The sequence below is a fragment of the Glycine max genome, chromosome 2, assembly GCF_000004515.6.
Source record: "Glycine max cultivar Williams 82 chromosome 2, Glycine_max_v4.0, whole genome shotgun sequence".
In the NCBI taxonomy this organism is placed as follows: Eukaryota; Viridiplantae; Streptophyta; class Magnoliopsida; order Fabales; family Fabaceae; genus Glycine; species Glycine max.
In genome coordinates this window covers 1,018,507-1,293,042 of record NC_016089.4, presented here as the reverse complement: position 1 = coordinate 1,293,042, position 274,536 = coordinate 1,018,507, and the positions used below count along the sequence as shown (strand labels likewise).

General features: G+C 32.8%; 32 protein-coding genes, 1 long non-coding RNA gene, 1 other non-coding gene and 1 pseudogene across 45 annotated transcripts in view; 13 read left to right on the top strand and 22 right to left on the bottom strand.

Moving 5' to 3' along the window:
- Nucleotides 1-742: 742 nt before the first annotated feature.
- On the top strand, nt 743-1,716 carry LOC100799674 (uncharacterized). The gene has a single exon (XM_003519704.5). The coding sequence runs from the start codon at nt 907-909 to the stop codon at nt 1,486-1,488; it is 582 nt and encodes a 193-aa protein (XP_003519752.1). The 5' UTR covers nt 743-906; the 3' UTR covers nt 1,489-1,716.
- A 746-nt stretch (nt 1,717-2,462) lies between these two features.
- On the bottom strand, nt 2,463-10,074 carry LOC100778080 (CTP synthase). 2 transcript variants are annotated; one of them, XM_003518843.5, is made up of 22 exons: nt 9,786-10,074; nt 9,626-9,705; nt 9,415-9,501; nt 9,216-9,266; nt 8,987-9,104; nt 8,841-8,897; nt 8,297-8,361; nt 8,119-8,202; nt 7,814-7,864; nt 7,666-7,728; nt 7,523-7,569; nt 5,821-5,890; nt 5,669-5,731; nt 5,194-5,283; nt 5,053-5,091; nt 4,703-4,852; nt 4,546-4,623; nt 4,381-4,466; nt 3,844-3,892; nt 3,676-3,756; nt 3,356-3,449; nt 2,463-3,028 (listed from the first exon to the last, which is right to left on the bottom strand). In XM_003518843.5, the coding sequence occupies exons 1-22, from the start codon at nt 9,901-9,903 to the stop codon at nt 2,967-2,969; spliced, it is 1,683 nt and encodes a 560-aa protein (XP_003518891.1). In that variant the 5' UTR covers nt 9,904-10,074; the 3' UTR covers nt 2,463-2,966. The 2 variants fall into 2 exon arrangements, with proteins under 2 accessions (XP_003518891.1, XP_006574537.1); XM_006574474.4 differs by having other exon boundaries at nt 3,356-3,415.
- Nucleotides 10,075-13,151: 3,077 nt separating this feature from the next.
- On the top strand, nt 13,152-16,997 carry LOC100775405 (uncharacterized). 2 transcript variants are annotated; one of them, XM_026124143.2, is made up of 4 exons: nt 13,152-13,520; nt 14,070-14,167; nt 16,171-16,650; nt 16,680-16,997. In XM_026124143.2, exons 1-3 carry the CDS (start codon nt 13,395-13,397, stop codon nt 16,622-16,624), a joined length of 678 nt encoding a protein of 225 aa, XP_025979928.1. In that variant the 5' UTR covers nt 13,152-13,394; the 3' UTR covers nt 16,625-16,650; nt 16,680-16,997. The 2 variants fall into 2 exon arrangements, with proteins under 2 accessions (XP_025979928.1, NP_001242825.2); NM_001255896.3 differs by having other exon boundaries at nt 13,224-13,520; nt 16,171-16,892.
- Nucleotides 16,998-17,106: 109 nt separating this feature from the next.
- LOC100037471 (thioredoxin-like superfamily protein) lies at nt 17,107-22,182 on the bottom strand. Its single transcript, NM_001249371.2, has 11 exons — nt 21,932-22,182; nt 20,373-20,457; nt 19,780-19,877; nt 19,593-19,648; nt 19,093-19,210; nt 18,910-18,937; nt 18,713-18,804; nt 18,132-18,288; nt 17,886-18,010; nt 17,626-17,725; nt 17,107-17,452 (listed from the first exon to the last, which is right to left on the bottom strand). Exons 1-11 carry the CDS (start codon nt 22,096-22,098, stop codon nt 17,384-17,386), a joined length of 1,095 nt encoding a protein of 364 aa, NP_001236300.2. The 5' UTR covers nt 22,099-22,182; the 3' UTR covers nt 17,107-17,383.
- A 5,624-nt stretch (nt 22,183-27,806) lies between these two features.
- On the bottom strand, nt 27,807-32,187 carry LOC100814275 (transcription factor MYB12). Its single transcript, XM_006574473.4, has 3 exons — nt 31,840-32,187; nt 31,365-31,494; nt 27,807-28,781 (listed from the first exon to the last, which is right to left on the bottom strand). The coding sequence occupies exons 1-3, from the start codon at nt 31,970-31,972 to the stop codon at nt 27,929-27,931; spliced, it is 1,116 nt and encodes a 371-aa protein (XP_006574536.1). The 5' UTR covers nt 31,973-32,187; the 3' UTR covers nt 27,807-27,928.
- A 9,236-nt stretch (nt 32,188-41,423) lies between these two features.
- LOC100799151 (dnaJ protein ERDJ3B) lies at nt 41,424-46,205 on the top strand. The gene is made up of 10 exons (XM_003519703.5): nt 41,424-41,650; nt 41,782-41,930; nt 42,011-42,146; nt 42,407-42,518; nt 42,873-42,989; nt 43,253-43,339; nt 45,038-45,097; nt 45,192-45,269; nt 45,523-45,594; nt 45,698-46,205. The coding sequence occupies exons 1-10, from the start codon at nt 41,580-41,582 to the stop codon at nt 45,854-45,856; spliced, it is 1,041 nt and encodes a 346-aa protein (XP_003519751.1). The 5' UTR covers nt 41,424-41,579; the 3' UTR covers nt 45,857-46,205.
- A 2,815-nt stretch (nt 46,206-49,020) lies between these two features.
- On the top strand, nt 49,021-52,673 carry LOC100807834 (alpha/beta-hydrolases superfamily protein). Of its 2 annotated transcripts, NM_001369338.1 has the most exons (5): nt 49,021-49,824; nt 50,430-50,927; nt 51,172-51,231; nt 51,397-51,813; nt 51,909-52,655. In NM_001369338.1, exons 1-5 carry the CDS (start codon nt 49,264-49,266, stop codon nt 52,485-52,487), a joined length of 2,115 nt encoding a protein of 704 aa, NP_001356267.1. In that variant the 5' UTR covers nt 49,021-49,263; the 3' UTR covers nt 52,488-52,655. The 2 variants fall into 2 exon arrangements, with proteins under 2 accessions (NP_001356267.1, XP_040862269.1); XM_041006335.1 differs by lacking the exon at nt 51,172-51,231 and having other exon boundaries at nt 49,030-49,824; nt 51,909-52,673.
- A 2,424-nt stretch (nt 52,674-55,097) lies between these two features.
- On the top strand, nt 55,098-59,501 carry LOC100499756 (uncharacterized). The gene is given in 9 exon segments (NM_001248659.2): nt 55,098-55,126; nt 55,233-55,314; nt 55,413-55,493; nt 56,033-56,146; nt 56,222-56,323; nt 56,757-56,815; nt 58,330-58,432; nt 59,145-59,210; nt 59,313-59,501. Coding segments are annotated over 9 exon segments (714 nt in total). The 5' UTR covers nt 55,098-55,112; the 3' UTR covers nt 59,406-59,501.
- A 1,809-nt stretch (nt 59,502-61,310) lies between these two features.
- On the top strand, nt 61,311-67,941 carry LOC100799144 (BRCT domain-containing protein). Its single transcript, XM_003518800.4, has 10 exons — nt 61,311-61,511; nt 61,621-61,710; nt 61,797-61,901; nt 62,510-62,611; nt 62,713-62,797; nt 62,902-62,971; nt 63,113-63,157; nt 63,766-66,357; nt 66,480-66,696; nt 67,212-67,941. Exons 1-10 carry the CDS (start codon nt 61,428-61,430, stop codon nt 67,779-67,781), a joined length of 3,960 nt encoding a protein of 1,319 aa, XP_003518848.2. The 5' UTR covers nt 61,311-61,427; the 3' UTR covers nt 67,782-67,941.
- A 7,669-nt stretch (nt 67,942-75,610) lies between these two features.
- LOC106797171 (uncharacterized) lies at nt 75,611-79,474 on the bottom strand. Its single transcript, XM_041010232.1, has 3 exons — nt 79,200-79,474; nt 78,729-79,123; nt 75,611-76,918 (listed from the first exon to the last, which is right to left on the bottom strand). Exons 1-3 carry the CDS (start codon nt 79,263-79,265, stop codon nt 75,745-75,747), a joined length of 1,635 nt encoding a protein of 544 aa, XP_040866166.1. The 5' UTR covers nt 79,266-79,474; the 3' UTR covers nt 75,611-75,744.
- Nucleotides 79,475-92,001: 12,527 nt separating this feature from the next.
- On the bottom strand, nt 92,002-96,641 carry LOC100798630 (probable beta-D-xylosidase 2). The gene is made up of 7 exons (XM_003519702.5): nt 96,194-96,641; nt 95,234-95,512; nt 94,511-94,680; nt 94,312-94,409; nt 93,879-94,229; nt 93,388-93,801; nt 92,002-93,161 (listed from the first exon to the last, which is right to left on the bottom strand). The coding sequence occupies exons 1-7, from the start codon at nt 96,590-96,592 to the stop codon at nt 92,554-92,556; spliced, it is 2,319 nt and encodes a 772-aa protein (XP_003519750.1). The 5' UTR covers nt 96,593-96,641; the 3' UTR covers nt 92,002-92,553.
- A 7,970-nt stretch (nt 96,642-104,611) lies between these two features.
- On the bottom strand, nt 104,612-105,729 carry LOC100798099 (uncharacterized). The gene has a single exon (XM_003519701.5). It carries the CDS (start codon nt 105,633-105,635, stop codon nt 105,093-105,095), a length of 543 nt encoding a protein of 180 aa, XP_003519749.1. The 5' UTR covers nt 105,636-105,729; the 3' UTR covers nt 104,612-105,092.
- Nucleotides 105,730-108,968: 3,239 nt separating this feature from the next.
- LOC100789643 (universal stress protein PHOS32) lies at nt 108,969-110,345 on the bottom strand. The gene is made up of 4 exons (XM_003518783.5): nt 109,993-110,345; nt 109,568-109,680; nt 109,361-109,479; nt 108,969-109,278 (listed from the first exon to the last, which is right to left on the bottom strand). Exons 1-4 carry the CDS (start codon nt 110,150-110,152, stop codon nt 109,203-109,205), a joined length of 468 nt encoding a protein of 155 aa, XP_003518831.1. The 5' UTR covers nt 110,153-110,345; the 3' UTR covers nt 108,969-109,202.
- A 9,475-nt stretch (nt 110,346-119,820) lies between these two features.
- On the top strand, nt 119,821-123,106 carry LOC100797029 (uncharacterized). 2 transcript variants are annotated; one of them, XM_041010529.1, is made up of 7 exons: nt 119,821-120,376; nt 120,475-120,535; nt 120,759-120,826; nt 121,191-121,329; nt 122,459-122,539; nt 122,628-122,726; nt 122,829-123,106. In XM_041010529.1, exons 1-7 carry the CDS (start codon nt 120,312-120,314, stop codon nt 122,916-122,918), a joined length of 603 nt encoding a protein of 200 aa, XP_040866463.1. In that variant the 5' UTR covers nt 119,821-120,311; the 3' UTR covers nt 122,919-123,106. The 2 variants fall into 2 exon arrangements, with proteins under 2 accessions (XP_040866463.1, XP_006574535.1); XM_006574472.4 differs by having other exon boundaries at nt 119,824-120,376; nt 120,464-120,535.
- A 7,301-nt stretch (nt 123,107-130,407) lies between these two features.
- Nucleotides 130,408-144,616, bottom strand: LOC100796497 (bromodomain and WD repeat-containing protein 3). Of its 3 annotated transcripts, none has more exons than XM_006574468.4 (26): nt 144,366-144,613; nt 144,168-144,245; nt 143,326-143,692; nt 142,647-142,801; nt 141,765-142,004; nt 141,355-141,464; nt 141,184-141,261; nt 141,008-141,108; nt 139,865-139,956; nt 139,341-139,471; nt 139,117-139,220; nt 138,959-139,036; nt 138,752-138,830; nt 138,418-138,586; nt 136,859-136,929; nt 136,659-136,739; nt 136,492-136,562; nt 134,634-134,730; nt 134,487-134,549; nt 134,325-134,379; nt 133,864-134,246; nt 132,987-133,795; nt 131,887-132,877; nt 131,167-131,721; nt 130,969-131,027; nt 130,408-130,805 (listed from the first exon to the last, which is right to left on the bottom strand). In XM_006574468.4, exons 3-26 carry the CDS (start codon nt 143,676-143,678, stop codon nt 130,604-130,606), a joined length of 5,127 nt encoding a protein of 1,708 aa, XP_006574531.1. In that variant the 5' UTR covers nt 143,679-143,692; nt 144,168-144,245; nt 144,366-144,613; the 3' UTR covers nt 130,408-130,603. The 3 variants fall into 3 exon arrangements, with proteins under 3 accessions (XP_006574531.1, XP_006574532.1, XP_006574533.1); XM_006574469.4 differs by having other exon boundaries at nt 134,490-134,549; XM_006574470.4 differs by lacking the exons at nt 130,408-130,805; nt 130,969-131,027 and having other exon boundaries at nt 131,551-131,678; nt 144,366-144,616.
- Nucleotides 144,617-146,184: 1,568 nt separating this feature from the next.
- Nucleotides 146,185-157,049, bottom strand: LOC100779149 (vacuolar protein sorting-associated protein 51 homolog). The gene is made up of 20 exons (XM_006574467.4): nt 156,785-157,049; nt 156,530-156,669; nt 156,385-156,439; nt 156,179-156,286; nt 155,939-156,037; nt 155,752-155,829; nt 155,228-155,305; nt 154,855-154,965; nt 150,828-150,928; nt 150,674-150,741; nt 149,767-149,840; nt 149,554-149,620; nt 149,136-149,245; nt 148,735-149,001; nt 148,511-148,627; nt 147,618-147,689; nt 147,469-147,519; nt 146,950-147,177; nt 146,692-146,868; nt 146,185-146,510 (listed from the first exon to the last, which is right to left on the bottom strand). Exons 1-20 carry the CDS (start codon nt 156,956-156,958, stop codon nt 146,391-146,393), a joined length of 2,295 nt encoding a protein of 764 aa, XP_006574530.1. The 5' UTR covers nt 156,959-157,049; the 3' UTR covers nt 146,185-146,390.
- A 2,905-nt stretch (nt 157,050-159,954) lies between these two features.
- On the top strand, nt 159,955-161,087 carry BZIP60 (bZIP transcription factor bZIP60). Its single transcript, NM_001251019.2, has one exon. The coding sequence runs from the start codon at nt 160,354-160,356 to the stop codon at nt 160,801-160,803; it is 450 nt and encodes a 149-aa protein (NP_001237948.2). The 5' UTR covers nt 159,955-160,353; the 3' UTR covers nt 160,804-161,087.
- Nucleotides 161,088-167,412: 6,325 nt separating this feature from the next.
- On the bottom strand, nt 167,413-168,430 carry LE1 (lectin). The gene has a single exon (NM_001354824.1). The coding sequence runs from the start codon at nt 168,401-168,403 to the stop codon at nt 167,546-167,548; it is 858 nt and encodes a 285-aa protein (NP_001341753.1). The 5' UTR covers nt 168,404-168,430; the 3' UTR covers nt 167,413-167,545.
- Nucleotides 168,431-170,551: 2,121 nt separating this feature from the next.
- On the bottom strand, nt 170,552-171,295 carry LOC100812118 (calvin cycle protein CP12-1, chloroplastic). The gene has a single exon (XM_003518740.5). The coding sequence runs from the start codon at nt 171,056-171,058 to the stop codon at nt 170,672-170,674; it is 387 nt and encodes a 128-aa protein (XP_003518788.1). The 5' UTR covers nt 171,059-171,295; the 3' UTR covers nt 170,552-170,671.
- Nucleotides 171,296-174,027: 2,732 nt separating this feature from the next.
- On the bottom strand, nt 174,028-175,499 carry LOC100526898 (cytochrome c oxidase subunit 5C-2). The gene is made up of 2 exons (XM_006574466.4): nt 175,372-175,499; nt 174,028-174,444 (listed from the first exon to the last, which is right to left on the bottom strand). Exon 2 carries the CDS (start codon nt 174,413-174,415, stop codon nt 174,221-174,223), a length of 195 nt encoding a protein of 64 aa, XP_006574529.1. The 5' UTR covers nt 174,416-174,444; nt 175,372-175,499; the 3' UTR covers nt 174,028-174,220.
- A 1,419-nt stretch (nt 175,500-176,918) lies between these two features.
- Nucleotides 176,919-179,982, top strand: LOC100805536 (uncharacterized). The gene is made up of 2 exons (XM_003518727.5): nt 176,919-177,397; nt 179,255-179,982. Exons 1-2 carry the CDS (start codon nt 176,965-176,967, stop codon nt 179,794-179,796), a joined length of 975 nt encoding a protein of 324 aa, XP_003518775.1. The 5' UTR covers nt 176,919-176,964; the 3' UTR covers nt 179,797-179,982.
- Nucleotides 179,983-182,832: 2,850 nt separating this feature from the next.
- Nucleotides 182,833-192,067, bottom strand: LOC100795451 (histone-lysine N-methyltransferase EZA1). The gene is made up of 17 exons (XM_003519697.4): nt 191,847-192,067; nt 191,295-191,396; nt 190,653-190,924; nt 190,318-190,479; nt 189,919-190,003; nt 189,614-189,769; nt 189,483-189,530; nt 189,330-189,401; nt 187,271-187,899; nt 186,593-186,746; nt 185,754-185,974; nt 185,203-185,334; nt 184,181-184,268; nt 184,014-184,061; nt 183,804-183,932; nt 183,483-183,560; nt 182,833-183,367 (listed from the first exon to the last, which is right to left on the bottom strand). The coding sequence occupies exons 1-17, from the start codon at nt 191,883-191,885 to the stop codon at nt 183,176-183,178; spliced, it is 2,607 nt and encodes an 868-aa protein (XP_003519745.1). The 5' UTR covers nt 191,886-192,067; the 3' UTR covers nt 182,833-183,175.
- A 4,474-nt stretch (nt 192,068-196,541) lies between these two features.
- On the bottom strand, nt 196,542-198,218 carry LOC100794914 (DELLA protein RGL1-like; annotated as a pseudogene).
- Nucleotides 198,219-200,898: 2,680 nt separating this feature from the next.
- LOC100794387 (uncharacterized) lies at nt 200,899-202,651 on the bottom strand. Its single transcript, XM_003519696.5, has one exon. It carries the CDS (start codon nt 201,869-201,871, stop codon nt 201,008-201,010), a length of 864 nt encoding a protein of 287 aa, XP_003519744.2. The 5' UTR covers nt 201,872-202,651; the 3' UTR covers nt 200,899-201,007.
- Nucleotides 202,652-206,581: 3,930 nt separating this feature from the next.
- LOC100798621 (ATP-dependent Clp protease proteolytic subunit 5, chloroplastic-like) lies at nt 206,582-210,824 on the bottom strand. Of its 2 annotated transcripts, none has more exons than NM_001255587.2 (9): nt 210,540-210,824; nt 209,906-210,025; nt 209,719-209,833; nt 209,534-209,626; nt 209,236-209,281; nt 209,035-209,107; nt 207,753-207,787; nt 207,523-207,611; nt 206,582-206,973 (listed from the first exon to the last, which is right to left on the bottom strand). In NM_001255587.2, exons 1-9 carry the CDS (start codon nt 210,662-210,664, stop codon nt 206,752-206,754), a joined length of 918 nt encoding a protein of 305 aa, NP_001242516.2. In that variant the 5' UTR covers nt 210,665-210,824; the 3' UTR covers nt 206,582-206,751. The 2 variants fall into 2 exon arrangements, with proteins under 2 accessions (NP_001242516.2, NP_001387312.1); NM_001400383.1 differs by having other exon boundaries at nt 209,906-210,043; nt 210,540-210,811.
- Nucleotides 210,825-213,345: 2,521 nt separating this feature from the next.
- LOC100793874 (uncharacterized) lies at nt 213,346-217,010 on the top strand. Of its 4 annotated transcripts, XR_413026.4 has the most exons (4): nt 213,346-213,671; nt 213,805-213,881; nt 215,027-215,163; nt 216,719-217,010. XR_413026.4 is itself a non-coding variant. In XM_006574465.4 (3 exons), exons 1-3 carry the CDS (start codon nt 213,448-213,450, stop codon nt 216,745-216,747), a joined length of 498 nt encoding a protein of 165 aa, XP_006574528.1. In that variant the 5' UTR covers nt 213,347-213,447; the 3' UTR covers nt 216,748-217,010. The 4 variants fall into 4 exon arrangements, 1 of the variants encoding a protein (XP_006574528.1); XR_001383611.3 differs by having other exon boundaries at nt 213,346-213,622; nt 215,027-217,010; XR_001383610.3 differs by having other exon boundaries at nt 213,347-213,671; nt 215,027-217,010.
- A 1,430-nt stretch (nt 217,011-218,440) lies between these two features.
- On the bottom strand, nt 218,441-219,088 carry LOC100793343 (uncharacterized). Its single transcript, XM_003519694.3, has one exon. The coding sequence runs from the start codon at nt 219,086-219,088 to the stop codon at nt 218,441-218,443; it is 648 nt and encodes a 215-aa protein (XP_003519742.1).
- A 900-nt stretch (nt 219,089-219,988) lies between these two features.
- LOC100792818 (proline-rich receptor-like protein kinase PERK3) lies at nt 219,989-227,881 on the bottom strand. Its single transcript, XM_003519693.5, has 8 exons — nt 227,641-227,881; nt 227,225-227,554; nt 226,240-226,611; nt 222,439-222,648; nt 221,368-221,739; nt 220,990-221,233; nt 220,763-220,910; nt 219,989-220,659 (listed from the first exon to the last, which is right to left on the bottom strand). The coding sequence occupies exons 1-8, from the start codon at nt 227,672-227,674 to the stop codon at nt 220,282-220,284; spliced, it is 2,088 nt and encodes a 695-aa protein (XP_003519741.1). The 5' UTR covers nt 227,675-227,881; the 3' UTR covers nt 219,989-220,281.
- A 3,384-nt stretch (nt 227,882-231,265) lies between these two features.
- On the bottom strand, nt 231,266-233,782 carry LOC100788939 (uncharacterized). The gene is made up of 8 exons (NM_001255779.3): nt 233,633-233,782; nt 233,445-233,540; nt 233,247-233,351; nt 232,385-232,484; nt 232,152-232,243; nt 231,966-232,046; nt 231,763-231,831; nt 231,266-231,673 (listed from the first exon to the last, which is right to left on the bottom strand). Exons 1-8 carry the CDS (start codon nt 233,750-233,752, stop codon nt 231,542-231,544), a joined length of 795 nt encoding a protein of 264 aa, NP_001242708.2. The 5' UTR covers nt 233,753-233,782; the 3' UTR covers nt 231,266-231,541.
- Nucleotides 233,783-233,954: 172 nt separating this feature from the next.
- Nucleotides 233,955-235,587, top strand: LOC100791769 (pentatricopeptide repeat-containing protein At1g02370, mitochondrial). Its single transcript, XM_041010299.1, has 2 exons — nt 233,955-234,197; nt 234,293-235,587. The coding sequence occupies exons 1-2, from the start codon at nt 233,955-233,957 to the stop codon at nt 235,478-235,480; spliced, it is 1,431 nt and encodes a 476-aa protein (XP_040866233.1). The 3' UTR covers nt 235,481-235,587.
- A 2,816-nt stretch (nt 235,588-238,403) lies between these two features.
- On the bottom strand, nt 238,404-246,079 carry LOC100786799 (uncharacterized). The gene is made up of 8 exons (XM_014764192.2): nt 245,393-246,079; nt 245,242-245,309; nt 244,777-244,843; nt 244,522-244,676; nt 244,343-244,419; nt 240,858-240,926; nt 239,573-239,673; nt 238,404-238,891 (listed from the first exon to the last, which is right to left on the bottom strand). The coding sequence occupies exons 1-8, from the start codon at nt 245,738-245,740 to the stop codon at nt 238,583-238,585; spliced, it is 1,194 nt and encodes a 397-aa protein (XP_014619678.1). The 5' UTR covers nt 245,741-246,079; the 3' UTR covers nt 238,404-238,582.
- Nucleotides 246,080-251,227: 5,148 nt separating this feature from the next.
- On the bottom strand, nt 251,228-251,316 carry MIR403A (microRNA MIR403a). The gene has a single exon (NR_048847.1). It is a non-coding gene; the product is annotated as a microRNA MIR403a (primary transcript).
- A 15,569-nt stretch (nt 251,317-266,885) lies between these two features.
- On the top strand, nt 266,886-268,897 carry LOC100784158 (probable WRKY transcription factor 23-like). Its single transcript, NM_001255065.2, is given in 3 exon segments — nt 266,886-267,345; nt 267,889-268,032; nt 268,234-268,897. Coding segments are annotated over 3 exon segments (963 nt in total). The 5' UTR covers nt 266,886-266,935; the 3' UTR covers nt 268,643-268,897.
- A 2,087-nt stretch (nt 268,898-270,984) lies between these two features.
- On the bottom strand, nt 270,985-272,893 carry LOC102663532 (uncharacterized). Its single transcript, XR_003263483.2, has 3 exons — nt 272,014-272,893; nt 271,613-271,701; nt 270,985-271,257 (listed from the first exon to the last, which is right to left on the bottom strand). It is a non-coding gene; the product is annotated as an uncharacterized lncRNA (long non-coding RNA).
- Nucleotides 272,894-273,814: 921 nt separating this feature from the next.
- The window catches only part of LOC100791238 (uncharacterized), a 2,949-nt gene continuing 2,227 nt past the window's right edge, over nt 273,815-274,536 (top strand). Inside the window, exons 1-2 of one of the 2 annotated variants that reach the window (XM_003519691.4) lie at nt 273,815-274,094; nt 274,298-274,536. The exon at nt 274,298-274,536 is cut by the window's right edge and continues 323 nt beyond it. In XM_003519691.4, coding sequence (XP_003519739.1) covers nt 274,298-274,536 — 239 coding nt within the window. In that variant the 5' untranslated portion in view covers nt 273,815-274,094. Of the gene's footprint in view, nt 274,095-274,235 lie in introns of both variants that reach the window. The other variant, XM_014764177.3, reaches the window with a different exon arrangement.

Here is a 274,536-nt window from a genome sequence, read left to right as displayed (position 1 = left end):
TAATATTTAATCTAAGAGTTCTTACTTACAGTAACAATTTATTAAACCTAATACTATGAGAAAATTTAAATCTTATCACTCCATAGCAATTACTTGTATATGAAAAAAGTAATTATATATTCAGAAATCAGAATCAACTCTGTTCATTAACATATAATCACACGAGTAATGAACTGTTTTACAGTATCATTCTAACAATGTGTTAACATATCATGAAAATGATGACTTTTTAAATAATCGTATTTACGGGTAAACGCTTTTAATTGCTTCAATAATCAATATTCAATATTATAGACTTTTGTAGGTAGGGACGTAGGGTTGGTAAATCAATGATAACATACAAGAGTAAAGAAAATCAATTGTTGAAGCTGTTTATATTTTTTAACCAAGTGGTAAAAGATTTAAATCTTAATTGATTCTAAAAATATTCATACATTTTTCTAACAAAGATGTGTCAATAGGTCTGAAAAAAATATATAGGGGTAAAGGGCAGAATGGTAATGAAGTAAACAAATTATATAATGTAGAGTCTGTCCCAGCTTGATTCCAACCGCGTACACCGTGTCCTTAACGAGTAGGGAGTTAGTTCCCCCCCTTGGTTCACATTTGATGTGTACTTAACTTGAAAGTGAAAACAAAAACTAATAGTAATCATTTGTCTCTTTCTCTAACACGCTACCCGACCAGAATCTCTCTCTCTCTTAGGTCTCTATACATATATATAGAAGAGAGCACCCAAAATCTTTGATCATCAGCTTAAGCACATTCATAAAGAGTTTCCATATTACTTGCAATAGCTACTCTACCATACACATACACTCCTCCTCACGTTTGAGTTTCAGCTACATTATCTAAAGCACACTTGGCATTTACATTTAGCGACAGCCACAAATATATAGTAACATCATGGGTTTGAAGAACCGTGGCGTTGGTCATAGAGCATGGAGCCTCCTGCGGGCGTCATTGTTGTGGGCACGTAAAGGTGGCTTGTTAAGGCGCAGGGTTGCCATGGAGCTGCGTCTGGTACCAAAGTACTTGAAGCGACTCGGCCACACTGCGCCGCCGCCAAGCCACATTCACTACTTTGAGCGCGAGCTCTCGTTCGACAAGACCCCCATATTCCATGTCAAGATGTACCGTCCAACCTCCATGCGCTTCCACTTGCCGCACATTCCTTGCATAAAGCCACATGTTGATTTTGACTATGACTTTAATGATGATGGCAATGTTGAATATGATACTGGAAGAAAGAGTGCCCTCATGGATGCAGGAGACAGCAGAGACCAGGAATTTTGTCATGATTATTATGAAGGATGCCAAGAGATGATGGGTTGTGGTGAGGAAGAGGAAGAGCAACAAGCAGATGCACAGGGGATAGATAAGCAAGCTGAGGAGTTCATTGCTAAATTCTATCAGCAAATGAGGCTGCAGCGCCAGATTTCTCTACTAGAATACAATGAAACACCCAGATCAGACACAAGTTGTTGAGCATGCTTCTAATATATGCAACGTGCGGGTTCACTTTTTTCTTCTTTTTCTATTGAGTTTTGATGCCATTGTCAATGGTAAAACATTGTAGTTCACGAAATGAGAGAGAGAGAGATCCATATGTACTGCCGGATGCTGTAAATACCGGGAGCTACCCTTGAGTTCTAGTATTTACATATTTTCATAGTTATAATTTCAATTAAAATACTACCGTCTACCGGGCTGCTATTCATTGTTTAATTTAAAAGAATGTGACTCATAATGCCTATGTCTACAACATCTGAAAGAATTTTTGTGAACTTATTTGAATTCTGTTGTGATAATAATTTATTAAATTATATTTCATACCCAGATTTATAATACAAATTCTGTTGTGATAATAATTTATTAAATTATTTATCTAACCACGACCAATATCTTCCACCTAGAAGAAAATAGCAAAATCCTATGCAACGTAAAAGATGAAATATAGAAATTAGATGAAATTTCTTCATCTGAATACCAACACTACAGTCGATTGCAAAAATAGAGATATAATTGTGATGAGAATAATGATACCAAATTAATTGGAGTTTTAGCTTGGCACCGATTTTTTTAAAATAAAAACTGCTTGATCCTTAGAGCTAATCCTTAAATTTTGTCATCATATTTTTTTTTCTTCGGATAGATAAATGTATAGAAAATGGAAAATGCAGATAACATAGATTCTCAGAATTTGTGACAAAATTTGAATATCATGTACGAATTTACCATCATATGTCATAATCCATAATTATAATTTTATCCTTAAACTATTTCGTCCCTTCCAAAACTTATCATTAACAAACCTTCCAAAATAATAGAACATATAGAGAACACAAGTACAAGATAAACTTGGACACATGTATATGACCTTTTGGTTTTACTTACAATTGTTGAATAAGAAAGTATAAAACCTAACAAGCGAACATAAAATGAAAAGCATCACGAAAAGATAACGAAAATGAAATCTTATTGAAAATACATGGTATTACGCCCACGGTAAGCTACACCCACCGGGAAATGTTTGACCATACCCCAAATTTATTTAACAGTGTGGCCAAGACGTGCAGATATAAGCTAAGGAAAGATAAACGCTTTTGAGCCCTACAATTTTACTATTCTAGCTGCCATGCTTGATTTCATTATCGGTCACAGGTGAAGACATACTAGTATTTGCAACCTCCTTTAAGCATCTTCTTACTATTAAATGAATATAAAAGAATTTTAATGTGAGGTTTTCTGATGATAAAACAATGAATGTGGAGGTGCAACTAATATTACTCGGCAACCAAGCTAGAGAAGCATGGGCAGCTGCACACGTACAATATTCCATGATTCTCCTTATCTCCTCCTTCAGTTCCCACTCCCTTCCCTCTCCCCAATTATCTTCCCTTTGGAGTACCAGTTTACCCTAGAAAAATATTGTAGGAGTGAGCCTTCTAGTAACAAATCGTAGATCAACTTCCATTCTGCCTACTAATATACGCTTCCAACTTTCCTGTTGCGGCCAATATGAGACCTACATGCAGCATCATAAAAAGGTAGACATAACGAAAACAGGAATTGAAGATGATGATTAAGAGTTATTTGAAATGAGAAATCTTTTAATAAGAAATTTCAAGTATCAATACACATGGAAATTGCAACACGTATTTAAACTTAAGAAAGCCTTTAGGAAGATAAGTAACCACAAGTAACATGCGTGCTTGTAAAGGTCCAAACAGACTGTCCCCATATCACACAAACTACTAACTCAACACAGATGTTGTAAATGATTTTTGATTCATTCTTTCATATGATTCATAGCATATAAAAGGAAAATTAGGGAGTCGCTACTCGCAAGTACCTAAAAACAAAGCAGATGGTCTCGCTGGCCGTGATTTGAATTCTGGATGGAATTGTGCACCTACATAGAATGGATGACTTGGAAGCTCTAAGATCTGCACAAGAAGAATTTCTAAACATCCAGAAAATAGATGCAGTGCCCATGCAGGAAACAAGTGATAAAAGAAGTGAATTCTGTGTAACAATAATATATAGAAAGTAGAAACACAAAAGCAGGATAACAAATGCAACCACATCCAATTGAAACTGAGATTCTCAACCTTGGTTCTAACTAAGTTAATATTACTTTGCATTGCAACATTACCCAAGCTAAAAACTTACCTCCATTCGTTTTCCACTTTCATCCTTCCCAACAAATTTTAGTCCAGCTTCCTCTAAAGTTCCAATAACATCTGGATTTACCTGCATAATGTCAATGTCAAATTACATAACCACCAATCTCCAAAACAGATCATGCAGTCACCAAAAAGGATATGTTCACAACCAAACCTCGTATCTATGCCGATGCCGTTCATCCACATACTCTGAATTGCCGTACCTAGCAATTAGGAACATGAAATGGGGACATATTAGAAGTTTATTAAAATTTTCCACAACACAGTTCATTATTTCAGATCCATATTCCTGCAAGATATTCGAAACAAGTTATAGTCCATCAGGAATGTGCTTTAAATCCTATTTTTCTTGTCGGGAGATGGGAGATTGTAGGTTTGAGCAGAAGGCTATAAAATGAGCTACCACTCCCCTGGAAACCTTACATCTACATTGAAGGTAAAACTGTAGAATTGAATCCCAAAGCCCTTTGATATTAGGATATTGCAAAGAAAATTCTGAACCGGTCCTAATTTTTATTGACATCAAGCCATCCCCTGATTATCAAGCACTTCAGTACTTGATGAACCACCAGACCTCGTTATTGGGGGAGGGAGGGAAGATGGGCTATTTCACTAGAGGGATACATGACCTGCTTTTTATTATTTCATTCACCATTAAAATACCACCTAGTGAGATAGCTACATCACATACAGCTTGGAAGTGATACAATTAGATGTCTGTAAGAGTGTTCTCCGAGATCCAAGCCTCATGGTACTTCCCATATGTGTCCGTGAACCCTGTTTATGACAAAGAGACATTACAAGCAAACAAAAAATAGAATAGGGAAAAGGGGGAGGAAGTAGGACATTTACATACCTCTGGCATGAAAATCACAACAGGATTTGGTGTTTGGGCATCAAACTCTACACTGTTTGCTCTTTCCCAACCCAAAACCTAATAATAAATGTTAAATTACAATAATAAAAGCATGTAGTTAGAAGAACCAAGCATGACAAACAGAAATGTTACTTACTGATCTAGCAAACTCAATTACAGAAATTTGCATTCCCAGGCAAATCCCCAGGTAAGGAATATTGTTTTCTCTTGCATATTTGGCAGCTAGCATCATACCTCTCACACCACGATCTCCAAATCCCCCAGGAACCAAAACACAAGCTGCACTCTGCAAGTTTCAATTTCACAAAAATGGCCGTGGTTACAAATTCAAAAGCAACACATTTCCTTACACTGTATGAATCCAATTTCAAAGATAGGCCAAGCCAACAGTTCCTCCATAGATAATAAACACAGAAAACATGTCATTTTTTCCTGAACTAAAATCTAGCAGGATCACATCACATTATCTAAAAAGCCAAGTCTTACCTTCAAAGTCTTCCAGGCCGCAGCATGTGCTTCTGGTGTCTGAGTAAAACCACAAAAATAAAATTAGCCTTACATGAGTGACATCCTTCAAAGTGACAAGTAACCTATTTTTTTCAGATGCAGTTTGAAAGAAAACATTACTGATTCTGCACTGTCATCTTCAAGGTCAGAAGCTGCAATCCAGTCAATTGATGGCTTGAAAGAGCGTGCAACACAAGCATGCAGAAGAGCCTGTAAACAATCAGGCATTATAAAATATAAAAAAAACAAATAAATACATGATAAAATTATGCAGTGCCTTTCAATAATATAACACCTGTAGTGACTTACAACAAATGACTGCCAAAAAATCATGTGTCAAATAAAAAAACCACCATGCTACAATGAAAGTGGGTTGATGCTCCAAAATTTTTGTTTATACTTTTCATTGTATAAAACATAAAGCATGCTATCAATAGGAAATAGAAGTTTTAAGGATTTAGTAAAAAAGTGAAATTCAGATGATTGCTCGTGAAAATGGCAGTAGATTTATGGAGATGATTACTCAAAATTTCCATAAAATATACTGTCATCCTGCTATTCTAGTAATAAACATTAAAAGAAAGATACAACACACCTTTACAACAGATAAATATGAATCTGTTAGACCCACATACTTTCCCACCATTGCAATCCTCACCTGCAAATTTCAAAGTGTTTTCATGCTAATGCACAATTATAATATAATAAATTCGGAAAAAGCATTGCAAACTAATATTATATACTAACAGATTCAGTAAGATTATCATAGGTCTCAGCCATCTCTGTCCACTGCTGTAAATCAGGAGGTGTAGCTTGGCTGAAAAAGAATTTACAAATGAAGTAGACTATTATCATAGTATCACTATATTTTTCAGAAAAAAGAAACAAGTACAATATGTCCAGCATGCCTAAGTATGATAAACAATATTCAGAATGATGAAATATATTGTCTCACTCAAGTTATGAAGGAGGATGGCAAGGGGGGTCATTTAAGCATTCATAAGATTACAGTGTACTGTTCATGCAACTAATGCGCGACAGCTGTTGAGTATTGACACTTCATGTTATTGTAGTAGCATTACTTTATCAAGGGGTTTGACTTTGAAGGCTACAGAAGAGAAGAATATCAATAAGTTTTCCAGTAAATGGGTTTTCTTTCCCTTGTTAAACTAAAAGACAACAGTTTTTCTATGTTTTAGATCTCTTCTGCTCATGCTTTCTCTCTCAATATCTTGAGCATTGCAGATTCTATCCCACAGATTTTGTCCAAAATCATTGGACCAGAGCTAGGTCCAATCCATATCAGTTATGGTAGCACTTAGTGCAAGAGTTCTTGGGCTTACCCAAGCTCAAGAGGTAACATAGATATAAAGAATGATGGAGTTGCCTACACAAGAGGTAGAAACGTGTATAGAAATCAACTCAGAGCTCACGTGAAGATACCAAAAGGTGATCCCAATTCTATAGCCAATGGGGAAGGAGGTCTAGAGGATAAGACATTGTAGATTGGAATTCTCCTCCAATCCATGATGCACAACCAGATGACATTCAAGAAGATAGGCAAGCTGAAATTATTGAGGAAGAAAAAAGGATATTCATGTCCATCCATCTTTTAGTAGATGAAGAGCATAGTGAAGACAGTTACCCTCATTTGGTCATTCAAGACATTACCTAAATTGGTAGAACTGGTTATGTAATGAATGCTTTCAAATTGATGCAATTATTTTGAAGACCAGAGATCTTTCAGGATATTGATTGCATGGGTTTGATGTGTTGCATTCAGATTTTGCTCAAAAAAATTTAGTTAGTTCAAACCGCTAAAAGATTCCAACATATATTAATTGCAATTTCTCAGAAACATAGATAACAAGCTAGGAAAGAAATTCAAGATCTTTACATATTCAAAATATCCTTTTACAACGATTGGACAAGTTTAAGATCAGCCTGAAAACCATAAGACCAAGTGTTTTTCAAGCCAAGGGGAACAGATGGCAAACAAATGAGGTAAATTAAAATTTACTGTTGAATTACTGTTGACTTTGAGGAATTCTACCGTGTTTTTTTGAGCATTCTTTTTAACACACCATAATTAGATCACATCTCAGATTAGATCAATAATTCAAAGGCAATTTCTAGAGCAGGTGTTACTGTTTAGATAGCTGTAGCATAAGTACTGTTCAGGACTTCAGGCACTGTAACATGGTACCATGGCAGCATTATTTTAAATTCTATTTATGCCCTTTAAATACTTTTGGTTCAAGATGCCTTCGGCAATTAGACTTCTAAGGATAAATAATTATTTTATTAAAAATTGTTTTTAAAAAAAGGGCTGTGTTTTTTTTAATTAGGATTCGCCCCAGTCAAAGTTTGAAGACTGTAACATTATCAATTGATCAAATTACATAATAAATTGAGAGTTTTCTTCTATTTTCCTTTATCAAGAACTCACCTGAGTAAGTTAAGCTGATGCAGAATTGAATGGTGAGCATTTTGGTTCTGAAAAAAGTGGCCAATCATAAAGAAAACATTTACACAAAATACAAACAAAAGAAGCCAAGCTTCAAACGAACCAAAAATTTATTAGAGACCCACTCTCAGTAACAGGGGAATGTGCCAAATGTTTGGTACATCATGGATGTTCAGAATATTCTCAACCTGTGAAAAAATACAGAAAATATAGATCAATAACTAATAAACAAAACTTTGTCAGACAACAACTGAGCTCAGTTCACCAACTTACTGGAACATGGCAAAACTTTGAGAGTTTTTCCTTAGTGCTTTCTAGAAGAGGCTGCCATATTCAAGAACAGAGTATTTCAGCTGCTAATATGACCAAACTAGCTAGCATCAAAGATACAACAGTGAAAAGTTAAAACAGAAGGAAACAAGTATAAATCAATAACTCCCTTGACTTAAATAAAGAAAAGAATAGTACAGTGTGCATGCTAAGATTAAGCGAGCAAGATCTTTTATGCACTGCTATTACCAAAAGACTCTGGAGCAAACATTATAACACAAAGGTGCCAAAATGGCAGAACAATATACCTCAGCAGAGCGACTTGTTAAAAGATGAGGTGTCAATCCCAATGCTCGCAGCTCCCTGACACTATGTTGTGTAGGCTTTGTTTTCTGGAAGCAGAATATTGCATTCAAAATGAGAAAAATAAAATAAATCAATTTAAACTAAGTCTGAAACAGTAATCCACAAGTAATTAAGTAGTACTTGCTCGCCCACTACACCCAACACTGGTATCAAGCTAACATGGATGAGACAGAAGTTATCAGGCCCTGAGAAGAAATCATGAGAATAAAAACATAAAAATTTGTATTCTCGCTAACATTTAATCACCAAGACAGAAAAAACATCCACAAAAAATTGACAGACAAAAAAATATCAATGAACAACTTTATTGAAACAGACAGCAAGGAATTATGCAATACCACAACAGCAATCTCCATTAATGAATTATGCTGACACGATACGGTACTGATGATACATAAATGAACTACCACCATATTGATCAGTTTGCATAGAGATGATATCTAGCACGGCCAAGCTCATATCTACTTGAGTATACTCAGATTGTTATCTATATTACTTACCTTCAATATTAGGGTGATTACGGGAATTTAAAAAAAAAGATATAAAATGGTTTCCTCGTCAAACATGAGAGGGCAATTAACAGAAATTCTAAAGTGATAAATAAATTTTGACAAAACTATACAGATCACTGTTAGTTTAAAAGCAAAATATTATGTTGTCATACCTACTTGAAAGGACAATTGCCGTAGAGCCTCAATAAACGGCATAGATTCAATATCACCTGTAGAAAGACAGGTACGTTTTCACATTATTGATTGAAGCGGATAATGCAGCTTCAACAGAGCCATAATCCCTGAGTAAAAATCTTACCCACAGTGCCTCCCAGCTCAATCACACAAACATCTGCAGGGCCCTCCTTTCCATCCACGGGAATCACAGCAACCGACTCAATCCAATCTTTAATAGCATCAGTGATGTGCGGGACCACCTACTTTAAAACACCAATACCTCATCAAACCAGTCTTTATTATCCACAGTCCCACATAATAAAATAAATATCTAGCAACAAGAGGTAAATGGCATACGTGCGGTATATCACCTGAACAGTTTTCCCGAGATAATCGCCTTTACGTTCCTTCTCAAGAACAGACTAGTCATATGAAATGAAAACAAACACAACGGTTAAGCCACGAGAGCAAAATCACTTTCCAGCACACTATTTTACTATTCACTAGGGAGTTCCATATTCCATATCCATTACAGACATAAAGCAAAGCGAAGCAAAAGCAAGCAAGCACCTGGTAAATTTTTCCAGTGGTGATGTTGTTATCTTTGGTAAGCGTGACATCGAGGAAGCGCTCGTAATTTCCCAAATCCAAATCAACCTATCACCGAGGAGTCAAAATATAATATATAAAAGTCAATTCGGCGCCACCTCGGTAACGTTAAAATTAAAGCATGCAGAGGTATAACTAAAAAAAATAAAAATACGGGAAGAAGGAAACGAACCTCTCCGCCGTCGTCGAGAACGAAAACCTCACCGTGCTCGAAGGGAGACATGGTGCCAGCGTCGATGTTCAAGTACGGATCTGCATGAAAGTTGAAAGTTACTGCAAGTCGGTGTAGGGAAAAAGGAAGAAGAGAGAAGAAATTGAGAGAAAGAGAGAACCGATTTTGATGGAAGTGACGCGAAGGCCACAAGCTTTGAGCACGACGCCTATGCTGCTGGCGGTGACGCCCTTGCCGAGGCCACTGACCACTCCGCCGCTGATGATCACGTATTTCATTGTGAAACGAGCGGGAAGGAAGGTCCAAAGGCAATTTTAAAAACCTAAGGGGAAAAAAGGCTCCTCTCAATGCAAGTCTCAACCTCTTCGATTTTGGACTTCTAGCTTCCGCCTGCTACTGTCCAACTTGCAGCTTTAGTACACAACAGACATGATGTTGCTCTTTGTGGTAACAAAATCATTTCTTTTATATATAAAATAAAAAGTTAATGCTTTTTTATGCTACATCTATCGATTTTCACTTAAATACTTAATTTGCAAAAAAAAAAGAACAAAACTAATAAATAATAAAATAAGATGAAATTTAAATTTTTATACCTTATTTTAAAGTCAAATATTTTTTCTTATTTCACTTTTCTTTTTTACTTTCTTGAATGATATTTTAATGAATTTAAGATCTTACTTACTTAAATGGTTGTTGAAGATCAGTTCTACTTTAAGGAATATTTTATTAGTAAAAAATTAATGTTTTATTAGGATTATATTATTATATTTAACTTTTCTTAAAAATAACTTCTTTCGATTTTTTTTCATTTGTTGTATGTATTCATTTCGCTCTCTTCTTTTATTTTTATTTTTTTTTAGGTATTTCTTCTTTACATACGTGGATTTAATTTCTTTTGTAGTGCCAAATTTTATTTGGTGAGTAGCCATCTTAGTGAGATTCTATTACACTTAAATTGAGTAAAATTATTTACTCCTATGATTTAGACTTATTGAATATTTTCTTTAGTAAATGTATATGAACTATTTCAACGTGTTGTTGACATTCTATTTAATAGGACTATTAGAAGTGTCTATTAATTTTAATCCTACTACTTTTTTTATGCTTTAATCCTACTACTTTTTTTATGCTTTAATTCTACTACTCTAATCGTCTACTCTCTTTCTTATTGTTGTTGAAAAGTCATCTCTTTTTTTTGGTTACATATGAGAAACGTTGAAAAGTCATCTACGCTTCATATATATCTATATATAATAAATGAAAAATAGATGTTTAGCGTTACGATTTAAAAAAAAAATCAAATTATGCTTTGAGAAAAAAAAAATTTTTTGTAATTTGCATATAAAAACCATAACTGAAAAATCTCTACGGAATTTTTTTTTTAAAAACAGTTAAACTTATTTCTTTGGGTTCTTTTTCTTTGATTTATTTATCGCACATCTCTAGTAATAAAAGGACCCATGTCAATTTTAGTCGATTAGTGCCTTAAAGTCATCTACTTTTTTTGTTACTATGTTAAGTCATCTTACCTTTTTTGGTTATTATGTTAAAGTCATCTTCCCATAAAAAGGTAGGAAACTTGTTTATATTATTTTGTTTCATGAAACTCATGAAAATATTCACTTTATTTTGTTTCATGCCCTCCAGCAAGCATTATTTTGTTTTTTTCAATGAATTAATTAAAATATATATATAAATATAAGCACCCCTTTTACTTTCATGGGCCAATGTAATTTCTAACGAATCAAACGAAATAACTTTAGGGCGATTCGCTTACCTTCTTTTCTTTTTCCCCACAATGATTTTTTAATGGGAGTGATCAAGATATTCCCTTTGTATACTAAGACCCCTAACCCTAACTGCTTATTGGAGGAAAAAGCCTGGTCAAGCATTTTTTTTTTTCTTTTATTTATAACTAGAATTGTGATTGATCACCATTCATTCTCAGATATATATACTAGTACTTTTTCTCCCCACCAGATGGAAAAGGTGCTTTGTTGTCATCTTTTCCCTTTCTTTATTCGTCCTCAAGAGAATCATATTCAATATGTTATGTGGTCTCACCCAAGGGCATTTTCCTCCCTCTTTATTCAAATATTTTGTTGTTGGGGTTGTCTGTCCTTCTCGTGAGTTTAATTATCGAACTTAATTTATTAAGTAAATCAAATAAATTTAAATTTGATTTTATGATCGATCAAGTTTTATGAAACATTAGAGATTTGCAGATAATTTCTGAAAATGTACATATAATTACTTTTAAAAAATATTCTTATTTAAAAATCATAGTTATCTATTTTTTGCATTTAAATTTTCTTTATTCTATTTATCTTCTAACTTTCGTATTTTCAAACCTAAAAATATTTATTAAATATTAAATTGATAAACTTCAAAACATTTCAAGAAAAAATTAATTGGAAAAATAATTATTATTAAATTATAAATAAAATGAACAAAATTAACTAAAAAAAACTTTTAAAGAAGTTGAGCTTTTAATTTGGTTGGTCTAAATAAATGGGTAAATTTTATGTTTTGATTTTCTTTAGCTAAATGATTTTTTAGTTTTTTATTAATTTAATTTTTTATCTTTTAAAAAATTTATTTTAGTCCCTTCTTCTCCGATTTGTCTCCAATTTTTTGGCCTCTAAACCCTAACTTCCTTAAGTTCCACTACACCATTTGCATCCTCTCCAGTCGTCTCACCCTTTCCATCTCCCCTGATAGCTAGCGTCACCGTCGCCGATTCCATCAAGCCCACCTCGCATCATCTCTAGTATCGAATGAAATGACAACGACGATGGAGTTACGCATCCTGATGCAATAACCACCAACGAGAAAAAAAAAAAAAAAAAGTCTTTGTTGTAGACTTTAACGGTGAGGAAATTTTTTTAAAAAATTTAATCCCTGTATATACATATAAATAAGTTATGCAATAAGTTTAAAAATCATAAAGAAATAATACAATCAAACAAGTTTTCTTTTTTTTATTTGTGAAAATAATTTTTAAAAACAAATTTAACAAACAATTTTTAGTTTTCATGTTATCATAATTGTGCAATTATTTTCTCATCTCTAGAATAATTTTCAAAACAAAATTGCCAAATAGATTTTTCTTTAACTCTTCTAAAAACAGTTTTTTTAGAATTGATTGGCAACATAGCAGTTTTAAAAACTAAACAGCAAAATGACATTTAGTTAAATTAGGGTAGGTTTAGTTTGTATTTTTATTTTTATTTTTTAAAATCTATTCAAAAGATTAAAATTCTGAAAATATATATTTGATTTGATTTTTTATTTTTTATTTTCAAGAAATAAAAATACTTTCAATTTTTAATTTATTTTAGAAAATATTTTTACTGAAAATATTTTTAAAATTCCAACAAAATACATTTAATCACAATTTTTTTATTTACAATAAAAATAAAAATAGAAAACAGTTAAATCAAAGATTCCTTATTTTTTCATGTAGTAAAATGTGTGTCAGAGATTTTGTTTAAGAAAACTGTTTGGTAACACGTGTCAGGAACAAGGCGCGGGTCTACGATCATAGACAACGCCGAAGAAACCATGTTACATCTCCCCTCTGATCGTTTTTTCTGAGGCCGAAAAAGCAAACTAACTCTGATACTGCTGTGTTTCACTGCCAATGACGGAAGACGGAAAGGGAAGCCGAAGCCATCTCTGCACAACAAATTAGGGTTTCAACATTGAGCAGTCCCTTTTTCTTCACCAAAGAGAAAGCCTTGGTTTAGATGAGTTGGTCTCAACAATGGGTTCTGATTCCAATTTGGGAGGGTCGCCCTCAGCATCTTCGCCCAGTGCCAAGCGCACCAGAGATCCCGAAGAGGAAGTTTATCTCGACAATCTTCGCTCTCACAAGCGTTACCTAAGCGAGGTTACACACACCATTATCTAATTTCCCCCTCTTTTGTCGTTTTATTATTACTTTGTTTATTTTATTGTTTTAACTGTAACCTACCTTCTTAATTGTTTTTGTTTATTTGTTTGTTCTATAAGTTAGAGTTTTTAATCATTTTGCAATTGTTTTTGTGAAATGGCCCGTCATGGGAATTCCGTCTTTCGGCTTTTATAACTTTTTTTTTTTTGGTTTCATCAGCTAATACATGTTTGTGAATCTCGATTTATTTTATGAATAATTGCCTTTTTTATTAAGTGGTATTTTTTGTTTAAACTTGAGGGACTTGGCTTGAGGGCCTTTTTGCAAATTAGGCATTACTTGTTTGCATAACTGAGTTGAATCACAATTTCTAAAGGTGCATTTTTTTTTTGTTAGAACTTATGCTTGCTTTGATCATATAGATCTTTGATTGAATTGATACCGTGTGATATTACAATTTTCTTTTCATGTATGCTTTTGTTGCAATCAAATGAAATTAACTATGATTAAATTAGAGTAACTTAATCTATTGTTCCTGTGCCCCAGATAATGGCATCCAGTCTCAACGGATTGACAGTTGGAGACTCACTTCCTGATAATCTCATGGAATCTCCAGCAAGGTCTGAAAGCATGTTCTCTTTCAGGTAAAATCTTGGTCACTTTTCTCGTGTAAATATTGTTCACATTTTGGAGGTTTATAAACTGATATTTCCTAGGATGAGGTTTATTTTGTTGCATTTCTGCATTTAGATATTGAAACAGAAATTTGCTCATACATTGCACAAGTTCTATTCAATATCCAATATCCAATATCCATTGGATATTGAATAGAACTCGTCCAATGTATGAGCTAAATTCTAAATGCTCATGGAATGAGTTATTTCCAGTTGCATTATTACAATTAATATGCATGTTTTGGTTTGGCAGTGTAGGTTGGCTTTTGAAATCTTGTGTAAATTATACTCTTTTTATCTTCCTCATTACTTTTTGTGATTCTTCTTCTCCTTTATACGTGAGAGTTGGGTTAAATTTCTCAAAATCATGATTGTAGCCATTGAAAGATATGACAGATAGATCTGTTGGTAGCTCTAATTGCAGCTGCAGAGTCTGAAAACTATTTTCACCTGTATTGATGCATGACATTATGCTTTATTAATTTTTTTGGTGGGTTGGTGGTGGAAAATCAAGTAGTTTTGATGTGTGCAAGTGTTGAGAACGATGATCCCTTTGCTATTCCAGAATAAAATAGGATTTACTAAAATCTTCCTCATTATGGTTTTCTTTGCAAAGAAACTCCAAACCTGAAGTAGGTAGAAGGCCTTTATTAGTGTCTAGTCATTGGTCATATGAACACTGACACTTTCACTCATCATTTTCCCTCATGCAAACCTATTATATATCCACTAGCCTGAAAAACTCTATCTTTGGTTTTTTGGGGTTTACATTGTCATGTCTTATTTGGTAATATTAATCGCTTGATTGATACCCCTTAAACATAACCTTGTAGAATGTAACTCACTAGTGTGCTTCTTATTTACCATTATGTGGACTATTTGATGTGAAATATCAAACATGAAGTAATGGCGAGCAGGAGTAGTAACTAGAATTCACAACCAATTACTTTCTAGCCATTGCAACTGTTACTGGTCTTGGATTGGTAAAAGTTGGTGCGGCCTAGATTCAGATGTATATCTAATTACCCCCCCACCCCCCATCTCATGATAAATAGGTACTCAACCAGTGGATCTTAGGTTCAAAAAAATAAAAATACAAATATATCTGAGAGTGATGCAAGACTGTTTTTATTTTGTGGGGGAGGGGGAGACAGATTGAGCAAGCAAGTAGCTCTAGTTTGCAGAGTTTTGAATAGATTTCTTTGGCAATTTTGGCGAAATTCCAGCTGTGTGTCAACTGTGAAGTGGCTTTGGTCATAGAGCTGTTGCTTGATTTCTCTTTCAGTATATTTACCATAAGCATATTTCCCTGTCTTGATATGATTCAAAATCTATTGTAAATAAGTTTAAATATATACACACGTAAAAATCCACATGTATGATAAAAAAAATGTTGCTAACTCTACGTATTTGTTGTTTCATATCCTATATGTTTGATAAATTGCTACTTTCCATATGTATAAGACATGAAATAACATATATGTAGAGTCAACTTTCCATAATAACTCTACGTATTTTATTTTTATAGAATGATATACCGTTAATGCCATAAATTCATAATTTAACATAATCAACATGTCCAACACATGAAATTACATATTATCATGTCAAATGTTGAAAATACTACTAGTATCTTAGTGCTTGGTAGGGTTAAGGAAAGAATCAAATTTTATATGGGGGTATAACAAGGGATGCAATATAAAGTGTATTAACCTGAGATTCGGTTTGATTTTAAGAATAGGAAGCGAAAATTGCACTAAACCAAAATTTAAAAAAAAAAAGGTGGTTTTATGGTTTTTTATTATTTTTTTGGATTAATTTGGCATTTTAAAACAGTATAATTTGGTTTTAAACACCCTTAACACCAACATTGAACTGCAAGCAATCTTATGTTATAATAAATGAGTTTTATTCTCCAATGATTAGCAAATGTTTCCAATAATTGCATTTCTTTTTGTTGAATTTATTTTCAGAGATGATATGTCTTTACAATATTCACCGATGTCAGAAGATTCAGATGACCTAAGGTTTTGCGAGACCCCTGTGCACAGTTGCTCATCCCAACCGGACAGTCTTCCCAGTAGTCCAGTTTCTCCACACAGGTACCAAAGACCACAGAATGCATTGCCTTCAGCACCTTCTTCAAGTTCAAATGCCTCTTATGGCTCCACCATTGCTTGCCCCCAGCCTCGTCAGCGAGGGTCGGATTCTGAAGGCCGCTTCCCATCATCCCCAAGTGATATATGCCACTCAGCTGACTTGAGAAGAGCTGCACTTCTAAGATCTGTGCAGATGAGAACACAGCCTCCTGGCCCTGCATCTTTGGACCTGCCTTTTGTTTCTAACCAAGAGTCTGCTCCTAACATAGATCCTGAGGAAAGATCTTGCTCATATATGAAATCTCTGGTTGACGAGAGAGAGTATTGAGAGTTCATCAATGGGTATTCCGTAACCCCGATTTCAACCTTGGTCATGGTATTACGCCGTGCAGGTCTTAATGTGTTTGGAAGGTTAACTTGCTATATTGGAGAATTGTCTCAGTATCACTATCCAGCGTCTCCTAGTACGAGATGGTTGCTTGTGTTAGTCTTGGTCTTGTTTATGGGATTTTGTTCCTCCAGCTGCTCTCTAGTAAATTATGCGTACAGTCCTGTGCCTCCGGAATTTTACTTTATTATAATTTTCATTCGAGATAGTTGATTATTGCGTTCATTTCTTATAATTTATAGGCTTAAACAACTTTTAAGTCCATATAATATAATATAATTTTTATTTTTAGTCCTTCATATATTAAAAATTATGTTCTAGATTTTTGTTATCAATAAGTTAAGTTATGACATGACATCATTTTCATGCCTCTTCCAGCATATATATATATATATATATATATATATACGGCTACCATCAAATAACGAACGAAACACATGGTATAAAGACAAAAGCTATCGTCTCCCAAAATTTTAAACCGCTCAGGTAGACTACAATGGGGAGAAGAATCGTAAGTTCGGAATTTTTAACCCCAAAAGCGCCATGCAAGATAAGGTCAATAGTACAGACTCAAATTAAGCACTACAAGTATCCACGTTGAATATCTCCCAGCATTTTCGATATCAAAGTCAAACAATCATCAGGAGCTGCGATTGATCACGAGCTTCCATGAGAGATGGTTAATGATGCACCAAAAAGTCAAGCCGCATATGTCGACAAGATATTTTTCTTTAGAGTTAACTCGTCGGCCTTGGCAGGACTAATGGACTGCATCAATCAATCAATCAACATAGGCAAGTGAGTAGCACGATTATGCATTCAATTCTTAATCTCACTTTACAACCAAATAATTGAAATTTACCACAAAAAAAGAATATTCATAATTATTTCACGAGTGAGTAAAACTTTCAAGGTTTGCTTCGACTGAAAGAGAATATTACCTTGTCAAGTATGCGCTGTAGGCGCTGGATTTCGTTCTTAGCATAATCAGAACCTTTTTCCAAGTAATTCTTGGCAGCTTTCAAGTAAATCTTCCCGTGCCTAATGATAAAAAAAAAAGGATTAGTAGATTACCGCATCTAGTTTCTTATTTTGGGCAAAGATTGCAGAACATATGCAACACAACAATGCAAATTAAACTATTCTCAAGTGACATAACTAAAAGCAAATGTTCTAGAAGGATGATGTTTATTTAAGTTACCTTGAGGCAGAACCCTTCAGCTTCTCAACTTCCTCTTCCATTCGGGTAAACACGAATTTCTTCTCTTCATCGCTGGCAGCTACAAACTCCTTAACCAAGACATCCAAGCTTTCTACTATACCAGCCTGTACAGAAAATATCAAATGTATGAATAAGACACCAACTGCAACAATTTTAACTTTCATCCCCGACCACAAAATAAAATAAAACAAAACTCTAGCTTCTCTTTGATGTCATTTCACTAACTTGGGAAGTAAGTTGTCCTTTTACATCTCGACTTGTTCCAGATTTCTCATTGATAAAAGCCACAAAGTCATCCAAGTCTCTTCCACCTCCGTACTCTTCACCAGCTTTGTTGCCCTTTGGGAAGAACTTCAAGGTAGGAAATCCACTCACATCATACCTGCATAAATATTATTCCAGCAAACTTCAATTATTTATCATGTTGTAATATTCCATCTTTATCCTCTTCGCTGGATTTTTTGTTTTCTTAACCACCGTAATCACATTAGTTATGTAGTATCATTTATTAGCAGTATTAACACATTCATCTGTTTCAGTTCTTATATTATTTTGTCTTGTTGCTATATTCTATAAAATCCCATATCTGAATTACACAGAAATATAGTCCCTGAACAGGTAATGATTCATATATTCCATCACATTATGACTCGAAAAGAAGACAACTATGAATAAGCACTATGCAACGTGGACATCTATCAGTCTAGGGCCTCTAAAAACAATTTTACTTCTCCTGGCCTTCACCTGTAAAGTTTGATTCACTCAGAACAAACACAACTACTTCATATCAGGTAAATAAAACTCACTTTTCAGCCAGATCCTTATATTTATCAGCATCCAGATTTGCAATTACTACATCTTCCTCCAATTTAAATGCTGTGGCAACTTTCTCGTAAGTCTGAAGGAAAAAAAGAGCATAGTCAGGTTTCACATTATTGGTTTTACAAAAATTAACAACCCCGACCTTAAAGTGATAACAAGAAATCCTCAAAGATATACTTACAGGAGCAAGACTTTTGCAATGTCCACACCTAGCAGAATCACAAAATTTATTAGATCTAGCAGTATGAGTGTTTTCACAATACTCAGTGTGTAATGTAAAACTAAGTTTTACCAAATTTTAGTCCAAACCACAACATGAATTGAAGACAAAAATAGAAACAATACGAAAATTATTAGTCAGTACCAGGGTGCATAAAACTCAACCAAGACATCTTTGGTTTCATCTAAGACAACCTCATTAAAATTTTCAGATGTAAGCACCACTACATTGGAAGGAGCTGTAGCAATCTTCACATTTGTTCCTGCGAGCAAATCTCATAGTCAGGAAATCCCATTAAAATTGCAAGCCAAAAGCACATAATAGAAGACAAAGGGAAAACCAAATTGTATTGATGCCTATCCTCAACATCACCATAACTAAAAATTATAGGGAAACTCGGAAAGTGTGTAGACAGTGATGTTCATGTAAGATATGAATGAAACCAAAAAGTTTAGTGGCTTGGTAACATCTTTCCTACATAAAATATTTTTCCTTTTTTTCAAAAGCTGGTGCAAGATGGCTAATTTCTGATATGTCCAATTCAAGATAATACATTCCCTCAGAAGTTACACAAACATGTTAATATCACAATGCCTTCACCTTCAAGAAATTAAAGCACAAGGTTTCAAAAGCTCAAGCAGTACCTCCTTCCGTATTTACAAACTCAGCAAGTGAATCAGCAGTGCGTGGCCCTTCATACCTATGGGAATTTTCCAAAATCAAGTATTGAATGCAAAAGGAATGATAAATGTGAAATGACAGGTAAATAACTATGAATTAAGATATAAAATTGTGTCAATGTTATATTCCAATAGACAAAAATCTCCTCACTTTTTGGGTTCAAGAGATCCTTTTGGAAACCACTGAATTGTTGGGTACCCAGAGACTCCATATTTGCTGCACAAACTCTTGTGCTCATCACAGTCAACCTACATTACATTAAAAATTAAGCTGTCAATTTAATGGGTAATGAAATTACTGAATCCTCACTGAGAAAGGTAAAATGGAAATAATAAAAACATACAGGCACAAGAAATCTGAGTACATTCACAAAGTGTCACTTTTTTGTGGATAACCCCCCCCCCCCCCCCCCCCCTAGCTAGTTTAAGATATAGGAAGGAGGGAGGAGATATCATTAAGTAAGAAGAAAACTAAGAGTTCAACAACGGGGGAAAGATGATCTGAATGCGCTATAGTAAATTTTAAAGTTGTAGCATAAACTTCTTCATCATGAAGGCAGGTATATAACATGAACATGCTCCACACCACACTAAGAGAGGGATTATCAATAAAATAAAGTACACAAACAATCATAAATACATAGAATGCCTGAAACTTAAAAAATACCACAAAAAAAATATAAAGTAAACAGAAAAATTGTAAAACATTATTCGAAATTTTGAAAGAAACACCAAGGTGCTGACCTTGCCGATTAAAACAGATTTGGCTTTCTTGAAGCTGCTACCAAGCTTTTCATATTCTGGAGCAAGCTTTTTGCAGTGTCCACACCTATTACAACAAAGAGGAAGTGATCGTAAACATAATGACATATTAGTGTACATACTAATATAAGGAAGTTACTTAGTAATTACTACAATGAATAGGTTAAGCTCATGAAATTTTGGAACACAGAATGATTGATCAAGACTTTTGTTTTGGAGTTTTGGACTGGATTTCTACTCATAAAGTTTTTGATGATATGATGTTTGGGAGTGAAGTTTAACTTGTTTGAAGGAATAGTAGTTAGTTGTTTTCCCGTTTTACCCCTTTTCTTTTTTCTGGAAGCACATTGGGTTAGGCATAGAACTGAGGCTTGGAATTAGAATTTTAGTTATGATGTTTGCAAGTCATTTTAGAAATGGAACCACAATTCAAAGACCAATTCCATGGAATTATAACACAACTAAAATTAACCCTTCCCAACTTCTAATTATAACACAACTAAAATTAATCCTTCCCAACTTCTAATCCTTACCCTTTGAATCACAATTCATAACTTCACTCTCGAAGTTGCAATAGCTCTCCTTGTTTTTGTTCCTCCTGCTTCCATCCCAGCACCTCTACTGCCATCCTCACCTCATTGTCACCACTCACCTCACCGCCACTACCACGGTACTACCACCACCATCGTGACTACCACCACCATCGTGACTACCACCTATGGATCTTTTCTTCTTTCCCACTCAAAGCCGACATTACCCCACCAATGACTACCCTTACTCAAAGGTGCCAAAATGAAAATGGACTCAACTATAATTATATGCTCTAATTTTTTGCATAACCCAAACATAAGAATTATGACAATGAACCAGTTTCAATTATGACAAGATTGGAATTGAATTTACAATTTTAAACTACAATTGCAACTTGACGTGCCAAACGGATACCAAAAGTTTCTATTGTTATGTCTTTGTGTTTCTTTACAACTCTCAATGTCAACGATAAAGAGGATGACAGTTTAATTCTCACAAATTATAGTAAGCTTAATTGTACCTTTTAGTCCCTTTACTTTAATTAGAGGGATATTATTCTCTAATTATTTGATAAAAGGAATCAAAGATTATAGTCAACCCGCAATACATTAAAAATTAAATAAAGAACAATAATAGTTTTAATTTAATTTATTAATTACAAAAATAAGTTCATGATGAGAGGGACAAACTAAACTAGTGACATTAAACTACCCTAGTAAACAAAATCTAGACGAACTAAATTGCACCAAAAGTAAAAAAACGGCATCGTATTGTATCGTCTACAACAAGAAGTCATTAAGTACAAATCAACAGAAGGTAAAACGACAAGTTGAAGTGTTAAACGCAAAGAACACATGCGATCGATCGGAATAAAACTAGAAAGGAAAAACATCAGAATCGGTTAATAATAAACCCTACCTGATAACGATTTCAAAAAATCAAAGTAACGATGGAATAAGAAATAGTTGATAGAAACAGAGAGAAAGAGATCGAGAAGATTGGTAAGTTACCAAGGAGCATAGAACTCAACGAGAGCTCCTCTGTCCTGACCAACTTCCTTCTCGAAGTTATCTTCAGAGAGCACAACGACGTCGTCTGCTGAGGCCGATAGGAAAAGCAGAACAAACGCGAACGCTCCCAACGCTATTCTCCTGCTCCAGATCTGATACATCTCCATCTTCTTCTTCTCGGTTTCAGCTCAACTGCTACGGCACATGCGGGATTTTATAGGAAACCTGTTTCGGTGTAGAGTTTTCGTTCCTCCGTTTCGGTCACGTGGCTTCGTTTTATTGCATCGCTTGTCGTTAAAGTCATCGTTGGCCTATGCATTTCTCGCGGTGCTACCACGTCATACTAGCTTCTTACCTATGACGCCTCGTTGTTGACATGGCAACCGATGAGAGGAACACAGTGTCAATAGCCAGAGTATCAAAGCAACGTGTAAAGGGCGTGTTGTACTCGAACAAATCTACGTATGTATATACACTAATACACATAATGTAATGCAGCACAGTGCATTTTTTTTTTTTGACTAACATGTAAGGTGACTTTGTTTAGGCTTAAAATAAATTATTTATTTATAAGTGATTTTACAAAAGCTTAATTCTCATTTATGTTTGGTTACAATTATAAAAAAAGGTATTTTTTTTAATTAAAAGTGATTGGTAACTTGTTTGAGTATGTGAAGTAAATAAATGTTCTTTTATTCCAAAATTAAATAAAAGACTTGTAAGCACTTACGAAATAAACATGTATAGTAAAAATCACTTTTTTTATACATGCATCATATGTCTATTTTTTAACTAAAAACGATATTCAAATATGAATAATAGATAAATAATAATTCCAAATATTATTTTTTTAAACCTAACAGTCATGTTATTATAGTATTTTATTAATAAAATGTTTTCAAATTTTGGTCATTAGTATTGGTTCTACACATGAACTTACACTAGAGTTTATTAATAACATTTATTATTATAATTTTATTTTAAAAATTAATTCACAGAAAATCAATAATGTGTATATTAAAAATATTTATTATATTTTTTCTACAAGTACTTTATCCATTAATATGTTAAATAAATACTCCGATTACTTGTAGAAACAATTTATCAAAATTGAAAAGTCAAACTTATTTCAAAAAATAAAGACTTAACAAAAATTAATGTACACTCGACTTGGCAATTGATCTTTGATAGCATTTTTTGTTTAAATTTATCATTTTTTTAACTTGAAATTACAGATGACTTGATGAATATCATTTTAAGCACGATACTGGAGATGAGACGTACTGCTATCCCATTTCCTCTAATTTTAATGTTGTGTGTTATCACCTGGAAGGCTAGAAGTTATTGATGTTTCTACTTCTTGTTGAATCCTTTGACAAAGAGAAGGGCATAACAAGCTTTTGTATCTTGTCTTTGGAGATGGTGAGTATTCTCTTTAACTCCTAGTAAGCCATTTAAAAAAAGTTGATTGATGGTCTGATCTTGCACTTCATTCTAATTAACCAACACAACAATTAGGCACAAATTAAAATCGAAATACAAAATTATGAACTCACGTGCATTGGGAAGGAGACTGGTGCTGAGGAAATAAGTGTTGCAGGGGGAAGAAGAGGATCGTATGTTAAAAAGAAGGATATTTTTGTCAAAAAAAATTATTAAGGAGATTTTCATGTTTTGGACAAAATCTGCTTCCGCACCGATTTATTTGGATAAACTATTTGGACAAAACTGGTTTTAGCTTATTTTTAGCTTTTGTTTTTTTTAAATAAATTTATATAAACATCTAAAATTTTATAATAAGCATTTTTTTTATAAAATAAGTGATTTTTTTCTAATAAAAAGTTTAACCAAACTCACCCGCAATTTTAGTTCTCTAAACTCACAATTTTGACTCTTCTGACATTTAATTAACACAGTTGATTTTCCTAATTTTAAAAATTCATTATTTTGGTTAACCAATTAGATTACTACAAATAATTATAAATTAATTAAAAATCATTAACCATTTTAAAAAAAATTATTAAAGATTATTGAATCCTAACCTCTTTTCCTTAATCTCAGCCACCAACCCCTTTTTTCCTCAATTTCTGATAACAATTTATGGTAACAACAATTATTTCGACTTTGTTGTACTTCAGGGAGCAGTTTCCTACAGTATAGGCTACAAATAAATCACAATCACAACAACTTGTAAAAAAAAAAGGGAAAATGGAAGGTAAAGAAGAGAAAGACTGGTTTTTATGTCTCTATACCCCCTACTTCCACACGCCAAGGAAGAAATCATTGCTGGCGATAATTCCAAGGGCTTGAGACTCCTCCATCTTCATATGATCACCATCAATGTCCCCAAGAGTCGTGAACTGACTCGAGTTATATTGCTTCAGCTCAAGCACGCATGGCTCCAATAGGTCGAATGGAAGAAAGGTTGATTGGGATTGAGGGATTGAGAGTTCGGGTTGCGACTAAGATTGAGAATACATTAAGGTTTAATAATTAATATTTGATAAAAGTTTTTTTAAATAATTAATGGTTTATCATTAATTTATAATTAACTTAATAACTTTATTTTATACCTTGATTTTTTTTTATAATTAATGGTTTTTAATACCTTAACTTTTTTAATAATTAATATTTGATAAAAAAATAATATCATGCTTTATTTACATGCATTTAGAATTTATTTGCATCTACAATATTTAATCACAAAATTTAAAATTACATTCAATTCTTCATTAGTATTATTATTTGATTCAATTTTTTTTATACATATTATTTGATTCAATTTGATTTGATTCGTTGTTAACTATAATATTTAATTATATATTACAGGTGCAAGAAGCAACACTTTGCCTATTAACATAGACCAAGCGGAGACATTCAAGAATGGGCTTGGGAGATGCATACCCAAAAAGGAACTTAGGTCCAAGTTAGGCAAATTAAAATGGGATATAATTAAATAATGAATATTCAAAATAAAAGTATAATAAATTAAGGTTATAGAATATGATATATAAATTAGAATCTGGTCACATGAATAAGAAAGATTTTGATTTAAAAGTATATTAGGAATCACACATAAAACAAAATTCTTTAAATTAGGTAACTCGTAAAAAATCTGAGGCTCAACTTCCTAATTCTAAAATAAAAAAGTTAAAATAGATTAAATTTGTTAAAATTTCAATTATCAAATGTTTTTTTCCCGATACTAATGAAATTATTATTATGTACATTAATAGCAATAGTGAAAAAAATAATGACACTTTGAGAGAAAATAATATTTTTTTAATAGATGAATATCACCTTAAACTCTAAAAATGACAAATAAATAGAAAATAAAAATATTTCAAAAATCCAACAGTCAAAAGTAAATGAAAATACTATATAAAAAAGAAAGGATGGGAAAGGTTGCTCCTAAATTCAAATGTATTACAATAATAAAAAGTGATTGAATTAATGTATTAAAGTTAAAGTAACACGTGAGTTTAATTTTTAATAAAAATAATTATTAATCATATTTTACTTATTTGTATCGAAGGGTTAAGTAAAAAAAAATGTATCATAATAAACTATCAAATTTAAATTTTTCTACATGTCAAGATTAATCTTTAACTCTGAATTAAAAAATACTCCAAATTCACTCTGTCTAGAAATTAACATTCTCAAGGCAACCGTTAAGTTAGCTATATTGCTAACCATGTCAACAATTATTTGAATATTTTTTTATTCACGATTGCAATTGAAGAGTTCATAATTATTTTTTATAATAATCTGTGTACGTGGCAAAAATGTAAGCACACACAGGAAATTAAATATTTGAATAAGGGAATATTCAAGGTATAGTATAGTTTAGTTTGCATTTGTGCAGTGGTCCCGTGCTTTAAACTGAATTGCAACGCAGATCGAAAGGAAAACAACAACACATAAGGCTCACACAAATGCTACAACCTACAAGCGCAGAAACTTTCACAGGTCCTCCAAATCAATAAATGAGTGATTATTTAAGAGCAACATTGATTATATATTTATATGTTTATCCCTTTTATTTTTATAAATTTTACTTTTAATCTTATGATGTGCATCAAATAACAAACTAGATGAGGATAATATATACTATAAATTATGTTCAAGTAAAAAAATTACCACTCCATTAAAATTACATATAATTTTCTAAAAAATAAATTTAAATTTATTTTTACAAATTATAGAAAATATAAAAAAATTATAATTTTAACTAAATTATAAAAAATATTTTATTATTTATTTGTAATATTTTAATTAATAATATAGTTTAAAGATCAAAATTGCACAACTATGATTAATAAGCCAAAAAATGTATAAACCTACAATTTTTTTAATAAAAATATCATATCGTTTATTAACTGAAAGATATGTAAAATATTTTCCTTTTTTTATAAGCCATGCAAAATCCTAGTGTATGTATACCACTAGCAAAACCCATTACGGGAATAAATATAATCAAATACTAAAGTTAATAATCATGAATGATACAATGTTGTTAATATTCATATGACAAAAACATACAGTGGACCAATTTTTGCACTGGTATCATACAATTTTTTTTAAAAAAAAATATAAACCGTCATTATTTTGACAAAAACAAAGATCACCAATTTACATTAGTATCTCATGATTACCATAGTGAGGACCATGGTTTTAAAGAAATAGTAGCACCCCTTATTCCGAATACCTTAACCAGAGACACAGGACATATATATTCTGAGGAATGATAGCAATATTTTTTTAAAAATATTTTTTTTATTGACTGAAAGTTTTTAAAATTATTAATTTTAAATGATTTCATATCTAAATGAGGAGAGAAAATTATTAAATGAATAATATTACTCACTAAAACTAATAATTTTTATTAAATTTCAATCCATCAGAAAAAAAAATATTAAAAAGAGAGTGTCACATGATTTACATTTCTCATATATTATTTGTGTTGTCATAATATCTTTGACAGATCTAGCACCTCCTCTACCTAACTACCTACATTTACAAATTGCGATGTACCGGAATTATTAACTCAAGAAACCACAATTTTATAGAAGACGAACCCACGAATAAATATTTTTACAATTTTGTTAGGATTACTTTATTTTATTCTAAAAAAGAATTCTTAAACAAAATTTATTAAGAAATTTTTTAAAAATTTTATTTTCTCTTAAAATTGGGAAAATATATTAAGCATGATAAACCAAAAAATATATAACACAAATTATGTACATGCTTTCAATTATAAAGTTAACTAGAAAAAATAAAAATCACATATTTGAATTTTTTCACAAAAACAAATAAATTAATTATGCAATTCAAAAAATTATTATCGAGAATGATATCAACTTTGTCTTGAGAATGAAATGTTAAAATTATTTGATTATAAAACATTGTGTAGATTAAAAAATTAATATAAAAAGTTAATAACTAATGGTATTATTACATCAACTTTGTCTAAATTTTTTGCCTTTTAAGTCTCAATTTTTTCTGACACGGATCTGTATATTGATAACGCAAAGATTTGTTATATTGTTGTCTAAATATAGTATAATTAAATTTCTTATGTTGAATTTATAATAATTATTTTAAGAATCATGTTTACAATAATTTCAAATCAATTAATAGAATAAAAATTATCACAGAAAATTCTATATTTATTTATGTACTATAAATTAATTATAAAAAAATCAAACTCTAACTCGTATATAATAAGATCCATATTTTCAAACAACCTAGGAATGCTACAGTGACTAATGTCTGGTCCAATTCTTCTGCATGATATTTTCGAATCATGTGACATGCAAATTAAAGTAAAAGGAAAAGAGTATTCCTAACTAGTGTGTCTTAAGGATGATTATATAAGTAACTAAAAAAAGTATTTATTAAGTTTACACATTCCCTAATCAATCCAAGAAGAACAGATTAAAGAAACATGACCAAGGGGGCACACACACTAAGCCTATTTTATTCTTGGATGAATCAAGAGAGAAACCAATCAATAACCATGTCGTTTTGTAGTATCTGAGTATCTGTCTCTCCCAATCTCTTGCAGTCATCGTCCTCCCACAGCCAAGTGAGCAATTTGTCTTGGTCCTCCCAATTATCAACAGCGTTACTAAACTCTAACACGCTCTCCCAGTCCCAGTCTTGATTCATGGAAGAGCATGACCCTTCCTCACTCGATGCTATTTTGTCGCGACAAGCATCAGCCGCCACCACGTCATTGCTTTCTCTCTCTTCACTTATGTCCCAAACCCCACATGTTGTTTCCGCAAGGCAACTTTCCAAAATGTCACTAAAACCCAACAACATCCCACTGTCCTCATTAATGCCCTCTAGTTCACACAGTCCCAAGATGTCTTCATCGGTATTACTACTTTCTTCCACGCCTCCAACGCTATTGTCACGTTTATTTACCTCCGCCTCCAGCTCCTCCGTTCTCGGCTCATCAAACTCTGCCACGTCACCGTCCAGGACCTTGAAGTCATTAACGGCGTTTGACAAACCCTCACTCTCTAGAGACGGAGTTGGTGGCGTCGGAACTGCGGTGTCACTGTTCTGTTGAGGGAAACCAATTTGTGTGTGTCTCTGGTTAATCCTATCATTGACTTTTTGGGTGTATGTTTTGTTTTTCTTCATGGCCCAACGACTTGTTCTACCACATTTGCGCTTGGGAGGAATATATACTACCTTAGGTGTATCCATGATCCCTGCACTTGCACCTGCACCTGCACCTGGGAAACTGTAAATTTTCCTGCTGAGGTGAGAATTCCAGTAGTTTTTTATCTCGTTGTCTGTTCTTCCTGGTAAGTGATTTGCTATCAAAGACCACCTATAATCAACAAAAGCCACATACTTCGTCATTTTATTAGTGTTAATTGTACAACATTTTTTAAAAAGAAGAATATACAATTAATAATTTAATATTAAAGAAATTCAATTTTTTTATGCATATGATTTGATTGCTAAGAGTATTTTCAATCCAATACTAATATATTTCCAGGAATCTAAAAAATGAATTGTTTATTTTCAACCTCATTTTTTCCCACACACACTACATTCGAACTTATGTAAGCAAGAAATTTCAGTTTACTCGAACCAATGAAAATCAGTATAATTACCATTATATATAATATACAATATAAATTAATCTATTTGAATCAAGAAAGGAGTACCAAATTAATTTTTTACTCGATAACTAAATTCATGTATACACGGTGGGTGTTATCATTGTTATGAGTCGTATTGTTTATATAATAAATTCAAGCGATTTTATAAGTAATGTTAAATCTTTCTACTATATCTTCCTAAAAACCCTCCTATTATCTTTTATGGTCAATTAATCTCTTATAAACATACACGCAATCACTAATCTCTTAAAACTCTCCTATTATCTTTCTACCAGACATTAAAGGAGGATAATTTATTCATGTCATTTAATCTCTTATAAACATACACGCAATCACTAATCTCTATTTTTATGTTACGTCGGACTTATCGATATCATATTATGTTCATAATATCTTGGGTCAAAAATAAAAATAAAAAGATGTAAATATTAGAAAAAATGGCACAATTAAAAAATACTACGGTATTAATGTGATTTACTTGTCACACTAATATGAAGTACCAATCATTGACGAGAGGAAGAAGAGAAAAAAAAAACCTTACTTTATGTAAAGAAATAATAATAATAAATGTTTTAAGCATAAAACAGAAATAAAATATTAAAAAATAGAAATTAGCATTGAAGACTGCTGCTTAAAATAACGTACCAAAAAATACTACAAACTATAAAAGTAATCAAATATTATTAATTATTAATGTCAAACAAAGTTTTGATTTATAAAAAACTTAAAGACACAACAAGAAAAATCAAATTATTAGTAACAAAAATTGTTTTTTAGTCACTAATATTGGCATCACAGAAATTTGAGTGAAAAGTCTTAAAATTTATATATAAATTGATTTATCACTAATATTAATTTTTCTTGTAGTGAAACTGATTAGGGTCGATGCAACAATAAACGAAACTTAAATTAAATTTTTTAAAAAGTTATTTTAAATGAGAGAACAATATATTAAACCTTTAGTTAATATAAGTGATATTTTTTTTCTAATAAATATGATCTTTTTTCTTTATAAAAACAAACAACAAATATATGTTTTGTTGGAGTTCTAAAACATGAGTTTATATACTAATTTTCAAGAGAAACAAAAGTCAAAAGCCAAGACATGATTCACAAACGCTCAACGTACGACAATATATCCAATCATGATTTAAAACTCTATTAATAAGACAACAACGTTAAATATTCCAGTAAAAAGAAATGAGAAAACTATTCAAAGAATATAAATATCGACAAACTCTTAAATAAAAAGAGAAGTGCTAAATAGTATGAGACGAAGTGTTACAAAATATTTTTAACCAATCAAATGCTTTCACAAAAATTACGGTATGATAAAAAAAATGAGAGAGAGGATGTAAGAATTTCCAAAAAAATGACATGCAGCCTTAGTGCAGGAGTTTCGTACTTTTAGCATTTTTCAAATAAAAAATATACTTTCAAAAAAGCCAAATGAAAGTAAGTGTAAAAGTTTTTTATTTAAATTTTTTTATTCAAAATTTAATATTTTTATGCATAGATTTCTTTATATGTTCCTTTAATTTATGCTATAAACATTTATCCAACATTTTCGATTGTCCTCAATCAATTATCTGTCTTTAATTTCGATTTAGGACTAATGACGTAAAGTGATTTGAACCACGTTTGATTTACACACACCTAACATATATATTTTGCATGATAGCTTAACAAGTGTGCAAGTAAGAAACAATTAATTTCAATCGCTTTTTACATCTCATACTCTAATTAAAGTAGGGTCCTTATATTTTTCTTTTTCTCCAAATTGAGAGAAGAGAAAATGAAAGAAAGTTTTTTATATATTAAAAAGATATTTTATATATATATATATATATATATATATATATATATATATATATTCAGAATTTTTGTCATTTTATATGTACATACTTTTCCTTTTTTCTAACAAGCCAACGATTTTTTTAGCATGCCCAACACTATTTTCTCTTGTTTTAAACTAGTTATGGATATTGGGTTGATGTCTCTATTTCTATAATTGGTAAATGGGAGTAATTTGTAATTACGGATAAAGACATCATCTGAATTGCAGTACTTAGCATCGAATTTTGTACAACGGCAGTTTAAATTAAATTGTACCAAAAAAACAAATCATTTGTTGTTTTAAAAGTGTCTAAAAGAAAGTTGCTGAACACTGCAGTACATGCTCCTTTCAATTTGTTTACTTAAAAAGTTTTATGAATGTGATCCATAGTAAATAGACGAGATTTGAAATTCTGGAGTATAGTTTTCAATATGCCACTGGCACTAACCTGTTACCAAAAGAAGCGTGCAACTTAACAATGGTATTTTCCTCTTCAGCAGAAATGTTTCCTCTTTTAAGGTCAGCTCTCAAATAGTTAATCCATCTCAGCCTGCAACTCTTCCCACACCTTAATAATCCTTCCAAACCCCAAAATGCCAGTCAGAAAAAAAAAATACCAATTGATCAATAACACAAATTACTTCTTCCACAATAAATACTCCCATGCATATAGTAGCAACAAAATTAATTTCTTGTCGGAAGTTCAAACTTAACGTGAAAACAGAAAATGGTCCCCCAAAGTAACCAAGAAACAGTTCGGTTAATTAATAGTAATAGTAATAAAAAAATATTAGCAATTGGAAATACAACACAAGCGAGTTCGATGGTGAAGGGAAAAGAAAAGAAGAAAAAGATTGTGAGTTAAAATCTTACTAACAAAACATATATTTGCGGATGAAAAAAAAAAAAACATTATTAAATACCTGCATTTTTAGGCAATGACCTCCAAGAACCTTCCCCATTGGCCTGAATGTATTTTGCCAAGATCTCATCCTCCTCTGCTGTCCACCTCCCCTTCTTCAATCCCACTTTCTCACAACAAGGAGCCCTTCCCATGGGTTTTGTTTATGTGCAAAAAAATGCACAAATTATAAGAAAACAGGAACGGCACAAAGCAAATTCAGTGCTCACTTTCTATTGACTAGAGAACACAGAATGCGGTGGAGAAGGGGAAGTGCATGTTATGTAAGTGATGCTGTTGTGTCCTTTACAAGTTGCTAAACGAGACCCTCGTGCTTTGTAATTTTTTTGTTGAAGTGTAAAAAGGCTTAAAGGAGTGTAAAGGAATTTATAGAACTGCAAAAGCGAGTCGCAGGGGTGGGGCCCAGTGATGGAGACATATATATGGTGGCGGATCGTGCCACGTCGGCTGCGTATGAATGCTACAGTCGTGGCTCACCCACCGTCGACAACCTTGTGCACGGGGCTTCCATCCCCCACGTTGATGCTATACTGTTGTTACTGAAACACATCATGTCATGGAATTTCCTAATTCATTTCCACAAACTTCTTTCCCTCTATGTTAATCACTTCATGTGTATTAATTACTTTAGAATTATAACGCTCTAATGGTAGGTAAGAAAAGGAAAGTTTTCTAATTACAAAAATTACTTATGTCATTCAATTAAAATAACTGGTTTCTTTTTCAGAAATTACAGTTATAAAAATAAATTGTCAATATAAATTTTATATGAATAAAAAAAGAAGAATTTCGTTGAGTATTATTTTATATGAATATCATAATAACAAGAATACCCAAATAAACTTTACTAATTGTACTCATTTTTTTTATGAACACTCAAATCTTTTTTATAGGGACTGTTTTTTTTTTTGTCTGACATTTTATACGGATAGTTAAAAGGTACATTCTCATTAATTTAATGGACATGCATGTGGCACGTCTTTGTTTTAAAATATTAAATATTTGTACAATGCACAAATTTATATATTTATGAATATATATTAAATTATTGCACATAATTGAAATGCATCAACTATATACAATTTTCATTAATTAATGTCATTCTCACACTATGTCTTCATCATTTCTTTAGCACTATTTTTTAAAAAAAAATGCAGAATATTTCTTAATCAGAAGTGAATGACTACTTTTTTAGTTAGCGACATTTATTTAAGGTTTCGATATATATTTTTTCTGTTCGTATGAATCCAGGACCGAATTTTTTAGTATATGTTTAAAAGATAAGATTTTATCAATCACCATGTTGGTAATTATATAGAATTAATGTAATTAACCATAAACCTAACATATTCAATTAAATTAACATCAAGAAATAATTTAATTAATTATAGTGTAAGAAATAAAAAAATAAATATAGACAAAATTAAAGATAATTAGATCAAAGTTACTTATTTTTTAAAACATGAACCAAATATTTATATTTTAAAAAATGATAACCAAAATTACAAATTTTACAAAATAAAATAATCAACATTGTATTTAATTAAGTTTATTTAATGACAATTATTTTATTTTATTTGTCTCAAGTCAAACAATTCTAAATCAAATATAAGAGACTATCGTTCCCAACTTGAAAAACTAAAAATTTCTTGTAGCAAACGGCCCCTATGTTCATACGTTGAATTTGTGGTTTTTGTGATGGGAAGTGTAACGTTGGTGCTCCTTGGTCTGAAATTCTGGGCTGCTCCCAGTTCTTTGCCAGTTTCTAGTTGCTTGCATCATCCAATCTAACCAACCGACAATATTAGCTAATGGATTACTTCTTGGAATTGGAAGTGTTTGATAGGGACATTCTTCTGATGTTTTGTTTGTAATATAGTTCCAAACATTTAGTAAGTAGTAGTATGAATTTGTTACCAAAAAAAAAAAAAACCTTAGTAAGTATGAATAGATTCAGTTTATTCTAAAAGATTAACATTTTAATAAGATATTTTTGTATTATGACCACCTCTTTTGATTGCATTCTTACATAACTCACAAGCTGATTTTTGTAGAGGTAAATTAAGTTTAACTCAAATCTTAAGAAATAGTCAAAAATAATTAATTAATCACTAGATGAATGTTACTAGTATATCATTTTTATTACTTTAAAAATATTTTATTAAATAAAGGATTTTTTTTTCTCTATGACTAATGTGGCATTAAATTACTTTATACCCTTTCCTACTCAAAAATCACTCATAAAAAAAAATCAGATTTTACTCAAAATCTAAAAATTTCTTCTTTAAAACCTTAACCCTACACCTTAAAATCTTGCTTAAATTTAATCGGTCATCAACCTTTTAAATTAATATAATTTAAAATTATTTAGATCTCTTGTCATTTGATCAGTAAAAAACTAAGGATTTGAGGGTTGCAGGTAAAGAAGAAGTAACTCAAATTTATTAGAGCCAATTAAAATAGAGCAAGTTACACTTGTCTCATGCATTTAGGACTTATTACACTCATGCTCTATCATTTTTGGAACCTTACATAAACTCACTTCGTTGTGAAAAATTCATTGCAGACACCCCTTGGCCCCATTAACTCCAGGACATCATGTGTCTTGCACATGCAATTTAATGAAAATTTTAGCCAAAAATGCCCTTATCTTCTTCATGGACACAATTTGATATTTTTGCTTTCAACAAATAGGTTCAAGAACACCTGAAGTGTTGAGTAGTGGTAGTTGGGGAGCGGTGAGGTGAGTGGGTTGTGGAGGTGAGGCTGTGCGGTGAGTGGTGGTTGGGGACAAAGTGCGACACAAAGTGTGGTGGTCCTGGTTATGGATGAAGTTGGGTAAAGAGGATCAGGATGAAGATGAAGAGGCAAAGCATGAAGGTTAAGTGGAAGGATTTTTTTGGATATTTTGCTCAAAACTTAATAACTTTAGTAAAAGTGCATTTGGATAGAAAATTTTAACTGAAGAAAATAATTTATTAGAGAATTTGAATTTCTGCAATATAAAATTCATTGTTTGGATGTTTTTTTTAAGAATTTAAAATTTTGAAATTTTAAAATAGAATTTTAAATAACTAAAATTATGAAATTTCAACTTCATGAGAAATTGAAATTCTCTTCCTACAGTCTTTTCCAAGAAACACCGTCTGAGCTCGTGGAACATCAATCAGTGTAAGTGTAGACGAACACGTATAATTAGCACACGAATCATATTTTTTCTTCTTTTTTCATTCATTTTTTTAACCTCATAACTTTAATTTTTTTTATCCAAACACAAAATTTTAAAAATAAAAGAATTTCAATTGAAATATTTAAAATTCTTAGAATTTAAAATTTTCTCATAATTTTGAATTCTCTCATCCAAATACATTTTAAAAGAAATATATTTTAATGAAAGGAGTGTGAGTGTAATAAAATTTAAATACAAGGAAAGTCGATGTAATTTGCTCATTAAAATAAAATGAGGAATTGAGTAAACAAATCATGAAGGGAGTAAAATCATACATTAATCTTGATTGAGAAAAAAATTATATAATTAAGCAAGAATAAAGTATTGACATATTATATATTTAATATATAATTCATCCAACAATAAAAAAGAGTGAATTATTTTAGTTTTAAAAATTGCAACCTAATGTGAATTTGACTCCCAAACTATTAGAATGTCAAAATAATTAATTGTTGAAAATGTAAATTGTATCAATTAAATTAGTCATTTCGCTAACCCTAATTAATTAATGGTATAAGAAATGCTTAAATAACACATTATGTTCCATGACATCCTTCACACGGTTGGGACTAAAAGGACAATTCAAATTCATGGTTTCCACATGGGTATATATATATATATATATATATATATATATATATATATATATATATATATATATATATATATATATATATATAATTCACCGCTCATCAATTCTTAATTTCAATGTATTTATTTTCTTCCTTGTGTCCTGTAGTTTTTCATTTCCATCATTCTGTAACCCAACAACAACCAATTAAAGCTTTTTGTAACCTAAAAATATGGGTGCTAGCAACGTATTCTATATCATATTCTTATAGGGTATATTGAATTAGGATTTTGAGGTATTCAATCATGATTTTCAAATGTGATAAATAAGTTTTGTGGTATTTAATTATAACTTTTTAGAAATAGAATAAAATCTAATGATATTTAATTAAGATTTTTTATAACTTTAAAAAAATCATTTGGTATTAAAAAAAATATAAAGATTTTGATGGATTCTTTTTTAATATAGATTTTATTGGATTTCATGTGACTTTTCAATAAAAAAATATACATCAAATAATCCCACAAAAAAAAATCTTGAGACTTTCTTGGAGTTTTTTTTTCTCTGGTTACTCATAATTCATTTTCTCTTTCTTAACAATATAAGTATTCATGTATAATACTTCATAACCTTCAATATCTTGATAATTTTCAATAATCACATGTTAATTTATCATTATTGTGTACAAATTGCTTCTCCTCTTGCTTCTGTGTAACAACTTTTCATTAATTATTAAAATATAAATACAATCATTTGTTATTATTATGGACATGTAGACATTTTAACCCATGGGGACTCTATATATGTAGTTGTTTATGGTACTCCTTGTGGTTTATTCAATTTTTCATTATTAATACAAATACAATCATTTTTAATTGTATACTCAGATGGGAGTTTGCTTCAACACCAGAAAGGTACGCTGGCATACAACATGTTAGGGAATTTGGTTGATAAGGAATAACTTCATTTTGAACAATGACAAATGGAACTATTTAAAATTTATCTTATCTATTAAAACTTGTTCATGAAAGTAGTTATTGTATAAACTCAGAACTCAACCAAGAATTTGGAGTGTGCATTTCCTCATGACTTGTGGATGTTTTGTTTTGATAGCTAGTACTATATTTTATTTTGCCTTTAAAAAATTATCATTTGTTGTAAAAAAAAACTTGCAATAACAAAACCTGATTTATTAGTTTCAATTGTTAATTGAATAAGATTTATTGTATTCAAAAGTTGAATCGAATAAGATATAAAAAAAGTTCACGTGACTCACTATTTTTTTTTTCATGAAAAAATTAAGGATATAAAGGTTCGTTAAATTTTTATGAGTAAAAAAAGAATTTACATATTATGTATTATTTTTTATAGACTTTTATAATTTTAAATGTTTTCTAAAATTCTTGGAATTCTTTAAACTTTTATAAATCCATAAAGTTCTTCTCAATTTTATGAATTTATATTTTACAAATCCGTTAAAATTTAAATTATAAAACTTAAATCATAAAAGTCTTCTAAATTTTTTTAAAACTTGTTATATTCTCACAAATTCTTTTAAAGCCCAAAGAATTTTTTATGCTAAAAGAAGTTTTTTAAAATCCTAATTTAATAATATACTTCCCTTAATAAATTGCATGTAAAACTTATGAAATGAGAAGTGAGACTTATAGGATTTTATAATTTTTAATTAATTTAAGGTAATGATAGAAAATGTATTTAACTAATGCAGAGGTAATTACTTTATGCTTAATTTAATTAAAATACTTTAAAAATCTACACATGATATTGTTTATTTCGTTTAATAAATAACCCATGAAAGCATAATTGATCTAACTTGATCATTTATTGTCCATTTGGTTGGATGAAAATAAAATAAGAAAAAAAAATTGAAATTTGAATTGAAAAGAAGAAAAATTTTAATTTTTTTAAAATTCAAATTTTCTTTTATTTTTTTCCAATCAAACAGAAAAAAAAATACTTTATAAGTCATATTTTTTTGTTCTCTCACTTTTTTTCCTATCAGACAGACCATTAAGTTTCTTTCTAGATATTTAACATCGTTTCCAATTTGTCCAAAATGAAATCAATTTATTAAATAGGTAGAAAAGTTCATTCAAAGGTTACAAGTCACTTTCACAAAATCCAAATGATCTCTTTTTGATACTGTCGGTGAGGTGGTTGCCTTAGGTTCCCAAATAATAAGTGTTTTTGTTTTTCTATTTTATTTTAAAAAATTTATAACTTTTGTCTAATTTTTAATTTTGCATAGGTATTTTTTGTTCTATTAAAATTAGACTTAATATATTCATTTAAAATATCATAAAAATAATTTAATAAATTAAAATATAAAAAATAAAAAATATAAACAAAATTAAGAATTGGACTTAAAGTGTGAATTTGTAAAAAATAGAAAGACAAAAATTATAAATTGAAACAAGATAAGGAGCCCAAATTTATAATTAGTGTCACTTTTTAGTTGATAAATTTTATTATGATATGATATACTACCATTTTTATTAATAAGATTACATAGTTTTAATACCATTTTTATTAATAAGATTACATAGTTTTAAGATATGTAGTAAATCGTTTGACTGTAAACTTATTATTTATCATCTTACAAATTTAATAAAAACAAATTTTGTATCTATTAAACTACAATAGAGTTTAAATTTCATGAATAAATAAATACATGATGTACAAAAAGGATATTTTAATAAAAATTCTAGTAATAAGATTATATGATTCAATTAAAGATCAATTTTTCTCGACTAGACATAAGAAGGGCTCTCTGACATGGAACTCGATCACTAAAGCTATGGATTGTTTGGATGAAGGGTTCTCTATCAAGATGGGAGAGAGAGTCTGGATATTTTGTATGACTCTTGGGTTCTTAAGGAACCGATGGCTACTTAGGTGCCTTGGGTGGATATTCATGATGTGGGGTATACAGTCCAAGACCTTTGGGAGGAAGATGGTTGGAGGTTGGAGAAGCTTTAATTACACTTTGCTTCCTGATGATGTTAAGCAGAATATCCTAACCTTGTGCCCCAAGTTTGTTCCAAGCATGCCTGATGTTTGGATATGGAACTGGAATACGTAGGGCTTGTATACAACGAAGTATGCTTATAGCTGACTTAATGGTCTTACTGAGAATATGGAGAATGAGCTTTGGAGTTGGATTTGGAAGCTCCCCCTTCAGGCGAATGTTCAGTTTTTCTTGAGGTGCTTACTGGGAGAGGCATTAACGTGTCGTCTTTATGCCCTAGGTGTGAAGGTGTCCAGGAAACGATTGTTCATTGTTTTGGGTCAGGTCTGCTGGGTCTGGGTTGGATATTCTTCAAGGAGGGATGGGGGATACGTCCTTGTTGGGTTGGTTAAGGAGGAAGGTTTATCAGCACGGGATAATCATCTCGATAGTTATTTGGAATGCGTGGTGTGCTCGCGATAGGTTAATTTTTGAGAACCAAGCTAGGAATCTGTTGTGGGGAGTGTTTGCATTCAGGTTCAGTCAAGAGACAAATGATAAAAATGTAATATGGTATAAAAACTTATCCTATATCCATTAAAAGCATCATCCACCATAATATCCACGCATCAAGCCCAAAAATAAATATTTGGACGTGATTGTCTGAGGAGGTATATTGAAAAGAAAAAAAAATCTAGGTTTCACACCGGCTACAAATAAGACTAAGATAAAATATATAAGTGAGAGACATCTTTTACTTATGAACTAGTTTTTGGGATTAAATTAGATCAAACATATATTCTAAGATAATATAGTCTTCCAAAGGTGCAATGATAGTTGACCAATGACTAAATGGATTCAAAATTTTAAAAAATTATAATTTTGTAATATTCTTTTTATGTTATTCTATATTATTTTTATAAATAAATTGAAGTTGTTATTTGTTTTATGTCTTTTTTATATTCAGATTAAAATGTGACATGTTATTAAAAAAATATCACTCAATTAATTTTTTTAATGTTTTACAATCATAAATTCACATTGATTGAATTTTCAATTCTAAGATATACCAACTTGTCAAAGAAACACATACAAAAATTAAAATTATAAAGAAAATAAGATTTAAAATTAATATTTCCTTAAAGAACAAAATATACGTCAACTTTAATATGTAATGATATTTTGTCAATCATAAATGATAATGATGAAGATAAAGAATTTTCTTTATGACACCAAATATAAAAAATAAATTAAATATAAATATAATTAATATTTTAAAAATATATCCGTGTGAATTTACCCAAATTCGATAAAGTGAATTAATTTTAAAAATTTAATATTACATTTTTTAAAAACATTCTTACCTTATTGGTGGATAAGAATCAAGAGAGTCATATCCACTTTTCAACTTGTTTCTTTGTCATATCTACTTTGTATATAAATATTTATGTGTATCTAATTTTTTTAGAGATATAAATTAAAGAATAGACAATAATATAAGAGTAAAATAAAAAATGATATATATTTTTTAAATTTATTGAAATCATGTTATCTGTTTAGTAAAATAATATATATATATATATATATATATATATATATATATATATATATATATATATATATATATATTATGATATTATATATCTATTATTAAATATTTAAATATAAGAGAGTCTTAATTAGTATTTTGTTATGGACTCATAAAATTTAGGATCTATCCTCTATGTCGGTGTTTCATATGTTTGGAATGAGCTTTTGGAAGCTAAGCACCTCTTCACGAGAGATTGGGTTCGCGAGATTCATCACATCTTAAGAGAGGGGAATCAATGCGATGATGCCCTTCATAAGATGGTTGCTACGGAGGATGATGGTCTTCTTGTGATGCATGAGCCCCCTTCGTTCATTAGTTGACTCGTTGGTTGTGTCGTACCTCCAGGATAGTTTTTGCTTTTTTTTTCTTTTTCTTTCTTTTCTCTCATGTACCCAAATAAAAAAGATCAATTTACTTATTCGATGGAGAGTTAGTTTGAACTTTTTTTTCTTCAGATTACAACGAAAACTGCTCACACTCAATTACACAGTGGAAATAAGTTTTTGTGATGTATATCATAGAAATACATAATGAAAACTTATTTTATTGTGAAAGCATTTTCGTCAACATAAATAATAACATTTTTGGAAGGTTTAAATAGTAATGAGGGGTGCCAATAGCAAGCCCCTGACTTTAAGGTCTTTGCGTTGCTTGTAGTTAGCTTTCAAGCCCCATATACTTGTAGACCTTAGGGCTTTGATGCTTGTCTCTGTTTTGTATTTAGTTCAGCTTTTGAAAGAAAAAATCTTGGGATCTATATAAATAGGAAAATTTAAAATGCATGTAAAATGTGTTAGTAAAAACTGCATTACATTGGATCGATCAATTATTTAGAGAGTGATCCAAACGGAACCTTAATTTCTTTTGATCTTTGGATCAGATGATTTTTGGCTCAAACGTATGAACACTCCATGTGAATGGGGGAAAAACGGGAGAGAATAGAGTATCCATATCCAACGTGTAAATGTAGGATTAGTATATTGGTAGGAACATACAAAGTGTACGTGGTTCTGGAAATTAATTTTAAGCTCATAATTAATTTGATACATTTTTATATGTTTGTTTCACCGTAAAAAAAATTTAAAATTAATTTTAGATTAAAATAACTTTTAAGTAACTTTTATATTAAATTTAAAATTTTATAATAAATTTTAATCCTAAGTTAATTTTATAATAAAACATCTAAATATAAAACATATTATTTCAAAATCAATTTTTTCACTCATCCAAAACACACTAAATCTTAGTCCTGCGCGGAATCAGTTTCAGTTTCAGGAACTTAATCCCACCCCTGCCACCAACACATACATATATTTACGTTTGATTTGATTTGGTTTATCCTCGCAAGTCTGAATCTCGTAACAAGATCCAATTTTCCTCCCATGGCTAGTCCAAGAGCCAACCTCTTGTTCCTCCTATGGCTTCTGTGTTATTCTCTCTACGCCATTGCCGGGTATTACTTCTCTCTGCTCCACTATTTGTTTTCTTATTATTCTCTCCAGACCAATGATCGCAAGGAACGAGGACACACAACACAACTTGCAATGCAAGTTTTGTTGTTAATTTATGAATGTTTTTGGACAGAAAGAGCTATTACGACGTACTTGAAATCCCGAAAGGCGCGTCGGAGGAGCAGATAAAGAGAGCGTACAGGAAGCTGGCGTTAAAGTACCATCCCGATAAGAACCCTGGCAACCAAGAAGCCAATAAGAGATTTGCCGAAATTAACAATGGTAGGTATATCAATTTTCCTATTTTCTTATTTTATTAATTAATTCATGTTTTGTTGTTATATTGTTGAATCAATATATAGCGTATGAAGTACTCTCGGACAGCGAGAGGAGAAGCATTTACGATAGGTACGGCGAAGAGGGCTTGAAACAGCATGCTGCCGGAGGCGGCAGAGGTGGTGGCGGAATGGGAATGGAATTCCAAGACATTTTCGCCTCGTAAGTCGCTTTATGTTAGTGAGTGTGTCAATTTGTAAATATTTTGACTGTGTTTGCTTTAACTTTAGGCACACGCTCCCATGCACGTTTTATTACAAGTACCAATTCAGAACTTTTGATTCAACGAACCGTTTGAGAGTCTCCTAATGTTAAACCAAACACCCACTGTTAAACCAAACATGCACGAAATTTGTGTTCTTGTTCAGTGGGTTTGAGTGTTGAATTTGTGTTTCTTAGTTTACTGTGGATGCTTCTTTCAGCTTCTTCGGGGGAGGTCCAATGGAGGAGGAAGAGAGAATTGTGAAAGGTGATGATGTGCTTGTTGAATTGGATGCAACGCTCGAGGATTTGTACATGGGAGGTTCCTTAAAGGTGAGGTCATATCTAATTATCTATAACCACTCTTCTCTTGTTGCATTTCCATGCATTAGATTTGTATATCTGTTCATGAGATACATTCAAGTGAGATTATGATAGGCTGGTATGTGTGTCATGTCTCTTATTTTTTTAACATCAATGGCATTTTGTGCCTCGGATATAGATGGAAATAAAATTAAATTGAAGTAATTAGAATACACTCACTGTAAAGTTTGGCAGTATTATCTATTTGCTATTATTATTTGTTCAGCACTCTGGTTTGTTAGTAGTATAAAAGTTCTCAGGTATTAGGCGATTGCTTCTCAATCTCTCCTTTATGACCCTTGGTTCTTACATTTTTATTATCAGGTTTGGAGGGAGAAAAATGTTTTAAAGCCAGCATCTGGGAAGAGACTCTGTAACTGTAGAAATGAGCTTTATCACAAGCAAATAGGTCCTGGGATGTTTCAACAGTTCACGGAGCAGGTAAAACATCTTTAAGAATGTTAAAAGGATGGATCTTTTTCTTGTTTTTTTTGTCTTCTCATTGGGATGCATACTTTATAATACAAATACACAAATTCTTCCTAGATGACATTGTTTGTATCTGAAACTTCTAGCTAATTTTCAAGACCTGACAATTGTTCTTCTCTTTTATTTGGGAGAGGGGGTATGCACAGGTTTATTTTATTCCTATTGCTAAACATGTCTGGAAATTTTCACTCCTATTTCTTAATTTACCTGTTCAGGTCTGTGACAAATGTCCAAATGTTAAATATGAAAGAGATGGTCATTTCATCACTGTTGATATTGAGAAAGGCATGCAAGATGGGCAGGTAATCTTTCAGCAAAGTTTATATATAAAAACTTTAAGCAATGGGAAATAATGAATAGTATCATGTCTTACATCCCTTTTTATATAAGCTCGTCTCTATAAGGTGTGAGGCATAGGTCTCAAGCCACAAAATAAGGTTTGGAATGTGTATACACAAGGAATAAACACTAGGATAGCAAGTTGGTTTTGGTAGTTAACACAATTGGTTACAGCAACAGTTAGTTAGAAATTTGAGTTAAGGTAGTAGTTGTGAAGAATAGGAATAGTTGGACTAGTTGTTAGCTAACTGAGTTAATCAGTTTTGAAGGGCCACTACTACCTTGAGAGTTTTATCTCCTTGTATCTACACATAACTGAATTAACAGAATTTTTCATCTGTGTCTTTATTCATCACTTTCTTTCCAATTTTCGGTCTTCACATATAGTTTAGGTTCCTATCACAAGGTAAGTCAAATCTTGTCCATCCAAATTCTGAAGACACTAGGACTCCATTGGATAATAAAATTGGAATTAAGATATAATTAATGAGTCTGATCTAAACTCTATTTGAGTTTGAATTGATTCGAAATCATTATCATACACCATTGTATGTTTGAATTGTACTCTGAATTTTATAAATTCCGTTCCACGATTTCACTTCAATTTCAACCGATAAATCCTGCAAGAATTACAATGTGTGCAAATTTGTACATTTATTTATTTATCAACATTAAAAATAAGGGGAAAAGACCATCAAACACATTTTTAGAGTTTTCTGATGACCATTAGAGCACAAACTGGACAGTGGCTCAATATAGGCTAGCACAAGAAAATTTGGATTTCACTGTTGAAAAATATGGGTGCACATGAAAAGATAAAATGTAACTGTTTTAACTATTTAACACGAGTACATGCATCGAATCTGATTGAATGATGTCATCATTCGTTCTATATCGATTAGTGGAGCCCTTTGTTGCTATTTTTTAGTCCAATCCATCAAGGAACTCCAGAGCTATAGTAGAAGTCTAGAAAAAATAAAGTGTTCGAGCAGGGGTTGGTTATCCAAAAAAATGTTTTTCTTTGCTTGTCTGCTTGAAAGAGAGAGATCTATATAGACAGAGCTCATGGAAATAGAAATAGAGAAGTTAAGGGATTGTTTTAAGTGCATCAAATTCTAATTTCTGAAGAAATACCAAGATGTAGAAGGCCAATTTCCGATTTGAAAGGGTGTTCTAGATTAAGCTGAAGACACAAATTAAGGTGTTGTTTGAAGGAAATAATGAAAACACCAAAGTGTTGTTTTCGTCATCTCCTTTATGAAATTTGGAAATATGAATCTAAATGAAGGCATGTTCAATTTTTGTTATTAATAAAAAGAATATCAACCGAAAGTGAAAACAAAAGTCAAACCAAACACCTCCTAAATTGTATGCACTTGCTTGGTGCAATAAAAATGTGCTTAGGAATGTATTTTGTTTCAATTTCATCACAAATTTATTTAGTTTTCCTTAGCAAGAAAGTTGAGCAGAAAACCATTTTGCATCCTCTCCAATCAACGAGGACAAATCAAAAGCTTTCACTCCATTTTCACACCCTCTATTTTGTCATAATGGTGTGCTAATTGTTTGTGAAGGAAGCTTGCTAAAAGCATCCCCCTTTTCAAATTTAAATTTGCATCATTAGTGGTGCAGTTGAGTCACCAGTTTTTGTCCCTTTACAGGAAGTGCTATTTTTTGAGGATGGTGAGCCCATAATTGATGGAGAGTCTGGAGATCTAAGGGTTAGTAACTTAGTTTTTTCATGTTTTTATAACAACTGTTTTGTATGCATGGTAACGTGCAGTTTGCTTACAATATATATGGTATTTTAAGCAGATTCGTATCCGAACAGCACCCCATGACCTCTTCAGAAGGGAAGGCAATGACTTGCACACCACTGTCACTATAACACTGGTAAACATTACAATAATTCGCAACTTTGTATTGTTATCAAATATCAATTGCATGATCTGTACCATGTTCCTAGCTATATTGGACAGGTTCAAGGCATGTAACAGTAGACTAACAGTATTTTTTTTTATCCGTAGGAAAGTATACTAATCTATTCGAGGAATTAAAACATTTTGTGATTTTGAAAACCATTAACTCGTCTCTTGTTGTCCTTAAAATTCTATGTGCATTTTTATTTTTTAAAATATATCTTCAGGTTCAAGCACTTGTTGGCTTTGAGAAGACTGTTAAACACCTAGATGAGCATCTGGTGGACATAAGCACGAAGGTGAGCATAAAGTAACCTTGTTGCAGGTCACATTGGAATTGATACGAAATTTAACTTTGTGTAAGAAAAGGCACATATCTGACAGACTTCTTTTGATCATTAGGGAATCACAAATCCAAAGCAAGTGAGGAAGTTCAAAGGAGAGGGCATGCCACTGCATATGAGCACAAAGAAAGGAGATCTTTACGTCACGTTTGAGGTTCTGTTCCCAAACTCACTAACAGAGGAGCAGAAAACAAATATAATAGCAATTATTGATTAGAATACAGGATACGTGTTATTTTGCTCATTATGTCCTCATGTAACATGATTAGGTGGTTATAGTTATAGTAATAGTAAAGCTTGAGTTTCCTGTCTCCCTCTTGTTAGTTATTTTTTTCTTATACAACGTTGAAGCATGTCTTCTTGGCATGTTATTATTTTTTGTCAAGATACGAAGAAGCTTAGAAGACCTTTCTTACATTGACTTTGTGCCGTGTCTGAAATCATTACTCGAGTTAGTGCTGCTCAGTTACTCGGTCATGGTTGATCACACACTTAAAAATGAGAGAAAATAGGGAGAAGCTAGTGGGTTGCAGAGAATAAGTTTGCTCTTTGCTAATGACATCAAACTTATAGTTGGCTGTCTCGCTGAAATTTCTATTTGTTATGGTGGTAACTTGGAACAATAAAGAGTAGGTTTTATATGCTGAAATTGAGATTATCCAACTTGATTAGATGAAAATCAGTATTACTTGTTTCGCACGACAAAAGTCACGTTATTCTAGGTTGATTTAGCAAACGAGTCGCCAAGCAACACTAGCATAGACTCATTTTTCTAGTTTAATAAGTATCTATAGCTTCTAAAGATAAGTTTTGTTTGAGTAGTCTAATTCAAAAAAATATTTTAAAAGAATCGATTTTCTTTCAAAACAAACCGCCTTATTTAAGATAAACTATTTGTAAAACATGAATAAAAAAGGATTAAATCTTATGCTCCTAAATTTATGAACCAGCTTGCCTTTTTTTGTACATGTTTCTTGTGATGGTTACCATTATCCTCGAACACAAATGTAGAAATAACACCTTTAAAGCGAAGATAATTTAATTTCTTGATGTACTATAGGCAACCTGGATTGTAGGCAAATCCTTTTGCCGACACTTGCACATCTACAAAAAATCCTTTTGATGTTCCTAACTTGTTTCAAAAGTTTCAGAGCCGTTTGTTTAGGTTTTTAAACAATATGGTTTTAAATTAAAGGAATATTAAAAGTAATTTATATGTTTTTAGAGATTTTATAAAAACCCAAAGCTACTTTTTTTATTACCAATGTAAACGTACTTTTAATTTCTGAGTTAAATACAGTTGCATTTTTTTCAAGAACTACTTAAAACAGTTTAAAATAATCATAAATCTATTTTTTTATATTTTTCATAAACTTATACAAGCATACTAAATGTTCAAAAGTAATTATAGTAATTTTTCATTAAAAAAATAAAAATAAACCGTCCCAGTAGCTCTAAAAACTAAATTGCATTTTTACACATTCTGAAAATCATTTTTTTAAGAGCTTAAACCAATGAACCCTTATCTTACTACTCAGTTCGTGTTGAATTAATTTATTTTGAAGAAATAATTACTTTTTCCAACAGCTTCTTGAAAGCTTTTTTTAAAAAAATATATATTTTTCTTAAATTAATAAAAATATATGCTTACAAGACACAAATTGATTTTAAGATTATGAAGATGTGCAATGTATACAAAAGTTAAATAATGACCAATTAATTGCTTCTAATGCCATTATGGAGGTTATCCATCATAAACAAAGTCAAGTTTTTTTTTTTTTTTTTTTTTTGTGGTGGTCCAAGAGAAACAGGTGAAACATTCCTCTATTGCACTTTAATTGCAAATTCAAGAAGTGAAGGTCAAATTATCTTAACAACTGTCTTATTTGGGATAGTTGTGACACTGTTATATGGTGGTCGGATTACACATTCTCTATTTAAGATATCTATTGTAAAGGTAGATTCATTTTGCTCAATAAGTAAACAGTCTAATCTTGCAAAGCTAATTAGAGAAACAACAACAATTTGAAAAGAAACACCCTTGACAAAGGGATATGCTTTAGAAGCATTAGAACATTCATTAAAGGATATTCTAGATTGTGATGCTCTATTTGGGGAAAAAGTAATGGTATTAGGAGGAGATTTTCATCAAATACTTATTGTTGTTCAAAAAAGTATCAAGGCACAAATCATTTTTACATGTATTGTTAAGTCTCTTTTATTTGATATCACAAAGGTTCTACATTTATGCCAAAACATGTGCATTGGGAATACTATTGAACCTACCAAACACGATGATGGTCAAAATTCCCCACCAATTTGCAATAATGTGGGAAAGAAGAAGTTCAATACAAAAGCTTATAAAAAAACATTTTCCCAATTAGAATCTCATACATGGGATGCATCTTAGATGTGATAATGAAATAAAATGCAAACACACTTGCACAACACGAATGAGTTATAATTTTAGCACAATAAATATGGAGACAGATAGGGGCAACACCAACAAATTATTTCGATCATATTTTTTATGTTTGTGTATATAGTAATTACACTTCTTTATACCATTGTACTATTGACATGCATACAATATTCAAAAATCATATTAAACGAATATTAGTATATACTTACCAATGTATTATGAAATAAATTCTAAAAATATTTTAATTTTAGTAAAAAAATGCGAAATAAAAATATGAACACACAGATGTGATGATACCAATATTTTTACAAGTTTGTATTATTAGAATATGACTCCATAAAATAAAAAAAAATAGGATATCAAATTATCATATTTCCATAAATAATTGAGGCATAAGAAATAAAATAATTACATATATGGACATGTATTTAGAAAAAAATATTAAACTAAAACTAATAAACACATCCATTCATAATAACATAAATTTGTAATATATCAAATTTAATATAATAGGAATGCGGGCATGCAGCATAGGGAAAAAAAGTGGCCTCGAGAGAACATTGTTAAAATAAAAAAGAGATGCTAAATTAAAATGAAAATTGACTATTAAATATTTAAAATCTGCGTTTTGAACAAGGAAAGTGTTATTGTGACGGGTATGGCGTTTAGTAGCAACCGATATTACCCGTGACGCACAGGGCGATCCTCCAGAATAGAAACAATAGGAAGCAGAACTATTAATGCTTTTACCGACACGTCACCAGAAGTACGCGTGCACTGCATCTACCTATGACGTGGCACTTTCATCTAAAAGTTTGGAAGCTGTCAGAGATGCACGCGCTTTTTTCTACTCTCAAATCGCAATTCCCAAACCAAACACGGAAAATCCCCCCTTCATCAGAACGACGCCGTCGCTCCAGAGAACACTATTTTGTCTATTTAACACCAAGAAACACGTCACCAGAAGTAGACACACGTAGTACCATAGCTAATTGTGAGAATTATTAATTTTATTGTGCCTTTTTCGGTTGCCCTTCTTTAAATGCTCTCTCTCTCTCTCTCTCTCGTTTTGAAGAAGAACATTAAATTAAACCACAGTGAAGAAGTAACTAAACCAAACTGCGAAACGCTGAACATTTGAAGCAAATTAAAAAAGAAGAAATCATCGTTGTTGTGGACATTGTGTTTGTTTCCTAAGAAGAATGGAAACTATGTGTTTAAAATCTGGGATAGTTCCCACGATCTCTATTAGTGGGTCGCTGGACGCACGTGCCAATCCTTCCCAGGTGAGCACGGTGGGGCGCTCCGCATCGGATAAACCGCCGCAGAGGTCGGTGTTTTCGAGATTTTCCTTTTGGTACCCTTTGGAATCTCTCTGGCCTCGGGGGAACAACAGCAGGTACAAGGGGTTGGCCCTCGACGACGCCGTTTTGTCGGACAACAACGCCGAAGCGAAGGCCGTTGGAGATGACGGAACGGAACGGCAGACCGGAAACTGGGTTTTGAAGATTCTGCATGTGAAGTCCCTGTGGGAGGGGAAACAGCGCGATGAAGAGGAGGGATCGGTTCGTGATCAAACTCAAACCAATTACGAGGAGGAGGAGGAGGTGTGTGAATGTGATGCTTGCGATGAAGTAGAGGAGGCTCAATTCGATAGAGGCTCGTTTTCGAGAATGCTTCGGAGGGTATCGTTAGCCGAATCTAGATTGTACGCTCAGATGTCACACTTGGGGAACTTGGCTTACGATATACCTAGAATCAAAGTATGAGACTTGAGATCTTCCTCTTTTAATTTTGGTAAACCGTAGGATTTGGTCGGTTTCATTCTTCTTTTGTTTTCTATTTGTGCTTTTTTATTGTTTTGAGCCTGATTCATAGATTTTTTAGACCTCAGATCTTGTCTTGTACTGAACTTATCTGAATCTAGCACACATTGATTGCTTGAAGATTCTGTGGGTTATGATTTGTCTAACTTTTCAAAAACCTATGGAAGGGTTTAAGTTTAAACTTCATGAAGCATTAATCTAAATCGGAAGTGCCTTGTTATGAACTTATGACACTTGTTTCATTTTGTGTCTGAGTTTTCTAATTTAACTAGGATGAAAGTAATTTATAACAACAACAGAATACTTATTATTTATGTGATCTGATCGATGTTGAGCGAATAGTTCTGCAAGGATAGTATGTTGGTGGGGCTATGTTTTTTTACCATTTACTTTTTATAACTATATCATGTTTTTGTACAGCTCTGTTATTGGTTTTTATTCAAATGACATGTTCTGAAATTGATTGATAAATCTAGGAATTTGATTTTCTACAAAAATGCATATAAAACACTAATTTATAATATTTGGATTTGATAATTTAGCCAGGGAAGCTCTTGAAACATTATGGTCTGCGCTTTGTAACTTCATCAATAGAGAAGAAGGAATTGGCAGTGGCAGCAACAGCTGAAAAGGATCCCCAGAAAGTTCAAACTGATGAGAAGGTAGACGAAAAAGAAGAGAGAAAGGATCCTAAGAACGGTGAATACAAGATAAGTGCAACTGCTGCTTATAATATTGCCGCCTCTGCTGCCACTTATCTGCATTCTCAGACTAGAAGCATATTTCCATTGAAATCCTCAAATGCTGTGGCTGGTGAAGGTTCACTTGCAGGGAACAATGAAAGCCTTGACAGTGTTAACATGCTAAACACAGAGGTGGCATCTTTGATGGCAACTACTGATTCGGTGACAGCAGTGGTTGCAGCAAAGGAGGAAGTAAAGCAAGCTGTTGCAGATGATCTGAACTCTTCACATTCAACACCCTGTGAATGGTTTGTCTGTGATAATGACCAGAGTGGTACAAGATTTTTTGTTATTCAGGTAGGGAGAATTAATTGAGGGCATGTTATTGCTTTGTGCACTATAATTGTACTTGTAAGTTTGCTGTGATTTGCGAGAATTTGTGAGCTTATATATGATAAAATCATTATTATTGTGGTTCCCAACATTTATTTGCGTTATTTATCTGATGATATTTTAGACTGTCTGTAATTCACTGCCAGTTTTGGATGCATATTTTCTGTAGTGCCTTTTCTTATTAGGTTTAATTAATAAATATATGTAGGGTTCTGAGACATTGGCTTCCTGGCAAGCAAACCTACTTTTTGAGCCGATTAAATTTGAGGTAATTGTCTATATTGCATACTAAAGTAGTTTTTCTCATGTCATTCTTGTTATAGGGGAATTTCATTCTTTTTACGGTTATAAATAAATACTTTTGAATCTTTCTTATTGTGTATCTAATTATCTATCCTGAAATTGACATATTGATGTACACATTTTTGCCCAGGGTTTAGATGTACTTGTGCACAGAGGTATATACGAGGCTGCTAAAGGGATATATCAACAGATGTTGCCAGAGGTACATGCTCACCTAAAATCTCGAGGCTCTCGTGCTACTTTTCGGTTCACTGGGCATTCCCTTGGTGGAAGCTTGGCATTACTTGTGAATCTCATGCTGTTGATAAGGCATGAAGTGCCGATCTCCTCTCTACTTCCTGTGATAACATTTGGTTCCCCATCCATCATGTGTGGAGGTGATAGTCTGCTAGAAAAGTTAGGTTTGCCTAAGAGCCATGTTCAAGCAATTACAATGCACAGAGACATAGTACCACGAGCATTTTCTTGCAATTACCCTAATCATGTTGCAGAACTATTGAAAGCTGTCAATGGGAACTTCCGTAGTCATCCTTGTCTCAATAAACAGGTAAAGTTCTGGTTTTCAAAAAGTTTTGAAGTGGATAAAGAAATTTCTTTCATATAAATCTCTGAATGACTTCTTCGTGAATTATTTTACTGCAGAAGCTACTATATGCACCAATGGGTAATCTGCTGATTCTGCAGCCTGATGAGAAGTTTTCACCAAGCCATCATCTCCTGCCATCAGGCAGTGGTCTATATCTTTTGTGTTGTCCTTTATCAGAATCCAATGACACAGAGAAGCAGCTCCGAGCTGCTCAGATGGTCTTCTTGAACTCACCTCATCCACTTGAGATATTAAGTGACCGATCTGCTTATGGATCTGGAGGAAGTGTACAAAGAGATCATGACATGAATTCCTACTTAAAATCTGTGAGAACTGTGATCCGCCAAGAACTTAACCAGATCCGTAAAGCCAAGAGAGAGCAACGGCGCAAGGTGTGGTGGCCTCTTTTATTACCTCGTGGAGTTGATACCAGCATTGTTGCTGGGAGGTCCATGATATCAATCAATGTGGGTCAACGCCAGTCACCCTTCTCCGGCGTGATACAAACAGGGAGAGAATCCCTGAAAAGGTTCAGTAGGGTTGTTACATCCCAACATATGCATTTGTTTGTGTTGCTTTTGTTCCCTGCTCGGTTGTTACTCTTGGGAACATATAGCGTAATTAACCTCAAATGAGTATATAAGATGATTCATTATTAAGCATGAGGGACAATTGTATAGGGCGAGGGCACATGCTTTGTAGGACATTACACATTTAGACGATTCTTTATTCATTGATTTCAAAATTGAAATGTTGCGTTCTTACAAGTACTTCTTGTAGAGGAATATTGCCCAAATGTTAATTAATATTTAAAAATTTAATTGTTTTTTCTTTCAAGTTATATGCTTATATTGGTCCCATGTTTTGAGTGTTTGGTTGGACTAACAAAAAATGGGTAAGACTTTGTAAATATTTCTCCAATTCTCAAGGTTGTTGTCGAAAACGAGGGAAATGAAACAATAGTTTGCTTGCCCTTTGTAAGTAAGATATTAAATTCGTCATTTGTGGACCACAATTAACTGAATCTCATAGATAAATGTTTTGATAAAGCAATAGATTACTCATGTTTTACGTGCGTAATCTAAAAAAGGGGCTGGTAGTTGTAACTTGAAAGAGTGGAGGATGAAATAGTTGCTTTGCAAGATAGGTAGACAAGGAAAGACAGTGCCAATTCATGAAAACGAGCTAGATTCTGTTGTTTCCACTCGATGTCTCATTTTATGCACATGCTGATTCACATGCCAAACCAAAAATACCCTACAAACTTTGGAACCAAATTCTTTCGTCTACTCAACAAGTTCTAGTATGCATTATACGCTTGGTGTTTTCACTAGCAAACAAAAACGGAAAAGTCGACACCACCCAGTCCAAGTGGCTTCATTGCCTATCCATCCAACAAAGCAATATTGAGTCTGAATTATAGGTCTTGGACCTTAATTTTTCCAATTTTCGCGTTTTTGGCAGCATTACACAACTTACACGTCGATTTGGATATGGTTAAACAAACCGATTTTGCATCTCATCATTTTCTTTTGGTACCAACTATCAAGCCGTAAGCAAAAATTTATGGAATTGGCTTAGAAAATTAAAATTTAACTCTCAGGAAGGTCAAGAGCAATTAGCTGGTCAAAACTCCTTTAAAAGTTTACCTTAATAATAATATAAGTCGCTGGTCAAGAGCATAGTGGATGGATAATTAGCTATTATCTCTCAGCGATATGCAACATTTTTCATGTTCCTGTTGATTGATGCGGATGGTGGGTCACTAGACACTCATTATTATTGTAAAGATCTTAAAATATCGATGACGGTTGGATATTATTATTCGTAGCGTCAAGCAAGTAGTTGTAAAGATTCAAAGTATTCATGATTTTCATTGGTCTGGAGTCCAAAGCTGCCTAGGGAAATAATTAATCTTCACATAATTGCATCCATACAAGCAAAATAAAGATTAATATTTATTCTCCATGGGACTATCATTTATTTTTTATTGTCAATTTTTTTATCCGTAGTTACTAAGAGTTTACAACATTTATTGAGCATGCATGGATGAAAACCGAGTTAGACCCCTTAATATTTTTATTTTGAATTTGAAATAGAAATGAAATGAAGTAGAATTAATAGATTTTTTTTTTATATAAATGATAGATGTATAAAATAAATAAAATAGAAATGATATATTATTTAAATAGATAAAAATAAATAGAAAAATTGGATAAGTAGAAGAGTGAATGAAAAGAAAGAAATAAACTGTATAAAGAACCTTTTATACTAACTAAAAAAATTTAAATACACTGACAATAGAATTTTTCTCATACTCTCATCTCAATCACACATATTATCATAGTAAACCTGTTAACTTTTACAAAAATTGTTTTAAAATTTATATATAGAATTTTTTATTTATTTATCATCAATAATAAATCTTTGCACATTATATAAAAACAAAAATATTAAAAAGTTAAATTAAAATTAAAAAATATTTAACTTTTTCTAAATTAAAACAAAAAATCAAATGAAACAAATATTTAGGGGGGGGGTGTTTTTCACATATGAAGGCCACAAAAAAAAATTCCAAAGAATGTTTACACAGCGCTTTGGACACCCAACAATATAGTGAAAGGACTAAAATACCCTTTACCTTTTTTACGGGTCGACTATGATTCATATATATGATGTTTAATTGAATGATGTATTTAGATGTTTTTTAACAACAATTGATAAATAAATAAATTTGATATTTTTTTATACATGTAAATATTTATTAAACCTATGATTTTTATTTATAATTTATATATGTAAATAAATTAATTATTAGATAAAAAATAATCATCACAAATTTATTATGTAAATTTACATGTTCATTAAATATAAATTATAAATATTAGTATTATATATAATGATATTATTTATTTATAACATAATGTATCTATTAACTTAGTTGATTTGAGAGTCCTATTAATAATGCAGAAACGTAAGTTTTTGGACCATTAACAATTCATATTGTATCAACTGCCCAGTAAAGAAACCCAGATATGTATGGGCCGGGCCCAACTGTATATGGGCCAGTTGACCCATGCGACTTGAAATTTCATGATTTCATGGTCCCACCCACCTCCAAAATGAACAGAGGAGGAGAGAGAGAGTTTACACGGCAAGCCCCTTGAGCAAGAAAGCAAGCAAATTAGGCAGAGTGAGTGAGGAGCAAGCAAATAAAACCCAAACAAACGCTTCTCATTCTCTCTCTACTCGTTTTGAAGATGTTTCTCACAAGGTGAACTCCTCCCTCCCTCTTTTGCTGCAAAATTTGCATTTCCATTTAATTGAGGAACTGATTAGGGGTTTTCTGTTTGTTTAATTGCGTGAGTGAAATCTAACAGGACTGAGTATGACCGAGGAGTCAACACCTTTTCCCCCGAAGGACGTTTGTTTCAGGTTGAGTATGCAATCGAAGCCATCAAGGTTTGTCGCTTTCGTCCTTCATTGTTTCATCCGTCCGTCAGAATTTTGTTGGAGCTGTTGCATTCTAAATTCCCTTTTTGTTTGTAAATGGGTTGCAGCTGGGATCAACTGCGATTGGGTTGAAGACCAAAGAGGGTGTTGTCCTCGCAGTTGAAAAGCGCATCACTTCGCCGCTCCTGGTCCGTTTTTTTTTACTTTTTAATTTTGTTACTGATTTTTTAATAATCTCACTCTGACATTTATACTAATTTTTAACTATCAGTTTACAATTTGATGGAATTAACCAAGAAACTTGAGCAAAATATTGATCGCTAACACTTGACACATGTGCTTCACATAAAATTGATTTTTGGGGCCAAGCTGTTGGTTTTTGGACACACTTCTGAATTTTGATCGTTGGTGTTCATTTTAGATACAATGCGTTCTCTGCATATAGTCATATATTATGAAAAATAATGCTGTTCATTTTACTGTGATATTGTTCTGTACAGGTATTCTTCATTTTTGTTTTTGGGTGAGACGAGATCCTTTTTTTTTTTATCATTTATTGTCAGGTTGTCTTCTCTGCATACGATAAACGTCTAATATACTTATAACCACATTTATAGTTTATAATTTTATATGGCTTTTATTTGAGAGAAAGAAACACAATTATCTTGTACTGATTACTTTTGCTTTGCACTTTCATTGATTTGCTTGCATGAAACTTCCCTTTCAGGAGCCTAGTAGTGTTGAGAAAATTATGGAAATTGATGAGCACATAGGTTGTGCAATGAGTGGGTTGATTGCAGATGCTCGAACACTTGTTGAGCATGCACGGGTGGAAACTCAGGTATTGTTAACCTTATAGTATATTTTAGGTAGTTGATTAGCTAATGATTGACATATTTTGGTTTATTGTTCACAGAATCATAGGTTCTCCTATGGTGAGCCGATGACTGTTGAGTCCACCACCCAAGCTCTTTGTGATCTAGCCTTGCGTTTTGGTGAAGGTGATGAAGAATCCATGGTAAAGAACTTCTCAGCTTTGATATTTGTGTCTATTTTTGTTTGCTTGCTTTATGATGCTTCTATTTAGGAAAAATAATTTATAAACATTTCTTGCAAAGTTGCTTCTTATTTATGTATCTGCTAATTATACTGGTGTCTTACGTATTGCATTTGACGAATGTTGATTGGAAATATAAACAAGAGTTATTTACCTGAAAATTTCAGAACGCACAGATATCCTCATATTGCATCAATTATTGAATGTACAACATTTATAGTTTATAATTAAATGTGTAATTCATAGTATAAGATGCTTTTCAGACAGACTGGTTCAGTAGCATTTGCCTATAAACTGCTTTACTTTTGTACAAAATACTAAATGGCTGTGTTCTTGTCACAATAGACCATCATGTATGCATTTTAACATGTACCATATCTTTTCTCTTTGGCAGTCTCGCCCATTTGGAGTTTCTCTCCTCATTGCTGGCCATGATGAGAATGGACCTAGCTTGTAAGTATTTGTTCCATCTGTCAGGAAATGGCTACTTGTGGTTAGTGTGATGAAGTTGTTCTTTTGGCTCGTTTTCTGTGTTTGGCCAGTGATTACATTTAAATGTTTGTTTGCCTATGTTATAGAATTTAGGTGGGAAAGAGAAAGAAACAGAAAGATAGAGAAAGAAAGAGGGAAAAAGAGAAGGAAAGAAAGAAGAAACAGAATTGAGAGGATAGAAGGAAAGAGAAGAGAAACAGAGAGGTCAAGGAAATGTGCACTGCACTCTGTGATTATCATGCAGCCTGTCTAAAATACAACAGACTTGCCTTATTTGTAGACAGCTACCTAGCAGCCATACAATAACAGTAGCTGCCTAAAACTAACTAACGAACATCCTTTTCCTTTTATATTTACATAACAGTCTAAATCTATGATATTAGTGTTCGTTTTAAATTGATGTCATTATTCATAGTATATTATGCTTTTCTCTGGGGATTAGTGGAATTACAAAATAAAAAAGGAATTCTGGACATAAAGTATTTCAAGAACAATTAAAATTTTTGCTGATTGACCTTGACCATGATGAAAGGGGTTATTGAGTAATCACTTATTGACTTGATTAACTACTTGGGTATTGAATGGTTTCTAATTTGGGCATATTTTTTGCTAAGAATTCCTTTTCTTTAATTTCTGTCTTTTTTTCCAGTCCTTGAGGATAAGTCCTCTTCTGTCGTCCCTTAAAGCCTTTATAACTATTGTGAGTCAAAAGCTTAAAAAAAGTAATTTTAAGATTCTGAAAAATGTGAGTTTTTGTAGAGACTGTTTTAGAAGCTATTCACTGTAGTTTTGAAAAATAATATAAAATCTGATCGTTTTCAGATTCGATTTTTTTCCGAAAAAGCTTATGGCTTACCCAAACATGTTAAACATATTTCAAAAGCGATTTAAAAAAAAATCATAAAGAATGCACTGTATATTTTGCCGTCCTTTGTTGAAGGAAGTAGGAACTGTCATTTTCTGCAGTTATTTCATAGTCATGTAGTACTGTCTCACCTTATCACTCTTTTTACGGTTTAAAGAGAATGACATTTTAGGTTCAACAATGTATCTTTACCTTCTACTACCATTGATTTGTGGCATAAATTAATTTTGTGGTTCAGCTGTCTACCCTGCAAGTTTGACTTTCAATAAAGTATGCATTGGTGTTTTAGCTTCTGAATAAAGATCAGTTCATGATTGCAACTTGCAAGTTTTACTTTCTTAACCAGGAAACAATTGAGGGGTAGAGTGTAGGTCACTTACCTAAAAAGGTTTAAGGCTCTATTGTAAACACTTTTCATATTCATGTATGTCACAGACACACTAATGCAGATCATGAGTATTCTGTTTTTGTTGGTGCCTACTTCCTAGGCTTTATTGCTTCAGTCACTAGATGATATGTAGTTTTATATTGCTGCTGGTCTTGTTCCCATCCTTTTTCATTGGACTTCTGATGTGTTCACATTACTGAATTGAAACGTTCTAATTATCAGATACTACACTGATCCATCGGGCACATTTTGGCAATGCAATGCAAAAGCTATTGGTTCAGGGTCCGAAGGCGCAGACAGTTCTCTACAAGAACAATTCAACAAGGTATCAACAATTTAATATTGATTGTTTCAAAACCTTCTGTTTATAACTGTAAATTTATAGTTGATGGGTTTGGAAATCAGAAAAGAGTGAAAACATAAAGAAATGAGGAGACCTCATACTCATCACTCTTGGCAGGGCAGCTAGAGTAAAATGAAAACATGCTATACAATAATTACCCACAATTATAAATAATGTATGAAAGAGGTAATACTATTCAAATAATATATTCATTTTATCTGGAATCACAAAAATTAAACTTCACCTTACTTTTTATTTTACTTACTGAGAAGACAAAACAAACCATGCCATATGATCTGCAGAATTGTTTCTTTTATTTAATCCTATTTTCAATTCCTGTCTTACCATGTAAGTATACTTAACTGTTCATTTGATACTGGTCCCTTTTTTTCTACCTGTTTACATTTCTACGAAGCATAATGACTTTTGTGCAACTTTATGTTCACCATCTGTGTATTGTCTTGGAAAATGTTAAACTAGTCAAATTAATGCAATGCCAAATCTTCCTCAATTGTTTTGTCTATGCACTGCCAATGTTGCTCTGAAGGATTATCTCTCACTAGACGCTTCTTTTAGCTCCTTCAGAGTGTTTTAGTAATAATTGATTATTTTTCTAAAATTATGCCGAACCATAACGTGCTGTAAGATGACTTTTAAAACACTGCAATTTGGTGTTAATTAATATGTTGTGCAGGACCTAACCCTTCAAGAAGCCGAGACAATTGCTTTATCCATTTTGAAGCAAGTTATGGAAGAGAAGGTATGGATAAAATCTGATGCATGATCTGCGAATTAATTGATGCCCCGCCTAAATGGAATGGAAAATAAAAAATAATTGTTTCTTTTGTATTTTTCATCTTAGGTCACTCCCAACAACGTTGACATTGCCAAGGTGGCTCCAACATATCATCTTTATACCCCCTCTGAGGTGGAAGCTGTGATAAGCCGTCTATGATTTTCTTTTTCATGATTTTCTCTATTCAGCATTTCTTTCCTATTCTTCTTGCCTGTACGTCTTATTATTTAGTATTATGCGGGAACTTTTTTGGTGGATGATGCTGTGTTGTGCTACACTTGTGGCCAAGTTGTACACTGTATGAGATTCTGGTGTCATATTTGCTGCATTCAGTCTAGTTGAAATTGAGGACTAAAAAAGTTTCAATGGTTGGGAAAATCGAGAACTATTATCCGAATGGGGAGACAATGAAGGAAAAAAGAATTACACTACGATTTATATGCATTATGTATATGCCATTAAAAGAAATATGACTTATTTTTTACTGTTTTTTAATCCTTGAAGGCAAAGTAAATTGCTCACCATGGTCACATATGTCATTTTAAATATAGTTTGCGATTGGATATTTTTAAAAAAGAAATTATAATATCGGTTCCTGTTTTTTTTTTTTTTTGGGAATCTATTTATATTTAAAAATAAAAATCAAATTATAATAAAGTTTTAAAGATGTTTTTAATTGATTTTAAAAGAACATAAATTTTAAGTATTTTTGTTCTCTAGGTTTCCTCCTTTCTCTTCGTTTATTATTTTGCCCTAGATAATAAATGGAGGTATAATGGATCCGTTACTCCATGTTCATTTTTTTCCCTTCGTGAATTAAGAAAAGGCAAACTGGGTAAAGATTTTAAATTTACGGCACAGCTAGATTCAACGAGCAGAGAATACTTATTTTATTCATGTGAGGTAGGATGATTACATTTATGTTTCCATGGCAACACATAAGATTCTCTTGGCCGATCAATATGCCGTAATACTTTGATAGTACATTTCATAAATTGCAGACATTGTAGACTCTTTTTACTTGGCAATAAAACAAGCAAGTGGGAAGATAAGAACACTGGGATCCTCACTTATACAGCTCTTCACAAGAAGCTCACTTGTCTTTCATACAATTGGAAGCAGAAACTGAATCAGAGATCAATTTTACCTGCTAAGTACCAAGAGTGTATTGCTAAACTCCCGAACGACATTATATTGGCAAGGGAGGATAACCCCTGAATCATGCCTAACTTCTTATTCATGGCTGCAAGCTTTGGGTTTGACTTTGCAACCTCCACATTTTTTTATCACCCAACTTCCTCCCCAATATTATTTTCTCGCTCCACTTTATGCCTTTGGTTCATCATCTGCATCAGAACAACAAATGATCAAATTATAAACTATTACCACTAGAAACAATAAGTTTGGTAACTATAGACACTAACTGATTAATTAAACCTATTAAAAATATATTTTACGAAATAATTTAAAATTAATGGTCCGTAATAATTAATGTTGTTGTATATAATATTAAATTTTTTAATGTATATTTAATACACATATAAGTTTGCATAATTAATTTTGTAACAATTAATTTTGATCTAATAATATATTTTTTACATATATAAATTTTTATTAAACTTATTATTTTTATTTAAACTTCTAATTTTTATATGTAAAAAATACGTACATTAAAATTTTTATTATTATATAACAAAATTATTTATTTTTTAATATAATTAACCTATTAGTTTAAATTTCTGAGGTTAATTGAACTATATTTTGTTTAATATAAACTGGTCTAACTCAGTCGGAATTATTATAAAAAAAATATGCGGGATGTAGGAAAAAAAAATGACTGATGCCTTAACTCTCTCTATCTATCCAACTGGCGCTCATTGAATGAATAAACCGGTTTAGTTGACTTCCTTTCCTTCTGGAATATTCGGAACGGCCCAATCATGTATGGGCCAGATGAGCCCATTTGAGATTTCATGATTTCATCGTCCCGCCTCCAAAATCAAAACGAAGAAATAAATAAAAACTCCCTCGCTTTCTTTTTCTTTTATGCAAATACAACAAATAAATAAATTAAAAACCCTTCTACCCTCTTCCCGCTGCTTCTGGTTACCATATCAAGTCTTCCTCGACAAGCTTCTTTACCATTTCGCTGCCGGTGAATAGTAAAACCGTTCTCTTCAAATGATTGAAGCGACTTACTCATCGCGAATGTTTCGCGGTGTTCGTTTCGTTCTCCGTGGCTTCAATCCCGTCGCCGAAAATCAGGTTTCTCTTTCTTTCTCCCTCTCTCTCTCGTTTATTTCCTAATAGGGTTTCTCTTCTGGCGTGAAGCTTAATTTATTTATCCGATGAACTGCTGTTTGTTATTGTGTAGATCCGGTTCAAGCTTGTGAATGGCGGCGGAGTCGACGTAGGACAGTACGGTGGGAGTTGCACGCACGTCATTGTTGATAACATTGCTTATGTGAGCTCAATTCGATTCGCTCTTTCTTTAACGCTATCGTTGGCCTTGATTTTGAAGGGAGATAGAACTATTTGTTGTGTGTGTAGGACGATCCTGTGTGTGTTGCTGCTAGAAATGATCGGAAGACGGTTGTGACCGCATTGTGGGTTGAACACAGTGCTGATATTGGAATGCCTGTTGATGCTACTTCGGTTAGTTTGTTCTTACTTCTTCCATTCCCATAATTCGAGTGCCTTTAATTTTTTCTTATGAAATATTTTGAGTCTGTTTTGAACAACTTATTTTATAGTATAAGCACTTGTGCAAGTGTGTGATGGGGGAGAGATTATGAAAATAGGTAATGATGTATTCATAAACTGTTTTTTAGCTTATTTTAATAAGCTCTGAATAATAACTTGTGAAAATAATTTAACTCAATTTCTAGAAACAACTTATACACAATTCATAAGTACTTCTATATGATAGACATTTACTTTTATCCAAACATTTATTTTCACTTTGTACCATGTGTCAAATTTACATAGGGGGATAGACTTAGTTAGTTTCACATTATAAAAATTAAGATAGAAATTATTGAAGTTGCTTGCGGTTGAACAGATTTATGGATATATACACGAGACCAATTTGTTATTTTTTTAATTTTTTTTTTACATTCCGTGTCCAGAAATTTCTTGAACTTATTCGAGTCATTTTGTGAACCAGTGGTTGGTTTTATTGTTGTGCTTCTTTGTAGGATGAATTTATAGTAAATTAGTGATTTTACTCTCTAACCGAGAAAATTGTGTTTTCCACTTATCAGGTTATGTACAGACCTCTTAAAGACTTAGATGGAATACCAGGTGCAAAGGATTTGATAATGTGCTTGACTGGTTATCTACGTCAGGATCGGGATGACATTATGGTGAGCATCTGTTATACTTTATTTTGTTGATTTATTCCAGGAGTTTGTGCACATTCTTATGGAACTTTACTTGACTTCACCTTGTTTTACTACCTCTTCAGACAATGGTTGGCCTAATGGGTGCACAGTTTTCTAAGCCTTTGGTGGCAAACAAGGTTACTCATCTCATATGCTACAAATTTGAAGGTTTGTTTTGTTCTCTAAAATTTTGGCATGACAGTCAACTGCATGTGTATGCTATTTCATTTTGTTCGTTCATGGTGTTTTAAAATTTGACTTTTTCAATATAGGAGAGAAGTATGAGCTTGCCAACAAATTGGGCACAATAAAGCTAGTTAATCATCGTTGGTTGGAAGATTGGTACGTATCTCTTTTTCATGTTAACTTTACATAGATGTGATGGGAATGAATCTCATCTATTTGAGCCTTTTCATTTGACTTGTTGGAATTATATAAATTTCGAGTGCTCTTCAATTAAAGTGCTGCTGTTTATTTCTTCAGCTTGAAGGAATGGGTGCTTCTTCCCGAAGACAAATATAACAAGAGGTTAGGCACTGTACCGTATAAAAGTGCAAATATAATTTGGAATGCACTTTTTTCCACATCCTATCATGCAGCGCAAATGTGGCATTTCACGTATTATGACATAGAGGCTGAATGGGGGCAGTATTGTTCTTTATACGATTCCATGCTTATCACACACTCTTGTATATTTGGAGATTTCTACTATTTTGATTCATGTTATTGGATGACTTTGATAATTATTGTGGCTAATAATCTAAATGCAATATGCATAATGCACCTTCTGCTCATCCGTTCATGCATTCTTTGGGATCTCAACGTGATCTACACTCATGCACTGCAATGTTCACTATCGTATCACAAATAGGGGGGATTTATAAAGTTGCACTTTAAACTGACATAGAGGCATGTGGATGAATAATAGGCATACAATATGAAAGTTGAGAATGGAGATTATGTTCTTGTTTGAAATGCAAATTACTGTGATAGGCATTTTAGATTTTATTTGAATATGTGATAAAATCGCTTTTTTCCCCCTAAGATGACATAAACATTACTTGTTTATTTTCCCTTTGCTTTTGAAAGCTCTTATCCTTTCAATTAATTACTCAACCTTTTTTCCTTTTGAATAGTGGTTTTGAACTAGAGACGATGGTGGAAGAGGCTAAGGATTCTGAGGAAGAGGCTGAAGATTCTAAGCTGGGACAATCAGGGGGAAGAAATAGAAAACAAAGCCCCCTTGGTTCTAAAATTGGTATAGCTGCTACTCCTGGATTGTCGAAATCAGTAAGAGAGGCATCTAAGGCCTTACCAGATTCTACTGGTCTACAGGTCTTGCCAAATGTCAATAACGGTGAAAACTCTTTAACCATTCCAGGAAATAAGAGCAGACCTGATCAAGACTCGAGCTTTCATAATGTTGATGACTCTAAGATAAGCTATTGGGCTTCTGATGTTTCTAGACATTCTATATCATGTCAGTTACCTGACAAATATGTAAAGATCAGTGAGTCTAAGAATGCTGATTCTCCAAAGGCACCTGGCTGCCAGGATCTTGGCAATATGGGAAATACAAATTCGTCTGGTCAGAAGCCTGCTCTGCATGGCGACATCTCAGAGTCTAAGAAATTGACAAGTGACTTGAGAGCACCTTCTGCAAGTGCTGTTGGAGTTGCACATTCAAATGAAAAGCTTAGAACTGTGAGTTATTCTACGAAGAACCAAAACGGATTTACTCTCCCAAGGATCTTAGATGAAAGCTCAGGCAGAGAAGGCAACAACTGTGATAACAATAAGGTTAAAAGGGCTAGTAAGGGTGTCAAATCTATCAGTGTTGAAGTTTCTGGGAAAGGAAATGATTTTATTAAAGAAGATGAGCCAATTAGTTTATTGCCTCAAAAGAGGATAAATGAAGCTTCTTTTACTAAATTAAAATCGAGAAAGAAGACTTGTGTCCCGTCAGCAAATGGTAAATCTCAAGGATTAAAAGTGACATCTCAGGTTGATGAGCCACCTGAAGTCGATGACTATTTTTCTATAGGCAAAGATGGTATAAATAACTCAAACACTTGCTTAGTTTTGAAACCTTCAGGCTCTACCTCCAACTCACTGGCATTTGATGAGCTTTTTTCAAGAAATGCAAACCCAGAATCTGTTCAGTGTGATAATGTCTGTCAGAATTCACCAAAAACGGCTGTTCAGAGCTTAAGTGAATCTAAAATTAATGGCAAGCCTGATATCACAGATTCTGGAATGCAACAAGTTGATGGGGATGAAGCAGAGCAACATAATGTCACTAGAAATCTAGATTGTTCTTCTCTGGGAAACAAAAAGTCATGTAATGTGGAATCTGCTGGTTGTACTAAATTGGATTTAATCACTGAAGAAAGTAATAAACTGGTTAGAAACTCACCCCGAAAGAAGTCGGTTGCCAAGAGAAGTTTGGGTTCTAAACCTAAATTAGGTGCCACTGCTAAACAGAAAAAATCACTTTCCCTGACTAAAACTTCCCTGCAAGGTGAAGGTGTAACTTGTTCCAGTGGAAGCAAAGAGATTGCAACTTGTGATGCGAAGATGCATCAGGGATGTCCCAAAATCTTTGATGTTAATAAAACAACAGAGCAAGAAATTGTTGGTAAAAATGCAGAAGATGCTGGTGACAGAACTGAGTTTTTGGACGATGAAACCGAGGCTCCAGATGACAAATGTGAATATGAGTTAGGAATGGCCCTTGATGAAGACTTGGTTCATCTTTCAAAAAAGCCATATACAGCAAAAGAAGAGAAGTCAGAAGCAATCTGCCCTGCAACAAAATGTGAAGAGGCAATGCCTCCTAAGAAAGGCACAAATAAAACTGAAAAACAGAAAACATCTTCACTGCCAGTAAAGCATCAAGCAAGAAAAGGTTCTGCGGGTAAAGTCAAGGCCACAGTTAGTAAATATGCTGAAGATGATGGTGACAGAACTGAGCTTGTGAACGATGAAATTGAGGCCCCAGATGACAAATGTGAATACGAGTTACGAATGGCACTCAATGAAGAATCTCATCTTTCCAAAAAGTCAGATACAGCAACAGAAGAGAAGTCGGAAGTAATTTGCCCTGCAACAAAATGTGAAGAGACAATGCCTCCTAAGAAAGGCACAAAAAAAACTGAAAAACAGAAGCCATCTTCACTGGTAGTAAAGAATCAAGCAAGAAAATGTCCTGCTGGTAATGCCAAGGCAACAGTTGCCAAGGAATTATCGAAATCTAATATGGCAGTATCAGGGGAGAAGATTCCTAATGAGACTGGGCATGAGCCAGAGATAGAAACCATGGAAGAAATGTCCCTTCCTGATGATAAAAGTGACGAGTCAGCTGTTCAAAGAAATAAGTCAGAGAATTTTTCTGAAGAGAAGGAGAATAAGCCAATTGATGGAGAGCAGGGCAGAAGCAATGGTAATCCAACTATTAAATCTAGTGTAAGGCCAGCAAAGATCAAGTCTAAGAAATCGGGGCTCAATCCATCTATAACAGAATCTAACACGAGAGTAAAAACTGAAGCCGCATGTTTTATATTAAGTGGGCATCGTCTACAGAGAAAAGAGTTTCAACAAGTAATCAAGCGTTTAAAAGGAAGGGTTTGCCGGGATTCTCACCAGTGGTCATATCAGGCAACACACTTCATAGCTCCAGACCCCATACGCAGGACAGAGAAATTTTTTGCTGCTGCTGCATCAGGAAGGTATGCATAAACTAAAATAAAGCTCGTATAGCATGCCCCCTTCTAATAATTACAGCAGTGTAGTTTGCTTTCTTTTTTTATGTATTGCATATAAATACTCTTTAATCTCTGGTGGAATGCAGGTGGATTCTTAAAACTGATTTCCTAACTGCCAGTAGCCAGGCAGGAAAATTGTTGGCAGAGGAGCCTTATGAGTGGCACCAGAATGGTCTCAGTGAGGATGGCACAATCAATATGGAGGCTCCGAGAAAGTGGCGGTTGTTGAAAGAAAGAACAGGTCATGGAGCCTTCTATGGAATGCGTATTGTTGTGTACGGCGATTGCATTGCTCCACCTTTGGTATTTTTTTTAAAAATAATTCATTTCGTTTAATATTCTTTTACTACATGCCAATACTATCATGACCTTCATGTGAATTGTTATAGGCTTTAGGACTGGTCTTTATATTTTGATGCAACTTGATGTCCAAACATAAGGTAACTATGAATTGCAGAGATAATAATAAGATACATATATTGGACACAATGATTCTAAGAATATATATTTGTAAATGTTTTTGTATAAATATTTAGTTTATTAAGGTCCAATGTTTCTATATTTTTGCATATATTTATACACGTTTTTATGTTTCATATGTAATGAATTTTCATAACTTTCTAAAGGCTTAAATACTTTCAAGATAGGTATCTGTAAAGTATTCAAGAGTATCAATACCGGATATGGATACGTAAAGCAACTTAAAATAAAGATAATTCTTTGGTCATTAATGATAACGAGGTTCCAACCATTTCATCCGTGCTTTATAATTGTTGATGACATGTATGTACTTCTGATCCGACTCAACTGTTTTACAGGATACTCTGAAACGTGTCATCAAAGCTGGAGATGGAACAATATTAGCAACTTCTCCTCCTTATACCCGCTTCCTTGGTACCGGAATCGACTATGCTGTAGTTAGCCCTGGCATGCCACGTGTTGACACGTGGGTCCAAGAGTTCTTAAAACATGAGATACCTTGTGTTGTAGCGGACTACTTGGTTGAGTATGTTTGCAAGCCCGGGTTCTCCCTTGAGAGACATGTATTATATGGCAGTCATGCTTGGGCAGAGAAATCATTTGATAAACTTAAAAGCAAGGCAGAAGAGATTGTTGAAGAACTCGTTGCTCCTGAAGATTCCCGTGATGATGATATAATTTGCAAAGTATGTGGATCCCGGGATAGAGGAGATGTAATGCTGATTTGTGGTGATGAAAGTGGTTCCGTCGGGTGTGGAATCGGTACCCATATCGATTGCTGCGATCCTCCACTAACAGCTGTCCCTGAGGAGGATTGGTTTTGCCCAAAGTGCAGTAGCACCCGAAACTGCTCAAACAAACCCAGTAAAAGGAAAAAGACTGTCTTATCTTCATCCAAGTGTACGTAATATCATATTCCCTCCCCCTTTTGAGTCAGTCATCGTTTCATTTAGGGAACATACCTGAATTGTGCCAACATTATCCCTGGTCCCTAGATTAAAGTTGTAATAATAATAATAATAATTTTGTACAATCCTTAGTAATTAACAAAATAATGCTGATTTCAAACATTTTTTGCAAACGTTATTTATGGACTCAGGTGAATGGCAAGAGGTTTCTAATCTGTCTGGACTGAAGCTCCGCATTTATGGCAAAGGCATCACTAACTAAATCGAATGTAATACTAATAAAAAATATTAATAGAATAGAAATAGAACTGTCTTTTCATATAGATATTTCTTCAACACAACATAGGTCATCGAAATTTCATATAGATATCTCTTCAACACAACATAGGTTATCGAAATTTCTCTTGATAAATACTAAGATGTGTAAACAAAGGGATAAAACTGTGTTTTTTTTCCAATGATGTTCTGTGATAAAAAAAAAATTAACTTTATTTTTGTTAGAAAATGACACCAAAAGTACTCAAGAATATGTATTTAAGTTGTCTTATATAAATTAAAATAAAAACATGACAGGAAAAAGAATTTCTAAAACACTTTTAATATTGAATCCTTTGAGCAACTTGTTAAATAAGGTAATTGACTACATATAATTTAATTTGTGTAGTTTTAGAGGAAAGTGACTTCTAAACAAAAGAGAAAATAGTCAGTTCACATAAGTTGGACGGACGATAATGTTAAAAAATAACAAAAAAAAAGCAATATTATTATGAGTGGGATTGAATTGAATAGATATAAGTTGTTTGGATTTGGCTTCTCTAAAATGAGTTTAGAGGGTGCACTTTAGATAATGTCTAAATATTCATATTCTTATTTTGGAGCGTGCGTTTTGAATAATTTGAGATTTTATTTTTACCAGATAATGTCTCTAAATGGGATGGATAACAAAGGAATAGAAACAGTGAATTTTTTTTTTTTACCAGAAAAAAGAAAAACAAACAAACAAGGAAGCAAGAGTAGGTTTTTAGTTTAGTTAGTTTTTTTTTTTTTTTTTTGTTCTTCAGGTTCTACTAATTCTTAAATGAATTGGGAAATGTATTGGGCTTTGTTTAACTTTTCAACCTAAAACGAGTACGTCTTATCACAAAGCCCATCATTTTTTCATACGATTATTTATTCTTTTTCCATACGCTTTTTTAATGGGAAAGTACAAGAGCAATCAAGCAACCAAACCAATCCCCAGTACAAAGGCGTACTACAAGGCTTAAGGCACCCTACTTTTCCCCCTCCCACACCACTGAGTAATTCCAAAAAGCTTTGTTTGCTTATTACTAATTTCATGTTCATGGTACAACAATTCTCATGTTTCTTGCCCATAACAACTTTTCTTTGTTGAGGCAAATCTGATGTGTCTGGCGGATACGTAACATAACATGATCCTTTTTTATTGCATGTGTTGTGGTCTATCTGCCTTCAATGAGAACAATAAAGTCTAAATGAAATTTAAATGCATATGTCGTGGTCTACCTGTCCTTAATGATGGAACAGATACATATAGATTACTAGGGTACTATAAAACAATACACTATGGTACCCTCTATTCAGAGATCCTACTAAATGAAATCTGATTCAAACATTGGTTACTTAATTTTCACACTGTCCTTCAAGCATTAGTGTATTACGATTGATATCAGATATAGGTTAGCAAAATTGATAGGTTTGTTTGCATACAGTGACATAAAAACCACTGAGCATATGTTGTAAAGGAATATAGTTCCCTGAAAACTCAGATCTCAATAAAAACCCATCACTTTTTTCCCCCTCTAACTGGCAATGAAATTCGATTCCCCTTATCTCACACTCCCAGCTACTAGGGATGACAATGGAGCAAGTTGGGGCGGGCTTCCTTATCTTCATTCCTGTTCCTGCAAAATTCTTTTTCACTTTTATTATTACTAAATTTTCAATTATTTATTTTATTTCATAATTTCTATTTCTTTTTATTGTGAAATAAATCGTTAAAACAGTATTATTTTAATCAAAATAGATAGTGAGAAAATAATTTTTCAGATATTTCTTCCAGCACCTTATGCCAATGCCACCTAATTTTGACATAAGCTCTAGAAAAGACCATATATTATCCATGATTAATTATCTGGACGTTGAAGGAGGCACATGATAGCAGCACATGGTGCCTCTGGCATGCATGATTATATACCTTGCCACCTCTTCGACTCTTTCCAATGTTCCCTTTATTCAAACATCACGTGTTATTTTCCCTCTGTATAGCACCTCTAATGTTTGTGCCTTTCTCTTGCTAAAACAGGGACGCCAAGCCTTTCCTTTTAAAAAATGTAAATTACGTTAACATCTTCTGAATTTTTTTCGGATTATTAACATTCACTATAACATTTTTTTTATAAGAATATATGATGTAATTTTTTCAAATAATTAAAAAGTTAATATAATATATAAAAGGATGTCTATGTAATGTAATATAAGTTTAAAGAATATGATAACAGAAAACAAACAAACTGTATTGTAATTTCATAAATATATACTTATGAGTAAATAGTGTTGTAAAGAATTTTTACAACGTTTTTTTTTTTTTGTGTGTACAATGTGATTCTATTACAAATTGACATATATGTCATGTTGACTTTTATAATACTGATATTAAAACTTATACTTCTGTAAAAAAAATAAATTATACCTACTATTATAATTTTTATTAGTTGACAGTGTAATTTTTTTACACATAAATAAAAAAATAAACTTTATACCTATAAAGATATGGGTGATATGTTAATTTTATAAATATATATACATATACTGATATACATACAAACACATATATTAGTTCAATTTAACATGAATTAAATTAGATTTTAAAATTAAATTTAAAATATAATTTCTTCTCCTATAAACATTAATTGAGATTCTTTAAAAAACATTTATTGAAAAATTTGTCCAATACCTTAATACAGAAAGTATTCCTCAAAATTCAATAATTTAATTTAATATATTATATAAAACCAAAAACAACTCCAAAAAAGGATGTAGGTTATATTTCTAGACATGGTGATGGAAGTCATGAACTCAGTCGTTCATGTAAACCTAGACAATCCATTATGGATTTAGTATGACTACACTTTTGAAAAAGAAAAAAAGACCAAACACAATACAAGCAAAGCAAGGTCTTATGTAGAGGCCCCCAAAGGTTCTGACCACAGAGTAACTAAAGAAATGGTACCCTCGTGAGATGCACCTTTTCTTTCGGCACAATATATATTAAATTGTTATATGCTTTAAATGCGAATATTAAAATTCAAATAGAAAAAGTTATCGGGAAAAAATAATACAGTCAGAGAAGCAGTTCAAAAATACCTACTAAAGTTTAACGACTATATAATATAATCCATGCTTTTGCAGAACTAGTAGTATTTTGTTGTTTATATATGAATGATAGAAATAGGAGATGTGCGGGACAAGTTTTCCTCTGTTCCACCAATGTTATTCATCATCCCAAATCTGTGTTTTTATTCTTAAAAACAAAAAGGAAATCCTTTTAGCATTTATTCAATGGCCATTTGAGACATCTATTTACCATTAATAGTAATAATATTGCATGCGATGGACAGTAGAACTGATGCTTAAGACACTTGGTTCAAATATAGCGTGTTCAATTTCATGTTTCAAACATGATTTTCAGAAGCTAATAATTAATTATAGCTTCTTAATTAGTCCCAAATGTGATTCCTCCATTTTCAATGAGTTTCCAACCATGCACTCAATCTGTTTTGCATTTGTGATTTACTTTTTGTTTTGCAAATTGTCTTCCTCTCCAGGAGGCTGCAATTTTTGTTCGAATTCTTTCTCATACTTGGTTGTATTTTACTGTATTGGAGTAATGTGGACAAGCTGAACCATGGTTTTCCATAAGCAACTCACACCTTCCAACCATGACACACAGTTTTGCTTAATTTTAAAAGTAGCTTAATGAACACTTTGAGAAAGCCTTGTTTTCTCCCCTCATATGGGAAATTCATAGTGGCACACAGTTTGACCTCGTCATCAGTTATCACATTTGTTGTTATTTGCTGAGTGAAGGGTCTTTTTTGTCTCTTTGAATAATATTCTCTCACGTTTTAAGTACCTTTCTTTTATAAAAAAGAAAAAAATCAGCATATATATGTGGATATATTCAAACTTTTATCTGCAGGCAACAGTTGGATCCTTCCTCCTAAGTGAGATGAGGGAATCTGTGTAATGATGCATCTCTTACACAGAAGAAGAAATGCACAAGCTTTTGCGTGTATCAGAAAGCACGCCTCAAACAAAAGACAATTATTAGGCTTAGGAGGTTGAACTGTTGAAGCCTTTTCATTGATTCCCCACAACTACCCTCTTGAAATTGCCATACGTAAACAGTGCTGTATAAATTTTTACAATAGCATTATTATTACGTGTATAACAATTAAAATATATAAAAACTTAAAAGTCTTGAACATTCAAACAAAATTGATAGTACGGAAAACAAGGTAAAAGGCTTGTGAAGGGTAAATGTTGAATTGACGTTTCGTCTCTAATCCTTTGTTTTCTTGTATTGAGTGCTGATTACACACCTTGCTTTTGTTGTATATGTGTGTGCAGAACTGATTAAGAAAAACTGACCACTTTTTCCCTTGTACACGACTTCATAATTCTCTTCCACAGTTGCCACCAGCAGCTACTGAATCCAATTAGTATATTTTGTTTTTAAAAATTAAGATTTAGTTATAATTTTAGTTCTTATAGCTATAATAATTTTTTAAAAAAATATTTATATAATTTAAAACATTCTATCTTGGTCCTTAGAATTTCAACTTTTTTACTCTTTTAATTTTCATGATCAAGTTTCAACTAAGAATATAGCAAATATGAATGAATTAAGAATATAGCAGAAAAACAAGCTTCGACACAATTAAAAGCTGTCGAGTTTCAACTAACATGATTTATTTTCTTCAAACAACATTAGTTTGAAACTTGATAATGAGGATAAAAGGATAAAAATCACAACTAAAAAGACTAAGCTAGAATGTATAAAACTACAATAACTCTAAAAGTAAACAAGGTAATTTAACCTAAAATTAATGAATCGGCGAACTTTTTAAGAACTTTGATATTTCTCATGGTTTATTAACAGCTAGAAATATTTGTGGGGTCCAAAAAAACATATTTAAGAAATTTAAAAATAAAGTGATGCTCGTGTAATATTTCATATGTTTTCGAATATAAACAATAAAAATCTCATATTTTTTTTAAATATAAAAAAACTTCAATTATATATATCTTATTTAATGAGATTATTTTTAAAATATCCTTTAATAATAAAGCTAAAGATATTTTTTAAGCTTAATATTATGTTTTAATGAAGGATAATTTTTTTAAAAAAATTAATTAAAAATGATATAATTTAATAAATTAACTAATTTTCTTAATATAAAATGTTTTTTTTTTTTTTGCTTATAATCGAGACGGGAGGGAGTAAGATTTATCACATACAATAATTTTATTTAAAAAATCCACTAATTTAATAATTTTAAAAGAAATATACACCAATTTCAGTTCTTGTTCAAAATCCAGATAACCTCATGTACACAAATCCATGTTCAATAACATAAGCAAGAACAGTATAATTACAAAGAATGTGGATGTCTTTTGTAACTTTTTAAATTATTCTCAAAACTTTTAGATTGGTTGTATATATAAACAATTTATTTATAAATTACTTTCTAAATTGATTTATTCGTACAATTAATCTATATTGTTAACATTCTTTTAAACTTGTGAAATTCCTAAAAAAATTCTATAACATATATGAAATCATTTTTCACATTAGTTCTTAGAACATTCGTTTTAGAAAATTCATTATAATTTTTTTAATTTTAGTAGTGTGTTCATATTTTTGTTGCTCCAATTTTTTCAAGGTGTATATAGGAAAGGATAAATTTGTTATATAAATATTTCTATTGTGATATTCTTGAAAAGTGTGATTATATACTTTAAAACCAACAGTACCTTAAAAAAACTTAGAGCTCTAAAATAAATAATTTCACTTTATAGTGAGAAAAGAATACTAAGTGAACTCAATTATTGATGAAAACATCAACAATCAATTTTACATATACACATGTAATAAATTGTAAATATGTTAAAAAAAATTATTATTAACAACTAAAAATACAGATAATTTATATTTATCATACTGATACATATATAACAAGTCATAAATATATTAAAATATCAATAACTATTTTTATTAATAATTAAAAATACTTTTCAATTTAATACTCCTATACTAGCAAGAATTATACCAAACAGAAGCCAACACACATCCCTGCCCAATCAAATATTATTTTGTCATCACACTAGACTGGTAGAGCCGGTAACCGTGAAGTAGTACATAAATTGGCCATTACGCGAGGAGGTTCAAATCAGAATCACCAACCGGCTCAATTATACTGACACAGTTGTTAATTATAAGATTATTTTTAAAAAAATTAATTATCTCTTTTTATAATTTTTTTTAAAAAAATTTAGATGTATTAATTATTTTTTATATATATACAATTAAATAGATAAAAAGATAAGAAGCATAATTTTAAAATATCAGTACAAATAATTGATAGATATAATATGATTAATTAAATTAATTATTTTTGTTGATTAATTGAAAAAATGTTATGACTAGGATTGAGAAATTACTTGGGGTGGAAGGGGCAAAGTTTTTGGTGGATACAAATGCTAATTAAGAAAATCTAATTGAATGCATTTGGACCAGACATTGGAAGCTACAGAGCCCGGTTTACTACCTCTGGTTTGATAGTAGAGAAAGGAGTTTCTCCTCTCTTCGGCAATGAAATTTCTTTATATATATGCAACCCATCATCTATATCTCTCTTTCCTATTTGTTTCATCACAACTAAATAACCTCAATTTAATCATTCCCTATATCTTCAATATCAGTTGTCGGGTTCTTAAACTAAGGAACAGATTCTTATATAAATATTGTTATTTAATAAGCAGCATTCTTAATACAGTTTTTAAGAATTTTAAAACAAATTAATGTAAAAATGCTTCTAAATTTTACAACCATTTTATGATTTGTTTTAAATTTCATGTGCTATTGTTATATTGTATGACTCATCTAAAATGAATTTTTTTTTAGAGGAAACAAAGTTATATTTCACTCATGACTTGGATAACAATATAAGATGAGATATAATCAAACATATGAGAACTAACATCAAATCTTAATATTCTTGCTAAATAATAAACAAGCGTGATTAACTTAGTTCTTTATAAAACTCACTCTAGAATGATTATACTATAAGGATTGTGTTTATCTTCCTAAATGATACCAATACCCGCTCTAAGTTTTAAAAAGACATTCACCTTCCCTAAATAGCATAAGAGGATTGTGTTTGTCATTTTTTTTTATTAATTTTTGAAGGTATCATTTTACTGAATTCGTTAGACAAGAACATGTCTCTTTTAAAAATTAAAAATTAGTATTCCACTTCTTTTATTACCATTTAATAGCACGTTAGTTGTTTTAAATTTTAATCAATACTTTTCTTATCCATCAACCATACATTAATGATTCAGAAACTAAAAAAAACATTAAAAGTAATGAACAATATAGTATTTTTTTACTGTAATTTCTGATAAGAATTTAATGAAAACAATTTAATTTGTCTTAAGTAAGCATTGCCGCGATAACGCAACATACTTTAAAACTTGGCAAGATTTAGTTTAGCGGCATGCAGCTGCAAATATTAGAAGTAAAGTTGAAAACTAATATACTTTGTACATCTAAATAAATGAGCATTGAAATGTAGAGCAAAAAAGAAAAAGAGGGTGACAAAATTGTCCATCTGTACAAGAAAGCGACGAAGCAGAGATTCTTAGGGGGATGGAGGAATCAGCAGCTCATCGCCTCGTACTTCACCGGAATGGAGCGGTTGAACCCCGATTGCGAAAGCAAGTTCCCAACCACCGCAATATCGCGGCAAAACACCCCCTGATAAACAGAGGGGTTCGCCGTCGAAGGCGATGAAACGGTGCACTTCTTGTCTTCCAATTTCTCATTACTCATCAATTGAGCTTCTAGAACCTTCTTCCTCTGCTTCTCGGCAGCAGCCTCCTCCTCCATGATGGTACCCATCACATTGGTGTAACCCTTCTGGAGCAACCTGTAGAGCAACAGCGCCGACATTTTCGCCCTTTCCTTAACCGAGTCGAGGTCGCGCTCGTCCGCCAGCTCGCACCGCTCCATGAAGCACGTGGCCTTGTCGGGTTTGTGTTTCAGACACAACAACAGATGCGCCCTCTGCAGCTCCGAACGCCCGCACCCGCGCCGCAACCCGATGAGCGCGTGGTAGTCCACGTTCCCGGTGTCCCCGGAAGCGATCCTCTGTTTGAGTTCCTGGGTTTTTACGGTGAGAGCGCAGAGCTTCCCGGGGATTTCTCTGTAGCGTACGCTGTGGTGGCGCTTCTTCCAGGTGGGGCCCGCGAGCTTGTGGTCCCGGAGGATGGTGTTGTAGAGGAGCTTGAGGTGTTCGAGGTCGTGGAGGGAGTCTGGGAAGCACCGAATGGATTCGAGGAGGGAGGCTCGGGTTTCGAGGGCGTGGATGCAGGTGGGGTCCAGGGCGAGGGTTCTGTTGCAGTCGCCGATTGAGTCCGCGATTCGCCCGGCCGAGTGGTGCGCGGAGGCTCTGTGCATGTAGCACTCCGCGAGGAAGCCCTGAGGGGCGCCGCGGCGGCCGTCCACGATTTTTGAGAAGTGCCGGATGGCTTCCGAGTGGAGGCCGGCGTCCAGGGCGGCGAGGGCGGCGGCACGGCGGCGGAGGAGGAGCTTTATGTGGGCGAGGAGTTGGGTGACGGCTTCGGACTCCAGGAGTGGGGCGCGGGGTGGGGTGGTGGGGGTGGGGGTGTCGCCGGAGAAGAGGGAGTTGGAGAGGGAGAAGCTGTCGTCGGACCAGCACACGCTCTCGCGGCGGAATGCGGCGGTGGCTAGGCGTTTGCCGGTTTGGAGAAGGACCATTGCGTCTTCCATTAGGCCTAGGTGGCAACATGCTTTCCCCAGAACCAAGTATCTGTTGGTAAATAGAATAGAAAATTAGAAACTCAGACAATACACACTCCATAAAAAATAAAAATATCTGTTTCGTTACATTTGATTTTTTTTATTTTTTTAATCAATCGAATCAAAAACAGTTTATAATAACTTATGACTTGAAGCATTTGGATCTCATTGTTCACTTATCCAAATAAAATGCAAAAATGTATCTAAAAAAAATAAAATGTAAACATGAATTTCCATTCTATACACATGTATCTATCAAATATGTTTAAAGAATTTAATACAGTCTCTTATTTCTAACCAATCCTTCAAAACCCGATTTCAATTACTACTAAAAATTTCAAAAACATATAAATCTCATTGTTAAAATAGGATAAAACAAAGAAAATTTAAAATTCAGTAAAAACTGTGTGCTAGAGTACATTATTAAACACAATGTGCTTATAAACTGTTATTATTATAAATAAAATTAGAACATTAATTATAATTTTTAACACTCATAAAATATTTAGTAAACCCTATTTATAATTTTGTAAGATTCAATGATTAATGAGTATAGTATTAAAGACTGTGTTAACAACACTCGTCATTTTTTTTTATTTACTTAAAATACTAAACATCAAGTTAAAATATAAAAAATAATTTTACAGTCAAAGTACTCCATAAAAAATAAAAATATCTGTTTCGTTACATTTGATTTTTTTTATTTTTTTAATCAATCGAATCAAAAACAGTTTATAATAACTTATGACTTGAAGCATTTGGATCTCATTGTTCACTTATCCAAATAAAATGCAAAAATGTATCTAAAAAAAATAAAATGTAAACATGAATTTCCATTCTATACACATGTATCTATCAAATATGTTTAAAGAATTTAATACAGTCTCTTATTTCTAACCAATCCTTCAAAACCCGATTTCAATTACTACTAAAAATTTCAAAAACATATAAATCTCATTGTTAAAATAGGATAAAACAAAGAAAATTTAAAATTCAGTAAAAACTGTGTGCTAGAGTACATTATTAAACACAATGTGCTTATAAACTGTTATTATTATAAATAAAATTAGAACATTAATTATAATTTTTAACACTCATAAAATATTTAGTAAACCCTATTTATAATTTTGTAAGATTCAATGATTAATGAGTATAGTATTAAAGACTGTGTTAACAACACTCGTCATTTTTTTTTATTTACTTAAAATACTAAACATCAAGTTAAAATATAAAAAATAATTTTACAGTCAAAGTTTTAATTCATCATTTAAACTGCCTATGCTAATAAAAAAAATATTAATTGCATGATAAATTATAATAACACAATATTTGAGAATGCAATTATGAGTTCATTAAAATAATAAGTCAAATATAAATAAATGAAAATATAAGTGATATTCCTAGTTTTTCTTAAAAAAGATAAATATTTTAAAACAAATTAATAGAGCAAATTTTCTTATTATTTTAAATATTTTTATTACATCGTATAATTATTCTTTTTATTATAGAAATTATTGCGAAAAATATCGTAAAAATGACTAAGTTACTGTGAAAGACTTGGACCTAAAAAATGAAACTCCCAGACGCTTGAAAGTGGAAATCCTTTTAACTCTCCATTACATTTTCCGTGACTTTCCACGCTGTGCAATCTATGGTGCATTAAATTTAATTTGATTTTTGAAGGAAGGAGTTGGGAAACATTTCATTATGATTATGGCAGGCAGGAGCATTTACTCGGAACCTCATCCCTATATGAGGGCTCCGATCTGATCCAAAATGTAAAACCAATGCAAGAGATTCTATAATGCTTATTTTATTACCTCCAATACCCTTCTTTGTGGCAAGTTTTACACATGCCTGCCATAACCTTCTTCTTCAAGTCAGAGAAAGAGAAGCACTTGAAAGTCTGATCGGAGGGCGAGGAAGGGAGAAGCTTCACACCCTCCCTCGAAAGGGAACTATCCGAAGAAACAGACGAAGAACCAGAGTCGTCGTTGTTCGACATTCTCAGGCTCGGAATGTAGTCCTGAAGCATATCCGCCACGTCTTTGAACCTTCTCAGATACAGCAGCGACCTCGCTCTCAGCTCCAGCGCTTCGTCGAGCCGCGGATAGATCGCCAGAGCCGCGTCGAGAAGGTTCAGCGCTGAAGCGATCTCGCTCTGTTCCTGCGTCGCTATCAGACTCCGAGCGTCTCTCATGTATTTCTCTACGATCTACAGAAAACGGCGCGTTTGGATCAATGAAAAAAGAAAATAAAAACCGAAACAAAAGGTTCTGGAACGTTCTTACCTTTCTGTTGGTAAGCCACCAGTGCTTCTTTTCTGTGGCATTGAGACAGGGAGTGGTCACGGCCATTGATGATGGTGTATGTTGTGGCAGAAGATTCAACGTTGGATCATATAAATATCAAACACGCTCTCCTCTTCTCTTTCTTCTCCCACCTATTAAGGTAGGAGTGTAATCTCTCTCTCTCTCTCTGACTTTGTAATAACAGGAAGAGGAAATATATAGAGGGTGAGAGAAAACGAGTTTGACAGAGAATGGGCAATGGACTAGTGACGAACAAACTAGGGATTCTAGATTCTATCAACGTTATCAAATACATTACATCTTTTACCTTACTTTTTCTTTTTAAATTTTTTTAATCACATTATATATTTTTTTTAATAAAGGTATAGATTTACTACCATTTATATATTTTCTATTAACTAAACATGTCATATCCAGTGTAAATTTCAAGGAATGTAAATAATTAAACTATTATTTTAGTCAAAAAAATACATTAATTCTTCAAACTAAGAAATTTTAAAATAATTAATTGAAAATTAATTTTGTCAATCGTATTAATCTAAAATTTAAAAATGATAATGTTAATATATTTATACTTTAAAGACTAAAAATGATAATAAGGGATTAAATTTAAAAATTTAAATAAAATAATTGTAAATTTAAGATAATTATTTTTAGAGAATATTCTAGACTTTCAAATGTTAAAAGGATGATTTACTGATGCTTGAAAATACAAGTGTAAGTAGAAGAGAAAACGCCTTCAAAAAAAGTGTTGAAAGATATTGACAATTTAAACTTTTATATAAATTTTCATCCTTTAACGTCATACGGTCAATACATCATAAATATGTATTTTCTCTCACATTAATAATATTGTAACTTGTTATAACCCTAAATTAATGAGTTTCATTTTTTAAGAAATATATATAAAAAAATGTAATTTAATTTAGTGGATAGGTGAAAAATTATAATTGACATTTGAAAAAAAATGTCTTACAATAAATATTCACATCTATGATATTTGTACAAACTTCATTCTTTTATTTCATAGTTGTCAACAAATCATAGAATTATATTTTCTCTCACATTACCAACATTGTAACTTGTTGATTTATGACCCTAAATTTATGAGTTGTATTTTTTTAATAAAATATATGAAAGATGTTACTTGATTGAGTGGAAGGGTGAAAGATTGTGATTAACACCCAAAAAAATGTCTTGAAAGAAATATTAATAATTTTAACTTTTGTACAAATTTTCATATTTTAACGACACAATAATTACCAACACGCCATAGATTTAGATATTCTCTCGTGTTAACATTTTTGCAACTTGTCAGTTTATGATTTGAAATTTTTGAGTTGCATTTTTTTTAGTAGAATATACAAAAAATGTAACTTGATTGAGTAGATAGATCAAAGATTATGATTAACACCTTGAAAAAAAATGTCTTACAAAAAAATATTGACATATTTAACTTTTGTCTAAACTTTTATCCTTTAATATCATATTTGTCAATTGACCATAAATTCAAATTTCCTTTAGTATTAATAATATTGTAATTTGTGGATTTATGACCTTAGATTTATAAGTTACATTTCTTTCATTATAATATAAGAAAAATGTGACTTAATTCATTGAACAAGTGAAAGATTATGATTGACACTTTGAAAAAATACCTTAAAAGAAATATTGATAACTTTGACTTTTGTGTAAACTTTCATCCTTTAATGTGTTAATACGTCATATATTTAATTTTTCTCTCATATTAATTAACAATATTGCAACTTGTCGGTTTATGACCCTAAATTTATGAGTTGCATTTATTTCATTAGAATATAAGAAAAATGTGATTTAATTTAGTGGACGGGTCAAAGATTACGACTAACACTTTAAAAAATATATATCTTTAAAAAAATTATTAATATTTTTGACTTTTGTTTAAACTTTCATCCTTTAACATCATAGAAGACAATACAATGTAATTTAAATTCTCTCTCACATTAATCAATATTGAACCTTGTAGGTTTATGACCCTAAATATTTTATAAGCATTGCTTGTATTTTTTTCTGTTTTAATAAAATATAGGAAAAATGTATAGTTTTTTACTTGATTCCGTGGGTGAGTGAAAGATGATGGCTTACACTGGAAAAAAAAAAACCACTGACATCTTTAATTTAAGTGTAAACTTTCATCCATTAACATCATAACCCACAACACAACTATAAATTTAGATTCTCTTCCGCATTAATAATATTGCGACTTGTTATGGGTTTATGACCTCAATTTATTGCCTGCATTTTTTTCTCTCTTTTTTTATAAATAAAATATAGGAAAAAGCGTCTAGTGTGTGACCTGATTCAATGGGAGAGTAAAATTTTATAACTGACACCTTAGAAAAAAAATGCATTAGCTTGAAAATTTGAGATTAATTAATGAAACAAGCATTAGCTTGAAAATTTTCGCGTCCCACATAGTAAAGAAGAGCGTGATCTTGAAGTTTTAGAAAATCTCTATAATTTGGTTGATTGAGAGTATTTTCTAGTGATTTTCGGCATTTTATGATGATTTTAAACTCTTAAAAACGAATATGACGAAAAAAACAATTGATTTAAAAAATTGATTAACTTTTGTTTCCTATTTTCCTATTTTATGTTTCTTATCTATTTCACTCAAACAAAACACCTCTGATAAACTGGTTTAATATTAAGAATGTATTTGGACAAGATTATTTTTTTTTCAAATTGTAATTTGATTAATAGAAAAAATCATTGATATTATTATTTAAATTATATAATAATTCAGATTATAATTTAAGATTGCAACTTTTATTTGATAAAAAAATATTATAACTCTAACAAATAATTTTTCTGTGATATTTTTTTTTTATAGAAATTACGGCTAGAAGTTAATAATATTTTTGATTAACTGTTTGTTTTCCATTTCATTCTTAATAATTAACTAATTCAAATATAAAACTAACAATTGTAAGTGATTTCAGATCATTGTTTGTGATTTTAACATAAAACACTAATTTATTTTTAACGGGATGAGGAGGAATGAATATGGAGCAAAGTAATAAGGGAAATGTTAAAAACACATATTTTGATACATTTTTTTTAAATTGAAATTTATTAAAAATTTATTAATTTGAGATCTTATTTAATAAATATCTCTCATAATTTTGTAATAATTTTAAATATATTTTAATTATATTGTATTAGAATAAACGTGTTAATAAGATTTCTCAAAGATTAAAGAAGGGTGTGAAGAAAATTTATTTTAATTGATGGAGTAAAGTGTATAAATTATTATAAATTACTTGACATATGATTATTAGGGATAAAAAATTGGTGATAGAGAAAAGAGTAAGGAGGAGTTAGTGATAATGATGAGAATATTTATGGGCAATGGAAAGAGGGCATTCTCTCACAAGGCACAGGAATCCTGGTTTTTCTTTTTGGAGGGTTTGATACTTTGATTAATGAAAGCACGTGAATGATGGGTTTGTCTTAAAGGGCTCTCTTACAGTAACTTACCTTGCCTCACAAATATCCCATTACAGTTCCTGTGATCTCGGGCACTGCCTTTGCCATTTCCATTACCCCCCCTTTGCCACGTCACCCTTTAATGCTAGCCTGTCTCCACGTGGCATTCCTGGATTTGGGTCCCACAACCCAAGTACCCTTCTCCATTCCATAATACCGTTTTTGTTTGTTTCCTTGTTTAATTATTTTAGGGTAAATATCTATTTGTTCTTGAAATTCTTAAGCGTTCATGCTTCAGTCTTTTAAAAATAAAATAAAAATTAATTTTTAGCCTTTTAATGTTTAAAAAGTATAACTAAATAATTTTGTCGATAACTTTTCACTGTTAACTTTCATGGTTTTGCTTGTGGTACTTTTAGATTAAATTGTCATGAGAAATGCACATGGTATTGCTTAGTTAGTGAAATGAATAAAATAAACTTATTTGTCAGTAAAAAATTTATGGATTATTTTGTCACTTTCATTTTTTCTACCCCAATTTTTTACTATTACAATCCAGCTTCCCTCCCAATTTGTTTTCATGTCAGTTCCTCTTGTTCGCCCGAATGATAGAAAACATGTTTATAGTTGACCTGCGAACTGACCAGCATGTTGGGGGAAAAAACCATAACAAATTTCGTGAAAGGTTTGATAAAAAAGAAATAAGTACAAAGAACAAACTGCGTTTGCGCAACAGTATGTTGAATCATTTTTTTTTTTACATATTCTCTTTCATTCTTGAACGAAAAATCAAGTTCTAGCATAGGACTTGCTCAAGCTAGATTGGTTTATCTACCAAAGCCCTCAACTGATTTAAAAAATGGTTGAGCAATGAGGGAGAAATTGAGAGAAAACAAAAGAGGAACACGATTGGTTTGTGCGGAAGTTTGGCAGACAATTTTTTTTTTTTTTTTTTTTACAGTTACTCAAGTTTAAATATGAGTTTTGCTTGAAATCGATTGTTCTACAAGAACACTCAATCAATTTTACAAAAAAAAATTCAATGGAACAAAATCAAAAGCAAAAGGGGAAAAAAATTCATTTTAACCTTGTATGTTAGGAGTAAGCTTTTGGAATTCATGTTTCAAACTTCATTACAATAAGTCCATGGGAGGGAGAAGAAGATATAAGGAAGAGGAGAAAAGAGATGATGGGAGTGAAGTTGGGATTGCAACAATAAAAAAACGAGGGAAGGAAAAAATAAAAGCAATCTTTAAGGGTAATAAAATAATCCATCAACTTTTGACATACAATTAAGTCTATTTTACTAATTTCTCTGACTAAGCAACATTTCTCATTATAATTTGATCCAAAAACGTCACATATACAAAATAGTGAGAGTTAACATTCAAAAGTTAATGGTATGATAATTTTATCATACTTTTTTGATATTAAGAGACTAAAAATTAATTTTCATCTTGATTGAAATATCAACTTTTAACATTCTTAAGGATCCAAATAAATATTTATCCATTGTTTTATTTAGTTCCAGTGTTATTATTATTTTTATTTTTAAGACGTTATTATTGTTGCATTTTTGTGGATTGGATAGTTCATATTTTGTATGATAACATGATCAATGATTTGACCCTTGCATATAAACCCAGGAACAGTTCAATAAATTAAAAACGTTTTGTTTTGCTTTTCTTTCTCTCATGATACAGAATTTCTTTCCAGCAAAATTATTCTAATTGTCAACAAGAAAAAACTAAATTCACTAATAGACACTAGTATTATAAATCATTAATGCTAACAAACAAAAAAGAGAGAATCATTTCTCTCATGCATGATATTGAATTTATTTAGTACTCGAGTATTGGGTTGCAAATAGCTCTAATAATACTTTATATGGAATATGTAAGGTTTTAGAAATGTAATACACACTATTGTAATGTTTAGCTAATCAATCAATACGCAGTACAAAATAAAACTAATCAATCAATACTGTGCACAAATATTCAATGATGTAATTAGGTGCGCTGCTCATCAACTAAAACTTATTATATTTAAAAGTAAAGCAACAATTCAAACTCAAACTAACGACCTTAGGCTTTCTCAACAATGTAACAACAAACAAACACAGGATTGAGGTGTGCCATATTTCAACTTCAACAATATTGTTAGATTTAATTTCTTTTGTAGTTTTCATTGCATTTTAAAAATAAGATTGATGAAAATATATGGAAGAGTATTATTTCTGATTTTCGTATCATGCTCCATATGTCACTATATTATGATGACACGGTTGCGTAAGGAAATTATAAGAATAAGTTGATGTTGACATCTTTCATTAATTAACAAAGTATTCATCATTCTTTCGTGCAAATGATACCCTCAAAAGATGAAATAAATAATATAGAATGTATTATCATATAGAATAGCTTTTTAAAAAGAAATACTTTTTAATGTAAATTATTAGTAAGAATGACAAATTTACTTATCATTTGGGAACTTCACAACGACTATTAGGCTTCAAGTTCGAAGATGGGTAATAGGTACTAGATTTTTTTACTGTAATATTTATCTATTAAAATTTTTGTTAAAGAATTCGATTGATCGATCCATTATATATAAAAAAAACTTAAATGATTATCTTTAACAAAACTTTACTTAAGAAAAAACTTTTAATTATATATTTTTCATTTATAAGATTTAAAATAAGATTTTAGTTAAAAAGATTGAGTTCATTTTAACTCAAACTAACATCTTAGTGGTGAATAGGAATTAAAATAAAATTTTAAATGTTTCTTTAATAATTAATATATAAATGTTGTTTTAGCTTTTATATATAATGTCATACATTATTTTGTTTTAAATTTTGTAATACTACATGTGTTTCTGTATATCTTAGGTAAAATTTATTACTAGGAAACGGGAGAAGAAAAAAAAAATACCCTGCAATAAAACTCGAAAACAGGGAATGAAAACCAATGTAGCCGTACGTACGAGAAGTGCAGCTCTGCAATTGGTATTTTTTAAGAATCTTTTATAAATAAAAATTTATACGAAGTAAAAGATGGTTTTTCTAAACAAGTTATTTTTATCGATTAAAATACATAAAACGTATGCACATAAACTTTACTAGAGAAATTAGCTTAATTACACATGAATCTAGAGATGTAAGCAGCATTTGTATTGCTGTTGTTCCCATAGGTTTGGGACCATTAATGGAGTGCCCAAGGCAAGGACACAAACGGGGTCTACATAATTTGTTATCTTCCACACATGTAGTTGTTTCTCTGCTGTGCTAGAACAGCTAAGGAGTTCCAGGTTGTAAGGAATTGGGGTCCATCATTGTGATGAGATGTTCCGTTTCATTGGTAGAGATCATCAATGGTGGAAACTAAGGCATGAACGATTTTAGGTCCACTTATTTTATGTGATGTTTGTGCTTGTCCCACATCCCAAAATTCAATTTTATGTACTATATTTTTGTTTTGGATCTTTCAGTTTAAAGTTCTTCACTACTTTATCCCCTAGTACCAATAGCTACTATTCCTAAGTTAAAATGTGATCTTCCTCACTTTCTGTTAAATCTTTTTCTCCAAGACGAGGATATTAGTAACTTTTTGAATAGGCGTGATCTGTTAAGAAATCTTTGTTTGTTTGTGTGACAATGGGGTCCTATAGAATTTATTTCGGAGCATCAATTTAAATTTACAAAACTAGCTAACAATATCAAATACCCATTTAGGTTTAGTTCTGCTTCTGCTATGACACACATGTTGTGTTTTAACATCTTATTGTTAATGAAATGACAAGTTTTACAAGATGGTCTCATCCAGTACCCCATGGCAGGGTCTAATGTTTCTTCTTGGGTACTGTTTGATTGGTTCAGCCATTATTGGTTCGTTTTCTTTCCTTCACTTTTGGATCTACCCTTGTTTCGTTTTCATTCTCCTTCTATTATTGCCAATTATTGTTTTTTATCCACAATTCAACAGGTAAGGTTGATGGTCCTTCTGATGCAACTGCATGTCTGAATACCTACCAATTAGTTTGCGATTACTCTTTCTTTTCCCCTCGCTCTCTCCTTGTTTGTTTTCCAATATGCATATCATATGCTTATAAGTATTGTTGACTTAAACGCAGAAAAGTATGCCACCAATGCCCCACTGTCTCAATACGAGGGAATCAAATTTATGTCAGTTCAAATATAACAACAACAACAACATAGATAATCACAACACCGCTAAAAAGAAGTCCACAACGAAGAGAGAAAATTTTACATTTAAAGGAGATAAAAATTGTTACACTGTGATTTCATTATTCAATTGAAAGAAAAGAAAATCTGAATGAGACGAGAGAGCAAATCACATATAAAACCTGTTATATAGTATTTATAAAATTTATAAATGCTCACTTAACAAATAACTGTACAAGTATGAAACAGTTTTTTTATCTAACAAAGGTGACAAATGGTTACTATCCATACCCCCACACCACCTCCCTGTCATCCTAGTTCCAACAAAAAAGAAACATGGAAATTTAGATTCTTATATAGGTTGTTGTTTGCCTCTTAGTTATTTGCTCCTATTTTATTCTTATTCCTATAATTGAATTACTTGGTAATCAAATATATATCACTTACCTAGCTAAGAAGACATATGATTAATATATATTTTTTAATTTTTTATATATAAATTAAGAAAAAATGGGTTGTACTTGTATATTTATGTTTAAAGGGAACCATTTCTGTGATGGATGGGTATGCTAATATGGTTGAAATACCTAACTACATTTCATTATAATTTTAAGAACACTCATTATTGGTGCAAGGAGGGCAAATTTAATTTGTGTAATTCTAACAATCGCCGCCGAAATTCTTTCTTGAAAATTAAAGAAAGAACAAAAAAACAGAACTACTTAATTATTGCTTAGCTACACCAGAAGAACGGCCCAATAACTGAAATCATAAGTATTTTTTAGGATATGCAATCTTAACTAAATAAAATTACTATAGGTATTTGTCATTTTGTTGACCATAGGTATCAGCAGTGCCGGCTCAGGCATGCACAAGGTGATGAACGGCTTGTGGCTCCCATTTTGAGCTTTTAAAAAATTTGGAAAAAAATGTATTAATTTCATTTTCAATATAAGGATTTTGTGTATTATTTTTTTATATTTGAATTTATAAATTCATGAAATTTTATGTTGATGAATTATTTATGAAATACGTTTTTTGTTCTGTAGGGTCCTTTTTTAGTTTTTACTTCAAGCTCCAAGAATATCCCAGACAGCACTGAATATTAGAGTTTTTCTTTATATCCGAAACTTAATTAAATGTTCAATATTTAACTTTAAAACGTCTCTTTCAATAAAAAAGAATTAAAACCTCTTATTAAATTAAAATAATCATTTCTGATTGATCCATACTTTTAGTAGTTTGGAACCTACTTTTAGAATTTAGGATGTTATTAAGTCCTACGGCCACACATAGCGAACTTTTTTTTTAAAACAAAACCAAAATCAGGAATACTTAGGATTCCCACAAAGTTCCCACTTTGTACAGGGTGGCCATTTATTGCTTATATCCATATACAATAAGATCCTTTAGATATAAATATAATCATTAAAGGGATTGCAGCTTCAGTTGGCAATCTTAGTAATTGCAACTTAAAATATTGATTAAAGAAATAACTTGGAGATTAAAAATTAAGAATTTACGGGAAACGCTTTCCATTCTCAAAGGCATGTTTGTATATAAGGAGGCAAAGTGTGACGCACATAACTAAAGATTCTCTTAAACTACCATTCTTGGATAAGGTTTTTCCTCTACTTCATTAGCACGAGGGCTCTTATTTCCTGTGGAACAACAATACATACATAATCATTTTTATCATTTGAAAAGCTTGCATGTTCTTTTTAAAAGGTAAACACTCACAAAATGCATTAACCATTCAATGCTAAAAGCGATTTTAGCACGAGCATTTCCATAATTCCTTCGACGGCAAAATAAAGTAATGACTTCAATATTCTCTAATCTATTTTTATAATCAAAATCTCTCTTTATTTTTTGTTTGAACTCATATGAGAAAGGTCTTAACTATAGTTGTTAAGGAATTAATGATAAAAAATATAACATTTGTTTTTTACAATTTTCAATATATTAAATATTTTATTTTGATTTGTATCAAAGCCTTAGAAAAATGCTTAACTTATAGTACTACTCATTAGTAAAAGTAAGAAGACGTTTAAACCTTATCTGCAGCCATGTATTTGATTTGCCTCGTATTCGCCAGATGGGTTATCCAATGTGGTTATGTTTCCAAAGGCTTCTCTGCAAAAGCTCAGGGAACCTCTGTGGGAAGCACGTGTCTTGTTGATGGAATTTCACGTGAAGATGGTGACCCATGTGTAGCTTTCGCTTTGCGAGCCAACAGTATAGTAATAATAATACACTAACATATACTACATATTGCTATGCATGTGTAGCTTCAATGGATTTTTATGTTATGGCCAACAAGGCCAGCTTAATGAGGGTATGATTTGCTCACTCTGCTGCTTACCTCAAAAGCTTTGCCAATAATGCATCTTACTCACTAAATTCAAATTTGAATTTCAGATACACATTATGCTCCAGCTGCTCTTTTTTATTTATTTCTAGCTAATCATTTACTCTTTTTAAATATAAGCATTATGCGCTATATATATATGTGTGTGTAGGTGTGCCTATTATTTCTCTGAATCTGTCATCTAATTGTATATAAAAAAAAGAATCTGTCAGCTAAACATTATATTAAACTTGATCTGGCTATTAAGTCGCAAACCATTATGAAGGAGTAATATACATATAAACTATTAGACTATTAGTTTCAAAACCATGATGAATCATAATAAACGGTTGAATTAGAAGACTTAGATCAATCAGGCAACATAAAAATTGACACATGAGGATTATACTATTGGTTTCCCTCCCTGTTATCAATCAAAATGGCACAAATGTAATAAAGGTTTCAAAAAAGGAATAAAAAGAAATGAGACGCTGGCAAGCTAATATCTGAAAGGTGCTCTCAAACCACACTGAAAATTAAAGCTAACCACTCGCCAGAACATTAATTGGAAATTACTACAAATCCAAAAAAAAAAAAAAAAACACCATACTTGTGCAGAAATGAGTATACAATATGGGATCAGATTCCACAGTTAGGAATTCTAGCATTCACACATTACACTGATAAGAGTCACTCACATTTTATCTTGATAATTTCAATTTAAAATATGTAGTACATGTTTAGATACAAATTTGTAAATTTATGTAATACAAACTTAAATTTATAAACTGATTTTACTCTCAAACATACTTTTGTAATACTCCTATAAAAATCTAATCTTACCATATTCAAAAATATGAAGCGTATGATCTTCATCTAACGATTCTGATTTATGAATGTGTGAATGGATGAATGGAGGGAATCAGTTCCAATTTTATGGATCCAAAAATTTCATATGGTGTGAATGCTATCAGATTTTGTCTTGAAAGGGTCACATGAACAAAAAGTCAAAATTCAAGATGGTTGATGGCAGGCCGGGCGAGTGGGCCGATTCAACTCATTTTTCGAGCTGTTGACATTCGACAATTCTTAGGCCTCGTCCTCATCATCAGTGATTCAGCAAACTAACTCTTCCCAATAAGTTCAACATAAATTTAACCAGCCATGTGGGGCTCTGTAGAGTCATCCTTCGCTATCTTATGTGTTATAGCTTTTAATTAGCTGCACAAAAGATGAAAGCCTTTTAGTTTAAGTAGGACCACTTAATTCAACACCCAAAGGAAGTGCCAAAAATATGTTATCAGCCATCCCTCTTCCAGGGGTTGGTACTTAACATAGAGGGAAGAGCATAGAGGTCTCCACAATAATTGGAAACATTTCTAAGAGATACAAGTGGAAAAGTAAACATAAAAATATGCAATGCCTCGTGGGTGTACCTTTTTTTTTCGTTCTCTCTTGATTGTTTTGAGCTCCTCATAATATGTTATAAGTCAGCCTTTGCTAAAGTTTGTCCTTTGACTAATGACTAGCTAGGGATGAAAAAAGAAAGCTCCTCACAAGAAGCTACTTTGCTTGTTCTATTCTTTGTTTATACCTTTTATCTACTGGAAGAAATATATTCCCCCAAAACCAATCCCCTCTTAAGGCCACCATCTCTGCTTAGTGCTTACCAATTGTTTGATGAAGCTTCAAGTATAATTGTTAAAGTAGAAGCTTGAATTCAAAGTCAAGCATTCGTTTTATTAGAATTTATATGTTGGGTAACATTGTGCTGGCTGATCTACTATATTCATGCTCTTGCAACCTGCTAAACATAAGAAATGTTTCACAAAGTATTAAAAAAAATGGTGTAGCTTATTAATATTATATGCCTATATTGGCATATCGTAATACTTTTGTTGGCAGACAGAAATAAAAACGAACAAAGTTTTTCTATCAGCTATAAATCTACAATACACTTTGAACCTGTGATGTGACTATATACTGATAAGATTTTTTTTCCCACTTAAATTCCCTTTTTATATTGCATTGCAGTATTATAATAGATGGATGCAATCTTGAACAGAGGAAGTCCTTCATTCCAGCTGAATAATACAAATCAAAGCGTGGAATTTGTGACTCCATATTTTCGGAACATGGGAACTTGAATTAAATGCTTTACTCTGTTCTGTTGGCTTCTTATATTACCTATATGTCAACATCAAGGCCATTTTCATTATCAAAGCCTTTCTTTTTATTTTATTATTTCGACTGAGCTTTTTTTGGCGCACACATGCCAGCTTCTGTCATCAATTTGGATCATTATTGGTTTAGATGTCACATGATTGCCTTAATAGTAGTTCTCCATCTCTAAAATCTAAATGATGGGAGGCTCACCATTCTGGTTATTCATTCCCCATTTGGGAAAGCTAGTAGTATTAAATAATTCATATATGTATTTTCCCTAATATCTTGCTCTATCCATCTCATTTTTTTTTATGATTTAAGAATTTAGCTGAGTATTTCCGCTCCCCCACCCCCTCCCAATAATATGCTTTTCTGCTTTCTTGCATTCCAATCGTAGCAAGGGGCCAACATTTTTGTTGAATTTGTCATCAAAAGCAGTACAAATTATACTTTGCTAACATTTCAGTACTTGGGTACAATGATAATTAATAAGAGTGTCGCGTTAAAATCTGTCTAGAAATAAGTAAAAAAGCAATACGATTGGTTATGGTTCTCTTGCATTCCATTCGTAACAAGAGACTTCATATTTCTATTGAATTCATTACAAAAGCAAAAGAAAAAAAAATATGCTCTACTAATATTTAGTTAGGTCTTTGGAAATGACTAACAATGGAAGCTGGCCTGTGGGTGTAAGCTCTGCACATCATGGTGAAAAAGCTCATTCTTATTACCAACCTTACAATTACATTTTAAAAAAAAATACTAATGTCTTGTATTGATAAAAGTACAAGCAAAAAGAATGGCAAAGAAAGTAGAAATGAATGGGAGAGAGAACAATACATTTTCCTAATCTCTTCTCCAAAAATCGCAACCAACCCTATTACTTTATTGGCTGTGATTGATGAATCAAATCTAGCACGTCCTGTCTTGGAGGTTATGACATATAAACAATTTACGGTTTGAATCAATGGTTCCTTAGAACCAAAGCACCATGTAGGAAGTTTAGAGGTAAAACTTAAAATGTCCCTGACAATAAGCACACTATTAATCTGTCTATTATACACTTACGTAGAGATTGAGGTTATTTAGCAGGTACTATATATGTATATTTTGCTGAAAAAGGCGATTGGTGGTGTGTGAGTAATGGAATGTAACGTTCGAAAAATTTAGGACTTGATAATTCCAAGTGTTTCTGCCTGAAGTGACACGGAGTGTTTAACATCACCAATGTGAAGACTGTGCAAACCCATTGGAATTCTCCTAGTCCCAGACCGGTCAACCACGCTCAAGAGCTTACAAACATGAATTTTGACTCTCACCCGTTGTTGGGCCTTGGCGGGAATATGGACTTTCTCAAAAGCCACTAATTGCTTGTGTGGAGCCCAATGGCCATTACCCGCAGGTGGGGCTGAGAACACCAACAACGTGTGAATGCCATCTTTGGAGCCAACATTTTTAACGTCCACGTGAAGGTTAATGGAAAGCTTGCCACATCGTGCATGTGTCACTTTAATTGCCTTGTTCGCGATGTTGGAGCTGTTGCCGTGGCGGTGCCCATCCACGGGAATTGAGACCAATTTGGGTGCACTAGTTAATGTATGAACAAAGTGCGTGTAAGACAATCCGTAACCAAATGGATACACCACTGGGCCATTGTAAAATCGGTAGGTTCTTCCAGGGTACCCTTTGCTTCGGCTTGCTCTCATTGCCATATTTGTCATTGGCAAGTTTTTAATGTACCCTTGTGGGTACCATGTCATAGGCAACTTGCCTCCTGGAATTAAAACATAACATGATGTTGTGATGTAAGTATGTATTTAAAAATATAACTTGTTTTGGACCTACAATGGGGCTATTTTAAAAGAGTGAAAAGAAGAGTATTACTTCTGGCATATTCCCCATCCAAAAATTACATTTTGGATTGGATTTTCTGAAATGCAATGGAGGGCCAGAAGCAATTTTTTGAGGTGTAGGAAGTTTTAGTCGAAAAGAAGACAAACCGGGGTTAGATGTTCCAAACAAGATATCTGCTATAGCGGCACCACCAGCTTGACCGGGATAACCGGCCCACAAGATTCCTTGGATTCGAGGATCATTCTTCGCAAATGTTATATCCACAGGCCCACCAGACATAATGACCAAAATTGTTGGGCCCTTGGAGGCAGCTGCTACTTTGGACACAAGGTCTTGCTGATGTCCAGGAAGAAGCAGGCTAGCCCTGTCCACAGTTTCAGCCTCAATGGACTGATCTAGGCCCATCACTAGCACAGTTGCATCTGCTTGTTGGGCTGCATTTATGGCTCTCCCGAATTGCTTGTCATCAGTACAAGCCACATTTGCACAACCATGCTCATAAATTGTCTTGGTGTATGTCCCTATTCCTTGTAAGGGACTAGTGTATCCACAAGCAATACCTAAAAAAGCAGGTGAAGGACATAGTGAGCTTAGGTGCAGTTTTCAATATTTTAAGGGAATAAAAAAGGAGGCCTACCAGCATAGTTGCCAATCATTGTGAAAGTGACATTAGAATTGGGCCCAATAACAGCTACAGTGCGGCCACGCCTAGTGGAGAGAGGCAAAGAAGGACCTTTGTTTTTAAGAAGCACAATCCCTTGTCTTGCGGCTTCAAGGGCAAGCTCTTGGTGACTTTGGGTGCACACATCTCTTGGACCAAGGTTGTTATATGGATGACTTGATGGCTCACCATCATACATCCCTAACCTCATTTGGACTGTTAATGTGTTCAATAAAGCCCCATTCACATCAGCTTCGCTTATGAGGCCTTTCTTCACAGCATTCTGCGTATGTTGTCCCAGAAAAGGCCCACAATCCAAATCCAAACCTGTAACATGACCAAAATGTCAAGCCCTTATTATTTTTTCCTAATAATAATAATGATATGTTAATTGTATTTAGTAACTAGCCAGCTTTAATGGCATCGGCAGCAGCTTCTTCTGGGGTAGATGTGTAATGTTGGCTATTGTAAAACACCCCAACAGAGTCACAGTCTGATACAATGTACCTGAATCACAGGAAAGCAAATAGTTTGGGATAATTCTTTGGCACAAAGTGAGGACCACCTAATTATTACTCATTAGCCTTTGGCATAGTTTGTGAGCTTACCCATTAAGACCCCATTGGCCACGAACTGTTCTCTTTAGGAGGATGGGGTCCGCACAGGTGGGAACCCCGTTAACCTGATTGTAAGAACACATCACACTCGCCACTTTGCCTTCCTTCACGCACATTCTGAATGGCACATTGAACGTGTCCTCAATGTCCTGCTTGCTAACCTGCCCATAAACCTCCAAGTAAGGTGCTACCAAAAATAATATTTACTATATTGTGCGCCCTTTTTGTCATCCTTGTTTGGACAAGGGATGCTGAAAGTGGTAAAGAAAACTACAAAATGCATCAACGTGATCCATCCTAAAGAATATTGTGCAAAATACAATTCAATTTAAACTAGCATTTGCAATTTTTAATAGAAGCTATCATTGAGTTGTTACACTTTTTACCCTCGCGTGTTTGTTAGATTTTCAAGGTTACATACCGAACCTTAAAGTTCTGACATGCCATGTCCAAGTTGATTTAGCTAGAATTGAATTCAAACAAAACCAAATTAAACATAAATGACCCACATCCTACAAATCATTTTGGATTAGCAAAAGTGCAAAAAGTGGACAAATTGGCCAACACAACAGTACTACCAAACTAGGGAAACGACCTGAGCAGTGCGTAATATGAACATGAGTGGTGCACCACACCTTAAGAAGAAGATTCCCCATAAGGCCATAACCCATTATCCCAATCCAAAATTCCAAAATACCATTAAATAAGGCTCACCTGTGCATTAAAGTGAAAGCGATCCACACCGTTCCAATTATCAAGGTCATAAGCCGTAAAGTGTTTGCAAGAGGCAGCGACCTTTAACCGGTTACCGTCAGTTCCCTGAAGCCCCCTCACGTAACTGGCTGCATATTTACCGGCTAGTATTGGGTCCTCACCGGGAGTCTCCTGTCCGCGGCCCCACCGTGGGTCCCTAAAGATGTTCACGTTTGGGCTCCAGTATGTCAGCCCAGCCGTTCCACCATTGTACATTGCTCTTGCTTCGTCCGAGGCAACCTTCACATTAATTATTGGCCATTGTTAATTAGACATCTATTTTCCTTCCTTTATTAAGGTTCAATATTTAACTTTTAATATATTGAAAGTTGAAACTGTATCCAACATGTGCTTAAAGGGAGATGATAAATGTTTTTTTTATTACTTAAGAAATAAACATTCTTAATGAAAGATGCGACTGTGAAAGAAAAGTCTCACAGACTCAACTTTTTTTCAGTTTTGTTGACTAAAGTAGCGAGAAGGAAAATATGCGTGAAATGTACATTACTTTTATCTTTTTCTTTTATTTCCGCCTAAATTAAATGAGTATTTTGTCAATTTCTTTCCCTTTAGTTTTCTTTTCCTTTTCACATCAATCAAAGACAACATGCATCTTAACAAAATTGTTAATTACACAAATTATATGATAAAATAATATTTTTATCAAAAAATAGAATATAATTAACGCTTTAGTAAATATTAATAAATAAAAGTATTTTTAAAAATAATTGATATTTTTTAGGTTTTCTAAACTACCAAGCATTTAAAAACAAATTAACACTCTTAAATGAATAGTTTAAAAAATGAATATGAGGGTATATGTGCCACTGATTGCTAAATGTTTTTGTTTTATTATTATTATTATTATTATTATTTCGGTTGTGAGTGAATATTTGCACGCAAACAAAAGAAAAAGCTCACCCGCCCGATTGCTTCCCACAGAGAAGCATTGAAAGAAGCAGCGGTGGTGATGACTTGAGGGAAGCTAGTGGCGGCAGGGAACTGGCCACCGAACTTGGTTCCGGGGCCCACATTTGAGACCCCATGTAGTGCCTCCGACCACCACTCATACCCTTTGATACCAAGCCGTGGCACTGCCGCGGCATTGTTCACTAGCAAGTTAACTTTTTCTTGCAGTGTCAACCTTCCAATGAGGTCCTTCACCCTTGCCCCTGTTGCCAACGAAGCCTTGCAAAATGGTAAGTTTTTTGTGGCGGTGTTCTTAGGGTCACAAGCAAAAGGGTCACGTGCCTCGCCACCCCAAAGTACGAGTAGGAGTAGGAGGAAGATAGTGGTTAAGGGTGAAAAGATGGAACCCATTTGGGAAAGAAAAAAAAGAATGTAATGTAGTAGCCGTAGGCTTTGGTGGTTTGAGAAGTTATGGGACTGATGGAACAATATATATATATAGGTGAAGGGACATCATGACATATCCAATGCCATGTTGTTGTAGATAGAGAGCTGGCCTTGATTCATTGGATTTTCCATTATTATTATTATTATTATTATTTTTTACTTTCTACTTCTTGGCAAATAAAGCAACTTGGCTGGTGAGATTTCAACACAAGTTGGTGACTAACAAAAGTTCTCTAAGCCAATTTATCAACTTAAAAACTCAGAGAATTCACCTGCCGCATGCCGGTTTTGAAACCAAAGTATACTATTAGTCTATTACTTATTTGTCACGAAAGTGAATTTGGCAAATTTAAAACTATGCAAACTGCAAAGTATGTTTCTAATATTTGTTTTATAGCATTTAGTATTTATCCCTAGTCATTCTTCACTGACTCAAAAATAATATTATTCTTGTAAAAATAAGCTCAATTTTCATATAAAATTGAAAATAATATATATAGTTTTTTCACTGAGGATTGGCAATCGCTGGTGTCTTTAGTCGTATCGGTCCAACATTTGGATGGGCATTGATGATCCTATTCCTCGAGTATGGTTGATCCTACTCGTTAGACATTAATAATTACGACAAATGTGTAAATGTTAGATAGAGTGCCATGAGATTGACTTTCTTTATTTTTTGGTGAAAACATTTTCAATTGTTTATCTGGCAAGCATAACTTATCTTGGCCAGTAACATGATTAGGTTGTCCAAAATTTCTTCTTATATCTGGTTTGAAAGCTAGAGAAGCTTTGGCCAGAATAAAGAAACAGCATCCATCACCGAAATGAGTAATACTTATGGGCAACTCACGAGTCATTACAATCGGTAGGTGTAATTAATTAACGGATTTCACCCTGTGCCAAATATGACAATTATTGAGAAAATATTTTTGACTTTGTTGCATAGTACTATTCCATCAAATGTAGCAATTTTCATATAAAGTGGATGAATTGGGTTGGAATTTATTAATTTTGTTATATGATTTGCAATTTTACTATAATCAATTATTGCCCTGATTGGTAATTTGCTACCAATGTCAAATCAGTGCTAAGCTATTTAATCGTTCATGTATGAGTTGCTGCATGGTTTGTTTTTACTCTTAGTTGAGCTGTTAACTTACAAAATGAACCGAACCTGAACCTGAACTAGCTTGAGTGTATCACAAACATTATTGAAAGGGAGAAATTGATTGAAAAATCAGAGACATCAAAACAAAGTGGAGTCCGGTCCAACGGAAATTACATATGAAGAAAGTAGAGGTTAAATTTCAATAAAATATTGGTCCCTCTCCAATTTTAATTAGATATTTATATAAGTGTTTGTTGGTTTAGAGTAGCTTCGCTTACAAGTGAGGTTCGGATCTAGGACAGAGTTTCTGGCTCAGATCATAACTCAATACAAACCCAGAGCCAGCCACTGTGGTGGATATCTCATATAAAATTGCATTATTACCGAAAGATCTCATATATGAAGAAAAAATAAATAAAAAGAGGGAAACAATTACTTTGCATATCCTTTTCCCCCTCAATTATATTATATGAATAAATAGACCTAGATAAGAAAGGAGAAACAGATGAGGACAATACCAATAAGAATTTTAGGTGGCGAACAAGAAGCTTAGATGTATTACACGCTATGAATTGAAAACATATTTTAATCATTTATATCATAACTTCTTTCACTTTTTGTGTGGTGAGGTTTTTTCAAATTTAAGAAACCAGAGAATTAAAATGATTTATATTTGGATATGGGTAATTGGAGTAGCAGTATGTATTAGTAGTGTGCACGTGGTTGAGCACAGGACAAAGTACCCACTTGAGTTTGCGATCTGATTGTATCGGAAGAACATTGGAAAGCTTTGTTAGATATTACTCTTGTGAAGGTGCCCATAATGTGTTGCAGAAGTTTTGTCTGCTTTCTTTCGCCATTTCGCACTTTTTCTTCGTTCTTATCTTTGCTCCAATTCATTCATCTAATGTTTAATATTAAATATGACCTATTCTTGTTTTGGCTTATTGAAACTAAGGGCAGAGGCAGAATGGCGTAAATAAGAAACACAAATAATGAAGCTTTTCCTAGATGGTATTTTAGGCATAAAATGCCTTTACCTGTGTTAAATTTCAGAGTTAAGATTCGTAATAAAGTATTAGGATGTCTAGAATTAGAGTCTTATTTAAGTGATCTTCTTATATTAACTTCCTTGGACTTTCTAACCAGGCTCATTGCACAGACCCAGAGTTCAAAAGGAAAACATAAAAAAAAAAAAAAACAAATAAAACGGAACAAAAACACACACACAAGCATCACAGGGAATTGAAGGCCACAAAGGTTGTCGGGCGCCGACCCTGAATAGCTTTTCGGTGTTCTTACATTCTTAAAATTTTGCAAAAAATTGTTGATTAACTACTAACAGACAAATTGTTGATGATATTTACCCAATTACATCTATTCAACTCATTTTTATGCGCGAACACAGAACGTGATATTATGAGATAGGAAAATTTAACTCATTTGATTGTAGAAGGTTAACAATTTATGCTAAAAATGAAATAATTAAAAAGTTTTTATGTCAATAATAATTTTTTTCCTAGTGAATCTCCATACGCAATACGGAAAATCATACTATATTACTTTTCTTTTTATATATGTTGAACAGAATAACATTATTTATCATGCGCCTTCCTTCTAGTACCATAATTATTATCAATTGATCATGTTCCCAAAGATTGAATACTACTGTAGTAGATTTCAGATAGCATGATGGATACTGTACGGTGCCAATAAAAGCTTTTATTGACATTATTGTTTATATTATTCCTGCTCACTTGCGGAACTAACCAATAAGTGGCTGGCCATTAAGAACCCCATCATGAAGTACACAACAATGGTAGGATTTTTATAATAAGGACCTTTGAACAAGTTTGTGTCAGAAAGTTGCCATATACTGCGTCATGCATTGGTCTCTGCACAGTGCACTATAGCATATTCCTGCCATTAACCATCTTGCAAACGCCGTGCTGAGTTGGTAACACTGTTCCCTCCACGAGTATTGTAGGATCACATCTGGCAGGGCCGGGGATAATAAATAGTTACAGATATTGAAGAAATGAAGTTGGTGGATTTGTTAGTATAAACTTAGGTGTGCGTATGTGATGGAGCCAGAATCTACCGTCCCCATGTAATTTAATTAGCGTTGAATATGTAAGGCATTCATCACTTTTACTATGCAACCAGATGTTATGTGGTAGATTCCGTGACTCTAGGATATAGATGTAGGAGAGTTCAAGAGTACTCATCTATTCTAATGCATATCTAGGTAAAATTTTTCAGAAACATTTAAAAAAAACATTAAAATTTATATAAGTAAATGACTTGTTGGATTATAATGATTTATGGGTGTAACTTTATTTTCTATAAGAATTCTCAAAATCATATAGTTTAAGAGACTTTATTAAGGTATTTTTTAATTTTTTTTTTCTTAACCTTCTTTTTCATGAATCCTGATTAATCTAAAATTCGATCGAGAGATAAATAAAATTTAATTAATAATTATTTTTATCAGATTGAATTCGGATATTACCAGACCAATTCAACTTTAATTCCAGTACATTGACTATTTATGTTTAATCAATTGGTTGGACATTTTTTGATTTACATGATAAACTTAAATTCACAACTTTATTTTGATATCATTTGTTTGATCAAATACTTATCCTTAAATTAAAATTTATAGTTAATGATAATATTGCATTTTTTTAAGATTCTTAAAGTCACATCTAATGCAAAAACTACATCCATTATATTTGTCATTTTTTTTGGAAGGCGATTACATGCACATGTAATCTTTAAGGGGTCATGTTGGTTATTGTACCCTTCATACGTCTTTGAGGTGAGATCCGCATATTTTAACACATTCGCCACCACAAACATTTGAGATTAAGAGGTTGTGTATCCTTTGATCATCTTTGAGCTGAGGTCTGCAAATATTTTAGTCTTTTCATACCATAATGCTTGCGGTTGAGGGATAGTTTACCCATACTAGACCTATAAGACAAGAAAGATTACACACATTTTGGATAGACAACCTCAAACCTTAAGAAACCTATTCTGAAACTGTTATTATAAATATATAAGATAATATGCTTAATATAAATCTCATGTTATATATAATAAATTTTTCATTATATATTATATATAATTTTTTCATATTTTTTTAAATGGCGTGAATAAGTGCATTGTCTTTTTTTTTCCTTTCTCCTACTTTGAGACACTGCTAATTTGGCATCTTCCAAAGAATTATATATATATATATATATATATATATATATATTTCTAACAGAAAAAATAAAGGAAAGAAAGAAGTTATAAGCCGTCGTTCTAGTGTTTATTTAAGACTTCACCTCTTTCGGCATTATTTATTTCGTCTTTTGGGATGAGCATTATATACTTCTTGTTCTGTGTTCATCGGTTAGATGAAAAAGTGAGGTTGCCAGCCCATACTGAAAGACGCCTGAACCTTATTACCCGTAATGGTCATCAACATATGCTCTATGCTCCATAACCTTTTTGCAACTGAAATCATGATCACTTTTCCTGAACCAAAAAAAAGGAAGCAATAGACAATCATTTTTATGTTTATATTTACGTAACTGTTGCTTGAGATTTAAGAAAAATGGTGAGCCCGTGACAATAGCAGAATTCTAATTGCTAAAAGATATAATTTTGTAGGACTATACGTTTTAATTTTTGTAGTGTGTGTGTAAAACAAACTTAAAAGCTAACTGAACGATTATTAGTTGAATGTTAAAATAAGTACAAGAATTTCTAAATTTTAAAAATAAGTAAGTTTATTTTTATAAGTTAATTTTTTATTTATCGAGTTTCATTAGTTGAAGTAACTTTTAAAAATAAGTTAGAAAGTATTCAAATAAGTTCATGCCTCAAATAAATTAATCAAAGTAGTTTATAAACTACTAAAATAACTTGTTAAATATACTCTAAATTTAATTTTAATGCACAATTAACTAATAAAAAGCATGTTATATATGACTTTTCAATATGATTCCTCCATTTTATTGGACTTATTTCACAAATCCTTCCTCCAAAAATAAATGAGGAATTTCAAACTTTTGCAAAATAAATAAATAAACCTAGAAGAATCAACCTTTCCTATTAGTCTTCAACATTTCAATCTTTTCCTTGGCATGGATGTTTTCCTAGCAATACAAGTTTGGGAAACAAAACCCAAATTATTTGCTAGGTCTACAGTGTCATGTATATGTGAAGTGGTGGCCAAAGTGTTAAATTATGCTTTAAAAAGTTAGCAATTGATATCTAGACACAAATAAATATCTTGCAAAAAATTTAGAAGGTATTTTCAATTTCGTTTGGCAAAATGAAACATAGTCTTCACACAAAGAAAAGTCTTCCTAATTCTTCTTTGGTAACATTCTGAAACATATTCTATTAAAATGAAGATATTTGTTTAAGTGTTAATCTAGATGGAAACTGATAAAGAGTAAATGATGCCTGAACTATTCATCAAATATTGTACTTATTCTTGTAACTAACTCTTATAAAGGATTTACAAAATCTAATCCAAAAATATTCAAGTGAGATAAATATAATTTATGTCCTGGGTACTCTTGTAGGGGTCTTTATTCACAAGCCTCAACAATTATCCTTACCTTTTAATTTACCATTAATTGTTATTATGAGTACTATGTAACTACATTTCTTAGGCGATCAACTTCAAAGGGGGTTACATGGATGGTGTAACATTACCTATGTGATACCGATTAGCAACCAATTGACACTAGGTTTGTGAAAGAAGTCTTGAATTAGTCAGGGAATGACTGATAAAGTTCTTTAGTCATAAGTGTGTAAGCACAAAAAGGCTTAGAATTTTTGAGTTGATCGATAGAGTAACAATCAAATTAAATTATGGATATCATTCATCAATTATTTGTGATAGTTCGTAATCTATATGGTAACGTTTTATTTTCTATCCAAGAAGGCCCTCACCATGTTAAAGGACATCGTTTAGATAGAATACAAAGAGATTTTTAGAGAGTACTTCTTTCTTAGTTTCTCTTTATTAAAATTTCCTTATATTCATTCATATTCTCTTATTCACTCACCCGCCTCTCTAATTTCCTATTATTTTCTGCATTTATCTTCTCTCTCATCACTAGTCTCCTTCACTGTTCTTTTGTAAGTTTTTTTTGCTCGGTTTGAGTCAGTGGGTCTGGTTGATTAATGGGTAAAGGGCTGGGTATACCCAGGACCAGGAACACCCCCAATGTAGTCAGTTTTTTTGCGGCATTAGTAACTTACTTAAAGTACTAAATGTACATTTTGATTATTAAAGAATAATTCATGAGCTGGTACTTTTCATAGTAAGACTAAAATTAATGCTGCTATTTTTTACTTCGTATGCATCGTTTTTTTTATATTTTATTTTAAGAATGTTCCATTATCTAATAGTGATGATCTTTATAATGTCTAATTGATAATTGACAGTGAAAAGAAAATGAGCCTCCTTTTTACTTATAACATACTCACAGATTTTGTTTATTTAATTGATGTTATAATTTTAGAAAAAACTTGGGTTTTATTTTCCCAAAGGACCATTTGTAACGAGTTGTAACAAACGTTAGTATTAGTGAGTCTTATGCACATATAAAATCCAGCCTCGGAAGTTTCTTCTTATCTTTTTTCTTGGATTCTTTTTTACAGTGTTAGTAGTAAAGATATTAATGTTAAGTTCAAAAAAATTCTTATGTTGTCACTGTTAGATTCTAGTGCAGCATTTAACGTTATGAGCGTTTGTCACTATCAAAGTCTATTGTGTTGGTTCCTTTTTATGATGTAATTGTTGGTTTATGATGTTTTTATTAGATTGTTATGAGGGTTTGCATTATATTGCTTTGAATGATACTGATAGTTTGCTTAATTAGGTATGCCAAACGGATTGTACAACTGTATGATTTTCATAATTAGCTGTGGACTTGTGGCTGTTTTCCTGTTTATATAATCCCGGGAAACGCAGAAGTGTAGGAATTGAGATCATAAGAGGTTTTTTTTTTCTTCCTTTCCTTCTTTGTAATATCAAATTTAAGTAAAAAATAAATTATATGAACACTTTGCATGTACATAGTTAAATATTATCTCTAGTGTTTCTTATAGGAACATTTTGAAAAGTTTGCTTCTGTTTCTTCTCTTTAAATTATAGATTTTTTTTATTTTTTTTATTGAAATTCTCTTGATTAATAATTTTTATGATCAATGGACAATAAATATTATAAATTAATTTCTTGAACTTTCTCTTTCTCGCTCTCACGAGAATAGGGAAATATCACAGGCCAAAACTTAAGTGAAAATACATCAATTAATTAATTAGGTGAAAAAAAATGAAACTCTAGTGTTTTTAAGAGAAACTTTTTTTTAAAATATAAATTATTGACAAAAGTTACAAAAATTAACTTAATTATTTAAAAGTTATTTGATTTGAGGAATTTTTTTTGTCAATATATAAATTATATAAAAATTAAAAATATATAAATTACACATAATCAATGAAAAAATTATATAAATTATAAATTTAGCATCACTAATTTAATTATTTAAAATTTACTATTTGATTTGAGGAAATATTTTTTTTTTGTCAATTTTCTTTGTTGTTTTCTATTTTTATGTTTTCATTGATTTCTGTACAAAGTTAATTTTGAAAAAAGGAAATCATTTTTATAACTGAAAATGAAAATAAAAAATAAAAACAAAAAAAAAAATACTAAGCGACCTTATTTTTTGTGAAATGGATAAATACCGTGTACAAGACTAGAGGTGCATGTACTGCATATATAGTACCATATAGTAATGTTCTAATCCGAAAGCTTTCAACTTTGCTAAATTCAATCTAAAAAGGAATAAATCCATGAAAGAAATACTCCAAAAGAAAATTTTATTGCGCATAATGATCTATCTATTTAATAAATAAAAGAAATCCTATCTATCTAACTTGAATAATATGTTTCTCATGCAAAATATTTGTGACCTCCCAAATAAAACGGAAGAAAGGACTTCCCAGTTTCATTTGGGTAGCTTCACTGTTCTGTCTCAGAAGTTTAAATACATACAATAAACTCTCATTTTACGTTCTTACATTTAACACCCACATAAAGCCACAAACATTTTCATTAATTGACAACTATACTTAAAAAAACAAAAATACATCCAGTTGGTTTAAAATGTTTTTGGTATCACTTTCAAATTAAAAGCAGAGTTTTATTTCGATAATCCATTCTGACACTCACTGCAAATTTTCATTAGATCATCGGAATAAAACTCCAACTGAAAAAACAACAGTACCAAAAACAGATAACAAACAAACTGCATATATATAAAAGTTTGGTGTATGTATGACTAAAAGGTCTTGAGGAACAACCAGTGAGTGAGTTTTCTGTCAATATTATTCTCCTTAATGGTGTCCAGAGTAGGCTTCCACCCTTTCCCTGAAACCTGCCTATTCAAATATTCAGGCCTCCCTTCCAAGATTTCCGGGAAAAACAACTGGCAGCTCTCTTGTTCTTGTTTTGTTATTTCCTTTCTCTGAGGTTCGACAATTGTAGTAGTGTTCTGGCACAGACGCGTGAGCCAGGGAACAAACTTGGAGTGGTGCAGAGCAGAATTAAGGATCAAGAGAATGCGCCGAGTGTCTTCCCCGCTTAATCCAACGGGCTTCCCTCGCTTAATGGGAAGCATCAGATACACCTTGTTTGTCTCTAACTTGTTATCTGCTGGCAATGGTGTTGCCCTTTTCTGCTTCACTGCTGAATGCAACTCAACCACAACTTGCTCTGGGTGCTCCAGCATCAACTCTGCCACTGTCAAAGGTTGCTCTATTTCCTGCACCGAACCATCCCACATTACTATTTTGCCCCTCACTTCTGAGACTTGGTTTCCCATTTCTCAGGAATTTTTAACTAAAGGGGTTTGGGTTAGGACTGCATTATATCGGGGTTTGAGGTTGGTTAAACCGCTCCATCTTTTGACGCACGTAAGGGTGTTCTCGTTTAGATGAGTCTTTAGCCTTTTGTGTCGGTTACAATGTCACTTCCAACTTTGACTTTGGGTATAGGATGTCTGCCACATTTATTTTATTTTTCCTTAAACGAACCAATACCACACAGTTATGATATCTTGTCATCTTTATTTCTAGCCGGAGATGGCGATTTGGATTAAGATAAAAGGTAAAACAGATATGATTTGTTTCAATAAATTTGTTGCCAAACATTTAGAATGCTGTTGAAATTAATTAAAAAGTAAGGTTGATCTTTGTTTAAATTCAATTTTTGTTCCCTCCTTAATTTCTTATATACGATTTCGTAATTTAGCCTTAATCTCTACATAAGTTAAAATTAGTTTATCGGGAAATTTAGCTTCTCCAATTTTATTTTTTTAAACTTATACATAGTAATAATTTGTGTTATTTTTTTATAAGTAATTGCAGAATTTTTTTTCCAAATTAGATTGTTGTTGCAGAATTCGTTTACCTAATAGGGAATTGAAGGAACCGTTCAACTATACTCTGTCTTTAACTAACTGGATTAGGTTATTATGGATGGTATGTGAATATGTGATGATGCAGTACAATTTTCATGAGCACTCCAAATTCTCTCTCTCTCTGTTTTGTGTTTTCTTCTATTGCTAGTGACGTCCTACTGGATTAAAATGAAGTTTTTGTTGCTTTCGGGTCGTATAATTGTAACCTTGTAACCTTTTTCTGTCGAGGGGTAGTAGCCAACAGAAAATGTACATGCATTAACAGCATCAATTAATGAATTAAATAAGTAGCCTATGTTGTACGCTATCATTATCATTAATTTGATGAGCCATCAACGACGTGAATTATGACGAATTGGTTTGGTCGTGAGCTTGACCTCCTGTGGAAGGAACCACGGGTTGTGTGGCATCATTCAAGGCGAACTTTTCTGGAAACTTAGCATCCCAAATTGTAATAATAGAAACTAGTTAGATGATAAGATGATAAAGAATTAGCATCCCAAATTCTAATAATTGACACTAGTTTGATGGCAAAGAATTAAGATTAGAGTAATTTTTGGATCTCATTGGTAAAAAAAGCATAAGATTTACAATTTATTTTTCTCTCGTGAAATTATAAAATTAATCCTCAGAAAAAAAAAAATAGAGTATCAGTTTTAAGGGTAACTCTTCTTTCCATAAATATTATTTTATTCTAATAGTTAGGAATTAAGCATTTATTATATATTTAAAGGATCAAGCTATTAATCACTTATGTTACATCTTATACATGTTTATTGAAATTTTATGTACTAATTAATGTAAAAAAGTAAAAAAAAAAAAAATTGGAAAAGTTACACCATAAATCAATAGAAAAAGTTATACTACTAGCGTAATAAGTATAACTTTTTATGGTAATTAATATAAAAGTTGCCTAAAAAAAGAAAAAAGTTAACAAATGGATTGAAGAGTGTGCCTAATAGGAGCCGAGTTTTAATTTCAACCGTTTACACTGATTGTTCCAAACAAATGACGTCATAAAAATTCTTTTGATGCTATTAAGTATTACCAACATAAAATTAAAATAATATGAAATATAAAAAAATATTAAGCAATAATTTCATGATTGTTTGTTTAAACAGTTAATCTAATCAATTCAACTGAATTTTATAAAGGCCAGAGTGATTTGCCAATTGTCAATTTAACTTTTAAAAACAAACTGTATCTAATTAATTGTTCAATTCATAGTAATCAGATTGGTTACATCCCTATAATATTGGTTTTAATTCCTAAAAAAATATAACATTTTTAGTTTTTATATTTGTCTAGAAATATGTGTTTTTATTTCCCTGACAAAAGATTACAATCATATTACTTTTGATAAACGTAAGAATTAAAAATTATTAAATTTATAGGGATTAAAATCAATATTTTAACCAACCGAAATTATTTTTTACCCTTATTCAAAATTTCTCTCTCCTCTTATCGTGAAGTTCAACTTTGTGTTTAGCACATCTAAAAAAAACTGTTTACAAAAAAACTAACTTAATCTATTTTTTTTTATTATACCTTATTTTCTTTTTGTTTCATCGAATATCTGTTTCAATAGAAATCATAAAATTTACAAAAATACTTTACCGTTAATTAAAAAGTTATTTTCTCACATTCATGAACGATTGATCGAAATAGTCTAATTTAATTAGTTAAATAAAAATATATATGAATTATTGTAAACTTCCAATACTATCTTCAATTTCTAAGTATTAAACAAAATTGCTCAGTGAATGTAGGTTGGGGCTTCCCAAGTTCAGTACCGATCAAGGAAACTAATTTTAGAGCTGGCCCAAAAGCAGAGGCCGTAAAAAACAACTGCTTTAGAGCTGGCCCAAGTTCAGTACCGATCAAGGAAACTCTAATGATATTTTTTATAAAAAAAAATATTATTTAATAAATAATATTGATTTACTAAAATTTATTAAATATTGTTTTATTATGAAATGCCTTTCTTTTATTTCAACTTTCTCTTCCCACAAAAATGAATTACATAGTTAATAGTACTATTATTTTCTTTATACTTATGTAGTCTTTTCTTTGTCTTATTTATCAAGTAAACATTGCTTCAGTGAAGTTTTTTTAAAGCTAAAACTAATAAAAATTTATTTAAAGACCAACTATGTCTTGAAAGAATATCAAATAGATTGACTATGTTATAAACCACTAGAGTTGGCCTAGTGATGAGAGTTAGATCGAGTAAAAAAAGGGTAATTATGAATTGAAAAAGAAATCTTAAATGAAATAGATTATTAATGATTTAATAAATAATTTTACATCTAAAATATTTTGAAAGATAAATTTTAAAAAAATGAATATCATTTTGATAATTTTAAAAAGTATCTAAAAGTTTGATTTAGACCCAAAACAATGTTGGGCCAGCCCTATCTAGTTCGTATAAGTTTTCTTTTCCCACAAAATTATTGCTTAGCTTGTCCAAAATATCAAAAGCCACTCCTCCATGTCTCTTCTTCAATTAGGATTTAGGAATACCTAATCTTTGCAATATTTGGAGGGACATTAATTTGGTACTTGTCATATCACTAATTAATGCGAAGACTTACTAGGCATTAAGCGAGACATGCAATAGTAGCTCTTACCTTCCAGTTTGTGTTTGTTACATTTGAGCAAGGTTTGAAATGGTTAATTGATTAAAGGGTTAGTCCTGTTAACTCAGAAGATTTGTAGTCATCTTTGTGCAAGTGGTAGTACTATAAGTTTGGGGTGGTTTGTATCAATTCATGATTTCCAACCTTTGGAACATTACCTCTGTATCATGATTTAACAACAAAGAAATGCAGCATATATACACAAATTGTAGGCAACAAGAGGGTGCATGCATGTGTAGTGGTTAAAGGTATGCCCCGGAAGCTGCTTCCTGAGAATCCAATCCAACCACTAAGAAGGTATGTAGTGAGAAAAGGAAACCAAATTGATCTCTTATGGCTGCTTCACGATTACAACAGGACACTTTGCATGTTTGGCACAGTGATCACTGACACTTCCAAGGAGGGCCCTGCAAGTTAGAACGAAGAAGGCAATTTAGTCATATATAGTACTGTATATAGTAGGTGCCTCCAAGAAAAATCAATGGTTACCTCTTAATGAATCCATAGCCATGAGTTCCCATGACCAAGGTGTCAGCCTCTAGTTTCTTCACAGCACTACATATTACATTCTTGGCATGTCCTACACCAATCACTCTCTCCACATTGATCTGCAAAATCCCAATTAATTTCAAAGAATGAATATATATATATATATATACACACACACATACATATAAAGTAGCGTTACAATATTACATTAGTAGCGTTCAAGTCTCTGCAAACAGCTTCAGCTCTTTCCATGACGGAATTAGCCAAGTGCATACTGTACTTTTCCATGGCATCAACAACATCAGAGGAAAAGTGATACCCTGTTGTAAAATACGGTAAATTAAGCAATTTTAAAGAAATGGTATATATATGTGACACAAAGGATACGCCAACCTATATACATATATACAAGAATTGTTCAATAAAATTAAAAATACCAACACCACTCCCAGGTTACACTATATTAACGTAGCAATATAAATAAAGTGTAACCCATGAAATTCAAAATAAAATTATATCCCTTCCCATACACATCACCTAATATTATTAGTCCCTGGTAAAATAAGTAATTACTATTATATAAGTTAGTGCAAAAGGCTGAAATAATAATTAAGAAAGTGAAAATAACAAACCTGCGGCATCCAAGGAGTAGAAAGCAGAAGGTGGCCTGACATAAAGCAAAAGAAGCTTGTTGGTTTGGGAGATGAGATTGGTGATGCAGCAGGAGAGTGCATACATGCTCTCTTGGCTCTCATCCACAGCCACCATGATCTTTCTCTCTTTCTTTTCCATCTCTGCAAACTGAAAACTTCTTTGTGATTACGGGAGCTTGCAAGTCGGGTTGGAATATTATCACTCTTCATGCGCGCTTTTCTTAGGATAGGATACTACCTGTGGATCTCCTCAATCATCATCATTAAAACAAACAAACAAAACAACCTGTGGATTCTTTCTTTGTCCTAGTCTTTAAATTATTACTTGTCAAGTCTGCGTGATAACCATTTGCTGGCAAAAGTTAAGTAGTTAGTGGGAAAAAAAAAAATAGATAAACAACTAAAATAGTATACACGTAAGAGATAATACGATGTAATAAAATAAATAAATAAAAATATAATATTATCACTTATTTCAGCAGGATCAATTATTCAAATTTGTTCGTATACTATTTATTTGATACCTAATGCAAACATTGTTGATATATTTTTTTTTTATTTAAAAATTGTATTCATTGATTACTTAAATTTATATAAATTTTATTCAATATTTAAAAATATATTAATTGCTACTAGTAGAATTTTTCTTTAAACTGTTAAATAGTATATTTTTTTGTTGTCAAATTTATTGAAATATATATTTTCTTTAGTATATTAATGATCGAGTACTGATTTAATTCGCTTGGACTGAACAAAGATATTCCTTTATGAAATTCATGGCCAATTTCACATTTAATTTTTCTTTTAAAAAGACTCTTTTATTATACGTACTTCTTCTCAAAATGGACTAAATTTAATAAATAATTAAATGAAATAATTTTTTTACTAGATTAATGTCAATTATACAAATATAATTAAAATAATTGGAAAGATTTCGTAAATATTTTTTGTTTTACAATTTTCATCTGCACTATTTAATCTACAATAATCTATCAATGTATATTTTTAAATTGTAAAAGTAATCGTAAAAGGAGGGACATATCAACGTGGTAAACAAAATATCAATGCAATACTTACCACCCCTAAAATATCTTTGATCTTTTTAATTCAATGCATGAGTGTATTTTGTATTATAACTTGTTTCTTATAATAAAAAAAAATGAGATATATTATTTAAAATTATTAATTTAGAAAGATTTATGTTTACTTGGCTCCATATGATGACTAGGTACAGAATTTTGTTACGTGTAAGAGTCTTATTCAACTTGAGTGGGACGCCGGTGTCTATTTCAGTGGGTACTGCCTTTTCTCATCCATTTAATGAATTGGCACAATTTAAACACTCAAAATTAAGTATTACCTTTCATTGAAACAAAGAAGATATTAAAAGGAATAGACAGAGTGACCCGTAAATAGCATTTGCTCTTTTTTCTTTTTTTATGGATGGACGGCACGATGTAATTTAAACTGATCCTTATTATTTTGTGCTGTTTTTATCCAGGGGGCGTTTATAGGAGATAAATTTTTTATTTTCTGGAAACTATAAATTGAGAAACTTAGGTAATACTTAATTTTGAGTGTTTTTATTTTATTTTTAAAGAAAATATAAAGTAAAAGTGAAAATATATTTGCTTGAAATTTAGAAAATATTTTTTTTTCTGAAATTTTTTTCAAAAACATACCCAAAGCTGAAAACAACAGATCATCGTTTTTAATCTTTTTTGAAGAAGTGAAAACATGATGATATATTAGAGTATTTTTTTTCTCAATATATTTTCAAAATCTTACAAATTTAAAAATAAAAATTATTTTCAAAAAATGATAACATAAAATAAACATTCAAATCAAGTGTAACCTTAGTTTTCTATGTTTAATATGCATTTTAAAAAATTAACATTCCTAAACAATGATAGTTTTTGAGAATATTTTTTAATCAGTTTCTCGCCAAAACTTTCGTATGTAAGGATGTGAGAATCCTATTTTTTTTCTAGTTTAATTTTTCTTTTACCATAATAAAGACATTATGTTATTTTTTTATTAAATTATATAATGTAATAAATAATTAAAATAATCAATAAAAATATTTGTAACTCTTTAATTTCTAAGAAATTTATCTAAATATTCTCAATGACCAATCAAAAAAAATTTATTCATTTTCAAAAATCATGATTCACGGAGAAAAAAAATGCATGCCTTAGGGCTTAGGAGTGTGGTGTAGCAATATTAGTTGATGGTTGCAAAGCCACTAATATGTAGCTAGGTGTACACCTAAACATGGAACTTGTACCTATCAAACGCCTGAAAATTATTACATAGCCCACCTAAGGTTGGAAGAGAAAGAAAAACCCCGGACAATTTTGAGCACCATGAGTTACTTTGATTTCTTGAACTATTTTTTTTTTTTTTGTCTTCTAAATCTGATTTAATTAGCATGAGCAAAAAAAGCATTTTAGAGGAATGAAGGGTTAATTTAAAGTGGGAAACTTATGAATTGTTGAAATGAAATAAGATTTGAGATTCAACTTTATTTAGGAAATTGAGTTTAAGGAATGTTAATTACCTTGTTGAACTCTGCATTAGACTCTTCAGTCGTGTAACTTGGAAGTGGAACAACGATTGAAGATGAAGGAGAGTGAAGCCCAGGCAATTAGAAATGACCTAATGGACAGACATGTGATGATAAACCAACCGAATGAGACCCAGCCCACATGGAGCTGCTTCATGTTTTGGAATGATTGGGAGAGAAAGCACACAACAGCAGCCCAGATATCAATTAGCAATCTCACTAAGATATGTTAGCCCATATGCTCCTTTCCAAATCGTAATGATAATTCAAGCGTTATTGCATAGAGCATTATGTTTACGTTATGGTCCACCTTACCTGAAAAACAATGTGTTATATTTTTCCTACATCTATCTTAACCTGAATGATATTTGGCTATTTGCATGAACTTTGAGGGTAAGACGTCAATGTTCAATTAGCTAGGATACCTTCTAATTCTCACTCCAAATCAAAACAGTTAAATTTGCAAAAATTGGGTGAATGCTTTGCTCACTTCTTTATAGGAGCACATTCTTTTTAGCTATACAACCCATAGCTTAAACCAAACTCAACGTTGATGGGATTTTCTTGATCTAACCATACAACTTCGTTATCAACCGCCACCATATACCCTAGTTAAAAAAGAGAAAGAAAATATCAAATGCTACATTTATAAATTTCCACAATTACAAAGCACTATTTAGCATTATAGCCAAAAAAAATTCAGAGAGAAATTTAAATCAAGTTCTTTATATATCATATAGAATCAAATTTTCAAATCAAATAACAATATGTGAATATTTTTTATAACATATTAAAGAAGCATCAACGGGTTTGTGTGTTTAACTTGCAGTGCATTTTTTTTTTTTACAGTGGTGATAGAGAGGTTAGAACTTATGTCTGTGAATACTACAATAGTTTTCCACTTAGTTTTACATTTAACAATGACTTTGTAAAACAGTTATTTCTGTTAGCGGTTATTTTCTATATAACAGTTTTCGGTTATAACTGTTACAGGGGTAAGTTGTCAGAAGCTTAGGCTATAAATAGCTTTTAGTTAGAGTGTTCAGTTTATGTTTTCATTGTAATTTTCTTTCTCTTGTAATTGTGAGAAAGTTTGAAACTGTTTGAAAGAAACTTTGTATTTTCACAAACACAAAAGGGGAGAAATTAATAAATGAGAAGTGACTTGTTCGAATATATTGATTGTGTTTATACTTTCTTTGTTCAATTTGGTTGTTGAAGTTTATAGTTTACTCTGAATTACTCATTCTTGGCACAACACAGTATTTACTCACAGGTTATTATTTGATTCAAAATCTTAATAATAAAAATAATAAATAAATGTTATCTAAGAAGCATCAGCGTTTATAATATGCTACTTAGGATGGATGCAGCTGTAATTCTGCTCTATGAGTGGGTCCCATTTTAATCATGTAGTAAGGTTTTTTCCTCCGCAAATACAAGTTTGTGCCGTCCACTTGATAATTTGCTTACAGAAAAGCTCAAGAAAGGTCTAAGTTTTCGAAATTGCGAAGCTTCCTTATGGCAAGTATTGCTTGTAATTGTTGATAAATCCACCCAGAGAAAGAGAGACGATAAGACCGAGAAAGAATAAACACATTCGTCAGTTTTCTCTCATATAATATGAAATAAATAACGTGTGGAACTAGTATTGTATTCTTTTACATATTCTTCAATTTAAGAACATGTATTCTTTTACATAGCAAACAAATCAAGTTTATTGGGTGAGCAAATCGATAGATGATAGGAATATTTGTACCTATATAAGTGAAGAGATAAAATCATAAAACCTTCAATTATTTATAACTCTATATACACACGTATGCCTTTCATTTATTTTTATAATAAACAAAATGATATTAATAAATTACGTTGCAATGCAGTTTTTCCTTAAAAAATAAAAAACTAAACATAAGTAATTGCATCTTATACAGTACAATTATTTTCCTATCAAAGAGCGGATGGATAATTGTTGACAAAATTAATTTTTCATTTGACAAAATTGATTTTTCATTTTTCAAATGTATACATAATACATTAATTTATGAGTTATATTATTTATATAATGTTTTTTATAACATTATTTTTCCTTTCTACTTCTCTTTATCACATCCCCTGTGATCTCACTTTGAATTGTACAACTTTTTTTTATTACACATAAATTATAAATATGGATTATCTTTGTTTATTATAGTATCATTTATTTATCTATAACTATAGATAGAGAATATTTTTTGCTTGGTCTTTACTTTTTTTGGATATCTTTACTCTCAAATGTCTAAATTTATAACTTTCAATTTGTTGAAATGATACTTGAAAACTGAATAACTACACATTTCTAATCTTGTGATACTTAGTCGTCGTACACTCTTTCATCTTTTAGTAGCCATTATTATGTCATTACATTTAAAAAATTATTTGGTTTTCCTTATCTCACCATTCCTAACGTAACTCCTATCTCTCCCATAAAATTTAACTGCTACCTCTGTCATACTTATGTGAAATCTCCTTCTAACTACTACTTTATTTTGTCTTTCTCTAACCGTAAACTTCTTGGTTTCTTTTTTTCCTGAGTCGTAACAATAAGTGATGGTTTTATTTTTGCTTTTAACCTTTTGTCTTTTTCTTTGTTAATTTTTTCAAATTCAATTCATTCCCATTTCATGATTTTTTTTCATATTCAGTTGATATTCTGTGGTTTCAGGTTTAGGAGATTTAAGAGTAGTTGATGAATCATCCAATCCAAAGAGGTTCGTGAGATTTTGGGATAATTTTATTTTTTAATTTCAGAAATTTGATTTTTCTTTTTTAATTCCAGGTTGCTATAAAGGAAGGATTGCATGTTTTAGTGTAATAACTAATTCTCTTTTGCTCTTTTTTTTTTTTGAATTCTCCTTATTGTCTAATAACAATTGTTTAATGTCGGGTGGATTCATCTAAAGATATTTGAAGGTTTTCAAGAAGAAAAAGGTATGTGCATTGTACAATACTTATTTGTCTCTAATCCTTCATTTTTTCTTTTCATACAAATGAAAAGGGGAAGAATTAAATGTTAGCCTTCTATATTTCATTTTTATATTGACAAAAACTACCATTGTTGAGATAATATGTTGTATGTTAGACTTTAGAATGGAGAACCTTGAAGGAATCTAATAAAACTAAAGAAGATAAAAAACCTTAAAATACTGGAATGTGTTTTAACCTTCAAAATAGAATCTTTCTTTTCTTTCATTCGTCGACTCCGATCGAACCCTATCTTTCTCTTGTCCTAATTTAGTTACATTTGATTCTTCTATTTTGTCGAATGCATGTAAAACTGATCAAATTTCAAACTAAAGTGAAATTTGAGGGTCTTATTCTTTCTCGATTTGTTGGTGAAAATATGCTAAAATTTTAATTGATTGATTATAATTATTTTTAGTGGCACACACGTAGAGTTAGTTATCAGTTATGGGAGACACGATTGCAACATATAAAATATGGGGTGAATGAAGTTGTGAAGTTTGAAAATCCATTGAGAGGTATGTGCAACTCTTTTTTCTATTCTTTTAAAAAATGAATTTTTTGCTCATTGTGACTTAGACTAAAGTGTGCATTTATGAGAGGATCATGATCGATGCAACTGAAAAAAAGATAAGAGTTGAATGTCCCCTAGAGAATCCTTCACCTGAGGCAAAGAACATGCATATCATGGTCATTACTTACTCAAAAAAGATAAGAGTTGAATGGTTAACGGAAAGATAATGATTTTTTTGTACTCTTTTATTATTAATTTTTTTATCTTTATGCATATGTTTAGGTTTGAAGCGAATCTGCTCTCCATCCTTAAATTTTATTCATTAACCGGCCTACTAATGGTATTCCTAGGTCAGACAATTTCAAGTAACCAAGTTACTATCACACAACATACTTAATAAATATCAAGTAACCAAATTACTATTCCTTCTAATCTATCAACACACAAGATACAGTATAAATCCCAAAAGAAAAGAAAAAAGTGTTTATCTAATAGTAACCTTTTTTTTCAAAGAAAAAAGAAAGACACAATATTTAAAGTCTTTGCAAGAAACATATTTCCATTGAGTGCACCTCCTATTTAGGAATTCTTCCCATGTCTTTGTTCCCCCTCCACCTAGCACGATAGTTGACCTCCCACCATTTACTTACCAACACCTCATAGATCTATATAGTGTTATGCAACAACAGTTCTATCATGTGGATTTTTCTTAGTTTATACCTTGAAGTTTGAGAATATGAGTTTCAATTTTTTTTTCTAGTTATAAATATAAAACATAAACAAAAGCTTATTATGACTGACACAAGCACTACCATATGTTCCTTCATCACGAATTCAAAGTAGTAGAATTTCCTCATGGGACATATATATAAAGCTTAAATATTATAGAAATAAAGTTGTAAAATATACACAATTATTTGACAATTTGGTATACAATCCATTGCTGAAAAGGATTATAAGTTATATATAAATACTCCAAGATTGATGTTAATTTTAGGTTAATATGTTTTATAATGTATACATGATTTTATTTTTTATGTCTCTTTGTTTGTTATGATAACATGATAAATTAATATATTGTGTTTGTAAATACATCTCTATCTATACATATTTAATTAAATCATCTGTAGTAAATATTTGAATATCATTCTATTCTATTTGATATTTGTAAAATATTGAAATGATAACATTATTATATCACATGTTAATTTTTTTTATTTTAATCTTTAATTATCTTTGTTCTTAGGTATATATACTTTAATTTTAAATATTTTTATATATTTTAAAGTAAGATATGTAATGAAGAGAAAAATAAATAAATATATAAAATAAAAAAATATTTATTATAAAGCATATTAAACTAAAATTAATATTCACATCAATTTAAATATAATAAAAAAATATCATTTTTATATAATAAAATATAATAAAACAATAAAAATTTCTGCTGGTAAAAATAAAGAAAGAAAGGAATAAGACATGAGACATGGAAAGGAGGGCCCGCCGAATCACGGTTAATGATGCATTTCGGTGAACGCGTTTGGATTAATGTAATGGAATAGCGGGGCCCATGATTTCAAATTTCAGTTTGTCTTTGATTGTTTGTTACCGTTGTTGAAGAATCGGAGGTCCCAGATTTAAATCTTGAAAGGCCAATTTCGAGGGACACACAACAACGTATTTTATTGCATGTTTTTACAAAAGTAGCTTTTTTTTCTTCTTTTTTACTTTTTACCCTCCCAAAATGCACTCATAGCCTATTGCAACCAATTAATCATCAATGTAACAAGGTCCCCCCTTCTTATTGAAATTCGTGTAACAAGTTCAACCAAAAGATTTATTTATAATATGAACATTGTATGTGTTGTTTTTGTCTTGTTCAGTTATTAATTGTTAAAATGTTTATATTTATTCCTTATTTAATTTTATTTACATATTATTTTTATGATGAAATGATGACTACATAATAAAAATGTACATCTAGGTTGTGTAATATAAAAAAAATTGTAATGTTATCTTGAGAAAAGTGTAAATGCGCAGTGTTAAAGAGAAAATGTAGGTTTCCTATTTAGGAACCAGTGTTAAAGAGAAAGTGTAGGTTCCTATTTAGGAACCAATGTTAAATTGTAGCGCAATATGTTGTACGTGCTTAAGACACGAGTGTGAGGTCGTGGATATTGTACAATTCATATTAAGATATACAATGTTATGAATTATTTTCCAATAAATTTTTATTTAAAATTTAATAATTTACAATGTTAGTTTTGGTTACATTATATAAGACGTAGTAAATAATTTCAGTTATTGATGAGAATATATATATATATATATATATATATATATATATATATATATATATATATATATATATATATGAATGTGTGCAACAAATTATAGATGTCTTTAAATATTAATTTCTTATTAGAGATTGAATTACTTATTTTATTCTTGCTCATTTTAGATGAGTCAAATTCAAATAAATAGTAATTGTTTTGATAAATAAATAACTAGTGAATTTGACTCCTCTAAAGTAAATATTAATAAAAAAAGTAATCTCGCTCAATCGTTGATCGTAAAATCAATGATAACATTACTAACATATCCATAATTTGTTATGTATATACACATAATAAATTACACCGAGTTGTTCATTTTAAAAGAGTCAAATGCTTGTTTAGCACTAAATTTGACATTGATTAGATTTATAATTTATCAAGAATGTATTTTACGTCATCTTATAACATATTTCTATTAATTCTTTTATTAAGTGAAGAAATTATTATATGTCTTTTATGTTTTTATCATATCAAATTTATTTATTTAATAGTTATTTTATAAGGTATTAAGAAGATCAATAGAAATATATTGCTAGAGGATGTACCATTATCTGCGTGCTTAGCATAACATCGAACTATTTTTTGTTTAAAGTGAATATTTATCTTTATTCATTTATTTTTTTATAGCATTTATTCCACTTCATCTAAAACAAATTAATGTATTGATAAATTTCTTTACTTTAAAATCTAACAATACTAACAATTAACATTTATCAATAAAAAAATCTATTGATAAATTTCTTGACTTTGAATTTCACAACTAGAAAAATGAGATACTATTTATAAAATGAATAACATTTATGAATAGGGAATAACCGAATAGGTAGTTGATGAACACTTAAAATCCAAATGTATAGTCAACAAGAAAATTTAAGAATTGATTATTTAACCGTAGAAAGACAAACTGAAAAAATAATCTCAAAGGAAAAATATCCTTAAAATGGTAGGAGATAGTGAATAGAAAAATAATGGATAAAAAAAAACCTGTACTTGACCGAAATTTTGAATGCAAATGTTTTTCTTACCAAAAGGATAGATTAAATGCATTTTTTTTCCTTTATAGCTGCTATATGTTACCAAAAAGCTTGAGTACGAAGTTAGTATGAATCAATGGATTATTATTATTCCTTTCGTCCAATTATAATTGTCTTTTTAGTTTATATTAAGAAAAAATAATAAACAAACAAGAGAATAATAATTTTTCTGTATTAGTTAAATAATATGTTAAAAAAATGTAAAAATATTTGGTTGAAGTCAGCAGACACGACTATAAGTTACACTTTTCTTCTTTCCCGTTGTATCTGCTTTGTCCCATTTGGCATAGACCATGACTTGTTCTCCTTATATAAGCAAGGAATTCTAGAACACATTAATGTTCTCATATGGTCTTCTCTCTTAATTTTGACTATCTTAAATAAATGCTTCATGCCTTGGGAGGAAGCCAAAAGGAGGTTTTGTTTGACCCTGCATTGCAACTTTGCAAGTTCTCTTTGTCCAATTTTTGGAGTCAAAGCTAGCCTTCGTTTATTATGTTTATGATCTTGTTCCACTGAATACAACACGAACAGTTCTTCCATATATATATAAAAGAGATGAAAATATAAGAAAGAAAAGGTCATATCAAATAATATTGACAGATTTATTTAGTTTAACAATCATACAGGGGCAGTATTGGAAATTCGGTGTTTTTTATTTTATATATAAAGTTGAGATTCTGGAGAGATAGGAAAACAGAGTACTAAACGGAATTTGAAAACCAAGGCTGAAGAAGTTTTAAGAGACATGGAGCTCTCCGTGGTTGCAAGAGACATGGAAGAAGTTGTATTGCTGGTTGATGATTTGAGATCACTTTCTGGGATTTCTCGCTGTAGAATATGTCATGAAGAAGAATTTGAGAGCTCCAAAACCTTGGAAGCTCCTTGTGCTTGTTCTGGGACAGTTAAGGTAAATAAATCCACAATCTCTTAACAACTTTTATGTTTACTTTACTTTAGAGAATCTTGTCATGATCATCTTAGTTTTATTCTTCAGTTTGCTCACAGAGATTGCATTCAGACATGGTGCGATGAGAAAGGAAATACAACTTGTGAAATATGTCTCCAGGTACTAAGCTTTGGTTAAAGTTTCTTCATTTTGTTTTCTTGATAAGTTTCTATCGATTATGATTTCTTGATGCTATTAATCCTCATTTCTTAAAAATAAGAAAGGAGTTGTCTGTGTCTCTGCGATCCCTTTTTCTTTTCGTTTTTGGGCCTTTGAATTTATTTATTTTTAATTTGATGAGCTCAAAGCGTTCTCTTTTATTTTTTGTTCCTTGTTTTTGCAGCAATATGAACCTGGATATACAGCAGCCCCAAAGAAATCGCAAATAACTGATGCAGCAATGACCATTAGGTATTCCCGCATTATATGCTTATTTTTTCGTATAGTTGAATAAATCTCACGTGCTTATGTTAAATTTAAGTATTAAACACAATTTTAATTTTCTTGGTTACAACGTGTCTCAAAGTAACTCAACTTTTCCCCGTGCGATTCAATCCAAGTGAAATTATGTGCCTTGCAACTAATTGTTTAGCTTTAATCGAATCACATTTCGAAAATGTGGCACCTTGACTAAGCAAGTTGGCAAAGTTTTTCTCCCCAAGCCCAAATTTTAAATCTTTTAGGTGCAGAAACGTTTTTTTCTTGATTATTTCTAGAAAAATTGAGAAATACTAATCCAAAAGCTGATTTTTGTTGTTGGTGTATTACATAACAGGGATAGCCTGCAAATTTCAAGGAATGAACAAGAACCGTTAAACACAAGAATAGTGGGTATCGTTGAAGGAAACAATTACTCTGAATGCACGTATGCTGCAGATAGGACCGCGGCTTGTTGTCGATCCCTGGCTTTAGCTGTAAGCATTATCTATATTTACTCCTTTTATTTTATACATAAACTAATGTTATTGAGTTCACCAAAAAAAGAAAAAAAAAACTAATGTTATTGACCTTATTCATACTACTTGTTAAAGATTTATAAATAAAAATATTAAATGATTTTTAAAAAAATTTACTTATAATGTAATAAGTGTTTTAAGTACATTTCTCTCTCTCTCTCTCTCTTTGGAATTTATTAAGAGAGTGCCGTTGGGAAGTCATACTATTTTTCTTTTTTAGATTGCTTGTTCCGTAGTGGGTGATGGGTAAATCTTAACTTGATTCAGATTTTTTAAATGCCGGTGAACAGTGTTCGAGGCAACTGGCATTGCGGTACTTACATTACATGTCTATTTTTGTTGAACTTGGTGTTGTTAAGTTATTGGTTAAGAAATTAGATGGAGAAAATTTATTTAAAATGTATAAAGTTATGTTGTTTATAATTTTTTTAAGCTCTTATGATTATTATAATAAATATTTTTTTTTCTTTTACGATAGTTTTTTAATTAATGCCCTAAAGATGCATTTAATGTATAACCGTTGCATCAAAATTGGACGATTCAGATTTTGAAAGTATGTTTTAAATTTGATTGTGTCTCCAAATGAGTGAATGTATGTAAAGACTGTCTGGACTCAATCTGATTCTGTTGTTAATGGGGATGCCACTAGGCCCACTACCAACACGCGGCTTTGTTGAGAGCTACATTTGAATTGACCTTTACAATATTTGATTATTTTCTCTTCAAGGAAACAAAGGATTTGTTGAGCCTTGTTGGGAGTATTAGTATTTAGTAGTGCTCCTCTATTTTTTTTTTTTTTATAATGTCTTCTAATTAACTCTCTTATTACTTTATAAAAAATACTATTAGATAAAAATAGATATATTTAAAATTTTAAAAATTTAGAAAACATTTGTTACTTTTTTTTATTTGATAAGAAAAAAGATAGAAGACAATATAAAATTACTTGAATTAAAATTAAGAATGTAGAGTTTATTATATTTTTGAGTCATGTTTCTTCCGGAGGGTTGTAGATGATTTACAGAGATTGATACTATTAACATGACCAAACTTAAAATAACTAACTAGTTGCCATTTGTTATTGCAGTTTACACTCATCTTGCTTGTAAGACATCTTTTTGCACTCCTTACAGATGGAATGGAAGATTATCCATTTACAATTCTTACGGTAAGTATTTGATTCCCAGTTTTCTACTAAAAGGATATACTATCTACTTTGTGAATCATTAAATTAAATTTTTCTTTATTTTTTGTAGGTCTTTTTACTAAGGGCCAGTGGAATTATTATACCCATGTACATAATTATTAAGGCGATCGGAGCTATTCATGACAATATTAAGCGTCACCATCATGAGGTTTTAAAATTTTCCATGCATTATTTTTTTGTACTGGCTGATTCATCGATTATGGGTGACATGCAACCACAACTAAAAAATGATTGTTCCTCTATTTATCAGGATTCTGACGATGACTCATCGATATCTGATGGAGATGATGAAGAAAATGAGACACCAAATGATGAAATTTTAAGACATTCACAATCATAGGTCATTATTTGATTTAATTTGTATCAGAGCATTATGCTGATGCTCTGTCAAGTTTTACCATTTTGGAGGCATAATTTTTTATTGTAAAAAAAAAGAAGAACGAAATTCACATTGAAATACATATAGCTTTGCAGTATTTATACTGTTTCCTACCAACCCAAGTATATAAAACAACCAAATTTCACCTATATGTATGTATTCACTTGTAAAACAAGTGCATCAGGCAATGATCCAAACATGTACAATGGGCCAGCCTTCAATTTGTTAGCTGAAACTTGAAATTACATCGACACACTCACTACCAACGAAACTGGTATGTTGAATAACTAACGTAACATTGAGAAAAAAAGGGTGTGTTTAGTTTGTATTTTTATTTTTTGTTTTTATTTTCTGTTTTCACTTTTTGAAAATTGTTTTCATTTTTAAAAGATTAAAATTCTGAAAACATATTTGGTTTGATTTCTTGTTTTCTGTTTTCATAGAATAAAAATACTTAAAATTTATGATATATTGATTTCTTATCTTTTTATATTTTTAGATTTGTTTAAAATTACATTCATTGTCACCGCAATTTCATTTTAACCGAGATGAGGTTTTTGTTTTCAACTAAAAATACTGAAAACGAGAATTTATTATTTTCATTTTTCGGTTGTTTCCTATTTTCATTTTCACTGAAAATGTTTTCAGAAATCCAACCAAACACATTTTCATCACCGTTTTCTGTTTTTAGTGAAAATGCAAACAGAAAACAACCAAACCAAACACCTCCTAAGATAACTATCAGAAATGAATCAACATACATTGCCTTTAAAAGTTAAAACTATTGCTTTTCAAAAGAATGAACTACCATGTCTATGTTAAATCCAATGAGGGGTTGGCATTGAGGTAAAACTCCAATTCTTAATGCTGGATTGCAGTTTTTGTCCTGAAATAATTTCACATTGTTGTGTGCTTTACTCTGAAGTAAATGCACAAATTAAAGAAGAAACTGAGATGAAAGATCAGAAGTGAGAAAATCAATCACTAATAATGAAAACATTAGAGACAATAACATATCCACCTAATCCCACAACACAACAAACACGTGTGTAATGGTTTGTCTATCAGAAATTGAGATCTCAGCACAAGCTTATGCATGCAGAGCCACCAATGAAATTGTAATGACTGCATTTGCCATTAAACAGATATTCAGAAAGACAGAATGTTTAAATCAGATTCATGTACATCGACAAATGCATAGTTAATATGCCATATATAAATAGGCTTAAGAAAGTGTATACAAACACAGAACATAAGATGCAACTAACTAGCACATAACAATTGGAACATTATACAACTAAGTAAACTTTGCTACTAAAAGGGGCATCTCATTCTCACTAGTCACGGATAATTATAAATCTTCCAACAACATTTTTCTGCTGGTCATCCTAATAACTAAATGGCAAAACTTAATTGAAGTAACTTAGGTGTTTTCTTATGTTGTTTTTCCATTAGAGTTTTTAACTTAACAAGTATTAATCTTTATTGTGTAGGTTAAGGTGGCGAATCTCAAATCTTAATTAAAAAATAATAGTAAAAAATTATAAAATAATACACCGTTAATAAATTAATTCATTAGGCATAACATTCAACCAACTAGAAACACAAGAATTAATGATTAAGTACTATAAAATTAAGTATGAGGCATGGAATCTAAAATTTTCAATCTAACCATTACATTAAACATTCTTATTAGAACCAATAAGTTAATAAATTATTAATCTAAGAGGTATTAAACTTTGTCTTCTTAAGTAAAATTCCGATGGAAAAAATAAAATTCTCATTAACTATAAAAAATTTTAAACAATTATAAAAACTAATTGATATTTCGTTATATTTTATTTTAACGCATAATACATCAATGTATGCAACAGGATAGGATTAACGGATGCGACTTGTCAAATTTAATAAATTCATTCTTTTTATATTTTTTATAATTAGTAAAAATTATCAATTCAATTATTTAGTTATGTGATATTGTTTTAATGAGTTTGTATACCAACTTTCAAATTATTTAAACATTCATAGAATCATAATCTAATAATAATTATTTATTTATATATTTAAATATAAGCATTACACCGTCCTCCCGTGTCTCGAGCTAAAATATATACTTTTTTGTTGAGTAATGCAAATAAATTATATTTTGTTATATTTTTAAATTATTTATTATAAATAATTTTATAACTAAATATCCTTCACACTATCCTAACTTGGCAGAAATTATTAAATGTTATGGGACTACCACAATCTTGAGCAATTTACCTGTAACACATAATCAAATTTTATTAACTCTTCTGGTAAATTTAGAAACTCAATTACGTCTCACATGGAATTTAGTTGAGACTATAGACATGTAGTAGTTCATTATGTAATAATTTCTTTCTATCTTAAAAGATTTTAATATTATTTTTTTCTTATTTTAAATTATACAATTTTTTAAAGTAAATTATACTGATACTCTGAGATTTAGGTTTGAAAAATCAGCGGATGACCATAGTGAAAAAAAAATGAAATGAATAACAAATATTACATAATAAATTTTATCAACATCATAATCATTCATTAAAATTATAATATATCTAAGAACAAATAACACTTCTATATTTTAATAAAGATGTGAGAACTACACTACTCTCACCCCTCTTATGTTAAATTACACACTTTCCTTCTTTAGTAGATTAGAGCATATATATGATACTTTTTTTAAAATTTTCTGTTAAAATTTTGTTAGCTTTCTTTAAGTAAAAAAATTATTATCAAAGTATTTTTTACACTAATCCATGATTGTACTTGAATCCTATATTACACAACAACAAAAGTTTGCCTATTAATCTCTTTAGCGGGATGGGAAGTAGATGGAACAAGTTGGGGAAGCATTTCCATGTCTACTTGCTCTAGTCGCACACAATGTGTTTTATAGCCATTGGTAGAGGTCCACAATGCAATTTTACAAAAATTAATCTATAATAAAAAAATTAAATTAATAGAATATTATAATCTTTCGGCCACCTATAACCCGGCCAAAAGTGCCTTTATTTTAAAATAATCACTACCTTTTAAATTATTATGATTTATTTTGAATTATTTATCATCTGAAAAATTAAAATATTATTTTTAATTCTAAATATATTTATTAATAAGATGATATTATAAAATACCTTTCATATATGTGTGTTTCTTATGATAAAAAGCTACTTATGAGTTGCTTTTCTTTACTATTCTGCAAATAAAACTCACCCAACTTTGTATTTGTCAATGATGATGTTTTTTAATCTTTTAAGATTTTACTTAAACTTAAAATTACATGTAAAATATTCTGATAACTTGCTAGTGTGTGCATGCTTTTAAAGTGCGTACAAAGTACTAAAAATTATAAGCAAAAATTATTTTAAATTATTTTTTTGCATATTTATTATTTAAAAACTGATACAAAGTTTGACTAGATTACACACAAATAATATAACCTCAAGGTTTAATTGAGTGGAGCAAGATGTGTCTTGTATATGACAATTAAGTCACAAGTTCAAATCCGTTATTTATCACTTTGGAATGAAATAAATATAAATACTTTGGAAAATTAACCAATGGGATTTGGGTCTAGCTGGAAGGGTTTAATTTCTTATAATGTAATGAAGTAAAGTTCAAATTTTAGTCAAAAGAAATATCCATATTTAATTTTTAATCGTTTATCGGGATTGTCTCCGAAAGAGGACATGTAAAAAACCAAAAAGATTTGAAAAATGAATTAATGAAATAATGTGCGGGTTCTCCAGTATTAGAAATAAGGGGAATTACCAATATTTCCATAAATGTCCATGTATAAAATTGTAATGCTGATATTTACAAAACTTATAAGTTATGTCATTTAATTTCTTTAAAAACGCATATGTCATTACCTATTCTTTTCATTTGTCATCATCAAAATATTAAAAAATTACTAAATCTGCATAGATTGTAGTATATAAAAATAACAAACCATAATTATGTAAAAAACTGATAAATTAAGGCAATAAAATTTAAGTCACTTGAATTTAGCTTTTGTTAAAGAGTTTGGTAAAGTGGAAGAGAACATTAGTTTAAACTATACTGTTTGTCATTAAAAAAAAAGTAACAAAAAACATTTTAAAAGTATATATACCAGCAAGTATGACTGGAGGAATTTAGATACACTCCTCTTTCACTTTCAGGTTAATGCATGTTCCTCTAATGCATAGTTTTGTTTTATTAGTTTTTGTTGTTTTTCAAGAGATTTTCTTCTCCTAATCCTGGGAACGGAGACGATCAATATTATATCAGTAGATCATCTGTAATAATACAAGGAAAAATCAAGAAAGTAAAAATTCTTTCATGGAAGCCTTTTCATATTTCTTCATATCTAAATCAATAGAGATCTGATGTTGGCACTTTGTACGTCTTAGTTAATTGTTTGATTCTACGTTTAAATATTGTTCAGGCTAAAGGCTATAGGCATGCCCAATTCTACACTTTTGATCATGAGTATAAATGAAATTAAATTGTATTATTTTTTGGTAGATGCAATAATGAAAAAGATTAAGTTTGGATTATTGAGAATATATTATATTGTGCAGAGAATATCAGATATTCTGGAGAGATATTTTCTCCTTATTGCCAAAATTTTACCATTTTACTAAAAGCGTGGAGTATTTTCACATGTTCAGAATATCAAATCTCGATCAATATGATTTTATTGAATTTCCACTGCAGACATCCACTGAGCAGCTTGGTCACATCCAGAAGACTCTTAAGAATCTTCATTTATCAATGGCCTTGAGGCTTTCATCTTTGGTGATCCTACTGGTATTTTTGTTAGTTCATATCATTTTTTTTATTTTTTTTATGTTCTGTTCTTATCGTTTTCATGGCGTAAACCTCGTGGCTAATGAAGGAGAGGTTCCCCTTCTATAATTCCTAATCTCTCCTTTTTCTTCACTTCCTTTGGAACAAATTGCAACGCGATTCATAACGGAGCTTGACCACGTAATTTTTATGAAAATTGGTTCATAGACACCTTGCACTAATTTACATTTAGAGATATATAAAATAAGATAAAAGTGGGAGGATTGTAGAAGTGATAAGTGATATGATGTAAAAATGAAGAATGTCAATTAAATGTATACAAGGGTTTTTTTATATCATTACTGAATTTTTATAGTTAAATTAGATGATTTGTGTTTTTGTAAAATAAATTGGTTGATTTGATCCGATTAGAGAAGTGTAAGCACAACCCAATTACAACAAATATCTGTTTTTTTTTTAAAAAAAATGTGTATATTCCCACACTGTTAATTAAACAAACATTGTTGTAGGCATATGGTGCATTGATAATTCTTATCTTTTTGACTCCATGTTGGTATGTCATGGTCTTACGTATGGAGAAACGTGTGAATTTGAACTCAAAAAACATGGCTTCCCAATTGCAATCAGAAATTGATCACACAGCCGAACTGTTACACCTTATGAAATCATCATCAACCAATTTATCAAGGTTAGTTCAATGAGATTACTTTGTTAAAATAACTGAAAAATATAAAATGATAAAAAATAATAAAATTATTATTTATTTAAAATAAAAAAAATTAAATAAATATATTAAGAATAAAATTGAAAAAAATATAAAAAATCAGAAATTAAGATTTTAAAAAATGTTATTTTAATGTTGTTTTTAAGACATTTTAATTATCTTTTAACTTTTTTTTAGTTGAAAAATTTATTTGATTGTTTCAATAAACAAACTTTTAGTAACATTTAGCATTTTCTTGAAATGCGACTTGAATTAATATTTTTTAAAATATCATCTTCTAACTTTTAATATTTTGTTTCATTTTTTTCTCAATATATTAATCCAATTTTCTAGTTAACCTTTTTTAATAAATTATAATTTTATTATTTTTGTCATTTTACACTTTTCATTTATTTCAACAATTAATTTTATCAAATATTTATAATTCAACTAGCTAGTTTTTTTTTAACTTTAAGATTTTAGTTACCACTTATTTTTCTAGCTTCCAACTAGTTTTACCAAATAGAGTCCAAGTAACATTTGAAAGAAATATTAAAAACTATTAAGAAACTATTAAAAAAAATTATTTACCAAACAATCAAACCAACTAATAAAAAAAACTAAAAAGTATTTGAAATTAAAAAAAATTATTTACCCAACAATCAAACCAGCTAATAAAAAAACTAAAAAGTATTTGAAATGTCTTGTGGAATTATTCTTGTGTGTGATTCATGATGTAGTTAATTTGCACCAAACTACTGAGAGTTATTCTTACTTGAGAATAAAATTCCGCATTAAAAAAAATAAAATTCCTAAAAGAAATTAATTATTTATAATCAATTACGAAAGTAGTTAAAAAAATTATAATTATCCTGATTTATTCTCAATTATGAATGTGGAAAATTCGTATTATTAAAATTTAATATTTTAAAAATATTTCAAACTCATTTTTTTCATTAATCATAAATTTATTCACATGTCATCCTACTACAAAGGCAACAATATTTCTTATATTAAATGAAATTTAAAAATTGGTTAATTGATAAATATACCTGTATTTGATTTCCTGTTCAAGAAAGAGACCCAACCCTAGGAGCCATGTTATAGATTCTACATCTTTGAAACCAAACTAATAATGGAGTAGCTCTGTGATAGTGAAACCAACAAGCTAAAAGGCATTAAAGCTGCAAAGACGAATACATCAATTGCAGTTCAATTAGTTGTAATTTCAATGGTTATTATAGATACTCAATCTAAACAATCATAAATAAAAGATGCTCAATCTAAAAAAATTGGAGGTTATTATATTCTTCGGAACCCTCCCCCTACATCTGCATTCAATATTTTTTGACCCATTATTATTGGCCAAACCACCAGAACCAATGCCACATGTAAGTAAATTCCCTATATTCACACAATAAATCAGCACCATTTGGATAACGATCAGACAATTCACATCTCAAACATATATAATCTCATCTTCATCCAACTGTTTCAATTATCTGAATGCGTAAGTAAATGCAAGAACTCCCTAGCAGCAGGGGAATCCCGTTCCTACTGTAGCTTTCTAGGAAACGATATTGAGATATCGTAATTGCTGTGCAAGGGCAGCTTCTACTTTTGGTTGCTCATCCACGTGAGTCATTGTATGGTTCTTTGCGCAGATTAAGCCAATTCATGTAGAATGATGCACTTTATCCTATTTGAATTGCTCCTGTGTCCAATTAAAGTTGCAATATGAAAGTTCTCGAATACAAATTCTTTTCTGACAATAAACCTGAATACACTGACAACTGACAGGTAGGGAATGGAAGATTTTATTGCTTTCTAGGAAACGATACACTACTTTCTATTGAAACTTAAACTCAGCTTTAGTGGAGGCCAAGGCAAAACCAACAAAATATTCAAATATAAAGAAGCTGAAGATGCCTCATAACGACAATTGAATTAACAAGGATGAGTTTGTATATATACACATGTGACAGCTGATATTTACCACCACAACCACCTATGACCACCTTCATTTTATAAAACCAAATTACCCACCAACTAATTCTCCAAAATTGGATTAAAGAATGAAAAACAATGTTAAAAGAAACCTATAAAATCCAATTTGAGCTTTCTATATCCTTTCAAGTTTCCTTCTAAACCATTCTGATATTCTCCTGATCTTGCCCACCAGCTGAACATTCTTTGTAATTTTAAAATATTCTTCCGCATTTGATAACATTATCATTATATCATGGTTGACACCTTCCACACTCCGATAGTAGTCATTCTTCAACCTTGATTGAATTAGTTCAGGATAGAATGGGGCAGGAAACCTGTAATACAAATCCAAAGATATTAAAGTCACACATTTAACTAGTCGCTGTCTCTGACATTTTTACATTTTGTTTACTTAGTTTCAAGGACTGGAAATTTCTAGAACAGGTCTGTATAAAAAATCACAGGCATATCAGTCCTCTCTGCTTTTCATTTTAGTACCTGTTTGCAAACTCTAATTTCTCAGCTACTTGGTTCAGTGCTTGGATATCAAACCTCTCCTGGATTGAGGGAAATAAAAACAATGAGAAACGTTCCATCTCTCCCCCTTTAAATCAAATCAGAATATTGCAACTTGCAAGTATAAGCCTAATTAAGTGACAGAACAAACTAGGTTAATGAAACTTCATATCTACTTACCCTGCGGTCTAATTTGGTGAAATAGGAAAGCAGCTTATCTCTGATCTCATGATCAATGTGGGGATGCTCCCATAGCATCTCAGAATCATATAGTTCCCACGGACTATGCAGATGATTCTCGGTGGGATCAGTCTTGTACTGGACCCGATACCTTTCCCAAGGACTCTCTGGGAAGTCATCAGATTTGGCCTGCACTTGAATAATTCGACCATCCCACCAACTTCCACCTTTCCCATCTTCATTTCTCCACCAGACCATGCATTTATCTCTTGAAGACCAATTTCTCTTCATGGCAGTATCATACCATGTTTTCTCAATAACAAAATCAGTGAAGTTAATCAATTCAGGTAGAGTTAATTTAAACGATTTGCCATGCACACACGAAGAAGGATCTAGAAATCTAAGTTTAAGTTTACAACAGCTATCCCCAGAGCCTGGTAGCTCTGCATACTCAAGTTCTTCAACCTTGCAAATTTCAGAAGCACCTAGCCCTGTAAATGATCTCCATGGACCTGATTCAGATAATGAATATGACTTTATGTACTCTTGATGGCCCTGCCAATCAAATAAGCTCAAGAAGATGAATTTAGAAACGGATTAAACAAACAATCAAATAAGGATAAGAACATAAACTAGGATACAGATTAGGGAAACTTGACTTCCAAAACAAACTATGAAGTATTACAAACCATAAAGAAAAAAATTCATAAAATATACTACCTGTCTTAAGTACACAACTTCATCACCAAGTTGAGGAATATATCGGTAACCCTCTTCAGGCTCTGACAACATCAGCCATGACAATTTTTTGACATGGTGATTTGACACCCTTCGAGTTAAAGTACCAGAATCATTGGCAATATATTCACCATTCCTGTGTCTGGCTGTCCTTATTCTTCGATGAAGTTGATCTGACATTCTGGTAGAAGAGTCTTCCCGATCAGATTTTCCCCTGGAACTTTGACCCTGTCGAATTTTAATTCTTCTGTTTGAAGTGCTTGGCTCCTCAGAAGTTGTCTTCATCCTTATAAACCGTGTTTGACGCATAGGATCACTTGTAACATCAGACAAACCAATTCCTAAACCATGTTGGTTGCTGAAAACAGAAGTATGTTCTCCCATATCACAATCAAAAGATTCAAAACCATCTTGATTGACTTTCCCTTTATATGACTTGTCCCTTTTATGGAAGTGATCATAACTTCTCTTGTCAGAATATGAATGCAGTAGCTGTGGAGAACTAAATTTTCTGTCATCTTCACCTTCTGGTACTTCTGTGACTAGATTAGGCCCCATAGAGGAGGAATTTTCAGATATCCCAATACCTCTAGCACAGCTTGAATCTGCCTTAGAACTAACAATTTTCAGTTTGCAAGGACCTTCAGTGTCTGCTGAAATTTGTTTCTTTTTAATAACTAACTTGGTTGATTTCACAGGTGCTTTCATTTTGAGGTCATGGCAATGGCTTGAGTGAACAACTTCATTGTTTTCTAGTGTGTCCTCTGCACATTTGTCAGATCCAGACTGGCCTTTATCACCTTCATTGAACTTATCATAACCAGATGTCAAGGAGCCATCAGCATTTGGCTGAGGATTGCCAAACAATGAAGGTTCAAGCGATGAAAATTTAGGTGCATCTTCAAAATCAGTCAGCTCTGTATTAACCATACTCCCGACAGTCTCTAACTTGCCAATCACATGTTCTGATCTCCTGCAAAACATAGTAGGAAAAAGCATTGGATTCTGAAGAGATTACCAGATAAATAAAAGGAAGCGGTATCATAAACCTTTTTCTGAGATTCATCTCAGGCTTTACATACCCATTAGCATTGTGTTCAAGAAGGTCATCAATTTCAGCATCAGTCAGCAAAGCATCCCCTGATCTTGAAAGTTCATGTGTGTGTGTCTTCATCTTTCTGCACTGATCTGTGTTTGCCTCAACATATCTGAATGCATACAGATTATTTGTAGCATTTTCAGTTTGTTCTTTATCATCATTTTCATTTCCGTTGAGGCTTTGGGGAAGTTCAGCATTAGTTGCAACCATAGAAGATAATGCAGGGTCCAACGATTTTGTGTCTGGAAAAGTTTTTTGATCACTTTCTTCAGGTTGAGGTCTAGAAGACTGGGATACCATATTATCCTGAGTCTCACAAGCTAGTCTTGTGTCCTCAGTGGGCACATTCTTCTTAGAATCACGAAGTGAAAACTTAACAACCAGTCTCGGTCTAGTTTCAACATTTACCAGGGACTCAGAGAATGCAGGAGGCTTGGACACAGTTGCAAACTTTTCTAAAAGGGGCTTTTTAATTTCAAGATGTTTATTATCCATTTCCCTCTCAGATTCACTAAGATCATCAGGATCTTGGAAACTGTCTGATGCTTCTTCATCAGAATCATTATCTTCCCCATCAGTAGATGTTTCATCAATTTGAGAGAACATACTACGAGCATTATGTGCAGCAATTCGCTGGGGTCTCAATGTCTTAGCTATGGAAGATTTCCTTTTTGAGGCTTTTGAGCTGCCCTTGGATTTCTTGCGGAGTCTGTTACTTCCAGAAGTATTACCATTACACTCATCCAAATTCCTTTTCCTTACACGCCTTCCAGAGGAAGTCATTACCTCAACCTGAGACACATTATGGTTAGATAACAACTTGTAATTAACGATTGTTCAACAAAAAAGAAGACACTTACTCCAACATTATGTTTTTTCCTTCTTGATCTTCGAAGGCCGTCCCTATTACTAGAGTCATCACTATATTCTAGATCACTAGAAGAGATAACACTCCCTTGCCCGGCTGCACTAGAACTATCCTCATTTGCATTGTATTCAGAGTCAGCATCATCGCTTACAATAATGTCATATTCTGGCTCCCAGAACATGGCATCTAAGAACTCTGGTTGTGGCTCAACCATTACTTCCAAATCTACCAAAGGTACCACTGGGTAGTCCTGACCAACAGTAAAATCTGGACCAACAGCATATTTTATCAATGAAGGACGCCATTCAATGCCAAGAGCACCAAGTCGACGTTGCTGAAATTGACTCTGATAAGGTTCTGGATATGGCAGCATACCTGGTAATGAAATAATTATTGTAAGAGAAATTTGCATCCTATTAATACAAGAATTTCAGAATAAGAGCCATAACATACTAGAATCACATAGAGGTTCCTGAATGTTTCTTCGGTGTGGTGGAAGTTGAGTCTCCTGCATCAGATGTCACATAGGTTAGCTAACACATTGAAAATTCAACAATCTTGTCAAGTCAATCAAGATGACAATCAACAAAGTACAGGGGCACAATGACTACTCACAACCTGATCAAGAACATATCCCTGAGTATCCTGAATAAGGGGTCGATAATCACCAAGAAAAAACTGCCAGAAAAATCAACAAGATAGACATATAAATTTACTTGCTATGAAGTTAATATCAATATCAATATTGAAATATTTGACCACCTGATCATATTTTGCATCTTTCTGGGACTCGCCTTGACCTGTGTTCAGAAAATATATTTGGCCAACATCATCTGAAAGCACAATTGATGTTCCGTCCCTAAAATGAACACACAATATTTTAACAAATTACACACCGTCAGAGATCCTGATTCATCTAAGATGGATAAAAGATGACATAGTTCATATGTGACATGGAACCCTCATGATCACCAAGGTAGGCATATGTGACATGGAGCACTCATGATCAGCAAGGTAGGTATACAGCCTACAGATGTTCCACATCAAGACACAAAGCAACAGGCATAAACTCATAGCTTAAAATGAATAATGTACAAACTTGACAATGGTATCTTAGTGTTGACATGGATTCAGACAATTACATTACTAACAAAGTAAAAATATGTCAGTCAGATTGAATATAGAACAGAGAACTATTGTCCATATGACAAGATTCAGAATTATCCAAATGGAAGGAGGCAATTACAGGCCTTTTAAAAAAAGTTAGATATAATGTCATTCCTAAGTCCTTACCATTGGGTTTCGCTTTAAAGCAAATGCCACTGTGACATAGTGGTGGACAATAAATTAAGTTTAATACTTGGGTACCTTAGGTACTGTTTCTTGGGGCCTTCACTTCACCTACATCCTGCAAAATCCAACACTCCTTGATGCTAGCCTATACAAGTTTGTTGTGGGTGCCATACCAAAAGGCCTTATCAGTAGTTTCTCTGTCAATAGCCAATCCATTACTAGGCCTGAGATCAGTTTCTCTGTCAACAAAAATGTCAACTCATGTCTCAACCTCTGGAACAGCACTGGACGGTAGTGAAAAGGATACTTAGGTATCTTTAAGGTACTGTTTCTTGGGACCTGGGACCTTCACCTACATCTTGCAAAATCTAACACTCCTTTGGCTCTTCAAGCCTACTGTGGTGCAGGTTGGGCTTCTTACTTTGATGATAGGAGATCTACTTCTAGTGCCTCTATTTTTCTTGGGTCTAATCTAGTCTCTTGATGGTCTAAGAGACAGAATGTGGCTGCTCGCTCAGAATTCAGAAGGTTATTTCTTGCAACAGCATTCAAACATTAATATCTAAACTGCAAGTTCCCCATACTGTTCCTAAGATTCTATGCGACAGTATGAGCATGTAGCTCTTGCTCACAACCCAATTCTACATGCTAGGAAGGACCAAGCACATGGAACTGGATCTCTTAGGTGATAAGCAAGCAACTGCAGGTTGCGCATGTTCCTGCCTCTGATCAGTGTGCAGATATTTTAACAAAGGCTCTCTCCCACTAGGTTTACTGCTCCAAGGGCAAAGCACAGACTGGTTGGCTCTTCTCTGGTTTCTAACCCCTCATGAGCTCGTGGGGGTATTAGAGTATAGTTTACTCTGTAACCAACTTGGGTGTCATTTTGTTGTTGTAGTTATCAGTTAGTTATTTGACAGCAGTACTCAGTAACGACCTCTCAGTTATTACAAGTAGTTAGCTTTGAGGTTCTTTGTCTGTACAGCTATAAATAGTTGATCCCATACTCATTGTAACTCAATTCATTTTTCAGAATCCAATACACATTCTCTAAATGTTCGCTCAAGTCTATTATCGGTTAAAAGGGATTACATAGCTCTAAAGTTGGTAGCTACCTAATCTCTTTATGTCTAATAAGTTTCTTTGCCAAACACAAGTATTACCAAAGACATTCACAAAGTATTACCAAAGTGTGGAACAAAACAAAACCTATAAAGAAGGAAAAACAATAAATGTAACAATGGGAAAAATTAAATGAAAAACTACGCAAAAACAAACAAAACAAAAAAAAAATCCTTTCAAGACGATTATTCTATGAGACACTTACGGAGAAAACTTCCCATCAACCAACTTAAAACGTCCAATTTCATATGTCCGAATAGGTATGCCCTCCCATATCTGGAAAAAGAATATACCAGAAAGACATAAATTAATCTGTTTTGAGAAGAACATTTAAACATTAAGATTTAAGGACCCAAAAGAAAAGAAGCTTACATCCCACACAATGGTTCGTCCGTCATACCCAGCACTCATAGCTATTCGAGGGTTGAAAGGGTGAACATCCAAAACATAAGACTGCCAACCATTGAAAACTCAGCATTTAGTCATGAAAGAACTGTAAAAATCCAAATCAAGATAGAAAAATAATAAGAGGCTAGAACTGAACCCAGTAAAAGACAGATGATAGGTCTTACAGATTCAGTATGACCAGTCAAAGAGTGCACTAAGCTGCCATCAACTGCATTCCAAACACATATTCTGCAATCTTCAAGATGAAAAGACAAGTACTCAGTTAAAATTGATTACCTATAGAAGAGTAGGGAATGGATCACAAAGTGGTGAATGAATGCAAAGTCAAATGAATAAAGATGTATTATCATGACAATATAATATTCATGAGATAATATTGGAAAATACGAAGTCCCGCATTGGTTGTATATGAGACAAGTACGGGGGATATCATATAAGCAAGAGGTGCACAAGTTCAAATTGCCTTAGGCATTTTAGATAATGTTCTCAAGCCCAATCCCATAACAAAAAACTAACCACTCTCCCTAAATTGCAAGACTAGGAACAGATTCGCTCATAAGTTTCAACAGACACCTAACATATTCTCTACTCCATATGGGGATAATAAAATATCAATTGTGTCCTAAACCAGGATCCATGTTGAGGCAATATAACACTTAGTGATATATGAAACAGCAAAAATCATAGTCTCTACTCCATATGGGGATAATAAAAAATCAATTGCATGCTAAACCAATATTCTTTACTCCATATGGAGAATAATGAAATATAAATTGCATACTAAACCAGGACCCATGTTGAGCCAATAGTGATGTATGTAACAGCAGCAGGTGGTAGTACCAAGTAGAAATTATGCATTCTCCCCGACAAATTTAGTTATAGGAAAATCGATTTTCAAACAATGGATTATACACATAGGATCCTTTGAACATTCTATTATTGCTCCAACCTCAGGTGTATTGCATCATTAGGATCACCATATTCAAGATATTATCCGATTTGGTTCTTGTGTAGGCCTCAGGTTTCTTGTGGTTGTGGGTTTGAGCCCCATGGTGGGCATCAAAGACGCCTTTTAAGGATAAAATAGTGAGGCCAATGTGAGCAAAAGCTGACAATATCTCAGATGCAATGAGTCTAACAATGTAGCAAACTTGAGGTCGAAACAATTATACTATGTCATTCTAGTAAGTTATCATATCAAAGAGTTAGAAATTAATACAACAGATCTGGAACATAATGAGTGATTGTGATTTACTTTAAGAAAGGTCAGTAAAGGATAAGGAACAAATAACGTCAGAGAAAAGAGATAATCAAATTGTAATAATAATAAATAAATAAAACTTTTATACCACCTTGACTGATTTGGATACCATCAATTTAATATACTAAGTATGCAAAAATCTGTATAATATGTTGGTATAAATTTCCCTGCTCCATTATTTCTTTAGGGTCCGTTTGGTATAGCGGAAAGAAATAGAGTGAATGGAAATAGAAAAGGTTAATGGAAATAGATGAGGAATAAAATGTAATTTAAAGGTGTTTGGTAGAAGAGAAATAGAGAAGAAATAACAAGATAGAAGATGAATGGAAATAAGTGAGCAATAGAGTGGAAAAGTACTAGTGGGCCCCACCCTATTTCCACTCTATTTCCGTTCAACCAAACTACCAACATTATTTCCTCTCCCCCTATTTTCATACAACAAAGGGTTAGCAAGTAGATTACCCATAATAGCTGCAAGCACAAAGCGATTGTCCAGGCTCCATATAATCATATTGACACCACGAGGTGTAGGTAGAAATCTCTGCCTTGGACCACCTCGTGGAGGTTGGGGAGGCAGAGGCGGTGGTGGCACTTTTAAATGATATGCACGAGTCCAGCGTCCTACTTTTCCCTGGAATAGAAGAGGAAAACTTCAACATATTTCATATGGTAAGCATGGGGAAAAAATGAAACTGAACATGCCACAAAGATGCCCAAAATAATTATGGAAAAGAAAATGTCTTCAAGAATAAAAATAGACCAAAGTTCAATGGCAATCTTATTTAAAGGAGCTCACATGAGATTTACGTGATCTGGGAACCCATATAATTGCACTACCATCACGAGAGCAGGTAACTATGTTATCATGACAATACCTGAAATACACAAATTATATGACATCAGTATGCAACACATTTAGTAATGAGTGCAGGGTACACTTGTTACATTAATAAAACTAAACAAGAGTAGGAAAAAATTACAGAAAAGAAACATTAGGATATACCAGAAATTTCGGAACTTCAAAGTATTTTCTTCTTTCCAGGGGTCAGATGTCAAAATTTTTGAAGCCACAGAGCAACCGCTGCATGCAGAGTAGAAAAGACAATAAGGATCCTTACAAAATAAAATTAAATAAGTGTAGATCTAACCAGGATGGCTAACCTAAACTGCACATAATTAACATCATTCTCGTGGCCAGATAATAAATCCATCTCGTGTATTGGTTGTTCTGCGTCATCAGTGTTGGGCTTCAAAGCACTCCACACCTGCAAATAGCAGTAATTTTCTCAACATATATGAATAGATGCGATATTTAAATAAGAAAAGACTAATTGTATTAATGGAAGAAAATAGAAAATATGCAAAGAGTACATCAGAAAACCTACCCTGGCATAAGTATCAGAGCTACCAGTAACAAAAACAGTTCCATTTGCATTATATGCACAACAAAGTACTTGATAGCTTTGTTGAACATTACTTGAGGATGGCAAACTAGCTGGTGGAGCATTGCCCTTCCCTGAAAAAGTTTATAATTCCTCAATCAAGAACAACCTAATAACAAAAAAAGTAATTATGGCAGTCAACAAGTCAAAGACTTCTGATTTGGAATGTTTAAGTAACAAGTCATCAATTTGTATGTCCAAACTTGCATAGTTTTGGTTTGAACTAGATTTGATAACTCCATTCATTGTTCTAAGTGTAGTATTCATTTAAAAAACATGTTGAAATGTAAAAAGATTTTTTCATTTTTATATTGGATTTAGATTTTAATAGAATCTAATTGATCCAACACAAAAATTGAATATAGATTGTACCACCATATCAAATTTATTATGGTAAAACTGCCAAACTCAAACCACTACCAGTTCCAGGACTGATCTGTTAACAGAAATAGAAGCAATTATCTGACCATTTATAGCATCTGGAGGTCGAGGTACATATATTCGTGGATTGTGTGAATTTCTCGCATCCCATATTCTACAAGTTCCATCATCTGATGACCTACATATTTCATAAGTCATAAAAGTTAGATTAAGAACACTAGAATGATGTATACGTGTGTAATAGAATGAAGAAATTAATATTTTTCTGGTCTGGGGCATAGATTACACTCAACTGACTAGAATACCCCCCCCCCCCCCCTTCAAAAAAAAAAACAGAGGTCTGGAGTTGCAGGTGTGAGCACAGATCTAGACAAAGGCCAAAACAGAGCAGCAGCAGTAATGACGAGAAAGGGAGATCTAAACTTGCCGGAATGAGGATACAGCACAATAGATGATTAGTTGGTAAGAGAATACATGGAAATAAAGTATAGCTCCTGATTTTACAGAACTTGACAGCAAAGCAATACAAGATAGGTCACAGAGGATGGTACCACTTTGATACCATGTTGAAATGATTTAGTTTTAGATATTGAGGAAATGAATTGAGAAGAAAGACAGAACAATATTTTCTTCATATGTTATGGGTTTAAATTTGATAATGAACATCCCTTATTTATAGTAATACTAGACTCTTAATCCTAAAGAACAAATAACTCTCAAAAAATAAGATAAATTACCTAAGAATAAGGATCCTAGAAGATAAGAAGATTTAAATGTGATAAGCTATTGAATATTTTCCATATATTCTAAAAAAAGGACTAAGAATATTTGAATTTATATTAAAATAAATAATTAATTTGCAAAAGAATATAATTATAAAATATGCTTGTCACATAGCTGGTGCTTTGTAGGCCATTGGAATGGTGCAAGGTGATCCAATGGCATGCAACGGAGTATATTAAATTCATAATATAAGTTTTATTACAATATTAAAGTTTAGTTTTACAGATATAGTATGTATACCCAAATAAAAAAACTTGGTTTTACAAATAAAAAATACTTGAGATTTTTATATGACACAGGTCATGAGCAAAGCAAATTTTTTACAATTCAATTATTATGAATGAAATAAATAGATTAGCGTCAAGACTTATCCCTTGTGAGTCACAAGAATCACTAGGAAAGCATATACAGAGGCAACAATAGGACACAACAACTCTTAAACTTACGATAGTAGCTGGTATATGACACTGGGACTAAATGTAATAGTATTAACTGCTCCAGTATGTCCCCGCAAAACTGATATCGGCATCCCATCTGGTAAGCGCCACTGTTGTGAAGCAAATGTCAACTTAGTTGCACAAGGTTTGCAGGACAGAACAAAAAATTAAGCTCTACTACTTACAACTCGAATGACAAAATCATTTGAAGCAGATGCCACCAAAGCATTGTTTGAGCTTACAGCCAAATCAGTAATATCACCCTTCAGTTTAATAATGACAACATAAGATTAAATAATATTAAAAGGAAAACAAACTTATCAAAGTTACTTCCATAGACTATATTCTTGACTCACTTCATGTCCACGGCAACTAGCTAAGCAAAATGCAGTTTCCATAGACCAAATCTTGACAAGACGATCATCTGAACCACTAATAACATATCTCCCGGATCCATCAAATATGGCTGCAAGATAAAATCATTTTTTTTTAAATCTATCAACCATAAGTACAACTATTATAGTAATTATTTATATGCATCTAAGTGGGAATTATTAATTGTTAATAAATCAACATTTCACTTCATAAGGAAACTCTAAGAAGAGAGAGCAACACTTAAAATGAAAAGGCATTGGATTCAGCTTTTATTGGTGTAATGTGACTCACATCTAATTAATGACTTTTGTGAGAATAACTGAACATGAACTCAGAGAATGGCATAAAGCCACCATATTAATAGCAAGTTTAGAAGATGAGTAATTCATACCACAATAGACAGCCACACGGTGCCCCCTTAGCTTTTTAATATTTTGCATCTTTTGCACCATAGTAGATGGTTTGGCGATTGCATAACATGCACTGCGAATGGATGGAGAACGATGGTGCTTAGTAAAACCACCTCCAATCTCCCTTAAACTTAGCCCCTGAACCTGATTAGCCTTCATATGTGGCCAACGCATGTAAAGTGGAGGGGGCTTCACCAGTTTGTCAGCTGTTTTTCTATCAACTGTGCATTCACAGGAATGAAAATAGAGTAAATATCCCATTCTTTTGTGGTTAATGTTGGGGGCATGGTCAACTATATCAACTTCCAGACATATTTAAATGCAAATTTGCCAGTAGAAGCTTCAGACAAGTACTACATTTGTCAAAAGGGAAGACTAGGAAAATTTTTAAACCAAAGACAACAACCTAATCAAGTGTTTAAACATTTAGAATCTTGGACCCCTTTTTACACATGCTCATTACTACCTTCCACACAATGATGGCATTGTATATGCCAGTACCAGTCTTGGAACAGACCAATGATAACAACTGTAAACTGTGTACTTATAGAAGAAAATATAATTTTGGGAGGTTCATATATCCAATTACCAATTCTAACAAAGCATAAACTAAAACAAGGTTTTATATATAACCGTTCTAAACCTAGTAACTTAAAGCAAGCCCTGACATGTTAATCATCCCTTTGAGAATATACCACAAAACTAAGAAAAGAAAATCTTTAATAGATATTTACAGATTGCTAATTCATTAAATTCATATAATAGCCTAAGATTATAAACATTTTTTCAGTTTGAGTTAATAACTTGTGATCTTAGCTTGAATGATCATCAAGAAAAAAAGATTATTATAGCTTATCACGTACCATTAAGAAGCGAAAATGAACCATATCCAAGTAAAGTAGGAACATCAGCTGCATTAGGACTACTTCCTTCAAGTTTTCCATGCAAAGGATTGACCGTACTCAGCATCAATTGCTTCAGAAGCTTCACCAAATGATCCTTAGTTATGTGAGGATACCTTGTAGTTACACAAAATGAACAATAATTAAGCCTTTACAGATAATATCAAAAAAACAGTTATTACTAACTTAAGAGAGAAGTGTTTCAAACCAGATAACAATAAATATTTGGATTAAAATATGAAGCATCAGCTATTTGCAAGTAATCTTTAAATGAAGATAGTCAAGATATCTCTACCAAAGTTAATCATACACTTCCATCATAAATTATTTTCCTTTTTTATTTTTTATTTAAAAAAAGCATTCCCTACACTAAACTCCAAATAAATATTAATAACAATAAATATTTAAGTATATTAGCATTGAGCATGGAGTACAGCTACCCTTTTTTAAATGTTAAGTCAGTTACATGCACTTAAAGGCCAAGGGCGTTGATAGCCCATCTGATTGAGAGTAGTCGTCAACTGTCAACCACTCAGATATAATAAATGCTGATTGAAAAGTTAAGCATAAAACTCCAACCTTACATATAGTAATAATTAGTACAAAACCAAATCAGAGGGCATATATAAAGCAAAAATACCTGCCCACTAGATTGCTGTAATCTAAAGGTAAAGAGATGCCATCATCATCTTCATCCGCATCATCCCCACTGGGTTCACCACTTCTTGAAAACCAAGCATGATATCTTCTAGGTAGAAGCTGATGCTCTAAAAGTTCCTCCTTGAAATTTAGAAAAGTCCTATGGCATGGCCCGACAGACAAAAAGTGCATGATTAAAAAGTAAATTTCCCTAAGGTCTATATCCACATCAGTCTCAACAGCTCTCACATCCCTAGGGGGCGACACCATCTGATCCACCTTATTTGAAACACTCAAAGGTGCAGCACTCAGTGAAGATGCAGAAACAGAAGCTTTGCCCTTCCTCGAATCCATGTTCTGAAAACACCCTGCAACAAAGAAACAAACTACAGTGCATAAATTGTCCTAATTATTATTATGCCAAAATTTTCAAAATCAATCCTTGAAAATCAGCAACAAACATATAGTGTGCATTATGACAGCACCACAGCATACAACAAGCTTTAGATTAACAACATGACATCATCACATCATAAAACACAAACCTTCGATTAACAATAAATATGGTCCATTACCAATCTAAATCTAAATTGAATGAAAATCAAAACCTAAACAAGTGCATGGCAATAGAGAGAGTTATTAATTAATTGAATGAGGGAAAACCTAAACGAGGATAGGTCAGTTCCGAATTGAACAATCAGTGGAAGCTAAGATTAAAATGTTACTGGCAATTTGCAAGTTGCAAGACGACGACGCTTTGGAGGAATAATAATCATAAAACAAAGCGAGCAACAGTTAAGTGAATAAAACAAAGAAAAGTAAGTGAAAAAACGAAAGAAGGACCTCGAAAACGGTTGAGGTTGCAGCAGCTGAAAGGAGGGGGGTTGCACTTCAAAGGCGCATGAAGAATGAGGACAGAATCTGAAACCGAAAGGCGTTATATTTATTTACGCTGTGAAATTCAGCACTGTTCTCGAGAAAAGGGGTTTAGGGGGTAAGGAATGAATGAATCCAAAAACGGCGAGAAATTTAATCACTGACCTTTTGTGTTGCCATGGATCTGGTGCAAGTGGATTTATTAGGTCTTGCACTTCTTTTGCGGTATATCTCCGCCACGGAGCCGGGGAGGGAGGGGAGGGAGCTGGATCAATTTCAAGGGACTTATATTTTAAGGATTTTATAAATATTATTTTGTCAAAATACGTTTAACTATGCTAGAAAAGTAAAAATTGCCAAAGACTGCAAAGGTTACAAAAATCTGGCGTTTGGGGCAGCTAATAAGATTTCGAGATTTCGGATTGGGTGCTCCTCTGGGATCTTATACTCGAAATGACCAATACACTCCTAAGTCTTGTTTGTTTTGATTTGTTTTCAAAGAATAATTATTTTTTAAAAAAAATAACAAATTATCGTGAAAAAGTAATATTTTTCAAAGTTGCGTACTTATATTTTAGAGTAATTTTTTTGGGACCACTTTTTATAATTCCGTGTACTTAATTGATGTAATCTATATTATATTTATAATCATTCACAAAAAAAAAATATTGATATAATTTAGTATTTTACTTTATTTCAGTTGTTCTTTCCATGATTATTAACATATAATAAAAAAAATGAAAATGATATTTAATTTCTTTCAACGATAAGTCCATACAAAATTCTAAATTTTTTTGTTATATGACATATCTATTTTTTTCTATTTTATTATTTATTTTTTAATGTCATTTGATATGATTTTTTTTCAATTTTTTTATCTATTTCTTTCTTTATTCGCGTAAAAAATAGGGTATATATTATCTTCAATATTTTCCGTTATATTTTACTCTCGTATTTTGATAGGTTAAATTTGTTTGTTTCCAAAAAACAAAAAAAGATAGGTTAAATTGTCTTTCCGGGCAGCCGGGCGAATCTGTATTTAGTTCCATGTCATCTCAACGTTGTTCCTGTTTCGCTTGTGTGGCATGTGACTTACTAACATAGTAACATCACCCAAGATCAAGAGGAAGAGAAAAAATACAGCCGTGTTTTTTTTACTCTTTTTTCTTTCGTAAATCACATGATTATTCAACAACTAATGCACTAACACAATAAAAAGGTGATTTGTATCTTAAAATTTGAATAAATGTGATATATACCATAATACACTATTATGTTATACATTTGACCAAATTGTTCTAATTTAATGTTAATTAATTTTGTATTATTGAAGTTAGTTTAAATTTAAACTTGATTGGAAATAGTAAATACTATTTTTTTTGTTTTTCAAAATGAATTGTTATTTTTATTTTATTGCTGACTTTTAATTTTATTTACATAAAATTGTAATTTGAGCATGATGTTTTCACCTTTGAGTATAAATTCATATGGTTTGACTTTAAATTTATTTTGATCAAAATATTATTTATTATTTGTTATCATTAATTAAATTGATAGAAAGTAAAAAGAATATTTTTCAAATTTAAAATATTAGAATATTACTACTTTGTTTGAATATATTTAAAATATTGAGAAACGAATATTTCAAATTTAAAATATTTGGTAGTCTTGGAGTCACACTTAGTGAATTTTGTAGAGTCGTAGTATTGAAAAGAAAGTTGCTTAAATTATATAAAATAAATAAACGTGCCATGGTATGCCTCAAAAAATTATAAAATAAAAACTTATGCAACTTAGGTTATTTTCACCAATATAGATGTTCCTAAGCATCTCTAGTGAAATTTTTTTTTTAAAAAAACGAGCAACTTTTGCTCAATATTAAAGATCTGACTTTCACTAATATCGGCTTACCCTTTTGAACAGTTATGTACCGCGTGAGCTGGTCCTGGAATTATCACATATTCACATGGATATAACTCAGCTCTCGAGTCAAAAATGGATATAACTTTCTCATGTTTCAATGTTTCCACAAATAACAGCATTGCAATATGACAAATGCTACTATAACTTACGAGATTTACAAAATGAACAGAAAATGAACCAAGTTACTTTTCAACGGCCAAAACCATAACAAATTCTACGAGATGGGAAACACGTTTTATATATATCCTTTGCTTCCAAAAAGAATGTTTATGAAGAAATTGTGTTTAGCTCCTCGGTTTTAGCCAACTTTGCTCGTATAAGTTTGTCCAATATGGGAGGCTCCAATGGAATCGGATCTAGACACCGTTCTGCAGTAGCAACAATCACCTATGCCCAAAACATACAAAAAATAAAATATGCACGATAGATACATAAGATTTAAGAAGCTATAACCCACGCATGAGTTTAGAACAGGAAAAAAATAACAGCAAAACTAAAGGTAATTCTCATTGGAAAAAATGCATGGCATCTCTATGAAGAATTATATACTTAGGAGAATTTTTCCAACCTCATCTAGCAAGAAGTCGATTGCAGCTTCATCTTCAACTATTTCCCTTAAAGGGATTCTTAGGAACTGGATATCCAATTGAATTTGCTGGAATCCACTTCGGTTAAAAGTCTGGAGTCGGACAAATTCTTGTAAACTTTTAAGGCCCAATTTAACTATAGTTGTAACAACAGACTCCTGCGATTTGTAAGGAAACGATATCATGGCTCCCAACGAATTATTTAAATTCAAATCACCAATATAATAATCACACAATACCTGTGTATATTCTACTTTTGTGAAAATTTCAACTTTCTGCTTAAACAATTTTGCTAGATGCGTTTCGAAAAGCTGGCTCCTTGCCCTTTGAGTATTTGACCTACCCAGTTTCTCCTCCCGCAAGGGATTACTCCTTGATGAAACACTACTTCCATTACTATCAGTCCTGTGGTGCTTACGTCTACCTTGAGGCAAAGTCTGCTTCACTTCGTTAACTATAACTTCAAGCTGGAAAAAAAATAAAGGAAATTAAAATTATCCTCCAGTTTGCTTCATTTAAAATTTGGCTTTTAACAGATCTAAATGGTGTCAGGTGATTCATATAGTCAACACAACCCCACTTAGTGGGATAAGGTTTTTATTGTTGTTGTTGCTTTAATCAATTAACATATATTTTCATCAAATATGAATAATTATATTCTAGGTAAGCAAAATTTAGTAAGACTAATATTCAATCACAATGCTTAAACCATTCATGCAACTGAAAAGACACAGAAAAGAATGATTGAATACACCAACCTCTTGAAGAAATAGATCAACAAACATATGAACATCTCTTGGCTCCTTATGCTGTGTAAAGCAAAGGAAAAACTTCAGATTCAAGCTCTTTCAAAGATAACCAACCACCAGTCTTATACGTTTGAAAAAATGGTATATAACAGACTGACCTTAACCCAATTAGGGGTGGTAAACCTCTTCTTCAGGAGAAGTGATACCCTCTGAGTTCTCATATTAACGTACTGAAAAGAATCAAACAGTATATATGTAAATGCTGCTTAACCAGAAGATATTTCTTAAATAATGAAAACAAAAATAGAGGACTAAGGACAGAACAGGTATGGATAAATGGAGATTAAATATCCTCCAAAACCAAAGCACTCAAGAAAGGGCACTACAATGCAAAGTAAAGCTTGCTAGTTCGTTTGCGAATCAGACAAGAGTCCCTCAAAAGAAACCATCCCAGAACATCAAAGCAAAGCCATATGAACTATCCATCCCAAATAAACTCAAACGACTACATAATATTCTCAAAAAACCCATAGGAACATAAAGTCTTCCACCACTTGTTCCCATAAAAGCAAGCCATTGAAGAAATCAACAAGAACTGCTCAAAACTCACAGTATGCCAACATTCTCCAAAATCTCAACAAATTGCTCCAGGTAAAATCAACCAGACAGTGTAAAACTAAACAGGCATACAAACTAGTCAGTTCATGAGAGAAAACCGACAATCCATAGTGTAACAACTACACCATTCAATGACTGAAATTTTGTCCAACATCATTCACATGTTTTAAATGGGATTGTACTTCACACACAAACAGGCACTGTCTAAAGGTCAAAATGGCCAATCAAATTGAAACCCCTCTTTTCCTTGGAAGCACAAATATTCTCTGGGAAAATATTAAAATCAAGCTAAAACACCAAGCAGGCTTTAGGCATTAACTAAGGAATAGATGAATAAGAATGAGGGAGCGACATACAGACAAGGACAACAATATACAGAGTGTCATACGAGTTGCAGTTCCATTGAAAAGAAAATATGAACTTAAAAATATACCAGGTGCAAGAATTTTTCACCAGCTGACCGAAATTTTCGACATATTTCTCCAGGAACAAAGGCAGGCCCAGATTCATAGCCTCTAACACTACCACCAGAAAAGGAAGCAGCTATTTCCTGAAGATTCCAAGGAAAAGTTTAAGGTATTCCCATTGGATATGGAAGAGAAATTAACAACAGAAATTGAAATTTCAGGAGTCAAACTCTATCAAATGAACCCTTGCCTCAGTGACTTTTGGGATGACAGTTTGTTCAATGAAAACAGACAATTGTGCCAGCACTAGGACAAGGCCAGCAAAAGCTTTATAACCTTGAGCTCCCTCTGCCAAAGCGTGTACTTGAATAGATGAATTATTTCTTCCCGAAAACAGAAGGAACTGATCCTCAAGTTGCCTAAAAAAGTCTTGAAGTCCTTCTTGAACCCAATCAGTAATTAACTCTCTTAATCTAACTAGGATCCCAGAGTCATCATCTAAAACTTTGCGGAAGTCCTGAAGGAGAGAGATTAAATGTAAATGAAATGACAAAAAACACAAATAACAGAAAATCTTAACAATAGCAATACATGCACACATAATTGCATATAACCTTGTATAGATGAATCTAAGCATACAAACATGCTTACCAGCAACACATTCAGTCCTCCTTGGAGAACTGCTTTTGTACTTGCATCAAGAACAACATCAAGAGTGCACTGTTCTGCTCCATCCTTTTTCAGGATTTGTAAGAGGGAATCTACCAAACAGATGCTAACTCAGCACAGTTATGCAAACAACTTTCTAAAAATTTTCCCGTAGCTAAAACCATGTAAATATATAATAGAGCTATTTTGAAAAGTGATAATCGGAAACAACATAATTTATAGCATTCTACGCTTCTGATCATTTTTATAAAAAAAAACAACCAGCCACATTGGTGCAAATCAACAAAGATTTTTAATTTTTTGATTCTCCTATTTTGTGGTAGCATAAATATTTGAATATTAAGCTGAAACCTAATATCAGAAGCCTTCTGAATACAAGTCAAACTGTGAAAGAACTAACCTGAGATGTCTTGCAGAAGATGAGAAAATGTACTTCTAACAAACGACGTGACAGCAACCTTTGCAGCCTGGAAATATTTAGGGTTAGTTGATTGAAATTAATTCTTAAAACATTAACTTCGTAATTATTACATTCTGAAAATAGGGGAAAGGGAGCATTGAATAGCTACAGTTTAGGTCAATCACATTTGAGCCAACAAGATTAATGGATAACCTCAAGAGAATGGTTAGAGAGAGCTGCTTCCTGTAAGACTTCATCTATCAGGAGCACGTCATTCCAGATAGCTCCTGTGATTACAACATTAAAGAAATGTAAGGTTAGGAAGAGGGAATACTGGTTTAACAATTAAAATAATATACTTATGGAAAAGTGACAAGTTTAAGAGAAGAAAAAATGGCTTGGACACACAGATATATTGAAAATTTCCACATGGATAAATGGTAAAAGAAAAATAGATAAAATTATTGACTCTCGAGATATAGTAATATGGAGAAGACAAAATTGTTTCAAGCACCGACAGAACCGGAAGCGCCCTTGTTTCAAAGTTTCAAAGAGGGGAGGATGGGTTATTTATAGACCATTTCAATATATTTAGGATGGGTTTGGATAAACAACTTAATTAAATGCTTATCAAGTAAGCATTAATGTATAAGTTGTTTCTAGAATTGAAGAAGAAATATCGTAAATTGTTTTCATATAATTTTATTTTCATAAGTTATCCTGGAAAGCTTATTGAAATAAGCTGAAAACAACTTATGGACATATCACAAACTATTTTCATAAGTTCTCCCAAACACTTATACAAGTGCTTATGTCACATCATATTGATAAGCTCTTCTAAACACATCCTCATGCCTATGAGAAATAGAATTGGATTGCCCAGAGAGAGAAAAAAAATCCATGCATATAAAAAATGAAATTGGACCAAAAAACATGCTATTTTGTTCAAAAAAATTAAATATCGTATAACAGGCATATGAGTCAAAAGGTCATTAGCTCTTATGTCTAATGTGGACTCAAAGTAAAAAGCCATCTAGCTTTAGAAATCAAGCATATGCCCAGAAATTACAAATATAACACAAAAAAAAAATACTAAATTACTAGTGGTCATACAACTTACGAAGAACACCAAGTAGTTCTTCTGGGGAAATCCGTGTCTTTACATATTCCTCGGTAATTACAAAGTTCCTAGCAAACATTAAAAAGTGTGCATGTTATACGAATTTAATTTACTGTAAATAAAAATGTTTCCTACGGTAAATAATGATACAAACTTGGTAACCAAATCTTGAGCAAGTTTAACCAACTGTTCTTCAGAATCAGGAAATATTACTCGAAATGCACGAACTGCCTCCACAAATTCATGTATAGCTGCCTACATTAGGAAATGAGAGCAACAATAGACTCTAATTCATCAGTCTTGTAACTGCAGTTACAGGAGAAAACATACATACTAATGGAAGTAAATTAGGCTAAATAGAAGAAAATAAAATTGAATTGGATCGGAACAGTAGTAATATTCCATTCATCAATTCTCTTGGCAGATTATTTGATACAATAATTCATGGACATTGAAGCAATCATCAGTTTAAGCACTACTTTCTTTTTCATTTCCTGTTATTGGCCAGCTCATCAACATCCTTTTCCAGCACATGAATATCAACATTTTAGAACTACTTATATAAATTCATTTCCTCAAATGTTGTCCATCTTCTGCAACATTTTTAGGCATATTGATAGGACCCAGCCAGCTGCAGGAATGCCACATGAGCAGTTGATTCATCATGAGTCAAATGGGCCCAAGGTTTGGAAGGTGTATGTCAGAAAGGGCAAAAAGGGAAATAGTGGCTAGTTTGTTACTAGTGGATGACGTGTCCAGGAATGAAAGAGAGAGGATCTGATTTTTCTTCGTTTTAAGGATGAAGTGGGAGGGGAAAAAGGGGGCAGCTGGGAAATTGGAGGAATATTCTAGAATGTATAGGAGGCTCTAGCTTCCTATTAGGAGCCTAGCTCTGTGTCAGATCTGAGGATTGTTATTCCCTCTTTTGTATTTGCTTTCAACTTATTAGAATTAATAAAGCTTTCATTCCTTATTACTACCCATTTTTCTGTGTTTCCTGTTTTCTGCATTTCTGGTACGTAACAAATTTCCCATTCCGGTTATCGAGGAGCTATTAGATGAGTTGAATGGAGCTAAGTTTTATTCCAAACTGGATTTAAAGTCTGGTTACCACCAAGTTAGAGTAAAGGAATCTGATGTCCATAAGACAGCATTTAGGACGCATGAGGGACATTATGAGTTTCTTGTGATGCCCTTTGGACTCATGAATGCCCCTTCAACTTTCCAAAGTCTGATGAACCATGTTTTTCGGCCCCTATTGAGAAAACATGTTTTGGTTTTTTTTGATGATATACTCGTCTACAGTAAGGATTGGAAAACTCATTTGTTGCACTTGGAAGAGGTGTTGAGTCTACTGTCCTCCCACAGTCTAGTCGCCAATAGAAAGAAGTGTCACTTTGCTCAAAGGGCAGTAGAGTATTTGGGGCATTTAATAACAGAAGAGGGAGTTGCTGTAGACCCTAGTAAAGTGGCCAGTGTGATTAAGTGGCCACAGCCTAAGAATGTCAAGGGGGTTAGAGGATTCTTGGGCCTCACAGGATACTATAGAAGATTCATAAAAGATTATGGGAAAGTTGCGAGACCGCTAACTGAGCTTACCAAGAAGGACAATTTTAAATGGGGAGAGGAAGCTCAACAATCTTTTGAAGCTTTGAAGGAAAAACTCACTACAGCACCTGTTCTTGCTCTGCCTGATTTTTCTAAAAATTTTGTGATTGAATGTGATGCGTCGGGAGGAGGTGTAGGAGCGATACTGATGCAAAGAGACCCATAGCCTATTTTAGCAAGGCCCTGGGAACACGGAATTTGGTTAAATCTACTTATGAAAAGGAGTTGATGGCGGTTGTGCTAGCCATACAACACTGGAGACCCTATCTTTTGGGGAGGAAGTTTGTAGTATCCACTGACCAAAAGAGTCTGAAACAACTGTTGCAACAGAGGGTGGTTAATGCTGATCAGCAAAACTGGGCTTCCAAGTTGTTGGGGTATGATTTTGAGATTGTGTATAAACAAGGGAGATTGAACAGGGGGGCAGACGCGCTGTCCAGAATTAACAAGGGGCTGGAGTTAAACACTATTAATTCTTATGTGAAATGGATGCAAGAAGAACAAGTGCGGGCAGAAAATAAGCAAGATGAGAAGTTACAGAGAATAACGAAGGAAGTGCAGGAAGATCCCACTCTGTGGCCTGGATATGAGTATAGACAGGGTGTATTACTATATGAAGGCAGGTTGGTAATTTCAAACAAGTCTGAATTAATTCCTACACTGTTAGAAGAATTTCATTCTTCCCCACATGGAGGACACTCTGGGTTTTACAAAACCTACAGAAGGCTTGCCGCGAATGTATACTGGGTGGGCATGAAAAGGACCATTCAAGAGTTTGTGAAGGGCTGTGACACCTGTCAGAGGCAGAAATATATGGCATCATCCCCAGGGGGTCTACTCCAGCCTTTACCAATTCCTGCACAAGTATGGGAGGATATCTCTATAGACTTCATTACAGGCTTGCCCAAATCAAAGGGGTATGAAGCTATCCTGGTAGTGGTAGACAGGTTATCTAAATATTCCCATTTTATACCACTTAGGCATCCTTATACTGCAAGGAGCGTTGCTGATGTGTTTTGTAAAGAGATAATTAGGCTTCATGGAGTACCACTGTCTATAGTGAGTGATCGAGACCCCATATTTATGAGTAGTTTTTGGAAGGAATTGTTCAAAATGCAGGGGACAAAGCTCAAAATGAGTACTGCATATCACCCTGAATCTGATGGGCAGACAGAGGTAGTAAATAGGTGCCTAGAAACCTATTTAAGGTGTTTCATTTCAGACCAGCCTAAGACTTGGATGTCATGGGTACATTGGGCTGAGTATTGGTTTAACACCACATTCCACGCCGCCACAGAGAAGACACCTTTCGAGATAGTATATGGGAGGCCCCCACCGGTGTTGACCAGATGGCTGCAGGGTGAAACTAGAGTGGAAGCTGTGCAGAGGGATTTGCTGGACAGGGACGAGGCTCTGAGACAGTTGAAGAGTCAACTGTTAAGAGCGCAAGACAGAATGAGGAATCAAGCTGATAAAAGGCGTGTGGATAGGAGTTTTGTGTGTGGAGAATGGGTGTTTGTCAAGCTTAGAGCACATAGACAAAAGTCTGTGGTGTCCAGAATTAATGCCAAGTTAGCTGCTAGATATTATGGCCCATACCCTATTATAGAGAAGATAGGAGCAGTTGCATACAGGCTAAAATTACCAGAGGGGTCCAGAGTGCACCCTGTTTTCCATGTGTCTTTGTTGAAGAAGGCTGTTGGGAGATATGAGGAGAAAGAAGAACTACCGGACCTGTTGGAAGAACACATTGAGATGTATGAACCGGAGGCAGTGTTGGCAGCCAGGAAAGTGAAACAGCAAGGGGAAGAAGTCAAACAGGTTCTAATTCATTGGAAGGGCAAAACTGTGGAGGAAGCAACATGGGAAGATGAGATTATGATCAGAAGCCAATTTCCAAAGTTTGGCCTTGAGGACAAGGCCACAACAGAAGAAGGGGGTATTGATAGGACCCAGCCAGCTGCAGGAATGCCACATGAGCAGTTGATTCATCATGAGTCAAATGGGCCCAAGGTTTGGAAGGTGTATGTCAGAAAGGGCAAAAAGGGAAATAGTGGCTAGTTTGTTACTAGTGGATGACGTGTCCAGGAATGAAAGAGAGAGGATCTGATTTTTCTTCGTTTTAAGGATGTAGTGGGAGGGGAAAAAGGGGGCAGCTGGGAAATTGGAGGAATATTCTAGAATGTATAGGAGACTCTAGCTTCCTATTAGGAGCCTAGCTCTGTGTCAGATCTGGGGATTGTTATTCCCTCTTCTGTATTTGCTTTCAACTGATTAGAATTAATAAAGCTTTCATCCCTTATTACTACCCATTTTTCTGTGTTTCCTGTTTTCTGCATTTCTGGTACGTAACACATATCATACAGTCCTGATCAGTGTTATACATTGCTTCACAGAAACATCTACATCTACATCTCGCTTAAATTGGTGCTCTAGGATACACGCATAACTTCAATGTTGTTCATCATTAACATATTAAGTAACCAAGATACGATAGTAAAATGTTAAGCCAGATATCAAGGGGTGAAAGAGGAGGACATTAAACAAAATGATACTACTCTAGCACTAGTTACCTCATGAGCAGAATGTTCCCCTGAAGCTTTATTTATTTCTTCAGGGTTCAGTTGAATGTCTGAAATAGATTGTTCTAACTTTTCGAATAACTTTGCCTTCAAATTGTTCACCTGCCAATAAATAGAAAACCTAGCATCATATAACATTTATTAATAACAGCCAAGAAAATATAATGTTATTTCTCTCTAAAGGGAGGGAAAGAGGACAAGGTGGATGCCAAAAGCTCTCCATGCAATGCCAAAAAAAAATCATCATAAGGCCGGTTCTTCAATATTAAACATTCAGAAAATAATTACTAGCTGATAAAATCCCATCATATCTCAACAAGTACGCAAAATGCCACTCTTCTATTTAAAAAAAAGAATTACAAACCGGAAAATCCAACTGCTTAAGAAGCACTGCTGCATCAGCTCTCACTTGTATTGATTCAGAATCTGAAAATAGCTTCCCCTGGTTAGACAGAAAAATGTCAAATCATGATAACAAGCTTCTGTTAAAAACAATTGAGCATCAGCTATTATTCAGCAAAATATTAGAGATGTATGTTAACAGTGATCTATTAACTTTTTAAAGTTTTACCCATGTTTGAAAGAATAGAAATGCTGGACAGGGTGAGCTAATCCTATCCAATTTTACTATGAATTCAGTAACTAAAAAAGATAGCATCTAGATATCTGCCAACAGCCTCATACCATGTAAGCTGATATTGCTGTTTTACAGGGGAGGTAGGATACAGCAAAATAACAACTTAAAAAATTAAATAAGCCGTAGTTTATTTTACATGCCCAAAATAATTTCAAAAAAGGATTAGATAAAGAAATCCACAGTGTCCCCTTACTTGCATTTTGGCTTATGGTTCATGTCCAAAAAATCTGACGCAGGTAAAAGAACTATACCTGCAAGTTTTTTACTACAATAGCTATCGCTTCTTCAGAAGCTTGCTTACACTCCCGGAATGATGAATCTCCATATGCCTAGTAAAGAGAGGGGAAAACAAGATATTTCATCTGAGACCTGGATTAGTATGTTGTGTTTAAAAGTAATCAAGGGATGGAATCAGAAACCATATAAGCCAACCACAACCTTAAAAATTGGCATTGCTCCAATGTAAAACCTGACTGCATCTGCATAGGCCTCCGACTTGATGCACTTGCCTAGTCTATCGGGGAGATCATATATGAACTACTCTTCGACAAAGGTAAAAAGTATGTCAGTCATATACCACTTCCACAGAAGACTCACAACTCATATCACCAATGCGGGAACACAATATTGAAATGATGATGGGCCAGAATAAAGAAACATGCATGATTGCTCTAATACCTGAACTTTACGAAGAAGATTACAAGTCCGATGCAGTTTCTCAATATGCTCCCTTTTGTCAAATAGAGAAGTGTTGACACTGTCACTTCTCGACTGCACAGACATTATCTGCATTGGAGAAAAATGTGAATTCCTATCAAAGTCCCTTTCATCCTATTTTCATTTTGATTCTAATCATTTCAATATAGTCAGTACGCTACGGTTACCTTCTCAAGAAGCTGCTCCATATTCGTCTCCATCCCCGAAATGTTACTTTTCATCCTGTTTGAGAAGCAAATATTAGATGCAAACAATGTAGACACGATAGAGCAAGAGAAGAGAGAAATGGCTATAACTTATAAGCATACGCACCTCTTTATAGTGTCTGTGGCACTGATGAACTTGTTGTAATTCTCGTAAACTAGCATTTGCAAGTCGGTGTCGAGATTCTTGATTTCAGCAGCCATTGCAACGTGGCGTTGTAGAAGGCCTTCCAAATTGGACTTGTGTGCCTGCATAATTCATTCATTCATTCATGCTCCAAATTGAAGTTCATCTTCGACGACGACGACGACGACGAAAACGACGAGAGTGATTAATTGAGAGAGGAGGGGAAGAAGAATTCACCAGAATGTTCATGTACTGATCGGGATCGAAGGAGGTGGAATTGATGTCGTCGAGAGAAGCGTGTTTGGAGGTGGTGTTGGAGATGGAAGGGTCTAGGGAGTAGAAACTGGATAGCAGATCTCGCATCCTCTTCGCTTTGTCGTCCATTGGTACTACTATTTCATTACCCACCATTTTTTCTCTTCTCCTTTGTTCTTCCTCTGCTCAACTCGCTCCTCCCTCTCTGATCTGTGAAATGAAAAAGAAACCGTGTCTGTGATGTTTGTTCGTTGCAACTTGCAACTTACTTACCAGTCTGATATGAAAACGGGCCTACCAGGCCCCTAGCCCACAGCTCTAGTTGTTGGGCTGACTAAAAAATAAGCCCAAATTCCAACGACTGGCCTGGCCTAATTTACTTATCCTTATAAACGGACTAAAGCTAATGAACATAACCCATCTCCCACCCTTACCTTTTAGTACTACTTGAATAAAGTTATCAAAGTAACTTTTCAAATTCATGTAAATTATTTTAAGCTTATTTATTTATTAAGCTATAAATGGAGGCTTAGGAAAAAACATATTTGTGACAGTTAAAATCAGCTTAGAATATAGTTGTTATTATAATATGTTTGACCGAATCAACTATAACAAATTAGTAAAATCTTACTTTTATTTATGCAATGTTTGTTGACGTATATATACCTCTACACATAAGATTGACACAATAATATTAAACTTTGTTACGTCAGCCACAATGGGAGGAAATACAATTAATTTGTGCATAAATTATTTGAAGGAAATAATATTAATTTATTTTTTATTCTAAATATTTAATTTAAAGACTAAATGCTTTATTTTTATTTTCTTAATTAGACACTTTCCATGCTATCTTTTTGACGAGTTTCTATACTCTCTTTCTTTGTTTAGATGTGTATTTTGTACACTTTTTTATAATTAATAAAAATTAAAATTCACTTTCTATCCTATCAAATTACTATTTTATCTTTATTTATGTATTTAATTTGAATCATTGGTAATATTTTTTAAACTATAATTAAATTTAAACTCATATAATAAAATAAAAGAAAGTAAATTGATAGAGATTACCAAGATTAAGAAAATATAAAATTTTGGGTTATCATGACATTAATCACCAACTTTATTAATAACTAATATCTATCAATGAATCCGACTAAATACCTTTGATAGTGTTTTTTTTTTTCATATAAAAGATACGAACTTCCGATTTTATTTAAGAAATTTAAATACACTGCCACTCGAACCAATTATAAGTTTGACAAAAAAATATATACTATAGTTTGATACTTCCTCAGTCTTTAAATATACGTCGATTAAGGTTTGTTTGTGCAAATTAAGAAAACTATTTTTTTTTTTTATTTAGATGACATCCTTTTCTTATTATATCCCTTCCGAATTCACTTTTCGAATACACTTGTTTCTCTCTTCACTTATAGTTTTATTTATATTTCTATCCATCAAATTACTGACCAATAAGTAACTATTTTATCTTTGAAAGATTCAATTATTTACTTAAATTGTGTAAAATAATTAATGGGTAAGAGTATAATTAACAAAAAAACAATTAATGACTTTAAACTTTAAAAATGACATACAAATAGAAATGCAATAACTGAAAGAGTAATTTCTTGGCTAATTCTGAGAGTTTTTCCAACAAACACATGAAAAAAAAAATATTGAGAATAAGGAGTGTTTCGTATCTAATTTGTTTATAATAGAAAAGTAATTCGTGTTAAAAAATTGATAAAATACAACAATAATATTAAAAATCACACTTTTAATATTTTTTAATTTTTATTTGTGAGAATCAAAATAATGTGAAAAAAATTATAATAATTAACGGATCTTATTTAATTAATTGAATTAAATTTTATTGAGTAATGCATAACTGTTTGCTAATAAAAAAAACGTTTTATAATCTAAAAATACACCATATATTTGAAATGAAATTTACGTGTCGTAATTAATCAAGAGTATACAAGATGACGAAGACTAGGGTGTGAAGGTGAAACTCCTTTCGCATCCAATATAAGTTCCGAAAAAAAGTTAGAATCAATCGTATCCGTCTGATTTAACAATAAAAAAATTAAATGGACGAGATTTCTTCAAGACAACCGGATGAATATGTAACAGGAGAGAAGGGTTCTCTCTTATTTCCATTGCTCTCTCTCTTTCTCTCAAATTCCCTTCTCCCTCACGCACCGGCGTGGTTTTCGCCGGCGGCCACTCCCTATCCGCCACGCATTCATCCCGCTTCCCTCTCCTCGCTTTTTTCTAAAAAAATTAAAATTTTCTCTAAAGACCGTGTTATCATTATCGTTCTAAGTTAGGTTTTCTGTTCTTCCTAGAGTGTTTTTATTGTGTCCAATAACAAGAGGAGGGGGAAGAGAAACAAACAAAAAGAAGAAAAAACACAAGGAAAAATTAGGGATATTTTTTTAGGAAAAAAATAGAAATTTAAGTTGTTGTTGTAGTTGTTTTGGTTGAGATGGCCCAGGTTCACGTTCCGCCTCATAATGCGATTCTCGTTCGCAACGGTGGTGGTACTGTTAGAAATCAGTTCGTGACGACGTCGCTATACGTTGGAGATCTCGACCCGAACGTCACGGACGCCCAACTGTATGATTTGTTCAACCAATTGGGGCAAGTCGTATCCGTTAGGATTTGTAGGGACTTGACAGTAGGAGATCGCTCAGTTATGATTATGTCAACTTTAACAACCTGCAAGATTTTGTTGTCCTTCTCTCCTGTTACATATTCATTCGATTGCCATAAAAAAATCTCATCCATTTAATTTTTTTATTGGTAAATCAGACGGATATAATTGATTCTAACTTTTTTTTAAATTTATATTAGATGCGAAAAAAGTTTCATCTTCATAGTCTAGTCTTCGTCATACAAGATATGTAATTTAAGAAGCTACCTTTTAATTACTTGGGATAAAGAAGAAGAAGAAAAAAAAGAAATGATGAGTAGAAAGGGTAGAGTTGCGTGAGGAAAACAGCTGTCTCGGTGTCGTCACGTTGCCGCCAGCTACGACGAGGTGTAATTAATTATTCCCAGTCCAATGCACCCAAGCACGTTTTCCATCCCCCACTAACCTCACTTTTTTTTTTCTCTATAAAATCCAACCTAAACACTCTAAGAGAACCTTCTCCCGATAAACCTTTTTTCACCTTCCCCTTTGTTTCTCAACATCATTCCCCAATTTCCCCTTCTGTATTGTTTTTCTTCATTTCTCTTTTTCAATCCCCGATTTCCCCCTTCTTCGTTTTGTGTCTTCATAATTCAGATCCTCTCTTCAATCTAGGGTTCCTGGCTTAACGAAATCAAATGTTTAAGGAAGAATTTCTATGACGATTCGCAACCCCATGCGACGAATCCGTCTCCTCCACTCCTTTTCCGTCGTCTTCCTCTACTGGTTCTACGTCTTCTCATGAACTAACCCCCTCTCAATCCCCTAATTTCTCCAACATTTCCCCCTTTTTCTAATTAATCAGATCTGCAAAACCCTAATTTCCCTAACCCTAACGAAACCCCCAAATCCAATGGCTTCGATTCAACGCCCGGCGAGTTCGGGATCGTCGGAGGGAGGAGATCCGGTGATGTACGAGAGGAAGAGGAAGCGTATGGAGTCGAACCGCGAGTCCGCCCGGCGATCGCGGATGAAGAAGCAGAAGCAGCTCGAAGACCTAACCGACGAAGTGAGCCGATTGGAAGGCGAGAACGCGCGTTTGGCGCCGAGCATAAAAGTGAAGGAGGAAGCGTACGTTGAGATGGAGGCCGCCAACGACATCCTCAGAGCACAGACCATGGAACTCGCCGACCGGTTAAGGTTTCTGAACTCCATTATTGAGATCGCCGATGAGGTCGGCGGCGAATCCTTCGAGATTCCGCAGATTCCGGACCCTCTCTTCATGCCCTGGCAGATCCCCCACCCTATGATGGCAACGCCGCCTGACATGTTCTTCCATGGAAATGAAGGCCTGTTTGCTTGATAGTACTTCTAATTAGGTTTATTGTTGATGTTCGTTCCCTAGTGTTGTTGGTGAATAAAGAAAGGGAATGGTGGTGTATGGTGTTAATTAATGAGTCATATCGCGTGTTGGTGTGCTTTTTGTGTGTGTGTGTTTTAGATCCGTGACTATGTTTTGTGTATGCAGTATCGTTACATGGTTGAACGTATCTGCTTTGTTACAGTGACTGGTATTGTGGTGTTGCAAGTTGCGGTTGTTTGTATGAAAGTCTAAAATTGATTTTGAAGGGAAGGGAATTATGCTTAGATATTTTATTATAAAATCAAAGAAACTTTTCAAATTTCAATCCGAAATCAATATCAATTTTAGATTAATAGTCAATTGTGAATGCATCTGTGACAGTAAAAATGTATCAAAAATTTCCCAATCAAATCAAATCAAATAAGCACTTTGTCTTGTGAATCGATATAAATTGTGTTTCCGGTTAAAATTACAAATTGGAGTAAGCCGAATCCAGGTCTTTTTGAGTTTTGTGGTAGACGACGATATATAGTTTGTTTGGAATTTGGACGAAGTATATGCGATGGATCGGGGTTGTCGCAAATTCGTTTAGCAATATGGCCTCCCTCTGTGACTTTTTGGTCTGAAAAGAGATGTTTTAATTTTAATTTTTGGAAAATAATTACTTCGTCTTGAACTTAATAAATAGAAGTGTTTTTTTTTTGTTTCTTTCGGAAAAGCATATTCCTCTTATAAGAATCCGTAAAAGAGTTGCAGAAGCACTAAGGGGAAAAGTTAATTTTACATTTAGACAATGCTTCCACAACTATTCATTCAGAATAGTAAAGTCGTGTTGTATTATTAGTTCTTTTAGACGATGGCAAGTTTTTTAAAAATTTATTGAATTTATAATGTGAATATTGGTATTGCATCAAGCGGATTCACTTTTTTTCGAATGCATTATGGCCTCTGCGTCGTTTTTTTAAGACAAGGCTGCGTACGGTAAATCAAACACACTGGGAATTGTTAATAATAATTAGGATTAGGTCTTGCACGTGCGTGAGAAATAAAGATAGTTAGATGTTGAAGGTGTATATCTGACGGATATGAAGTTGATCAATATAATATAATGATTTCGTATGCGTCTGAACATGGCTAAATTTAAAACAAAATAATATAGGTTGGTTGGTTCACACAACATCACTTTAACCTCTTAACCTCAGTGAACATCTCAAACACAGCCTCTGTCCAACTATGAGATCATATAATGTCAACAAGGATTTGCACAAATTTACCAAATGTAAACAATCACACCAACCAAAATTACCAGAATGCTAAAATATCAGTTGTGCACACGAATGAACGATAACAATTTTGGTTGAACACAAACTCACGATTCTGATTCAGCAGACACTCCATCATAAACTCATTTTCCGGTAGAAGCATCTTATAATTAAAGTGATTAAAAAAAATACTATTACATCAAACATCAAACATAGTAAACAACCGTGGCCTGGTTGGTTAAAATATCCTTAAAGATATTTTGTGTTAATAAAAAACTCTAAAACTCACATCAGACTTTCCAAAACCATTCACAAAACTAAAATAAAATTGAAAAAAAAAAGTGGCATCTTAATTTTTTTATACATTTTTTTCCTAATTCACGACGGATAAGTCTAACATTTTAGTAAAAAGTCGTGGAATATTCGTGATTTCTTGCTTTATTTATTGGCGGCTGGGGCATCTTCTGAGTTGTCTCCGATTATTCCCTTGCTCATGTTAGCTTGGTAATAACCTGGAAGATTCTCGTGTGATTTATCAAGTGGTCCGAGATGTCGTAATTCGAAGATATTGCCTAAGTGAGGTGTCGTTTTAATTTTAAAAACATGCCACCACTACCAACCACTTTCCATTTCCTAATTGATATTTTCACTTTCCATGGTTGGCGAAATTGACCTGTCAAATTTTTCCTTTGTTGGCTTGCGAAGAAGAATATCGCCCTCGGTGCGTCTGGGTTAACAAATATATGATTAAATATCATACTTATGGCATACTTTAGTTTTAAAGTAAGGCAACGCTTTCATTTTTTTTTTTAACTTTATGTGACAAAAAACATAACAAGGTGAGAATGATTGGGCATCTTCATATCATCAACTCTGTAAAGAGTGTTTCTACAGTGGCTTTGATAATTTAAGGGATTTTGATATTGTTAGTTTTTTAATCAATTTGAATTATATGTCATTTTTTAAAAAATTAATTCTTGGTTATTATTTTTTAAATTAAGAAATATGATTAAAGATAATTTTAGAAATTTGAATACTAAAATATTTTTAGTTATTTTAACATTTTAAAAAAATATAATACCGGAATATTCAGATGAGTACTCTTCTTTGTTCTTTTCTTTAATTTTAAAGATGTTTATATTAAAAAGATTTTAGGATTTAGACTTTAAGCTATCTTCATATTTTTTAATTTTAAAAAATTAAAATTTTAAAAATTTAAAAATAATAGTGAAGGATTAATTTGAAAAAAATAGTTGATAAAAAATGACATATAATTGATTAAAAAAGTAACGCATCAAAACTTTCAAAATTATTGTGGCAGCATGTAAAGTCTCTTTTGTAAATGGACTAAAAGTATTGTGCGTTTAGTTGTCGTGATTAAATATTGGAATATTCATAAAGATGTCAAAATGAATTTACCAAATAATTTATCGAAAAAGGGGATATGCCGGTTCAGATAGGCTAACCCGCATGTATGGGTAAATTGACATCAGGATTTTATTTAGAAATTTATTATCTAATAGGGTCTGTTTTAAAAGTTATTTTTGGGGGATTGGTTTCTACACGCATTTCGTCTTTGCCAGGATTGAAATATCAATAGGATGACATGTGCTACGGATTTCGCCATCCGTACTGGCGAAACAGGAATGTTTCGCTTGCCAAATTGGCGAAACATTGTGAAACAGAAACATTTCACCGTCCAAACTCCAAACTGGCAAAACAATGTGCAGCGTAGGGTCTAGGTTGCAGGCGTAGCATGCAATGGATAGGGGCCAACTTTTGCACCATTGTTCCAGAGCTGAAGAAGAATCTACTCTCTATAGGTATTACGGATGGAAAAGGGGTTCAAATGCAATACTAAAAATGGGGTCATGAAAATTCAGAAAGGCTCTACAATGGTGATGAAGGGTATAAAGAGGGGTAATCTCTATATACTTCAAGGTACAACATATATTGATGATGGTCTAGTAGTTGTTGCATCAAAATTCAATAAGAGCATACCTGACTTAACTCAATTGTGGCACATGAGGCTTGGTCATATGAGTGAAAAACGTATGATGATACTTCAAAAACAACATCTATTGAGAAATCAAAAATTGGATGAACTTAAATTCTGTGAACATTGTATTTTTGGCAAGCAACATAGGATTAAATTTCCTAAAGCAATTCACACCACCAAAGGAACTCTTGATTACATTCATGCTGACTGTTAGGACCTGCAACAGTACCTTCACTAGGTGGTGGAAGGTATTTCTTTTCCATAATTGATGACTACTCAAGAATGACATGGATCTACATCATGAGTCAGAAGAGTCAAGCTTTCAAATGCTTCAAAGAATGGAAGACACTGATTGAAAAACAAACTGAAAGGAAAGTTAAAAGACTTGGGATTGATAATGACCTAGAGTTTTGCTCAACGAAATTTAATAAATTCTGCAAGGATGAAGGAATTGCTAGACAATTTACTGTTAGGAACACTCTTCAACAAAATGAAGTTGTTGAACGAATGAACAAAAAACTTCTAGAAAGAACAAGATGCCTATTATCTAATGTTGGTCTCAATAGAAGTTTTTGGGGAGAAGCTATCAATACAACTTATTTTCTGATCAATAGAACACCCTCTACTCCTATAGGACTTAAAAACTCCTATTGAAATCAGGAATGACAAAACAACAAACTACTCAAACCTAAGAGTATTTGGCTGTAATGCAAATTATCATGTCAATGAAGGAAAGTTGGTACCTAAATCAAGAAAGGGTCTGTTAATGGCTTATGGTGATGGGGTGAAAGGTTATAGGATCTGGTCACCTTTTGAAAGGAAAGTTCTTCTTAGCAGAGATGTAATTTTTGATGAATCACATATGTTTCATCCAAAACTTGAGGTTCCAATTACTAAAACACAGAGTTGTCACTCTCCCCAAGAAGAAAATGTAGAATCTATAACCAAAGACTCATAAAAAGGAAGTCATACAGATACATCTCCCGTGCTTCTTCAAGAAGGTGAGCAATCAGAAGATTCCAGTGTAAATGAGTTTTATCAAAATGTTGAACCTGATTCTACTCAAATCAATCCTGGAATCAGTCAGAGACCTAAGAGGGTCATCAAGCCTCCTCAGAGATATGGTTTTGAAGACATGGCTACCTATGCATTACATGCAGCTAAAGAAATAGATTCAAATGAACCTGCCACCTACAAGGAAGCTATTAATCATCCTGAAGTTGAAAATTGGTTGTTAGCTACGAAAGAGGAAATGGAATCTCTATATAAGAATCAAACTTGGAAACTTGTTGAATTACCTAAAGGAATACATGTGGTAGGTTGCAAGTGGATATTCAAAAGGAAACCTGGTCTTTCAGAAAAGGAACGGATAAGATACAAGGCTAGGTTAGTTGCCAAAGGATTCAGCCAGAAATAAGGAGTAGATTTCAACGAAATCTTTTCACCTATTGTTAGACATACATCCATCAGGGTTTTGCTTGCTATAATGGAAAACCAAGTTTTGGAACTTGAACAACTTGATGTCAAGACTGCTTTTCTCCATGGAAGATTAGAAGAAAATATTCTAATGAAACAACCTGAAGGATTTGAAGTTCAAAGAAAAGAAATGTATGTTTGTCAACTACAGAGGTCATTGTATGGATTAAAACAATCTCCAAGGCAATGGTACATGAGGTTTGACAGCTTTATCACCAGCTAAGGATTCAAGAGAAGTCCCTATGATTGTTGTGTTTATCATAACAAGGTGGAGGATGGATCAATTATCTATCTTTTACTCTATGTAGATGACATGCTTATTACAACTAAAAGCATGTGTGATATACAACTTGAGTGGTGAGTTTTATATGAAAGATCTAGGGTCTGTAAAGAAAATCTTAGGAATGGAAATCTTTAGGTACAAAACTCAGAAAAGGTTATTTTTGTCTCAAAAGGATTACATTCAGAAGATACTTGTGAGGTTTGGAATGGCTAATTCTAAACCTATCAGTACTCCCCTTTTGGAAAGAGAGAAGTTGTATGCTATAATAAATGTTCAAACTCAGGCTGATCAAGACTATATGTCAAAGGTTCCATACTCAAGTGTTGTTGGCAGTCTCATGTATGCCATGGTGTGCACCAAACCTGACCTTGATTATGCTGTTAGCATGGTTAGTAGGTTCTTAAACCAACCTCAGAAGGAACATTGGAAGGCTGTAAAGAGGATTTTCAGATATCTTAAAGGGACTACAAATGTAGGTTTGATCTATGGATCTAACTCGGATTGATGTCTCATTGGCTATTCTAATATTGACTTTGCTGCTAATCTTATCAAGAGAAGGTCCCTAATTAGGTATGCTTACACTCTTGGTGGCTGTTTGGTGAGTTGGAAGACAACACTTCAACATTTTGTTGCCCTCTTAACTACTCAGGCTGAATATATGGCTCTTACTGAAGCAACAAAGGAAGAGATTTGGCTGAGAGGTCTTATAAATGATCTAAGAATTAATCAAGAATATGCTAACATCTACTATGATAGCCTTAGTGTTATATGTTTGGCCAAGGATTCAGGTTCATCATGATAGAACCAAGCATATAGATGTTAAATATCACTTCATCCGGTCAGAAAAAAGAATTAAAGTTCATAAGATCAGTACTTTGCACAATCCTGCTGATATGTTCACAAAGTCAGTTCCAAAGAGCAAGTTTGATCACTATTTAAGCTTGCTCAATGTTGATTGTTGGAGTTAAGTTCAATGTGTATTTGGAGGGTGCAGTTTGTGTTTTATAAGATGTTAGTTCAAGGTGGTGAATTGTTGGGTTATAACTAAAATTCATATGGCAGTTAATTCTGTTATTTTTTTTTCTAATCCTTTCTTATATAAGGAAAGGTTGTTTTGTATTGGATAGTACTTTCCTTTGAATTGCATCAGTAATAAAATCTCTCTACCCCTCTCAGGGATGTAGCCTACACAAGGGTGAACCACGTAAAATTTTGTGTGTTCTTTCTTTTCTTTCTCTCTTTCATTTTACTGCTAATTCTACGTATGACATATTATTCATCTGTTGCTGCTGTTCTTGTTTGCTCTGCGTTACTTTCATAACAGTAACAACTAGTAAAGTCATTGGTTTCACATTTCAGATATGATTTTCTAAAATTAATAATTGTTATTTATAACTTTCTAGAATCTAATTATTCTATTCAGACTAAATTAGTATAAGTATTTTTTTAATCAATAAATATTAATTAATAATTTATTAGTAGGAGTGATTGAATTTATAATATATTTTTTTTAATCATTTAAAGAATCTTATATCTTTAAATTGACAAGAGTTTTAAATGGGGAGAGTGTTATCATATGACAAGTAGGATTAATGTGTTATAGTTTCACATGCATTACGATAAGTTGTGAAAGATAACATTATTATATATAACAATGACAATCACTAGCGATCGAGTAGTGAGAGTCGTCTTATTACACTTTCTTCCTTCGATCTGTCACATTTAGATGGCCTCATGCAACACAAAGCTTGTAAGATCCAAAGGATCAATGTTACTGCTAGCGTGTGGCAAATTGGAAGCAAAAGACCAAGAAAGCACGTCATGCGATTCCCCAGGTATGTCGAGTCCCGTGGCAGCAGAGAACCCTATCCTCACCCACTCGGGAAGAGAAGTCTTCAAATCGACCACATCGGAGAGGATATTGCTGGTTCTCTGTGAAGGGTAGACCAAAGAAGCAACCAAGAGGCTGGTGGAGGCATCATAGGTAATGAGAACCTTGGCTACTTTATTGTTGGCCAAATCCCAAGACGTCGTTTTGATGGATCTGATAGAATTGACGTTAATTCCGATGTGTGGATTTGGTGGATCCCAAGAGTTCCGGAAAGTGTCAAACTCAACAGCGACGACTTGATCACCAGACTCGTTTTCGTTGAAAAGACCAAGATAACCTGCATGTGTTTGTGGCTTAGTGTCAATTGGTGCGAGAAAGAAGGCAAGCCCATCTGCAAGCCTTTTTGTGTCAGGGGCATAGAAGGTGAAGTTGAAGGAAGCGGCGAAGCTGGCAACGCTACCGGTTTCTTTGTCCCAAATGTGGATGGGGGTGGAGTAGAGGGCGCGACCAAGAGACGAGGGTTTTGGGGTGCCGTTTTCGTCAACCTTATTGAGTTGTAACTTTCCCGAGGAGGTCACAATAGCGTCTCCTTGGAGGATCATGTTTGGTTGCTTCGGCACGAACTTGTTCCAGCTGAAAGAAACAGTTTCCGCTGAGTTTGCCTTGCTGGTCAGTAGCACCAGTACCAAGGTTAAGGTTAGGGAGAGAGATACAACCACATTCTGGGTTTTCAACTTTGAAGTAGCCATTGCTTTGCTTCAGCTAAATTGCACTGTGATGCATGGGGAGTCATGCCCCTATTTATACTAGCATTATTGGGTACTTTTCAAAAGTTGTTTATCAAAATTAATATTTCTTTTATAATTTTTAAAGGTTGACAATTTATTATACATCACAATATATAATTAGACGTAAATTTAAAATTTAATGTTGTTAGCATATATATTTTAATTAATTAAATTCAAAAACTAAACAAAAAAGGAAATACGTACGTACTAACAATAATAGAGTGTGTTATCAGCCTTCTTCACTATATACTTACGGTGCTGACTGGTTTAAATCCATCCTCTCTTATGTGTGGTTTGACTAACAAGGGTTAGGTTTTGTGAAAAGGTACCCATATTTAATATCGTATCTCAATGATATACAATTGATCCCAAAAAAGATTACTTATAGGAAAAAAAATAGTTAGTATGCAATTAACCTTTTCAAACATTTCATTTTTACTCTTACAGTCGATATTTGTTAAAAAAACGTTAAAATGCGACGTTATATTAGTAAAATATGATGTTATCACATGTTAACATAATTTTATGTTAATAGTTTTATGTCAACAATGTTTTCTTGATCAAGAGTGACTTAAAAATAAAAATAAAAAGTTAAATTGAAAAAATAGAAGAATACATGGACTAAAAGAAAAAGTGACACATTTATAATCACAAATAAATATATCTGTCTTAAATATAATATATATAAATTTAATTAAAATTTAAAAAATTAATATAAAACGAAATATTTAATAATAAGACAATTTCAATTAATAGACCCTGTGTCTAATTGTATATAGCACTCAGGTCTGCTGCCGCTGCATTCACTTTTCTCAAGAGGATAAGCATTTGTAGCACTCTAGTCTGCTGCTGCTGCTGCATTCACTTTTCTCAAGAGGATAGCATTTGTTCATTGCTGTATTCCACTTTGTGACACGCATACGATGGCATTCGAATCATTCAGGGATGAGACAAGTTTGTTTTGTTGGCCTTTATGTTTTGCCAAAGATCACGTGTTTATCTTCAGTGACAAAAAACAAGATGTATCAGTTCTTAATTTTGTTGGTAAAGGAGCAATTTTTTTTTCCAGCACCGTAATTTGGTAAACGATCAATTTAGGCCACATTATTCGTATCAGTATGTTAGGGTATTTTTTCGTAGGTTACAACACAAATGCTTTGTTCATGTTTGATTTGCAACTTAACTTGTTTTTGATAGTATAAGACTAATTAATAACTTGTGGACATATAGATACAAGACTAATAATTTACTTAGACATGCCATTAGTGTAGACAAAGAAATGCTTTGTTCACCTTTGAATTGCAATTAACTTTGCCTGTTTTTCATACCATTCTTTATCAAACATAGGATTTTGCATTTAAATACCAACCTATTTAATTTGCCCTTGTCACCTATATATACTTATGACATATATTCGTATCTCATTTCCTTCTCTTTTTGCCTTTTGTAGTCTTTATGGATGCATGTATCCGAGTCAAATTAAAGTGGTGTTTATATTTCTATTTTATTTAATTAAATATTGTAATTGACCATAGATTTATGTTACATTTATATATATATATATATATATATATATATATATATATATAAATTTACTTTTATCTAATTTAAATATCTTTCTAAGAATGTGCTGAGATCAATAACGATATAGAAAAACAATATTAAAAAATGGTGTTAATGTCAGTATCATCTTCGAAGGGTTAACTTTTCTAGAAACGATCAATCACTATCATTATTTCTGTTTATCCACCGTTGTTGAAACTCCTTTTTCTACGGGTAAAGGTAATAAGGCTGATAATTTTTAGTTAATTATTTTCTTTATAATGTGTTTTCAAAACAAAACCCTTTTTTGTGACAATATGTATAGGATGCATTAATTATTATTTGAACCCGACAGGCAATTAGGGAATACACGCAATCATTAGTACGTATTTGATTTAAATTAGTGCTGATTTGTCATCAATTCTAAAAACTAACATTTATCAATATTTTTTTTTAAAAAAATAGTCAAATTTTTATATTTTCAAGAATTAAATTTTATATTTTTATCTTTTTGATATTTTGAATGAATTACACGAATAAAACAGCGTCATCGTACGAGTGATTCAGTTTTTGAATTATATATTCTTACTATGAATAAGAATTAATTAATAATAATAATACATGGTGTCTCTGATGTAACAGAAGGTAGAATAATAGATATACATTGAAACGTTGAAATGCATGAGTTCAGTTATCATAGGTGCGGCACTCATCGGTCTCCGGGTTGTCCTTGCAGTAGTTCTCGAGCGGGTCAGATTGCTTCTGCTTCTCCCTGGCGTGGCTCGCCGCCGCGCTCAGCTCCTCCACCTCGTCCCACGCCGCCGCGCACTCTGCGTCGCCGCCAGCTCCCGAGCACGCCTCCTCCGCGCTCTTGATGCTCTCCTCCACCTTCTCCGATATCTTCTCCGGCGTGGCCCAAACGGGCCGGGCCTTCACCAAACCGGGCCACTTTTGAATGGGCCTGAACAGAGCTGGGAAGCTCATGGCCTGGGCCTTTTGTGCTGAGTCTGATTTCATAGCAAGTACTGTGCTAGGGCTTGAAAGACTCACACCACTAGTAGCTATTGTTGCCATTCTTTATTAACTCTTTCAGTATTAGAATAGAGAGGTTTAATTTGTGGGAGGGATATATAAGCAATGCCGGTGAATATTTGTGTACGCATATTACTTATCTTGTCACAACCACTTGACGAGTTTTTTGTTTTTTAGTACTAGAGATATTACATTTTGTTAGAGAACACACACTGTTTTTATAGGTTCATGGAACTTGGGTTTGGTTTCATCGTCCCTTCATATATAAGGAGGTTCTACAATTTTGGAATAATCGTTAAAATCTTGATATTTTCGAGCTCTTAGAATTGAAGTCAGAGGATTGTTTGGAGGCGAAAATATCAGTCGTTCATTGACACGGTCTCGTATTTTAGCCAACCAGATGTTCTCATGTTTGCCGTAAAATATTACACACAAAATAGTTAGAAAACGTACTCTATAATCTATATCTGTTGCGTGTTTGTTTAAAATGTAAACTCTTTTTTTTTTTGGACACTTACAGCAAAAATACGAACCATAATCCCCGAAAATGTCCTAGCAGGAAATCCAAGATTGATTAAAGAACCCAGATACTAAATTACTGTGCCAATAACTTTTGGTGCAAGAGATGATCATCATTTGATTTCATGTCCAATCGGGAGATCTAATCTCAAATCTTCATTAATGATTTCAAGCAGTACTATAAATTACTTGTGTCAACGACTTTTTATTCAGATAATAATCATTGAAATTGTCTTCAGGGATAGAGATAAATAACTTTCAAGTTATTTTTGAGTTGGAAAACTATACTCTAAAGTATTTAAACTAATTAACTTAAAAATTGAGCTTAATTTATTTCTTAAACTAACCGAAATGTCTAATAATCACGTCACTCGTCGACATGGAAGAAAATTCGTCACAAACCTTGTACACTACACACCACCCGTCACGAGAGAGTTTTCATCATGTCGGAAGTTGTTACCTGTGCCGTAACAAGGTAAACTAACCTAACTCAATTAATGACGCTGATGAACACCTTGTCAAAGCTTAAGGAGTAGTAAACTAATTCAGCAATCTCTGACACTTTTAAACATTTTTCTTATGCATAAAATTTCTTTACAGTTACAAAAAATAATGAGTCTCACATTTTATTAAATAACTAATAATTTTATAATTTTTAATAAATTTTTAATCAATAATAACATAAGAGTAACATGTTTAAAAAAGTGTTAGAATGTATTGGATCTTGCTGACCAAGTCATTGCAATTTCTTTTATTAACATTATGTTGAAAATAAACGAAAACTTACAACAAAAACATGTTAATACTTTCTTCAAACTCATATATAAACAAAATGAACTAATTTTATATTAATTAAAAAAATTAATTTACATCATTTAATTTTACTAATCTCAAATAAAAAATAAAAATAATTCCTATAATATCTTTCCTTGGAACTTAATACTATGAATAAAAAAATCTTTAAATAATGAATTGTAACTAAATGAATAATGTTTTAAGGAAACAAATCATTAATTAGAATTAAATTTACTTATATTTAAGTCCAACTTATAAGATAACTTTTTTGTTAATATTTAAATCCAAAGGGAGTAATATATTTTAATAAAAAAACTCATGTTTAATTACTTAACTAAATTTTACATTTATATTTGTCATGGTGATCATTTTCCAATTCCAATAATGGAAGACAGATCTCCTGGCTCATTGGACATTGGTTGTGCAGGGCAGACAAATCTTTTAACAACTTTCAAACACATTCAAAGAAAAAAACGATTAAAATTTGAAAACATTCATAATGCAATAGTGCTCGTTCCTCTTCAGAAATCACATCAAAGACTACAAAATATCTAAGGCTCCAAGAGCCAAGAACTTTTTATGCAATTTTATGTCCTAATCCCTTTGAAGCCTAGTTTTGGTAAAATTTATGTTCTTATTAACGACCGACTCCTTAAAGTTTTGGTAAACTTTATGTTCTCATTAACAACCAACTCATTAAAGTATTTGGTAAAATTTATTAACAAAATTATTATATTCCCAATACAAGCCCTTACACAATACAAGATCCCTTGGGCTGGAAACATGAACAATGCACAAACCCACTCTACGTCGTGTTGAAATTCAACTATATATTAAGAATGGTGATACCAAGGAAGAACATTTGATCACTCAATCATGGAAACTCCAGTACCATGTCAGATTCCAACTCTCATTGAAAGCCTAAGCTGTTAGGTGAAGGCTTTCTGAATAAAATTACATGTCTAATATCACTAGATAACAAAATTGGAACATCGAAATGTTTTCCCAAAAGTAGCTGAACGAACATTGAATTGTTTTCCCGAAAGAAGCTGAACGAACACCACAGCAATTTAGGTAGTAGCTTCTATCTCAATTCCCTAACAGCTAATGCTACACGCCTATTACCTTCCATTTTGCGCAAACAAGATAAACTTGAAGCCATATATTAAAAAGGGCAGCCTAGTGTATGAGGCTCCCACCGAGAGTTGTGATTTGGTGAGGGTCAATAAATATACAGTCTTACTCCAGCAAGGAGAGAGGTTGTTACCAAGATTTAAACCCACAACCTCCAAGTCATAAGGCAACAGAGCCTTACTGTTGCACCAGGGCTCACCCCTTGAAGCCATACATTATACAGAAAAATTTACAGCTTATAGTCCTGCATTGGAATATACCACATATGGGAAGGAATTTATATCCAGGATGAAGTTATGCCTATATACATAATGGCACTATGGTGTTGATATTTAGGGATTAGATGGAAAGGAAAACAGAGAAAACACTGACCTAATACTGTTATTTATACTAATGTTCTATGTTGAGCCAAAGTGCAATCCAACTAGCACAAGCACAACCCAATAACAAAATAAAATATTACATCTAGCAACTTCCAAAAGGAATTGATTTAGCTATTAAAACAAGTGAAAAAATCTGCAGATTAAAAAAAAAACATATACACCTGTGCAACAAGAAGAAAATAAGCCAAGCACAAAATAAAAACATAACTGCATGAAACTTTTCCAAGCCAACATAGTACTCAATCAGTGTAAGAAACTTATTCTTTTCAATCTAATAGTAAGTTGGCTCATTTACAGTTGAAGAGCCAATTGAATATAGCATGGGAAAAAAAGCCTATAAATGGAGAGCATAGGCAACAAAACAAGAACATTTTCACTGTTCCTCTGCAACAACACTGATCTCACCCTTTTCCAGTAAATCGTAGAAGGTCCTGGTTTTCCTCTGTTCATTCCAGTGGTGCATCTTCCACACGCTACCAGCAGCTAAGCCAAGTGTTATTCCAATTATTATCTCCTTAACCACACTCGGACCTTTCAAGGTAGCATGGGCAATCCTTGGACCAGCCATTTAAGACTTTGTCTTTAAGCTTGTCAATTCTACAGAAGTTACAAAACATTGTGTTATAAATATATAACTATTAAACTTGGATACAGTTCAAAACAGGCCAATTAATCTTAACCAATACGATCGTATGTTTTTATTCAAGAGAATGGAGGAAAAACAAAGCAAAGAGAAGTAGAATAGAAGAGACACCAAGACATGTCATTGACTTCTTGGAGCTTTCTCTTTAATCATAAGAGGAACCCAGGAGTCATTGCCCCTCATATATTATATCCCCAAGATAGTTTGGTGCACCATTAAATTTAAAACTGGGGGTGAAAAATTATGGGAATGACCCCTAAATTTTCACTCTTGTTTTATCAGGATGTACCAAACTGTAGCCCACAAAACAAATCACAAATCCTGACAGTTGTATTCTCAACGAAAGCAAACAATTCTCTACAATGACTACATCGACCATTAGAACGAAAAAGAAAGCACTATTTAAACCTAATACACTTGTTCATATACACCAAAGTATCAACTCGGTACAACTTTGTTTGGTTCAGAAACCTTCCTGTGAAATCAATTCACGTGTCACAGAAAATCCCATAAGGCGCAACCCACACAACCCAAACATCGGTATATAAATAATTTCACTAAAAACTAGAAAGAAAAAAAAAATATTTCTATAACTTCTCTCTCACCAGATTCGATCCCGATAAACACCAATACTTTTATCTGATAAAATGTTTCGATGTTTCACAACTAAAATTTCAATCTGAACCGAATTACTGTCTTTTCCCCCAATTTTTTTTTCTTGTAAATATAAAAAAGTCAACAGAATAGACAAGCATATTTTCTCGGAGCTCATCGCAGTGAGTGGGGTAAATGATTACCGTTAAAAAGATGAAGAATCAAAAGATATGAAGCTAGGATTTGAAGATCTATAATAAGAAGAACAGAGAAAGGAGAGAACTCACCAGAGAGAGACGCAGGCGATTGGGGAAGACGGTCGTCGAAGGAGTTCGGGCAAAAGCATTCATCGATGAGGGCATCCTTTAGTATCTACTTCGTGGGCCCTTTAGGCCCAACACGAATTGCGTTTGGGCTCTCACATTTTACCCAAATGTTATTTTTCTTATATATGACTAATTAGGGAAAAATGTGTCTCTCTAAATTTTTTTAATAATAAAAAATAAAATTTAAATATAGTTAATAAAAAAGACTATAAATTATATAAAAATAATGAAAATTTAAAATTTATTAAGTGATTAAGGGGTAAATTATCTATTGAAATATGTACATCAATGAAATAATTTTGATTATTAATAGTTATAGATAATTAGTAAAATATCTTAAAAAATAAATAATTGGTAAATTTTATGAGATGCAAATTTTTAGATATTTATAGGGGATAAAATTAGGTAGTGTTTGTATTTTCTTAAGAGGAAAATGATATACTTTTGGGTGAACTTAGGAAATTCTCTACTGAGAATTACACACTAATATCTCAAAATTAAAGTTCATTTTTTCTAAATCTTGTATTATTAATTTAAAAGAGAGTGCGGAAATTATATTATACACTAATATCTCAATATAAGTTTAGAATTCACTTAATAAGTGAATTTTTCTTTTCTTTCACTTTTTTTTTCAATTCAGCTTTTAATCTTTTTTTCTATTTCTTTTCCTTTCTAGCTCACCAACCATACTCTAATCATAGAAGAGAGAACACACCCAAAGTCGTACCTATAGATTTTAAAATGTTTTATAATTATAGAATATAATTTTGATATAAAGGATAAAAAATAAACAAGAAAAATAATTATATGGATTTTGTTTAAATACACTCACAATGCAATTTTTTTACATTAGAATCATAAATTTACTGTATATTTGATAAAATTATTAACTTATGTATTAACTAATTTAAAATTAATTAATAGAATAAATATCTTTACATATACAGTGTATGAAAACGCATATTATATATGATACTAATTTTATTTTTTTGACTGGATGATATTAATTATTTAATATTCAAAATAATAAAATTGGTATAAATCCTATAACGTTCCACCCCCTCTTGGAAGAGAAATCTCGTACCTATAGTAGTTAGTATACTTAGTAGTATTTGTGTTTTTTAAGAGAGTTAGTAGTACTTGTTTAGTGAATAATAATAGTAAATTTGCATTTTTGATTTATCACCAACCCATACCTAATTGCTATCAAACTTTCGTAGTTGCACTTTGGCTCGGTTCCGTTGTCGTGTTGTGCTACTGTTCCTGTTCAAATCTCAGGAGTGCGAATTTGGTTTCACCATGTAGAATTGATTTTCTTTCAAAATTAATTTTAAATTAAAATAATTTTGAATAATTTTTTATGTTGAATTAATTTTTTTATTAAGTTGTTTCCTAATTTAATTCTACAATAAAAACATCTAAATATAAATCATATTAATTTAAAATTAAACTCAATTTTAAAAAATCAATTGCATTTAAAATTAATTTTTCCGCATATACTATACAATACCGCTCCCAACGAGAAAACACCAAACGAAACTCTTTCTCACTGACATGGCTTTCTGTTCTCCAAAATTCCTCAGCCTCCTCCTCCTACTCTCTGCCATACCCATCGGAATCATCGTCACTCTAGAGCGAGCCAAACCCGCCACCCACGTCTACCACTACCACAGTAACGGCTGGTTCCGAGAATGCGCCAAGTGGGATTCTCATAACCGCCGCTTCATTGTTTCCTTCTTCGAAGGTGGTCTTGGTCAGGTTTTGCTGCCGGAGAAGGATTATGAGTCATCGCCGCCGTTGGAGGAAGTCACGGTGGTCAAAGAGACCCACTTGGCCGGAAATGCCTCCTTGGGCATCGCCATTGACGCACCTAGAAATCGAGTCCTCGTCGTTAACGCTGACGTGATCGGTAATCGATACGGCGCGCTTGCAGCATATGATCTCTCCACCTGGAATCGCCTCTTTTTAACCCAACTTAGCGCTCCCAGTAAGCTTCTATCTCTTTACCTTTAACTAAATATTTTCATAGTTTTTTTTTTCTTCATATAAAGTTTAATTTACATGTCCTATGTTATAGAAAAATCAATGGCTTATTAGATATAAAAGTCTAACGAATAACCACCTGAATGTTAGAAATGATTAATGTATTAAAGTTGAAGGTTGAATAATTGAGTATTAAAAGGATTTGATCTTGAAAAAAATAATTTTAGATCAGTTTTTATTTATTTTTTCTGTTAAATTAGTTAAAATTTCTTTTCTCTTATAAACCCGAAGAAGGATTATAAAAAAAAAAGTTATTGAAGATGGATAGATTGTGATTAAAATGATATCGCTAATAATCATTGACATCATGAGCAGTGATCTCCATCAGGGTAATGAGGGCAATTACCCCACACAAGTAATTAAACTCTTTAATTTGCGACAGATATTATGCCCAAAACGAGTAATTATTAGTTTTCTTGGATCAAAAAAATAAATGCATGTTTGCATTATTTTCTTAAAATAAATAATTGCTTTTTGTTTATACTTTTTTTCAAAAAGGTTGATAAAATATAAATAAGCAATTGTTTTTCTATAACAAAAGCACAAAGCACGCTCTTGCCCACAAGTAGTTTCTGCTTCATACTATTTTTTAATGTCGTTTGGAATTTAATAAAAAATATATGGTTTGGATTGTTGCATGATGAAACTGAACGGTATCAGATTCTCGTTTGTAAGGGCCAATTCCATGAGAATTCGTGTTATGTCTTTATTTACTTTTTTTATTCAATCATATATATCTGCACTTCACGCACATGTAGATTTTTTTTAAGTTAGACACGCAACATGTACTATCAACATCTTTTACAGTTACCTTTTCATGTGAATAGATCTTAATCTGTTAAAGTATTTATGGCTGCATACCGTGCATTTAATTTTGAACTGCACGGAATCCTCTATCTAGATTCTAGATGTGGATGATTGAAATAAATGCTAACCTTTTGAGTTTTTATAAAAAAAATTTCTTCCAAATATTTTAATATCAGGAAACTATTTGTAGAATAAGTTGTTTTTGAACCTAGATAAAAGGTAAAAGTTTTACTCTTCTACTATTATATAAGAGAGAAAAACTAAAATTCTATTGATCGAGTATGATTTTTTCTTCTATCATAAAGCTGTTAAAAATCTGTGTATGAGCATACCTAAACAAAGTAATTGGGAATCCCCGTGGAAAATAATGTGTCATAGTTGGTACTTGGTAGGTACGACAGTTAAACGATATTAAAATAATCCATGGAGGATTGGGTGTTACGTGACACCTAAAGTGAGAAAAAGAAAGAAACATAAGTATAATAGCTGATATAATAGAGTTGGGTGTTAAAAAGACATAATAAGTATTAATGAAGTGTTTATATATCATTACTACTAATGGACGGTAAGACGGATATAATTATGAATTTGTGATAATAAATTTGAGTTTTTTTACCCAAATCTTTCAACATTCGATCTATACCACCAAATTAGTTTGTTCGTTCAGTTCACTATCTGATATTCATATCAACGCCACAAAACTTGTCTGCACATGCACGTGTTATTCATGTGTGCAAGAAGGATGTAAGAAAGAAAAAAACATATGAATGGTTGTCAATTGCACCGTGACCCCAAATCCCAATGTATTAGTTATGAACTATGCATGTCAATAATAAACAAAGGGAAATGGCCTACCTACGTCAGTAACTCTATTAATTGCATGTCCTATTATCTCGTTGGCTCATAACATGGGGTATAGCTTTTCAAATTGTGTTAGCTTAGACATACAACTGGTGGGCCTTTTGTGACAATATCAATTTTCCATTGGATGCAGGTGATGAGAAATCATTCGCAGATGATGTTGCAGTTGATGCAGAAGGCAATGCCTATGTTACAGATGCAAAAGGCAATAAAATCTGGAAAGTTGGGGTGGAAGGGAAGCTTATATCAATCATTAGAAACCCACTGTTTACTTCAAAAGAGTGGTATAAGAACTTGGTTGGGCTAAATGGAATAGTTTATCACCCAGATGGGTTCCTGATTGTGATTCACACTTTCAGCGGCAATTTGTTTAAGATTGATTTAACAAAAGGAGAGGAAGTGAAGATAATAAAGTTAAAGGAAGGGACCCTTTCTTTTGGAGATGGTTTAGAACTGTTGTCTCCCACTAAGCTTGTAGTTGCTGGAAATCCTTCTGGAAGATTAGTGGAGAGCACTGATGGGTGGAACACAGCTTCTGTTGTGGGAACATTCTCAGGGCCTAAGCATCGCTTGGCCACAGCAGCAACTGTGAAGGACGGGAAGGTGTATCTGAACCATATGGTTGGAATTGGATACCCAAAAAAGAAGCATGCAATTGTTGAGGCAGTTTTTTAACGCATACTTTCTAGAAATCTAAACATTGGGGAACTGGGAATGTGGGGATCATACATTTACAGGACGTTTAGTTGAAATTTGGTGTACCTTTGCTTATTTATGTTTGGTTTTGTTGCATTACTTGGCCTCAGACCTCAATGCTTTTCCCTTGAATCTCAACCTAACATAAGATGCTCGATCGAGTAAGTTAATTACCCTTTTGTCTTGGAAAAATTATAGGTAATTCCGAATTATGAAGTATCTAGAGTTTCGAGATTAATCTCTATTTGATATACATTTAAGTTTTTCAATTTAAGAAAGATAGTTAATAACACTTTTTACATATCATATGAAGTATGAAGATTGATTGTAGTCCTAAACTATTTAATAATTCCTCGTTGTGTTGGATACATCCAAAGATTTTCTTTTGTTCGGTGATCGCATGATGCTGGATCAGTTGATACAAGGCATGAGAAGCACATCATATATATAACAAGTTTATTTTAAATTATTAATTTTTATTTTATTTTGATATACAACTATTTAATCGCTATTTCTGATAGTGATTCACACTTCAAGTGGCGGTTTGTTCAAGATTGATTTAACAAAAGGAGAGGAATTAAAAACTATTAGAGACTTTTTTTTTAGTTTATTAACACTGAGAGACTAACTTACACTGATAAGGACCAATTGATTATATTCTATTTTATTTTAATATACAAATATTTAATACACTACCAAGTGCATAAATAAATTGCTGTGAAATTGTTATAACTTAATCAATGATTTTACATATTTAATCTATGTCATATTCATTTAGAAATCTTATAATCAAAGTGTTATAAAGAGACCAGTAATGCTTTCTTTTAAAAAAGTGAGTTGATTTAAATATACTTTTGATTTTATGAAGTATAATATAAAGATTAAATACATGAATTATCATTTTGTAACCAATTGGTAATTGGTTTGAGTAGAATTGTTCTCAATTTTCTTAAACAATCTCTTGAGTTTAAACCCATTAAAAATGATTCAAAAATACAATAACCCAAAAATAATAGTAGCCATTTAGTCCTACAACCTTGTATTTGAGGTTCTTTGGAAGATGCATAATAATATATCCTCCTCGTATCCGAATATGACATTTTATAGAAAAAAAATGGTTTCAAAATAAACGACAGTTTTACAAAATTAATATTAAATTAAATATTTTTTTTCAAAGATACCCTTAATAAATACTTAGTGGGAGTAATAAGAAGAATAATTCACCAAATATTTTCTTTGAAATTTACCAAGTGTTTTATATTATAAAACGAATGGAGTAAATAAGTAGAGACTCATTACCTTGAAGTTAACAAATTATACCGTTATATTATAGTACATTCCTCCCTAAATATAAAATTCATCTTTTAAATTGCCTTTTTTGTTAATTTTTATATACCAAAATACCCTTATTTACTTTACAATAAATGTTATAAATTAATTAAAAAAATTCATTCTCTTCTGTGAGGATCGAAAAAGATAACTAACATACAATTAGATAAAAAATAATCAAGTGAAAAAAGTAAAATGAAGATTCTCAATAATTTTAAAAAATAATATAAATTAATAATAAATTTAATGCTACTTACTAAATTAACTAACTTTCTTGAAGTTGTAAATTATTTAAAAATATTATATCTAGGAACATTATTTAAGTAAATTATATATCCTCTTAGAAGTAATATTTATTCATATTTAAAAAGTAAACGTTAACATGAAACTAAATAAATTTTAAATTATATAAAATTTATATGATTGACAACGACGATAGTAACCTTCTATCATATGACTAAAGTATATTCCACATCTAATACAGCTTAAAATCTTAATAAATTTCTTTTTCATTTCACAAATCATAACATTTTATTCTATTTAATAAGACGTAATACTCAATTTGATTTCTTAATTTATTTTAAGCTTCAATTAAGGTCTTTAATTTTTAAATATGCAAATGGTTTCTTTTGTTTTTTAATTTTAGTCAATTGAATCTTTTTCCTCAATTAGGATTTGTCACCGTTTCAAATCCACATTATATTTATTATTATTTTTAAATTGAGAAAATAACAATCCAGGAGAAGATCATCTTCCCTTATTTTGGAATCACATAGGAATTCAAATCACCCCAGCATTCAACTTCGTGGTTATCCATTCTCACGCCGCAGAAAGGGTTAGCCCCTGCGGATAGAGAGACTAATCGAACCGAATCTAACGGAGGATCCGAAAATGAATTCGGGTCGAAAAAGTTGAAAACGCCGCAAACGACGCTCAGACCCGTCACCATAGCCCCCGAAAGTGTCGGAAACATTGGAAATGTTTCCCAAATTTTCAGTAGTGGGTCCCCAGCAGATTAGTCCACCGTGGACGTCATTTACCTCGCCGCAGGTGAACCCTTCACCAAAAACAACCCTCTTCACCTCTAAATTCGACACAAATTGGTTGCTGAACAAGTCACTCTCTTTTGCTGTCAACGTATTGTTGGTGGTTTTTGTGATTTCCCTGCAATCAACGGTGTTGGAATCGCAGATCCCTTGACGGCGCACACGCGACTCTTGCCGGCGGCGATGTGGGAATAAGCGGTGTTCCGGTCTGTTGGAGGCACGGGAATTAGATCTGCGCTCGGTTTGGTTACAGCGTTCTAGCAAAAGGCTTGCGAGGCGTTCGTTAAAATGCAACAGAGAAAGCCTTCCCCGCCGGAGAGTAGTGTTGTTCTTGTTGCTGCTTGGGATCATTATGATGATGAATGAAAGAAGAGTGAGAGAGAGTAGAGAGAATTTCGTTCACTGCTTTTAAAATTATATTTATTTGATTTTGTTAATTTTAAAATAATAATAAATATAGTGATAGTCCGAAACCATTATTATTCGTAATTAATGACCACCAAATTTATCACCTCACAGATATTCACTAAATTTGACGAAAATGATCTAATTGGATAAAATTAGAAAACAAAATAACCTAATTGCATATTCAAAAACCAAGGAACTTAATTAAGTATTTAAATTAAACTAAGAAACCAAATTGAATACCAAGCCATTTAATAATAACTTGGATGTCTCACAATCACATAATGAAGAGCAAAACCAAGTTTGAACAGAACAAGTTCGCCGAAATGTCACGCCTAGCATCCGAAACGAACTGCTAGGTTTGTTTCTACTAGCTTGTTGCCGCTAACATTAATTTGCTTCATGCCTGCTTCTCTTGCCTATTTAAAGGCACATTAGCATCAGCAAACCACTAATTATCTCCTTTTGTGACCGTTGATCTTGAATCTATCCCATGGGATATCACAAATTTGTTTATGCATAGGATATATAATGTAGAAGCCAAAAATTTGTATGCGCTAGACTTTGGCCCAGGCTCATCAATGAGACTGGTGTTTCTTAGCCCTGCCTTGAGGAGCTGTTGATTCGTCTCTCTTAGAACCCTCAGGTTTACGTGCCCATGGTGGTGCTTGATCGGGACCATAACGATAATCATAGAAGAGCTCCTCACTAGCATCGATGTGTTCCTTGGCAAATATGCCTACTCGGTGATCTCCAGCAACCAGCATCACCTATGCCACAAGTACAAGTGGCCAATAATTGTAGCAATTCAAAGATCAAGTTCAAGAAACTGAGCCAAAAGGTTATAACTTTAAAGCTCCCCAAAACTTGAGTTTTTGGACTTACCTTTGCATAGCAATTGGGGTTTGATGAGTGGTTTGCAAATTTCAACTTGTCTCCTTTGCGATAAGCATCAAGAACGTACTGTTAAAATATACAGCAGTTTTAAGGTCTAAAATAATCACTTTGCAGTCTCATATTGTTATAGCTTGCGATGAAAGAAATGTGACGAAAAATACTTGGTTGCCAAAAGCTAACCAAATATAATAAAAATAATATATGACTGGACCTCTTACAAAATAAAGGAAACTCTCAAATCAATGAGAAAAGAGCTAGAGCTAGAGCAGCACAAGACACGAGAAAATGTAGATGATGTGAGACACTTGCCTGATCATTCAAGTCAAAAAGAAAAGATGAGTTGGCGCGATCGTATATTTTCCCACGCTTATCGGCTTCTCGGTGGGAGATCAGTTCTCCTGTGTACTCTCCTAAGTAATCATTTTTGTTAACCGGGTTCTGAAATATCATCGTCAATTAGTGAGAAGAAGCTAATGTTGTAAGAATTTTTAAAACAAAACAAATCTATTAATTTATAACCTTCAAGAAGGCTCCCCATCCTGCAACATCAGACTTTGCCAAGAGAATCTGACAGACACAAATAAGAAGCAATGTGAGACCCAAATGCATGTTATATGCATCCATGATTAAGATTCACGTGAATGAAATGCAGATAATTTTAAACACCTAAGCTCAGAATTACTAACCCTTTGTTGTTGTCTCAATAGAAGCCTCATATTTCCACATTGCCCTTCTCCACGCCGAGGTGGCTCCCCTAACGAACCATCCCCACAACTGTATAAAGAACATAAGAAGTTAAGAACATAACTTATAAAAAAGTATTCACAATGATTTGATGTGGAAGGGGCATTCCAGAGTCCAAAGAACACATAAAAGGGAAACAGGTGAGAAGATTTTAACTGATACAGCATTAAAGGGAATTACAGTGGTGTCAAACTAGAAGATCTAGGTGAAGTAAAGAGTTATCAATTCATGGTTTCTAAAGTTTCTCCCCTTTTTTTTGGAGGGGGTAGGGTGTGGGTTGTGGAGGACGTGAAATTCGGGGATGAATAATTTACTAGCAAAATTATCTGTTTAGGATTTACATGTTTGAAGAAGGATCAATTCTACATAAAGTTCTAAGAAGTCAATGATTACAATCAATATAGTTCAATAAAAATTTAAAGGAATTTAGGCAGTTTCAAGAACAGTTGAAAGGAAGCTTTTAGCTTTATAACATTTATTAGACATTGAAGGAGGAAATAGAGAGAAAAAGAAACTTTGAATGATATTTAGTTACTCGAGAAATGTGATTGTATTACAATAAGATGTAATGTAATGTGATGATAAAACCTAGAGTACTCGCCCTTATTTTTGGTAATAATCCTAACTAAATAAGGAAATAAATTATAGAACATAAAATGAATATTTCAGCACAACTATATTAACTCGTTGATGTAAAAGACACATTGCATCTTCCCAGGTCTGACGCCAGAGAAGTGGAAGTAGCGGAAGGTAACATTTTCTCAAGTCAGTCGAAATATATGACTTTACAAAGGTTTGCATCGTACCACTGAAATACTGGATTATTGGGGTACAAAATATTACTGTGGTTTTGTGAATCAATGACTTTCTTGATCAGGTGAAGCAATAGATTCGAGACATGTTCATTCAAAAGCCTAGAAGTCATAAAATCAAGTTCACAGCAAAAAAATATTTGGCATATTACCTAACCCAGCAATTCCGACAGACATCTGGATCACATTCCCGTCCTGCAGCAAAACATGGGCATTGTCGACTTCTACACTGACTCTTGGCACAATGGCATCCTCTGAACCGATTTTTGCAGCTTTTTGAACAACTGAAGGTAGAAGAGCCAATTTATTACATTAAATTATAATTTTGCTAACAATTACATTTGTCAGGTCTGATAGTTCACAAATTAAGTTGAAAATGCATTTTATAGGAACCTAGCAAAACAGTGAAAAGATGAGTTTCGAAGAAATAGCTTCATATGGACAGTTTTACATCTCTTGCTCCTCTTAAGTAAATGACCGGCTCTTGTTTTGTGTTCAAAAGCTTGCTAACCAAGTGAAACCATATTTGACCATCAATCTAGATTACCCTCGTTATGTTATGATCATAACCCCGTGATTGCTAACAGAATAATTCAAATAGTCCAAGTCCAACACATAACACATGGCCACAAGAAATATAAGTTATCCTGCAATTTTCTCTTCCATTATATTCAGCTACATAATTAAATGAAAAGTGACATACCCGCAATATTTCTCACAGCAAGTTCCACCATTAATACAAGTACATTCCTTTCCACACATTGACTGACATCCACATGGTGTATACTGCTTGCAAGATTGGTTTTTCCCATCAGCAATTCTTTTCCATATTGATGGGTGGCCAGCAGATTTCCAAGAATATTTAAACTTCCTTGTTTTGCCCCTTTTCCTCAGCAACCGTGACCTAGATGGCATCTCCTGGTCCTAAAATGAAAACCCAGATGGAAAGGAATTTTTTTTGCTTCTAAAGTAGGGGGTACTCATAAAGGTTGGTAGAAGTTGTCGGAACAAAGATTTGATAATAAATTTGAGTGCAGCTAGCTTAAAATTCAAAATGATGTTTTCTTGTTAAAATAAAATGAAGAACTCATACAAAACAGAGTATCATGACGGAGGTAATAAAGAAGAAAAGAACATTTATCAACTCAAGAGTAACTCAATCTCTTTACATGTTCAACCCAGAAACGTCCTATTTATTAGGCAGCCAAATAAAAAAGCTAGAAAATTTCCTATAATTAAAGATTATTAATATTTTAATTAAGTTTGATGCCCAACTAGACTATAGAAATATCAATTCTTCAGAATATAATGATGTTGGTTATATAATTTCTTAAAAATAAAAAATTGGTCATAACCTATTGAGATAATACAAAATCACAACTTATCCAAACAGGTGGGGCCATCTGGTATATTACATATGGAAAATTTTATTTTAGCTTTACCAATCCTCCCCTCACCTCCAAAAAGAAAATAACAGAAAGACGTCAAGACACAAGAATGTAGGATAAAGAAGATGGAAACAGAAGAGGTTGTAATTCTCACTGTGCAGTCAGCATCAAATTTTCCCTTTTCTTCCATGATTGAACTAGGAGCAACAATAGATCCGTGGGGCATTGACACTCCTCCAGAATGCATGTAACTAGCTATTTCCATACAAGTCTTCAGACCAGGAAGTAAGTTCCTTGCTATGAGGCAACTGCAGAGTATAAGTTACACTTGACATGAGCACAGAATAAAATTAGACCACTACATGAAGTAGATATTTATGACATGCACTATGCATTAGTTTCATTTACTAATTACTTATGAACCATTAGCCACAATTGGGGAAGTTGCCTACAGAGGTTTCAAATTCATGCATTTTATTAGTTGCAGTTTAGAGAAAATCAATTGCTAAATGTGCATTCAAACTTCAATAGTTATTAATTATTATTAATTGCATAATATAATGAAAAGGGCTGCAGCAATGGAGCTCAACATTGACACAAGAAATAAGAATATTTCACAAAAGAACTAACAAAAACATGTATGAAACAATAATAACAAAGCCTTATCCCACTTGGTGAGGAAAAATATGATATGATATATGGATATAACATATGCACTAGACATGAGAAAGCTTAATGGATAATTTGTGAGGTGAAATGCACAATTAAATTTGGTGCCATCCTTGTATTTCTCAACATAATGATGTGAGGTGAAACACAGAAAGCTCCGTACCTGTTTCTGCCAAACAGTTCTACTCCCTTTAAGTATAGTTCTTTCTCCAGAGGTTTCCAATCTGAGAGACTTAGCATCCCATCAACTATCCCCTCCATTGAATTGGACATCTTAAATTCTGTCTCATTTGTAGGATCTTTTGGTCCATCACCAATACTTTTGTCCTGCTCATCACTAGGGCAAGTGCTAGAAGAATCTATTAATTTAATTGAGTTATCTTTAACAGATTTGTCCAAAATTGCACTAGTAATTGTATGTATACTTTCACCACATGCACCCAAACTTATTTTCTTGCTAGAATCACTATTTACAGTAACTACAGCATCAGAGATTGCCTTCAGCTTTTTATAAGAATTCTGACAATCATTGGGATGGAGTGTTGAGTCACGGGGTGACATGTCTGACTGATTTAGGACTTTCCGTTTTTCCACACTCACTGAGATAGGAACATTTAAATTGAGAGATCCATGACAATCAACTTCTGTTTGAAAAGGTATTATACTCTGATTACTAGGTTCCTCTATAATGGAGGGAGCCAATATCACATCTGCCTCTTCTGTAATTGTAGTTCTCTTATTCTGATCAGACCCAGAAGTTGAATCTTCTGTCACATTTTTTACTACCTTTAACTGCAGGCAATTGAAATGGCAATCAAATACAAAAAACACTGATGAGTTGACATTGTAACAGGGAGCAAAAGCTGGCACAGATAGATACACAGACACACACATAGAATTATTCACCTTATACTAATGACAATTGAAATGGCAATCAAATACAAAAAACACAGATGAGTTGACATTTTAGCAGGGTGCAAAAGCTGGCACACATAGATATACTGACACACACATAGAATCATTCACCATATACTAAGTGCAAAGCAAGCCTTAATAAGAATTTATTTGAATTAAAATAGTTATGATATATATTAAATTTAATTGAAGCAATTGAATTATTTAAAATGGAAAAGATAAAATAATAAATAGTTAGATAAATTTAGATAATAAAGTAGTTGGGGATCTACGTTTAAAAAAGAAAAGATAACAAAGGATTTAACAAGCAAATATGATAAAACAAATCTTATGCAATCCAATCTTAAATCACATACAACTGCACTTATATAAGGATAGTCAGATTCCTTGTCCTAGAATTCTATAGACAATCTCTCTCTTAGTAAATGGGAAATTAGTAGTAGACTACTCAGGATTGAGGAGAAGGAAGAAACAAATAGAATCCTGTTGACACAGTCAATATGAAGAGGAAAAAGTAAATGAAAAGCGTGAATTACTCTACTTTAAGAGGTGAGTAAAACATAATTTCAAGACCTCCATGGTATAATTGTTGAAAGATGTGTTTTTGTGTTCTTGGTATAAAGAATTTGAGATTAGCAGTGTTATAGGTATTATGGTTGAATATTGTTTTTATGTTTGTGTGTACTGGATATAAATTTTAAATATTGAATTACCTTATTTATATATAATATATGCCATGCTGTCACAATATTAAATTTCCAGTATACTGTGTGTATTGTCGTGAATGTGCTAGCTAATTCTTGCACTCCAAATTAAAAACCCGGAGTAGAACTGGCATTAAGCTTTTCCTTTATTTATATAGGTATATACTATATAATAGAAATAAAGAATAAATAAACAAGGAGGAAGGAGGTGTGTGTTGGCCATGGCCGCAATCAAATTGAAATTGGCACAAAAGAAGTTTGCAATTGGAAATCCAAATACTTATAATTAATTCCACCTTTATGTTTTCCCTGGCTCATGGTTGCGTGAGATTGCATTTTTCTTGTTAAGGCTGCATGCCTCATACAAATTTTTTTGACTAAAATTACTTCCAAAATCCAATATAAATCAACAGAACATAGACATGCCACCATATTTATTGTATAATGATTTGACAGACAATGAAAACATGCTAAACAAAATACCAACAGAGGAAAAAGATTGACTAATTTCATCTCTTTGAGAATTGAAAACAATTAAAATTTCTGTTTACTTATCTGCATGAAAATTTCACAAACACTTAAATCTCATAGAAAGAAGAATACCTGAAGGTAACACTGATCACTGCAAGGTTTCCTGTCTCCTTCAGGATCAGACCAAACTGTCTGCTTTTCACTCTGAAGTAAACCACCAAATTAGCTTTATGGATGAAGTAACTATGGATTAAGTTGAAAACAACATAGGGCATTGTTACTTACATGATATATTAAAGGTTGAGAACAGCCATGCAGACGACAGTCAAAAATCTGCAGTATGAAAGCAGAAAAGTATAGATGCACTTACTGTGACCACAATAAGAATGCTGAAAAGATTATGCTTTAGTACGTACCAGGCAACGGCGACAAAAAAGATTATCAAAAGAATCTAATGCAGCACTCAGGCTTTTCTCTAGACATATGCCAATAGTAGATTCATATTCTCCTGAGTTTTGAGAAGGCTGGTCCAACCTTCCAATGTTCTTTTCCTTGATAGTTTTGTACCTCTCCTACATATTTCCAAAAAAAAAAAAAAAACTCCCAGAAATAAAAGTGGCTTCTCACTATAAATCCACTCAGTGCAATATATATTTTTTTCTATAATTAAGATTAACAATCATGAAGCATATACTCATGCCCACAGGTTATTCAAGATTACCTGAATTTCTAAACTGGTGCCCCCAACAAATTCACTAACAATATTTGGTACCTCCTTGTTTAACCCATATTCCTCAAATGCCATCCTAGTAAATTCAGTAATCAAGACATTAATTCTAGAAAGGAAAAACTTTGAACATTTGAATAAATATGGAAATTATAGGCTATGAGTTTAAAAGTGGTATTAAAGTTCTTTCGGGATTACAATAAAAGCATTATTTTCTGAACATTTAAAACAACCATTTGAGCTCCAACAAAGCATGAACCTTACATGTTAATTAAATTTTATTCATATAGCTAATGATAAATGTTACAATCAAGATTGTTATTGTTTCATTGAATCTTCACAAATATATGGACCTTCTTAAAAAACATCTCTATCTTATTCATTTTAACTTACCATATGACACGATCTTCAGCCTCAGAAAATTCATGTTTTTCTTCCTCAGGTTCTGTTAACTCCTCCTCACTGTCGCTACATATCAGTGCTTCACTTCCATGTTGATCATAGTATATGCGTCTTCTTCCAACCACTGACTGATCTTCCGCCATCCTCTGATTTCTGATGTGTGTGAAAGATAAAAAATAATAATATAATCTAAAAACTAACTGATCAATAAGTTTCAAAATATCAGTATCTATTTTAAAATGGAAAGAAAAAGGTAGTTTCAATTTTGAAAAAAAAAATTGCACAACAGGTCAGGACAGAAAGTTAAATCTTTGCAAGTAAAACACCTGTCCAGAAATATCCAAGAGGTATATGGTGGTAGTGTTTCAATATAAGGCATTTTGATACTTGTAGCAGATAATACATCTTGATTGTTGTGGTCCTTGTCTCCCCAGACTGGAGAGAAACCACTGAATTTACATAAAGGATGGTCAATTCTTGAAGAAAGAATTGGATTTTTCCTATTTTCCTCTGTCTGTGAAGAACCCCTTGTTGATGTTTCTGACAGGACTCCTGACATATGACACTGTAGCTTCTTCTCATTGCTCCGAATTTTTTCCTGCAGAAATATAACTAAGGTTGATTGCAAGCTGACTTGCAAGGAGTACAAAAAGAAGCCATCTTAACATTGAAATTTTCAATTAAATGAACTCAAGTTCAAATTAGCAATCATAACATAAAGTTGTACCCAGAAACATGCAAAGAAAAACTGCTGGAAACTCAAACAAAGGTTTGCCACCAGTTTAGCCAAACAAAATTAGAAAAAATTACCTCTCCGTAGAAATGTTACCAGTAAGAGGTTAATGCCATTTTTCTCAATTAATAGGAAGAAAGAAGTTATCAGGTCAGCTAAAAAACTACAAAAATCAGGACCCTTTCCAAGAAGAATGAAGCTACGGGAGCGAAAAGAAACCCGATATCAATCTTACTTTAATGCACACAATTCTCTCCGCCTGGATTTGCTTTTTTAACTGATTTAACTCGAGGGACAAGCTTCCAATACCATCATTTGCTGGCTCTCCAAGTTGTTTCTATCAACATTACAGAACAAATTATTAGCATGTTCAAAATACAAAAAACAGGAAGTCCAAAAACAAAATCCTGTGTATGCAGCACTGGTAAAATTTCAATTCTCACGCTATACAGAACAGGGACCATTTAATAAGCATAGTTTTTCGATGAAAGCGCCAACAGCAAAACAGAAACCATAATTCAGATTAAGCGCAATCCTAAATCCCTACTCGCGAACTCAATTGCTGTAGCATTCAATTACAGGGAGACAGAGGAACAGAGAGCTCTTAAATGATGTCCGCTCGTGATTATCAGATCAAATTCAAAATTCTAGGTATGAATAATCAAATTCTGAAACATAGTTACGAAACCGATTCCGATGAATCAGAAAAGGAAAAGAGGAATTGAAGCATCTAAACAACGAGTCATTCATAGTTATTGTTGAATTGAAGAAAGAGAGAGAAACTGACTCGAGGTTTGGAAGCCGAGTCGGTAGGTTTGGACACCATCGTTGTTGGGCCGTGCGGTGTGGGGAGTTGATCAAAGGAGGAAGAAGAAGAAGAAGAGCGAGAGAGAAAGAAAGAAACGCACACACACTCACTCACTCACTCTGGCGTGTGTAAGAACGAAGAGAAAGAAAGTAACTGCTTCCGGGTTTTGATACGTTTGGTGACATGGCCTACCCCGGATACAAACGCAACGTTATTTTTGGTGTTGCCATCTAATAAAGTAGTATTTGTACGCACTATCCACCGCCACTATTTTCTTGTGGGAGTTAATTAGTAATTTTACCTCTATTTTGGACTTGTCCTCACACCTTTTTTTACAAAACGTTTTATTCGTCTAGTTCTTTTAACTGTACGGGTAAAAAATAGAAAACAAAAGATTTGGTAAGGCCATTTGTGTTGATACAAATTCGACTATGTATCATTGCAAGTATTCACTGAGCCTTAACCTGACGAAACAAACAAGAGGGTGTGTGTGGACACTTTGAAAAGGGGTGCACTAATTCTAATGCTCCTTTTTGTGACTAACAACAATTTGTTGCTTCTACTCTAACGATAATGTACGTGTTGTGGTTTGAACTGAAAAATAAACATAAAGGTGGAAGGGTGCAAGGGGAAGGCAAATTTATCAGAGGGGGTTAGTTTTACAAACTAATTTCGTATCTGAATCTGTTTGCAAAGTATTTTCATGGGAGGGGGGGGGGGTCATTTTTTAAATGCATATCACCATGCATGCTGGCGAAACATGCATGGGAACGACGCGTGACATCCATTTCACCATTGGTATTTGCGGAATGACTTTGGATTTCACCAGTCAACTTGGTGACACACAGGGGCACTAGGCTAGGCCTCAGGTGGCAGGGGGTAGGCGCGCTTTTCAAGTGGCAGGTGCAAGTATGTATCGCCAGCCTGGTCAGCGAAACAGGTTGCATGTAGGTGTTGTCATTCCCACTGGCGAAACACCCTGTGTTGGGGTTATTTAGCGCCTTGTTTTGATGTTGTTGGGTGCTGAAAATTCTTGTGAGCTCCCTCCCCCGCTTTGCCTCTTGTTGCTTGTTGCTTGTTTTGCCAAAGCTGATTGTGAAATCTTTAAAAATATTTTTCAGCTTCCTCCTTAGGCTGCTGGAGGTCATTCTTGTGCTGGTTAAATACTTGTACGAGTTATTTAAATTTTTTTATTATAGACATGTATATATATTTATTATGCATGATAGCTGATTCATATTTGTCGTGCAAGTTGTATATGTACATAAAATAATGAAAGTGCTAATGGTTGATAATATAATTATAGAGAAAGTGTTGGTGCTGCTCTCACGCGTTTTATAGTGCTGGTGTTGCTCTTACCCATTCAAAATTATTACTTCAAATAAATAATATCATGCGAAAGATTGACAAACGTAGTGGAAAGGCTCAGAAATTTTATAGACTGTACTCAAAAAATTTTAAGAGCTCAAGAATTTCCAAATGCACACGAAAGGATGGCTGTTGTTTAAACACAGTAGTTGGAAAATTTTGAAAGGAAATAAACCCTAAATTGAAAGCTTAGAAATTCCAAATGGATCATGAAATGAATGGGTATTTAAAGGAAGGCTATTTTGCTAATGGAATTTGCGAAATATGCACAACCTATTTCGTCAAAGGCTCCTGCGAAATGCATGCAAAGCCTATTCGGCCAGCCCTTTCTGCGAAAAAACTCTAGCCTGCTTTGACCCTCTACACCTTTTACTCTGACCAGCCCTATGCACCTAAATCGCTGGTCAAAATAGCGAAACCATTGTACCAGCTATTTCACCATTCGTCCTGGCCGGACAAGCACCCTAGGCGTATATCGCTATTCAGCCTGGCGATATACGTTCATGTTACGTCAAAAAGTGACCCCTAAGAAAATATTTTGCAAATAGACCCAGATGGGGAATTAGTTTGTAAAACTAACCCCCTTTGGTAAATTTTGCGGCAAGGAGAATGGTTTAGTGCTGTATGACAATGTAATTAATTTACCCTACCCTGTCCTACATTTATTATGTCGCGGTTAATATTAACCGTTAAAATATTAATTTAGAAACTAGTATCCGTGGGATTTAAACCGTACGCCGCGCAGTGTTTTTTTAATTACACGATCCGAAAGCGTCGATCTCATTAATAAGCATTAAGTTTGTTAGATTATTAATAAGATTTGCATTTGTTCTTATTAAACAGACTTAATTTCATTTGTTATCTCAACTTTTTAATTTGACATATTTTAACTTTTAGGATGTGCTTGATTTAAAAGATAAAAATATAAGAATTTTTTTTTAATTAAAGTAGAGTGTAAAATGTGAGTCGCAAAAAAAAAAATACAAATTTCTCAACAATGTTAATTATTTTCTCTTTATCAAACACACACGAATTTTATCCCAAGTCATTTATCTATTAATAAGCATAAAAATTGGGAGTTAAGTTTGCCAAAAAATTAATAAAAAATTAGGGGTAAAATTTACCAAAAAAAAGTTAGGGATAAAATTTATCAAAAAAAATATAAAAATTGGGGTAAAAATTATAATTATGTTGGAAGTAAAATTATAAGGGATAAAATCCTTTAAGTTTGTTAAAAGTTGAAAATAAATACGTTAAATTAATTTGTTTGAGATAAAATTCGCCAAAATTTCTTACTAATGTTTTGTGGTTGTTTGTGTGTTGAAAATGATGAAATCCATTTGGGATTATTTGAGAGATGACTTGGTTTCCAAAGTTTTTAAAACTTTGAAACTTTGGGAAGGAGAGGAACCTGTTTGCATACTGGTTTTACAAATAACACTGAGTGAATATGGAAATCGTTGAGCAGATTTGCAACAGAAAGTTAAGTGCTTTTTGTCACAAATTCACTGGTCGAAATTGTGTCCGTTGGGAATAATTGCAACAAAGAGTAAGCATTTTTTTAATCATAAATTCGTTGGGCTAAAATTTGGATGTGTTGGGTGAACTTCAGTTTTGCCAAGCGAATTTACCCCATAGATATTTCAAATTTATTGGGTGAACTTCAATTTAGCTGGGCGGATTTACCCTTGAGAATTGGTGTGTTTACAGCCTCAATTTTGTCGAGCAAACCTAGGATTCATTGGGCAAATTTTTTCTAACACCACCTTCTCATTTTGATATTCTAAGTGTTTTTCAAATGTTTATTATTGTATAATGAGAATGTATTGATGAGTTGTTGTGATATATGTAAATATGTACAATGGAGTTTGTGATTGAGATTCCTAGTTGTTAAAGGTCGTATGACGGGCCTAAATTCTGAGATATTTATTGATAGGTTTAATATGTTGTAACTAAAAATTATTATAAGGTGATGATTGGATGAGCATACTTGTTTAGTTTCATAAGAATAGGGATATAAGTTGGGGTTGTCTAGTGGGATCTCAACAGTGTCGAAGAGTCATCATAATGTTTTTTAGACCTAGGGAATATTCTGAGCGGGTGAATCTCACTAAAAATTAGGATTAATGCATGCCTTACCATGATAAGCTATAAGCTAATACCCACGACCATTTTATTCCAATAAAATCATTCATCTGGAGGATCAATCATAGTCTCCCCAAATGGATGGATATTATTTTATGTTAAGGAACATGCTTAGTTGATCGTTCAAAGTTAAAAATTTCCTTGAGTAAGAGTCTGCATAGTATTATGCATTATATATATAAATGTATGTGTGTGTAAATATATATATATATATATATATATATATATATATATATATATATATATATATATATATATATATGCATGGTGATATGTGCTTTGACTTTAGTTAGCAATTATTTTGAAAAATGTTTCAATCTCTAATGTGTTTTGATTTGTTTTATCTTGTCAACTTTTAATTCACAATCTTGTAATTATATGCTTTGTTCTATTTAAATGAACTTACTCGTGTTTTTGTGTGATTGTGATGATTATGTTGTTACGCATAGGGGCAAGCGACAGAAATGTTCCTGAGGAGCATGTAACTCTTAGATGATACGAGCCTTACTTCAATGATGACCCAATAGTGAGAGATCTTTAGTGGACTTGGGTCGAGACCTAACCCTTGTCTTTTTTATTTTATTTTATATGTTTAGTTGTGGTCAACTTAGAAAGTAATTGTCTCACACTTTGGAATATTTATTTTATATGATGACACACTTAAACTTGTTTAACTTTGGTGGTGATTATGGGTTGTAGTGCTATAAGGAACAAAACTTGTTTATGGCACACTTAAACTTGTTTAACTTTTGTGGTGATTATGTGATTGTAGTGATATAAGGCACAAAACTTGTAAAAAAGTTATTCACTGGTTTCTTTTTTAAACCAAACACACTTTTTTGTAAAAGAATTTTCTCCATTCTAATTTTGAAGGACCAAACAAAAAGTCAAGGCAGGCCAAAAGACTACAAAAGCAAAGAAAGAGCAGCTGTGTCAGAGACTAACAATGCCTATTAAGAACTGTTACTCTGCAACTGCATTCAAATCGTGCAATTAATTTTAATCTCATTATTAATTTTTTTTTTAAGATGAACATGAAACTATAAATTTCAATCCAACTAACTCAAGCTATATCAATTTCCTTGATATTCAGAATACATAAACAAGCCATGAAGGGGAATTTTAAGGGAATAAATCACAACTGAATATGGTTTTCTCTCATCAAAGAAACTTCCAAACTGAAATTGAATGAATTGGGGTCCCCTTCCATCCAACTATTAGACACTTCCCGTTTCTATCCACAGTACAGAAATTCCCACACGCAAACTTTTTGGCAACCAAGTTAGCTTGGTACAAAGATGACTCGCTAAATGTAGTCTCCACCATTCTATACCTTGCAAAGAACCTTCTCCAAACATCTATCTTCACATTCCTAACCTTCCTTTCTCCATCTTCCATTGCAACAATGTTTCGTATCCCTTCAGATAATATTCCCTCAATTCTGATTCTGCATTCATGATCCTGCTTCATGCAGGTCCCAATGCAGTCAAAAAATGCTGCGTAGAAGAACAATGCCTCAATGAAGCGATTCACACAGGAGGGTGAATTATGCATTGCTTCCACCTCAAGAACTACCATTATACTTGGTCTGATTTTTCTCATCACCCGCATCAAGTGTTCCAAGGAATCAGAATCCGACACCATAGTCCTCAGCATATAAGGAGAATATACAGCTACAGCTTCATTATCTTCAATGCCAAATTGCTCTACCTTGATCTCTATGATGCTTGTGACAAAAACTACCTTATATTAAAAGGGAAAGTTTAAGGATTCAGCAAAATTTACTAACCCTTTCCCTGTCTCTTCTAGCTCGGTCTTGCCTTGAAGTCCAATGGCAGTTACCTTCAGAAGTTCAACTTGCTTTTCCTGTCTCTCAGCCAGTGCTTGCATCAAAGCCGTGCATTGCACCCCACATCCAATATCAAAGTTTATGAGATGAACTTTGGTTTTTGATGTTACATTTTCCACTATAGCTTGTACCCCAGAAAACTGCATCTCTTGATTGAAAGGAATTTTTTGATGGCATGTAACAGCCATGTTAGTATCCGATCTTAACTTCTCAAACATTTCCCTTTCACAATTTTTCTCACACTTGTTCAGTGTCACCTTTCCTCCAGTTTCTCTTCTGATTCTCTCTAGTAATGCTTGAGCGAAATGAAAGACAACTCTCTGAACGGCACCATCACCTGAAGAGTTCCACTGAAAATGGGAGGAGAGTAAAATGCTGGCACGTTCAAATTGTTGGCACCCTACCCTCTCAGCAGCTGCTAGAAGAAACTGAGCGAGTTCTATGTCTCTATTTTCTTCCTGGGATAAAACTCCAAGACCAAATCCATAAGGGTGCACGGGGATGCAAACATCATCACACAATTGTGTAGAGTGCTGAATGTACCTTGCTCCAGCCAATCTCATTATTTCTTCAGTTGACAACTTCTGAGGACCCACACAAGTTTGAACAGAACTATCGCTGATGTTTTGCTTCCCTAGCCTCTTGAACCTGCTTCCATAATTGCTCAAGAGCTCCAGTGATGCTAAAGAAGATGGCAGAACCTGTTTATTCTTCTTTGGTTCCTTAGTTTCTTGAAGAGGCTGCTTTGGTTGTTGAATAGGTTCAAAGTTGAACTCCTCGATCATCAAGGGATCAAAATTGAGATCATGTTGCTGCTTCTGGTTTTGCTCTGAAGTTGTAGGTAAATTATTTCTCCCTCTTAGTGACTCCATTGTTGAAGAGAAACCGTGTTCCCCTTGGAGTACAACATCCTCTCTTTGTATAGAGCCATAACCGCCCTGGAATTCGTTGAAATTGAAAGGCGTGGAGGAAAAAGGATCACTTCCCATGTCGTGTTGCAGCAGAAATCTAGGAGGGTATCAACAATTTTACCCTCGAGGCAATGAGCTTCTTTAGATAAATATCGACATTGGTGTGTTTGCATTGTCCTTATTCATGGTCCAAAAGGGATATTTAAACGTATAAATGCTTAAAGAAATTAACTACGTTATCTAGAACATGAAAGGAATCATGCAACTTTGATGGTGATATTTCGATGTTTTCATCAAGTGCAGCCGTCAGCCACAATTGGTTTGTCATTATTGAAACAAATATAAGGATCAATACAAACTATGCAGTATTAGCTCAAGTTTTTAATCCCATGCGTGTTCCTATGGAATAATAGCTCAAGTTTTTAATCCATTAATGTTCCGAAGAAGTTCAGCCAACGTGACGAAAGAGTTGAGGGAAAATGATGGATGGAGTTTTTTTAATAAGGGATTGGCGGTTTCCTGGAGAAGTCCCACGGTGCCAAACTGACTTTATCTTGCAGAAAATATGAGGAATATGCTATTGCCAATATATTTAACCTGCTAGCCTACTTAGAAAAGATGTTTAAATTAGGTGTAAATAGAAAGTGGGTAAGTGAATGAATACTTTACAAATTTGATTGTATTCTACCCAAACAACATTTAAATTGAAGGCAAATTAGAAAAGAAAAAAAATAACAAGGAAATTTACCTCTCCGCAATATAGAATTATGTCTAGGAGAGCCAATGACAATGACAAAAAATTAAACAAAACGGTGACAATAAATATGAAAAATAGTTACATTAGACGTGTGATTGTTTTGTATGAATCCAATAGTGTTGGCACCTTTTTGAAGGATGGAATTCATCTATTCCTTTTATGTGTCTCCTTTGCTGTCTTTATATGAAAACAACAGTATTTGTTCCACTTTTTTTTTTTTTTTACTCTAATAGAAAAATTACACTTCATAAAAAAGTTAACAAATAAAAGAGAAAATGACACTTTTTAAAAGAGAAGATTTTTCTATTGGAATGACAAAGAACAAAACAAGAACTAACATGGAATGTAATGGGGCTGCTATTCTCGCACTTTTTTTTCTCTTTTCACCCATTATTTTTATAAAAATTATACCAAATTACTATTTCATCCTCACCTTGATTTTCTCTTTCTCGTCAATATACAACATAAACATATTTCTGTTCTAAATCTTAGAACAATACACAACAAAAATATGTTTTTATTTTGTTTTAAATATCTTTTTAGTCATTGCAATATAATTTTTTTTATTTTTGTCGTTGTAAAATTATTATTATTTATTTATAATCCTTGCAAATTATGTTTATTTTGTTTTTCATCTTTAAAACACATTAGATAAAGTTTTTTCATTGTTCAAAGTGTTATTCAAAGTATTTTAAGAACGAAAAATAAAACAAACATAATTTACAAAGATTAAAAACAAAAAAAAAAGTAATTTTACGAGATGAAAAACAAAAAAAAAATATTCCAAAGACTAAAAAAGTATTTAAACTTTTATTTTAATGAATTTCAATACTTAACATAAACATGTTTTCATTATATTAGGAGTTGCGTCCTCTAGATATAACAAAAACATTTTTTCATTGTACATAATACATAATGGAAATATATTTCTATTGAGTACATTGTACAATGCAAACACAGTTCAGCTAGGAGTTTTTTGGGAAAGAAAAATAAAAAAAATATATGGGTGAAAAAAGTAAAAGAATTGAGTGGGAATAGCATAGTGCACATATAATATCTGTTTTTCCATCTTTAGAAAAAAAACACCCATCACTAAATTTGTTGAATCTCGGTCCCACCTTTGTACCGAGCCCATCAATTAATATATCCCCTCCAAAAAAACTACAATATATTTCGTGAAGCTAACTGCGCTCAAATTAAAATTTCTCTCCAAAATATATAATAAAATAAAATCTCTTGTATTTCCGGTTAACGGCCTTTTAGTAATTTTAGTCTTATTTAATATTTGATGTGCATCAGATAAAGAAGAACTTGAAAAACATAAAAATAGGATAAATTTTAATTTTATTTAATATTTGTTACTCACCGGATAATATATTATATTATCATGTCTTATATTTGATACAAATTAAGTAACGATGACCAATAATGTTAATGGTGATGTTGACATCGATGTTAACGATAATAATGATAGTAATAACATAACTATAAATCAAATTATGAAAAAAATATTAGGACTAAAACATCAAGTGACAAGTAAAATCAACAACGGTTAACTTCTGCATATTTAGATAAAAATTTGTAAAAACAATACAAGTTTTACTTTTACACAATTAGCTTTTAGGCCAAACGTTAATGCATAAATATATTTTTAAGATAACTAAATATATCACCGAAACTGAATTACTCGTATGAAACACCTTAAACGGAAATAAACATAGCCTAAACGTATAGAGAGAGTAATAATCCGGAGTTTTGTAAATATGTCCAATTCTAATTATGGAGAGTTTGTACTTTACCCTTACCACTAGGAAATGGCAACATTTTGGACTTCTGAAAATAATTTTTATTAGCCGGTTTGGATGCATAATTCGGCGCGCTTATAACTTAATTAACAATATCATATTGATCTGTCGGAAGTCATGCCATCCAATAACACGCATTGGAATTAAAGAAGTAATTATAGACATGTTGAGCAATAATACCATCAATACAATATTGTAATAATGTCTCTGACCAAAGAAAATCGAAATAACAAAATGAGGGGAGAAAGGGAGCTGAATTAGAAAACCAAAAAAAAGAAGGAAAGTAGAGAATGGGTGAACTCTAATTACACCTTGTCATCGTTCTGACTCGATTCAACCTCTATTGTTGGCCTTGTTCTACATAGAGAAATCATGAAAATCCACATGAGACCCTTCACGATCCTGACCATCCCAATAGTGACAATGAGGTAATACAACCACCATCCAACAAAGTCACCAAGGCCCACATCCATTAGTTGCTCACTCTTCACTTGGGCCACAACCACCAAAGTCTCCACCTCCTCCCTCAGCCTCCACCACCACAGCGTGCCCAGGCCCGCAGCCTGGCCCACTCTCTCGACCCACCTCTCCCTTCGGGCACCACCGAACACCGTGTCATCCACCACGGGCCTCACCACCATCCTACACCAAACGTGGGTCGTCTCGTGCAGGCCCAACAGAAATATCATCCTGCTCAACAGGCTTCTCTCGGCCCCAAAACTTGACACGTCATCATCGTCGTAAAGCCCGGCCGCAATGCTTCCCTCAATGCCCAAACCAACGCAAACTTGAAAGGCGCATAGCAAAATCCACGCTGTGGAGATACGCGAGGACTTGGAGGGTAACTCGCTCAAGAGTGTGATTTTACCCATCAGCCCCTGGATCAGGGTCCCCACGCTCACAATGGACACGAGAAAATAAAGAATACATGGGTTGATATTGAGGGCAAGGTGGAAAAGATAGGGAAAGGGTTGTGAGGAATAATAAGTGAGGGCTTGAAGGTAGTATTGGGCACCGGAGAGAGTGGCTAAGAGTAAGAAAGACAAAGGGAGGAGGAGGCTGAGGATTGTGATGGTGAGGAGGTACAAGACCTCTCTTGGCCTCAACAACTCTCTGCATTTTTTCTTCCAATTACCCATTTCTTTACAACCACCAATCATCATCATCATAACAAACACTACTACACACTCTTAGCCTCTTTATTTGCAAGCCACGGGAAGTCCAACGTTAAGGTTCTCTTATGTTTGTGACTTAACAACCATTTTCTGGACGTGAAATTTATAAGTGGTTGCCACGTCCATATTCTTTACTTACTTGACATTTTATATATATAGGACATGGTCTACATATATATTTGGCCTAATTAATTAAATGTATAACTACATGAATTATATCTTTTGTGCATTGGTTTGGTGCAAATGGAATTATACTGCTTTGAATAATCGTGTTGTGTTTGGCTGCAAGTTTGACGCATCCAGTTGAGCCACTTTGAATTTTGGAGGACTCCTCTTGGCCAATTCCGTGGCTTTTCTTTCCTCTTCCTTGATGATCAAGCATAATTAAACTCCTTTCTCTGTATTTGGAATTGCTAAGATCACATGTAATGCCAAGATAAACATTGATTAGCAAAAATCATGCAAATCGGACAAATTATAAAACTGCCATCTGGCATGTAAGGTTCGATTGGCATTTATATATCCTTTTACTTAAAAACACACACATGAATGAGCCATCGATTTATCCAAATCTTATAAGCATCCCCTGCGATGGGAGCACTCATCCGCAAAAGTTATTATCCTTATCGTAGTTGGGTTGAATGATTCATCAATTTTGTTACATAAATAACCATTTGGCATTGCACATGTTTTTTTGTGTGTGTGTGTGTGAATGAAGTGTCTTTATAGGAATTGTATTATTGAGCATGTTTTTGTAATACTAAATAGTTATTAGATTCACTCAGATTTACTAATAGAATAATATAGCTATAATGTTATTAATTATAGGTCTTTTTTCCGGCATTCAATATGTACATTTGCATGACAAATTGTATCCTGTCTATTTATGTTGTCATACCATAAATTTTAATATTGGCTTTATTAGTATTGAAGATAGTAATGCGGTATCTTGTAGTCTCGAGTTTATCTGAAAATGATGGCTGTCGTCATATTGAACCGTACCTGAAGTTACCATAAACATTAATTAAGAACCAAATTCTATTTCTTTTGGCTTGAATTAGATAGTTGTAGTTGAAGTTGCTAAGTCTAATGGGATTCGGAATAGTATCTCATTTACATATTTAGTTGGAAGTAGGGATCTATACTCAGTGACACAGTTTAGGCCGTTCGGTAAACAGAGTCAAATATTTAAGTACTGAGCTACGCCAAATCCAACTCAACTCCTTTCTCCTTTACATTTCACCAAACAAAAAAGGTTACCTATAAATCAAACTTTATGTAAATAAATACCAATCTTTTTATGTTAATAGTTTATTATAATAATTGCAGTTGGTTATATTCCATTTAATATTTCGTAAAGGAAAAAGATTTACAATACTTCAAAATAATACTCAGATTGTATAAATTAGGAATCGATATAGATCAACTGATTTTGATCGCCATTAATTTTTTAAAAGGAAAAATCCTGTAATAAAATAAGGATCTCACCCATCCGAATAAAATACGCAAATCTGGCGAATTAAAAAAATATTGTAAATATGTACTTGTACCAACTTGATGGATTATGAAAGTTAGAACATAAAGATAAAAAAAAAAATCAATAATACAATTTGACTCAATCTAAATATAACCTTTTCAAACTACCGTCAAATTGAATTAGTGATTTTTTAAAACAAATTTTTATTTTTATTTTTGAGAATTAGAAATAATATTAAAAAATTTATAATAACATACGCATCCTAACTCGACCAAACTAAGCTATTTCTTGACGTTTTAAAACTTAAAACAAAAATTTCTTTTTATCATTAAAGATCAAAATAATATAAGGAGGTTTATAACAACTCACACATCTTTATTTAACCAACTGAACTATACGTTCTTCTGCTGTTAAAGTGAAACTAAACCAGCTAATGTAGTCTGATCAATTCATCAACGCTGCTGAGGGCGTTATATTTTCACCCGCTTTGCTAAGTTGAAAAGGGCTTTGTCTCCACAATAATGGTTGTCGCAATCCAGAGAGTTTAAAATTTATAAGTAAACTAACAATAAGGAGATTCGTATGGATTTTTTATTTTCCTCTGCTGCTTATAGTTGGTTTGACATTTTCTGGCAATTAACATTTGATAAGTAAGTTAAATGAAATATCTTTGAATAACAAAACAAACAACAAAATGGTCCACTAATAACTACAAATCTTAATTTCGGTGAAACTCTAATTCCACAAGACTCCCTATGAAAAGTGATATTTGCTCAAACTTTGTTATCACAATACAGATTTAACATAAGAGTATATAGACTATTTTTCTTAAAAAAATTATGACAACTCCAATCAATGTGTGAACAACTTATTTGTATAAAAATATGAGAAGGGTTTACACATGAAAGCAAAACTCAAGAAAGTGCTTATTATTGTTTAATAAAAATATAAAAGGAAATCAAATAAGGCTATCCTGTTAGTGTTAGGTTGGGTGATCTGGGCCACAGTAGATAAGAAACACATTCTCTCATCTCATCTGAACTGACTTAGATTCTATGCTATGCGTCCCAACATCCCTGTAATGCCAAATAATAACTCGAAAGATTTATTACCTAATTCACGAAACTTGTTGGACAATTGGTGGTATCATCAGAAAAGTGTCTTTTTTTTTTCCTTCAATTTTCCATAGTTAAATAAAATTATGAAAAAAATATCAATTAATGTATTTATGTACTACTTCTATTTTCCTATAAAAAGATAGGGGTTCATCAAATAATGGACAAGGTTGATAAACTAATCAAGAAAGAAAATGCGTTTGAGAATATGTGGGCGTCAGTGCGGATCCAGACCTCCTAAAAGCACGATGAGATAAAAAGGTAATGAAGGGGTGACTTTTACAAGCATACTTTTTCAAGCTTCATCCACCACAACCAAACATGCACTTTATAGGTCAACTACATTACACTAAGTTTGTTAAAGTGTTGCGATGCTTGTTAGCAATTTGCAAACAAGCTTCATGCTCCACCTAAGGCAGTACACACAGCACATCACCATTGGGTTCTATAGATAAAGATGCTTACAAGAACTCACTTCTCTAATGTAGACGATTGACTATTATCCTTGAAAAGTATTAAACAAAAAATACTAAGTCTTAGTATATAAGAGTGTCGATTGATTAAAAAAAATAATCAGCATAAAGAATCGTGTATACCTTAGACACGATTAGGGTTCTCCTTATATATAAAATTATAGATATACCTCAGTGACTCAACTTACAATAAATGTCTACTATCTTGCCGTTGACTTTCTTCCTTTGGTAATTTCTTTGTTGTTTTAATTCAATAATATTTTGAAATCATAAAAAATAGACTTACAAAGATGGTTCGTGCTACTTAAAAGAAAGAAATATATATTACAAGTACTGGCTTGAAAAAATTTCCTATAATTCGATAAGGGGAATTATTACATGTGGTAGCTGGTAGGTGCGCGTAACATACGTGCATAAACGATTCGTGAATCATTATTCAACAATGAGGAGATATATATATATATATATATACACACACACACACATTGATGCTTGATTGTTCTAGACGAAGGGCAGGCCCTGATAAATTTGCATAAGCTCGTGTATGGTTCCAGAATAATTAGTGAAAAATGATTTCAGAATAAACTCATTCTTAATTTTATGAAGAATGATAGTGTCGCACAAAAATATTTAAAAAGTATCATAATATCAAAGAAAAAAAGATCAAATTAAATTATAATTAAGCCAGCCCAGACCATTCGGACCGATAAGTTATTGGTAAACAAATAAAATGAAAGGAAATTTAGTTTTAAAGTACTTAAGCACAACTAAGAAAATAAAAAAAAAAGATCATAAGTTGTATAGCTAAATAAAAAAATAAGTACAAATATTTTTATTCTAAAATTAAAAAATATTTAGAATCTTAAGACTTTAAAAGATATTAATAATGGTATTGATGTGATTAAGATCAATAATAAATGTTATTTTTAACGCTTATCGTGCATGCAATTGTAACTGATGAAACTTGACGATGGAGAGTGTCTGTCAGCAGTAGGTGACTTTTTTTGAAGTCTCAACTACCAATGATTAATACAGATTTCAAAGAAGAATGTTGATAGTGAGAAAGAAGCAAAGGTGGAAAGTTCTTCTCGATATCTTGGGGTGGACACCGCGTTTCTTTTCGGTCACAAATATTTCTTAGTTCAATGATTTTGCTAAAACTCCAATTGTCACGTGCAGTGGATATGTCCAATTTATGTGAAACCCGGTATTAAGATTTCTTTTTCGGCTCAAAATGAATCAACACAATACAAGCACTTGGAATTGAGAAAATTCTGCACTTCGATAAAATCAAAAGTTCAAAAAGTGTACAAAATTTGATTCACACTATTTGACACGATATATTCCTAGTTCCAACAAATAATATATCAATAAATCACTACTAGCTAAAATTCAAAGTCAATGCTAACACTATCTGATATTAGTATCGTAAAGTTAACAAGAAATGCGGCCTATAGTTTCGTTATTTAAACAAAACAGTGAGTACATGTAACTAATCATTGTTGGTTCGTACCATTTTCACTACCTTGTGTAAAGCAAACATTTCTTTTTCAACAGTTAACACTATTGTCCCATTTGTAAAAAGAATGCTAGAAGGAAAAAGCAAATGCAGGATCCATTAAAGAACCTTCTGTCAGTATAAACTCTAAAGCAGTAAATAAATAGTATCAATTTCGCCTCATTTTTGGTACATGGACACAGATATCAACATCCGTAAAAAAAAATCAGTTGGACTCAGCAACCAAAAACATTTTACAGTCTAATACTGACTTTTTATACCTTGGAAATTCAAGTGCAACAATCTTATGCTCAAACACTAGCCCGATCTTTACCTTCTGCTGCAGCCTCTAATGGCTGGAGAGCTTTGAGAGGATTCATAATGACTCCATCTATGAGTCCATATTCCTTGGCTTCTTTTGCACTCATGAAAAAGTCACGGTCTGTATCCTGGTTGATCTTATCTAAACTTTGGCCGGTATGATAGGCGAGATATCCATTCAGATTTGCCTTGTGATGCAGCATTTCATTAGCCTGAGAATTTTGAAGTGCAATCAGTTTTCTTGAACAAGGACTATTATAACAGAATTATGAATTTATGATACTTGTACAAAAAAGTGATAAACCAATCCTTCGGTCTCCCTTGGTAAGGTCATGGACGGTGTCACTTATTGTAATGCTGTTCGTAATCAAAACTTTTGGACTGTCTGACTCGATCCAATCTAACCAAATGCTGGCTAAATCCAAATGTATAGTAGTAGGGAATGGAATATAATAGCAGGATAATATAGGAAATAAATCATAGGAATATTAAGAGTATGGAATAATATAATGTTTGGAATTTTGGATAGCAAATTCACTACGGGTATTTTTATACATAAATTTAGGTTATTAGGAAATTCACTAGATGATTAGGGCATTCATCTTGGTTTAAATTAACTAGTGAACATGAGGTTTAAATTAAGTGCTACCCTAAGATAGGCTTTAATTTTCTATGATACAAGTAAATAAAATTATAAATTTTATGAAGGGAACATGAGATTTATCCAATAAAAAATAAAAGGAGGAAACTGAGGCCCATGCCTGAATATCTATGTCAGTTTGCCCTCCTTGAGCACCACCAAGCGGTTGATGAATCATTATCCTTGAATTTGGCAAGCTGTATCTCTTTCCTTCAGAAGTGAAAGAGGAAGGGATATAAAGTTAGAAAGAAGCATTTTTCTTATTTTCGAGAGGTGAAAATGACATTCATCAACAAAGAAAGAGAGAGGGGATAGGGGGATGGATACACTGATTGCATGTTAAAAGAATACCTTTTGTCCCTGCACTCAGCAGAAAAGCTCCCATACTGCAGATTAAAAGGTCTACATAAGTACAAATGGAAAATAAAATTTCTTCAAACAGGAAAAAAAAATAACACCTGTAGTATACAATCAACTATAATAACTTTTCATTGACAAATTATCAATATAGATGAATATTTTTAATTCATGGAAGGTTAAGGATATTTTTCAAAGGCAAAACCTAATATTTTTAGTTCAAAAGTTAGTCAATACTTAATATTATCTTCAGCATTCATGCCAGTCCCATATTTCTCGATATGAAGGTAAAAGGAAAAAAAAAGGGGCAAATCACACAACTCCACTCCCCCTTTACTTTCTCAAATGGAAAAAGGCTATAACTCACCACATGATAATTACAAATGGAGTAGATTTTCTAAAATGAAATGCAGTAGACTTTAAATACATGGGAAGAAAGGTAAACTATTTGTTCTCAAGATTGACATTTGGCTACTCCTGAAGCTTGAGTGAACTCAATCAAAATATATCATTCACAGATGCAAGATGTTATCACAATGAAAAAAAGGTTAAGGGGTCAACCATCCAAAATAAAGAAATACCAATAAAAATGTTATCACATGTTATTAAACAACTAAAGTTTTATCCTGCTAGGTGAGGTTGGCTACATAGATTGCATGATGTCATTGGGCTTGGTTAAAGACTAAATTCTAAAGAATATTATTCATCATTAGATTCCTTTTAAGTTTTAACAATTTCCTCCAATCGCCTTTTTGGTTTTCCTCTCCCCCTTCTCACATGGCTAAAAAACATGTAATCTACTCTCCTCATTGGTGCTTCCAGTGACCTTCTTGGCACGTGTTCAATCCACTTCAATTGATATTTTGTCATCTTTTCCTTAATCAGTACCAAAGTATATAATCATTTGTATCTTATCCTTTCTTGTGTAGTCATATGTTCATCTTAACATTCAGTTACTCCATCCTTTTTTTTTTGTTGTCCTTTTAAACCACACCATTTACTACTACCACCATAGAATCACATAGTTATTAAAGAAATAACTATTTTTTAAAAAACAGAAAATAGATATGATACAGTGTGGAAGGGAAAATTTTAAGATAATTGATAATTAATCATCATAATTCTCCCAGTATTCAGCATAAATAAATAAATCAACATGTTCTGCTGGCTTACATCAAGAATCAAGATCAAGTTAGGATAAAACTTTTAGCTTTCTACTGGTGGTAACTTGTCAGCATTAAGGTAATATTGCCCAGAGAAAGAATAAAAAGGTTACCTAGCCGCTAATCCAACACAAACAGTAGACACATCAGGTCGGATATGCCTCATTGTATCAAATATTGCCATTCCTAAGGGGAAAAGAATAACAAAGAAAGCATTTTAATATTTGAGATACAATATATTTTCAGCCCATGTAGATGAATATAATATAATAATAAAAGACAATGCAAGATAGTTTTAACTAAAAAATTATTACCAGCTGTAACTGACCCTCCTGGAGAATTTACATACATGACAATATCCTGCCCAACATAATCAGAAAATTGGTAGTTGACTAAGTGCATGCACAAGAAAATTTTGAATTCATCACATGATACAAAAGATAAAAACAAAAAAACAAAAACCTCAATACTAATCATATCAAAATACAGAAATACTGAAATAAAAACATTTGGCATCATCTCTAGAAAAGCATAAGATCACTTTATATAGATAACGATATAAGAAGATAAATGGAACCATGAGTTTTCCATGACTAAAATCTAAGAACAAACCTTGTTAGGATCAACAGCATCAAGGTACAGGAGCTGAGCAACTATGATGTTTGCCATATCGTCATCAACTGCTCCACCACACCGAATTATTCTCTAAATACCAAAATGCATTATTAATACTAGAAAGATTAAACAGAAGCAGAATAATCAACATTAAGTAACAGCAAGAGGAAAATATTGCCTACATATTGAAAAAGCTGACTTATAACACTCTGGAAACGCTCGGCAACCATGGGGGGTGGCCCTTGCCCTTGTGCATAGGTAGGGAAATAAGGGGAAGATGGGACTTGCAAATCACTCCTTCAAGAACACTATCCAAGTCAATAAACAAGACTAAGCTACAAGATAAACAAATAACAAAATAAAATCTACCTTATAGACCAAATACCCGGACGTGAACTCCTCTCAGGTGTCCAAAATTCATCACCATACACTGCTTTCACAGCAGATTTTTTGTTAATCTTTCTATCTTCTACCGATTTCCTTAGGTTCCTGCAAATCAAAGCAAGGCTACATCCCCTTTATAGACATAAATATATCCAGCATAACAGAGAATATACTAGTCTCTTCCATGTTCAATTGCCATTTTTTTTTTAAAAAAAAGGAGAAATTTAAGTACTAATAAAAGGTGGATAATAGCATACCCTAGAATCTAGATTAATCATTTGGGCCAGGCTTAAGAATTAACAACTTCGAAATTATCATAACATTTTTATGAATCTATTTTTTTTTTCAATTCGAAGCATAACCTAAAAGTGACGCAAAAATCTCACTTTCACCCCTATCCATTAGCATAAAAAACTTAGGGTCATCTTCCACGAATCTGGCGACTTGAATTCTCTAAAATAAAATAAAAAAATCCAACACCAACAAGTCGAAAAGCCACAAACTCATGGATAATTCATCAAAATGTAAACTTTAAGGCAAATTCTAATTCAAATTCAGCTAAAATAAACACCGCAGTTGATGGGGTGCTATAAACAAATTAATAAAAAAAAGAAAATACCTGGAGAGAGCGGGGAAAGAAAGGTTGTTGGAGCGAGAAGAAGAAGAAGAAGAGGGGGTGGAGGTAAGAAGAAGAGGGTTGAACCTAAGAGAGGAAGAGGGAGTGAAAAGGGATGTGTGCGCCATTGTTAGTTAATTGGTGGATGAAAATGAAGCTGCAATGATATGATATCTATACTTCGTTTGATAATGGAGAAGAAGAACAAGAGCGAGCTGAGTTGAGTGTTGGGGCGAAACTTGTCGACAGTGAACTTAATTCAGTGCTTTTTGTTTGTGGGAAAGTCTCGAGCGATACGGCTAATAACCTTGTACCTATCAAGCAATCAAGCTCACATTTAAAAAAAAAAAAAAACATAAATCTCATTATACAAAAATATCTTATTCTTTTTTTTTCGTTTTCTTAAGATCTTTATTCTATTTGACAATATAATTTAGTAAGAAATAAATTAGGAATTTAAATTATTAAATAAAATACGTGTAAAATTATTTAGTAAAACTAGTTGAAAGTATTTAGTAAAATTAGTTAATGTGTAAAATTACATAGAAAGATATCTTTAATTATCTGGCCATAACATAAAATTTGGTAAATTTACGTTTCTTGAAATAATTATCACCTTTTTATATTTTTATTGATTTCAAATAATTTTCCATCTTGAAAATTAGAATAATATTTTTTATGCTTATTTTAAAACATTTTTGCTAAATGGAATGAGATAGTTTGAACGGATTAGTATCTTGAAAACTATATTGTATAGTTTTGATGATTTATATTATAAAGAGATGAAATTTGATGAGAGTACAAGTAAGGAGAAATGTTAAGATTTTTTTAACATAAGAAGGATAAAAGAATAACTATAATAAATAGAAAATGTAAAATTAAAAAGGAATCATAACTTATAAACTAGCGAAAAATACTTCTTCATCGTAAAGCTTTATACTATTTTACATTTAAAAAAATATAATATTCAAATGTGCACGAGTTAACCACAGCTATTAACAACTAATACATTGACCAAGAAATGGTAGGCATAATTGGTGGCAACTTGTGTGCCTAAATCAAGTTATTTAAAGTTTGAATTTTGATTGATCTTTGGATATAAAATAAATCATATTGATAGAAAAATACTTACTTTTTGTGTGCTTACAGAGTCCTCGATGGAGATTTGTCATCCGCTTTTGACATGAGATAACTTCGTACCAACATTGTGGTAAGGAAAAAATAATTAACATGCTATTGGTCTGAGTGATACTAATCTTGTTCAAACTTTGTAGATAGAAAAAATATGATTGAAAGTAAATACCTATTAATATTAAAGGTGACTCAAAACAAGTTTCTAGATTGTCAAAGACGGTGGACGTATCATTTGATAAAAGATAATTGCCCTTTAATTAACAATCTCATGCTAATTATAACACTCTCCCCCAAGTTGGGAGATAAATGTCCGTAACTCCCAACTTAAGAATGAGATCATAGAAATGTGAATGTGGCATAGCCTTCGTGAGGATATCGACTAACTGTTGTTGTGATGGAAACTATACAAGTAGGTTGAGAAAGTCAAAATTGACATATTGGCTAATGAAACAACAATTAATGTCAATATATTTGGTCCTTTCATTGGGTGTAGGATTAATGACTAGTTGTATAACAAACTTGTTGTCACAAAAGAACCAGGATAATTGGTAGTTGAAATTCAAATGACCTGAGCAATTATTGTAGTAAAGGGAGTACTTCACTGACTAGTAAGACATGCCAATGATATGTGCTCTACTTCTGCAGATGATTAAGCCATAGTAATTTTTTTTACTTAAAAGAAACTATGAAAGCACCAAGGAAAATGCAAAATCAATACTAGATTTTCCAATTACTTAACAGTTACCCCAATTAGCATCTACATAAATAGTGATTTGGTAGAGGAGTGAGTAGGATATAGGTTTCTTTGGCTAGGAGAAACCTTAAGGGGTGCTATAAAACACATTGAACAACTTGCAAGTGAAAAGTCCTTGAATTGCACATGAATTAACTTAGTTGCTGATAACATATGTGATGTCAGACCTTGAAATGGTGAGATACATCAATCTGCCAAGTAACTACAATACTAAGAAGGGTAAGATAGAACATTTCCATCAATGTCATTAAGTTTTGTATTACGATCCATTAGCAGAAGCAAAACATGTCTTTTAACAACTCAATATTGTATTTCCAATTTGGCAAAGGTGATTTCCTTTGTTGGACTCAATTATTTTTAGGCCAAGGAAAATTTGAGATCACCAAGAATCTTTAGTTTGAAAGTATTTTTCAATAGTTTTGTGATTGTAATACTTATTATTGATGGATCTAGACATGTTAGTTTTTTTTGGCATTGATCTGGACATGTTATTATAATATCATCAATTTACACAAGCAGAAATGTGGGACTAGAACCTTGGGTAAATAAATAATCAGTAGTAGAGCGAGTCCACAAAGGGACTTGTTCAATTTGCTAATTGGGTTCTCCCTTTTAACATTTGAGAGGTAGTCCATGTAAATCTCCTAAAAATGGTTTCCATTTAAGGTCTTGTGGATATCAGGTTTAAATGTTTAATAACAGACCATTTTTTCAGCTGATAAAAAAAAGATCATTTTTTCTATTCAACAAGTGACAAGTGACAAGAGAACTCTCACAGTTGTAAGCTTTGTCATACACTACTACAAAAATCACCTTCAAAGAAACTAATTCAAAGACGTTTGTTGTCACCATAAACATGATGATATTTTTTTAAATAATTAAAATTATTTAACGACAGTCCTATAAAAATCATCTTTAAAAGCAACTGTTCAAAGACCATTTTTAAAAAACCGTCTTTCAAATCAAGTGCTGCCTTCCCATTTTTGCTATCATTGCCTTTGGCTCATCCTCTCTCAGTCTCTCATGCATCTCTCTCTTTCTCACACTGACCCAACTCCACCACAAGTTAGAGAAGCCGCAAATCTAGCCAAAGAAGTTTGTAGATCTACCATTCAAAGTTGCAGATTTGTCGTCCCCTCCCACCTCCATGGTCATCGTCATTGGAGTTCAGCGCTAACTTTTGGAACATCGCGCCAGAGTACGTCGTCGTCGATTCAAATTCACAGTGCAAAAAAGCTGTCACAAAAGTTAGAAGTTCCACCATCAATTCTCCCCTCACTAAATCAGCCTTCACAATCGACAATCTCTTTCTTTTATTTTCTTTTCTTTTCGTGTTTAGGGATTCAATATGATTCCTCTGTGCTTCTTGTTATTGTGCAGGTGTTACTCACATTTTCTTTGGATCCAATTTCGTTACCGTTACCAAATGCAAAGAGGTTGAACGGGAATTCTTCAAGGTTGAAACCCTTGTAGCTGTTATGTATTGGTGGCCTTTATGTTTTATGTGATGCATAGACCTTTTACAAGTTCTTAGGAATATCACAAGTTTCCTCCGTGCTCGATGGTTTTCTAGTCGATGCATATCTTGGACACTATTGGACCATAGCCATCTTCACTACAATCTATCTTGCGATATGATAATGGTTCCTCTTTCATGATTAGACCCATGGAACAACACATGTAGTAATAAAGTTCATTAGAAAACAGAGTACAATAGAATAATACTAATATCAAGTTCTATATTACTTTTAGAAATATCTCTCTTTTTTCTTTCACTTTTTGATGAATCCAAACTTATCTTAGGTTTTATTGTGAGTTATTTAAAAAAAATGAAATTTATCTAATTTTATATAAAATATCTAGCATGGTCTTCTTCATAGGCACTCCATTGTACAGGCACAGGTTGTTAGGAGGTAGCTCTCTTACTCGTGTTGCTCAAGTCTTGGTTGCTACATTTAGAAAGAGAAAGGCCTCTTTTGGTAGCAATGAGTTCATAGGCTTGTATGAGGTTCCTGTTAGGCAGTCTGTTATCAAGGGAAGTCAAAAGATTGCTCACACGAATGATTTCTGGGGAGAAACATAACATTAATTTCTCTCTCTCTCACACACACACACAATTTCCTATAGTTTAACTACTTAGATTTTAAATTTTAATTTTGAATTGCTAAAGGATACTACATCAAAATATGTACCATAATGGAAACAATTGATTCTAGTAAGTAACCAAAGTGGCACTTGGAACCAATACCTTGGAACATGTCCAATGAGAGTTTTTTTTTATGAAATTCTTAATCTTTAAGAATAAGTTGTTATGTAGTTTTACCATTAAAGCAATTGAGATGAGAATTCTTATATAAGAATCATTGCTTAGACGAGTAATATTCCAAATAGAATTCTTAAGAATTGTAGGACTTATTTTAAATTCATAAATATCATTAAAAAAAATCCTGGTCAAAAGTTAATTTAAGTAATTCTACCACTGTTATACTATTAGAGATACTCTTAGTTAGGTGTGAGAAATTTGTCTTTATATGTTCATATCAATTACTTTATATTTGATTATAAAACAGTTGAATCCATTCCCATTCATTTTATATATCAGGTTTCTTGACAAGGCAGCTCTACAATTGAAAGAAGGTAGTTTTCCAATTGACTGATACTAATGAACTGTCGCTTTTGGAGTGTACAGTGTCCCTTCTTACTGACTATGAAATTGCTAAACATTAACTTGATTGGGAGGTACGTGCTGATTTACTTGTTTTAGTATCTGGGATATTGCTGGGAAAATGTAAGTGTATAGATGTTATTTAACATGTGGTCACATTTTGTAGTGTTAATTTGTGTCTTGCAAGTATGTTTCTGGACCTATTTTGAGATGAATAAGCCATTCATATGAGATCTTAATGTACTTTTTGTTATGGATTTCCCCTCGGTATTGGTGGGTGATATTGGTTTGGGTATTACTGTTAATATGTATTCGACTTCTAACATTTAGGAATCAAGTAATGAGAATAGATAGGAAATTGGTATTTTTTTGAATTTATAATAGAAAAATCCCCTTACTGCCGCTATTAGGTAGATCAATAACAAGGAATTGATAACAAGATAGAAAAATAATGGAAATACTATACAAACAACACTTAAAGGGACTGAAACCTCCATTCCAAATCAATACCTCTGCTCCCTTTTTCTTAGCTTTCCCCTTTAGATTAATTAACTCACCAATAACAAACTCCCTTATCTTTTTTAATTATTCTATTATAATCCCTAGTTCTACTCATTCAACTTAAACATTAAGTTATAAGAAGATAAATCCAATTCTCTTTTATTCTTGCTCATCATTGTCCTGTCGTGGCTCTTGTGATTCTTCTTTCTAGTGCATACATAGGTAACTGGAGGTCTAACATAACACTTTTGTGTTTTAAGAACTATGTATTTGGATTATAAATATGGTTGTATGTAAAATTTGTAAAGAGTTCTTTGTTATGTTAAGAATTTGTGTAATTATTTCCTAGTTAGGTTGCCTTGTTTAGTGTAACCAAATATTGGATGTTGTAATTGTGGAAATAGTTATGATGCTAGATTGCTAGATGTAAAGGATGTGGATGTATGGGTTTTAAAGGGAAGATGGATTTTTCTATTCTACATGCAGTTTTTAAGGTTGGACGGTTTTGTTTTCACTCATGGAGGATGTAGGTTGTTAATTATTTTATGCTTTCAATGCCATTGGTGGCTTCAATGTTTCTTTTGGAAGCTTTTTGCATTTTAAGTCTTTCTCATAAGGTGATTAAAACTAAGCATGAAAGAAAGGAGAAGAAGTTCTTGATTAGGAGGACAAAATATACTCTAGAATATAAAAGTAACTCATCAGAACATAATTATAACAGCAGAAGCTACCACGAATTGTATTCTTTTGATGTCTTTGGTCAGATCCATCCCTATTTCCCTCCATGACCATATTTTTGTGGGTTTTTTTAGCACATGGTGAGGATAATTCCTTTGTTTTCCTTCTATAGTGAATTCTAGGGTCAACCATCAACTAAATAATAGGTGGTGCACCAATGTATCACCATCATAGTGTTCTTTTATAAAACTATTACCTCTAAATTAGATTGTTGTGATTGTTTTAAAATGATGTGACATACTTGTTTGCTTTTAGCTGAGGCATGATAGTCACTTTTTTTTCTTCATCACATTGAAACTTTTATATTCATGATATAGTTCCTCATCTTTCTTATTTATTAATTGTAAAACTTGAAATATTATGATAACATTTAAATTTCTTGTTTTGCAGGGAAATGGTTACTTTGTTCGGTTTGGTAATTGCTCAGGCAAGATTGTGGTTATAGCTCCCTAAGGCTAATATCATTCCATAGTTGAATTAAATATACTTTGTCAAGTATAAAAAAGTTGTGTAGGAATCTAGATGATTTACTTAGAGCACCAATTAAATTACATAAACTCTGGTGTAATGAAACTTTGATGCGAAGATACCCAATGAAGATATTTAACCATTGGAGAGAATATTGTATTTGGATTGGTGTAATGAAACATATATGTATTTGATTCTAATATATTTTTTGTCACTCTAATCTTAATAATTATGGTTTTGGTCCCTATACTCTTAAAGTTTAGTTTTTAGTGCCATAGGTTTATTTATTTTAAACAATTATACACTACTAAATTAGAATTATACAGGTTTAAAACATGGTCTAATCTACCTTCAGGCCTATATGTAAAAAAAATAAATAATTATTTAAAAAAAATAAAACATAAAAAAACATCCTTTCTAAAAAAAAATTATCTTCGAATCTTCAATTTTTTACATTTTTAAAGCAAAAAGACATTCTAAGACGGTGGTCGTCAAAACCGATGTAGAAACCTACTTTTTAAGATGGCTTAAAAACCTATTTCAGGTGACAAATTCAAAATATTCAAAATTATCTCAAAAAATGTCAAAAAATCAACTTAATTTTTTTTTTTTTTTAGCCGTGATAGATGAAAAAGTCTCAACAAAGTTTATCCCAACTTGCTCGTTGTAGCCAAGGCTATAGTAATTGGACCTTGTGTTTGTTTAAGCTTCCATTCAATTGTATTTTGTATTGTAGGTCCATATCTTCAACCAGTTTTTTTGCTTATTAGGTAGAAGGGGAAACAATGGTCCATTTATTAATTGTTGGCCTCAAGCGCTGCAATTTCTTCACTAATTACTTAACTCCATTTCGGGAACCTCACAACTAAGGTGAAAGTATATATACCAAGGTTCCAACAAAATAATAAAACATAATTAAATTAAAAGAACTATTAATTGTTTATGATTTTTGGATTTTAGTGAAAAGCTAGAAAATAGATGATGGAAATGGTTAAAGGTTCGAATCCCTCTCTATATAATTTCACCCAATCCAATAAAATCATGAATATTTTGCACGGTATTGCTTCCAGCATTCATGCTGAACTCTTGGCCATTTTGCTTGACTTAGGACCAGGGAGCAGGGACACAAGAAATTGACGTTCTACACAGATTATTTAGGTAGCTATTTAAAAAATCAATAATACTTAACCTACAAAAACGTCTATCATTTGATGAGAATGTAAAAATCATTTTTACTTAGGCATATGTAACATGCAAGGAAGAGAGAGAGAGAGAGATTGGCGTCAAAATTTGTTAGAGAGAATGGACACCGTGTCAAGTGATGCGGAAATTAAGGGAAAACCTATTATCTTTTCACTACTGTTGCAGCGTATTTAAATAAAATCCTTAAATATACTTAAATTTGTTAATGAACTGATGTTTATAGCCTGTTGGAGGGATTAATAATTTATATGTTATCCAAAGTTGCAAAACAGATAGGTGGTACGTATTGACGAAGATAACAGTACTGTCTCATCAGAAACAAGAAACAATGTTGCATGCATGCACACACAGAGTTGTTAATCAACGCGTGTGGTTAATAATAGTAATAATAAGGACCTATTGTTCTCTAGATCTCACCCACTGTCTCTCTCACACGACAATTTACATCTTGTGATTGTTAACAATGCCGTCCATGACGGCGAGGCAATTGCCGCTCAACTGGAACAGCTTGGTGTTATCTTCAGGGAAGGGCATGTCGACCCCGGGAGACTCTTTGAAAGCATCCTCGCATGCTTCTTTGTACGAAAGGACAGAGCTGAACCTGTACCAAGCATCCACCACGTTCTGGTTCCCCACCAACTCCACAGTCTCCTTTATGTTATCTAGAATGTTATCGTACTGCGACTGGCAGATGCCCAACGCGTCCATGGCGTTCTTCGTCGTGGTCGGGTCGTCTAGCATCTTCTTGATGTTGCCGGCGATCTCCTCCGCCTTCTCCAGGGTCGCGTTGATCTCGGTCTCTAGCGCCTGGATCGGGTCGAATGTGCCGGTTAGGTATGGTGCAATGGTTTCGGCGCAGAGGGTGGGGTTCTCGGTGCCGGTGCAGAATTTCAGAATCATGGGGCTTGATTCCTTGGCAAGAAGATTGTCGAAGAGGCTGATGCCGGAGGCTATAGGCTCCGCGGTGGGGGCTTCGCTGGGAGCGAGTTCCAAGACGCGAGTTGAGGGGACGGCAGTGATGGACAGGAGGAGGCAAGAGAGGGTTCCGATGAGGACAAGGGTGGTTTTGTTGAATCTCAAGTGATCCATTGTCTCTTCTCTTTAGAAGCGCGCGTTCTAAGAGTAGAGACAATGGACAAACTCGGACTGCGTTTGTGTTCCAAGTATGGGATGGGGTTTTATAATTTTATTCTTGGGATTTTGCGCGCAAATTTTGGCATGGTAGCCGTTGTTTCTATTCCGCTTGAAAGATGTTGATTGAATGTCACCCACACGTTCTTGCATAATATAGAAAGGGACAAGTTGACCTGGTAAAAATTAGTGAATTGGGTTCTAGACCACATGCTTCATGTTTCCTTCCATGCCCGAATAGAATGCCAACTAAAAAAGAAAGGAACCAAAATGAAGGATTTGAAATATCTTAATTTGCCTATGGTCTATAGCTTCACTATTTTTAATTATGTTCTTATAGTTTAAAACTTTTAAATTAAAATTTACAATTCAATCTTTAATGATTAACACCCTCAAAATTTCATTAAATACTACTAATATGACATTTCTGACATGGAAAGTGGAAAGCCCTTATTTTTTTCCCCCGACTCTCTATCTTATAGTTAAATACTTCCAGAACTACAAAGACCTACGTATTAATATAACCAAAACAAAACTGCTGCAAGCCAAATTTATAATGGCGAAGATATACATCTAGTTATGGATGAATGAAGAAACCGACCCATGATGTGTCCCTTGTTTTATACTCGGTGGAAAGTAAACAAACAACAGACACAAATCGCAGCTAACGCAGAAAGGCAACCCCAATGATGCCATCACTCAAAATCCGCGGATCCTCCCAAGCTTTCATGGGATCAATATTATGCACTTCTTTTTAAGCCAAAAAAATCAACAGGGGCGTTGGCTTTTCGCGGAATCATAGTGAAACCCGACTTGCCATTGGCTGTTAACAATACTGTCCGTCCTTGAATATGATGATGATAGTGAAGCTATGCAGATATATATTAAATTAAAAAGGCTTTTGAAGCCAATCTGGAAAAACAAACTAGAATACATATATATACAAAATTTCATCCACACGTGGAAACACTGTCTCCTAGGGGGGGAAAGGATGGTGGTTTACCGAGGAGGATGGCAAAAGCGATCACAGAAGAATACCCACTGTAACCAAGAAAACACCTTCAGTTATGGTTCCACCTTCAGCTATGTGAAGGAAAATTTCTCTAAATTATGGTGGGAAAAACCTTTGGGTGCATACTTTCCAAGTACTTTCATCGTCCTTCATGAAGATCTTCAGAGAAAACAGCCGTTCTCGAAATGTTGTGATAGTCAAAGGTACTTAGACCAGAGTAAGGACCTGAAGAAAACATTGAAGATGTCCCATCAGAATCGTAAGTGGTAGAGGACTGTCTCAGGTTGGGCCGTGTATTGGATGACGCTAACACAGGATCATGAGATTCTGTGACCCGCTGCACCATTTTAAGTGATTGTACCACTTCACCCATTGCAGGTCGTTGGCTTGCTTCAGGAGCAACACAGGCTGCAGCAATAGTGCAAACACGTACAAAATCTTCCTTTGGGTACCTTCCCCCAAGCCTTGGATCAGCAAGTTCTTCCAAGCTGTCCTTATCTCTAAGAATTGGCCTTGCCTGAAAAGAATAACCCCGTAAATTATTGTATATCCCATGTAAAACTCCAAATGGAAATTTTGAACTTAATGAGAATGTGTAAGTGTCTAGGTATGAATCTAACCCAAGTAACAAGGTTTTCTTGTCCAGATGGCTGTGACATATCCACTGGTTTCCTTCCGATCAACAGTTCCAGCAAGACAACGCCGTAGCTATAAACATCGCTTTTAACTAGCAGGTGTCCAGTCATAGCATATTCAGGCGCTACATACCTATATAACAGTTTCATTTCATCTTAAATTTAAATTAAATGAAAATAACAAGTATAAGAAAGAAAAGAATGAAACTAACCCAAATGTGCCCATGACTCTAGTAGATAGATAATTAGCTCTGCCTTCAGGTGCCTGTTTAGCTAGACCAAAATCTGCAACTTTAGCATGAAAGTTGTTTTCAAGCAATATGTTAGATGCCTTGAAATCTCTGTGTATTACACAGGGCTGTGAATCTTCATGCATGTATGCAAGTCCTCTTGCAGCATCAAGGGCGATCTTCATTCTAGTGTCCCAATCCAAAGGGCAATTTATTCCCAGCGGACCTAGGACAAATCAAGGCCAATTTTAATTAAGCACAGTAAAATACTTTCTTAAACGTTATTGTAAATTTGGAAGAAGCAAAACATGTCATTTCAAGATTACAGAGCTGATGCCATGATTTGAGAAATTATATTACCATGAAGCCAGGCCTCCAAGCTTCCATTTGGGACAAGCTCGTAGCAAAGTAGATTTTGTGATGAGTCACGGTTGCTATAGTATCCCACTAGTTTTACAAGGTTACGATGATGCAACCGGCTAAGCATCTCAACCTCAACTAAAAATTCTTTATCACCTTGTTGCCCTCCACTAGTAAGTCTCTTAATTGCAACAGCAGTTCCATCATTTAAGACACCTTTATAAACTCTACCAAAACCTCCTTCTCCAAGTACACTTGCTGGTTCAAAATTATTTGTTGCTTCTTTAAGTTCTTCATAAGCAATAAAGCGGGTACTGGTTGGGTGGGGAAGAGACCCAACAGCAGAAACTGCACTTTCAATCCTTGGCTTTTCTGTAGAAAGGAGAGCAAACCTTAGTAGCAGGCCTAGAAGACAATATACCAAAGCAACAGTCAACAGATAAGAGCAATCATCCTTTTAATATGGGTTCATCAATGGACAGCATCTCATTTCTCCATAAATATTAAATGTACATTTTGAGTCACATGTATTTCTACCTTTCAATAGCTGAAAAAGTCAAGTTAGGTTGAAATCCTGAAAAGTTTCTCAATAAGTTAAAAAGGGCCTTTGCTATTTTCCTCCAAACAGATTTATAACTACTTGAAAACTGGCAGCCATTATTTTACAACAATAGCATAACTACTCTTGATTCAGTTGATAAAATTGTATACAGTATCAAGTTTCACAATCAATGATCACAATTCACAATATATTAGTAGACATCCATATTGAATTCCAGTAAATATTTTTTCGAGCATTTTATAATCCACTCCGAAAATGCTCATCCTAAACAATTGCAATTAATTTAGTCAGAGAACTTCTCTCCTTGTTTCTGTGTCATGAGAAAAATTTCGTTTAAGGGAACCCAAGTTGACCTCCTTTAATGGCTACACTCATTGCCTTTACAATATCTAAATATAAAAAGGTGACCAAACATAATACACAGCAGCTTTCACCTTTACTAGGTGGTTATAGAGAATGCAAAAAAGAAAAATAAAAGGTAATATGGAGTTTGAAATAGAAATATTTACCAGTTTCTGTGGGAGGTGTTTTTGTTTTTGGCCTCATTGTGCATAAGCAAAGTATAAGTACACATACAATGGAAATGAAGAGTATGCCAGTGACAATTCCAAGAATAAGAAGCAAGTTTGAACGCCTTCCCCTGTCTGAAGTACTCGACAATGTAGCTGTAGGTGCTCGTCTCTGGGGAGCTTTCATAGGTGATGTAGAAATTGTAGGAGCTGCATTAGAATTCAAAGACGTTATTATATATAAATGCATAGATATTCATTGTTAACACCACCATCAAGCCCCATGAAGATTGAAGAGGCAGTTGTTAGTAATTCCTCTTCCACCGGACCGAATGCAGTAACCATAAAAAAATATCTGATACTATGTTACATTACAACTAACAAGTTCAAGAAAACTAGATGTAGTTATGTACATCTTCTAAAGCCTTGAGAGACCAAAGAAACTAGGAGTATTGGACAATGTTGCTATAAAATGGGATATCACATTAAATGTTCAGCAAAAATGTGGCAACAAGCCAACAAGACTAACATACAGGCAATAAAGCGTTTGTAATTGTATAACCTATAGAAAAGGTTTACTGTAATTGTGTGTTGTATCTCACATGTATACTCTTATTTATAATTGAATAACAGTACAATTTAGGGAAACATAATCAAGACTATTAATGACAATAATCCCTAATTATCAGCTAATGATAATTCCCTAATTATAGTAATCAAATCATATCTTCAACACTCCCCCTCAAGCTGGAGCATGTATGTTATATGAACCAAACTTGTTACACATGTTGTCAACATGAGAACCTTTGAGGGATTCAGTAAGCATGTCTACAAGTTGGTCGCCTGAGCTGACAAAGTCAGTGATGATTTCTCCTAAGAGCACCTTCTCTCTCACAAAGTGACAGTCAATTTCTATGTGTTTAGTCCGCTCATGGAAGACCAGATTTGATGAAATGTGGAGAGCAGTTTGATTGTCGCATAGCAGTCTAGTATCCTGAGTGTCTCCAAATTTTAGTTGTTGGAGAAGTTGCCTAAGCCATGTAATCTCAGATGCAGTTGCTGCCATAGCACGGTACTCAACTTCAGCACTGGATCTAGCAACTGTATTCGGCTTTTTGCTCCTCCAAGTCAAGTTCCCTCCAATGGGAACACAATATCCAGAAGTGGACCTCCTATCTGATGGTGATCTTGCCCGATCAGCATCAGAGTAGCAAACAATTTTGGCATTGCCTTTATCTCCATATATTAATCCGCGACCCGGTGCATTTTTGAGGTATCGAAGGATAAGTATCACAACATTCCAATGACTATCACATGGTTCCTTCATGAATTGGCTAACCACACTGACTGCAAATGTGATATTTGGTGTAGTGACAGTGGGATAATTAAGCCTGCCTACTAGACGATGATATCTTCCAGGGTCTTTCAATGGCTCCCCCTAACTCGGAAGAAGCTTCATATGAGGATCCATGGGAGTATCGCTCGGGCAACAATCAATCATACCAGTCTCGATCAAAATGTCTAAGGCATACTTCCGCTAGGAAATGACAATGGCAGATGAGGATTGGGCAAGTTCGATGCTAAGGAAGTACCTGAGGGGGCCCAAGTCCTTAGTCTGAAACTGACTATGAAGGTGAGACTTGAGGCCAAGGATCCCCATAGAGTCATTGCCAGAGATGACGATGTCATCAACATATACAACAAGATAGAGGCACAATCCAGACTTAGAATGAAGGGCAAATGCTGAGTGATCAGCTTCACAGCGAGTCACACCAAACTCAAGCAAAGCGGAGTTAAACGACCAACCTAAGCACGAGGAGATTGCTTCAAGCCATAGAGTGAGCGGCGAAGCTTACAGATAAGGTAGGAGTCATCGGAGACTGTAAAACTAGGTGGCTGATCCATGTACATCTCTTCTTGCAACTGACCATGCAAGAAGGCATTTTTGATGTCCAACTAGTGAAGAGGCCAATGTCGGATTGTGGCCATAGCAAGAAAAATTCAAACAGAGGTCATTTTGGTCACAAGTGAAAAAGTGTCACCATAATCAAGACCAAAAATCTGAGTATATCCCTTAGCCACCAAGCGAGCTTTGTAGCGATCAATAGTGTCATCTGGTGCGATCTTCACCGATAGACCCAACAACACCCAACAGTGGATTTGTTGGGAGGCAAGGGAGCAAGCTCCCACGTGTTGCTGGCATCCAACGCAGCCATTTTTGCCATCATCGCCTGTTACCAATTGTGGTCAGCCATGACTTCACCTGTAGACTTTGGAATAGACACAAAATGCAAAGAAGAGATAGAAGAATAATAAGAGGGTGATAAAAGGTCACATTTAAGATTAAAAGCATATAAAGGATTGGGATTACGAGTGGACCGAACACCAATGGAAAATTCAGGTGCAGGCGACGATGGTGGACAGATGTTTGGAGCAGAAGATGATGTTGGAGGATCAGTAGGTGGCACTACTGGTAGTGCCTGTGTTCGTCAATGGTATGTGAGTAGTGGAGGTGGACTTGGAGCAGGAGCAATGAGTGGTGTTGGAACAACAGGTGGAACCTGCAGAGGGGCATATTCAACAGTGGAAGGAGAAAAGTACTCTCAAAGAATGTCACATCAGCAGAGACTAGATACCGTTGAAGTTGAGGAGAGAAATGGCGGCTCGGTGGTGGCACAGCAGAGCTCGCAGTGGTCGCGGTTACTGTTCATGAGACAAAAAAGGGGGGCTGCGGCTGAAGGAAAGAAAAAAAAGAGAAAAGAAAGAGAAAGGGATCGAAAAACCTAGAAATCTAAACATAATCAAGACTATTAATGACAATAATCCCTAATTATCAGCTAATGAGAATATTCCCTAATTATAGTAATCAAATCATGTCTTCAACATAACCATATATGCAAACTCTTGAATTTGGGTTCAACTTAATCCAACTTAAAAAACTAGTTCATAAAATAAGGATTGTCCAAGCCTTTATAAGCTCTACTTTAGTCATATCTATAGTTGATGTGGGATCTCAACACACCCTCTTCATGCCTAGGATTGGACTATTTGAAATGTGGATATTTTAAGACTTTTTTTTTTATATTGCACTAGGAAAGTTGCAGGACCAGGTAGATTGCACTGGGAAAGCCGCAGAGTTAGGTAGATTTTTGGATTTATGATAAGCTCTAATACCATCTTAAATTTGGGCTGGGTCTAACTCAACCTAAAAAACTAGCTTATGAGGTGAAGAATGTCCAAATCTTATAAGCTCTACTTTGGCCATATTTACAATCAATACACAAACACAGATAGCTAAACAGTACAATGTCGCATATTAGCAATATACAAACAACTATCCAAATTTGCACTGCACAATTGACAATGTAGCTGAACACTTTCCTAGGCATCAAAGTTATATGATTTTCGTTTGTAGGTTCAATACAAAATGAATCAAGAAACATCAAAACATAACAGCTATCAGAAGGAATGAGCAATCAATAGATTAGTCCCTTTAGCATCAGCATATCGCTCTCTTCCTTTTCTCACCAGTCACCACTAGGCAGCAACAATGGAAAAACGAAAAACAAATGGACATGAAATCTATATACATTAAAACAATAGCATGGAAGTAGTTAAAACAGTAAGATTTTAGATTTACATACATTACAAAGGTTTCAGTACCTTGTGCAAATAAACATTAGATGTGTGTTTTTTTGCACAATAATCATTTCACAGTCACTGTTAGTTTCAATTATTAAGAACACCAAAGCATCACGATTTGTAATGTCATATTTCAGAATTTTAAAGTTCTGAACTTACCTGGAGAATGAGGTGGAGGTTTAAACCAGGTTATATTGATTACTTTGTAGTCGCCCACAAATCTGCGGTCTAGTTGAACCTTATGCAGTAAAAGCAATGAGTTTATTTTAGCTGCTTCCTCGGCCGAGAAACTGATCCCTTTATGTGGAGTGATATCCATTGATATATTCAACGTCGATAAGCTGAGTAGATAAAATTTAATAATTTCAATTTGGGTAGTCTGCAGCTCAAGTTGGGTGGCCAAACCATTGAGAAAAGCATTCTGGTCGGGGTTTTCAGAGACATTCAAAAGAAGTAGGTCTAGCTTTATGGGATAAGCACAGTGGCAAACCTCACTGCCACGTTTCCACACCATGTCTTGTTTGCAACAATCTGGCACAACAAAGAGAGATAATGTTTTACTTTGAAACTAATTCAGCAATTAAAATTTAAAAAAAGCACATTCCAAGTCAAGTAACACACAGTAGCATTAGAAATGAGCAAACTCCCATTTTAGGAGTCACTCGCATAGTAGTTCCTCAAATTAGAAAAATATCAAACAAATCCCTGAAACTGACATTAGTCCCTGAAATGTATAATTTATTATCATTATAGTCCCTAAATTTTATAACTTATGAGATGAACGTCCGTTTGGGTTGTCTGAACGGAAATCCAAATACACCCTTAGTAGTTAGCATCACTATAGTTCTTAACAAAGCTAACGGCATAGACTAATGTGACTGATGAATTTTAATTTCAGGATTTTTTTCAGAAGATGTGTAACACGAGGACATCCTTCCCAAGAGTTTACCTATCCTAATACTATTATTGTCTAAGCACGCTTGTTCTGATGGGATCCGATGCATAGGTGCTTTAGTGATGGTATGATTACACCTATATAATGAATTCATTTAACATTTTTTCTAATTTCATAGACTACTATAACAAATCAGGGACTAAAATGGGGTTTCCTTCATTAGAAATGTAATTTTTTTTCTCTTCTTACCGGAAACATAAGGGGACAATGGTGGCTGAGCGAGAGCAGAAGGAATAGCATCAGCAATGGGATGCATAGGGGCAATATTCTTAAACCCGGAAACCGGGGGCTGTAATTCTCCTCTCCCTTTGGTGAAATTGGCGCGTGACGGAATCGGTGCAGGCAAATGCTTTAACCCATGAGCATTCGTCGGCAGTGGCAGATCATCAACAGCAACAACAGGTGCTGCAGCTGGAGACAAAGAAGGTGCTTCCAGCTGCAGTGCTCTGCCACACGCACCATAATCAACCACAAACCACACCATGCAAGATAGCAACACAAGCAACCATTTCAACGCACCTGCATTATTTGCAAAAATGTCAAACAAACCCAACCTAACCAAAAAAAAACTTAAGATTGGTCCACACACGAAAACCTATCATTACCGGTTAAAGCGGTGGAAACGACGAGCAGCAACATCAGCGACGCCGGGAAGGGTCCAGATCAGATCTACAGGGGTGGGATAAAATGAACGGCGGGGAGTGAGTTGAGGGAGTGACTTGGACTCGGAGTGGAGGAAGTGGGCATAACTGAGTTGAATCGAAGGTGTTACTGTTAGCGGTTACTTAGTAGTTACTTGCATAAGCTATAAGAAGCCTCATCACGTTTCTTCTCTATTTTTTCCACGCCTCGTCACCACACCGGGATTATTTTTTTTTTTCAACGCAGAAATATTACTTTAAAACGTTTCAAGAATATTAGTAGTAGTTGATAAATTTCTTTTCTGCACTTTACAAAAAATAAAAATATTAGACTAGTTTGCAACTATTTGTTATATTTTGTTAGTAGTTAAAAACAATATTTTTTTTGTTTTGCCGTCATTTTAAAAGTTTTTTTCCAAAGAAATTTGATAAAAGAAAACTTTAGAACACTGTTTTAATGAATTAAAAACAATTGTTTTTTTATGAAAAAATAATTGCTAAATTAAACGAAATATTTAATATGTTAAAGTTCAAAAATATTAATGTAATACTAATACTCCCTGAGTAACATTTTCAAAGTAGTAGTATTTGTTTACTAAATTTTTAAATAGCTCACGATATTTTTAAACAGGAGTATACTTTTTATACAAGCATTAATTAGTAATTATGAAACAAAGTAAAGTAGTAATTATGAAAAAATATTTATTGTTTTGGAAAATAAATATAATTACATTATTACTTTTTAAAATAAAAAATATTTATTATGGTGTATTAAAAAATATTACTAATGTCTTTATAACATTTATTAGTATGGTTTTATTTTTAATTTAAGAGTTTTTTCTTGAAATTGTGGGATAATTTGAAGTATTAAACTAATCCTTGGACATGTCTAATCTTTTGATCACACACAACAAGATAATGTAGATTTTAGGTCACATAATGCTCAAGTCAATATGAATAAAGTGTTTAAGTTAGAAGAAAAACATAATTAGAATACGATTAAAATTATAGTTAATTTTTTAGTTATTTTGTTAGTAATAGAACCAAAAGATATATTTTATTTTTTAACCATTTGATTTATTAGGAAAATAGATTTTTCTTAATTTAGAGTTCGATTAAAGGGTAAGTAAAGTTTGATAAAAAATAATTTTTGTCAAATATTAAAATCAAATATTATTTAAATGTTCAATCACATAATTAAAAAAAAAAGATATCTTTTGTATCTTGTAATGTATACTTTCTTAATTTTGAATTATTTTTAATGACATAACATCACAAATATCAAATATCTATTTTAATCTAAAAGATTAGTGCAAGGAGTATTTTTACAATATTTATTAAGAATTCTAAAATAAAAATTAAATAGAAATATTAATAATATATATTTTTTTAAAATATTTTATTTTCAAATTATTTAACTTGTAGGAATTAGAAAATATAACGATATTCACTTGAATATATTTTAGTCTTAAAAACATTGTCATTATTTATTTATTTTGCTTAAAACAAGTTTGTAGTAAAAAAAATATCTTATCAAACGATCACAGATCATCCATTAGTTCTTTATTTTTTATTTAGACCATTAGAATTAATTTTATTCGAGCCGAATAAAATATAATGATTGTAAGTGGCAATTTTTTTTATTTAAATATTTAACAAAAATATATGTTTCAGAATACAATAACTTTATTAGTTCTTCATTTTATATCACCATTCAATATTCATCATACATTATGTAGCATCCTACGTGAAGATCATCATCATTCACGTATCTTTTTCGGTTGATGACGTGACGTGACTTCGATTATCCTATGTGGCAAGAATCTAAATAAACTTCTCATGCAGAAGTTTGGACCCCATGTACTCACGCACTCATAGCAACACATGTGGGAGCTGTCGCTAATGCAAAAGGAGTTTTTCATGGACTTGGTCTAATTGTTAATATTGTAAACAAATGGAATGCTCAAATACTCCTTTTTCAGCTCAAATAACAGTTCTTTTTTTTCCCCTAAATATCACTTTTAGTCTACTATATATCACAATTATTTCACTTTCATATATTAAATTTTAAACATTTCATTTTTATTTTTTTATGTTTTTAAAATATATCATTTTGATATTTTTTTAATATTACATTAAAAAATATTAGTGTTCTTTTAATTTTTAAAAAATAATAAAAAATAATACATTTTTAAAATATAAAATATCAAAATAAAATTTAATGTAGCAAAATAAATAATTATGAAACATAATAGACTAAAAGTGACATTAGGCCTTTTAAAATAATTAATTTTATATAGTTATGACCAAAAATCGTCACTATTTTTATTTTATTTTAAAAAAATAAACAACTAAAAAAATTATCATCTCTTTCAACTTCTTTTAGATCTGAAAAGATAAAAAATACAATACTACACAAATTAAACAGCATCAATACATAATCTTATTAGAACCATGGAAAATTCTTATACACTGAAAAACTTCCATACAACTTTTTCTTTATTATGAAATGATTAAATTGAATGAAAAAAATACTAATAATAACATGAGAGTGAAGATGGTTGATGTTCATATTCATCTTTTTTTCATTTACTTAATAATTTTTATTTTTTAAAATAAAAAAGATAGTTGCAACTTTTAGCTACCATTATGTTAAAACACGTACAAACACTAAGTTTCTAACGAAATAGTGATAAAAGAATCAAACGATACATTTCAAAAATATAAAAGGATCATAATCAAACTTTTAAAACATAATATATCAAAGCAAAACATTTGTAAAATATAATGGACCAAAAGTAATATTAAGCCATTTTAAAATTTAAAAGTTAACAAAACACTAGGGTTTTTGATGAAAAATTAAAAAAAATCAAAATAATACATTTTGAAAACATAAAGGACCAAAATGAAATTTTTAAAATTTAATGTATCAAAATAAAATAACGGAAAAACATAATAAATCAAAAGTAACATTAAACTTTTCATTTTCAATTCGAAAAGTGAATGTTTTAGGATTCAAAATTGAGGACTCAACATCGCGATCCTTGAAAAAATTGATGACATAGATTGTGAGGTAGATTAGGCCAAGAGAGGCAACAATGGTGGGATAAAGTTCGGGTAATCATACTACTTGAGGAGGATTTTGGAGAAATTTGGAAATATAAAAAAAAAAAGGTTATGTTTGACATAGGTTGAGGTTCCTCCTCCTTGTTTTGATAAACAGTTCTGATTAATTTATCTTCAACCATAAAATGAAAAAATATTTTATATTTAACATAATCTTAAAATATCTGAACTAAGATGATTAAATATCAATGTATACAAGTAAAAAATAGGTAAAATTAATTTTTTGTCCTTTAATTTATTATTTTGAATTGATTTAATCTTTTATTTATTTTTATTCAATTTAATTTTCTAATTTTTAGAAGAGATTCAATGTTATTCTCGTCATCCATTGCATCGCAATTATTAACGGTAGAATCTACTTAATAAAAGATGTGTCATTTTTTTAGGTGAACATATGAACACAGACTTGACCTCGTTAGATGAGAACAAATGATGAACACTTTTTAATAATTAAAGGATTAAATTGAACCCGAAAAAAATTAATGGATCAAATTAAACCAAAATAATAAATTAGGGTACCAAAACACTAATTTAATCTAAAAAATATTAACAAATAATAATCTAATTAGAAAAGGATGAATTGTATTAATAATAAATTCATCTGAGCTCGGTCAAAGATGAGTTATCGCTATGGAGTTCCATCTTCAAGTACAGGTTGGGACCAAAATTTTCAAGAGGCTTTGCAAACTTGAAAGTCTACAAAAATACTGTTAAAACCCCAAGCCCAAGAAAAATATATTCATGTCTTTGGGCACGCAGTTATATCAATATTTCTGGCAACCGTTCGTCGTTGGGAAGCATTTGGACATGCTTCCAAGCAAGGCTCCTTCACGATCGTATCATCCAGTGGCGGAAGAACTCCAAATTTGAACTGCAATTTTAAAAGATAAGAAAGTAATGACTAATGACAAGGAGGTAATCATACAAAGGTGGTCTCCAAAAAAGATTACTTAATATTACCTGACAGCTGTAATCGCCAAAGTTCGGCTCCATAAGTAGTGGAACCCCCATATGATCCTTAAAGAAGCTCTAGATAGAAAATAGAGTCAGATCACATGCAATCACCCAGTGAATGCAAAAACTTCACTTCGAAGCATGCACAACATGCTTAGCTCTCATTGCAACATGAGAAAAAAGAGCAAGTATTTTGAAGAATCACTAACCTGTGTCGGAAATTTACAGGTGTTGGTGCAAATACCAACACACTTGCTTTCCTCCAGATACTTGCATCTTTCCACATACACCTACAAGATTTTATAAAACCACTTTGAAAATTACAGGATCATTTGGTATGAGTTTTATAACTCTAAAAAAAATGATCAAACACATGGAAAAGTACAAGTGATCACCCCACTACTGCATGAGATTCCATCTGGTAGGTCTACAGAATTGAGTTTGCAGGGGCCCATGAGCCATTGACAAGTCAGTACAGTAACCCTTGCTTCAAAGTCAAAACCAAAACATTTTAGGATATCTAAACAAGTTTATTAGCCTGTTACGTTCAGGGGAACATCAGGCATGAACAAAGATTTGGTATTCATCTAGAAGAATAGAAAAATGAAATGCATCTGATCAGACTCACCAACCATCATAGCTGCAATTTTGCCTCCTCCTATGGGAACTATGAGCATTTTATAGAGCTCCAAAAGATATGGAGGGAATAGAGATCTCAATATTCGTACCTGACACAAGTCACAACAGCTAGTGAACTTACTTTCGGACAACATGACCATTCAAAATTGATGAAAAACCTTATAGAGTCAATATGACCTCAATTTCTGATCCTTATAAAGATAAAACTAGCTCAAACAAAATCACATACAAAACAAGTTTTCATTTTTACCTAATAAGCTTTTTTACGTTTTATTTGAGCCAAAAAGTTTTACTGTCTACTTTATTTGAAATGATTTTATCAATCAATATATGTTAGAGCAACTCCAACAGTGCAATCATAATGGAATTGCTTAACTCACTTTTGATAGATCCTACAATCCCACATGAAATTTAAGAAATTCAACAAGTTTCCTCCTCCTCAATGATACAATTCATAAAAACTTAAAATGGGTTCTGTAATTATCTCGATTCTTAAAAACTCTGTTAAGAACGTTGCTTAAATAAGCAACAAACAATTCTTAATTTCTTATATAAGAATTGCCACGTCGATTGCTTGAATGGTAAAAGTAAAACTGCATAAGAATTGATTCTTAAGTTTAAGAACTCCATAAACAGCTCCTACTGAAGATGCTTAAACTAATTAACTAGGTTTTTTCATGTTATACATTTTCTTATCTTAAAGGAGTTTTATACAGATATAATACTAGTTTTAAGGTTCACAATTTGGGGAAAATGCTATTGCATATAAGAAAGATTTTGAAAAGGGGTAATTGAGTAACGAGTTAATGAAAGCTTAAGAGAGAGAGAGAGAGAGAAACAAATGGAAATACCGCTGCTTCCACGGTAGCAGTATTGGTAGTGCCCTTCATCATTAGACGATTGGCAACTTCAATTAGTCCATCATATCCAGGTTTCTCCGAGTCCCAACCCACCTCCTGTTATACTAATCACATTTCACACTCAGCTACTACAATAACCATCATGTATTATAACAAGAAGAGTCTAAAAGGTTTTCTACTTTTCTTTACCTGTACCAATTTGTTGCGGAACAAATTAAGAAACAAGTCATCAAACACACCGGGCTTGTATTCAGATTTCGGAGCAGCAATTCCCACTTGTTCCACCTGATTCAATTCGGGATATCGGGAAAAATCGTGCATTGCCCGAAGCGAATTTTGTAGCATGAATATGAAAAACAAAAGTGGAAGATACGCACCGTTTTGGGTCCCGATGACGGAGAAGAAGAGAAGGAAACGCGAAACCGGTGGTTCCTAACACTAGAACATACCACTGGCACTGGGGCACCACTACCACCAACAACGCCTAGCGCCTTCATTTCTCTCCAACCGTAACGAGAGAAACTACCCATTCACTATTCAGTTAAAAACACACACACACACACAAAAAGGTTACCGGTTAATTCAGGTGAAACTCAAAACGACGCCACGTTGTGCGTTTTGGTAAACCCTAACAAAACCCCTCCAAGAAGAGACAAAGAGCACCCGTGCCGGCTGTGTCACAATCTCATATCAACAGAGATGAATTACTCCCGTCTGACTTCCGGCGGAGGATGGCTTCTCCGGCGACTGTGCACTGCGGCTGAGACTCCCGCGAAAAAGCCAAACCTATATCGAATGTTATCGGCGCTGGACATCACCGGAGGTACCGTGTCGCAAACGTTGGACCAATATATAATGGAAGGCGAAGTCATCAAAAAACAAGAACTCGAACGATGCGTGGAGCAGCTCCGAAAGTATCGCCGATTCCAGCGCGCACTCGAGGTATCAAATATCAATTTCACTTTTTTGTAAACTTTCACATTTTTTTTTAATAAAAAATGTTGAAATCTATCATTAATCATTTATAATGAATGCAGATAATAGAATGGATGCAGATGAGGAAAGTTAATTTTTCCTGGAATAACTATGCAGTGCAGTTAGATCTTGTGTCCAAAACCAAAGGGGTGGTTGCAGCTGAGAATTTCTTCAGCGGTCTTCCTCCTGCAGCCAAGAACATGTATACCTACGGTGCTCTTCTGAACTGTTACTGTAAGGAACTAATGAAAGACAAGGCATTGAGTCATTTTGACAGAATGAATGAACTGGGTTATGTCACTAATCTGGCTTTCAACAATGTCATGACTCTGTTTATGAAACTGGGTGAACCCGAGAAAGTGGCTCAGCTGGTGGAGCTTATGAAGCAGAGGCGCATTCCCATGTCTGCATTCACATATTATATCTGGATGAACAGCTGCGCCTCTTTGAACGATCTTGATGGGGTGGAGAGAATCTACGAGGAGATGAAAACTGAAGATGAAGACCAAATTGGTTGGCAGACTTACAGCAACCTTGCTTCTATTTATGTTAAGTTTAAGGACTTTGAGAAAGCTGAGATGATGCTTAAGATGCTGGAAAAACAAGTGAAGCCGAAACAGCGTGATGCTTACCATTGCTTGCTTGGCCTTTATGCAGGGACCGGTAATCTTGGGGAGGTTCATAGAGTGTGGAATTCCCTCAAGTCTGTCTCCCCTGTCACCAACTTCAGCTATCTTGTTATGCTTAGTACCCTCCGAAGGCTTAATGATATAGAGGGGTTAACAAAATGCTTTAAGGAGTGGGAGGCTAGTTGTGTTAGCTATGATGTGAGGTTGGTTAGTGTCTGTGTTAGTGCTCACTTGAATCAGAACAAGCTGGAAGAAGCTGAATCGGTATTTGAGGAGGCTAGCAGGAGGAGCAAAGGGCCTTTCTTTAGGGTTCGGGAAGAGTTCATGAAGTTTTTCTTGAAGAAGCATCAGTTGGATGCTGCTGTGAGGTACTTGGAGGCAGCGCTTTCAGAAGTCAAGGGTGGTAAATGGCGTCCTTCACCACAAGTTCTTGGGGCTTTTCTGAAGTACTATGAAGAAGAGACGGATGTGGATGGTGTTGATGAGTTGTCCAAGATTCTCAAGGCTAACAATTTCGATGATTCCTGGATTAAAAATCACATTACTGCGTCCGAATTGTCTCCTGAAATTGATCCAGGATTCAAGGAAGATTCTCGAGTCTACCATGCACAGGAGAACTAGATATCATGGAAAAACAATTATGTGCAGCATGTAGGTGCAATCTGTTAACTTGGTTTCCCTAAGATAAGAAACAGATTCTGCATAATCGTTTACAATTTAATACTTCACGAAGGAAATGGTTTTATTTTTATTTTCACTAGTTATTATTTCAGTCTAGTTTTTTTAAAAAAAAATAATTTTTATCTAGGAGCACTAGCATCTGTTAGCAAAGCTCTTCCAAATTTTTTAACACGACTCCATTATGATTAACTTAAATATGAAACCCTTGAAGTCTATAGTTGATATACCTGTTAGGTGATTGTCCATGTTACTGGAAACCTCCAGATGATGATCTAGAGATAAGACTAGAGCATTTAATAGTGAGTTCTATATGTTTCTAGATTTGAGGGGATTTTAAATTAAAGTTAGTTGGTGATCATCCAATTAGGGGATATTTTGCTATCGTCGATCCCAAAAGGCATTAGAAAATAGACCTATTTCTGTGATGTCAGTTTAGGACTGCATTCCGACCACTGATCTAAGATGTATGTGTCTCCGTCTAAAATTGAGAGGGTAGAGTCATTCAACCTTGAGCTAAAGGGCAAATTAGGCTTAAAATGTCAATTAAGAACACAAATGACATATATCTCGGCCTAAAAGGTCAATTAAGAAGAACATAAATGACATATATCTTGACCTAAAATCAGGAGGGTTGTGTACCCTCTTACCTTGAGCCAAATAGGCAAATGAGACTTATAAGGTCGAATATAAACATAAATGACATATAGCTAGGCGTTAAACTAGGAGGGTAAATATTCTTTCAACTTCGAGCCAATGAGGTGAATAAAGTTTAAAAGTCAAAATTTATGTTAAAGTTGTTAGGCTAAACCAAAGGACATCACAATGACAACCATTTCAATTAGTGTTTTAAAATTCAAAACAAACCGATCGGACTAGTCTAATTGAGATCCAATGAATAGATTGGTTTGGGTTAGGCATTCAGATCAGACACAATCTAACGTGATCCGATTGGGTTAGGCAAAGGATCATCACCAAGAAGAAAATAAATGAAAAAAGTAGAAAAAAATGTGAAGTGGAAATTGTCGACAACATGATCATAACAGAAATAATTATCCTAACAACCTTGAGTTGAAGTTTTTACCAAGTGTAATTGTTTAAGTATTTTAATACAATATAATATTTTTCTATAAATAAATTGTTAAACAAAAAGTGTTGTTAAATAAAAAGTTTTCTCACTTTTAATTAAATCTAATGACATAAATAAATTAATTATATTTAGTAATATAATTATATTAAAAATAATTATATTAGAAAATTCAGATTTTAAATAATCAGGGTTATTTAAAATTCAGAAAATTCAGATTTTAGAAAACCAATGAAGCTGCCACATCAGTTTTTTAATTTCCCTAAGGGTTTTCCTAATGGGGCGTTTAGGGAAAAAGGTTTTCTATTCTCAGAAATCACAGTGTGTTTTGTGAAAAACAAATAAAAATTATTTGGTTAATCATTGAAAATCTTTAGATAAATTTTCTAACAATTAAATAATTAATAAAGAATAATATGATATTTTTATTCTAGTAGAAAAATTCAGAAAAGTAAATAAAAAATTGATTAAAAAACTTTCCAAAAAACATCATTTTTCTTGAATATTATTTTTTTAAAATATATGAAACATAAAAAAATTAAGTTTTTCTACTTATAATTTCCGGTAAACAAAAAATTTCTCTCCTATTAAACAATCAATGATATTCAAATAACTTTACAAATATATGGTATTTTTGTTTTTTGTCATGGAGTCACTTACGCTAAAGAGTCTATAGTTGATACTGTATGCTTTTAGGTGATATTTTAGGTATTTTTGTTTCTTGTCATCATTTTTTCAGGTGGGATTAGTTGTTAGAGGACTCGTTTATTAACAAAATCTATGTACATGCACTATCCTGTACTCTGCGCAAGTTGTAATTTTTCAGATGACATTGAAACCTACATTCTCCAATGTCACAATTTCTGCAAGGTCTTTACACTAAGCACTTTTTTTTCACAGATAGAGGTAGGCTAATCTGATAGGGAGGCAGAAATTCATCACATTTTAATTTTTTTCTTTCCTTCATAATTTTGAAAGAGACTAACTTATGAGTGCCCATTGAAGTGGCTTGCCACATTTTAAAAGGATCTATAACTATTCGATCACAGGCCCAATATCATAATATTATCCTTGTTCTCATCGTGTTCTTTTGACAGTAACTCTTTTTGTGTTTTTTATTGGTTCAATTAAAACCATTATAATTATGCAAAAAAAACAATGCAAGCATTGCTAATATAACTTTTACAAAAATATAGAAATAAAAGACCGAGCCCGTTAATTAAAAAAAAACAGCACGGCTATACTAGTAGTAATCGATAAGTATTTTTATGTTTATATCGCTATTATTCTTGCTAGTTTCTTCGATAAATTGACATAGTTTTTAACCATTTACAGTGGCAACATTGATACAATTATACACAAGGATTGTTAAATTTAATTATATCACCTATCCCTCGTCAAGGATGTCATTTCAATTTGGCTGCCCCTGTGTGTATTTTGTATCGAACAATTTATCACTTAAATTAGTTGAAGAGAAAATAGACTACAACTCCAGGTAAACTTTGTCTGAAATGTTAGAAATTAAACTCTTACGCTGTTACCTAAAGAAAATTTTACCTAACCGTCACTTTCAGCAAGAGTCAATCTCACAGTTATGTTATGCCTATCAAGATATCTGATTGTGAACCAAAAGGAAGGAGCCATGCTATCAATTTGTCTCAATTTATTTATATTAATACTCAAAATCTTCCTCTCTTTCGCCGGATTGCAACTCAAGTTCCATTTTGAAATGAATGAAAGCAAACGGTACTGCAATTGCAATAACTAAGCCAAAGAGGATGGAACTCCATAATGTTGATAATGAATTAATACTTTTCTGACACTGCTTAAAATAACTAAAGTAATGCTTTAGTTATAATAAAAAAATAGAGCAAAGAGAAAGCACTAAACAGTACAAACCTATCTAGTACAAGCGAAATGAATAGTACAATCCCAAACTCAAGCTCTTGGTTCAATATTTAAAGGTTGTTGTTCTCTATCGGTGTAAAAGAGACACTCTTGGGGCTGAACACCCTATAGCTCACAAAAACAGACACACAAAGTGCTGCTACTGATAGTATAACAGAAAAGGCACTAGCAACATTCCACGAGCTATTTGATGCTGCATCTACTGACTTGCCATTCAAAGATTTACCAACAGATATGTCAATGGGAACCCAATCACAGTAAACAGAGTAGTGCCCAGAACCATGCCAAGGTTGACCATCTACTGGATACCAGAATGCAACAGACATCTTACTGGATCCACCAATGTTAAATTGCACGTCCTGCAAGGTATTATTTTACATCATTTTACTTGCTTGTTATCTTATAAATGATATTCAGGAATATATTTACTATTTGGTACAATGCTACTAAAACAAAAATATATTTAGTTTCAAGCTACAAGATGAGTCCCTGGATAGGAAGAAACTCAAAGATAAACACAATAACCACATGTTAAAACAAAAACCACGTGATTCAGAAGATCCCTACAATCACATTTATTATATTTGAAAAGATCTTTTTCATCCATGCCCCCACCCCAAACAAAATACAAGAAAAAAGAGTTAGTGATCTCAATCTTGTTTGTTTTAAGCTTTTGGCCATGGTTAAGAAATATACATTCAGAAGGCAAGTTTGCATTGGGAAACAAGGTAATACAAACAATCCAGTACAAGTTCAAAAGTCAAACTTGTTTCAACAACAAACAACACAGAGACCTAGTTAAAAAGGAATGTTTATCACATGACTTGGGGTACTCTACGCCAACATTGATTAAAATTGATAAATAATTTCATATGTTTTTTCATCCACAATCCATTAGATTTACAAATGATCCCAAAAATTAATCGAAAAAGAACTTGTGAACAAAAAATTCAGCTAATTGGGAAAAAAATCTGAAAAAATCAATGCAAACTCTTAGCCTATAAAACTTATGAATATCAAATTACTTTCTAAGTTCCAACCTGTTGAAGATGATCCATAGTCCTCAAAGACCTCGAGAATTCAAAAAAGTATGTGCCCTTTTTTCCATTATCTGCATATGGACTCTCATCCTCTACGAATCCTGTTACAGAGAAGCATGTGAGTACCAATATGAGAAAATAAAAATGCAAACTAACTAAATGACAGTGCAAAACAAAGCAGAGAGATCAAATTTAAGGTACTGTATTTGAGGCAGATGTTCATATTGCATACACAAGGTTGCAAGTTGCAACCAGTATGAACTAGTATGAAGTTAATGATTTTTACTGGTTTTGTAAAACATTTAGTGTAAAGTTCCAGACAAAATTTGAATCTATGAGCTAATAATTTTAACCTACAACCTAATAATTAACAGCTCAATTAACATAAACCATTTCACCAGAACTCCATGTTAGTTATAATGTTCCTATTATCAGATTAATTACACATACATATGGTTCAACCAGTAAATCAATTACTTTTTGAAACGGTGACTCCGCACCTAATTGAGTCAATGACTCAGTATTTGACAACACTCATGCACTAGAAATATAGAATCCAAAATATGCTTTAACATAAAAAAATAGAGTAAATCCCTACTTTTGTCCTCCAAGCAAATAAGTGTCGTCAATTTGATCCTCAAGATTTTTATCATCAAATTAATCCCTCAACAGTGCTAAGAGTCATCACTTTGACACTCCAAATATTTCAAACATCAATTAGTCCCTAAACAATACAAAATATCATCAATTTAGTCTCTTGATCAAGCAAAATATCATCAAAGAAGGATCGATTTGATGATACCTTGAATAATTGAGAGACTAAAGTGACAAGGCTTGAAACTATGGAGGATGAAAAATGAATTACTCTTAAAAAAAAATTGTAAGGCAAGAAGCCATAAGAAACAAAGCGGGTTGTCCTTTAATGGATCACTGAACTTTTGGCACTTAGTGGGGGATTAACCCTCCAAGATGGCACCATTTATATATAATTGAAAGCAACTGGCACTAACATATATGAAAAATTTTGAAGTCATGTTGACATATCTTAAAACAAAATTTATAAATGAAGCTTAGTACAAGGCATGCTTTGATCTCATATACGAACCATTCACTTCATAAGTAGTATATAGATATATAAGGAAACACATTTTAACTACTGCTCAGAAAATATTGTTTTGAGATTCCTGTCACTACCAACCAAAATTTCAGTCTGGATTCAGCCTCCAACTACAGTTAATTGATATGACATATTATTTTTTGATCTATAAATAAATGAATCAGACACCTGAGTGAACTGTGAAGCTGCTATGCCACCAAGCACCTTTCCAGTCATTCTGCGCACTTGAATCATTAGCTGACAACAGAAAAAGGGTCAGTCTATAATATAACTTAGAAGTGATCAAGTATCAACAAAATGAAGGGGTTGAAAACAATATTATATATAACCCACAACACGGCAAGTCATAATACATAAAAGAAAAAATTAATTGCCTTGGGGAAAATGTCTTTCCTTACAGATTTCTAACTCTTTAAAAAAGAGATGCATTGTCATTCTATTCAAAACTTATGAAGCAATGGAAATTTTGTTGTTTGGTAGTTAGAATATGGTATAATAGGATAGGATAACTATCTTAGGCTGTTGTAATAAATTGTTTGGTGCACTAGTAGGATATGATTTCCTTACCCTATTTCCTACTCTATCTTAATGATGCAGTGTATTTCTTATCCTGAGGGGGTGAATTGGTTAGAGAGCAACAGAATAGGATAGTTGCCCTCACCAACCCCATCACTATCACTGTCATCATCGCCACCACCATCATCACCATCTTCACCACCATCATCGCTTCTCCACCATGACAACCATCACACCACCATCACTGGCGTTGTCACTCCTACCATTGTCGCCACCATCGTCGCCGCCACCACCACCGTCATTGTTGTTGCCTTCATTGTCGCCGCTATCGCCATTGCCACCATTATCACCACCATCAATACCATCATCGCCACCACCATCGTTATTATTATTGTCACCGCTATTATCACGGTTATCGTTGCCGACACAACCACCACCTATCGTTATCTAGTCTATATGATGGTGTAACATTGAATAGTATTAAAGCTTATCCTACTTTTATCTTTTAAAGTTCTTATACTGCTCTTATATTTTATCTTATCATATCACATTTGACCACAAAACGAGCTTTAATTGACCAACAAAGTGTCTTAACAATTCCTTGTACAGAATTTACCAACATAAACTTAATTCATGATTCTCATAAGAGATTAAATTCAAAAGTTACTCGATTAAGTAAGGCATTGTATGGCTTGAATACAAAGTCAAATGATTTAGAGTCAGGACATAAAGTGCTCGGATATAGTGTTAAATGGTCAAGAGTCCTCACAATTTCTTGAATGGATGTGGATAAAGAAGTTCAAAGCTTTTTGCTACTTAGAATACTGGGACTTTGACAGGTAAGTTCATGAAGGTGGCAGATCCATAATTCAAAGGAGGAGTAACATTATGTGCCTACAAGAGACCAAGGAGTTAGGTACTATAGGATTTAAATTAGAGAAAAGAATGGTGTGGTATTATTGCAGACAAGTATTAGAAATAGTCTAGGGGATGCAAGATGAATTGGACACAATGTTAGCCTTAAAATTACTGGTTGCATAGGAGACCACCAACATCATCAGTACTTAAGCATCACAAGTAGGATTACAAGCACTTATAAAGAAAAGTATTGGGAAAATTTGGTGGGATTGGTTCAAGGAACTCCCCAAGAAGAAAAGATTTTCTCAGGAAGGGATCTAAAAGAACATATTCGTAGTGAGACAAGGCAATTTATAGAAGCCCATGGTGGTTCTAGTTTTAGAGAAGTAAATAAGGAATGACAGTTTATTCTTGATTTCTCTATTACTTACGATTTTAGGATTATGAACACTTGTTTCAAGAAGGAGGAGGAACATTAAATCACTTAAGAAGGGAGTTCAAGGTCACAAATAGAAAGACTTTGGAAAAGAAAGGTGTTTCTGTGACTTACATCTGAACTATATAAGTCAGGCATGATAGGGAAACTACTAGTGTGATAACTCCAGGAGACGAGACTAAGAACTTCTCGACAGGGGTAGGCGTACACCAAGGCTCAACCTTAAGTCCTTATTTCTTTAATTTAGTCTTGGGTGTGCTTACTAGGGACATACAAAAGATTATCCCTGATTGCATGTTTTTTGTGGATGATATAGTTTTGAATTAAGGAAAGTTGTTAACTTTAAACTTGAGCTTTGAAGAAAACTTTAAAAACAAAGGATTCTCGCTTAAGTAGGAGTAAAACAAAGTATATTATTGCAATTTTTGTAAGAGGCAAGAGGAATATGACTTGAAGTAAAATTGGGAGATGTCATGCCACCAGTTTCTTAGTTTAAATATTTGGGATCAATACTACAAAATGACGAGGAAATTAATAAAGATGTCACACAGAAGATATAAACAGGATAACAAAAATGGAGAAAAGTATTTGAGGTTATTTGTGGTTGCATAGTACCTATCAAAGCTCAAGAGCAAGTTTTATCATATAATATTGATATTGCACTAATTTAAGGGGGGGAAAGCAGAAAATCAAGGTAAAGTAGTCTGGACACGTACAAAGGCGACGAGAAACACACGAGTAGATTTCATGGTTTTTATTTCTATGTAAAAGGGGAGAGGGAAATTAAGAAGGACATTAAAAAAGTTGTTAAGAAGAATCTCATTATAAATAATATCTTTAGTTTTGGTTTGTAGCCGAATTGGAAATGATGCTTATCGGCTCTGATACCAGTTGTTGGGGAGATTTGAGGGGAGTAAACACCAGGGAGATTCACACCGGTGGACCACGAGTCATCACATAAGGGAACTCAGGTTTATGGGTCTTCTTCTCATTTATATGGTACTCAACTTTTCTACTTCTACCCAATGTGGGACTTCACCTCACACTTGTACTCCAACAATGTTAGCATAAAAAGCACTTATCTCTCTACTTGTCCTGTAGTATACTAATAACAGATGTCTTAATTAATTTTGACACATCCCTTTCTTCCAATGTGAATGAAGCCATCTTAAAGTAATTTAAAACGCATCATACACATGCCAAAATCCAATCACTACTTAATCATTTTGGGATCCACTTTCATATGTAAAGTTACATCAATTTTAAATTGGGATTTGTAGGACAAAGATAAATTATTTTACAAAAACTGATAAAAAAATTAAGGAGCAAAGTCAGAAGAGATTAATATCAAACGTGAACCTTGATTTTTCATGGCTAAGCTAAAGGAATAAAATAACGGACCACCTTGTGTACGGTTCAAAACAAGATATTATTATTATTTATATGGCCAAAGTGAGTAAACTATGAAGGATATTAATAAGTAAGCAAACTAAATAATGTTCAATAGGAAAAGACAAGCAATATGACAATAAAAAATGTATATAGAAGAATACAAATGTTCCACATAAGCAATTCTCTTTATGTACAAAACACCTAAAAGAATTGCATGAACATCTGAATAAAAGGTATAAGTATCAAGGAAGATGTGCTTAGTGAACAAGAGTGAAGTCATGCAAGCAATGGTCCTATTTAGTGCAACTACAAAACAGTAGTTTTTAAAATTTTAGGAACCATTTGTGATACTTCCACTTGGTGTTTTAATAATTTAATCCATTTGTTCTGCTTTTTTTTTTCAGTCATAGAAGCATATAATTCTTATCAATGGTGTTGCATTTGTACATACCAGAACCTGGAGGACCAATTCCATCCAAGTATCTACAATGTGGATTCCAAGCATATAGATCAACCAAGTGACCAAACCTGTACCAATAACAAATATAGGAAGCTGAATGAACACAACCAACAAATAAGATAGCCCACGACTATCATAATTGAAAGTCAAGGAATTTTTCAGCTCATAACCTATCGCCACCATTCCCATCTCTATTGTCTAGGGGATTGCCACCGTAAAGTCGTCCTGGAATAGCACTTCCTATCGAAAAGTGCATAATGTCAACTTCATGACCTTTGCAGGTCTTGTCAGTGCATGAGGTCGAATGTTCTTTACAGCCACCCATCTTATAACAGTTAACATAATATTTATCAAATACAGTTTTACAAAATCTTCTAGCAAGGTTGGGATTGTAATTGAAAGCAAGAAAAGACTGCAAAACTTACATCATGATAAGAGGCACTATCTCCAATTTGAAACATGAGAGCAACAGATGGACATTTATTGCTTTCACTGCGTTGCAAAACCAATGCAACAACCAGACAAAAGTTCATCATAGATTAACACACCAAAAACGATAATATTTATAAAGAATTTAATTAATATGTGGTATTGGTGTAAGACTTTTCTTACACACATTAAATGGGAATTCACCTTATTGACACATAATGTTTATAATTAGTATGATATGATAAAATGATCAGACATAAAATGCAAAATAGTTTTACAATGTGAGTATATTTAAATTAAATTCATATTTCTAATCTATCTTATCTTCTTTCCAAACATGTTGGACACTCTGTAACATATAAAACACCATCAATAGAAACAAGTCAATAACATAAGCACAATAATAAATCGTAGCAAGGGAGAGTAGATGAAATTTTATCTGCTTGGCACGACATATTTACCCTTTAGAGTAGGCATAGTCACCATCTACTTGCAGCAGAAAGAAGATATCGCGGCCATCATGGACACTCTGCAATAAATTCATGATCATCAAATGAGAAAATAAATAATAAAACTGGCCAGAGATAACGGAACAGAATGTGTGGTGTATACTTTAACGCTCATCTTTCCCCCTTTGAATTCATTTTCAGCATCTGGGTCAAGGGCGGGAAGGAGGGGAAAGTAGGACCCATCAATGTCCTTCCAATCATCAGCGTGACCATCCAGTGTGATTACACCGGGTTTGAACTCAGTCTCGACTCGGATCTCCGACTCGGACTCGCAGCTCCAATGACCCGATTCCTCGTGTGACTCCACCCGGGTTCCCAAGCCCAATAAGAAGAACACCAACAGGTAACGAAGCATTCTGGAATGGAGTGGTAGAAACGAAACGAAGGTTGAAGAATGAAGACAAGTGTTCGTGGTAGAAGATTTTTTAGTTTTAATGGATTCGGTGGGCATTTGTACAAGTTGACTCTGCGGCTTGGCGGCTGGTAGGATTGTGAAGGAACGAAAGAAAGAAAGAAGGAAAGATCGCGATTCGTGCCGCGCTTGACTTTTCTTCTGTTTGCGAGAAAATTTAGATTAGATCAGACAAACTAAGATATTAGACGTGACGCACAGCACTAGCCAATTTGTTTTCCCCCTTTTCGCCTGCACTTTCATTCTGCCTTTACCCAACCGTGAAATGAAATATACACGTTAAACACCCCACCTGCCCTTGTCATCTATCCAGAGCATCTTCTCCAAAGAATTAAGTGCCTGATGTTCTCTTACTTTAATAAATAAATATAGAGTGAAGACTCAAGACTATGTACTTGTTCAAATTACCTATATATTCATGGAATTTTTCACCCTAATGATATAAAAAAATTTAAAAATTATTCAAATAATACTACTAAAAAAATATTTACAATATAAATTATTATTTAAAGTGAGAAATTGATTTTTTCAAAATCGATTTCTTATCATTTTTTTTTATTTTTATGTCATGGGAGTAATTGATACCACAAGGTGTTATCTTTTTTCTTGTATCATAGAGTTTAACATCGATTTACAAAATATCAATATTAGATTATAAAAAATAAAAAAATACTTATTTTATTTAAAAAATACTTTTAAAAACATAAATGTACTTCATTAATCTTTATTTCAATTTTTTGTTAAGATTACAAAATATAAATACAAAAATGAAGAGTATATAGTGAAAGGTTAAACATTAATTGAAACACTTTAAAGGTCATATGTAATTTTCTTGTATTTTGCGTCAACATTAAATTGAGTAAAAATATATTTGTGAATCTAATCATTAAAAATATATTTAGCGTCAGTTTGACTGATACTAAATAAAAAAATAACATGTGAAATTGATTCCTCAAAAATTGATTTCATGATGTAAAAATGAAAAAAAAAAATAAAGGTGAGAAATCGTTAGTAATTTATATCATTTGTGTAAATAATTTTTGGGGTATATAATTTGAATAATTTTTTAATTTTTTTGTATTATTAAAGTGAAAAATTCTACATCTATGTGTACAAAATTGGATAAATCACAATTTTTTTCCAAAAATATAAAACAATGACAATTAAATATCTAAAAGAACAAAAATTATAATAATTTGATCAATAAATGTGTCAAAATTATGTTTTACCATATAATTTAATGACAAATTAGTTATTAAATATTATAGTTTAATTACAATATATTCCACTTAATGAAAAAAATATAATTATTATATTTTTTTACATATTTAAGGATTAAATCAAATCCTCCCTTTTATGAATTAAATTATCACCGAAAATAATTAGTTATCATAAAAAAAAATTCGCGTGCTTATCGCAAAAAACTATCACATTAGTGGTGGTTTAACCCTTGAAAAAAATTAGTAGTTTAACAACTGTCAGACAATTTGTAACAATGCTAAATTTAATTTAATGTTTTTTTTTGGGCTCTAATGGTTTTCTTAATTGATAGAATTTACTTTTTTACAGGAATCTTAGTTAATGGAATTAAATACAAGCAACTGGGCAAAACAGAATTAAAAGTGTATACATAAAGATTAAAACGTCCAAATATAAGAATTTACTTGTAAAAATTGTGGAAGTATACAAGTCAAACGAATAATTAAACCGGTGTGGAAGTATTTTTATCACTTCACCTTAGAATGCACCCCTAGAGGAACAATCTTGATACTCCTAATCCCAAAGGGTTGGGAAAGAGAACAATCTTGACACACGAATCAGCCACACTATTTGTCTTCCAAAAAATGAATTACCTGGGCTTTTGGAATCAAATCTTTATCATGTTACTGCATGGATGATTCGTGTTGGACCTCTTCGCTCAAGTTGAACAACTTTTGGAATCACACCGCTGGGAGATGCTTGGTACCATTCTCAGACCACTTCAAGGCAAGAGACTAGTAGACTTTTTTACAATAAAGGTAATAAAAAATTATTTATGAAAGGAGAGTAATGTGAAAATTATTTGCTGTAGAGTTATTTTTGCTGCATCACATTTAGGAAATATCATCTTGAATGACATTTTGTTTTTACCTTTTGCCCTTTTGCAGAAAGCGTCATCCTAGTATCGTTGCAATGCTGGCACATGTGGTATTTGTATATGATGCCTCTCATTCTAGATGTAGTATCCGGAGGCATCATCCTGTGTGGTGTCTTTTGTTGTTTACAAAGCTTTGGCTAGTCGTTGTTGCTTTCCAAGAGTGAACAGGAGGTGTAATCCAAAATGGCATATTAAGTGAAAATTTTCGAAGTGACTTGACTCTAAAAGATGTGACCCTATTGTTGTTCCTAATCCATCAAAATTACATGTCAAAGGTCGACCAAAATCTACACGCATAAGAAATGAAATGCACATCATCGAATTACAACGTAGGCAGACATATAGCCATTACAGGTGTGAAGGACACAATAGGAATAATTGTTCGCAATTTTGAGTTAACTATGGCCTACATCAGAAATGAAAACCAAAACAATCCTTCCTTGTAATTTCAATGCAAATTGTTCTTGTTGGTGGCTTTCATTTAATAATAATGCTTGTTGCTTTTCCTTTAATATTAGTGTTTCTTTCTTAATTTTTCAGCTTTGTTTGCATTTGTTTTGCAATTTTAACACAAAATTTGAGTTGATGCATTCATAGACAAGTCAAATCAAATCGCTTCATCTCTATTTCATTTATTATATGTGTAGAGTTTGGTTAACCTTTGATATGTAATTTTGACGGATGAAGAACGACAAAAGGACCTTGTCTTTTAGAGTCAAATTGTTTTTATTTTCGAAAAAATGCACTGGATTTGACATCTAGGATGATGCCTCTTGTATAAACAATTGAAGATGCCACACATGATGGCGCCTCCTGATATTACATCTAGGATGTATCATCCTATACAAATAGACTTGCCAGCATTGTAAGGAGATACTATACATAGGATGATGCTTCTTGTAAAATGACAAAAGGTAAAAATAAGACGCCACTTAGGATGACGTTTCCTGAATCAACGTGACAAAAACAACCCTTACACCGTAAATAACTTTTATAGTACTCTACTTTCATAAATAAATTTTTTTTATTGTTATTATTGTAAAAAAAAAAAAAGAAGTCAGATTAGTCTCTACAGTTCAACCATCAAGGCATTTGTGGCTCTAAACATTTGACCAAACTAAAAAAAAAAAAATAACAAGGAAGGTTCAAAAATTATATTTAAAAATACAAAATTAAATCTATTTAAAAAATTTAAAATAAACCTTGATCTATTTCTATATCTATTCTCAATTTAACCTCAAAAAAGCTCGTTCAAAAAAATATATTTTTCATTCAAGTTTTTTCCTTAGTCTCTTTTTATCTTTTATGTTTAAATCGAATGCTCTTTTCATATTGTTTCTTATTCCCCTTCTAATTCTATACTATTAGACTATATTTTTATTTTTTGAAAAACGATAATTTAATGTGAACAATTACTGCTTTGCGAAAAAATATTAACAATTACTCATTGTTTCAAAAGAAGAGATAAAACAAACTCTAAAATCCAGTTTTCTATGAAAAAAATACCAAATGTGGGAATGCACTACAATTAATTAATTATTGGTATAAAGGAAAAAGAAAAAGCAGAGAAGACTCGATACCAATTCCACCTTAGAGCCATTTCTAGCAGTCTTTTTATCAACAAAAAATTCATGTATTATATTCGGTACCATAGTCACTTACAGAGCATCAAATAAAAGCCCCCCAAAACTTCCTATGGTTAGGCCCTATATAAACCGAAAATAGGAATAAATAGAATCTAACCAACAAAAATTCCACACGTAAAAAACCAATGGCTAACTGATTCTTCCACTTAGGAGCAAAAAATGGAAGACACAATCAATCGGATTCTCAATAATGCTTATGATCTTGAGGTTATCCATCATTGGCATTCTATTCAGTGCCATTCTCCAGATCAAATAACCTGCCTTTGGTTGTGCTTTCACTTTCTAGAGCCTATGGAAGAACCTGTTGTGACTCAACAATATCTTGTAATAGAGCTGACTAAGCTGAACTCACTCACGGTAAAAATCCCCAAGACCTCTTCGCCCCAGACCCAGTAGTAGTCCCTTACACCACCGTGAATAACAAAATTAGACAACAGTTGTTGTAACTCAAGAAACTGTAATCTCTCCCACTCAAACATGCCACGTCACCATTCCCCAAACATTGTCCCTCCAAACACCCATTTCTCTAACACACCAATTTTCTTGTAAAGATATGAGATATAATCTTGGAAATCTGTGTATCAAAGGAGTCTCCCATCCAATTATCAAGCCAAAACCGAACTCTATCTCCTTCACCTAACTTCCAACTAATTTCATTATCAAACCACTCCACAACACCATCCCCACCACATGTCCTACTCAAATCCCTCCACCAAATAAAGTTTTTTTTAGGTTTACTTTCCTCACACAAAAGATCCTTCCACCCTAATACTTAAGACTCTAAAACATCAACCCAAAGAGATTGACTTTGGTTAAACAAGACCCACCTCCATTTAGCTAACAACGCATCATTAAAAGTAGAGATGTTTTTAACACCCAAGCTCCCATTACTCATACTTGGCCATTTCTAGCGGTGTTGTTGAGCAAAAGGTATTCCAGAACAGGGTAACGAGATAGTAAATATACCGAGTAACGGAATCTTGTGAACTGATTTGTAAGCCACTATTGAATGTTGATTTCGCCTTAATTATATAACTTACGCAAAATTTGTTGTATAATTATCAAAACGATGAAGTAGTATAATTTCGGCGTCAAATCAACATGTCAATCACCAAATTGCATACAAAAGCTACTCAACCTCGAATAAAATTTGAACAATTACAGATAGCATGATTAAGTTTTTGATAAACTTCTCCATATATTTAGAGGCTTTTAACACACTAAAATCTATCTAACTTAACTTTTTGAAGAAATTAAACGAAAAGAATTTATATTAAAATCAAAATACATAAATTTTTATATAATAAGTTCAATTAATTTTATCTTTTCTTTTTTTACAAATATGTGTAGGATAATTTATTGAAACAGAACCTAAATGCATATGAAATTACACAAATCAAGTACCAACAAAATCATGCAATCAACTCCTCACCGAATATCATGTAAAGAGTTTTGTTTGTCACTCTTAGTAATCTAACTCAAACAAATTACCTCCAACAGAGAAACAGAGAATAAGGCTGTCCTTAAATAAAAATAAGTAAAAATTTTCCTTACCGAATTACACATATCAATATGGAAAATTTAGGGAAAAGAAACAAAAATGGGTGCAATAGGGAAGAGGCCATACAGTAGCCGCGGCGTCATCGTTGTAAGGAGCGTTAAACAGAGAAATCTGAATCTGAATTCGAAGTCGAATGCAACAAACAAAGATTTGACGGAAAAAGAAAAAAGTCAAGAAAAGAGAAATGACAAGTTTGTGCGTGAATCTAACGCAGAAGTGGAATGGAGAGAACGAGAAACTTTCGTTAGATTCACGCACGAACCTGCAATTTGGCTCTGCAGTGTGCACCCTCTGTCTGCCCTATCAAGGTAGTATGTGAATGTAATAGGAAGGAACGTTACGTTACACCTCAAAGCTTCTCGTGGGTCTCACGCCACTCCCTAACCATTTTTCACTTAATTTTACCTTTAAACTATTTCTTAAATTTTAAAATTTTCTTTTAACTTACATTAACTTTATACTACTTTTATATTATTAATTTTTTTATTCTATATTTTTTATTAACTGTATTTAAATTTTATTTTTTATTATTTAAAAAATTTAGAGAGACACTCCGTGCCTCTCTTCCCCTAATATATATAAAATGTGAAAAAAGTAAATAGTTTATAAAATTCATTTAATATACTTTAAAAATATATCATTTACTAAAGTGGTATAACATGATAATAATCTTGAAAAAGTATTTTCTGAGAAGAATTAACTATTTAAATGAATCTAATCTTTAACTTTTAGTCCGAAATATACCTTAATTAAAAAAAAAAAGTCATTCAAAAAAATGATTTGTTTAAAATGTAAGTGTAATTATATCTGTAATCCCTTAAATTAAAGAGTCTATTTTTTAATTCTCCAAAATAAATTTTTTATTTTTAATATCTTAACTTATAAAAAAAAATTTATTCCTTTTTCCAAAATTTGAGAAACTAAAAAATACAAATTTTTATTTAAAAAACTAAAAGAACACTTTTTGAATTAAAAAAATATATATAACTTTTATTTGAAATTTTAAAAATATTTTTTAATTTATACTACTAAAAATATAATTAAACTTCAAAAAATTAAAAATTAAAATAACAATGAAAAGAAAGAAAGAAAATATAGTCATACTACTGTCCACGTGTTAAACAATCTTAACTCAATAAGTGGCGAAGTTAAAGCTGCACTTGGGGTCAAACTTTTTCTGTGCTGTTAAGTGTTAACGGTAAGTTAAAGCTGTACTAGTACTCTATAGTGTCAGGACAGGTCACTGATGCCATGCAGCGACCATTTCCAATTATGAATAAATAATTATAATTTTTTTATTAAATATCTGAAAAAATACTCAAATAAATATTTCCTAAAATAGTAAAATCTAGACCACATATATTTTTTCTTTTAAAAGAGAAAAACATATCAGCATAGAGAATATATGCAACGGTTTATGATTATTGGATCTCATTTTCCTGGCATTTAAATATTGTGCTTAGCAGTGCAGTTGTTTTGTGGGTCTACTTCGGTAATTACTTACTGCACCTTATTTTTTGATTTCTATACTCAATGTTTTAAAATTCCATATTACCCTCCATTTAAGTAAGTTTTTGGATTCATGAAAATCATATTCCAACATAAACTATTTCAAAATAGGTTTTTGAATTATTTATCCTTATTGAGGAATAGTTATTCTGAAATATGAAAGTCATATTTTAAAACAATAATAACTATTTCAAAATAGTTATTCTTGGTTCGTTTTTGCTTGTGGGTAGTTATTCCGGAAGCACGATCAACAATATGATCACCTAATAATCGTGCAACAATAATAGACTTCATATTCTTTGAATGTTTTCTTGCACAATGTTGTGAAAATGGACCCAATTAAGATAATGAGTTAACGAGTCAAAGATCAAATCAATGAATTATTAATTAATCCGGTTTAACTCAATATATATATATATATATATATATAACATAATTTGATTAATCAATAATCCATACCGCAATTAAATCTCTTTAAACCAATAACATAGTTCACAACAATGAACAATCTTTTGCAACATAATCCAATTACAGTAACAACTAACAAGTTTGATTAAACTCCAATTCCAAATAACTTCACGTGTTCCTCAAAAGCAAAGTGTTCGAGTCCACCGTGCAAGTGTAACACTCAAACTAGCACAAACCAAATTCGAAAGAAATGAGAGTGCTCAAATAAATTTATATACCTTGAGTCTGAAAGACAAGGAGAACAAAAGAACAAAAAAGGACCCACCCCATTTCTTATATAGTGAACAACTTTCTTAGAATGTGTAATATGAGAGGCCTACTCAATCCCAAAAGCTAACTCATAGGATCAGGGTTGCCCTTACCTTATCAACTCTATCTTGAGACTATCTCTAGTCAATGTGGAACTTGAGTATTTTTCAATAAACTTGAAAAACTTGATATTGGCTCGAAAAATTTAAGTTATTAAGTTGCTTTGTACTCATAGTTGGTCTTAAGGATTAAGAAATGTGATTTGCTTGTTGCCTATTATTTTTTTGGTTTTTTTTATACTAATCACTCCTGAGATTTTAAGAAATTACACATTCTCTCTTATTTTTTAACATTTATTGTAACCTCCTTATGGGGAACACGGTATAATGTTTTTTAAAAAATTAGGGGGATTCCTATAATGTATAAGAGGATGTAAGTGCATGCTTTTCAAACAATTAAGGGAACTAAACTAATATAGGAGTAAAAAAAAGCAGGGAATAGTTGTACTATATCACAAAACTTTAGAAGTAATTAATGTAATTTAATCTTTTATTTTCTTCCATAAACCAAACATACATTAAGACAATGTAGAATACTTGTGAGACTTACCTAAACTCTACAACTCACGAAAACGTGATAAATAAATGCTTCGAAGCTTAAATAACATTTGGGCTTAGGCGCCGCATCATATGACTCTCTGAGCATCGAGTCGGGCTGGTTATTTGGTGGGCCTTATACAAAAGAAATCCAAAATTAATCTGAATTTAATTTACCTTTTTTGAGGTGATTTACTAAGTCTTGTTCCGCGTAAGATTTTCCTCTTGGGTGATTTGGTAGATGGAAAAAAAATAGAGAAAAAATATTTGAATTAAAGTAGAATGGTAGAGGTGTAAAAGTCATATTAATTCTTCTCTTCCAAACTCACCCGTTTTGGGTCTCAATTTTGTCAAGGATAAGGCTTTGAGTTCGTTTTGTAAGATTTTGGTCAGATAAAAAACTTTTAAACGAGCCTTTTTCAATGTATAATTAAAAAATCGAATTGTTCGATCGAATCAATCCAAAATTTGGATGACCAGCCCTGGCAGCCTTCCCTTGTTGGGCCTCACAAAACCTTCATTAAAAACGAAAAGCCTATGGACAAAAAATAGAAACACCGAAAAGCCATGATGTTATAGACTCAAAAGAAAAAACATTATTGCTTGTTAATCAACGACAGAAAATTATGTTCAAACCGAGAGCCAGAGACAGGGTGAAATAGTGGTGGAGCAAAAAATATTCATTTAGCAGCTACGAGCTAATATATTATAGCTTCTAGTCGTGGTTTTTGATCGAGATTAGATTATCTATGTTAAGATTTGGATTTTCAAAGCAGCGGGCATTTGTGGTAAGAATAGGTAGGTCCATGACTCCACCTAAAAGTGTTTTTTCCAAAACGGAAATGTAAAGTATAATCAAATTATTTCATTATTATTTTTTAAGTGAGAACTGTTGGCTGGTGAGGTGAATAAAACCGAATGTAGGCTTAACAAATTTAGGTGGTGACAAGATCACATTAACACTCTTTCTCATGATCCGTGTTTGTTTTATCTAATCTTTATCACTAAAAGCCATGGATTTGGAACATTTCCAACGCCATTCTGCATTTCAAGTGGGGCTCACCATGCATTATGATACCTTTAATGCCCATTAGATAATAATAGTATTTCAAACCAATCAAATAGCTGGTCATTTCATCAGCAAGGTAAAAAGGGAAAATGTTCCCAACGCCCATATGATTCATACTTATATTAATATTACTATGTGTGCTTATCTTAATGCCATCATTATTTTTTCCCAACAAAAAGACGGAAAAATATTTCAAAATAACTAATTACTACAAAATTAACAGAAAATGAAATGACATGCCATTTCATTAATTGATGTCGGTGATGATGGAGAGGTACTTGTCCATTCATTTTTCTATCATTTAAATCAAACTTATGAAATTCAATTCGATTATTTGATCCGGTTGAGATAGTGGGTTAATGATTTAATCGGTGGGTCAATAATTGACTCAGTTTGACCCGAAATATATTAAAAAAATTTAAAATTATATATGTATCTATTATATATAAGTATATAACTAACATTATTTGATTAAAAAAAGTTCATTCATACTTCAAAATTCAAAATAACAATTGAAGTATTAAATTTGATAACATAAGTCTACAAATAATAATTCATTAACACAATTACAAGAGTCTCAATTTTTTTAAAAGTGTTTGGAAGCATTTTTTTTTTTTTTACGCAAAATGGGTTTTAAAATCGGTCTGGATCGCCAGGTTTATCCCTAAACCGGTCGGGTCATCCCGGGCTAGATGCATGGTCAGTCCAATAACCAAATCGAACTTGTTATGCCACCAGGTCCCGGTTGGACCAGTTCGACTGGTCGAGTCAAACCAGATTTTTAAACTATGAATCAAAACTAGTGTAGGAATCGAAAGGTGACATTTTGGATTAGCAATTTTTGCTGAAAAATATTCCCAGTTTATTAGGTACTTATGTTAGTTATAGAATTAGTTAATTAGTTATGGTAGTTGAGATTGATTAGTTATTTTTGTACAGGTTTGTATAAATACTTCTTCCTCAAACACTTGTAATTCATTCATTCCATGACTGTTGCTTCGTATTATGCAAAGTTGAGATATCTTTGGGAGTTTTTGTAAGAGCTTAAGCCTCCACACACATGCAAGTGCAATGGTGTGAAGCCATGGTGTGAATTTTCTCAAATGCAGTATGCTATGCATTTCTTGATGGGTTTGAACAAGACTTACTCTTCCATTCGTGGTCAAATTCTCTTAACAAATTTGTTTCCTGCCATCACCTAGGTTTTCTCTCTTGTTGTGCAAGAAGAAAAACAAAAGGAAATTAGCGCATCTACTTCTTCAAATTTTTCTCATGCTTTTGCAGTGAAGAACACTTCTGACTTGAAGAATAAGGCTGATCAGAAAGATCGTCCTACCTATGCACATTGTGGCATTTAAGGGCATACTAAGGCACATTGTTATAGAATCAATGGTTTTCCACCTAATTACAAGAAGAATAACAAGTCTTCTTCATCTTAGAACCACAATGCAACTACTGCTAATGCGGTTTCAACCTTTTCTAAGTAAGGGAATTTTGATACTTCAAGTTCTGCAAGCTCAGATTCTTCTCCATTTCATCTCACAACCCAACAATATGCTTAACTAATGAGTTTGTTATGAAATCAAACCTCTAGCATCAATCAAGCTTCTCACACTTCGAATGGTATGATTTCATCAACCATTCATTCTAATTTGCTTAGAAACTCATGGCTTGTAGATTTTGGTGCTAGCACCCATGTCACTTGTTCTTTAGATTCATTTTAGTCTTATAGGTTTGTTTTCATTAAATTTGTTACTTTGCCAAACAAGACAGTTGTTCTTGTTGTAGTAGTTGGTATTGTTTAGTTGTCTCCAACTTTGACTCTTCACAATGTTTTATATGTACCTCAATTCAATTTCAATCTCCTTTAAGTTAGTGTTTTGTTTTCTCATGCTAACTGTTTTATCATTTTTTTAAAAAACCATTTTTCCATCCAAGAAATGTCTCACTCCAAGAGGATTGGCAATGGTGAGCCAATTGAAGGCCTTTATGTCTTGGACATTTCTCATTCTACAACTAGTTCAAATTCTATTTGTCAAACTTCTTGTATAAATTTTGTTCCTTTTTGTCATAATTATAGCAAATGCCATAATCCTTTTGTGTGGCATTTTATATTTGGCCATTTATCTGACAAAATTCGTAAACTTCTCAGTAATAAAATTCCATTTCATTTGTCTCATGATTTTTCTACTTCAAACTATAATATATGTCTTTTGGCAAAGTTTAGGAGATTATATTTCTTTGCTTCTAATAATGTGTCTGTTTCACCTTTTGATCTTATACACTGTGACATTTAGGGTCCTTATAAAAATCCTACCTATGATGGGAAGAGATTTTTTCTCACTATGGTTGATGATTGTAGTAGATTTACATGGATTGTGTTGCTTCAACACAAATTTGAAGCACCTGATGCAATTAAGAAGTTTTTTTTAGCTAGTAAAAACACAGTTCAACACCACCATCAAAAGCATTTGATCAGATAATGCAAAAGAGTTGGCTTTTACTGAACTTTTAGCATCCCAGGGTGCTTTCCATCAATTTTCTTATGTTGAAAGGACTGAACATAATTCAGTGGTGGAAAGGAAACACCAACATTTTTTGAATGTAGCAAAAGTCTTGTTTTTCCAATCTAAGGTACCAATAATTTTCTAGGGAGAATGTGTAACTGTTGTAGTATTTCTTATCAACACGATTCCTTCTCCTTTATTATGTGATATGTCTCCTTATCAGGTCCTTTTTTGTTCTTCTCCTGATTATGGCTCTACAAGGTCTTTTGGTTGCTTAACCTTTGCAGTAACATTAGTTTCTGCTAGTGAAAGGGCAATTCCCTTAGTTTTCATGGGTTATCCCAAAGGTTACTAGGGCTACAAACTGTATAATCTTGCAACTAAGTAGTTTTTTTTTATCTCAAGAGATGTTGTCTTTCATAAGACTACCTTTCCTTTTCATACATTGAATATTGATCAATCATTGTTAGACTTTATTACCAGTCATGTCATCCCTTTACTTATTTCTAATAATTCCCTTATTATTGATCCTGTTGGCCCATCCACTTCAAATATTGATGATGATCCTGACTTAGCCAACACTCAAGCAAATTCATCACAATCTGAACATGTCTTTCCAGGTTTACCACCTTCAACAAACAATTATTAGCAATTGATAATTCAGTTCAATCTTCAGCTACACCTATTGATCCTTCAATTCAAGGGGGAGTAGTTGAAGTTGCATTAAGGAGATCTTCAAGAGTCTCTAAAAAATTGAAATATTTATCAGATTTTGTATGCTCATAGTCCACTCAGACATACCTAATTCAACAGTTTTGTTCTTTGGCTCGTCTTAGTCCTAGCTTCAAATCCTTCAACAATCAAGTATCCATAACCTATGAACCTCAATTTTATCATCAAATAATTCCTTTTGCTTAATGGAGTCAAGCTAGGGCTAACGAAATTCAAGCATTAGAGGCTAACAACACTTGGTCTCTCGTGCCTCTACTTGTTGACAAACATTGTATAGGTTGTAGGTGGGTATGACACTTCCAAGAATCTTGATTGTTGAAGACCCAAACTAATTTGAAGGCCTATATCGAATATTTTTCGATTTTTGTAATTTTAATTAAATAAATTGGTGTCTTTTCAGCTGCACCTCGACTACACTATATGTATTGAACTCATTTTGAAGAAAATGAACTTTTGGCATTTTGAGAAAATACGTGTGTATTTTGTGAGAGCTTCTCTCTGGGTTCTTGTTAAACCAATCTCGGACTTATCAAGGTTGAACCCTTGTGGTGTCTACCCTTGACTTATCTTCCATCTCTAGAAGTGGTGTCATATGATTTCTTGACCTGTACCAAGCGATCCACTCCTAATAAAGATCACATCAAAAGGTTATACTCAACTTGCAAGGATTGATTTTTCAAATACCTTTTCTCCTGTGGCAAAACTCATCTTTGTCAAGGTGTTTTCAGCTGCTGTTGCTGCTAAAAATTGGATACTACAACAACTGGATGTCAATAATGCCTTCCTCAATGGTGATTTATTTAAGGAAGTGTACATGGACTTGCCACAAGATTACAAGGCTTCAACTAAGGGACTTGTTTGCAAACTAAACAAGTCACTTTATGGTCTAAGATAGGCTTCTAGACAGTGAGTGGTTTTGCAAATTCTATTCCACTCTTTTGCAACATGGTTTTCAACATTCTACTCTTGGATATGGAAATTCTCTGGTTGTACCGTTAGTCTATGTGGATGATATTATTCTGGCAGTTTCTGATGCTGCTTCTGTTAATCGTGTACAAACCAAACTTCAGTCGTTGTTCAAATTGAAAATTCTTGGCCCTTTCAAGTACTTCTTAGGACTTGAAATTGCATGAACTAGTAAAGACATTTCTCTCTCTCAGAGGAAGTACACTATAGCTTTGTTGGATGACAGTGGTTTTTTGGTTTGTAAGCCAGCCAACCTCCCCATGGAGCTTAACTTGAAGTTGACTCTCATTGATGGTGATCCTATTCCTGAGCCTTCTTTATATAGAAGACTCATTGGTCGCCTCATGTAGTTAACTTTTTTCTAGATCAAACATTGCCTTTGTTGTTCATAAGCTTAGCTAGTATATGAAAAATCCATTGACAACTCACCTTAATGCAATACATCACATACTGTAATACCTTAAGTCTTCTCCTGGTCAAGGCTTATGTTTCCCTTCTCATAATTCATTGCATGTACAAGCATACGCAAATGCTAATTAGGGTAGCTGTTTAGATAATTGAAAATCAACCACTGGTTTTTGTGTATTCCTTGGGGATTCACTCATTTCCTGAAAATTAGTTAAACAGGGAACAATTTCTAAGTCTTTTGCAGAATTAGAATATAGAACTTTATCCTTCGTGGCCAATGAAGTTGTTTGGCTCAAGTGATTGCTACTGCATTTTGAGGTTTCTATCACTTCATCAATATTGTTTTGTGACAATAAGTCCATGATCCACTTAGCTTATAATCCTGCTCATCATGAAAAGTCCAAACACATTAGCGTTGATTGTCATTTTATTAGAGAGTTGTTCCAATCTCAAGTGTTCAAATTGATCTATGTTAAACTCAACATCAAGTTGTTGATGTCTCCACCAAAGTATTGTCGGTTTCACTCTTTCATGTCTTCATTCGCAGGTTGGGAATAATCAACATTTATTCTCCAACTTAAGGAGAGATATATTAGGCAGTTATGTTAGTTACAAAGTTAGTTAGTTATGGTAGTTGAGATTGGTTAGTTAGTTTTGTCCAGCTTTGTATAAATATTTCTTCCACAAACACTTGTAATTCATTCATTTCATTTTATCAATAAATCAATATTGAGTTCACTAATACAGTTTAATATAGTTGTCGGTAGGCACCATTGACCAACGAAAAGTAGACGAATGTTAGCGTTTCGCTTGTATATACAATTAATACAAATACAAAATGTATCACAGAATAATAATAGCCCACGAAAAGAGAGAAAAATTTCTAGTCCATCATTAATCAGACTACACCAACACCAAGTCATGGGTTGTTCCTTTTCTTTCACCATTTATGCAATGTCCTTCTTTTGTCGATGTTATACGCTCATGTAGCAAAATCTCAGCTTAAAAGTATTCGATTAAGATGTATCACAAAGGCACAGCCAATATTACATCAATCTCGTTTTTTTTTTTTTTTGCTATTGTAAAATTTGATAACTAGAAAACGAATTGCAAGCATACAAAATAAAATTTTCCCTCACTCTATGGCCGAATGAAGACAGTGAACGAAGGGTGTGGATGTGTTTATTGGATTCCAGATATAACGAAGAAAAGGATTGGTAGTATTGAAAATTATGGACCCTTTGTCTCTTTATACTTGACTCCCACCCAGGAGTTACACTTTGCCAAGCAAATTATATATAAAAATATCATACCTTCACTCCAGAGAGGGAGTTGAATTTGAATACTGAGCAAAAAGCCAATCTAACTTGAATGGTTTTTATTTTTTGACTTGACTCATGTGCAGCGAGCACCTTAATTTTAACTTTATGTTAGGCTTTAAAAACTCATCCAAAAGCCAAATTAATTTAAAATCGTGATATATATATTTTATTGTTTCTTATTAAAGAAAAAAGAAAATGCAACGCGGAAGCTTCATGGACACTCACGAGTTGGATTTGGCTAAATGCCGGAGCTCCTCTTGCCTTAAATTATGTCAATCTTCTAGAAAGTCTTCCCACAGATTGAGAGAGGGAAAAGATGATCATTAAGATTTGGTTCATTATTTTTTAAATTCGGTCATGAAAAAGGATAAGTTCACTACTCCAAGTGGGTCAAGTGTGATGAAAAGTAACGGTTAGGTGGGGTAAGAAATCTTGTATCAAATATACATGAATCATGAAGCTTTGAGCAACCACTAATGCCCCCAATTAACCATTTATTTTTCAGCTTATGACCCGCCAATAATGGAGGTGCTGTAACTTGTTACCGATAACACGAACCCAAAGGTACGGCTTCCTCCCTACCATTTTTTGTAATAATCTACTTTTTTCATATCTTTTTAATAGAAGAAAAGAAAAGAAACATGAAATAAAGTAATACCTACCAAACAGCAAGAACAAAAAGTATTCAGCTTATTCTCAAAAAAATAATCATTTTTAGTTTTATTACAAAATTTTAAGAGCTTTTAAAAATGTTTATTTTTTAAAATAATCTATCCCAAACATGATTTATGACGTACTTCTAATAAGACTCTCCGCATTTAATTATTTTAGCTTAATTATTTCCATAAAAATTCAACAGCTAGGATTTAATGAGTAAATCTAATAGTTCATTTTGATTTTTCTTTTTAGTAATCGTGTCTTCAAGTATTTCTTTTCTTTAGAATCAATTTCAATTCTTTTTTATTAAATGAGTTAATTTAATCTATTAAATCAAAACTTAAATAAAAGTTAGATTTTTATTTAAATCAACAAATACAATACTCTAAAATTAATTTTTTGTTTAAATTAATAATGCAAAAAATTTAACTCCCACGCCAATGCTAAAAATTGGCAAACTAATATATGTATAATGATAGCAATTGATCTAAGATGGTATGCAACTCAATCGTTGTATTGCTAATTAGTTGTTAGTCTGTAATAGTTGATATTAACCTATGAAGCACCAACACCGACACGGACACCGGACACGAACGGATACGGACACGTGGACACTTGTAATGTCCAAAATATAGAACGTAATACGTGTGTCGTGTCAGTGTCGGACACTGACACGGACGCGTGTCGGACACCGGACACGACAAGACACTGGAGTGTCCGTGCTTCATAGATATTAACATGTTTCTGTCAACTGATCTAAGATGGTATGCAACTCAATCCTTCTTTCTTGAATTAACATGTTTCTGTCAACTGCTAATTAGTTGTTAGTCTGTAATAGTAGGGTTTGGTTTCAATGATATTTTTTTTCTTAGGAAAAAAATAATAATTCTGACTAGTCCATAATTTAGTTAAAAGAATAAGTAAAATCTAATAAAAAATTATTTTCACAAGTTAAAGTTAAATATTACTCAAATAATTAAATCTTAATATAATAATAACTTGTGTCTAATAAACTTAAATTAATTATCAATAATGAAGTACATATCATTGCGAATAAATACAAATAATCGAGAAAAAGGATATATAGTGACTGGATATACGAATAAGCAAGGAAATCATTGTTCAATAATATGATGGGGGATTGTAGTGCATCTTCACATGCAATTGAGAGGAAGAAAAGGAAAGAAACATTAAAAATAGACCCACCTTAAAAAAGAAAGATCAGGTTTTACGATGCAGGGTGAATGTGGCATGCAAAGTAGGAGATATTTAATTATTAATAGAAAAATAGAAATTGACCAGGCATAAATATCGGATAAGTAGGGTGGACTCGTGACAGGGGTCAATTCTTTGCTTCCGGGACCGCTGCAGATTGGGCTTGTTAGAGAAGACGCTGACGTATCGCCACAAGACAAAATTAGTTTTATATTTTATTTCTTTATTTTTTGTCCCTACATTCACCTCTCCAAACGTATCCCAGAAGCAACCAACCCCTATCAAACACAGTCCCAGATTCATACTCTTGTTTTTATATATTTTTATTTTAATATTCTAAAGCAATTATTTATCCAAACATCCCTTAATCACCGTAAGACTTCTAATTTAGAAATTGAAATCCCCTCCCACCAAAACAAGGTTCATTAAATTCGAAACTAATCATCGTCATTTTAAACATGTACAGTGTTTTTTCAATTATTTTGGAAGTGATTTTTTTATCATTAAGAATAAAAAATAATATCAAATAATTTATACGTTATGTTTTAACTAATTGAATTAAATCTTCATAACTTTAAAATAATGAGTTTAACGGACTTATAAGTAAGTAACTTTGTGCTCGATATATATTTTCTTACTGATATGTGACTCAATGATTATGGGAAAAATGAAAATATAACGAAGACAGAAATATGAAGAACTTATCCTCGCATTAATAAAGGGGAGTACATATGATTATGACGTGGGATACAAAAAATTGAAATAAGCTTGGATACTTTATAGGGATGGGCCGGGTACCGATTGCAGGGTGCGTGGAGAATGCATGCGAAATGACTGGGTAAGAGCCGTGTGCGATTCAGAAATCGGAAAGGAAAATAATACATTATAAAAAATAAATAAATAAGGAAAAGGAGAACTTGAAGTTTTTCTGTTTTCTTTTTTAAATGTCATTTCTTGAGTTTAACTTTTTATATATTTTATACAGTTAATGGATCGAAATTCATAATAAATTTCAGTGGTATAGAATTTTCTTTTCATAGTTATGTTTTTTCATTTCAACAAAAAATATTAATATTGACTGAGTCAAATCAAGATTCTCTAGATAACTTCTTCTATATATAAATCACAAGATATAACTAAAATTTGTTTACAAATATTACATATTTGACATGCTATATCAAAGTTTTTTAAGTTCCAAAAATATAACTTATATTCTTCGGCTTCAGCTGCTACTCATATATGCATATAGAAATTTATTTATTCCAAACATTAAAATGAATGAAACTATTGAATCATTAAAATAATTTGTAATTTATTATTATAATATTATATATCATATTAATAATAATATTTTTATTTAAAAATAATATTGTTACTATACAAACTAACACGTTGGGCTTAATAAGGTTTTTTTAAAACCTATAGCCTAACCTATTAAATGAAAAGACTTCTTAAAAAAGTTCGAGTCAATTTTTTTTTGCTACATAAGTTAGGCGAGACCAAGTTTTAAACGGGCCAAAACATAGATTTCTGCTGGATAATCCAACCTAGTTTCACCGGTGAGTATAACTATGTTATATATGATATATAGTTTTTACATGAATATATTTTTCAATAAGCAATTTTAGGTGAAAAAATAAGAAAGAAAAATAAATTAACTTCTTATGTGTAAAAATCTTTGAACCAAATGTATTGCAAGGATATTTATTAATCAATAATAATAGTCAGACTAGTTCCTCTTGAAACGTTCGCAGAAATAATCAAATTAATTAAGTTCTACCTTAATAAAACCATTCTATATGCCCAATACTTATTGAATCCTAATCAGTACACTAAAAGATTCAACTATATATACACTAATGTACCTAACTTTGTTGGGATTTCCATCCGCGATGATCGCTTAATTCTATGTAACTTAGTACATTTCCACTAAGCTAACATTATGTATGTATGGTTTCTTACCTCCCTCACATGTCCTTTTTTCTGCTGTAACTGACATCTTCAATTCAATAAATCATTTTATACGGTAATTATAGATATGAATAGGGATCAGGGAAGGGAGTAGGGACCATTCAAGTTAATGAAATTTAGAACCTTGCTTTTTTCGCGGGCATACATCCATGGAAGAATAGGTGACGTACTACAAGGTACAGCCCTAACAGATCTCCAACATTTAGAGGAGCTATTCATTTGAACGGACTCTAAAGCATACAAAACTTATGATTGCTTTGTTATACATAAGTACATAACTATACTCCCCCTCTTTTAATTGTTTTTTCCCCTATTTTTCCTTTTGTACACATGGCTAAGAAAAATCTCGAAGTGATGATGTATGTATAAATCAATATATCTTCAAATGACAATGTACAAATGGAATACAATGCTTTTATTGAGAGTACATATTTACATAATTACATATGTATAAACTACTATTACATACCCGTAATGAAATAAAAATTTAAGCAAATTAAAAAAAAAAATACAAAATGTATAGTGGATTAGCAAGAAACAGAAATAATTGAGGCGCATGCTCGATGGCAGTCAAGTACTTGCACACGGAAACTATGTCAGCATGCTTCTCGTGGTCGTGGCTCACTTAAAACCACACGTGCATGAGCTTTTCCCATTCCCCTTCCCATCACACAAAAGAGAAGTAGTATTGCGGAAAGAGTTCCATATCTTGCAACTTTTTTGGTTTCTTATTTTATTTTTCTTATGCTATTTCTCTGCTCTTTTAACTTACACGCTTTAATCCTTACTTAAAAATCAGCGATTACCCTCTCCCAATAAATCATGGGAAATTGGAAATGAAATTTAGGAAGTTTTTTTTTTACTTTTACTACTATTATTTGTTAGTAAAAAAAAACATAAAAAGATGCATCCACCGACAATACATATATATATATGATCATAGAGATGGGATCTTATATATTATGCGTTCACACTACTTAAGGTTTTTGGTTCCGAATGTGACTGCTTCCCTCGAATATGGTTGGATATGATGTGATCGGCTTTCCAACAAAAGTCTATGAATACTATTCTCTTTACACTCAACTAAAACCGGTTCAGTTCTTAATTTCCAATTTGATTTTATACACCAAAGCCAAAGGCTTCCAATTTATATTCTTAATTGTGCTTCCATTAGTAATGGGGTATATTCTCATTTCAACCCTCACTCGGTGCAATTCCCAGTTTAACCATGAACGGATCATACTTTATGATCAGTACGTATTTCTCTTTCTCTTTTTATAAATTAATAATGAATAATAATTTGCCACTGGCATTGGTTTGTTTCTTCTCCCTCCCGCTTTTTTTACTTCTTTTTTTATAACATTAGCATGTATATGAAAAATATATTATGTAAATTTACTTGACATCTTTTTTACGAGAATTTGCTTTTTTGGGAATTTGAAACGTCGATTTCTCGAGAGTCAACTGGATGAAATTAGACTCACCGATTTAAAGGATTTAGGGGGAAAAAAATTGGCCATGTCACGCCATTCGTTTTTCTTAATTTTTCTTGGTACGACTTTTTTCATAATCTATTCACGAATTCCCTGTACTTTGTTCGTTTGTAAGACAACTTGGCCGAATTCCAAGGGATTAATATCTGCTGCAAAAGCTTCGCACAGTGAAACCAATAAATAAATAAATAAATAAACGGAGGGTTCAAAAAGAAAACTAAAGAATTAAGAAAGTGGCGATAAACTTTGAAAGATTCATCAGATTTCCTAGATCACATGCACACGAGTGAACACTATTATTACAATTTGGCATTTTATAAAAGACGGAGAGAGAGAAAAAAAAAATCATTTAACACCGTTAGAATCCAGAAGATGGCGAAACCCCGTTCACACACACCCTAAATTAAACCCGTTCAGCGGTCAAACGCTACGTATGAAAGCGTCGACCATGGCATGCATTGATTGCCACCGGCTCAACGTTATTCGATGACCTACAATTGCCGGTCAACTCTCGCCTTCATTTCTATCTATGTTCCTTCCACACAGTTTTCACTTTCTTGTAAACCCAAAACTACACTCAAACCTTTCTCTCTCTTTCACACACACACCCCTAAGCTATAAACCAGATCAACCCTACCTCTCTCCACTTCTTACTAGTGTGAAGTTTGAGTTTGTGGTGCGCGAGAGATGAGGGATTTGAGCATTTAAGAGATCAACTTGTTAGGTATATGGAGAAGAAGGAGATGGCTGTGAAAACTGAGGATGCGATTGGGTCCTCTTCTTTCCCTTGTTATAATTCAAACCTTTATCCATTCTCGAACGCGTTTGATTTCTCTGAGGTGGACAAAAGCTCTTTAGGGTTTATGGAGTTACTGGGTGTGCAGGACTATAGTCCTCTGCCTGAGTTACCACAGCTTTCAACTGTGTCCGTGCAACCTCATCACTCTACAGTTAAGGTTCCGTCTGATAACGGGAAAGAGTGTTCTGAGGTGTTGAATCACCAACCTGCCACTCCAAACTCTTCTTCCATTTCATCCGCGTCCAGTGATGCAGTCAATGATGAACAGAATAAGACTCTTCTAGACCAAGCAGAAGAAGATGATGATGAAGAAGAAGGACAACAAAAGACTAAGAAACAGTGGGTTTTTCTATTTATCTCATCGCTTTTTTCTTTTCTAGAGAAAACCATTTTTTTTCTAATGAAAAGATAAGGATATGGTGGTTTGTTTTTTTTAATTTTGTGCAAGTATTTAGTTTATTTTTTTGTCAAGACCACAAGTATCCTTCAACAATCATATTCTAATGTCTAAGCTAGCCTGTGATTGTATTTTCCTTTTATTTTTCTTTTTTATGGTGGTGGGGGTGAAGCTTCAGTTCTCAAAAGTTAATTTTAGCATTGAATGGTTCATGGGATGTGAAGAACACACAATTTGGGATGGTCTCTCTAGTATAAAGTACGTGTATGTTTTTATATCTGCTGCTTTCGCTTTAATATGTGGCAAGCTAGGGAGAACATATTTCACCATCCAATTAGATAAAGAAATCAGATCATGGCCATGGGCATGCCTTTTGTTAACTTTTCCTTTTGAAATAAAATAACAATGAATACATGTGATGTGGTTGATGTGAGGAAGGTTCTAAGATTTGATGGTTTCTGGGATCTGGTTCTTATTGGGTTTAGGTTGAAGCCTAAGAAGACAAATCAGAAGAGACAGAGAGAACCAAGATTCGCATTCATGACGAAAAGCGAGGTCGATCATCTGGAAGATGGATACAGATGGAGAAAGTACGGTCAAAAGGCCGTGAAAAACAGCCCCTTTCCCAGGTAACATATGCTGTAATAATTCTCCCGAATAAACTCCATTAATCTTAACTCTTAGCTCACCTGCACCTACCTACTTTTGCTTCCTTCCCTACTTCTCTTAATTGGTTTAACTCACTTACACCCAGACATAACTCATCAATAAATATTAAATAAATAAATAGCCTTAACATTTGGAATATACTATGTATGGATCACATGTAGGAGCTACTATCGTTGCACCAGTGTTTCATGTAATGTGAAGAAGCGTGTGGAGCGATCTTTCACTGATCCAAGCGTTGTAGTGACAACCTATGAAGGCCAACACACACATCCAAGCCCAGTTATGCCTCGTTCAGGTGTCTCCGCTGGATACGCCAACAACTTCGGTTCAGTTTTGCCACCGGGAAACTACTTATCCCAGTATCAGCACTACCACCACCAACAACAACAACAGCATCTTGTCAACACATTGTCCTCTTTGGGTTTTCCTTACAATGATTCTTCATCTCCAAAGAACGCTGTTTTTACTCAAGAGAGACGGCTTTGCAGTAATCACGGGACGAATGCGTTTCTGAGGGACCATGGGCTTCTTCAAGATGTTGTTCCTTCACACATGTTGAAAGAAGAGTAGAGCTGATATAACTCCAGTAATTATTAGTCATCATGCTTCTATGTGATTTATTTTTTGCTGACTTTTTCCTATGAGACTTAGGTGAGAACTCTAGTACTGGTACATGTAATTTTTCTTCCTGACCGGAGGTAATATTAGTGATCATGATCATATATACTTGTAAAACCCACTTTATCTTTTTCCACATAGCCCCATCATGATTATGGCTGTATAGCATGATGGATTATGATTTAATGCAGGGACTACTTCTAGTTCTAGTTCTAGTTCAAGTTCATTTAATTTGCTTCAATATTAATTGTCTTACACCCTCTAAAAATAAAAAAGAGAAGAGGAACAAAGCATTCGTTGGTGGGTTGGGCTGTGTGTGGAAATGATAAAAAAGAAATAGGTAAATAGACTTCTGTCCTCTTTTTAATATTCTGATTCTGACTCCTTGTTTGTCTTGTATTTTTGTTTCTTCTTGTTGAAGGAATGTGCATTGATTTCACAGATGTACAGCAGTGAATATTGTTATGTTAATATTTTTAAACGGGAACAATTGGTGTGTGGATGAAACTTGCTTTGCCTTGTTTTGTTCCCGGAAGTCGACCGAAAACCAATGATAGATAAATGTTTTTTTCAAATTAGGATGATATGGTGCCAAAAGTCTTACCCCGATTTGGACACGAGGTTATAAATAGGAAGAGTAATTCAACCACTCTGATCCCTCTTTTGAGATGGATGAGTAAATGCTTCTCTGTGTCCTGCACGCGATGCAATCCATTCATGGATTGGATAGTGGTGGAGACGGGGAGAATTAAAGAAGAACAAATACAAAAGGAGAAAAATTTGTACAAGCTAAGCATATGGAGTGTGATATGGTCACTATGATGGAATAGATCGATCTTGATAACGACACATGTTAGCTTTATTTATGAAGGTATCAAGATTATAGCTTGTGTTTGTTTACAAGTTTTGTTTTATTGAGCAGTTGAGGGAGGCTCTCATCGTGAAGAATAATTGAAGTTTTTGAGATATATAGCCGTTCGCGGATAGGCATAGGGTAACATATGGTGAGATGTTATATACGACACGCCACTGTCAAAGAAATCACTGGGACCAGCTCACTTTTCTCTTGTACGCATACATTGCATCGAATTAAAATCTTTCACTTTGTTCAGCATAAAGTGGGGAATAATCGCTAATCCTGCTCTCTTCTTCCAAAGCCAAAATTGTCTCTTGATTTGCCTATTTCGATTCTTTCGGCCAATAGACATATAAATGCCACGCACTATGCCCTTGTTGACTTGATTAATTAAACAAACAATATATTAAACTTTGTTTAGAAAGGGAATAAAAATCCATGATCCTTTTAGAGTCCAGTTTCTAGATTGCCGAAAAGGACCCAAGAACCTCAACAATCAATCAGAATTTTAACATCAAAGGCAATACGATTGCATGAAACGGATATTTTGGCGCCGTTTATCACATGGTATTACTTAAATTGAAAATGCCATTTACGTCAAATTCCAATATAGACAATAATAATTGTTCGTGTTAAAATTTAAGTAATACACCGAGCAGACAGCGAATCTAATTGTGTGGTGCCTACTGTAGTAGTGGAGCCACACTTCTTATCTTGCCTTGTAGGCTTAATTTAGTTCATTATTCCTCACACCAACTACAAGCGATCAAAGTACGAATAAAAATTCAAAGATTTCTTTGATTGACAAGCCGATTATGAATTACTGTCATACATGAAAACGTGAATCAACAGCAGCAATAACCTGCCCCCACCAAGAAAATAGAAAAGCCTGGCACGACATCATGAAATGCGAATAGCACGCCTTATTCAGAAAAAAGAGTCGTGCTTTTTTTTTTGTGTGTGTGTGTGTGTGAGGGGGGGTGTTTTGCAATCACCTAAATTATCCCACTTTCACAAGTTTAAACAGTTTTTATTTGAAACATTTTAGCGCATTATTTGGTTATCTAGCTATCAGAGATTCAGAGTGTAATAAATCTTCCAGCTATGAAAATAGAAATGCAACAAATTTCCCCAATATCAAGATTTAGCTGCTGTAAATTAAGAAAGTGAGAGTTTATCCGCCATTGATTTACAGTGGTTTACGATTACAAGATTCTTTATTTTAAATCAACAACTCTCCTTAATTACTTGAGAGGAGCTAGTTACTAAATAAGCGAATAATAATAGCTTACGATACAAGGGTGTATTTGTTGAATACACTAGCATATCAAGTTAGTTATATTAGTTACAAATTATTATCCATTAGTTTGAATTAGTTATAAAGAATAATAGCATTGCAACATCATGGTTGAAAGTGAATAAGATTTGTGGAGTTTTTCTCTCACTCGGAGATAGGTATTAGTTTTGTTTTGACACATGAAGAACCAAAACGGCTTAGAAAAAAAAAGTGCAGCGCACAATTGATACCAAACAAAAAGAACCACAAGAAACATTTGAAGATAAATTCTGAAGCAAGTTAAAAAGTCTTCTAATGATTGTAATTGGTGACAATCTGGGATTTCAGCCAACCAAGAAGAATAATATAATTAGACCTGCCAAACAAAAGGACTTGTTTTGAGATGTTTCTGACAGCCAATGAACATGATTTTTCCTGCATAACATAGGCTACTCTGTTAATATGAAGTAGCAGACTATAGCTAAATAAAGTTCAGCAACAAACATAGGCTACTCTGTTAATACATGACTAAATTTGTCTTTGAAAAAAATCATGTGACATAGTATGATCATGTTTATATTTTAAACAAGTTTCTAATAAAAACTTAGCATGTGCAAAAATATGACAAGAGCCTACGCATCCTCAATGCCCAAATGGCAACAAGTACAAAGTAATCAAAATAATTCATTGAAGAAGCCAGAATAAAATCATCTACTCTGAGAGGGAAAAATTGAGGAGGGGAATCACTAATGGTTTTGAATGTACAATGCTAAAAAATCAAGGACCGCACCACCAGTACACAGTCGACAAAATAAACCCTGTTTTGGTTTCTCTTGCAGACTCTTGCAGAATATCCCCAAAGTAGAATAACTGGAATTACTGAAATAAATAGGGATATGTCATCAGAATGCACAGGTAGACTGACATATTTGAGCGAAATAAAGAAATGATACCATAACATATGTTATTGCAAGACAACTATGTTTATGCATGATAAGTCAGAGAGTTAAAGCCTTACTAAATTCAAAGCAACCGCAATTTCGAGGTTTTTGGTCTCACTGTGATGACATTGTGACCACAATTTAAAAAACCTTGATTGGAAAGAAACGAAAATCAAAAAGGGTAAAAAGGTTGCTGATTTTTTATATTTCGCCGGGTGTGTTAGTGGAAGAGCTACATTTGAGAATGTACCTGTTGTCTTTGAACATTTTTGTTGAGAGCAAGAGGATGACAAGTGTATGTGAGACCAGCTATGACACTTGTGTTGTTGCTGCTATTTCTGTGACTTCTACATCATACAAGGCTGTTCCCTGCTCCCCAGGCCTCTCCCACTGCACCAACCTAAAGAGTAATAATAACCAAAGTTGCAGAAACCCTGAACAAAGAAAAAGAGTTAAAACATTACTCTTCTTTCACAAACGACACAGATGTGACAGTACTTAGAAGAATTACTTCCAGGCAACTAGGAAAAACATCAAATTAGATAATTCACTTCAAACGTTATTAACATCAGTAGTCGGAACTGGACCTCAATTATGACAACACCATCAAATAATTAAAGGATTTACGAATGGTCAAAGTCACTAATTTTAAAAGGCAAAAATTGTATTAGTTTTAACGAGAAACAAGAAAAATGGTTTGCAGAAATTGAGGATGTTAGGACTGACAAGTGACAATCAAAAAGTTAGACAAGTAAGAGCATGGCATGGCCAAAACGACGTCACTCCACCTCTTCAATAACAGAAATCCTCGAAACAAAACGATGATTGATTGGCTAACATCGTATTAACAACTAACAACTGTTGTTGAGAAGGGGGAGAAAAGTTTGTTAGACACTGGAGAGGAGCCCAACTAGTTAGATATGGGATTCAATTCGTATAATTTTTATTATTATGATGATATATTATCTCCTTTTCACTTCACTGACAAAATTGTATAATGTTTACAAGTTAGAATTGCAGGTATCTGGAGAAGTTGGAGACATGATTTGCGAACCCTTTCTCGTGGCTAAAACTGTGACGGTCCATGGCGAAATTAGAGGTTAGTTCAAGCCCTGAAGGAAGGAAGGGAAGAAAATTCCCATTCCCAAAAATATGTGCTGCATTTCATTTTCTCAGTTAAATATTTCCAATTCCCAAAAAATGTGCTGCATTTACATATTTGTGTCGTAGCAATGTAGTGTGCAACAAATATTCAGGCTAAAATAAAGGATAATGACATTGCCAACAAAAAAAGAGTATAATTATTTAAATTTTACAATATTTAGGCAATTAAGTAAAGAAAAAGTCTAATCAATAAACAAAATTAGCACCTAAATTATCATTAATTTTTCATTCTGTTATTTAATTTTTTTTTTAGTTTCTAAATGTGTAAACCATGTTTAATACTAAATATTAGCAAAAAAATATTTTGCAAATAAAAAAAAATGTGTACCACAAATATTTAAAATTTTAGTTTATCGATCATAAAAATATAAATTAATATTAAAATATGTAGTCATTCAAAACTTTAAATTGAAAATATTATAATAATTAGCTTTGTTCCCAAAGGATTAATTACAAGTTATATATATATATATATATATATATATATATATATATATATATATATATATATATATATTTAAGCTGTAAAAAAAAAAGATTTGCATTTAACATTCTTCTTTAACAAATATTTTTAAAACACCGATTAACATTCTTCTTAAGTAAACACTAAGGATCATAATTTGTACATAAAAATCTAAAAATAATGATACTCATAAATTTTGAAAATAATCATAATAATACTCATAAATTTTTAAAATAATTATTGTAAAATTAACAAAATTATCTTGTCAATTTCCGATTAGCTGATGGAGTATCGAAGAGATGTTAATTTACTCATGAGTCATATAACGTTTCTTTAAAAAAAATTGAACAATTGACACGTACTAGTAGTGGATAATGGATGTAACCTGGAAATAGCCGTTGTGTCGTCTTGTGGAACTTGGGAATTGGGAGGACAGAGCGTGTCTATTGTATTGACTGGCTCTATTCCAAATAAACGCCTTTCAACCATTGACGTTCGGCTTCATTAAAAACATCAAAATAGATTTTAAAAATTAAATACAAAAGAAAAAAAAAATCATTGGCCATTATTAAAAGAGAAAAAACATAAATTGTTGTCTTTTAATTTGTTTAAAAAAAAATGTCATGTCTGTGTATGAGTGCGCCTGCGGGCATCGATAGATTCCTAGTTAGGAATGTTTCTAGGGTTCTACCCTTTGACTCAAGGTACATCCCTCTTCTTCTTCATCTTCTATTAAATTTCGATTTGCAATTTTTTTTTTGTTTTTCTATTCCATCTTAATTTTTGAATCCATTGTTTTTGAGTAATCTGTTCATACTTTTAACCGTTCAAAATTTAATCTTTAGCGTGATTGGGAGGTGGGTTTTTTAAATTGAAACTCCTTGTTAATGAAATTGATTCACATCAGATGGGCCATTCTATTCCAAGAGAGAAAGACGTTGAATTTGACCTTGAAAGTGGTGGGAACTCTAGCGAAGACGATGTAGGGAACGATCTTTATGTTAGTGATAGAGAATCAAAGGGTGCTTTTGGTTTGGCGTGGAATGGGATTCTGAATGTTGATGGATCAGATAAGGGTAAAAGTGGGATTGAGTCATGTAGCAATTCAGCAAAATCTGGTGATTTTGGGGTTATGGATGAAAATAA

Bases quoted from the DNA above. Each gene is read 5' to 3' on its own strand.
- LOC100799674 (XM_003519704.5), top strand. From the start codon at position 907: ATGGGTTTGAAGAACCGTGGCGTTGGTCATAGAGCATGGAGCCTCCTG.
- LOC100778080 (XM_003518843.5), bottom strand. From the start codon at position 9,903: ATGAAATACGTGATCATCAGCGGCGGAGTGGTCAGTGGCCTCGGCAAG. The intron at 7,729-7,813 runs GTAAGTTGGTGA...ATTTTTTCACAG, and splicing joins CAAAGTTTTGCCATGTTCCA to GTTGAGAATATTCTGAACAT. The intron at 3,893-4,380 runs GTATGTGATGTA...CCTAATTGCTAG, and splicing joins AATTGTATCACTTCCAAGCT to GTACGGCAATTCAGAGTATG.
- LOC100775405 (XM_026124143.2), top strand. From the start codon at position 13,395: ATGGGTTCTGATTCCAATTTGGGAGGGTCGCCCTCAGCATCTTCGCCC. The intron at 13,521-14,069 runs GTTACACACACC...CCTGTGCCCCAG, and splicing joins ACAAGCGTTACCTAAGCGAG to ATAATGGCATCCAGTCTCAA. The intron at 14,168-16,170 runs GTAAAATCTTGG...ATTTATTTTCAG, and splicing joins GAAAGCATGTTCTCTTTCAG to AGATGATATGTCTTTACAAT.
- LOC100037471 (NM_001249371.2), bottom strand. From the start codon at position 22,098: ATGGAGATGTATCAGATCTGGAGCAGGAGAATAGCGTTGGGAGCGTTC. The intron at 20,458-21,931 runs GTAACTTACCAA...TTGTTGTAATAG, and splicing joins GTTGAGTTCTATGCTCCTTG to GTGTGGACACTGCAAAAAGC. The intron at 18,289-18,712 runs GTGAGTTTTATT...ATATTTATGCAG, and splicing joins TATAAGGATCTGGCTGAAAA to GTATGATGTGAGTGGATTTC.
- LOC100814275 (XM_006574473.4), bottom strand. From the start codon at position 31,972: ATGGGAAGGGCTCCTTGTTGTGAGAAAGTGGGATTGAAGAAGGGGAGG. The intron at 31,495-31,839 runs GTATTTAATAAT...GGGGTTTGGAAG, and splicing joins GTCATTGCCTAAAAATGCAG to GATTATTAAGGTGTGGGAAG. The intron at 28,782-31,364 runs GTTAGTGCCAGT...TGTTGATTATAG, and splicing joins CACGCTTCTTTTGGTAACAG to GTGGTCTTTGATAGCAAATC.
- LOC100799151 (XM_003519703.5), top strand. From the start codon at position 41,580: ATGGCTAGTCCAAGAGCCAACCTCTTGTTCCTCCTATGGCTTCTGTGT. The intron at 41,931-42,010 runs GTAGGTATATCA...ATCAATATATAG, and splicing joins ATTTGCCGAAATTAACAATG to CGTATGAAGTACTCTCGGAC. The intron at 42,519-42,872 runs GTGAGGTCATAT...TTTTATTATCAG, and splicing joins ACATGGGAGGTTCCTTAAAG to GTTTGGAGGGAGAAAAATGT.
- LOC100807834 (NM_001369338.1), top strand. From the start codon at position 49,264: ATGGAAACTATGTGTTTAAAATCTGGGATAGTTCCCACGATCTCTATT. The intron at 50,928-51,171 runs GTAGGGAGAATT...AAATATATGTAG, and splicing joins CAAGATTTTTTGTTATTCAG to GGTTCTGAGACATTGGCTTC. The intron at 51,814-51,908 runs GTAAAGTTCTGG...ATTTTACTGCAG, and splicing joins ATCCTTGTCTCAATAAACAG to AAGCTACTATATGCACCAAT.
- LOC100799144 (XM_003518800.4), top strand. From the start codon at position 61,428: ATGATTGAAGCGACTTACTCATCGCGAATGTTTCGCGGTGTTCGTTTC. The intron at 61,512-61,620 runs GTTTCTCTTTCT...GTTATTGTGTAG, and splicing joins ATCCCGTCGCCGAAAATCAG to ATCCGGTTCAAGCTTGTGAA. The intron at 63,158-63,765 runs GTTAGGCACTGT...CCTTTTGAATAG, and splicing joins GAAGACAAATATAACAAGAG to TGGTTTTGAACTAGAGACGA.
- LOC106797171 (XM_041010232.1), bottom strand. From the start codon at position 79,265: ATGGCCGTGACCACTCCCTGTCTCAATGCCACAGAAAAGAAGCACTGG. The intron at 79,124-79,199 runs GTAAGAACGTTC...CGTTTTCTGTAG, and splicing joins GGTGGCTTACCAACAGAAAG to ATCGTAGAGAAATACATGAG. The intron at 76,919-78,728 runs GTAATAAAATAA...ATTTACCAACAG, and splicing joins CACAAAGAAGGGTATTGGAG to ATACTTGGTTCTGGGGAAAG.
- LOC100798630 (XM_003519702.5), bottom strand. From the start codon at position 96,592: ATGGGTTCCATCTTTTCACCCTTAACCACTATCTTCCTCCTACTCCTA. The intron at 94,681-95,233 runs GTGAGCCTTATT...GTTTATGGGCAG, and splicing joins GCTTTCACTTTAATGCACAG to GTTAGCAAGCAGGACATTGA. The intron at 93,162-93,387 runs GTTTGTCTTCTT...TTTTAATTCCAG, and splicing joins GTTTGGAACATCTAACCCCG to GAGGCAAGTTGCCTATGACA.
- LOC100798099 (XM_003519701.5), bottom strand. From the start codon at position 105,635: ATGGGAAACCAAGTCTCAGAAGTGAGGGGCAAAATAGTAATGTGGGAT.
- LOC100789643 (XM_003518783.5), bottom strand. From the start codon at position 110,152: ATGGAAAAGAAAGAGAGAAAGATCATGGTGGCTGTGGATGAGAGCCAA. The intron at 109,681-109,992 runs GTTTGTTATTTT...ATTTTACAACAG, and splicing joins CTACTCCTTGGATGCCGCAG to GGTATCACTTTTCCTCTGAT. The intron at 109,480-109,567 runs GTAATATTGTAA...GGGATTTTGCAG, and splicing joins GAGACTTGAACGCTACTAAT to ATCAATGTGGAGAGAGTGAT.
- LOC100797029 (XM_006574472.4), top strand. From the start codon at position 120,215: ATGGAGCTCTCCGTGGTTGCAAGAGACATGGAAGAAGTTGTATTGCTG. The intron at 120,377-120,463 runs GTAAATAAATCC...TTTATTCTTCAG, and splicing joins CTTGTTCTGGGACAGTTAAG to TTTGCTCACAGAGATTGCAT. The intron at 122,540-122,627 runs GTAAGTATTTGA...TATTTTTTGTAG, and splicing joins ATCCATTTACAATTCTTACG to GTCTTTTTACTAAGGGCCAG.
- LOC100796497 (XM_006574468.4), bottom strand. From the start codon at position 143,678: ATGGATTCGAGGAAGGGCAAAGCTTCTGTTTCTGCATCTTCACTGAGT. The intron at 139,221-139,340 runs GTAGGTTTTCTG...TGCTATTTGCAG, and splicing joins GCTCTGATACTTATGCCAGG to GTGTGGAGTGCTTTGAAGCC. The intron at 133,796-133,863 runs GTAAGTGTCTTC...AATGTGTCTCAG, and splicing joins GGAAAAAACATAATGTTGGA to GTTGAGGTAATGACTTCCTC.
- LOC100779149 (XM_006574467.4), bottom strand. From the start codon at position 156,958: ATGGTGGGTAATGAAATAGTAGTACCAATGGACGACAAAGCGAAGAGG. The intron at 149,002-149,135 runs GTAAGCATGTTT...TCTCTCCTTCAG, and splicing joins GAGGACTGAATGTGTTGCTG to GACTTCCGCAAAGTTTTAGA. The intron at 148,628-148,734 runs GCAAGGGTTCAT...TGGAATCTTCAG, and splicing joins TCATCCCAAAAGTCACTGAG to GAAATAGCTGCTTCCTTTTC.
- BZIP60 (NM_001251019.2), top strand. From the start codon at position 160,354: ATGGCTTCGATTCAACGCCCGGCGAGTTCGGGATCGTCGGAGGGAGGA.
- LE1 (NM_001354824.1), bottom strand. From the start codon at position 168,403: ATGGCTACTTCAAAGTTGAAAACCCAGAATGTGGTTGTATCTCTCTCC.
- LOC100812118 (XM_003518740.5), bottom strand. From the start codon at position 171,058: ATGGCAACAATAGCTACTAGTGGTGTGAGTCTTTCAAGCCCTAGCACA.
- LOC100526898 (XM_006574466.4), bottom strand. From the start codon at position 174,415: ATGGCTGGTCCAAGGATTGCCCATGCTACCTTGAAAGGTCCGAGTGTG.
- LOC100805536 (XM_003518727.5), top strand. From the start codon at position 176,965: ATGGCTTTCTGTTCTCCAAAATTCCTCAGCCTCCTCCTCCTACTCTCT. The intron at 177,398-179,254 runs GTAAGCTTCTAT...CATTGGATGCAG, and splicing joins AACCCAACTTAGCGCTCCCA to GTGATGAGAAATCATTCGCA.
- LOC100795451 (XM_003519697.4), bottom strand. From the start codon at position 191,885: ATGGTGTCCAAACCTACCGACTCGGCTTCCAAACCTCGA. The intron at 190,925-191,294 runs GTAAGATTGATA...ATATTTCTGCAG, and splicing joins AGAGAATTGTGTGCATTAAA to GAAAAAATTCGGAGCAATGA. The intron at 183,561-183,803 runs GCAAGTGTCTCA...ATATTTTAACAG, and splicing joins TTTTTGACTTGAATGATCAG to TACGTTCTTGATGCTTATCG.
- LOC100794387 (XM_003519696.5), bottom strand. From the start codon at position 201,871: ATGATGATGATGATTGGTGGTTGTAAAGAAATGGGTAATTGGAAGAAA.
- LOC100798621 (NM_001400383.1), bottom strand. From the start codon at position 210,664: ATGGCGCACACATCCCTTTTCACTCCCTCTTCCTCTCTTAGGTTCAAC. The intron at 207,612-207,752 runs GTATTCTTTTAA...TCACTTCTGAAG, and splicing joins GCTGAGTGCAGGGACAAAAG to GAAAGAGATACAGCTTGCCA. The intron at 206,974-207,522 runs GCATGGGCCTCA...CAAAATTCTCAG, and splicing joins AAACTGACATAGATATTCAG to GCTAATGAAATGCTGCATCA.
- LOC100793874 (XM_006574465.4), top strand. From the start codon at position 213,448: ATGCATCTCTCTCTTTCTCACACTGACCCAACTCCACCACAAGTTAGA. The intron at 213,882-215,026 runs GTTGAAACCCTT...TTTATATATCAG, and splicing joins TTGAACGGGAATTCTTCAAG to GTTTCTTGACAAGGCAGCTC. The intron at 215,062-216,718 runs GTAGTTTTCCAA...CTTGTTTTGCAG, and splicing joins AGCTCTACAATTGAAAGAAG to GGAAATGGTTACTTTGTTCG.
- LOC100793343 (XM_003519694.3), bottom strand. From the start codon at position 219,088: ATGGATCACTTGAGATTCAACAAAACCACCCTTGTCCTCATCGGAACC.
- LOC100792818 (XM_003519693.5), bottom strand. From the start codon at position 227,674: ATGTTGCTGCTCGTCGTTTCCACCGCTTTAACCG. The intron at 226,612-227,224 runs GTAAGAAGAGAA...TTGTTGTGCCAG, and splicing joins ATTGTCCCCTTATGTTTCCG to ATTGTTGCAAACAAGACATG. The intron at 220,660-220,762 runs GTTAGATTCATA...TATTCTTTTCAG, and splicing joins AAGAAAACCTTGTTACTTGG to GCAAGGCCAATTCTTAGAGA.
- LOC100788939 (NM_001255779.3), bottom strand. From the start codon at position 233,752: ATGAAGGCGCTAGGCGTTGTTGGTGGTAGTGGTGCCCCAGTGCCAGTG. The intron at 232,047-232,151 runs GTGATCACTTGT...AAAATCTTGTAG, and splicing joins GAATCTCATGCAGTAGTGGG to GTGTATGTGGAAAGATGCAA. The intron at 231,674-231,762 runs GTAATATTAAGT...TTAAAATTGCAG, and splicing joins TTGGCGATTACAGCTGTCAG to TTCAAATTTGGAGTTCTTCC.
- LOC100791769 (XM_041010299.1), top strand. From the start codon at position 233,955: ATGAATTACTCCCGTCTGACTTCCGGCGGAGGATGGCTTCTCCGGCGA. The intron at 234,198-234,292 runs GTATCAAATATC...TAATGAATGCAG, and splicing joins GATTCCAGCGCGCACTCGAG to ATAATAGAATGGATGCAGAT.
- LOC100786799 (XM_014764192.2), bottom strand. From the start codon at position 245,740: ATGCCCACCGAATCCATTAAAACTAAAAAATCTTCTACCACGAACACT. The intron at 244,677-244,776 runs GTAAGTTTTGCA...AACTGTTATAAG, and splicing joins ATAGTGCCTCTTATCATGAT to ATGGGTGGCTGTAAAGAACA. The intron at 244,420-244,521 runs GTTATGAGCTGA...TTATTGGTACAG, and splicing joins GATGGGAATGGTGGCGATAG to GTTTGGTCACTTGGTTGATC.